Genomic DNA, 286,744 nt, shown 5'->3' with positions numbered 1-286,744 from the left:
GATTCATAGCTTCACTTGCTTTTTGAAGGCTTTGACTTGAGTCATAGTAACTCTAATCATGGCATTGGATGAGTTGCAAAGGCCACTAGTTATGACTCGTTTGCAACTAGACTTGGGGAGCAGAGACACCGTACTCAACTCAAGTTGGGGGTGTGGCTCTGGCCCACCTCTAGTATGTAAGTATGTATGTATGAATGATAAGGGATGCTTAGCATCCTGTACTTGCTGCTGCCCCTGCTGGCTTGATGCTGATGGAGCCACTCTAGTCATTGAGAGCAAGCAGAGAGAGGAAGTAGAAAGCAGCAGCCCCCTGCAGAAGAGAGTGGCCAAATGGGCGGGCAAGAGATGCAGAGTTCCTTTCCCTTTGGCTGCTCTTAGCACAGCCTCCTTCTAGGCCAATCCTGTTTCAAATGTACATCCTGACAGTTTAGCATACTCCACTCTTCCTGTTCAAAGGAGGCTGAGCCAAGTCCAGCCAACAAGGCAAAGGCAAAGGGATGGATTTGGGCTTCCTCTTATCAGCCACTGAAGGGGCAGGGTGGGCAGGCACATACACACTATGCATGCACAAGATGAACTGATTGGTTGGAAAGGTCAGAAGGGAACAGCAAGATGTTTAGGCTGGCAGCATCTGAACTCTGGCCGCACCTGTCCCCTGTATATGTGATCACAGCAGCGTTGCCTCTGCTTTTATGTTGCTTCACCTCATGGCACTGTGGTGATGATTAAAGGCCTGTGGTAAAGATTAAAGGTGATGAGTTTGACACAAATGTGCCAAACTCATTTCATACAGTGGGCCAAACAGCATTTATGGTGCCTACTGAGGGCTGGAAGTCACATCATTAAGCAGGAAGTGGTATCATTAAGCAGATGATGGCCATAAATAAGCCCTTTGTTTTCATGTAGGAATTCATGACTGCAAATGATTGAAGAAAAGATATGCAAATCTTGATTGCATTTTCAAGATATGGGAGAGCCCAATTGGCTCAAGGGCAAGATAAAGAGTTTCTGTGGGCCATATCTTTATGTTAATACCCCTTATGTAAAACATCCCTTATGTTTAACACCTCTGGTCTAGCACCAGGGACATTTGCATGGGTTCTTCCCAACTCATCATAAATCACCTTTATATATGCAAATAGATGCTCTCCCCCACTAACAATGCAGGCAGTCTCTTTAGAGATATAATGGGGCATCCATTTATGCTTTAAGTGGGTAACAGTAGCTTCCTGTTAAGCTTAGTAGGGTCTAGCTCTTCTCCAAGAGAGTTGCTTTTGTGATTCCATTTGTAATGTTCTTTTCTATAATAAATTTTTGTAGTTTGACTTCATTTCTGATGCAGTGCCCATTGGACCAGAAATACTGGATACCAATACCTTAGACTGTGTTTTGATTTTGTCTTTATTATTGTGCTTGTTCAGTGTAAAGGATATGGCTGTTGAGGAAGCTGTAAAGTTCCATGGAACTGCTGTCCAAGAGCAATAGAACAGAAGTGCAATACACTCTGGGTAGCACATACACACTTTAAAGTCAGCACAGGGTAGCCATTTTTCGAATCACAGACCATCAGGCAGCTTCTATGGCAAATCTTTCAAGGACTTGCTTACATTCTTCACAGTGATGCTGTGTATTTTGATTTCCATCCTGCATGCATTCTCAATATAAACTCAAGAAGCATACATAAATGTTTCCTTAAATCTCATAAAATGAAAAAAACATTACATAAAATATAGATTTTTCCTCATCTGTTTCCACCTAGTGCACTGAAAGTATATGACAAACCTTCGAATATCAATGATTTGCAACCTAGATGATGTCCAGTGGTGTTCATTTCAGTAATGTCAATGCTGAAGTGAAGTCTAATCGGTACTTATCCATTTCACATAGCTATTATTATGTAGCAAAGCTCAGGCATTATTATATCCCACCATTAAAGCTCCAATGAGTCTGGTTATGGGTAGTCATTGAGCCAGACTGGACAATGTGTCCTCCTGATCTAGTCTATACAAGCAATGGGGGAGTGAGTGCCATTTCCTGCCATTTCCAACCACCCAGCATGCCTGCCTTGTTTCTAGTATCTATGGACATCCACATAGAACCATAACATTAGAGTACAATCAGCTTGTGTAAAATCCAGTGCACATAAGCCCAATCTCCTACCTCCTGTACTGGAAGGGTGACCATGCAATATGAGTCTTTGCATGATGTTTTACGTATAAAGACCATAGTCACATGTTATGCTATCATGCAGATGTTCGGGATGTGAGTGCCAGGGCATTTCTGCTGTGGGCAGGGAGAGCAAGGATCTTTTCACTTTCAGCTATGCATTATAACCCAGACTGGGGACATATATTGTCTGATGCAGCCCATCAACAATATGTTTTATTGTAAGTTATGATTATCTTAGTTCTCCCAGATTTCTGATAGTTCAAAATCTAATTTTTGGATGTAGAAACTGTAGATGTAGAATCTTCAAGAATCTTCAAAAGTTAAGCAGAGCTTAACTTTTGTTAAGGTCCACTGTTCTAATCAGTAAGATCTGATTTCCATGTGATCTTCATCAGGGCTGCTGAAAGCTGGCATTGAACCTGGGGCAAGATGCCTGATTGGCATCTCCTTCCTAAATGTTTGTACTGTACTGTTTTGTACTGCATCATTTGTTTTGTCATGGCCTGGACTCCCTGGAAGCCCAAGCCCCAAGAATTTTGCCCCCTGCCCTCATCTCCTCAGGCCTAATCTTCATCAGGAACCAAATTACAAGTTACCTATATGTGTCAAAAGTGAAGAAGTGAACTATGTGAGTGAACTATATAGTACAAGTGAACTATATGAGTCAAAATATATTGAAACATGAAAAAAATGAGTCCATTGATTAATATAGTTGCTCCTTGTCTTACACAAGGGTTGCATTCCAGAGTCAAGACGTAAAGCTAATATTGTGTATACGCAAGATTACAGGTGTGCATCACTTAACAACGGGGATACACTCTCTTATCCCTGTTATGTGACTAGGTCATTAAGTGAACATTCAGTCCAGTATTTTGTCTTTGTTGTGTAAACAGACACTCCCTGCCAGACACTAGTTGACTGCACAGGCTACTGGAGATAGATTGCCTCTTCTTTGCATTAAAAGCCACTCTGTTGTGTAAACAGGCACTCTACTGCAGGCTATGGGAGACGGGATTGCCTTTTCAAGCGTATCTTTATTGTGCTTTTATCACCATCATATATGTGGTCCATTGTTAAGTGAACAGTTGTTAAATAGCGCATGCCCGTACATTGCGTACAAATCCATTACATCGAAAGAATAGGTACTGTCTCTTTCAAAATTAGGAGAAGCAGGCAAGAACTGAGGGACAGCAGTTTCATTCTCCAATCTCGGGCTTACTTTCAGGCATGTATTTAGTAAACGGTTTTTTCTCTGTTTTTCTCTCTGAGTGCTTATAATCAAATTCATGCATGTGAACTGAGTCTAAGACGAGGGGCAACTGTGTAGTGAGAGGAATGGACCTTGACTGGAATGTTAGTTGGCATCCTTCAGTCTCAGAAGACTATGGTATCGCGCTCTGAATAGTGGTTCCGGAACAGTGTCCTCTCCAGTGCATGAAGCCTGGGTAAGGTAGATATGGAGGATAGACTGTTACCCATGCAGCAAATCCCCCCTCTCCACGTCGCTGAAATGGTCCAATGGAAAGGCAGAGGCCAATACGGTTGGTTCCAGCGGCGTTGCAGGAGTTGCCAGAACGTGACTGTGTTCAGTCACGAACTGCCTCAGGGACTCTGGCTCCGGATTTTGCCTCGAGGTTGACTCCTGAAGCGTTTTCCATAACTGGATGTAGCCACAAGGCAGTGGAGGTTTGGGATCAGAGTTTTCCTTCTCTCAGATGAGCTGCCTTCCCAGGCAAAGGAGTCCCATCTACCCGGTGGCTGTTTAGTCGCCTCTTATGACAAGTACAGCCAAACTGAGGGCCTATTCTTAGCCCCAGTGCCCAGGGGAATGTTGTGCTTCTGAAAAGCAGGCAGACTCATTGATTCCATGCTTACTCCTGATTCCCTCTGAAAAGCCAGATACTTGGCTCAGCCACAATCTGTATATGTTTTTAACCTTCTCTTCTTATTTTGTGTAAGTGATTATGGAAGAATAACATCTAGTCAAAGAAAACACAGAGCAAAACTGGATTAAGCATTATGTTTCAGCCACAGGGCTTTTAGGGTGCAATTAAATCCTCAAGTGCACTATGGAGGTGGAACACAGCTGAGACAGTTTGTGACGGGCTTGACACTGCATACCAACAAAGCCAATAATTCCATTTGTACTCCTGGAGAACCGATTGTGAATTGGCCTTAATATAATCTGGTCAAATGAGAGGATGTTCTTCTTAATACATATATTTGTTGCCAAGTGTGCATTTGTTGGCTTGGCAGGGCTTAGGGTCTAACTGTGTTGGAAAAGTGGGCATAGGAATTTTGAAAATGTTCCCCTTATATATAGTCTGTACTCTGAGCCAAGCAGATGGTGGCAGAAGCTTATATCTCCCTTTCCCTAACACCTGCTAAAATATTTCCAACCATGCTCATGGCCATAATTTAAAACAACTTTTTATTACTTCTTCTGCCATGGGAACATAGCCAATGTATTTGCCCACTCTGCTGCTAATTTGTTCAGGTCAGTATTTAGTTCTGTGTTTGTAGGCTCTAAAGCTAAACAGCTCAATATCCTTGTTTTTCTGCCATTGAACAAGGCCGGTACTCAAATGGGAAAAGATCCAATTCTGCTGGCTCCTCAGCAGGAACAGAGTTCAGTCCTCTCCTTCCTCATCCTCATTTCTTCTGTGGAAAAGAGAAAATACCATCCTTCCTGATCCATAGCATGAGAGGAGCTTGGCCCTTTTGTGTCCTCATCAAGTGAAGACAGGATGAATAAAGGGAAAGAAGAATCATGCAAGATCTTGTGTTTTGGCATTCATTCATTCATTCATTCATTCATTCCAAGCCTCACACAGCTGGTAAGTTTTAAGTGGGAGTCATGCTAAAGCTCACAAACACATTATCCATTAAACAGACACACCAGAGACTCCTGTAGTACTCCAGTTTTAATTAGTATGTTATTCATTTCTGTATCATTTTTCAGTGCACTGAATTTGACAGGTTTAATGCATGGCTGACATTTGTCTATGAATTGTTGTGAGTTGTTCTCTATTGAATAGTACCACATTTTGTTCTATATGTTGCTGGTAGCTGGTTTTGACTTCCTTTGAGAAAGAAATATGGAACACAAGCAAGAAATGAACTAAAAATGATGTTCAGTGTAGTGAGGTCAGTCTCAGGGCTCTGGGGCAGTATGGCACTGAATCCCCACACTGAACTTTCCCTACTCCAGATAGCACATTGGAGACTATCACTGCCATCAGTACTCAGGGTAAGCCTGACCTGATCACCCCTGATCACCTGATCCATTCAGTTTGAAGTACATGTGCTCCCTCAGGCTGGTCCACAGCAAACCACACTATGCTTGGGGTTCCTGCTGTCTGAAATCTGTGTTAGGTGCCACATTCACCTATGGTGGAGCTAACTTCACAGATAATATCTTTTCCTGTTCGTGAATTCATGGAGAGAAGTCACATAATGGAGCTTTTCTCTGACTGTATTTCATTGCACTGCAGGTGGGAGATAGCATGTTTGAATGTTCTTCTTATTAAAAACACATAGAAAAACAGCAGGTCAGGAGGCTACAACCCTTCTCCATTACAATGGGAGGGTAACAAAGGGAGAATACTGTAAGAAAATATTTGATTTAAGAGTAAGTTCAGGTCCTTATGAATTTACCCATGCACTTCAAATTGAAATTTGGAAAGTTCTGCAGAAGGGGTAAAAAGGAATATAAGAAGAGCCCCACTGGATCAGACCAAGGCCCATCTAGTCCAACTTCCTGTATCCCCCAGTGGCCTGCCAGATGCTCATGGAGCACTTAAGACAACAAGAGACCTGTATCCTGTTGCCACTCCTTTGCATCTGGAATTCTGAAGTAGCCTATGTCTAAATCTAGGAGGTTGCATATACCCATCATGGCTTGCAACATGCAATGGACATTTCCTCCATAAATCTGTCCCCTTTTAAAGGCATCTAGGCCAGATGCCATCACCACATCCTGTGGCAAGGAGTTTCACAGATTAGTTACACACTTGGTAAATATTTTCTTAATAAAAATAAAATCTAAATGAATTTATTGGATGAAATACATTGAGATGGGTTTTTAAGATTCCAGTATTTTCAGGTCTGAGATGTAGTAAATGAGCTGCTTAAGAAATATTACCCTTTGAATACTTTGTACAGAACATGCAGTATTACTCCTGATACATCAATCAATAGTTGCATTCAGTCACAGTCAACAGTTGTCAAGTTGGATTAAACCTTTGAATTTATATCTGATGCTTTTCAGGAAAAATAGCAGAGGGATTTCAGGAAAGTTGGATCAGAAGGAAGTTGAAAGGGGAGCCAGGAGATACCTCATCTGACATGAATTTTAAGGACAACCATTACAAGCTCCTACTTAGATGGTATCTTATCCTGCTGAGATTAATTCCAATCTCATGGAATTTAACAATCTTTTTTGGCAATGCTGCAGCTACCACAAAACAATTACCATATTTTACTGGACATGTCCCAAAATTGTGAAATTCTGGGGATCAGATGAAGGATATGACCTGTTAAAGTCTACGTTTGGACTCATTGGTTGCCTTGCTCAGCTTGATAAAATCCATAGTCGGTGTAGAAGGTATGGAAATGATCATGTATTTGTTAGCAGCTGGAGTGGCAATTAGTTATAATTGGAAAAAAATGGGATCTGCCATCAGTAATAGAGTGGATGTTGAGTCTGGGACATGGTTTACATCAGTGGTGGTCAAACTCGCCACTGCTGCGCAAGAGAAAAGCGGTCCCTCTAAAATGGGTCAAAGGAGGGTGCCCAGCTGGGTGATGAGGGCAAGATGTGCAGGAGATGCAGGATGTACACAGGGCATTGCAAGAATGGAATTGACTTTTTATATGCCTTTAGGAGACATTCTCAGAGCAGGGGAAACCTTCTAAGGCAGTGTTTCTTAATATTTGTCCCCCACTGTACCACTTTGTCTGGTCTACCTACTTTGTCTGGTCTACCTAAGTACCACTGGAAGTAACTGGCGATGTTTTCATCATCAGTTATTTTGGGATTGGGAGGTCAGATGCAACACAACAAACAACGGTAAGAGTCTCAGGGCTTTTTTGATTGTGTAAAAAGTGCACACTGGAGCTCTGCCTGCCGAACCAAGCTGCTTATCACGTTGCATCGCTGCTCATGCTGCCAGGTGGAGGGGTCTGGTGATCCCATGAGGACCACCAGACACCACTTCAAGTACCACCAGTGGTACTTGTATCACTGGTTGAAAACCACTGTTCTAAGGGCTTAAAAGCATCACTTTCAGTTTCCTATGTGAAACCAGAAATGATTTTTTTGCCCCTCTGAGGCCTTTACAAGGCCTTCTGAGCATTGGGGAGGCAGCGTGCTACTTCCCCGGCTCTCACAACACTTCTCAGCAAAAGGCCTTGAGTGCCTCAGTGGTGTGAGGGGGGTACTGCGGGGGCGGATGGCGGCATTTCCCCCCAGCCTGGCACCCAGGGCTTTGTTGCCCTCAGGTATGCCACTGGAGTTAATGCTAGGAAATGCTTCCTCTCTGGTGCCAGGAAGATGCTGAATTTTAAGTAGATGCTTTAAACCAGGGAAGTTTTCATTAGTCTCTGCTTTTACTTCATTCTGAACTCTGCCTCAAGTTTTTTTTCTCCTTGTCCTTTGTAATCCCCAATAAATCCTTCTCTTTGATTTGAGTAAACCAACCTGCCTAGTGCTTTCAGGCTTTAAATAATTGGTTTCCCGTCTCTGATGCCTTCCTCAGCCTTGCACACTAGCCAGAGAAAGTTTGATTGTGTGGATGAGAGAGAATTGATGACACCCCCTGCATCCGTCTCCCTCCTCAGGTAATTCAGCATGAGGGCTGTCAGTGGGCAGAGAGATCCCCAGCTGTATTAAAGTGTGGGAATGTGACCCTTATTCTGTGTTGCTGGTGGCAGTGAATCTATTGTAATATGACTGTATGTGTAGTTCCAACAGGATCTTGGGGTGGGGTGGGGGGAGAAGCATCAGACTTCTCTGAAGGAAATGTGGTCCTTCTCAGTGCTACCCTGGAAATCACCACATCCTCCATCTGCACAAAAATAACTGAAATACCCCCATTCTGCTACCTAAGAAGGGAATGACAAAGTGGGCGGGGGGGGCATTTGGGGTCAGTGAGCAATGTTGTGCAGATTTCACAAAAAAGGATAGCCAGCAAAGTATTCAAGCATGAATAGTTGCAGGAAGTTTGAAAACTAGTTGAACTTTTAATATCAGTTACCCAGCTTGCTGTCAGAAAGGTTTAGAGCAGAAATGTTTGGACTACAGTAATTTATTATCTTTTGTAAAATCAAATGCATAAACTAACTTCGATAATAAATGAAGTGTGTGTAATCAGACTTGCAATCAGACTTTGCTCTGCTCTACTTGAAAATTCTAAACATTTAATTAATTCACTTTACACAGTGCCAATCGCTCGAAAAGACCAGTAATATGCATGCATAAATATGAAACTTAACTCCTCCTTTCCCTTGCTCTGTTGCAGTGGCATAGCTAGAGGGGTGCAAAGCTAAGTTTTGCAGGGAGCCCCACTGTGGCAGCAAACAGCCCCTCCTTCTCCCCTTTGGAGCCATTCCTGGTGGTGTGAGCAAAATGGAGGCATTCCTCCAGGGCTTCCCTGAGCCTCCCAATGCCTTATTAGGCATTAAAAATGTCACTTCCAGTTTCACGGAGAAACTGGAAGTCGTGTTATTTCAATAGCTGATCTCAGTCTGAAGAGGCTGGGGGACAGAAGTCCCCTTGCTCGGAAGAGGCTAGCTCCCCTCACCTTTGGAGGGGGCGGTGGCCCCTGGAAAGCGGAGATGGACATTTGCCTGTATTTGTGGTTTCAGCTATCCAGAGGGGGTTCCAGAACAGAACCCCTACAGATAAGGGTGAATGCCTGTAAAGAGTAGCCTGTTAAAAGTACAGATCTGTAACGTTTCTCCAAATGTAGTCACACATAATGTTAGCATCAAGTCTATATATATATTAAAAATAAAATGCATATTGAAATGAATGGGGACCTACCTGAAATTGGCTTGTGACCCACCTAGTTGGTCCTGACCCACAGTTTAAGAAACACTGTACTAATCTATTACCTGTTGAGAAAATAGTCCAGGCATGAGATGGGCAGCATAATCTGTGTGTTGTATGCATGACAGAACCTTTGCATATTTTCTTCTCAGAGTACAGAAAATCCAGCAAAGAAACATACAGGTAACTTTCCAATAACTGCAAATCCTTAAATTTAGCAGCCTCATGTCTGCAGTTTCTAGCTTTAGTGATGATTTTACAACACACTTGAAATTATGATGGCAACATTTTTCATATTTGTATTTTAATGTATTAATGTTGTGTATAGATCACATGCCCTCTTTAGGTTCCTTTTGAAAGGAGGTTAAGGCAGCAATCCTATACATGCTTATGTGGGAGTAGGTCCCATTGAACTCAATGGAGTGAACTTCTGAGTAGACATGTTTAGGATTGAGCTGTAAGTATTGTTAGTACCATTTTAAGAGAGAACATGAAACACAAAAATTCACCAGTGTTGACTTAGCAAACCAATGGCAGAGCAAAGGTATACAACCCACATCTGACTCCTATTTCTTTGCAGTCTGGCTGCATAAACCTGCTAAATTCCCCATGTATGTTGCTTTGAGTCACTCAGGACTTTTATACTTTCAATGGTAATTAGCACTAAAGCATTTTTCCTCTATGGTCTAGACACAGAAATATCCAGATTTTGTTTCCCTTGAAAGGCAGCCATCCTGGAGAATGTACTTGATCGCCCAGTGCCATGTGTTTCTAAGGCCAGATGAGGCTAAACATGATTTCAAGATTTTTTTTCCTTTAATGATTCTTTTCCTTTCTTTACTGACTAGCAGCTTGTTTGTTTTCTTTTGAGAGTGATGCCAACTATAATTGCTTTTTTAAAAAGCAATTTTCAAGGTGGGAAAATTAAAGAATGATGCCAGGAAGAAATAATAACCCCTGTTCTTCATAGCTCAGCCGGAAGGGGGATAAAAAGATTATTCAGGTCTTTCCAGATGGCCAGTTTATATTATAGCTGCAATTCATGGGCAATTCTTATTCATTTGTTGCACAGGATCCAGATAATTTTCCTCCAGGCAGCATTGTGGTTGCACTAAAATGGCACTGGCAAAATATAGAGGGATACAATATCTTTTGCCCATAGAGAGTTTTAAAATGGTCAAAAGGCATATGTATTTCCCCCCTTAAAAATACTGTCCCATGTTCAGCTAAGGAAAGAGGTCAGAAAATAATGTGACTGGTGTTAAATGAGTGACACTGGGAGCATAGCGCTAAGAGAGAAATGAATGTTTAAGGATCTGGAAAGGTTTTTTTCAGAAATATATCAGCAGACATGCTGCTGTAATGCATAGGGGAAAAAATCAACAGTGAAATTTATAAATTTCTTCCTGAAAACTATGTACTGTAGCACATTTTCCTCATATGTGATTATATAGATCATACCAAATGGTTTTTGTCCCATTTATAGCACTGTAACAATATAATTGGATTGCTCTCTCGCTCTCTCTCTCTCTCTCTGTTTGCACATAGAATGCTAGATATGAACTTTGGTTGTGTAACTTGTATGCCTGTACCTATATTCCTGTACAGTAGATAATGAGAACTTTCTGTTCCTAGGCCTTTTACATCAGAGTGAATTGATTCACCAACCCACCAACCTATCCATCCATCCAAACCACTAGTATAACACCCTACTGATTGACAAAGGTTGCTGGCTTAGCCTTTGTACTGTAGATAGGAATATTCTAGCACAGTCTCCCAGTAGCCATGCTATGGAACTGACAAAGCCACCTGTTCAATATACTCCAGAAATTTGCCATGTTTAGTCTGTTACAGCAAGAGCAAGAGAGGGTTCTGTGAAAGGCTAAAGATGCAATTCTATGCACACGTTTAGGATTAAGTCCTGTTGACTACACTAAGATTTATTTCTGAGAAAACATACATAGAACTGTGCAGCACCAGTGCAATTCTAAGTGTGTTTACTCAGAAATGTCACATGGAATTCAGTGGAACACCCTGTAGAAAGTGTGCTGAATGCTTACTTACCTGGGTTCAAGACCTGTTGAACTCAGCGGGACTGACTTCTGAACAGACATGCATAAGACTGATAGTGAGTTGAGCTTTTGAAAGCAAGACCCTACTTTATCAGATGCAACATATTCCAAGATGCAAAATAAGCAGACTATCGAAGGAATGTGATGATGGACTTTACATTGAAATCACATTATTATGCTATGCGAAAATATCTGATAAATGCTTTAACAATTACTGTACTGTAACTGGATCAGTTTTTTGAGTGGCCTAATCCTATCCTGCTCTGGAACAGGCAGGTCAACTGGCCTGCACTGTATGTGGCGCAAGGTAGGAGGCGGCTGCCATGTAACTTGAAGTAAGGTGATTTATTTCCCCTTATTCCATGTAGTGTGGCAGCCACCCCAATGGGGTACACAGATCTATGCCAGCTAAATTGCTGCTGCTCTGTCGGGCTGCTCAGAAGGGAGATCAGGATACAGTCTAGGTCGCTCAGGCTGGTCTCACCCCCCTCCTGTGGCCAGTCTGCCCACTGGTCCACCCTCCCCCACCTCCCCCTCTCTACCCTGTCCCCCTAAACCCCCATTCTACACTCCTACCACCTTCCCCACCCCACCCCCCATGCTGGCTGCTCTCAGCCTGCACTTACTTACCCCTGCTGGTCTGGGATCCAGCACAGGGAGGACAACACAGGGATGCGAGGTCCTAATGCAGTCTCACCTGCTTGCAGGGAGGTGCAAACGTGCCTTATGGCACATTTGCAATGCTCCTGGGCCAGCACAAGAAACTTGTGCCAGTTGAAAAGGACTTTTGGATTGCACTCTTAGACAGGGCCAGCGTGGCAATGAAGTTAACTGAAGCACTCATTTTGAGCAGTAAGGTGGGAGCAGTAAGGTGGGAGGGGTGTCCTGTCCCCCTTCCGTGGAACAGGCTGGAGATAGATGCAGGGGTGGGTGGGTGGATCAGATCCAAGAGATGGGCAGGATCAGTGGTGGCAGTGATGGGGCACACCGGATCTGAGCCCCTTCCTGGGTCTGATCTGCCTCATGAAGTTATGCCAATGTGCGCCAGTGATTGAGCTGGCACAGGTCCAAGTGGACCCATAGCAACTGCTGGTGCTTAGTCCAGGAAAAGAGGACAAATGTTCTTTTACTCCAAGGAGAGCTCCTGCAGCCAAAAATCCCCCTTGGGATGCAAAGCAAGCTGCACTGGTGCCGTTGCATCACTACATGGGGATATAGGTAGGACTGGGCTGCCGATATTTTTATTTTCAATCTTTGTTTAGAAATATGGCCTTAATGAATGTTTAGAAATATGGCCTTAATGAATTGAAATACTATAATGCCTCACTTTGTTGGCATTCTGGGATAAGTAGTGGAGTCAGAGGTTCAGAATGCGATGGTCAGAAGAGTACAATCCTGGGCACACTTACTGGGTGTGACTACCAAGAAAATATGGTTATTGGGTTATAAATGTTTCTCCATTGAATTTTCAGCGTTTGGCATACATAGGAAGCAGTGGCACAATATCAATGTATGTCCTGTAGGTGTCTTTGCTTGCTCATGGATCATTTCTTCAGTTTCCATCCTCCTATACTATATTATTTCATCCGTCTGTGAAATGTTCAGACCTGCCTGTCTGCATGGCATCATGCTGTATCCTGTTACTCAGCAAATGGTTCAGTCTGGATGGGCTACATTCATGGAGCTGAAGTACGTGTATTGGCTGGAGTAATGGCGAAACTTCCGCCTCTCATTCCCTTTCCATATTTCTGGGTCACAGAATGTTCTCCACATGATTATAGAAAAACTACTCACAAAAGAGCTTTCACGACTTAGAATGTAACTGTTCAGTGTTAGGCCTTCATCCAACTGCTAATAATCTGGGTACTTGCTAATATTAGTTGGATGGAAACCCTGTATTACTCCTGGCTTCTCCATCAAAGCCAACTTCATGAAGTTGACGTCCAGTAGTAGTGGTATTTACAGACCGGATGATCATTTCTAAGCCGCTATTTAAAGCAATGCAGTGCGTCAGAATGATTAATTCCTATAAAAATGCAGAGACTTTGCCATTGCAAATACGGTGTGAAGATTTCAGAAATCAGTTCTAATTGCATGCAGGACATTAGAACTCATTGGCCACTGTCTTGTTCTGGGTTTATTATGAGCTATGCAGCTATGAGTTACACTGGCTGGAAAGAGGGTTACAGACCTACAAGTTATTGCTGTCAAGAGAAGGCTACTTGATATGCCTTGTAACACTGTGAGTTTTTATGGCTGTCATTTAATGCAGTTTGACTCCACCGCATGTTTTATTGGACTTTTGATATACTTTTCTTTCATTTTTTTTAAAGCTGCATCTGCTACAAAATCTTACATGTGTTTACTTGGAACTAAGTCCTGTGGTGTCCATTTAGGCTTACTCCTTAGCAAGTTTTAGGATTGCAGCCTTAACCAATTCATCAGATTAATCCATGTCTCAGGATCAGGTCTCCTTGGACCGGCGCCAGCAGAATGGCTGGCGCAGATCCAAATACTGTATACCCATTGGAGGCAACACAGGTGCAGAGTAGAGTAAGTAAAAAAACTTTTACTTACCTCCCCACCCCCACATGGTCATCAACTGCCCACAGGCAACATTTAGTTAGGATTGAGCCCACACTGGGCCAGTTCCAGTGCTGGGCCCGTGTTCCACCACCCGGTGGTTTGCCTGAACTGCCAGGCAGCGGAGAGGTGGGGGGGCATTGGAGAAGGCGTTCCGAGGTGAGAGAAGATGGGGGGAGGCCAGGGAGAAGGCGTGGTAGGGGGAGGAAGCAGGGTGGAAGGGGGGCAGAACCGGAGGAGCTTAGTTCCACTGGAACTTTGGTGCTGCGGCATTCTCGCTCGCTGAGCAGCTCAGGATTAGGATGTTAGGTGTCTGGCATAGATGTCTGATAAGGCTCACATTACAAAACATGAGTACACATGGCACATACACACCCTAGTCCCACCTCTTGCATCACCTTGTTTCCCTGGTAGGCATTCCTAATCTCATTGGAGGAGGGGGGGGGGCTGTCTGAATGCTAAATCTACTTTAAGAGGGCTTTTAGCAGCACGTGTGCAGCAATTCAGATGATCCAAACCCTTCACACGATTAGAAATCCCTACTGACGAAATGAAGCACGGGGAGGGACAAAGATGTACACACACACACACACACACACACACACACACACACACTTAATATGTGGTTCTAATTTCAGTCAGGCAAAAAAAAAAGTACTGTCTCCACTGTCCCCAGAACAGGCAAAGGAGACCCCACACCCCAAGTCCTCCTCAATAACAGTCAACTGCCACTGATTCACTTGCTGATCGGGTGGGAGGGAGAAGCTGCTGTCAGTTGCCACCACTGGTAAATTGGAAGCCCCAAACCTTGATCTTTTTTTTAATATGTAGAATTGCTCCTTGCATTCCATATTTGTTTTGTCTTTTTGGAAATTTTAGGGGAAAAAATTGTCAAAGTACAAGAAAACCATTTCAAAAAGCTACGACTTTATAAATCAATGGGACTTATTTGCCTGGTAAACACATTAAGGATTGACAGGGAAAGTCACTCTCCCATGAGATTTTGATTAGAACATGTTTACAGTATCCAGACCATAGGAGATAGTGTATGCAATTAATTTCTTTGCTGAAGGCATTAATCCCATGTTTAAATAATTTTGTTGTGTGATAACCAGTTTCCTTTTTAAAAACTTTTTTGATTGGAGGAACTTAAACAACAGTGTTGCCAGATTTTCCATAATGTTTTGAGATCTTGTAAACATTTGGTATGCTGAGTCTGTCTAACTTATAACAATCTTGACAGCTTGTTTACGAATTTCTGTGCAATTGAAATAAGATACTGGGTTTTGTTATTCTCTTCAGAGCAGTGAGTTAAGTCATCAACACAATCACAAAGAGGGCTCTTAGGGAAAGTTTATGATCAATATCCATGGCTATTTTGCTGTCATCGTTCAGATACCTTAGAGATTTAGTTTATCATGTATTTTCTCTGAATTGGAACGTAAAAGTCCCTTTTTCTTCAATCTTTGGTATATTAAATTTGTATTGTAATGCCTGTTTTCCATCACTAGGTGTCACTATAATACAGCACTAAATGTAGTGTAAATTTTTTTAAAAAATTAGAAAATAAGAGGTATTAGACCTTGTAATCCTTGGGAAAACAGACTAAAATCTGATTAAATACCCTGGAGGACATGTGATCCACTGCTGTCATAGAACTGTGCCATTCTAGAATGCATGTGGAAGATCAGTTATTTGGAGCCCCCACCCACACACAATGAATTTTCCCCATCACCAAGAAAGTTAACATGTTTCAGAGTTAGCTAGCCTAGGAGCTTTCTCCCTAATATGCATGATTACTACTTGGAAGAAGATTTTAACATGAAAGGGGAAGTTAAAAATAATTGAATCCCAACACATATTTTAAGTTGGCAGTTCAGTAACATGTAAATAATTTTAATTACTTGCAGCCTAATCCTAACCAACACCAATGCAGCAGGGCCACAGCTGTGCTGCATCCTATGCTGGAAATGAATAGGCTGGAGGTCTCCTTGAGGCAAGGGTTCATTTGTCCCCTTGCCCTGGGAAAGCCCCAACCTGCACAATGGGTCCACTCAGACCTGCACCTGCTAAATAGCTGCAGCAAGTCCAAGCTGAGCCATGTTGGGATTTCAACCCTGAGGAGGAGGATAGGATATGGCATGTGTGGCTGGCACTGATTTTACCCCCTCCAACCCCAACCCACCCACCCTCGCCCCATCTCTGCCCTCCCCTGCCCTGTTACACCCAATGGCGCCCCTATCTTCTGTGCTGTTGCAATGTTCTTTACAACATATTTACAACACTGCACACCACTGCAGCAGTTGCTGCACTGGTGCAGGGTAAGTATAGGAATGTGCAGTTAGAATTTCAATACATGTTTATTGTACACATTAACTCAGTGGATACTTATTATGTGCAAAAACTTTTATAAATCTGTACAAATCATGTGTACATTTCTAGTGCCTGTTAACCCCTGAACAAAGTGGTTATGATTTGAAGTGTTTTGGAATGTTAAGGAATTTGACAAATGATTTCTTTTTTACCTTATAGTTTATTGCCTATGTTCTTGCTTTTTATCTGCTAGGAGTAAGAGTAGTAGGAATAACAAGTATAAACATAAGAGAATGGTATTTTTAACATCTAGAATGCTTCCCTCTCACTCTGAGAGTGCACAGACTGCTGTCATACACAGTGATGGGTTGCCGGCAATGGCGTTCCCAGAGGGGGCACAGCACTAATTTTGCAGGGTGCCTCAGTGCACTGTGTAAGCTGGCCCTCCTCTCCATGTTGCTCTTGCCACCTGGAATGGCTCTGATGGCAAGGGGGAGGGGCAACTTAAATGACACATTGAGGTACCCTGCAAAACTTAGTACTTGCGTCCCTCTGGGAATGCAACTGGTTGCTGGGGCCCTGGCACAGAGCCCTGCACTGAAACCCCATGACACAGTGGGTGCCACCACTGCTGCCAGCACTAAGGATCCAGGGATCAACCTGGCTAGGTGGGCCCTCTAATTGGCATGGGCCCTTGGACAGTGCTTGACCTCTGAAGCTACCCCAGCATTAGCAAACAGAGGACAGAACCCTTGTTCAGGCTTGACTCATCATGGCATAATCTCTAGACTGAAGTTCAGCACTGTAGTGCAAGGGTCACAGTCCTCTGCCAGTATTTGTATGCTTAAACTTATTCTCCTGAGTGAGATTATGCAGACATTAATGCTTACAGAACTGCCGGCAAGGATAAACGCATGCAGCTGTCTTATGCAATGCCAAATCATAGTCCTTGTTGCTCAATATTGTCTATGATAGCAGCTCTCCTGGGTTTCAGACAGGGCCTGTTTCCAGCCCTACCTAGAGACTGAACACAGGATTTTCTGCATGTATGCCATGTACTCTACCACTGACCTATAGCTGTTCCTTGTCTCTTATCCTAGTCAAAGAAAGGTAGGTAGGTAGATATGCCAGTTAAAAAAATTACATGAGACATGATTCTTGCTATCTTCAATGGTGCCAGGGTTTTCTCTTGTGCTGATTCAGTAGAACATTATTGTGTGCCAAATTCAATTTTAAGAATCTCAGACCAATCCTTTAATTCTATGCCAACGGACTTGAAAGTAACTTCAGTGCAACTTATTTCTAAGTGAACATGCACATAATTGAGTTGAATGCTGTCTCCATCCTCCCCCCAAAAGCCAGAATCATATGGATGGCCATACACCGTGCAATATTGATGAGAATTGCAAAAACATATTCCAGTGTGACATAGACTACTGAGGGCAGCCATTCAGTAATTATTTCTTGAGCTTCAGTTAGGATATCAAAGCAGAAATGTGCACAATTTTGATAGAGTAATGGAACAACCACAAGCCGGGTGTTATTAAATGATTACCAGGTTTCTCAGGCTTTGGATTTCACAATATAGCTAGATGGCAGCACCTTGGACAGCACTTTGGCTTCTGGTGCCCTTTGGACAAAGTGGCTTTAGTAAAAGTGAACATTCCCTTTAAAACAAAATGAAAATATCCTTTCTTGAACCAGCGTGCAACCAACCAAATAGAGATTCTGTCCTGATTTCCCAAAACACCATGGACCTACTGTCCAGAACTTATTTTATGCAAGGAGCACAGTACAAGATATTGGGTTGTTTATAACCAGTAGTTAGTAACAGTGATCTTTTGGATAGTGCAGGGGTCTCCAAACCGTGGTCCGGGGGCCAGATGCGGCCCGTGGCCAGCCTCTTGTCCCCTGAAAGCCCCTGGCCCACTTCGCTGAACATGACTGGAACAATGTTCTGGCTGCACCTAGAGGGTGTCCTAAGGGCCAGAGAGGTTGAATGAATGAGCCCATTCATTCATTTATTCCCACATCTAAGTTCCATTTCTAATTTATTTATATAAATTTTATATTTAAATTTTTTTCCGGCCCTCAAAACCGTGCCAGACATTTGATGTGGCCCTCTAGCCAAAAAATTTGTACAATTTCATGGAACTTTCTCACTGTTTGTTTTTCAGGTAATGTCACCTGGCAAAATGTCACCAATTTCTTTATTCTGATGTCATTTGGCCCAAACCTCCCTGCAGCTCCCATAGAAGTAATCAAAAAATGGCTATTGCTTATCAGGTAATATATGGAGCATCTTGTGTTATGTACTCCTGAAGTTCTATTCTTCTGTTTCAATTTCACATTCCCTGTATTTCTGCTAGCCTCTTTCGTGAGCCTATATTGACCCATGGAAGAGGCCCCAGCTCAATTTCCAGAAATTTCCCTTTCAAGGGCACCTCCTCCAAGTACTGTCTCCCACATCATTCCCAAGGGCCTGAAAATAACAACTTCTCAGGGCCTGTGATCAGGGGGAATAAGAAAGATCATTCTGCTCACACAAACCTTGCACAACGCACTGAAAATATGTAACATTTTAAACATCAGAATCTTGGCTGCTGATGAGTTGGACAGTATATTTTTAAAACTAAAAATCAGATGATTTTCAATTGATTATCTAACCAATTAATCAATTAAATGATGTGGTCCTACTCTTTTCATATTGTAGCTTTTTGCAACTTGACCTGGCATTTTAGACTGTTCATCATGCGGTTTCTCTGAGTCATTGTTCAACTCTAAAGGCTAGTTGTGACCCTTGGCAAGTTGAGAGCCTTCTCAGCAACAGCTGCTTTCTAAAATGCCCTGCCCACTTCTCTATAACACCCACACATTTCATGAATCAAAGGAAAGTGCTTCTTCTGTAACTGTTTAAGAATTGATTTAATTTTTTTTTTTTGCAACACACTTAACAAAGGCCCTTGTTCCATTTAATGTTAGAAAATTCCACTGCCTGTGTAATGTTTTATGATAGCATTCTTAAAATACTTTATTCCTTGGACTGTAATACTTTCACTTATTAGAAGGAATGATAGTGATAGCAATGTTAAGAACTTCCGGAAAGGACCACTGATATTTTTAAATTTCCATATTAGTCCAGTTTCAAGAAAAAATAATGCTACAGTTACATATTTTGGATTCTTTTGAGGGGAAAAAACTCCACTTGCTTCACATGCCAAGCTAAGAGGATAGGAAAACCAGTGCTTATTTGATCAAATCTCATGGCCTTCTGAGAAAAATTTCAACTCAAGCTCCTAATCAGGCTCAGTCACTGCTCCATTTATAACTATGAGACCCACTTAAATAAATGGACTTTTTGCTAATCAGTGACATATCACAGCCTGTACAGAATGAATGGGCCAAATGATCAAGAAGTAACATTGCCTAATTAAGTTGCCTGTCCATGTTAGGCCCAAACTACATGTTGCAACCACACACATATATTCACACAGTTTCAACATTTAGGAAAAACAGCAGCTTTGGGAGAGGGCAACTTGGAGTTGAGAAACAGCAAGGGGAGAGGGGATGCCTAATGTTTCGTCTTCTTACAAGTTTTCTGCTGTAAATCCCCCAATCATACCCCCTGGAAGTTCTGGAAACACATTTGCTAGCTGTTGCAAGTATGCATCTGACCTGGAACCCTGAAAGGAGTGGTTTTCAGCCACGGACCTCCACAGCCCCGCGCCCGGAGCAAAGCTCCGCAATGGTGCCCTCCGGCAGGCTATCGCCAGCTCCCGTGCAGAAATTCACCCCCCCCCCACTCACCAGAGGCTCACGAGCCTCACACAACCTCCACCCACATCGGGAATGCCTCTGTGAAGTTCCCCAACGCTATAAACTGTGCTTCCAGGAAACCGGAAGCACAGTTTTCTCCCCCATCAGGAGCCTCAGAGAGGCTTCCTCAGGGTCCTAGTGGCTGGTGCCTGGGGCTTTTGCCCCGTAGAAGTCTATGGCAGGTACTTAACTGCTTTTCAGGGGAAAGCAGTAGACTAGGGAAAGGCTAGACACCTCCTCTCTCTCCCCAGTACAGCTCCACTCCATATTATTCCTCCCTCAAACCGCTTTCTTTCTAAGAAGCAGCCACTGGATTCAAATTTGTGCATTTGTGTGAAGCATTTGCAAATGACACAAGGGTTTCAGGCAGCATTCTTCCAGGGCCAGGCAGTTCCACTAGAAAGGACACCCATCTGAACATCACACTAAAGAAAATTCAGTTTAAGCACTTTGCTAAACAGAATGCAAGACTGATGTATCCTGTAGCAAGCAAAGCAAAGAATACATTCATCTTGAGGAAGGTGTATAGCACACTGGTAGACCATCTCCTTTGCACACAGAAGGCCCCTGGTCCAATCTATAGCTCAGGCTGGGAAAAGCTGTCTGAAACCTAGGAGAACTGCAGGCTGTCAGTGCACAGAATGTAACCTACCTGGATGGACCACTAATTTGGCTCAATATGAGACAGCTGTCTCCCTGGCAGTGTGCGGGAGACCAGCGCTGGCCTGGGATTAAATCGGGCCCTAAGAGTTTCCTGTCTGGGACAAAATAAAAAAGGTTAGCTCATTATTTCAAACTTTAGTGAAATCTTGGTTAAAACTATAGTCTTCTATTGCTGTGGTATTTCTGCAGTGCTGGCTTCCCATGAATTATAGAATAAGCAGAATGCAAGTGCTGAGCACTTTCAGCGACATAGTCAAGGCGGAACGTAACTGAAAATGAAAAATTCGTCATACTATCTTGTTGTCTTCCAAGAATACTTTGAAATATATATAAAAAATAGTTGGAATCGAGGACTTGTGGCCCCTTCCCATATTGGCATAACATTAGATTAGAAACAGAGTGGTAAAAAGGGTTTGTGATGTCTGCATTCTGTTGTTCCGATTAAGGGATTTTTCCAACTGTACTCAACCCCTGTTGACAGACATCTATATTGTTCCTGCATAGCTGCAGAGATTATTTTTAAATGTGATTGGAAACTTATTGTAAACCCTCAGGAGTTTAGTGCTGCTTACATAAAAACCTTCTTACATCTCAGTCTCATGCAAGTTGAGCAGGATTGTTTTCAGGAGAATGTCAACATGTTTGTGTGTGCCAGTGCTGACAAACCTGTGATGAATTTTGCAAATGTCTGATGTTAGATGTATGTTTCTGCTTTTCAGATACGGTCTAGTGAAGACAACCACCTTTAGATGACTGCCAATGGTGAGAATCTTTCAGTTTTTGAACACCTATAAAATATGAATGTGATTCACTCTAACGTAGATTTCTGTTACATGTAACCAAATTATTTACAGGTGAAATTCTGCCCTATAAAGTAGTGGACGTATAAAGGACATGTTCCCACATCAGCTGTCCATAGATCAAACTTATATACGAAACTGCATTATACGTAGTCAGACTGCCAGATCTTGTAACTCAAGATTGACTGTATTAACTGGCAACTGCTTTCCAGGGTTGCAGATGGAATACCAGGGATTGAGCAGGTACCTTCTGCATGGAAAGCTGGTGTTCTACCACTGAGCTACAACCCCTTTCCACTCCATAATCCAGATCTTATTGTGTCCCAATCAGAGCAACAACAAATCAGCACAGGTTGTTGTAGACAGTCAAACAACTGAGCCATTAGCTAAGCCCAGACTTTTTGTTTGTTCGTTTGGTTCCCTTTGGGGAGAAGGGCGGGATAAAAATAAAGTTTTATTATTATTATTATTATTATTATTATTATTATTATTATTATTATTTGTTTTGCAGATTTTTTTTTTTTTTACAAAAAATGAGAAGTGCAGAAAGTGATGTTATGTGCTTTTATTCCAAGGGTGCATTCGTATAAATTATAATTATACATTATAATTGCTTTAAATGGGTACTGGGAAGGTGATATGGGTGGTAAGTATCAGCAGATGCAGCAATATGCCTGTAGGGGTGTCAGAGAATATGTAAAGGTGTTAGAGAATATTAGAGAATGAACATAAGAACATAAGAAGAGCCTCACTGGATCAAGCCATAGGCCCATCTAATCCAGCTTCCTGTGTCTCACAGTGGCCTGCCAGATGCCTCAGGGATAACAAGAGATCTGCATCCTGGTGCCCTCCTTTGCATCTGGCTTTCTGAGGTAGCCCACTTCTAAAATCATCAGGTTGCACACACCCATCATGGCTTGTAACCTGTGTTGAAATTTTCCTCTAGAAATTTATCCAATCCCCTTTTAAAGGCATCTAGGTCAGATACCATCACCACATCCTGTGGCAAGGAATTCCACAGACCAACTACTCACTGGGTAAATAAATATTTTCTTTTGTCCTAATTCTCCCAACACTCAATTTTAGCAGATGTGCCCTTGTTCTGGTGTGTCCCCTAGTTGCATGAGAAGGAAAACTCAGTGTGTAGTTGGTCTATGGAACTTCTTGCCACAGCATGTGGTGATGGCATCTTGCCTGGATGCCTTTAAGAGGGGATTGGACAAGTTTCTGGAGGAAAAATTCATTATGAGTTACAAGCCATGATGTGTATGTGCAACCAGTGGCGTCACTAGGATTCGCATCACCAGGTGCGGGAGGCCTGCGTGTCACCCCATGAATTGGGCGGGACAACAACCCAGGTGGTGGGCATGGTGATGTACCATTGCCCCGCCCCCACTGGTATTTTGGCTGTACCTTTTGTTAGAACACAGATATTTCAATGTGGTTTGTTTCATTGCATTCTGCATGAAATTACTTATTGATTGATCTATAACATGATGGTATTATTCCTCCAAATTCTGATTTTAGTGATTTTGAAAACTTGTAGAGTCTCACACGCACACACCCCGTGTCAACTTACTAACAACTTTTTGCAGCAGTTCTCAAACTTTTAAGCACTGGGACCCACTTTTTAGAATGACATTCTGTCCAGGACCCATTGGAAGTGATGTCATGGCCAGAAGTGACATCATCAACCAAATTAAAAGAAATAATTATAAATAATTAAATTAAAATAAAAGAAATAATTAAATAAGGGAGGGCCAGTCCTGTTCCACCAAGTGAATCTACTCTGAAGTAAGTCCTATTGTGGTCAATAGGCTTATGCTCAGGAAAGTGTGGGTAGGATTGCAGCCTGTGAGCTCAAGCCTATGCATGTCTACTCAGAAGTAAGTTCCATAGTGATCAATGGAGCTTACTCTGTAGTCTGCCTGCAATAACAACCCCTCAAAAAGAATCAGTGAGATTTTTAGCCCTCCCCTTTGCCCAGTTTAAAGTTCATCTATTTCAGGCATATCCATATAAAGACCCACCTGGCTTTACAAGTGCAAAATAGAAAACATTCCCCTTACCAGTTGAAGCCTCTTTTTTTTGTCCTTTTTAGTGGGGAGGGGGGGAGAGGCTGCCTTCTGGAACATTTGTTGTGCTCCAGTTCCATCGGATCGGGACCATTCTGGGGTCCTCACATTCCCCTTTGCCTGACCTGACCACCAGCCAAGGCACATCTGCTTACTTGTGAGTAAACACGACCGTGAGACTGCTTCACTTTCCATAGGGCTCAACAGACTCGCAGCTGGGAGGGGGGACCTCCTTCTCGGGTGTTTTTGCGGGCTGCCTTCATTGGATCAGGACCATTTTGATGTCCTTGGAGTCCTCTCAGCCTGCCCTTCCGATGGACTAGGGCAAATTTGCCTACTCACGAGTAAACATGTGAGTAAACATGCGATACGGCTCACTTTCACTTTCCATAGGGATCTATTCATTTTTTCGTTCTGGTTTTTTGGCCATAACTTTTGAAGGAAAGGAGCTATTTCAATTCTGTTTTTTTTTGCATTGCATTCCACTGGAAATTCCGCATCCAACAGCGAATGGCAAGATGGGGTAGCTCCTAAAGCCGCAATTTTAGTGTGTTACCCCCCAGGGCGCGTCAGTCCCCCGGCGCGTCTCCCGGTGCGGCCCACACCCCCCACACCCTCCTATTGACGCCACTGTGTGCAACCTCCTGATTTTAGAAATGGGCTATGTCAGAATGCCAGATGCAAGGGAGAGCACCAGGATGCAGGTCTCTTGTTATGTGGTGTGCTCCCTGGGGCATTTGGTGGGCCAATGTGAGATACAGGAAGCTGGAGTAGATGGGTCTATGGCCTGATCCAGCGGGGCTGTTCTTATGTTCTTATGTAAAAAAGTGTCTCTCTATCCACTCTATCCATCCCCTGCATAATTTTGTATGTCTCAATCATGTCCCCCCTCAGGCACCTTTTTTCTAGACTGGAGAGCTCCAAACGCCGCAGCCTTTCCTCGTAAGGGAGGTGCCCCAGTCCAGTAATCATTTTGGTCGCTCTCTTTTGCACCTTTACCATTTCCACTATAACCTTTTTGAGATGCTTGTTGAGATGTAAAAATGGTTTTATATTTTTTACAGATTTTGCAGATTTAGGTTTGTTTTTTTTTTACAAAAATGAGAAGTGCAGAAAGCAGTGTTATGTGTTTTTATTTTGTTATCACAAAAAAATAAAAATTGAATCTCTAGCTAGGCATCTCTAGGAAATCAAAGAACAAAACTGGCCGGGTTCACTAGCCATTCTGGGCTGCAGGGAGATTTCGCTGAGCCTTCCTAAGGAACATTTTTTTAACTAAATCCACACAATTGAATAATAACCTAGGTATGATGTCATGGGGCAATGCCAATATAGATTTCCCACTGCACACACAGATTGCTGTGTTTAAAAAAGGCAATGAGGAAGTCCTAGGACCCATGGAACCTCAGATGTACGTCTACACTCTTGAATCTCTGTCTCTAGTTTAAGTTGTTCCTTCCTGAACATACAGACGAAGAGGAGAAAAAAACCTAGAAGGAAAAACCTATCATGTCTGGCCCCACTCCAAATGCAGTGATGGATAACTAGTCAAGATAACTAGTCAATGCAAGGATGCACATCCTCAAGCACATAAAAATAAGTATCCAGCCAGCTCATAAGGGCTTGAATGAGCATCACAGTGCAATGGGAAATGTGGATCTGTTTTGGCAACATGCATAGCAGTCTTCACACACACACAGATCTCTCACTGTTTTATACTGCGGTACAATGGTCATGTCTTTGGGCAACATGATATTGTTGACTGATCCTGCTAGTGTTCCATGACGCTGGAAACAATCCACCTACGTAGACTGTTGGGGCAACAGGCCTGTCCCAAATGGATTTGTATAAGAACACATAAAAATGTTGTGCAACAAAGCAAGATTTGATGAAAACATCTGGAAGGAGCCAATATTGATTTATTCAACAACACTGTCATAGCTATTTCTGTAGTAGAAGCTGCACAGAAGAACATTGCCTGGTGCTCATTTATCTTTATGTAACATTTACCCAAACTCCTTATGTACACTTCATTCATCTGAAATTTCTGTGTACTGGAATTTGCTCTGATCCACCCCCAACCTTGGTGTCCCACACTGATGCAATACTCTGTAAATTCAATTGATGAGGTTTTGGCTATGCCATTTAAACAACTGCATGAATCTGGATCAAATATTTGTCACTGTTTGGGTTCAGTGAGGTTCAACTCAGGAAACCTGTGGCAGCAGCTGTGTGTTTGATTTGTAAAGAATCCATTATTGTGCTTATTTTAATATCTTGTTTTTAATTTTTTCGTTTGTAATGTCATTTTAAGGTTGTACGTATTTCTGATTTTTGTGCGCCACCTTGGGTCTCTTTGGGGAGAAAGGCAACATAGGCTGCAATCCTAACCACACTTTCCTGAGAGTAAGCCCCATCGAACAAAATAAGACTTACTTCTGAGTAGACCTGGTAAGGATTGTGCCCATAGATATACAGCAAATAAATAAATAAAAACCCTGAACCAAATTGTCTTCAACCAAATTGTACAGAACCTCTCTTGAGCACTAACAACTTTTTAAAAAACTTTTTTGCCTACAGAAATAAAATTACAAACTGCATTTCATGCACAAACTTCGTTTCATGCACAAAGTTATTAAAAATAGTGCATAAAATTACCTTCAGGCTATGTGTATATAATTTTGTGTTTAGACTAGATTGGTTTCTACCTTCCCTGAATTTGAGGAAGCCATGCAGAGGAAAGCCACCAGGTTCTCCATCTGGGCTGCCGGTCTTTGGCCTGCCGGTCCGCCTGCCTGCCTATCTATCCAACCCAATCTACTTTCTTGCTCTTAGGTCAGAGTTCCTGATACTGTGTGATGGGAAAATCAAAATGGTGACTATTGAATCTAAAGCGTGCCTCCCATTTTTCATTTTTTCAAACTGAAGTTAGAAATTGGGTTTTCCTAGTATTATTGAAATATTTAGTGCAACTCGGACAAACAGCTTTCCTACAACGCTAAGGAGAGAGATGCCGCAGTAGTTGTTGCCATCACCCCTGTCACCTTTGTTCTTGTACAGCGTGATGATGTTTGCATCCCTCATGTCTTGAGGTACTCCACCTTCTCTCCAGCAAAGACAGAGGATTTCATGCAGCTCAGTGACGATGATCTCTTTGCCGCACTTTAGGACTTCAGCAGGGATGCTGTCTTTTCCAGCAAGATCCAGGTCTACAAGAGCTTGCGTCCTGAGTACACTTCTGTACTGCAGCGAGTCATGATCATCCCAAGATCCAGCAAGATCCATGTAGCAAGATCATACCAAGATCCAGGTCTACAGAGCTTGCGTCCTGAGTACACTTCTGTACTGCAGCGAGTCATGGACTTTTTGCTCACAACAGGAGAGGAAACTGAACACTTTCCACATGCGCTGCCTCCGATGCATCCTTGGCATCACCTGGCAGGACAAAGTTCCAAACAACACAGTCCTGGAATGAGCTGGAATCCCTAGCATGTATGCACTGCTGAAACAGAGACGCCTGCGTTGGCTCGGTCATGTTGTGAGAATGGATGATGGCCAGATCCAAAAGGATCTCCTCTATGGTGAACTCGTGCAAGGAAAGCGCCATACAGGAAGACCACAGCTGAGATACAAGGACATCTGCAAGAGGGATCTGAAGGCCTTAGGAGTGGACCTCAACAGGTGGGAAACCCTGGCCTCTGAGCGGCCCGCTTGGAGGCAGGCTGTGCAGCATGGCCTTTCCCAGTTTGAAGAGACACTTTGCCAGCAGTCTGAGGCAAAGAAGGAAGGCCCATAGCCAGGGAGACAGACTAGGGACAGACTGCACTTGCTCCCGTTGTGGAAGGGATTGTCACTCACGAATTGGCCTTTTCAGCCACACTAGATGCTGTGCCAGAACCACCATTCAGAGCGCGATACCATAGTCTTTCGAGACTGAAGGTTGCCAACAGATTGAAATATTCAGTCATTCTATTGCAGGGGAGCAACATACTGGGTGGTTTATATTTGTTTGTATTTCCACCTCTGGGCTTCCCAAAGGCATCTGGCTGGCCATTGTGGGGAATGGGATGCTGGACTAGATGGAACTTTGATCTGATCCAGCTGGGCACTTCTTATGTTCTTAGTGTAATGATACTTGGCCTTCCATCCCCACTATTTTCACAGCAGTTATACTCTGGTTTCCTTTCCTTTCCCCTACCCCATATCCCCTAAGATATGTGCCAGCAACTTTGCTAGCTCCTTAATCTCCCTTGTCTGAATTCTCCCCATGCTGCATCCCTGGTCTCTTCCCACACTCCTGGATCTGTAATTTCATGTCATTTCCATGCATTCTTTCAATCTTCTTATATCACCACAATCACTGCTGGCTCCTCCCAAGACCCTTATATGCACAAACACTCTTCTGTTGTATTCTGATAAGAGACATAAGAATTTGAGTCTCTACCTGGACCCAGAGAAAATGATCAGTTAACCTGAAGTTGAAGCTCTGGTGGGGCCAGCCTTGATGGGGCTAGGGCTGTGGGTTAGCATTGGACACCTGCTTTTTGTGTGTAGAATGTGGAAAAATCCTCTCTGAAGCTTTAGAGAGCTGTTGCTGGTTTGAGTCTTACCTTGGAGCAACCTTCATTTGGTTGACACCTTTATTGAAGTGGATGAAGGAAGGCGAAAAATGAAAGTCCTTACATGAACTTTCCAAAACATCCTCAAGATATTTCTATTTGATTTAAGTAGGAGCAAAGTTTGGATCAATTTTTATTTTCACTGGAAGGTTGTGTCTCTCCTTGCAGTTAAAGCACAGCACCTGCAGTTTCCAAAACGAGCTACTTGTTAGGACATTGCAAGGATAAATGAGAGAGTGTCTTGCTGCTAGGGGTGCAACAGAAACCAGCAATCTTATAAACTACGACGAGTAGGGTGACTCAGTACAGGGAAGACACAGATGTTGTAAGCTATTACAGCCAGATGAGATTATTCCTTCCCACCCCAGAGTTGGAAACACAGCCATGAGAACTTCAGAGCATGGATATATGAGCACCCAAAATTGTCTGCGACTTACGTCAAGTAAGAAAATTTCACCGTAGAGTATCTCAGAGTGATGGAACGCTGAAATATTCATTGTGAAAAATGGTCCTGGTTGAAAGCTCTGTGAACTCCTTAGAACTGAACTGAAAGGCTAAGAGTTCATATAAACTCAGCGATGCTTTCCAAGACAACAGACTTCATGTCTTGGATGAATAATGGCACTTTTGCCTTCCCATTATGGGTTTGTGTGCTTGCGTGCTTAGTTAAACTGACTGGAATTTTCTCTGAAGTACATTTTAATCAATACTTGCTATAAAACCTACAAGGGAAACTGATTCTCTCCAAAATGTTTGGGGTCTGGAGTTTTATTCAAAGGCAGACTATTGGCTACCTGAAAGGTGAGGGAAGAAAGCAAGAAACCATGAAATTATTCTATAGAAGCCAACACAAACCTTGGCACTTAGACCAGTGCACAGCTATTGTATAAGAAATGAGGATGAAAAAAAATTAAAGAAAAACAAGAGCAGAATAGGGCAGATCTACTTCAAACAAACTGGAACTAGCAATCATGCCAAAGATCCAGGCTCAAGTCAGTCCTCCAGTTATTTTTGTGTGGCTCATGTTCGAATCCTGAGAATTTTTTTGAAGAGCAGAGTGCAGCCAAAATTGAGTGTTCTTTAATCACACCAATTTCAATGCAAGTGGCGGGTAGCCCAATCCTATTCAGCGCTGTTGCAGTGAGGTCTACACTGTGTCCATTGCCCAAAAGGACTACTTGATTAGCCCCATGTAGGGCTTTTAGGCCTAGGACAGGGGTTAGGATATGGGGGAGGCCTACTCCACCATTCCTGTCCCCCTCCTGGGCCTGAACCTGACAAGATTAACTTTTTTTCCTCATTAAAAAGCTGGCGTAGGTCTGAGGAGACCTATTTGATGCCAGGCAGCCTAGGGGTAAGTAAACAGAATTTTTACTTACCTCTCCAGGGCTGTCTGTCCACCCCCCCCCCCCCACAGCATATAGCAAATGCTCCATCAGTGGTGCTGCATGCTATGGGCTGGTGGGGGATAGGATTGGGCCACAAGTCTCATGATCATTTGGTAGGCAAAATAGTCACAATGAACTTGTGCTGTTGAATGCCTCCAAATATCCTGCTTTGTGTTGACAGAGGCTCAGATAATTGGATTGTGTCTTCATTTGATATGGTCAGTTCTGAGCATCCTTCTCCTTACCTCTCTATTTATCTTAAACCAGTATCCTCAATGTTCACTGACTCAATGTTAAAATTAGACACTGTTTTTCCAGGTTCTTCCTATCTGAGAAAGCTAGAAAACTGAAAATCCAAAACAACTGAAGTATGAGGCCATTCGTCATTTTCTGATCAAGGTGTTCCCCTTTCACCCTCTGTGGGCTAGATCTGCAAACAAAACCCACATATTTTTTTTCTTACTGTAATTGCACATTGTAGATTACTTTACAAAACTGCTACCATCTTATTGCCTGTTACTGTCACTTACATCATCCTCCCTCTACATGATGTGCTACAGCTTCACAGTACAGGGGACAGTGGCATCGCTGGGGGGTATGGACCGCACTGGGTTGGAAACCTTCAGTCTCGAAAGACTATGGTATAAGCCTACAGCACCCGGTATTCCCAAGCGGTCTCCCATCCAAGTACTAACCAGGCCTGACCCTGCTTAGCTTCCGAGATCAGACGAGATCGGGCATGTGCGGAGTGCATGACCAAAATCACTAAAATTGTGGTTTGTAGGAATAATACCATCATGTTATATACCATTCAATTTGTAATTTACAGTAGAATGCAATAAAAAAGCCCACTTTGAAATATCTGTGTTCTATCTAAAGGTATAGCCAAAAAACAGTGGGGGGGGGGGCTTATGGTACATCACCATGCCCACTACCTGGGTCATTGCCCTGCCCACTGCATGGGAGAAGGTCCATCAAGGGGATGACTTGTTGGCCTTCTGCACAGGATGATGCAAACCCTGGTGACGCCACTGGACGGTGGTACCCAATGAACCATTAGGGGACTGGTAGGGGCACTGTGGGGTGCTTAGTGGAGGGCTTTGCCCAAAGCGCCCAGCAACATGGCGCTGACACTGTACTTGACATACACACCATTTAGTAACAGGGCTTTAAACTAAGTATCCGAACATACACCATCTCCCATGCAATGATGTCAGGAAATGATCCTAGCCTCCAGAGTGGGAGAAGCAATTTAAACAAAACAATTAAACCTGCAAACAACGTGAACTGGATTTTTTTCTGTGCAACCTAACATAAATAGGTGCTTAGACATTTCATGCTAAAAAGCAAATGCACTGCTCTGTGCATCTGTGTGATTATTTGTTCTAAGCCGAAGGTGGTAAATGACTGATGCCCCCCTATGCATGTGACAGAAGTAACAAAGAAACAAAGGGAGGGGCCAGGACTTGCACACACTAGGAGCATGCATGTCAGTAATTCAGAGAAGTGCAGTCAGGGGAGGCACAGCCTCACCAGACCCAAAAAATAATAAAACAAACCCCAAGGACCCAACAAGTAAAAAGAAGAAAAGTTCCCTGCCTTTCCACTCTGCTCCTTTCTTCTTAAGCAGAGTCAGTGAGTTAAGCAGCACACACGCACATTACAATACACAGGGAAGCAGCCAGCAGCTAATTTGCTGCAATCATGGCTGGTTTCTTAGGGTAGGGGTCTCTAAACTTTTTGACTGAAGGGCCATAGCAAATATCTGACACAGTGTCAAGGGCCCAAAAAGAATTAAATATAAAATTTAAATAAATACATTAGAGATGTAACTTAGATTAATGAAGCAACTGTTACCCTGCACATCCCTGATCTTGTCTGATCTTGGAAGCTAAGCAGGGTCAGGCCTGGTTAGTACTTGGATGGGAGACCACTTGGGAATACCAGGTGCTGTAGGCTTATACCATAGTCTTTCGAAACTGAAGGTTGCCAACCATTTAGATGAATGAATCAATGAATTCATCTAAATTGAACATGGGTTCAAATGTCCAGGATTTCTCCAAGCACCAACATAGCCCATAGCACACACTTAAATGGACCCCCATTCCCCCACCCCACAAGCACAACTCCGGTTGTGGTTGGTCAACTGGGCCAGAGGCTCTCAGGGGATCCAAGGCTGGCCACGGATCAGACGGAGGTTCACCGCAGGCCTCATCTGGTCCCCGGGCCAGGGTTTGGAGATCCCTGTCTTAGGAGAAAAAAATGGTAGGGTGCCTATATCAGCTATCTCTGGGGAGGCAGCAGGAAGATTTGCCTCAGCAGGTTGGGTTGTAATCCTGGCTGGTTTTCAATTTAAAAAACAAAAAACAGGGTGACTTACTTCCAATTTAAAAACAAAACAAAACATGCATCAGCAAACTCTGGAGAATCAGCAGGATGTGTAGCTTCAGTTCTGTTTGACAAAAGCCATGAAAAAAGCAGGTTGCCTGTACAAAGGGACCAGCTTTCTCTAAAGCACCAGGGGAGGCAGTTTTCTAGTTGCCTCAGGAGGCATGTTGCTGAGTTCTTCCTAACTCTGAGTGGGGGAAGAAGAGGTGAGGCTTTTTAAAGATTTATTTCTGGGAGAGGGAACAGAGAGAGAGAGAGAGTTTGTGTGGTTTTTTTAAGGAAGGTACTGAGAAAGACTGAGCTTAAGGGGGGGCGGGAGGAAAGAGTGAATGTGTATTCATGTGGCTGTGTCTCCCCAGACTCAGGACCTCATCGCACATCACTGCAGTAATCATATGGGGCTGGTCAAAGAATGAAAGTATAATCTGAGCAGCTACAGATTCCTGTGCTGTGTCATGCCCTCCTCCTTCTTTCAGGACTTCCTCCTGTGGGAACCTGACCTACGGTAACTATGTACAGCTTGACTACCACTCAAAGTCCTATTTGCTAAACTGAACCTTGAATTATGCCAGACTTGGCTATGTACCTACCTTTGCTCTCCCTCCTGTAATTCTGTCTGCTCCAGAACCTGACCTTCATGCCACTGTTGGTCCCTGAATCCAACTGAGGCCTGACAGTCCTCTGAAGCAAGTCAAAATTGCCCACAAAAACATGTTTCCAAAAGGCATTCACTGATCCCCTCCCCCATTCAGCTGCCCACCAATTGTAGTAAAGAATATGTTAATTCAGTGCTTCAGTCTTTTTAGTGCCATGACCCATTTTGTTGGCCACAGTGACCTTGGAGCACCCCAGAATGCCTTGTGGCAGCCAAGTAACACTCCAGAATGCCCTGCGATGCCACAGCCTGTGCCAGCCCATGACTCACATTGTTGACTCGGTAGTGTCCCAGAATGCCTTGTGGCAGCTGGGTAGAACTCCAGAATGCCTTGCTCTGCATTCTACAGCCAGTGCGAGTGTATGAGCCACCAAAAATTGGATCATAACCCACTGGTGGGTTGTGACCCTCAGTTTGGGAACGATTGTGTTAATAGCCTCCTTGGAATTGGTTTTATCTTTACTTTTTTTCTTTTCTATATAGCTTTTCTTTATTCTTTTATTATAAGCACACTGCAGCTATTAATGCCTTACTTTCAATTTCTTTTTCAAAGTGGAATAGACACTCATGTCCAAATTAGGAGATTCCTGATTCAAAGATAGCATTTGTGGGAAACTTGTTTGGAAAAGCGATACATAGCATGTCCCTGTCAGAATATGAGTGATTCATACATTTTGCTGACAGGAACTCAGAGACACTTTCAAAATAGGGTTGTAAGTAAACATGCTATAAATTATTCAAGGCCATGTTAATATAATTGCAGCTCACTCTGATTGAAGGAGGATGCTGTCTGATGGATGCCTTTCATTTAAAGCCATAAGGTGCCTAAAGAAATTATTATGACCTTCTTAACATAGTAATTTTATTATCAAGAACTTCCTAAGAATACAGTGCTAAGAAGTGTTTAAGTACTCCTGGCATGTGAAGCTTTCTTTAGAAATTCCAGCATTTCGGATTTCCATGCTGATTGTTGCCTGGTTTCCCAGTTCTGGTCACTGTGGCAGGGTGACCACCTCCTTTGTAGCTGGGCTTGGGACCATCCTTGGCGAGGAAGGAAACACATTGAGGAAGATCTAAGGTCAACCAGCGATTGACCATTGACAAGGCTAGAAATATAGCCAACAATCGCCAAGAATGTAAGTGTGTCATGAATGACGCACTGATCGCAGCGCCACCTACAGCAGTATGTTGGTTCCCAAGCAGCAGTTAAGGACTGAAGAAGAAGAACAGTTGTCAGAGTGGAGTTGCCATCCACCTGATATTTCTGCCACCTGATATTTCTGAGGTGGGAGTTTGATATCAAAAAGTGATGTAAAAACATTGCCACATTTTGAAAAATGGGGAAAAAATTCTGTCACCAGGTTAGATCCCCGAAGTACATAGTTGGAGCCCAGATGTGGCTCCAAAGGGCCCTGAGATTATTGGGCCCTCCCCCACCGTAGCACACATACGTACTGACTCTTTTCCTTCCTTCCAGGCCTATTCCCCATGCACAGCTCTTATCAGCCACCCTCTGTCTTGTGCTGCTCCTCACAAAACCAGGCCATTAAAAATGCCGCAACAATTTCGAATACCTTTACTGCGGAACAGCAATATTATATTTATGGCCCAATCCTATGGGTTCATTGGGCCAGTGGAATGTGCATTCTGCTGGTATAATGAGTTTTGTGACTGTCGCAAATGTGACACCTCCAGAGCATGCAGCCTGGCTGCCAGCACAAGTGGCAAGCAACTGGATCCACATGAGGATGGACCAGGCCTTTCTGCTAGAACGGGTAAGGTTGTGCAGGGGTCAGGCAGGAGCTGGGGATGGAGTGGAATTGGGTGAAGGTGGGCAGAATGCAGAGGAGATGGGGTGGGATGGGCAAATTGGACCTGGGATGGGGTAGGTTCGGCTCTAGTGGCACCCACCAAATCCTAATCCCCTTCCCAGGCATGAACAGTCTGCCCAGGTCAATGTGGACTTGCACCAGCTATCAAGCTGGCACAGGTCCAAGTTGACCCATGGCAGCTACTGGGGCTTCCTGGGGAGGGAACAGATGTTACCTTACACTGCATAGGTCTCAACATGCCAACCGCCTCCGAGGGATATAGCAGACGCTGTGTTGGCGCCGCTGCAGCACCACACAGGGAATTAGGTTTGAATCTTTTCATAGATATTTTGGAGATTTCTGTTAAAAAATCTTCCAGGGTTTGGAGTATTTCTTGGGACCTAAGCAAGAAATGAACAGCATGGATTGAATAAACTCAATGAAAAAAATGTCAATATATCTTACTGATATATATTTCCTCTGTGAATAAAGACACTAGGAGCCAAAGTGCATGTCATGGTACAGTTTTTCCTGAATTGCACCACTTTAAATTGTAGGTGCAGGATCACATGCTTAAATGTGCACCCATGGAGAGGGAAGCCCAACACATAAAACAGGTGGCTTGAAAGTGAGAAAGTTAGTATAGATTAGGATGTTTGTCTGTACTCACTAGTTACCTATCAGCACAATCCTATGCATGTCTACTCAGATGTAAGTCCCATTGTATTCAGTGGGGTTTGTGTTCAATGGGGCTTGTTTCCAGGAAAGCATGTATACGATTGTAGCCTATGTGTGTTGAGTTGTTCCCCATCCAAAGTCAAAATGGTAGAGTTCAAGAAGAAGTACATCACAATCTTCTTGCACTAGTAAATGTTTGTTCTAGATAGTCACCCCAACCTGTGTCTGCTTATATGTTCCACACTTATCTCTGTCAAGTGGAATGGGACAAGAACTGTACTTTCATTCCAATGGCAGAACTGGGAGGCTTTTTCCTGATCCGCTCCCCATCTTTCTACATTATCTCTCATTTTCCAGTTTTCAAATGAGGTTTATGGAGGAGCTAAGTACCATCTGTTTGCCAGAGAAGATCCCCCATCTTTGCAGGAACACAATCTGAGACCACATTGTGGAAGTTTTAGTAAAAGGTCGCTGTGGTTCAGAAACAGGAGTCTCAGGCTTGAAAGGTTTCTTTTCCAAAGCTAAGCCTCTGGGGTCCCTGAATAATTGTCATGTAAGAAGCCAAACAGCAAAACAGAGCTGCTATGATGAACTTCCAGCAATCAACGTAGCTGAGAACTATTGAGGGTAAATGGTTGTGGCATAACGTGAAATGCTTTGCTTAAATAAAAATAGCTCCAGGGAAAACAAAATGGTTTGGGATTCCAGCTTGTTAACAGAATATAAGCATAGGCTTACGAAAAGACAAAAAATGGATTTAACATAATATTGTTTAAGTTCTTAGTCCTTTTCCATGCCGAGATTAGAATCTTCCCAGCTCCAGGTTTGTATTTGAAATGGTACATCATCCTTTATTCTTAATAATAATCTCATGCATATCCAGAACACATCTGGTACCAACAATCCTTTGGCATTTGGGAATTCAGCTTGTGCTCCCCCTAATCAACCTGCACAGGGTGTCACCTGTTGGATCAACGCAGATCCAAATTGGCAAGTGGCTGCCTTATGGAAAATAGTGACTGCTTTTCTAGGCACACTTTGATCCTGGTGCTGCAGTCCTCAAGCAAGGAAAAGGTGGATACTTGTCACAGAGCTCTATGAGACATTGGGCTCTTTCCTTCTTGCACCCTGCATTTCTGACTAGCATCACTCCATGCTTCAAATGTTAAAAAAGAGATCAACTAAGCCCTTTATGTAATAATGCAATAAATGTCATATGAACTTTGGCCCTGAGTGCCTTTGCCCCTTTTCTCCAGAGTTAAGCAGAATTGTACTAAAATTTCATTCCTGTGATTATCATAAGATTATCTGCTTATGTCTTGTAGAAGTGAGTCAATGGGCAGAAGATACCACTTTTTCTTCCTTTCAGTCCAAAGTAGTGAGAAGTTGCTGCTGGAGCAGAAGAAGGTTGTGGCCAGGCTTCCTCCAATCTCCCAGCCAGTCAAGGGATCCAGTAGCCTCAGAGATAAGTAGGAGGAGGGGGTTCTGTCACCCACTGGTCCTCCTTCCTGCCAGTAGACTTGTTCAGGCTCACTAGCTGGCCAGCCTCCTCCAGACTACCCTCATCTCCGGCTAGCCTAGAGTTATATGGAGTATCTCCACCCACTTGCTCCACCCCTTCCTCCCAGCCAGGCTACATAAGCCTGGCCTGACAGCCTTCTAAGCCCCCGATAATGGGAACACTTGCCTCCTCTGCTTCCCTGGAGCCTGCTAATGGTGGTTCTACTCCCCTTGCCCCAGATGTCAGTTGCCTGACTGGCCTTCTCCCTCAGTCACAGTGGGACCAACCTGATTGCGATCTAGGAGGAAGGGGCGGCGCTCCTGTACCTCTTGCCTCCTTGGGGTTGGCCCTGCTGACAATTTGGGGAGGCCCCATGTTGCTGCTACCGTTCCCGTTGAAAAGCCTGCTGACTAGGAACTTGACTGTGTCAAGTAACCCAGATGAGTGGGGTCCTGAGCCAGATCCCAGACAGCAGCCAGGACATATGGGATTGTAATTGGGGTGTGTCAGTGCAGTGCTTTTCAGCTTAGCAGGTGAGAGGTTGGAAGAAAAGAAGTCAAAGAGATGAAGCCCTGGTCTTAAAACAAATGAACATGGAAACTTTTGAGATAAATGAATATACTTCCCTTTCACATTAGGATTATAGTGGCAAATGTCCTCTGGCATCATAGACTAGTGACTAAACTGATTTCCCACTGGCAGCTATTTGAAGTTCTCAAGATACATGGGGGCCTCTTGTTGGCCTGGCAGAGAGAGTCTACAAAATGTGCCACCACCCTGGCTGCAGCATTGTTTACAAGCCTGAAGATCAGCTCACTGCAACACTATTTGAGAAGCATTAATGAACAAAGAAGAGAAAACGGCTGCTGTAGATCTCTGGCTGGAAGGAGTTTAACCTACAGGCCACTGAACAAAATGATCTTGGCTTGGTGTTTACAAATATGTTGACCCTGAAATACAGGAACATAAACTTGAAAGTGTTTTAGAGAAAGTCACAGTGGGATACTTTTTTCAATCCAACATAAATAACAAATGTTCAAAAAAAAGATGTAAGCATCTGTCAAATCTGGGCTGAACCACTGACACAATAAACCAAGGACATAATGGGCAAAATGCTGAATAATAATACACTGGGGGTGAAAAGAAACAGCATGTTTTAAAATGAAATGTATATTTGACAATCATTGGGTGCTATCCAAAAAGAATTCGTCAGAATGGGCAGCCCAATCCGCCATAACTCCCTGCGTGGCAATGCAGGAGCACCAGTGCAGCATCTACTGGGAGGGTTTTGGCTTGTTGAGGCCTCCTTGAGGTAAGGACTAGCAGCCACTGTGGGTCAACTTGAACCTATGCCAGAGATATCATTAGCACCAGTCCACATTGACCCATGAGGACTGAAGGCCCGGGAAGGGGATCAGGCTTTGGCAGTACCACTGCTGCTGAACCTGGCCCCATTCCTGGGCCTGGTCCACTCTCCACCCTGCTCCCACACCCATCTCCACCCGGTTTCACTCACCCCTGCCTCCCTCCTGATCCCTGCATGGCCTTACCTGCACTGGCAGGCATTCTCAATCCATCCATCTTCGCATGGACACAACAAATGTTGTCAATGCATAGGAGGTTAGCAGATTCCAAAGATTACTCCTGAAAATATATAAAAACATTTTTATCAGTTTGGAACTACTGATATATGACTCATCTATCTCTATTATAAATATATTTTCAATGTCCTTATTGTAAGTTGTGTTTTTGCAGACAGTATGGTGGCTATTTGCTTCCTCGTACTCATGTTGCAAGGATTGTTTCTCCCTGTAGTTTGCATAGAAATTAAATTAAAAATTGGGACTGTATTATTGTTTCCTTGTAATGGGCTATCTGGAATGAAAATTAAAGAGCCAAGACTACTGGCATCAAATTTTATCAAGGGGAATGCAGAGGAACAAAGACTGAAGTGGTCTGCAGTCTTCAGTCACAAACAAGTGTCTATAGGCAAGTCTGCCTGATCATGGGCAGTTATTTCAAGTGATGAGATGAAAAGGTCAGGTCTGTGCTATGCAGCATGACAAGGCAAAATATCTGGCCTTTGTTGTATCAGCCTGAACCTTTCAGGTCTGATGTATGGGAAACATTGTGGAAGACCTATAGACAGCAGGAGGCCTTAAGAGTGTAATTACCACCCTCAGTATCCAAATGGTGGAATTTCATGTGTGAATCAGCAGGAGAAGTCTTTTTTCAGGCACTTTTTTAAAATGACAGTACAAAAAGAAACAAAAATAAACTTTAAAAATAATCCTTCCACCATTTTGAATAAATAATATTCCTGTGAGGCTTTTTGGGAACCAGGCTAGACAGACCAATCAAATGGTTATGTTAGTCATGTTGCTTAGCCTTTTCCCAGACTCCACCATGCCCATAAACAGTTTATTATAGGTTCTTTCCCCTGCCCCAAAGGATAACAAAAGAAGTCCAGGAAATGTAGGGCTGTAATTCTTAACTGATGCGAACATAGCCTCTGTCTTTCTGAGAAAGCGAAGTTAGGTCTCATGTTTGCATTAAAAATAGACCTAAGCAACCAATTCAGTTGACGAGCCCAAGTGAGAACTCAACACTTCTCTCACAACCTAGCATAAATTACAATAAATGGAATATGCCGTGGAACACATTCAAGATGGTTTGCACCCAGTGGGTTCCCAGACCAGGAAACATTCACTGGGCTGTGTTCTCAACTGCTGCAAAACCATGTAAGGGCCAAGCACTAAGTAACCATATTAATCACAAGCTACAGCTATGGCATGACATTTCCGTTGGGCAAAAGAATAACTTCTCAGTAGTGAATTATCATTTTTCACGTAAGCAGTCTTCCACAGGCCCAGGCACCAGAAATATACTGAGTCTACCGACTGGAATAACCATGCAGGCACCCTCACTAAAGAGGCTGCCTCTGGTAGCAAACCTGATTGCAGAGAACTAATGGAACCAGTAGTTACTCAAAGTAAAACTTTAGGTTCAGGAATCCCCACCTTAACTTTGAGTACATTTTAGGAAGGAGATACAGAGATTCAGGATCTAGCTGAAATTGAAAAGGATCTTACAGGGAAATATAAAATAGAGGAAAAAGACAATATCTGGTAGGCAGTATATGCCTCGAGGAACCAAGCACATGTATTGGCATGTGCGTTCGCACTCGGCAATTCTGTGTTTGCCTTGGTGGAATGTGTAAAATGACCTTCTGCTTCAGACTGCAGAATATGTCCCTAATTAGTTTCAGAGATTAACATTAAAAAGTAGTTTGGTTATTCATTCACAGTGCAATCCTATACTTGGTTACTAGGAAGTAAGATCCTCTATGTTCAATGGGGCTTACTCCCAGGGAAGTGGATTGCCATCTTAGACACAAGCCAATTACAACTTTTTTGTATTTGGAGTTTGGTTCTAGTTCAGGTTAGCGTTAGGGTTCAGATTCAAGACAACCAATTGATTTTAGTTCCAGGCAGGGATGGGAACTCAAGTCATGTGACAGGTCTGAGTCACAAAAACATGTGTGTTTCACTGACTCATGTACACTCGAGTCAGGCATGTCACTGATTCAGACACTGAGTTTGAGCAACTGATTTGGAAATGTGTCCCACATGTGCAGACTTGACTCTGTGTCTGGGTGTGCTTGCTTACTTTGTTTTGGCATGTGAAACACCCTATGGGGCCATAATTCAGACAGGGCAAGCAGTAGCAGAAAATTTCCAGCCAGGAGGAAGGGAAGGGTTAATGTTTTGCATTGAGCAGGAGATGGGAGAGGCAGGCAGGAGCTGGCTCCCTTGTCCATCTCTGAAGGAACTGATGATGATTGGATGAAGGATGGATTGTCTTTTTTTTTTATACCAACATTAAAGGGAATAATAAAAGCTTCTTCAAATATGTTAGAAGCGGGAAACCCGCCAGAGAAGTGGTTGGCCCCCTCAATGGTGAGGGAGGGAAAGGGTGATAAAAGGAGACTTAGAGATAGCAGAGAAATTAAACGAGTTCTTTGCATCTGTCTTCATGGCAGAAGACCTTGGGCAGATACCGCTGCCTGAACAGCCCCTCCTGACCAAGGAATTAAGTCAAATAGAGGTTAAAAGAGAAGATATTTCAGACTCAATTGACAAATTAAAGATCAATAAGTCCCCCGGGGCCTGATGGCATCCACCCAAGAGTTATTAAGGGATTGAAGAATGAAGTTGCTGATCTCTTGACTAAAATATGCAACTGGTCCCTCAAAATGGCCACGGTGCCAGAAGATTGGAGGATAGCAAATGTCACACCGATTTTTTAAAAAGGAAAGAGGGGGGAACCGGGAAACTATAGGCTGGTCAGTCTGACATCTATACTGGGTAAGATGGTGGAATGCCTCATCAAAGATAGAATCTCAAAACACATAGACCTGGGGTCGGCAACCCGTGGCTCCAGAGTCGCATGCGGCTCTTTCAGCCATCTGCTGCAGCTCTGTGCAGGGCCAACCTGTCCCAGGGGGAAAGGGGGTTGCTCCCCGCAGGTGCCGGGGCTGAAGGGGTGAGCCAGACAAGGCCAATGGGAGTCTCCCACGACGCGGCCGCCGCTCACCAGCCCGAGCAAGCGCTCGCGCAGCTCTGACGCCTCCTGCGGCTACGCCGACGAATGTATGAGAGGGCACAAACGGCCGGCGCACCTGCACATGCAGCCGCGCTGACGAGGGTGGGAGAAGCAGCCCAGCTGCCCATCCCGCGCCTCCCCTCCCAGGCCAAGCTGGCCGGCGGGCAGGCAGGCAGGATCAACATAGACTGCTCCTGTGCCTGGAGGCTCCTCCTCTCTTGGGCTCAGCTCTCCTGGTGGGTCACAAAGTGCTGAGCTTCCAGCCTCAACACAGTTGAGGCCAGATCAGAGAGGGATGGCGCGGGCGGGACGAAGAGGAGGGCGCCAGAGCAGCTCCTGCCCAAAGAGCCCCTGCCGCCCCCGAGGGCGAGCCCCCCCGCCGCTGCACGTCCCCTCCTGCCCGAGCCGCAATGCCAGCTGCCTGCCTGTGTGGGGGAGGGCGTGTAAACAAACGGGGTTTTAACACCCTGACCACGTGCAGCCCTGACCCCCATGCAACCCTGACTCCCCTTCCCACAAGCAGCCCTGACCAACACATGGGATGAAGAGGAGGGTGCCAGAGTGCAACACACTATAGTTTTTTTATACATAGCATAAAGGTAAAAAAAAAAAAACTATATATGCAGTGTTATCTTCATTTTAGATGTCAAAAGGGTTTTGTGGCTCCTGAGGTTTTCTTTTTTCCAGAAAATGGGTCCAAATGGCTCTTTGAGTGTTTAAGGTTGCCTACCCCTGATGTAGACGAACAAGCCTTGCTGAGGGAGAATCAGCATGGCTTCTGTAAGGGTAAGTCTTGCCTCACAAACCTTTTAGAATTCTTTGAAAAGGTCAACAGGCATGTGGATGCCTCGACTCAAGTCTTACCAAGGTGCCAAGTTCCCACCCCTGGTTTCAGGTTCAGTCTGGTTTGCTGACAAACCTTTCTGCACATTTTTGGAGGTCCAGATTTGGTTAACTCCCTAATCAGGAGCCAATTCTGACTGAAGCTCTTCCTGGATATTTTTCCAGGATGTTGTTCAGCTGAAGAGACCCCAAATCTCTAGTATTACTTTTAGTTGACTACTCGAGATTGATTGCCGATTCTGGGAGACTTCATGCAACTGAAGCGATCAAAGGCCTTGCTTTCCCTGACCAGCTCATAAAATGCTTTGGATTGGAAATGGAATCTGGGACCTTTTGGATGCAGGGCATATACACTATCACTGGGCTAACATGATGCTGCCATACTGAGTCAGACGGTTCATCTACTAACTCAGTATTGGCTATTCTGATTGGCAGTGGCTCATCAAGGTCTCAGGCAATAGCCTTTCCACCCCTACTACCTAGATCCTTTAACAAAGTATGCCAGGACTTGAATCTGAGATTCTGCATGTAAGGCACATGTGTCCAGCTTTGTGATCTTTGGTGCAAGGGGAAACTGCCAGCAACAGCTGCCAAACAAGACCTCCAAGCTAATTGCCTGGTGACAACATCATCACTGGGTGCTGAAACCTCTGAAAACCCAATCCTGAAGAAGGTGCCAGCTCACTGCTGGTGCGGCCTGTTGCAGACATGCTGTGGGTCATGCCTGCGACTGTTAGCTGGCACAGCTTGAGTCAGAGGCTGTATTTACATGAACAGTGTACAGCTTGCTCACTGTGCCTGAATTCAGCAGAACCTGAGTTTGTGAATCTCTAGCACTGATGAGGACAGATGAGAAATATGTACACTGACCTTTTCCTACCTTAACTATCTTGATTACTTCAAGTATGTTAACTGATCACTCAGAATCTTTAAGCAATTTTGAGTTAATACACTGACAGTCCAGTTCTATTGTGGATTAGGCTGTCAGGGGTAGGGAGGGCTTTATGACAGCAGAACAGGCTTCCACTATTGTAAAATAACTGCTGATGGAGTGTGCAGTGCTCTGTTGGTGGCCATTTTGGGAGTGCTGCTGCAAGAGGTGGCAGTGTTCTCCGTCCATCACCAGACCCTGCTGCAGCTGCCAGGCAGGTAAGGCAGCAGTGCAGGGCTGGGGAATGAAACCAGGCGGACTGGGGATGGAAAGGGGGGAGAAACAGGTGTGGGAGCGATGGATCTGGTGGCAATGGCACATACTGAATCCTATCCCCTCCATCAGCTGCCTCCCCACCCACTTTCTCTCCTTGAACTTGTACCAGCTAAAGCAGTGGTTCTCACACATTTAGCACAGGGACCAGGGCCTAGGAGAGGGGGGTAAAGGGTGTAATTTGTACCCAGGCCCAGGGTCAGAAAGGGGGTCCAGGAGCCAAAGGTGGGGGCCCAGAAATTTCCTGGGATTTTACATTTTCCAATCTCACTCAGACTTACTGCCACACAGAATGCACATGGTACATGGCAGCAACTACTGCCGGAAGCCACATGCACCAGGCCCAGGAATGCATACATTCCTTAACAGTGTCACATCTGAGAGGAAGCTGGCCAGCTCCAGGAGCTCTTTGGCTTGTAGATCTGCTTACAATGGATGAGTGGATGGGAGCTCTGGGACACAGCTGTGAGGCTACAACTGCTGCAGAAGTGGTGCCCACCCCATTGCCTCCCCATTCTGTTTCACCCCTCCCTCTTTGGGAAGGGGCCCTAAAGAAACTTTGTACCCCCTGATTGAATTCCTCTTGGAGGCCCTGACAGGGACCCACTTTTTAGAATGTCAGAACCCAGCGGAAGTGATGTCATGACCGGAAGTGACATCATCAGGCAGGAAAATTTTTAACAATTCAAGCTGCAATCCTACCCACACTTACCCAGGAGTAAGTCCCATTTACTATCATTGTTAAAAGAATATACGCAGTAGCTTGGTAAAAGTACAGGTCTGTCACATTTCCCCAAATGCAGTCACATACCATGGGAGCATCAAGTCTAATATATTAAAAATAAAATATTGAAATGAATGGGAATCCACCTGAAATTGGTTCACGACCCACATAGTAGGTCTCAATCCACAGTTTGAGAAACACGGAGCTAAAGAGTTGGTGCAGGTCCAAGGAGACCCATTATGGAGTGGGAGGCTTACACAGGGGTAAATGGTATTTAAATCTCCTTTTCCCTCTGAACCCTCCGTATCCAACTCCACCACCACCACCCCGCTGGATACAGTGCACTCTTTTACAGGGTGGCTGCACCAGCGGGGGAAGGAGGAGGATAGGATTGGGCTCTCAGCAGTGGTGTAGCTAAGGGGGTGCAGGGGGTAGCAGTTGCATTGGGCATCAAGCTTTTGGGGGGCAACAAGCTGAGCTTGACACTAGTGACCAAAATTGTGAAAATCTTGGTATGTATGAATAATACCATCATGTTATACATTATTGGAAAGGTAATTTAATGCTGAATGCAGTGAAGCAAACTGCATTGGAATATCTGTATTCTATCAAAAGATATGGTCAATTAACCAGAAAATGAAAACACTGCCTTATGGAACAAAAAGTGGATTTTCTTAACTCAAAACTGACCTATGAGACTGATTGTTCTGAGAGCCAATGACATGTTATTTTGTTATTGACATGTTGCAATGTCATGTTTTCATGATACAGCATGAAACCAATAAGGTGTTAACATAAGTCCTCTCATATTTCCATGTATCATAATACAGTTACCTCTGCTACCTGGGTAAAAGGCACTTTTTCAAGCAGTGCTCCTGTTATATTGAGCAGGAGGAGAACAACCATCCCTCTGCACCCCAACACAGGAGCACACTTTTTATTTATTTACTTAATTAAATTTGATTTTTTCTGCGGGGGGGGGGGGCTACAAATCTTCTTTGACCCCAGGTAGCAGATAGATGCCTTAGCTATGCCACTGTCTGGGGGGAGGTAGCACAGCAAGTGGGTGACAAGCTGCTGGGGGGGATGGGTTCCTCCCAGTTTGCACTTTTTAAAAAACCTGGGCGTGACATCACTTCTGGGGCAACATTTTGAGCTTGGCACCAGGCTACATGATCATTAGCTATGCCACTGGCTCTCAGAAAGCTCAATTGCTATGTAGAGAGTCATCAGCCTGCTTTTGAACATCCTGTAATGTAAGAAGAATGATTATGTCTTCCATTGGCAATCCCCAAAAATCACAAGAATAGGGACCTGACATCATTATAACTACACTGTTCCAGTTTCAGAGGGGAAAAAAAAAAAAGACATGAATACCATAGCATACTAGTTTGTTTTTTTTAACTAAATCAATCAGGATGTCATTTTTTTTTCCCCTGAAGGACAAGCACCCACCCTTTCCCCATTCCCTGAAGAACAGACTCATCTCTGCTAGTGGCCTCTGGCTACTGCCTGCCTTGCTCCCTGCCCACCTACGATGAACAGCAGCTCCTCCCACCTGCACTTAAAAGCCAACTGCAGGCTACCGGCAGTTGATCGGAGCATTTTCTCAGTCTTCCAGCGTGGGTGAGCCAGTGATCTCCTCTTCCTGGATCTTGCACACTCAAGGTAGGGCTGCTTCTGACTCCTGTGCTTCAGTGGCATCTGGATGTTTTGTGGAATGCCAGCTCTGCTACTTCTCTGCAGCTTGGTTGGCCAGTGGGATCCTTTCCACTGACAAGTAGCAAGCTGTTATTTTAACAATGAAGGAAGATTGCTGAAATTACTGGGGAATATATAACATCTGTGCCTATGAAAGATTGTTTTTCCTTTCAGTAGTTTAAAAAAAAATGCCTGGAAATGATATTTAACTTTTTGAATTTTGTTTGTATCTTAATGAGAGAAGTCCAGTTAAAGTTATCAGCAAAAAAACTGCACTTTAAAGATCTCCTTTGTACTGGAAAGGGGCCTGTTGATTGTTGTGTGCAAACCATACCCTCTCTTTCCCAAAGGGCATCTTATACACATTTTACTGCCTTGCAAATAAGGCATAGCTGGATTGTTGTCTTGGTGAAAGACAAGTAGATGTTTGACAGCAGGTAGATCAATCAACATCAATCAGGTAGATGTTTGACAACAGGGATGAGTTGTCCCCCTGAGACCCTGAGAATGTGTTTCCAGAGCGAGATTCTGAAAACACAGAGTGATGTACACAATACCTTGGGTGAATAAATTGCATTCAATTTTTCTGTGCATGTAGGAACTTAACAGTTACAGATCTTCTCCTCTCTGCCTGCATCTTGGAAATCTTTTCTACAGTGAGAGTTATGTTTACATAGACTAGAGCGTCAGTAAGAAGAGATCTGGCAAATCAGAGGCACAAAAGGCTGGAGTTTTGGGAAGCAATTCTGAAATTCACCTTTCTACCTCCCTGAGCTATCCTGACAGAAATTCATCCAAAGCACTGGTGTCAGTTTATCACATCGTGAGGGAGCCAAGGCATTCAACCACGTAGTTAGTCACATTTTAAAAAGAAATTCCATCATATAAACTCTCATCCAAGAATGCATGCAGAGTTTTCTGAAATACAAATCATCAGGAATTAGCCATGTGTAAGAAGTAGCTGTTAGCCATACCAAGAAAAAAAATGGAGTTGCATGATTTGGTATGGAGGATATTTCTGCATTCTTTAAAGCGAATCTATGTCACATAATTCCCTTTCTGAGCAATGCTTTGCTATTGAATATTTTTTTCTTAATTTCTCTCTTTAAAAATGCAACAGAATAGGTTTTTTTTTGTAATCGGTCCTTGGTGGAATGCCACAAACTCAGTAAAATTTATCTGGGCTGTGTGTTTGATGCAATGAGTATTATATACTATATACTGTGTATAAAAAGTATGGTAAGCATCTGAATTTTTATCTCATAGTAGCAGGAAAAAGTCCATCCAAAAGTTACATAAGTGTCTGATGTCTTCTGAAATTGCCATTACAGTAGAGAACATTTAGCTAAGCTTTGTGGAGAGGGGGGGAAAAGTCTATTCCTTTTGAAAAACAAATGCTGCACGTTTTTGTTTTCTTACAAGAAAAATGTAATAGACTTTGCCCTCTCATCTGGTATTTTGCAGTCACTTCCCAATTAGATATTTATTATCAGGTCTTCAGCAAAGCAAGAAACAAAACAAAACCCTTGAAAGGTTATAATTGAAGGAATGTGTTGTCTCAATAATTCAGGTTAAAATAAGATCCTACTGTGAAATTCCATTTCTCATACAAGTTTTTCTTAACCAAATATTTCTGAAAATGTACTTCAAGCGCTATTCCCAGAAGGACACATTTCCCAAAATGCATTTAACACAGAATAGCTACATTTGTTGAAATTCAGAGGCTGCTGTGAAATGAGTTGGATTGTTGCTTTTGAAAATACTTGGGTACAATGGCTGATAGAGTTAGTTGAAAGGAATATTCCTAAAATAAACTTGACTCTTCTGCAGGTGATTTTTTTTCCCCACTTCAAAAATAGGTCAGAAGTTCAGTCAAGTGTCACTTCATGGCTTTGGACTAGATGGAGAAAACAAAGCACAGCTGAGCTTCAGAAACTGTGTGTTTTTTTCTTTTAAACTTCAGATGTGCTTTTAGGATTTATTAGAAAATACAATCTCATGCGGGTATTGAAACAGAGTGTTATCAATAGAATAAGAACGATGCAATAAAGACTGTTCAGTGTGATCAAACCAAGAGCACCTTACAAATGTACCAAATTGTAAAAATTCAGACACTCACTGAATTTAATTGCTAAGCCAGTTGAGTGCTTTATCACAGGTGAAGCGGGTTGATAATATGCATGGCTATAGTGATCTCTAGGAAACATTGCAGAACACCTCTTTACAGAAATAAAATTTCAACACTTTTTGTGTGTAGGAGAGCATTCTTTGTAGCTCTTTTAATTCTTTTGCTGACTATGGGCCCAATCCTATTCAATTTTCCAGTGCTGGTGCTGCTGTGCCAATGGGGTATGCACTGCTTCGTGTGATGGGAAGGCAGTCACAGATGCATCCTCAAGGTATGGGGACATTTGTTCCTTTGCCTCCGGACTGCATTGAGGCAGTACTGGTGCTAGAAAGTTGGATAGGATTGGGCCCTTAGTTCTGCTATTTGGACTTTTCCTCTTTTATCTTCCTCCGTATCAATATGCTATAGTGTTCTGGGTTTCACGAGCGTTCGTGATTGTTAGCAGTTTATTTTATTCATTTGGTTTCTCACTTGTACCATGCAACGCTCTCTTCTTTAGGGGATGGTGTCACAATCATTTTTAAAATTGTCACTTTCTTGTTCATTGTAAGCTTGCATCTGTAACTGTAAATTGCAGGATTTTTGCATAAGAGATAGTGAACTGCACTTTCTGAGGGAAGTACTCCTGCCAGAATGTGATGTGTCAAAGTAATATGGACACATTCATTCATTTCTCTTAAATGTTTCCCCAATCCTGTATTTAAGGCCTTCTCATAAGTTCTTTGAAAATCCTTTTTGCTTCATTGAGAAAAATCCTGCTGTCTTCATTGCAGCTTTCTTTCTAATAAAAAGTACCAATCACAGGTGCATGCACACACCCACCCCACATTATTACTTAAGTACAAATAATCTGTCACATAAGGATGCATCATTGACCGACTTTCTTTTTTACTTCCAGCAATTTGTGTTTATACAGAACTATTCCTCTAGGGCAGACTGGATACTTACCTGTTAAGTCTCCTCATTTTCCCTGTCATGAAACTTCCTTGAGCTATTTTGGCTTGTGGAACTTAATTAAATGATTGTGATACAGACACCTGTAGCATGGTTCATCCATGCACCCTGTGATGCTTATCCAGAAGAATTCTTTTTCTACAGCCTTAAAAATTGCCCTAAAAATGAGAGTCCAGTTACCACACTGGCACCTCCCTTCCCTCCTGACTGAAGGCTTGAAGTACTGTCCTTTATATGACTACTCAGAAGTAAGTACCACTAAGTTCAAGTCCCATGTGTATAGATGGAATTCAAGTTCCAGGTGTGTATAGATTGCAGCCTTAAGGCCCAATCCTAACCAACTTTCCAGCACTGGTGTAGCTGTGCCAACAGGGCAACCTCTACATCTGGGGGGGGGGCAGTCACAGAGGCCTCCTCAAGGTAAAAGAGCATTTGTTCCCTTATATCGGGGCTGCATTGCAGCTGCATCGGACCTAGAAAGTTGGATAGGATTGGGCCCTTAATCAATGAGGGCTTGAACTCCTCTCTTTTCCAAGGTAACTTGCATAGTTCAATTTCTCCTTTGTTGTGTTACTTCTCTGGTAGGCGTGTACATCTTTTTTCAGAATGAACAAATGATTAGTTCAAATTTGGCCCTTTTCGTTCATTTTTCATGGGTTACAAAACAAGCGGAAAGAGGTTTCTGAATGAAATGGCATTCATGGCCCCCTTTATTTTGAGAATGATGGGTTCCCTACTCTGCCTTGTCCTGTGGCCAAGCTCTTTTACACGTTGAAAGAAGAAATGGAAAGGTAGACGCATTGTGTCAGTATGGAAAAAAATCACCCCCATCAGAGCTGGCTGGCACATGGAACTGCATGACTCTTGCAACTTTAAACAGTTAAAAAAAATAAACAAACCATGTTTTCTACACTACAAGGTAAACTCCCTATTTGTCAAACAAATGGAGTTCCCAAGATATCCAGCCTCATTATTGTAATGATAGTGTTATTCATCATTATTGTAATTACTATAAATCATGGGCAGCCAGTCGTAATGGGGCAGCCCATGCCACAAAACAGTCTGCCAAAATGGCCGCTGCTGTACTCCGCAGGACTAGGGAGGCAGCTGAAGGTCTCCCTGAGATAAGGGAACTTTTGTGGGTACATTTGTTCCTTTACCTCATGTTGAGCCCCAGCAGCTGCTTTGGGTCTACTCAGATCTGGACCAGCTGAATTTCTGGCAAAGTACTGAGTTGACCCATGTAGGACTGTCAGGCATGGAAGGGAGGATAGGATGCTGCAGCAGTCTCTGCTGCCATTACCACCTCCTTCTGGGCCTGAACCGCCCTCCTCCCCACCCTTCTCCTGCCCAGTTTTGCCCACTCCCTGCCTTCCTCCCATCCTCCTCCAGCCCCAGAACACTACTCTGCAGCTTGGCAGGGAACTTACCATCAGTGGGGCTTGGGGTTCCTCTGACCAATGCAGAGACCCAGTGTCCTCCTTATGGTCACTTTTGTGATGGCTGTCTCCTAGGCAGCACTCTGGAGACTGGACTGGGGTAGCTCAGCATCTCAGTCTGCAATTCTATAATATTTTCCTGGGAATAAGTCCCATTGGACTTAATGGGACTTATATCTGAAATATATATCAAATTCAAATACATTTGAAATACTGTATGTACAATACAGTAGCCATACCTCAAGAAGGCTTCTGTAGAACTTGAAACAGGTGCAAAAGTGGGCAACCAATATGATCAGAGGGCTGGAGCACCTTCTTAAATGGAAAGGCTACAACATTTGGGGCTTTCTAGCTTGGAAAGAAAGCAATTAAGAGAGGACATGATTGAGACTGATGCATGAGGTAGAGAGAGTGGATGGAGAGGTCATTTCCCTTTCGCACAATACAGGAACCAGGACCATAGAAAGACAGTGATTGGCAGGAGGTTTAGGATGGAGCAAAGGAGGCATTTCTTCACATAGCACATACTGTAATTTGTCTGTGGAATTATTTGCCACAAGATATGGCACTTAAATGGCTTTAAGAGCGGACAAAGCTGTGGAGGACAGGTCTATCAATGGCTACTAGTTATGGCGGCTGTGCACTACCTCCAGATCGAGTTGTAGGATGCTTCTGAATATCTGTTGCAGGGAGCAACAGAGGGAAAGTCTGCCTTTCTCTCCTGCTTATGGGCTTCCCAGAGGCAGCTGGTGTGCTAGTGTGGGGAACAGGATGCTGGATAAGACAGGCTTTTGGCCTGATGCACCAGGGTTTCTCCTGATTTTTGTAACAAGTTATTTTTATCTAACAAACAGAAACAGGTTTTAATAAGAAAAACAAATGAAATAAAAAAATCGCAAAAAGTTTCTGCACTCTTGTTATCCAGCCCTGCATGCCACTCACACGGTGCTCTGTTAGATCAGCTGAACAGCTCACATGAGGCTTCTGTAACTTGGCTAGCAACCTGGCTGCTTTGCATGCTACCTGCATGACTTTCACCATAATTGTGTCCAATATTTGTAATATACTGTAATTGGACAATTGTTCGTTGCATGTTGTTTTTTTTTACATAGGTTACATGAGTTAGAGTGTTTGAATTTGGAAGACAACAACTCTAAGTGTAAAAATCCACACTCTTTACAATCCGCATTGCACACCTCAAATTTTATGTTTCTGTTAAAGTCAACATCCTTAGAACAATATGTTAGGAACAGAATTTTGCCCAGGTTATCAATACTTAAAATTCTGTGCAAATATGGGTGAGTTCACAGCTTCAGTTGGTTTGTGGAACTTGACCTGCCCTGTGCTGAGAAGAAATTCCCATATTTATATCTGTTTATAGGAGAATTGCAGAAATATTTAACAGGAAACCTATTCCATGAACAATGTACTTTGTTGAGATTCTTATCTGCGGCCATTTAATCCCTTGCCCTGGGTAAGCTCCAGTAGCTGCAATGAGTCAACTTGAACCTGTGCTAGCGATATCACTGGAGCAAGTCTGAGTTGCTCCATGTCGGTGGATCAGGCCCAGGAAGGGGATAGGATATGGGGTGCATTGGTGCTGCTGATCCCGCCCTCTCCCAGGCCTGTTCTACCCACCCTCATTGCTGCCCTCTCCCCACCCTCCACCCACCCCTGCGCCAGACTTAATTTGTCAGATGGGTATCCCTGTAGCTCTAGCCTTCCCGCCAGCATGCTTACTAGAGGCACTTTCACAAAGTGCAGTTCTAGGATAGGATTAGGCCAGAAAGCTAAATTCCTATATATTTACCTGGGATTAAATCTCATTAGGCTTAAAGAGACTTACTTCTGAGTAGTTAGCCATAGGCTTGCATGTTAAGTCTATCATGCAGAATAGCAGGGAAACCAAAGCAGGTACCATGTGGCTTGTGGATTTGGGATACCCTAAATGACTAAATGACCCTAAATGATACCCTAAATGACTAAAGTACTACCAAGACCTAGAAAAAAGTTCCCATGAGTTAGTAATGTCCTAAGTCATAGTTGCGCAAAGTATGCTTGTAGGAGCGCTGGGGCTCCCTGGGACCTCTCCATGAGCACAGAATGTGGCCACCATCTGCCCCCTGCATGGTTTGCTCTGTCCCTCCTGCTCTTCTCCTGTTCGTGGCTCTCTTTCCTCATTCCCTTTCTGATTAGGTTCTTTGGATCTGGTCTCGGAGCCTACCACAAAGTGTTACCCACTTGCTGCACTCCAGTGTTACATTAATATGCTGAACCAATAGTGTCTGAAGCTGTAAGATGGCCTGTTCTCACAGTGTACATGTTCAATGCCTGTATCTTGAATACAAATGTGTACTGGCTATTTTGCACATTCACTTTTCAGTTGGCTTTCTTCAAGCTCATATCAGCATTCACAAGTGACCCATTCCAGACAAAAAGGCGCCATGATGTCACTTAGGGAAACACCCTGTCAGTGCTCAGTTCTGGTGGATGGGTTCTGCCTGTAGTTTATATGAAAGGGCAAAGGTGGTATTGACTTGACAAGGCTGATACGGTGTTTACAAGTGGTAATTTTGACCATGCAGACTAATCTGTTTAAATGCACAGGGGGAAAACAGTTTTCCCACATTAAGACATTTTCTACTTTACAAACTGTTTTGTTTATACATGTCACATTGCATCAAGTGTGTAGGAAGCTGCAGAAGACAGGGAAATATAAGATTCTCCTTGCTATTTTTGTGAACTAATGAATTGTTCATACTGCAGTGTTTTGGCTTGAGTTATTGTCTCTGCACAGCATCCAGACAGACAGATCACGAACCAAATTGTGGATTTCCCATCTTGTTTGATACTTGAGCACTACAAAACTGAATTGTCCAGATCCACTAATGATACTGTTTTACAACTACTAGCATAGTTCCACTGTGCACCAACAAAATTCATGATCCAGCGTGATTCGCTATAATGAAAATGTTATATACATTCTTAAGCTTCTCTTTGCCTCCTCATTTAGCACGTACGCCCTGGTTCATTTGATCATGAGGGCTACAAGTTTGGTGTTTGTTTTAAGGGAGAGAATTGTCAAGACACTTGTTGAAACCCTTCACACTGTACTCTATAAAACAGATTTCATGATTCCTGAAGCAATTACAACCACGTACTAATTCAGTAATCTTGAATAATTAATGTTATGTAACATTTTAATTTTGCTAAGCATGGGAGTTACTACCGGTCTTTTGGATCATGCCTCTTGATCTGGAAGGGAGTGTACCTTTGTGGGCTCCCATGTCCTTGCAGGGCTATAATGTTTTAATAAGTAAAAGCCAATATTTTGATTTTTCACAATTTCCCAGATAAATTCTGGTAATTGATTGTGTAGTCTGCAACTATGCACACTGGATTTTATGCATGAAGACCATGTTCTAATGTAACAGCCCCACATGGATGCCTGGGGATGCTGGTTGTGGGGCTGTCATGGTGTATATACAGTAAGTGAGGAGGGCAGGTGTTTTCATCTGTGTGCATGAAATAGATGGGGTATGGTATTGTCCAGTCAAGTCCTATCATTTTTCTATGATACCAGAATGGAAAAATATGTGATCAAGTGTTTGTCTTTTAAAAAGCTGGCTTCTATCTACAGATTTTTCTGCTATAAATCTCCTCTCTCCTATATCTACTTACATAATAGTTAGTTATTTGATTTTTCTCTGTACACCGCTTTGTGAACTTTTTGTTGAAAAGCGGTATATAAATACTGTTAATAATAAAAAATAATAATAGTTAAAATGAAAAATGTCAAAATACTGATTTTACAGTGAAACAATTTTTTTTTTGTTCAGATCTAAATGTACCCTTTGGATCTGAGTAAACTAGATTTCTTTGAGAACTGAAGCAATAATACATCAGCTTGTAATTAGATTTTGTAGGTATATGTAAATCTTCACCTCTGCATTTCTACCATATTTTTCGCTCCATAAGACGCACCTGACCATAAGACACACCTATTTTTTAGAGGAGGAAAACAGGGAAAAAATATTCTGAACCAAATAGTGTAATAAAATATTTAATAAACTATAACAGAATAATGTTTGAACCATGTAAAGTGAACAGCAGTCAACAGTGGCATTAAGAACCATTATCACTGTCATTAACAAATGGAGAGACTTAAAGGTTTGAGTACTCTAGTTTTCTGGAAACCCCAAGAACTCATCATCGCTAGAGTCAGAATTTATGAAGCTCACAAAAGCAGGTGCACACAAATAGGGGATCACATTATCTTTCTGCTACAATGATGTTCTGCCAAATCCCAATCCACTGGGCCTTGTGCCCACTTAAGGCTGATCAGTCCCCCTTATGCAACTCACCAGTGCCGCAAGCAAAAGTGAGTCCAGTTCCAGTCAACAGATGCCAAGTAAATCAGAGTTGCCAAATCAGACTCCAGAGCCAATAAGCCAAATTACAGTCCAAGGTCAGTCAAATCCATCAGGGTATCCAAGTCCAGGCACAATCCACAGTCAGATTCCAAATTCAATAAACCCAGTCAGTCTCCTCTCCTACCTCCAACCTGCACCCCTTCAAAACCCTTTCTGCCTCAGGTACTCCTTATATCCCTGAGGGCCCTATTGCCTTCCAGTGGCTGCAGCTGTGCAGCACACTCTGCTGGATGCCCAGGACTTACCCTTAAAGGGGCCACTGCTGACACCACATCTACCTCCTCGCCAGTTCTTCCGTGATTCCAATACAAATGAACAAGTGGAAAGTCCAACCACAACTTGAATTCTCAAGACACAACAAACCTCTGGATTTATGGTGAGAACCTAGCCTTACCTGGGGCTTGTGCAATAAGCAAACACTGGCATTCTGACCAAGGAGACAGTTTTTTCTTTGTGATGGAGGGGGAGGGGTTTACATTCAGATGCTGGATGAGGTGAGTGAAAGCGCCCTCCCCTGCTGTGTGAGTGTGTGTGTGGGGGGGCAGAGCATCTGTGTGTGTAAGAGAAGGGGGCAGCCTGTGTGTGTGAGAGAGGGGGAAAGTGTTTGTGTTGCAGAGAAGTTGTGATGCTCCAGGCTTGGGGTGGGGAGAAAGAGAAGCTATGATGCTCCAGGCTTGGGGGGGGGAAGAGTCTGTGATGCTCTAGGCTTGGGGGGGGGAAGAGTCTGTGATGCTCCAGGCTTGGGGGGGAGAGAGAGGCTTTCCTGGGAGTAAGCCCCCCTGACTCTAATGGGACTTACTTCAGAGTAGGCATGCACAGGATTGGGCAGCGAGACTGCCACCCCACCCACGCTTTCCTGGGAGTGAGCCCCAGTGACTCTGAGACTTACTTCTGAGTAGCCTCTGACTGCCCGGGGAAGCAGAGCAGAGCGAGCGGGCAGGGGGCGGGGCCAGGGCTGGGGCAGAGTTTTTTTTTTGCAGTATTCGCTCCATAAGACGCACACACTTTCCCCCCCACTTTTTTGGGGGGGAAAGGTGCGTCTTATGGAGCAAAAAATATGGTAATTAATATTCTCCAATCTAGAGACTGTGTGTATACAATGCAGATATGGAGCTCTTGAAAGTGGGAATTTCTATATATGTTCAGTGCCGGGGGCAACTCTGTTAAAGAAAGTAACATAGGTCATCATAGGATATAACTGTAATGAATACATACAATTTATAAATCATAGTTTCAGTAGCAGCTATTATCCTTTCAATTTTAACCAGTGTAGTAGTTGCCCCACCCATCCCTCCTCCCAAAGCGGTAGGTCCACATCCTCAGGTCATGGGGAAAGACATCCCTTCCTCTTAGGCACAAGTAGCAGACTCACAGGTGCAGTCTTTCTTTTTACATAACTGAACACATAAATCCCACCCAGGAGATGGGACAAAAATGGTTGATTGCTTCACCATTGAATTCTCCATTTCCCAATGTGTGGACATCCCTTAGTTAGATAGTCAGGTGTGTTTCACATGGAGGCTCTACATCCCAGGAAGCTGCAGCAGTTGCAGTCCTGGGGCTTTTTACACCTGGGACTGCCTCTCACTTTGCTGCCCTGCCCCGATCCAGAAGTAACTGTGGTGACGTCATCGCATCACTGCAATTACTTCCAGAACCGTGCCAGAAATTGCAGCCACTCCTGCTGCAGTTCTGGGCCGCCTCACCTTCCTCTCCTCTGTAGGAGAAAAGGAAAACCACACCCAGAGCAGTGCTGCAAATTCTGAGTTCAGTGCTTCACCTCCTGAGTGGCTGCAGCTTCCTGCACTACACCACTCTGGGCGCATCTTTATTTAAAGGCGGAGAGGAAGGAGGGGTGGCACAGGGCAGCCTCCTCCTTCTTTTTTTCTTTCTCTTTAAAAAGAATTCTTTCTCTTTAAAAAAATTATTTAAAAACAGTGGTGGTAGGAGGGGGAGGCTGGAGGCATTTGCCCCCCTTAGGTATGTCACTGAGTCGCAGGTGTGTTGCTGGGGACCTCAAGCTCCAATTGGCCAGATGGACCACTCTGATACCTGGGCCTTTTGGTGGTAGAAGCCATGGTGGGGACAACTTTCATACAAAGAGGGTCTTTTTCATACAAAAGAGACTTCTGCCTGGAATCCCTCCACTTTTGCCATGGTTTCAGTCCTGATTCTCCCACCTCCTGCATATGTGGCTGTTATTTAACAAATAAAAAAAATGCACAGGGACAAGTGATGCAACTAATGTCAGGTCTACTTTGGTCCCCACGTGCAATTGACAGGCCCTTAAAGTACTTTCATTTTCATCCTGTGTTTTTGCAGTGTTTATCCCAGCATGGTTGTCATATGTTCTCATAATCTAGTAGAGGAAGACTTTAGCTAGTTCTTGCTTACGCGGAATCATACCATGCAAGAGTTAGAAGTGGCGTTGGAGGTCATCTAGTTCAGCTCCCTGCTCAGTGCAGGCAACTCATGAATGATCTTAACCAGTCCTTTGATGTTGGCTTGTTGCTACCTAGAGTAAACTGCTGAGGTTATTTCTTGCCACAGAGGCCAAAGAGTAAAGAATAATGGAAATAAAAAGTATCTGTGGGACTTGAAGAAACTAGCTGGTAAAATTATTTGCAGGCACTTAGTGGAGAGAGCAGCCTCAAAGTCTAAAGCTTGGATTGACTTAGGTTTCAGCTCTGCACTTGAAGACTTTGATGATGTGCTGAGTGATTCCTCTAATGGTGTCTTGAAATAGTTATTAGTTGAACATGTTCCAAAAATGTAGTTTTGGGGGCTGTTTTAAGCCAATGAGTACTGAGTCAAAACATTTTGTTTCAGCAAGTCAAAACAAAATGTCTGTGAAATGTCCAAACACAACAAAACATTTACACTTTTTAAAAAATGCCATAATGGAATGTTTCATCTCAAATGTTTCGGAAATTTTAGTTTCTTCCCCCTCCCCCAAAAAACTTTTAAAAGATCAATTTCTTCCACTTGAAAAGAAATCAAAAGTGTGCAATTATTTTCGGAGCTGAACAATTATTTCTGAATCAGCCCTGAGATGCCCATATCAGCCACTAGAACTTCATAGATAAGTAATGGTAATTGGTAGTTGCTAATTCTTTCAAAGGAGCAAGAGCACCCTATTGACAATTAAAACACAAGATTTCTCCTTTTGTTTTGCTGGTGACCACCAGGGCTGATGAGTCTACTATAAAGGCAGTGAAGGCCTTTGTAAAAAGTGAGATCTGTCACTCTGCTTTTTGGCACCTTTCCAGAGGGAGCTACACTCTAGTTGTACCAGGATGGCCTCTGTTTTCTGGTTCTTGTCTCTCGTTAGTTACAATCCCTATTTTTGCCTTGTTAAAATGTTGCTAATGTTTTTAGCAATTTGCCAATACAATATTCATTCAGCTGCCTCCCCAATGTCTCTAGAAGTCAATAATCTTGATGGGTGGAGTGGCTGCATCTTGGCTCTAATAAAGATCCGCGTACATCCATCCACATGAATATTACAATGCTGTATTGTTTACATTTTGCATGCTGGTGTGGTTCACCTGAAAGACTTGGCAACCATAAGACAATTGTGTTTTTCTGCTGCATCTTTAACCAGAAAAAGAAACACTTCTCAGCATCTAAAACAGTGCAGGGCAGGCTACTATAAAGTGAATTCAGCACGCAACTGATGGTGAGCCAGCATATAATGGGGGGAGGAGCTTGGGTGGTGCAAGAATAAAGAAGGATGTTCCAAGTACTCTATGCCCCTATTTTAATCTGTAAAACATTGGAGCATATGTATGTATCACATGAATTTGTTGGTCTGCTTCATGTTCTGTGCTCTGATTCAATAAATGTAGCTCTCATTGGTTGTAGAGAGCATCTATGAAGTTGTCCAGCAATTACATCGTTGCCATGCGCCTCTGCAGAACAGCCAGCTGCCAGCCGTGTAGCAGGCATGGCTAGGAGCTGGCACCAGCCAATAAAAGGATCAGTGGGACAGGGAGGGGTGGATTCCTCTCAACCTGCCCCTTCCGATGGACTTAGGCAAGTTAACCTGCTCATGAGTAAATGCGCAATACAGCTCAGTTTAATTTTCCATAGGGCTCCATGCGTTTTTGTTTTCTGGGTTTTTGGCTGTAACTTTTGGTAGAATGGGGATATTTCACTCTGGTTTCTTTCATTGTATTCTGCTGTAAATTCCACATCCAACGGTGTATAGCATGATGGTATTATTCCTAACCATCGTAATTTTGGTCACTTGTGATGTTACCCCCCCCCAAAGGCTGGTACCTAGTGTGGACCACCCACCCGGCCCTCACTAGCTACACCACTGGCGATCGCATTGATGCCGATTTCTCAACCATTCCCCTTAAAGGGGAATGGCTCTTTTCCAGTCCCCTTGGTGGGTCATGACCTACCAGTTTGGGAACCATTGGTTTAGACCAGCGGTTTTCAAACTCTCTAGGAGTTTGCACTGCTGTATGTCCTTGCGGGGGTGGGGCAGAGGCAGCAGGGGTGGGGGAAAGGCAGCAGCGTGATCCCCAGGATTACACTGCTCAGGAGGGCTGCATGGACTGGGAGACACTCGCCAGTCCCTGAAGCAGCCTGTTGGAGGTGTGGGGAGCCTTGCGCAAGCGTCTGCAGGGCTCCCCAGCTAGTTAGAAGTGAAAGTGAAGCAATCGCGCTCCACTTCCAGTTTTGCATAAGTGGAGCATGATGGCTCCACTTTTACTTCTGATGACCTGGGGAGCCCTGCAGACACTCGCGCAGGGCTCCCCACACCTCAGGACAGCTGCTGCAGGGACTGGTGAGCGCATCCTGGGGTCACGTTGCTGCCTTTCCCCTGTCGCAATGCCCCAGTCTGAATACCACTGGTTTGGACCATCCCTATTGACTTAATCCAGGAATTTCTTGCAGGTGGGATCTTCAAGGCAATGTATTAAGCAAGAACTTGGTGCAAGTTAGAGTAATTTTAATTCTTTTGCTTTGTAATTGAGAGCACAATCCTATCCAACTGTCCAGTACTGGTGCAGCTGCAGTGCAGCCCTGAGAAAAGGGAACAAATGTTCCCTTACTCGGAGGAGACCTGTGTGACTGTCTCCCTACTGCAGGATGTAACACATGCCCCATTGGCACTGCTGCAGCAGTGCTGGAAAGTTGGATAGGATTTGGCCCTAGGTCTCTTAAACGGGGTAGCAGCTGACTTAAATTTCTAGCATTGACATACCAATAACATGGAAATTCCTTCACATGGTTTAGGTCTGGTTTTGATGAAGGGGAAAGCGACAGAGATGTTGAATATATCCAGCCCTCTTATAATAGTTGTCCTCTTTTCCATGTCTGCCTGCTGGCTGGTGATCAGCAGCTTGCAATACTAAGGCTGTAGATTCTGTTCCCAACACATCAAGCACTCAGTAAGCCGATGACTGTTATGTCTGTGCATGCGTGTGGATCGCTCATTGCAAGGACTTCCCCACACGTGCAGAGTTCACTAGGAGGGCACTCCAATGACGCATCGTTCCTGAAGGTCATAAACATTCTGCTACACCCTGCCAGTCCAGTAACCAAAGCAACCTTTTGTTAATAAGCATGACCTTACTATTCATGATCACTGATTTTGCTCTCCACCTCCAGCAAGTCAGTAGAAAAAGATTCATGATAACTACTAATTAATTAATACAATTGTTTTATGTCCATTGTGTGTTCTTCTTCAGGATTTGGGGTTTATGCAAGGGTTAATGCTACATCATGCTTTCTCCCTTGATGTTGTATTCTGTTGTCTGGGTTAACAGCTGCAGCACATTTGGCTGACATTTCTGGCAAATTCTCATAATGATCTCTCTCTAGAGTTAGCGCTAATTTAGAGTCCATTATTCTGCAAAGACTGTTGGCAGGCATGGGCTGGTAGAAGAGTTCTCTTTGCCCTTTTTCATTTGATCTGCCATTTCATTGCCCACTCCCTATGATATAATGGATAACTTGCACTGTACATGAGTCAGTAATACCAAGTTATGTTGCAAAGTCATTATACCTTGTTTCCATAAATCAAGTTGCTTCAAGGCTTGGAGAGTAAAAGTGCCACTCTGCTGTGCAAAGGCAAGATCTTGTTTGGAAATTAGTTTTCCAGCTACGCAGAACATACTGTAGAAGTCATCCAGGATGAGTCTGGGGCTCCCTTTAACCAATCTGCTAGCATCAAGGTGCAGCTAACCTTAATTCCGAACCCACACTATACCTACCAGTTGTGACTGACCTAGGTAAGGTCAGTCCTTGAGCTGCAATTCTATACACACTTATCTGAGAGTAAGTCCCATTAAACTAAATTAGACTTATTTCTGAGTAGACAAGAATAGGATTATGCTGTCAATTTTCTCAGAGAGTCTTCAGCTGCAATCCTATCCATGCTTACCCGGGAGTAATCCCCATTGACTATAATGGGACTTACTTCTGAGTAGGCATGTGTGGATTTGGGCTGTTAGGCTGCAATTCTATACTCACCTAAGAGTAAGTCTCACTGAACTTGGTGAATAGACATCTATAGGATTGTGCTATTAGACCAGTGGTTCCCAAACACCTACAAGGGAGTTGGGAACCACTAAATTAGTGCAGAGGTGAGGCTAAGGCAGAAACACAATCCCCAGGATTGCGCTGCTGGGAACAGAAAGGGTTTTTTAAAAGCAGATTCTCAGTTTAGGAGGTCTGAAAAAGTTGCAAAACAATGAGCCAAGTTTGCATTGCTGATTGCTTTACTTTGTCATTATTTATTATATATTTGTTATAAATTTTTATATTCCTCCTTGCTCAAAGCAGTTCAAAATATAAAAACCTTACAGTAATACAATACAGTACAATATAAAATCAGACATGAGAAAAAAAGCAAGTCAACCCCAGATTGAAAAAAAATGTAGCTCCAGCAATATTAACACTGTGGCAGTAGACAACTTGGCAAAGCTTGACAACTTAGACAAAGCCTGGCAAAAGAGAAAGACCTTGAGTGGTTAGTGAAAATCCGCCAGAGGGGGAGTGAGGCTTTATCATCCTCATGAAGGAATTCCAGAGCTTGCATGCAACCACAGAGAAGGTCTCTTCTGTGTTCCAGCCGCCCAAGCCCTGTGGCATCACTAGGATTTGCATCACCCAGTGTGGGAAGCCAGCACATCACCCCCATGATGGACCTCCTCCCATGCAGTGGGCAGGGCAATGACCTGGGTGGTGGGTGTGGTGATGTACCATTGTCCTGGTTTCTTGGCTATATCTTTTGACAGAACACAGATGTTTCAACATGGCTTTTTTCATTGCATTCCACTGTAAATTATGCATCAGGTGGTATATAAACATGGTGGTATTATTCCTACAAACCACGTTTTTAGCTATTTTGGTCACTAGTGAGTGTCATCCCCCTCCGTGCACATCACCCAGTACTGCCCACACCCTCTGCATCCCCTAGCGACACCACTGCCCACATCTTAGATACTAGTGAAACATGGAGAAGAGCCACTCCAGCAGAATATAATGCACAGGCAGGTTCATATGGGATAATTTCTTGGGAGCAAATTTTAGGCTCCTTAACATGTAGTCACAATATGGTGGGAGCTGCTTACTCTTGGCTTCTGGCTGCGCGTGGATAACACAACTATGTGCATAGAACTGACTGCATGGCTCTCCCCAATGCTTCACTGAGGAATCTTGAGCCTTACAGCCTGATCCGAAGGTGGATTTGAGCTGGCAAGGCCTCCATGTGTGAGCTCTGAGTGTCACAAACATGCAGTAAGGCACTTAAGAACTGGCATGCTGGTACAATGACATGCACCAACCTGCGAGTGCTAGATCCAGTCCCTGTGCTGACTGGCATAAGTAAGTGTGAGCTGGGCAGTGTGAGGGGTGGGCAAAGGTGACAGGAGGGTGTTTTTGGGGGGGGGGGGAAGAGCAGAATGGGAGGAAGATCAGGTCCTGGAAGGGGTGGAATTGGCGGTAGTAGTGCATGCCAGAAGCTAACCCCCATTTCTGGGCCTTGGAGCCCTACACAGTTTTCCTAGATATGCACCATCTAATAGCTGGTGCACATCTGAGTAGCCCCATAGGGAAGGCTGGGGCTCAACACAAGGTAAGGGGAATAACATCACCTTAACCCGAGGTGACCTCCAACCCTGTGTTGGATACAGTGCAGATCATGTGGCCTGGCTGTACCAACGCATGGTTAGGATTGTGCTGTTAATCTGAGTTCTTGCCAAATTCAACACTGGTATACTTTTGAATTCCCCTTGACCATCTCTCTTTCCAGTAGCATCCATAATTGGAAAGCTGAGAAAAGCTAAATTGAAATAATATACATTCAAATGATTGCAAGCAGATTCAAGTCAGGAGAATTTGCTTGAGAATATTTTCTGCTAAGTTTATTTCAGTGCAACTCTCGAACAGTTAAGCCAGCACCTTCGAGTGGCATCCAATTCTTATAAAGCACATTCTTTAAAAGAGGAAAGAAATACTCACTGCTCATTTCCACTTGGCTTGTGGATAAAATGAACCATATTAGCATGTGCATTGTTTTCAATGCAGAAAATGCTAATTTGGACTTTAGGAATAAGTCTCTCCTATTCTAACTGTTCCAAAAATGCTCTAACTTGTCAACGCACTCTGGAAATAAAATGAAAGCAGTTTTTAAAAATGAACTTTCCAAAGCGGTTCAGGCCAAAGCCGATTCTTTGGTTTCTCCAAAGTAATAAATCATAGCTGTGGCTTCAAAGGGGCTACGGCCACAACCCCAAAAAGAAACACTTGGGATGGTCAAAGAACCCGGAACTCTCCATTAAATGTTACTGCTTTGTCCAGCCCTGCTGGGAGGCATTCGAAGAAGTTTTCTCAAAGCCTGAGGTGGGTTCCCTAGGGAGATACAGACCATGGTCTGAGGAGATATGAATTTTCCCCAAACCCTTCCCTGTGTGGGTCTTGATTGAGCTAGATGATACATTGCCAACCCATCACTGCTGTCAATCAGTTTAAAATAGGAGGAGACTCTCTTTTTACTGCTTGTGCTGTCAGTACTGTACTGAAGGAATGTGAGGCAGTCCAGTCCTTTTTATAGTCAAATCATTGGGAAATTAGTAGGGATAGGTTGGAGTCAGGAAACAACATGAATAGTGATTGTGATTTCAGAACTAGTGTATATCCAAAAGTGCTTTCAGGCTGAAAAGCTCTTCATACTGGATGCTGGACAAGGTCAACTCCACAAGCATCAATGAAAGTATGCAGAAGTTTGTTGACATTTTGTGTGGAGCCACTGATCTTCCTGGAGTCAGTAGCCACTTGCCAAGATCATCGCTGTAGCACAGTGATTTTCAACATTTTACATCTCACGGCACACTGACAAGGCACTAAAATGGTCAAAGCACATCATCAGATTTTTGACAATTGACAAGGCACACCATGCTGTCAGTGGGGGCTCACATCTCCCATTCGCCCTATTAATAAATTACCTTCCCCCCAATTTCTGTGGCACACCTGTGGACCTCTCATGGCACACCAGTGTGCCACGGCACAGTGGTTGAAAATGGCTGCTGTAGCAGGTCCATCAGCATGATCTCTGTCCCCTCCTCTCCAGGCAGGACAGCAAGGAACTACAAGTGCAGGGCATTATGGCCTATTTCTGTAGAGATATCCTCTCAGGAAATAACAAGCCTCAGTAAGGCCTCAAAGCCAGTGGATAACATCCATATATATATATATATGGGCAGATTGTGTGATTATATATATATATATATATATATATATATATATATATATATATATATATATATATATATATATATATGCTAGCAACACCCTGTTGTGTTGTCAGTGTGGAACAAAATGATGGGGGGGAAGGGAAACTGACTTAGCAACAGCATGTATGAAAAAGATCTAGGTCATTTTACTCAACCACAAGCTGAACCCAAGCCACAGTGCGATACAGCTGGAAAAAGAGCAAATGCAATGCTGGGGCTGCATTCACATAGCCTAGACTCCAGATCATGAGAAGTAATGGTTGTGCTCTATTCTGTGCTACTCAAACATCACTTGGAATACTGCATCCAGTTTTGGGCATCATGTTTTAGGGAAGACACCGGGTAGCTGGAGTGGGCTCAGAGGAGTGCAATGATGGGCGCAATCCTAAAGTTGACTTGGGTCGGCCCAAGTCCCTTGGGCCGGCCTGGGAGGGTCGCAAACATGCCATAAAGCACGTTTGCGCCTCCACGGGAGGAAGCCACATTGGCACATCTAGATACGCCAACGCGCAGAGGCTGACATAAGCCTCCGCAGCAGCTTCCCCATAGCCGCTTGAGTCGGCACACCTGCACTGACACAAGTGGCAAAGGTAGGCAGGGTGGGCAGGGAAGAGGAGGAAGAGAGGTGTTCCTGGGTGGGGGGAGGGTGGGGAGAGGGAGAGTGATGGGCGGCCCTGGGGGCAGGCACGTGGGGAGCCGGAGGCGGGGCTGGGACCCGGCAGTTATGCCAGATCCCAATACCCGTCTCGGGGAGAATGGAGCGGCTTCAAGCCACTTTAAGCTGCTCTGCTCTCCTCAGACTTGCGCCACCTCTAGAGGTGGCGCTGGTTTGAGGAGACCCATTGGGGCCAGCAGCCCTTACCCAGGGGTCAGGGGAAGAGTTTCCCCTTTTCTCTGGCTGAGCCGCTGCTGCCAACAAACATGCGTTAGATGCAGCGCAACCATCCTGGCTTACCTGCTCCAGCGCAGGTTTGGATTGCTCTCTAAGATGATGAGGGGTCTGGTAACCATGTTCCATGAGGGCATGTGAAAAGAGTTTAATATGTTCAACCTGAATAAGAGGAGATGAAGAAGAGGCATGATAACGGTCTTCAAACAGTTACCTGAAGGGCTGTCACATAGAAGAAAGGGAGAAGTTACTCTCTGATGCTTCTGAGGCAGGACTAGAACAAGAGGGTTGAAACTACAGGGAAGAATATTTAGGCTAGACATAAGCAAGACTTTCCTTACTGCAAGAGCTGTCCAGCATTGGAACGGTCTGCTTCATAGAGATGTGAGTTCTCCTTCACTGGAGGTTTTCATTGCTCCATTTGCCCTTGAAACATGAATGTGGTATGAATGTAGACTGGTATGAAACATGAATGTAGACTGGTATGAAACATGAATGTAGACTGGTAAGAGTTTTTGAGGGGACAATAGATGTTTCTCAATTGACATAATAGATTGCACTATGTCTTCATCTATATATTGTGCAGGCTACCATCGCAGAGAAATCTTGTTAGTCCCATTGTTGAGAAGGTGCTTCAGAGGATTGTGGCAATGAATACACAAGATCCAGACGTGGTGGTTCTGTCAGTTTCCATTTCTGATGCCTGTAGAGGAGTGCTGGGGAGGATTTGCCCTCGGTGCACGAAGCTGAGGTCTCTGGAGAATCCCTGCTTCAGCAACTTGGCTAAAGGCATTGGAAAACTGTACCAGCTCCAGAAACACAAACCAGATCAGTTAATTCCTAGCCTAGTGCCTTAACCACAAGTCTATACTTGTTTCTTAGAAATGGAAAGACTAGGCATCGGCAAAAACTGCCAAATAAGTGGAGATATCTGAGCCTGCCAAGAAAAAACCCAGATGGCAGTAGGTAAACCAGACACACTGGCAAACAGTACTATGTTGTTCTCAGTTCTACCTGCTCCATCCTGTGGCCAGTCCTAAAAATATATGTAGACACACAAATATGTATGCCCACAACTTCCAGTATAAGGAACTGACTGCAGGGATGAACTGGAACATTGGGGAGCTTTTGTAAAAAATTTTATTTGCTGTTAAATAGTGGGGATTTTGTTTGATGAAGGCTTTGAACAGGAACAGCAATGCTCAGATTGGCTCCTGTTCTGGTACCCATTCAGAATGAGGGTGCAAATTCTTGTTCCAAGCTTGTCTAGAGGACTTACATCCACTTTAAGCTAATTAGTTCCCCTGGCTCAACCCAACATGCTCTAGCAGTGTACAAAACTACTATTGACCCCCTGGCTCAAACCTGACTGGCTCTAGTAGCATACAAAACTACTATTGACCCCTCCCATCACTAATGGGAAGGTAAGCAGTATGTAGCTTGCCTGCGGGGCTGCAGTCCCACCTTCTCGTTCTCAAAGCAGCAACTCTTCTCGTTATAGTAGCAACCCCTCAGCTCCACCACCCAGCATTCTCTAGTCATCCCCATTCCAGCAATCCTCAGTAGTCCATTTGCCTATCGGTTGGTCGGTCTGTTAGTCAGTATCCACCAGCCAGTTAGTCAGTTCATCAGTTTTCTCTTCTTCCTCCACCACTTCTCCTTCTGCTACCCACAAACTCTCCCTTCCTTCAGGTGCTGCTTTTAAGAACATAAGACGAGCCCCAGGACATAGGCCCATCTAGTCCAGCTTCCTATATCTCACAGTGGCCCATTGGTTGCCTCAAGGTGCACAAGAGAACAAGAGACCTGCATCCTGGTGCCCTCCCTTGCATCTGGCATTCTGAGGTAACCTACTTCTAAAATCAGGAGGTTGCACGTACCATCATGGCTTGTAACCTATGATAGACTTTTTCTCTAGAAATTTGTCCAATCTCCTTTAAAAGGCATCTAGGCTAGATGCCATCACCACATCCTGTGGCAAGGAGTTCCACAGACCAACTACCAGCTGGGTAAAGAAATATTTTCTTTTGTCTGTCCTAACTCTCCCAATAATTTTAGTGGATGTCCCCTGATTCTTGTGTTGTATGAGAGGGGAAAAAAGCATCTCTTTATCCTCTCTTTCCATCCCCTGCATAATTTTGTATATCTCAATCATGTCTCCCAGACAGGTCAGAATCCCTTGTGAAGTTTTGGTTTTTTGCCCCAATGTGCATGACTTTACACTTACTTACATTGAAACGCCTTCACCATTTTGCTGCCCATTCTCCCAGTTTAGAGAGATCCTTCTGGAGCTCCTCACAATCTCTTCTGGTCTTCACCATTCGGAGAAGTTTGATGTCGTCCGCAAATTTGGCTACCTTGCTGCTTAACTCTGTCTCCAGGTCATTTATGAATGAATTGAAAAGCATTGGTGCCCAGGTGCCCAGGACAAACCGGACAGACGGGACACAGCATTACTGGTCTTTTTGCCCAAATGAGACCAGGATTGAGTTCAGTTGTGGTGCTCACTAGGTCACTATCTCTCCACCTAACCTACTCATAGGCAATGGCATTGCTTTGCGGGTGTAGGGGGTACAGGCCACACTGGGTGACGCGCTGGGGGGGTGATGCGCCCTGGGGGGGATGATGCGCTAAAATCGCGGCTTCAGGAGCTACCCCATCGTGCCATACACCGTTGGATGCAGAATGTCCAGCGGAATGCAATGCAAATAAACAGAATTGAAATAGCCCCTTTCCTTCAAATGTTATGGTCAAAAAACCGGAAAGAACAAATGAATGGATCCCTATGGAAAGTGAAAGTATCGCACCCTTACTCATGAGTAGGCATACTTGCCATAGTCTGTCGGAAAGGGCAGGCTGAGAGGAATCCAACGACACCAGAATGGTCCTGATCCATTGAAGGCAGCCCCCCAAAAACACGTGAGAAGGAGGTCCCATCCCTCCCAGCTGCGAGTCTGTTGAGCTCGAAACAAAGCCACGTGTCCACATTTAATAATAATAATTATTAAATAATAATAATAATTATTATTATTATTATTATTATTATTATTATTATTATTATTATTATTATTATTTAATAATAATAAATAATAGGCGCAGGTTTGAGGAGACCCATTGGGGCCAGCAGCCCTTACCCAGGGGTCAGGGGAAGAGTTTCCCCTTTTCTCTGGCTGAGCCGCTGCTGCCAACAAACATGCGTTAGATGCAGTGCAACCATCCTGGCTTACCTACTCCAGCGCAGGTTTGGATTGCTCTCTAAGATGATGAGGGGTCTGGTAAGGGTTCTGGTTATAAATAATAATTATTAATTAATTAATAACTAGGTATTTATATACCACCTTTATGGTCATCGGATTACTCCTCAGACTTTATTCAAGGCAGTTTACATAGGCAGGCGTTTCTAAATCCCTCAAGGGGATTTTTACAATCATAGAGGTTCTCTCTTTCAAGAACCAACAACATTTCAGAATGGATCTTCCTGGTTTGGTCTCACTTCTGGCCTCCAGTTTTCCCACGCAGGCTGACAAGCAGCTCCATCTCTCACATGGAGGGCAGCCAAGACACTTCTTGCTCACACCAAGAGCAGATGGAATCACTCAGCTGAGCTTGTCAGCTGCTTCAAGGTCTCGCCATTCTCAGCCATTCAGGAAGCTGCCGGTGTCCTCGAACTGGCAACCTTCTGATGTTATCTTCAGGCTAACGGAGGCTCTACCCTCTAGACCACACCTCCTGTTTACTCACAAGTAGGCGAACTTGCCTTAGTCCCCTCCCAGCTGCGACTTTAAACTGGGCACTGGGGAGTGCTGGAAATCTCACTGATTCTTTTTAGGGAATATTGCAGGCAGACGAAAGAGTAACCTGCATTGACCACTATGGGACTTACCTCTGAGTAGACATGCATAGACATGCATAGGCTTGAGCTCACAGGCTGCAATCCTACTCACACTTTCCTGAGAGTAAGCCCCATTGACCACAATAGGACTTACTTCAGAGTAGATTCACTTGGTGGAACAGGACTTGCTCCCCCTTATTTAATTATTTCTTTTATTTCAATTTAATTATTTATAATTATTTATTTTAATTTGCTTGATGATGTCACTTCTGGCCATGACATCAATTCCAATGGGTCCTGGACAGATTGTCATTCTAAACAGTCGGTCCCAGTGCTAAAAGTTTGAGAACTGCTGCAATAAGGTGTTAGTAAGTTGACATGGGTGTGTGTGTGACTCTACAACTTTTCAAAATCACTAAAAACAGAATTTGGAGGAATAATACCATCATGTTATATATCAATCAATGCGTAATTTCATGCAGAATGCAATGAAAAAAACCACATTGAAATATCTGTGTTCTAACAAAAGATACAGCCAAAAAACCAGTGGGTGCGGGGTGGTGGTACATCACCACGCCCACCACCCGGGGCGTTGCCTTGCCCACTGCATGGGGTGACGCACAGGCCTCCCGCACCAGGTGACAGGAATCCTAGTGACACCACTGCTCATAGGATTGATTTGAGGACAATGGGCCACACTGAGCTTGGAGGAAGGGTGGGATAAAACATTCAATAAATAAATAGCACAGTATCTTTATACCTTAGACCTTCAGATATCCTCAAGTTGGGAGGCATTCTTGTGTAATTGTTAGAAAATAGTGATGAAATTGATTGTGCACACTTTTCAGGAAGCAAACTCCCATTGCACTACTTCTGAGAAGTTACTTCTGAGTAAACATACTGGGTTGTAATTTAAAAGTATATTTTCTGATGCTGCCTAACTGCTCGTGTATCATATTCCTAGGCTAAGCCGATATGAGGCATTTTATATCTGGTTTGTTATAGCACAACCACATGTTCTAAGGCACATCTGTTTTAACATGGCTGCATGGGTGCAGCATGTATGATTCTTCAAATTCCACAATAAATTATGGAAGTAGTAAATTTAAAGTGTTTATTAGAATATTTGTTACAGACATGAGGCAAGTTTGTTTAATTTATATACTTCTAAATGCAACACATTTCACAATACTGTTGTGAATTTTTTTTAAAAATGTCTGTATGGGTTGGAATTACAGTATTGGGGCCAAACAAATGGAAAAAACAATGACCTGCTTGGCAGTGGATTCAGGACAGAGAAAAGATGAAAAAGAGAAAAGAAGCACGTCTTCAGACATAATTAACTTGTGGATCTTGGTGCCAACAGATGGGGTGAGAGGTATTGTTGGGGTTTAGTTCAGATGGGGTTTCGTTGGCTTGAAAAGGGGATTGATGCAGCAGGCTAGCTTATTTTTACAAACAGCTTCTTTTAATATTATTTTGTTAGCACCATTTCCTGTGTAGATGGAATTTATTTATTTGAAAGATTTATATGCCACCTTTCCTCTTAAAAACTAAGGGACCAATCCAAACCTGGACTTGGGCCAGTGCAAGTCTCTTGGCTGGCCTGGGGGTATTGCACCACTCAAAGGGAAGATAGGCCACCACTAAGGGCCCACGGGAAAAGGTGAGTTGTGTCCTGGGTTCCTTGGATTTGCACTTCCTCATCAGATGGCGCAGCTTCGAGTAGACTCATTGGGGTCACTGCAGCGCAACATGGGGTAAGGGGACTTGTTCCCCCTTGCCTCGGGCTGCACCAGTTTTGACCCCAAACATGTGCTGGATGCAGCGCAGGCCTGCTGGCCTGCATGCTTCCAGCGCAAGTTAGGATTGCGCTCTAAGACGCCCAAGGTGGCTCACAATTAATAAAAACTCAATCCAATAAATAAAATTCTATAAAACCAAGAATGCAAAAACTGTAAAATACATATGGCAGGGGTTCCCAAAATGTGTGTCATGGCTTAGGGCAGTGTTTCTCAAACTGTGGGTCAGGACCCGCCAGGTGAGTTGCGAGCCAATTTCAGGGAGTCCCCATTCATTTCAGTATTTTATTTTTAATATATTAGACTTGATGCTACCATGGTATGTGATTACATTTGGGGAAATGTTGCACATATGTACTTTTAACAGGCTACTATGTGTATGCTTTTAACAATGATAGTACATGGAACTTACTCCTGGGTGAGTGTGGGTAGGATTGCAGCCTAGGATTGCCAAAACCTTTCCTGCTTGATGATGTCACTTCCAGTCATGACATCACTTCTGGTGGGTCCTGACAGATTCTCATGCTAAAAAGTGGGTCCCGGAGCTAAATGTGTGAGAACCACTGGCTTAGGGCATCAAGGCGCACTCCCAGGGGCGCTACACGATGTCCCTGGTGGCCCCTCCTATCTGTTCTCCCTGGTGCCGCCATTTTGGATCTGGCAAGAATTCAAGAAATTCAAGATGGCAGTACCCGGTTGAGCTGGTAAGAAGCTGCTGAGGCACTGTGACTCTGTTAAGTTTGAGAACTGCTGCTTATGGTGTCAATCAAGGCCAGCATTGGGGATGAGCATCCTCGGGCAATTGCAGAGGGCACAGTGTTCTCAGAAGGCCTTCTGCTGCTCCCTGGCCTCCTGCCACAGCTACCATTACTTACTCTTTTTTCTTCTTGGTGGCTGCAGGACCAGGGCCTTCTATTACTTGATACTGCACTCCCTCATGGGGGGCACCAACAAGCATCTTGCTGAGGGCCCTGCAAAAACTGGCACCAAATGCTGGTGCCAATATTACTGCAGTTTCACTTGTGGGAGTTTCATGCAATGAATAGAATTCAAATGAATGACTGTGTGAGGTTCTGGGTTTACCTCCTTTTCTTGGGTTGGCAGTGTGAGGAAGAGCTGCATAGATCTTCAATAAGACCACCAAGCATTGAGACTTGTGGCACTAGCTCAGCAATTTTCCGCCAGTGCACCACAGCAAACTGGTGTGCCATAAATTTCTCATCTGATCTCAGAAGCTAAGCAGGGTCAGGCCTGGTAAGGACTTGAATGGGAGACCGCCTGGGAATACTGGGTATTCCTGTAGGCTTATACCATAGTCTTTCGAGACTGAAAGTTGCCAACCATGCCATGGGAATTTGGGGGAGGGTCATTCGTATGGCCATTGGGGGATGTGAGCCTCGCACTGGCAGCATGGCATGCCTTGTCAATTGTAAAAAAAAAAACCAAATCAGTACAATATGGTGTGCCTTGACAATTTTAGCACCTTGTCAGTGTGCTGTAAGATGGAATAGGTTGAAAATTGCTGCACCAGTCACTTTTTAAGAACTTTAGGTCCTTCTCAATACATGTGCCTTTTCCAGACTCTAAAGACTACTTCAAATTCACTTACAGATAAAGAATTGACATTCAGATCTCTGGGTCTGGACTCCTCTTAAAATGCTTTTCTGTCTGCAACAGCCAAAGCAGTACTTTCTGTTCTAGCCTCTTTACAGAAGCTGTCCTGGGAGTCTAGCCAGTAGACTATGCCTACAGCAAGGAGACTCCACCTCTCATTTCTGTTCCCAGTATCCAAACCACATCAGTTTGCTGGTGACCTAACTGCTCAGTAGTACAAAAGGCTGTCAATTTTATTAGTACATGAATCTTTTAGAATGTGATGCAATCACAGTTGAGCAAATGTGTTTACAAATCAGTGATGTTACTAAAGTAGTTCTGGCTAATCTGGCGTGGAAGGCTGAGCCTTTGCCATCTAAGCCTTTGAGTTCAGCTGTGCCTTGTCTCATCACAGCTTTGGACAGCTCAGTTTATTCTGCGGTCTTGTCATGAAAAATAAAATTAAATAAGAAACACTGTTGCTTCTTCCAGGGCAGTTTTGCATGATAGCAAAGGATGTTTCCTCTCTCTTGTAAAATATATATACAAAATGTATAATGCATTAACATCAAGGCAGCTGAGGAGCATGAGAATGCAGAAGTCATTCCTACTTACTAGCATTTCAAAACTCCTTAAAGATACATTTTTAATGTCACCCAAAATGTTTTTAAATTAGACCAGACATTTTAAAATATGCCACATTGGGATCATTTTCCAGAAATGTGTGCTGAGGAAGCCCTAAATACTGGGTAGGCATAAGTGATTGGAGACAACAGACACTGGCCTACATCCATTGGAGGGCCAATCTAGCCAGGTGGAACCTGAACCCTCTGTACAAGTGGGTTACCAGTGGGAGCCCTCAATGCATCATGGAGGGAGATTAAGGGAGCTAATTGCAGAATTTTCCCAAGGTACCCCAGCAACCTGATAACAGTCTTGTCTATATGATTGTCATGGAACCCTTGTGTATTGTAGAGGATTCTGGGGCAGATTCTAAGAGATACACTTAATTTGCATGCTTCGCTATCCAGGTCTGTTGAGCTGCACTCTTGCTTTATGTAAGTGTGGAGAGTGCCCTGAGAACACACCCAGCAGCGATCTTGTGGTTGCACATTGAAGAGGAAGGCTGATAGTGGTAGGCAAAGTATCCTTCACAAAAGGTTGTACTCACCTTCTCACTGAAGAACCGATAATAATTTTAAGTTCCCCAGAAAATGGTTTGAAAGTCACTAGACCACTTTGAAAGCCAAAATAAGAGACCATCAAACATTTCAAAAGGTAAAAAAAGCCGATTTTGGCTTTGAACAACTCTCAGGCCCCATCTGTTAGGTTACAGGGCTTTGCTATGGTTTTAAGGTGGGAGAAATGTACTGCCTCTTTTTACAAAAAGCAGAAGCTGTTCTTTTATGAATAAACAGAACTGGCTTGCTATTGGGAACAGAGGAAATTCCATGAAAGAACAAATGGCGCATCTTGTCTGGTATTCTTGAGTCTGGTAGACAATTAAGAGGCTTCTTTCTTGACACTACCTATCTAGGGCAGGGTGATCAAATACAATGGAGGACTGAGTGCCTATACCTTTAACTATTGTATAAAGGAGAGAATTTTGGCAGGTGCTGCTTTTTAAATCCTTCCATGTTGAACTGCACCTGTCAAAATTGCCTCCTTTATACAATGGTTAAAGGTATAGGTAGCCTGTCCTCCACTGTATGTGGTCACCCTATTGAAGGTTTCCAAGCTGATTATTTCAGATCAGTGCCCAAGATTGGATAATTCTCTCTGCAGAAGCACGTGTGGCCTCTGGGACACCAAGTGCCTCGGGAACAAAGTGCCAGGTAAGGCACCGAGAGTTTAACATCTGTGCGAGGGGAAGGCAAGTGGACCTCTGAGTTTTGGAGAAGGAGAAGGAAGACTCCCTGAGTTGTGAAGAGGAGAGGAGGAAGAGAAGGAGAAGGTAAGTGTACTCTTTCTTACTCCTTGTCTTCTAACCTTAAATCAACCTTAGATCAACATTGAAATTTAGCTTTACCTAAATTAGCACCTAATCTAACCTGAGGAAGGGATTCTAAGGTCCAGCAAGTTGGGGCACAGGAGCTAGGTGAGGGCAATAAAAATAAATACGTAAATGCGTACAGAGGTCTACTCTGAGCAGGAGCAGAGTCCTACTTGTGAGTAAGAGCCCAAGGTACAGGCACTTGGAAAAATAAATAAAACAGAGGGGGATAAAGTGGAAAGCAAATTTTTCTACTTGGTTTAAATTAACCCTATACTTAACCCAAGTTAAACTTAATCTAAATTAGAACATAATCTAAAGGTTCAGTAAATTAGGACACAGGATCTAGGTGAGAGCAATAAATAAAATAAAGGTGCACATGTAATAAAAGCAGGATTTTAGCAGGGCTAAACAGGATTTAAACCTTAGTGTGTAAGTTCTGCCAAGTCAAAAAACTCTTAAACCAGTGAGGTTTAAACTCAAATAAAAAACCAGCATGAGGTTAAAAAACAGTCCAGCCTCAGAGAACTGAAGTAGGAGGGTAAGAACATAGGAAGGGCCTATTCCCACCCAGCCAGGGCAATTTAGCATAGTCATTGTCCTTTAGGTCATAGTAATTGACCTTTAGGAGTTGATAAGAGCCCCATTCGGCAAATCCAAGCATCCCATTCAGGGAAATCTCACCTGGGAAGACCAGTCCCTTTTCAATCAGCAAGGAGGGAGGGAGGAGGAGCTAGCTAGGAGTATAAAGCTAGTGCCTGTCACCCCATGAGCCTCTCTGCAGAAGCGCACATGGTCTCTGGGAATCCAAGTGCCTCGGGAATAAAGTGCCAGGTAAGGCACCACGAGTTTAGCATCTGTGCGAGCAGCAGCAGGGCGAGGAAGCCAGGGCCCCAGATACCGCCCTTTCTCTTCCCTTGAGAAGAGGGCTGCTAACCAGTGTGGGGTTTTCAAGTACCCCTAAACAAAAACAAACAAAATAAAAAAGCTATGCAGTCAGACAGACAGCAGTAGGGTGGGGACTATCCAGTGTTTTGCAACAAGTGCCACATGTATGACTATATGTCTCTGGGGCATAAGTCATGTGTGTGTCCTTGGTGCAAGGAGCTCCAGGGACTCAGGGAACGTGTCCGCTCCCTTGAAGCCTTGGTGGCCGACCTGGAGAAGCAGAGGCAGGCAGAGAAGAACCATAGGGAGACTTCTGGGGACGATCAGGCTTTGTCCCAACCTCAGGCGTGCAGCTCCTCAGCTGCTTGGGTGGGAAGTCTCGGGGCTGGAGGACATCATCCTGGAGAGGAAGGAAACAATCCCCTAGGGGGGACCCCTTCTCCAGGGGACGGGCCCGTATCTGAATGTACTCGGGATACTCCTCGGTGGGAGGAGGGTCGGGGGCTTCTTGTAGTGGGAAATTCGATTATTAGAAACATAGAGAGGGGGATTTGCAATGGATGTGAGGACCGCATGGCAACTTGCCTGCCTGGTGCGAAGGTTGCGGACATCACTTCTCATCTAGACAGGCTGATAGACAGAGCTAGGGAGGAGGTAGCGGTTGTGGTGCATGTTGGCACCAACAACATGGGCAAGTGTAGCCGGGAGGTCCTGGAGGCCAAATTTAGGCTATTAGGTAGGAAGCTTAAAGCCAGGACCTCAAAGGTAGCGTTCTCTGAAGTGCTACCTGTTCCACACGCAGGGCCAGCTAGGCAGGCGGAGATCAGGGTTCTCAATGCGTGGATGAGACAGTTGTGTAGGGAGGAGGAGTTTAGATTTGTTAGGCACTGGGGAACATTTTGGGACAAGTGGGGCCTGTACAAGAGGGATGGGCTTCACTTGAACCAGAATGGAACCAGACTGCTGGCGCATAACATTAAAAAGCTGTCAGAGCTGCTTTTAAACTGATCCCTGGGGGAAAGCCAACAGGAGCCGAGGGGCAACCGGTTCGGGACTCCTCATCCCTACAGGACGAGGATGGGGAGGTTAGAGAACAACAAGGTAAAGGCAGAATAGGAGAAGAAATTGGGAATGGTAGCATGATGGGATGTGATAGACTGTTTGGCACAATGAGAGGATGCGGGCACAAAGGAGCTAATAAGCAGCCCATCCTGGGGCATTCCATGTTCAAATGCTTTTATGCAAATGCCCGAAGTCTCCGAGCAAAGATGGGAGAACTGGAGTGTCTGGTAACAAGGGAAAACATTGACATAGCGGGCATAACGGAAACCTGGTGGAATGCGGAGAATCAGTGGGATACCGCAGTCCCGGGCTATATACAGGAGGGACAGGGAAGGGCATGTTGGAGGTGGGGTGGCCATTTATGTTAAGGAAGGGATAGAATTCAGCCAAGTGAGATTGAAGGTGGGTTCGATTCCATAGAATCTGTATGGGTTAAATTACCAGGCCTGTGGAGCGATGTAATACTGGGGGTGTACTATTATCCTCCAGACCAGAAACCAGAAGGGGACCTTGAAATGAGGAAACAGATCAGGGAGGTGACAAGGAGGGACAGGGTTGTAATCATGGGGGACTTCAATTATTCTCATATTGACTGAGTCAATTTGTGTTCTGGTCATGAAAAGGAGACTGGATTCCTTGACATGCTAAATGACTGTGCCTTAGAGCAGCTAGTCATGGAGCCCACCAGAGGACAGGTGACTCTGGATTTAATATTGTGCGGTACTCAGGACCTGGTTAGAGATGTCAACGTTACTGAGCTGTTGGGGAACAGTGATCATGCTGTGATCCATTTTGACATGCACATTGGGGGAAGAATACAGGCGGAAGAATCCAAAAAGCCCTTGACTTCTGACGAGCAGACTTCCCTCAAATGAGGAGGCTGGTTAGAAAGAGGTTGAAAGGTAAAAAGAGTCCAGTCTCTACAGAGAGCATGGAGGTTGCTCAAATCAACAGTAATAGAGGCCCAGCGGAAGTGTATACCACAAAGGAAGAAGGGCTCGACTAAGTCCAGGAGGGTGCCCGCATGGCTAACCAGCCAAGTTAGAGAGGCCATAAAGGGCAAGGAAGCTTCCTTCCGTAAATGGAAATCTTGTCCTAATGAGGAGAACAAAAAGGAACATAAACTGTGGCAAAAGAAATGTAAGAAGGTGATACGGGAGGCCAAGAGAGACTATGAGGAACACATGGCCAGAAGCATTAGGGGGAATAATAAAAGCTTCTTCAAACATGTTAGAAGCAGGAAACCCACCAGAGAAGCGGTTGGCCCTCTGGATGGTGAGGGAGGGATAGGGGAGATAAAACGAGATGGCAGAGAAATTGCATGAGTTGTTTGCATCTGTCTTCACGGCAGAAGACCTTGGGCAGATACTGCTGCCCGAATAGCCCCTCCTGAGCAAGGAATTAAGTCAAATAGAGGTTAAAAGAGAAGATATTTCAGACTCAATTGACAAATTAAAGATCAATAAGTCACCGGGCCCTGATGGCATCCACCCAAGAGTTATTAAGGAAGTGAAGAATGAAGTTGCTGATCTCTTGACTAAAATATGCAACTTGTCCCTCAAAATGGCCACGGTGCCAGAAGATTGGAGGATAGCAAATGTCACACCAATTTTTAAAAAGGGAAAGAGGGGGGACCCGGGAAACTATAGGCCGGTCAGTCTGACATCTATAACGGGTAAGATGGTGGAATGCCTCATCAAAGATAGAATCTCAAAACACATAGGCGAACAAGCATTGCTGAGGGAGAATCAGCATGGCTTCTGTAAGGGTAAGTCTTGCCTCACAAACCGTTTAGAATTCTTTGAAAAGGTCAACAGGCATATGGATGCGGGAGAACCCATGGACATTATATATCTGGACTTTCATAAGGCGTTCGACACGGTCCCTCACCAAAGGCTACTGAAAAAACTCTACAGTCAGGGAATTAGAGGGCAGGACCTCTCCTGGATTGAGACCTGGTTGAAGACCAGGAAACAGAGTGGGTGTCAATGGGCAATTTTTACAATGGAGAGAGGTGAAAAGCGTTGTGCCCCAAGGATCTGTCCTGGTACTGGTGTTCTTCATCCTCTTCATAAATGACCTGGAGACAGGGTTGAGCAGTGAGGTGGCTAAGTTTGCAGATGACACCAAACTTTTCCCAGTGGTGAAGACCAGAAGTGATTGTGAGGAGTTCCAGAAAGATCTCTCCAAAGTGGCAGAATGGGCAGCAAAATGGCAGATGCGTTTCAATGTAAGTAAGTGTAAAGTCATGCACATTGGGGCAAAAAATCAAAACTTCACATATAGGCTAATGGGTTTTGAGCGGTCTGTGACACATCAGGAGAGAGATCTTGGGGTAGTGGTGGACAAGTCAATGTAAGTGTCAACCCAATGTGTGGCGGCAGTGAAGAAGGCCAATTCTATGTTTGGGATCATTAGAAAAGATATTGAGAACAAAACAGCTAATATTGTAATGCCATTGTATAAATCTATGGTAAGACCACACCTGGAGTATTGTGTCCAGTTCTGGTCACCGCATCTCAAAAAGGATATAGTGGAAATGGAAAAGGTGCAAAAGGGGGCAACTAAGATGATTGCTGGGCTGGGGCACCTTCCTTATGAGGAAAGGCTACGATGTTTGGGCCTCTTCAGCCTAGAAAAGAGACGCCTGAGGGGGGACATGATTGAGACATGCAAAATTATGCATGGGAAGGATAAAGTGGATAGAGAGATGCTCTTTACACTCTCACATAACACCAGAACCAGGGGACAGCCACTAAAATTGAGTGTTGGGAGGGTTAGGACAGACAAAAGAAAATATTTCTTTACTCAGCATGTGGTTGGTCTGTGGAACTCCTTGCCACAGGATGTGGTGACGGCATCTGGCCTGGATGCCTTTAAAAGGGGATTGGACAAGTTTCTGGAGGAAAAATCCATTACGGGTTACAAGCCATGATGTGTATGTGCAACCTCCTGATTTTAGAAATGGGCTATGTCAGAATGCCAGATGCACGGGAGCGCACCAGGATGCATGTTTCTTGTTATCTGGTGTGCTCCCTGGGGCATTTGGTGGGCCGCTGTGAGATACAGGAAGCTGGACTAGATGGGCCTATGGCCTGATACAGTGGGACTGTTCTTATGTTCTTATGTTCTCCTCAGTCTTTTCCATAGATGTGGCAGGCAAACCAAACTGCATCTTCCTCTCCATTGGGTGCACCTGTCCTGAGGTTTTGAAATGTAATGTTTCTGTAGGTTTAAACACAGTATAAATATGGTACCTGTGGGTTTGAAAAGTGTGATAGTTTCTTCATACAATCTTTGAATTGACTGCATGATTTTTACACGCATGCCCTACTTGAACATGATGGATGTCCATCAAGACGAGCGTACTCCATGGGTGGGGTAGAAAGGCACAATCTCTCTATCACTCTATTTAGTGGGGGAAAAATGGGAAGAAAGTTCTGTATGGTTTGCAGTCCAGTCCTATGCAACTTCCTGCATGGCAGTGCAGCTCAGCCAACCTGCTGATTGCTGAATCCCATGGGGGGATTGTCGACCTCTGGAGGCCACCTCAGGATAAGGCAACATTTGTTCTCTTGCCCCAGGGTAAGCCTGAGTTGGCCCTCTAAGTCTACTTGGACTTATGCCAGATGAGGTGCAAGTTCTCATGAACCCAGGTTAGGGGATTGAGACTGGGGAGGGGATTAGGATATCAGCATGTACCACTGCTGCCCAATCCTATCCAACTTTCCAGTGCTGATGCAGCTGCTGCCAATACTGCCCCCTTCCTGGCCCAAATATGCCCTTCTCCCCACCCCATCTCCTCCCTATTCCTCCCCCTCCCCACCTTGTTCTGTCCCCTCATCTCCTCTCTCCAACTACCTGCACCTACTTATTGGTGCTGGCAGGCGTCCCTGGTATGCTAGCTCACGGAAACAGCCACTCACAACTTGTGGCAGTGGCCATGCTGCACTGAATGGCTTGTTGCCTTTTGCAATAGCTATAAAGGGCCTTATGCTGCCAGAACTCTAGTTCCGGCTGTGCAGAGTCCAGTTAGGATTAGGCTATAATATGAATCTTAGCCTTTCTCACAAGAGCTCTTGACCGTGTTTACCTCCCATCTCTATCCAGTCTTTTCCCCCAGTTATCCTTGCTCTCTCAGACACCTTCCTGCTTCTTGCCTCATCCTTTCCTTGTCATGATCCTGGAGCACTGCAGTGTCCAGCCTTGCTTGACAAGATCCCTGCTGTGCTTCTTTTTTTTGTCCTTGAATCTTCTGTTTGCTCTGTACCTGTGTAGGATATCTGCATGACACATTGCTGCTGAAGGCAAGAAGAGCCCTGTCAGGGGGGAAAAAAAAATTCCAAAATATTTACTTATTGAGGGTATTTATAAGTCATTCAAACCTGCTGAATTTTTATTCTAAATCTTCCACTGCAGTTTCCTTGAATGTTGAAGGCCTCATTTAACAGATGGTTTCAGTAGCTCCCGGCTCTTGGAACTCTCAAGAACTATTAGAGGTGCTGGGGTGAGAGGAGCAATGATGTAAAAAGTCCTGTTGTCGGCCTTCTTGCTGTTGTTACTTTGCTGAGCCTTTGCTATGAGGAGACCTCTGTGACTCACCTCCCCCCACTGCAGGATGCAGCACATGCCCCATTGACACAGCCACATCAGCATTGGAAAGTTGGATAGGATTGGGCTGAAAATGTTGATAATGAAAGAGCACAGAGCTTTCTCCACATCTGGGCAGATGTTAGCAATGGGATGTTCCTTAAATGTTGTATGACAAACTATTTTTCAATTTCTTTTAATTGTGCCATAAGAAGTCAAACATACTGCTCCATCTTTTGTCCTTTGATTCTGCTGTAAATTTACGATGTGGAAGCAAATGCTAAAGCCCCATCAGCACAGTTTTCAGAATGTGAAGCTGGATCATCTTTAAGGGAAAGAAGAAGACAGAGACTATTTCCAAATATATTTGCTTCGTGCCTTGACAAGTAACATACCCTTCATCCCCACTTTGTCTTCCACCCACCCAAAAGGCCAATGATTTTAACTCCTGTTTTTATTCAAATGTTTCACAGTAAATTTATTCTTTCATAACATGAAGCAGTTAAGCTCTGAACTCCTAGTTTTTGGGAAAGCAGGAATGGAAAAATGTTTTCATAGGAGAAGAGCATGCCCTCTGGATCTGTTGACTGCTTTTTGTTTGTGGGAGAAAACCCATTTAAGCATTAGCTACAGTTTAAGTATGATAAACCACACACGTTCACTTTGAATTTTGCCAAACAAATATTTATACTTTTATTCTTTTCCAATACTCATTTGTGTTCTGGGATAGTTTTTCAGGTTCTTTGTTGTAGAAAGGATGGAAACACAACTCAACAGCAGGGCTATTTTGATTGTTTGATTGATTGATTGATTTGCCAGTAGTTGTTTTGTACCTTGCTTTTCTCCCAAAGAGCATGCAAAGTGGCTTATAGACCCATAACATTAAAACACTGTAATTCATAAGATTAAACATTAAAACATCCATATTAAAACATCACAAATAAAATCAAAACCAACAGCAGTCACCTCTTAATAAAAGAAGGGCAAGATCTGTAAAATCCAATCAGCAATGAAAACATCCCCATAAAATCCACAGTACATCCATTTAGTATTAAAATAACCATAACCTCAGAAAGCTAGTCTGAAGAGAAATGATTTTAGGCTTCGATGAAAAGCTTTTATGTAATTAATCTGTGGAACTCCTTACCACAGGATGTGGTTATGGCATCTGGCCTACATGCCTTTAAAAGAGCATTCATCACAGGTTACAAACAATGATGGGCAATGGTATAGCTAGCAGGGGACGGCAGGCAGGGTGCCCCAGTTTCCACCTTCGGGGGGGTGACACCACTAGTGATCAAAATGGCAAAAATTGTGGTTTTTAGAAATAATACCATCATGTTATATATAAGAACATAAGAACAGCCCCACTGGATCAGGCCATAGGCCCATCTAGTCCAGCTTCCTGTATCTCACAGCGGCCCACCAAATGCCTCAGGGAGCACACCAGATAACAAGAGACCTCATCCTGGTGCCCTCCCCTACATCTGGCATTCTGACTTAACCCATTTCTAAAATCAGGAGGTTGCGCATACACATCATGGCTTGTACCCCATAATGGATTTTTCCTCCAGAAACTTGTCCAATCCCCTTTTAAAGGCGTCGAGGCTAGACGCCAGCACCACATCCTGTGGCAAGGAGTTCCACAGACCAACCACACGCTGAGTAAAGAAATATTTTCTTTTGTCTGTCCTAACCCGCCCAACACTCAATTTTAGTGGATGTCCCCTGGTTCTGGTATTATGTGAGAGTGTAAAGAGCATCTCCCTATCCACTCTGTCCATTCCCTGCATAATTTTGTATGTCTCAATCATGTCCCCCCTCAAGCGTCTCTTTTCTAGGCTGAAGAGGCCCAAACGCCATAGCCTTTCCTCATAAGGAAGGTGCCCCAGCCCAGTAATCATCTTAGTCGCTCTCTTTTGCACCTTTTCCATTTCCACTATGTCTTTTTTGAGATGCGGCGACCAGAACTGGACACAATACTCCAGGTGTGGCTTTACCATAGATTTGTACAACGGCATTATAATACTAGCCGTTTTGTTCTCAATACCCTTCCTAATGATCCCAAGCATAGAATTGGCCTTCCTCACTGCCGCCGCACATTGGGTCGACACTTTCATCGACCTGTCCACCACCACCCCAAGATATAATTTGATCTGTAATTTAATGCAGAATGTAATGAAACAAATCGCATTGAAATATCTGTGTTCTATCAAAAGTTATAGCCAAATAACCAGAAAAAGAAAACACAACTTATGTAACAAAGGGCGTAATCCTAACCAACTTTTCAGCACTGGCATAGCTATGCCAATGAGATGTATGCTGTATCCTGCAGTTGGGTGGCACTCATGGAGGCCTCCTCAAAGAAAGGGAATGTTTGTTCCCTTACCCTCAGAGCTGCATTGACCTTATGTCAGTGCTGGAAAGTGGGGTTAGGACAGTGCCCAAAGTTGATTTCCTCAACTCAAAACTGACCAATGAGGCTGAGTGTTCTGAGAGCTTATGAGATGTTGTTATAATGCAGCATGGAACCAAGAAGGCGTTGTTATGAGTCAGTCCATGTATCAGAGCTAATAAAACTGCTTTTCAGTAGTGAAGTTAATGGGGATGACGCAATGAGTTACCAAACTAGTTGACACCAATCTTTATGATGCCACTGGTGGGAAGATTAGTTGTTGTTGGTCACTGGCTTTTAAAGTGGATTCTAAACATTCATGGTGGACTATATTCTATCAGTGGTTATTAACCATGATGGCTATATTGAACCTCAAGATGCAGGGGCAGTATGTCACTGAGTACTACATGCAGGGGACCAATAGCAGGGGAGGGCACTGATGTTCATCCATTGCTTGTGGGAAATATTAACTGCATTTATTTTCTGGCCATTATTATTCATTACATGTCATGGCTATTCATATCTCTCAGCCTCACCTACCTCACAGTGTTGTTGTGAAGACAAAAGGATAGCAACCATGCACACCACCCTGAGCTAATAAGAAGAGTGGTATAAAAATGAGGAAAATGTTAGTTAATTAATTAATTAATCATATGGGGTGTAAAAAAATTTATGGGCCCCTGGTGTCAAATGACCTAGCTACACCACTGATGATGAGTATGTGCTATCTCTGACATGTCAAATGTAAGGGAATGGCAACAGAATATAGGTATCTTATTGTCTTTTGTTCTCCCTGACGCATTTGGTTGGCCCACTGGGAGACACAGGAAGCTGGACTAGATGAGCCTTTGGCCTGATCCAGCACGTCTCTTCTTATGTTCTAAACTTGTGGTTGTTTCGTATCTTAACTCATGGTGGTTTCATATGAGTTAACGGTCCTGGATTTCACAAAAGAATATTGGGAATTGTAGTTTGATGAGTCTGCAAGATTGTTAGAGATCCTTGGGCCCCTCAGAGAACTGCAGTTCTCTGGGGAGAAGGAACAGTTATTGAACTAATTTAAGAGCCAGAACAAACATTCATTGATTGCATGGGAATTTACTAACTTAGGATTCATTCTGTGGTTGTTTTTCACTTGAAAATGCACTCAAATAGTCAGAGACTGAGGGCCCAATCCTATCCAACTTTCTAGGGCCGATGCAGCCACAATGCAGTCCCAAGGTAAGGAAACAAACATCCCCTTATCTTGAGGAGGCCTCCATGACAGCTCCCCCCCCCCCACAGGATGCAGTGCACACCCTGTTGGCATGGCTGCATTGGCAATGACAAGTTGGATAGGATTGGGCCCTGAAGTTCCCCTCTGGGAAATCTCAGTCAGGTTCCACTTTTTGTGTTGTTAATTTTTTTTTGCCTCTATGAGGCCATTCTAAAGCCCGCAGAGGCTGTGGATGGATGCGTGCATCCTCTGCGGGCTTCAGAAAGCCCTCCAGAGGCAATCAGAGCTCAGCTCCTGTTGCCTTAAGAAGCTTTAAAGGGAATGAAACCATGGATTTTGGCATCTGCATTTTTTGGTATCTGTGGATCTGAGAACAGAGAACAGATCCTTTATGGATATCGAGGCCCAACCTGCACTCTACTAGTCTTCAACCAGAATTCTCGGGAAGTGGAACATAGGACAGAACAAACTACAGAACAATTTTTTTAAAATCAAATGAGGCTGTTCTGCTTATCTCTAAATATTTCTCAATTAAAAATGGGATCTTTGCAGAGCTAAACTGTTATGTGTACTGTAAAAAAATATACCATATGCCTTGACTTTCTCAAGCTAGGTTGAATCAAGGGCTCTAAGAGTAATTAAAGACATATTTTTACAACTGTGCAGAGACAGAAAGGCATGGAACCCACCAAAGTATATTCAGGGACACATTCTTAAAAAAAAAAATTTTTTTGATTTTACTACTACTACTACTACTACTACTACTACTACTACTACTACTACTATTATATAATCAGGAACACTGAATATTATTGTTATGGATCAGCGTAGAGCAAGGAATTGAATGACATATAATAAAGACTGGTGTAAATTATATGAAGGGTCCCAATAGAATGCACTAAGCCTTTAATCAAGTGGGACCGGAAATATTTAGAACCTTCTAACACATACTGGAGAGCACGTGTGCCTCTGCACAGGTGGTATCAATCTAAAAAACAGGACTTTCAGTTTCAGCACCAACCAAAAAATAAACACACATGCATGTATTTAGGTGTCTGTACTGTACATGGCCAAAGCTTATTTCTCTGTTAGTCAAGGGGACATTCAAAACAGCTGGATGAGCAGACAGTCAGATAGAAAGTATAGCTATTTTGAAAGGGTTAAATTAAAACAGAGCAAGGATTCTTCTGGCAGGGGGCTGCACTGATGTTCTCCTGCTTGTTCTCTGAACTGTTGCAGCTTTCTTGGTTCTGTATTTCTCTTCTGTTGCATGGAAGTCGACTTTTGGCGTAAACACAGAATATACTAGACATCACCTCATAGTAAGTTTTTCCATAAAAAGTAGCAGCAGCCACCACCAGGGCAGACTCAAGATCTCCTGGTGTCCGAGACAGGATTCCAGAGGTTGAACTCATCAGTGCACAAGCTGTTCTCTCCACCTTTCCTTCTCAAAAGGAAGAGAGAAATGGAATGGAGGAGGAAATATGGAGGATCGTGGCGTTCCTTTTTGAATCCATAAGCAGGAGGTGAAGTGGTGGAGGCCCTGCCATTGTCACCCTTGCCAAAGTGCTGCCTGACATGACTGATTCAGCTGGCCTCACGGATGGACTGGCCTTGGCCTCTGTCAGTGTGGCAGTGTGTGCTGCTGAAGTATTCAACTGCACATGGCAGGTGGAAGACCAGGCCTGTTAAGCTTGATGCAGGAGTTGTACCTGATGCAGGAGTTGTACCTAAAAATGTGTGTCATAGCAACTTGCGCAACATCAAGTTGAACTCATTATGAACTCAAAACTCATGAGTTCACCTTATGAACTTGTTATGTACAGCCTACTAGGCGCAAGGGCAATATGACAGTGCCTATAGTGGGTGAATCAGGCCTGCCCCCACTAGAACATGCCCAAGCTCTTTCCTTTCAGTCATTGCTTGATAACCGTTACTAGGTATCGCATCATGCAGTACCATTTCCAGTGGAAATGGAAAAGGTGCAAAAGAGAGCGACTAAGATGATTACGGGGCTGGGGCACCTTCCTTATGAGGAAAGGCTATGGCGTTTGGGCCTCTTCAGCCTAGAAAAGAGACGCCTGAGGGGGGACATGATTGAGACATACAAAATTATGCAGGGGATGGACGGAGTGGATAGGGAGATGCTCTTTACACTCTCACATAATACCAGAACCAGGGGACATTCACTAAAATTGAGTGTTGGGCGGGTTAGGACAGACAAAAGAAAATATTTCTTTACTCAGCATGTGGTCAGTCTGTGGAACTCCTTGCCACAGGATGTGGTGCTGGCGTCTAGCCTAGACGCCTTTAAAAGGGGATTGGACAAGTTTCTGGAGGAAAAATCCATTACGAGTTACAAGCCATGATGTGTATGCGCAACCTCCTGATTTTAGAAATGGGTTATGTCAGAATGCCAGATGCAAGGGAGAGCACCAGGATGAGGTCTCTTGTTATCTGGTGTGCTCCCTGGGGCATTTGGTGGGCCGCTGTGAGATACAGGAAGCTGGACTAGATGGGCCTATGGCCTGATCCAGCGGGGCTGTTCTTATGTTCTTATGAAATGGAAGTGTGCTGTACTATGTGGGGAAGTGGTTTATGCCCTGAATCCCTGATAGTCATACAAAGGCAAACCCATACCACCCATCTTTTTCCCCTCAGTGAGTTTGAGTCCCTGCCAGGTTCATAGAAATTCAACCAGGAAAATAAATTCTGAAGAATGGATGTTTCCTTTAACCAAGTAACATAATGTAACCGCATCAGCAGCACATGCCCTATGAATTGCCTGGCTGCTTCTCTGACATTATAGAACATTTGTAATTAACACCAGGTGACTTGGCAGAGTTTCATGAGCAACAAGAAGGGTACAGAAAGAGAGAGAGAGAGAGAGAGAGAGAGACTGGCTCCTGGAAAACCACCTGTGAATCATCAGAACCTTTCTTGAATAAACTTGGTTATGTTTGTGATAGTGTTTCACAGTAATTTTATATCTTCCTTTTCATTCTCATCTGTGATGCTGGGAAGACTCAGAAAGTGGATGTATTTGAAGGAAGGGGCCTGAAACACCAGCAGCACACACCAGCTGAGCCTTGGAAATCTAACTACAGTATTCAGAATCAGGAGCTGGATGTTCAACCACCTGGAATTGTCTTAAGAACCTTTAAAATGCAATAAGTGTAGTGTTGTTCTTTTTTACTGTTTATTTTCTGAGCCTGATGAATAAACTGTCCTTTTGGTTTCCCTTGAAACCATATGGACTACAGTCCTCAAAAGGGGGGGGGGGAGGAATTGATATTCTTATGATTCAAATGAATCTTCTGTGACTTAGGTCAAATCTAGTTCTCAGTATAATCAGTTAAACATAATTATGAGGCATGGAGTTTGTGGAGTGTCTTGTTCATGGATCTTAAGGTCAAGGCCAGAGGTTAAAAAACAACAACTCCACAATTGAATTATTGCAGTGACACAGTTGAAATGTTTCAGGAAAAATACTCTTGCATGTTTCTGTATTATTTGCAGTAGTTTTGAAAATAACAGACTGCCAAAGACCTTGGTGTGATTTTAATGGAAACAACACTCCTAGCCTAAGCTCTTTGGCATCTAGGAAAATTATGGTCTCATGACAAATAATATTTGCAAGGGAGATGGTGAAAAAGACAGTAAAATGTAATAGTATAAATAAAAAATGAGCAATGTATTGTGGCTTGATTAAACCCCCTCCCCCATCAAGCTTTTCCAATTTACAGAGAGTATGTGTGGTAAGGTTAATTTATCCTGAACTATGTAGCATATAATACTATGTAAACTGCTTAGTGAACTACACCTGTTGAAAAGTGGCATATAAATCTTCTCCTCCTTAATAATAATTAATTAATTAATTAATAATCCAACTCACTGCTGCAGTATCTCTATATGAGATGTTCAGTTTCAGGAGATAGATCATTGTCACCTTGATCATTGTCATCTAGTTTCCAGACATTAAACTTCAAAATAAAAACATCCACAAAGATAAACTATGCCCCTGTGCAAAACAAATATATGGTTCAAGATGGTTCCTAACCTCATTTTCCAAACTTTACTTCTTTTCTGCATTACTTTCAGTTCCTGCTTTAAAATGCACCAGTCACTCAGAAGATCACTAGGTCACAGGGCATGGTCTCAGGGTGCATGATGTAGACAACTTTCTAACAGCCCAATCTTAAAGGTGGTGTCGTTGGTACCACCAAAGCAGCTACCACTGCATCCTGCAGCCCCATGGCAGCAGCCAAAGGTCTCCATGTGAGAAGGGAACTTTCGCCCTCTTCCCCTAGGGCAAGCTCCAAGCCCTGCAATGGGGCTTCTCGAGTCTGTGCTGGCTATTTTGCCGGCCCAGATTTGAGAGACTCTGTGTTGGGCCTTCCAGCCCACCATGGAATTCAGAATCCGACAGAGTTCATATTTTTCCAAATTATGGATTCATAGCATTAATACAATATGCAGGCTTACCCTTGGAAATTCAATTTTTTAGCCATTCAGAGATATCAACATCTTTGTTAGCAATTTCACTTCTTAGAGATTTATAATCCAGCATGTGGGCACATAAAAAACCTTTATTTGACTTTCCCTTTTTCATCTTCAAAGAGGAAGCACTGCATGACCAGATGTCTTTTATGTTGGACATCCAGATTCAAAACTCTTGGCCCTTCCTCTGTCTTGCTCAAAAGGATAATAATTACCCTTTAAGAAAGCATTCTTCCCTTAGGAAAGACTATAAAACAGACAATGGCAGTACAATGTAGCTAGTAGAATTTATGTTGGCTTGTCACTCATCTTGCTGTATCTGTTCTAAAGTCAATCCCATTTCTTAATCTGCCTTGCATCTGATTCCATCACTCACAGCCCAATCCTATCCACTATTCACGACCACAGGAACTTGTGTTCTGCCATTGTAAATGTAATAGTGCCACTGTAAATGGTGTGCTGCTACCACACATGAAGAAGTCACCGGGCAGATAGCCAGCAGCTCTGCACACCTGCCATCAATGGATCCAGCCTGCACCAGTAAGGGTAGGCTATGGGTGATTCAGGGAGATTTGAAGTGGGCAGAGGGCAGTTTGGGGCTTGGGGGTGACTCTCAGCAGCAGTGACTTGTACCAGGATGCTATCCCTCTTTTGCTGCCCAACATGCCCCCTTCCTCTCCTCAGATTTACATCAGCAAAATAGCTGGCAAGGGTCTGAAGATACCAATTTCTAACAATGTTGCCTACTGAGAAGTAGCAAATTTTTTACTTACCTCAAATTGGCTTTCTGGTTGCCAGCCCCCCGCTATAGTATGCAACACACTCTGTTTGTGCTGCTCCATGCTATGGAGTGGTAAGGACTGGGCTGTTACTTCATTGAACTCTAATTCTGATTTGTCCCAGTGGAAGTCACAATGTAGGGTGTACAACCATAGAAATCCAGAACCTCTCATTCCAGTATGTTGATGTTGAAATTTTGGCTCAAATTAAACATTGGTCTAAATTTCTTTTGCTCCATTTGTCTCTCAGGTATAGTACAAATTGTCAAATCATTGAAGTAACTAAGGTTAGAACTACACATGACGTGCAAATGAGTATTACAAACCCTCGACAACCCCAACTTGCAAGAAAAGAAATATCAAGAAGGGACATTTTGGAATGTGCTTTTGGAAATCTTCATAGAGGGGAAGTGAAGAAGTGGCAGGTGGGGAAAGGGTTCAGTGTGTGTTATGTGTGTGCATATAAGGGACTTGCTCCGGCCTAAGTGTGCCATTGTGGGCCCTGGGGACGGTGAGTTTGCACCGGTCAAACTCAGCTGGCACAGAGGTCTGGAGAGTGCAGGGAGGAGGCAGGGAGGAAGCGGGAAGAAGGCATTTCAGGATGGAGGGAGGGCAGGTGGTCCTGGGAGTAGGTGGGGAGCGGGAGGCGGGGCTGGGACTGGCAGTTACACCGGATCCCAACCTCGTTCCCTGAGCAGCACGGAGCAGCTCCAAGCCATTATGTTCTCCTCAGACTTGCATCTTCTCCTGAGGTGGCGCAGGTCTGAGGAAGAGTTTCCCTTGCCTCCGGTAAGCTGATTCTGGCCCCAATCTTGCACTGGATACAGCACAGGCCTCCTGTCCTGCCTATTTCCAGCACAAGTTAGGATTGCGCTGTAAATGTCTAGTTTGGCCTTTAGATATGGAGAAATATGTAAAAGAGTGGTGGGTGTAGTACAAAAACAGCTAACTTAGGGTGCAATCCTAACCCACTTTCTAGCACCGACATAAGGGCAATGCAGCTCTTAAGTTAAGGGAGTTAACTTAGAGTTAAGGGAAAGTAACTAAGAGTTACCAGAAAAAACATTACTTTGAGGAGGCTTCTGTGAGTGCCACTCAACTACAGGATGAAGCACACATCCCATTGGCACTGCTCTGCCAGTGCTGGAAGGTTGGTTAGGTAGGTTGGTCCTAATCTTAAAAAATAACCCTAACCTTAATAAATTAGTCATATCCAGTCAGTGCCGCTCAATGTTGACAATACCAAGTTATATGGACAAAAAGTTTGACTCAGTATAAACCAGCTTCCTATGTCATGGTTTGTGTTTAAGGGCTCTTCTATGGGTGAGATCTCTTCATGTTTCAGGGTGGAACATTCACTCAGCAGGATGTTCTACCTTTTTCCATTCGAGGTGCTTACCTTCTATGGGGCAGGAACTACAGCCATAGCAGCCAACTGTTGGATCATCCTTTTTCAGGGGTGCCTTTAGCAGGTGGATCTTGAACATGTAGAAAATGTAGCATTGTTCTCCATGTGATGAAAACCTTCACCTGCTAATTCCTGTAAATCTAACTATTCTTAAAAGACACCCTGGTTGGGGCAGTGCAGAGGCTGGCAACACTAGCTACAGCAATGTCTCCTTTTGCCACCCAGCAGTTAACCTCTAATTTCCCCATTGCTTCCAGGCAGGCAGCAAATTTCCTCATCCCCTTCCCTTCCATCCTTCCCACACACCCCCATGCTCATTGGCATTTGACCATAGAGAAAGCCTACTCTATCCACACAGCCAAGTCATTGTGTAAAGGTCAAAGGAGCCATCCCTAACTCCTTGTCTTCTCATGGAATCTGCCTTCAAACATATTCGTGACAAATTCCTACCATTGATATCTCAGAGATCTGTTTAGAAGGAACTGCAAGTAGGGTCAGCTTGTTCATGACCTGTGAGATTTAAGGATGGAAAAGGCACATTAGATCATCTTGCCTCCCTGCCAAGAGCGGCATTGTTTCTTGCAGTACTTAGTTTTATGAGTCCCAAGAGAGGAGAGAGAGTCTCACACTTCCTTTGGAAGACTATTGCACAGCCAAATGCAGCCAGGGACTTTTCTTGGTATTTGGTCTAAAATTTCATTCTAGTCACCCTCTAGTGGTGAGACTCACTTCTCAACATCTGTGTTTCCATTTTACGCCTGACTGTATATGTCAGAGGCCACAAAACCACCTCAGGCAACTTTCTGTGGGATGCAGTTCTATGTACAAGTACCTGGGAGGAGTAATCACCATCGAACCCACTAGGACTTACTTCTGAATGAGTACTGTATGTGTAGGATTTCTCTTGGTTATGCTGTTGGTCATAATGGTTGGTTATGCTGTAAAATGGCCCAAGGAATCCTTATATCTAACCAACTTTTCTTGTGTACTTAATATAGACAGACTCAAATACCTGCCTTCATGCAATATTTTCATTTGTGGTACAGATGCAACCTCAAGAAGATATGAAGAGAGAGGTGTAACAACAAGATTACTGGATTTTATTATTTATTTTTCACATTTTTAAATATGGAGGAGCTCTTCCTCCAAGGAGCTCAGGGTAGTGTACATAGATCCTTCCCTCCTTTTGTCCTCACAGCAACTCTGTGAGGTAGGTGAGGCTGAGAGAGAGAGCAAGTAACTGACCAAAAGTCACCCTCAACCAGGAAGCTTCATGGCGGAGCAGGGATTTAAACCTGGATCTTCCAGGTCTTAAGTTCACCCTTGGATGTCAAACTCCTTAGAGCTTGAGACCCGAGGTAAGTGTGTGGGGGAGAGGGGCTGTGATATGTTCTCCAGGATTGCACTGCTGCCAGGGATGGAAGGGATTTTTTTTACTTACCTTCATGCTGGAGTCCTGGGGGGTCCGAGGAGCTGTCGACAGGACTCGCCGCGCCTCCTGACATCTAAAAATAACAAAAAATGGACACTTGCAATTTTCATCATGAAACCGGAAGTGCCCTTTTTGTTGTTATTTTTAGATGTTAGGAGGTGCCTGCATTTTTTTTTTTCTGTTAGCAGGATCAGGGAGCCCTGCGGAGGGCTCCCCAGACACCCCAAGACTTTGGTGCTTGCTGGAGGTAAGTAAAAAAAGAAAGAAAACAGTCCCTGGCAGCAGCAAGATCCTGTGAATCGCATTGCTGCCTTTCTCTTTCTCCTTTCCCCTGTCCCTTAAGGCAGGGCTTATCAGGCTGGGGTGTTGCGACTCCCCAATTTGAGAACCTCTGCATTACTACACCATCCTGGCTCTATAAATGAGCCTATCTGTAACAGTAGAAGCATTTACCCAGTCTGGGGACTTTCAAAGGGTCTTGTCACCTACACACAAATATCTAAAGACAGCATTCTTGAACAAGTTCCCATATACAGGTCTCTGCATTATTTTCCTCCCCCTCATAAGACTTTTCCCACAGTTTCTGCAAGATGTTTGTTCTCAAAAGCAACCAAAGTTCAATTAACTTTGTTTTTTAAAAATTTGTATCATTTTTTCCCCCGAACACAGTAAGCATCATCACAAAGACAGGAAACTTTAGATGTTGATAAAAAGTTCTGGAAAGCTTGTAGTAACATTTTGAGAACTATTTGCAGTATAATTGTATTCCTCACAACTTTGCAGTGGTGTTGGTGTCGCTAGAGGGTGCAGCGGGTACGGGCCACACCAAGTCACACGCATTCTGGATGTGACACCACTACTCGTCAACATTTTTAAAATCTCGGTATTTTCAACTAATTCAATTGTGTTATATATACATCAATCAATTTGTAATTTCATGCAGGATGCAATGAAACAAACCACACTGAAATATCTCTATTCTATCAAAAGTTATAGCCAAAAAACCAGCAGGACGGGGTGATGGTACATCACCATGTCCACTGCCCAGGGCATTGCCCCATCAACTGCATGGGAGGAGGTCCATAATAGGGTTGATGTGCTGGCCTCCCATACTGGGTGATGCAAACTCTAGTGACACCACTGCAGCTTCACCTAATCCAAAAGTCCATTTTGATTATGGGCATGATAATGACATTTGTGGAGAAAGCGATCTGTAGATGGGAGACAGACAAACCTCTGCCCACTATGCTAGATGGCTACTCTTAGAGCACATTGGTTCTGCAAAGGGAACTTTTACTCCTACCGCCTAATTTTATGCATCCTTACTCAGAAGTGTCTTCCATGGGACTTGGGGCCCATTCTTATGCTTATGGCTGTCTATGTGTTTATGTTTTTCATGCTATGATATTCAGTGAACCCTGCTTTATTTGCATAAATGAATCAATACAATGAACACTGGACACTGGAAGAACCATGGACTCTCCATATTAAAATAAGGTTTACTATATGAGAAGTTCTGCTCTTTACAATAAGTATGCACTGCTGTGACCAGGGAGAGAAAAGGAAGAGGGAATGGCGGATAGTTAGTGTATGACCGAATGGCAAAGTAGGAGGAGTTCCTTGCACCCTTCTTCCTTGCCTGGCAGTGGCACCACAGCAGAGCCAGTGACAGCACCTCCCTTTCTGGGATGGCTGCAGCAGGGCTATTGTGAACACTGGAAAGAACTGAGAGGGAACAGGCTGAGTGAGACGCAGCGTTGTGGGTGGCTTTACTTTCTGTGTTGCGAGTGTGGTTTGAGAATGTTCAAGCCTTGAGATGGAGAGATTCAAAATATCATGGGGGGGGGTGATAAGAGTCAACCTGAGAGGGGAAGGGATAACTTCAAAGCAGCTGGGCCAGCACAGGAGGAGGAAGGCCAAAGGAACGCTCCGATCAGTTGAACGACTTCCGAAGTTCTGGAAATAATGACCAAAAATCTATGTATTATTGGGTTCTCATTACAATATTTTCATGATATGATACGAGTCCCTGGAATGAATTAGTACTGTAAACTGGTAATCCACTGTATATCAATGGTATGTTTTTAACAAATAGTTAGTAATAACATTTATTTTTCTTTTAAAAAAAAAAGAGAGACAAAAACGAAGTAATACTGGCTAATTAGTCAGCAGAGTTTTTTTAATGTCATCATAATTCTTTTTAATACAAGAATTGAAGAAAAATGTGTGCATTTTTCACACATGTGCATGCATCAAACAAGGAAAGCATACTGGTTCTGGGGAATAGTGTTTAACCAACTGGAATAGCTCAGTAGTTGAAGGGCAACCAGGTGGAAGTGCTTTTCATCAAGGCAGCTTCTCTTGGCAAGATTGTCTAATGACTGTGGAACCAGAGAGAGGTTCAATAGTTTTGTCTAGTGCAATCTTCCCACTGTCAAGGTGGATTGCATTCCCTGGAATATGTTACCATGAAGTTTCTAGCTTTACTACAGCATCAGATACATGTGTTGCATGCTTTCTGGCCAAGTCATGTATCTTTCCACTGGCTGGGATGAGCGTGAGCCACTCTGCAATCTGATTCTGCTAGAGATCTCTCCAGAATCAACATAATTGGCAGCCCAATCCTATCCAGTTTTCTAGTGCTGGTGCTGCTGTGCCTATGGGGTATGCACTGCTTCCTATGGTGGGGCAGCAGTCACAGAGGCCCCCTTAAAGTATGGGAACATTTGTTCCCTTACCCCGGGGCTGCATTGCCGTTGTGCTGGTGCTGGAAAGTTGGATAGGATTGGGCTGTAAATTATTTAGCTCACTATCATTAATGACATTGACTTAAAACAGACCTATGAGTTATGCTTCTGTGAAAAGCTGTTGGAAAATATAGACAGGGCAACCTTGTACATTTATAGAACTATGTAAAGAAGAACATGCAAAATAATTTGTTGCTCATCTCATGACATAATTACGCTGTGAACTTCTCAAAGTTGCAGTCCTAAACATCTTTACAGTCTGGTGGGACTTATTAATGGTAGGCTGGACAAGACATAAAGAAATGCCCTATTAAAAATGTTGTCTCCATTGGCCTCATTGGGGATCATGACCTGAATGGTGTAATAAGTAGGGCTGTGGCATCTTGTAGTCATTGGATTGTATTCCATTTGTATGGAGGAACTTCAAGTCTGCAGACTCTCCTTTCCATGACTGGAAGGAGAATGGTGCACATGCAAGAGGTACTTCCATGAGTAGAAGGGTCTCTGCATAAGTGGCACTCTCCTTCCCTTTGCAGAAAGAGATTGTAGCCATGGAGTGATTCTACCCAAACAGTTGGGGAACAGCCCAATGAACTCTATGATGTTTACAGCCTAATTCTATGATCCAGCTTCACAGCTGGAGCGAATGTTCCAGCCGCACAGTCCAACCTATGGCATTGTGAAATGCAACTCCAAATAGTGCACAACTGGGCTGCTGCAAGAAATGGCAAGCAATGCCTGCTGCATGACCATGGCCTACCTGGAGTCCCTGGCTCCAGTGAGCAAGCAGCAGGGGTAGGCTATGGGCAGGGAGAGGGAAGGAGTGGGAGGACTGGGGGCATGACAGGACAGGGGTGGGGAGGAAGTGGGAGGGGCTGGATCAGCAATGGTGCATGCCAGATTTTATACCCTCTGCTTTAAACCTCTCCACCCTTCTTCTCTCCTTGAGCACTCTCCAGTATAAGTGGTTTATGACCAAGGAGGGGCCCTTACTTGTCAGGTGCTGTAAATGCCAGTCAGATGCCAGGCCCAGGCAAGAGGATGACGTGCCGTCGCTGGGGGTGAGACTGCCTAGTGGCAATGCGGCCTCTGGAGGGTGGGGGGAGAGGGCTGAACAGAACTGAGGGGAGGAACCGGGATGGAAGGGGGTGAGATCAGCAGAGTTCTGCCGGAAGGCCCAATATGGAGTCTCCCAAGTCTGTGCTGGCAAATTAGCGGGCGCAGACTTGAGAAACGTCATTGTGGGGCTTGGAGCTTTCCCCAGGGGAAGGGAATGAAAGTCTCCCCCAGGAGATCCTTGGCTGCTTTCCAGTGCCCGCTGGATATAGCAGTAGCCACTTTGGTGCCGCTGCTCAGGAAGGTGCTGGGAAGTTCAGAATTGAGCCCTTAATCTACACTGATTTGCATAAAAATAAAACAATATTTGTGAAAGAAGATTAGATTACGCAAGCGAACGTGTGAGTTTTTCTAAATGAGTTTTAGAGTGTGTGAGTTTTTCTAAAAATAATTAACTTTTAAAAAAATCTGCATCTGCATCTTCTTCTTGGAGGGCCATATCTTTTGTGATTATGAGTTTGTACCAAAGAGCTTCAGTACTTGAGCTCTAAAGGAATCTGTGCAACACATTTAACAAATTTGTCCCCCAAGAGCTGGGGGCCTAGGACCCGGGGAACCTGGCAGTCAGTGGCAAAGCAACAGCAAAAAGCTGTTGGCAAGTGAATTCCATAATCTACTGTTAGTTCAAAAACTCAATTTATTAAACACAATAAACACATAGTCCAGTGTTATGCCAATTTAATTATACAATTGTGGAGATTTAATGCTCCCACTGAATTTTTATGGCCTTAGGATTATGAATAAAATCCAGACAAATTCTGTTTCTGATTTGGACTTGATGATAAAAATGAAGTAATAAGAATTTAAATGAGTCACAACTTGGAGAAAGAGAAAATGAATTACTAAAATCCTACAGAAGTTTGTTAGTGTGTTTGGGGGGGAAAAAACACAAGAGCTCTTAAAAAACAGCCATCTGATTCCATACTGTATAGACCAATCACTGAATGGTAATTCAGTATTTCCAAGAAATTGCAACAGAAATAATGTGACTCAAAAAGAAGCATACTAGACATTAATCCCATTGACAGAGCTTCCCTTCAAGGGCAAATAATATTGCACAGAGTCTGTTCCAGACTAGGATTATTGCAGCAGCTGAGTTTTGTTTAAAGAACCCTTGCTCACTCTGTGGTCACAGTATGAACCAGTTCTCCTGAAGCTACTATTTAGGAAAAAATTTTAAAGCATGCAAGGGCCAATCACATGTAGTTCAGCCCTCCAGCTGTTGTTCCATCTAACTCAGTATCATCCAAATTGACAGGCAGCAAAAGCCCTCTAAGGTTTCAGCTGGGTCTTTCTCACCCCAACCTGGAGATCCCAAGGATTGAATCCCAGGGATTTTACATGCCAAACATGTGCTCTCCCACTGAGCTACAGTTCCATCCTGGGACCTGCTAAAAACATTTCTTGTTAACCACAGTCCAGCTGCTTCAAATCAATGAAGGGATTCCTCAGAATTCTTTAGGTAGTCTTCCTTTTGACCTCTGATTATGAGATTGTATAGGAATACTACCCCACATGGCTTAGTGTAGCCAACAGGTCTTCAATCATGCTCTTGAACATTGGTTCCCAGCTTGTGGTCTGCAGTCCACAGGTGTTCTGCAAGAACATAAAAATTGGTCCACAAGGTTTCACACACACAAAATTAAAGATTGCTCTTCGTTAATTTTAATAAGTGCTCCCATGATCTTTCCCACCTGTGCCTCACTAGCCTTTTTTCCTGCTCTGTTGGGGAGAGGATACCAGCCTTGAGCATTTTGGAAGAAGGGGTGGAGCCTGCAGGAAAGGCTTACAGGAGAGGGAAGGAGTGGAAGAATCCATTGACCAACAGGAAAAGAGTCCTGACACAGTGAGGTGGTCCTGGCACAGCCCATGAGCGGATGAGAACTTGCTGGCTGAAGAGCAAGGGGGGCATGTCCGTGAGTGGGCAAGCGAATAATCCGCCGCCCCCCCCCCCGATGCAAGAGCAGGGAGCACACTGATTCAGATTTTTGCCTCAGTGGTCCATGGTGTCATTAAAGGTTGGGAGCCATTGCTCTTGAAGATGGCATAAGTTCTAAGAAGCAGGCAGTTGTACTTGTATGGGTGTGGATTTACATGGTTGTCTGTGATTCGTTGCCAGTGCCAGTCATTAATGCATACCAAATGATCCAGTTTTGTGAGTCTTTTTCCTCTAGCTTATTTTACACCTTCCAATCCAGGGAGTGGGAGGTGCTCTTGTCTTCTGCTTTGGTCAGTCTTTTGCTTTAGCTTGTGCAGTCAAATATATAAACTGGCCCATTTCTCTTTTATCTGACCCCAGCAGGGGCCATGGACGTCCATCTGTAGCCTCTGCCAGGCTCAGGCTGAGCCTTAGAGGCAAAATATTTGACTTCCTGTTTTTCTGAAAAAAACAAACAAACCAGAAGTGATGTTTTAAATGCCATATAAGGCATTGGGAGACCTGGGGAAGCCCCTAAAACTGTGAAGTAAAACTGCAGATATGCAGGCCCCCTAAAAGTAAGAGAACTTTTGTTTTCCTACTTTGGGGCTGCGTTGTGGCTGCTTCAGCATTGGAAATTGGATCAGATTGGGCCCTTAGAGTCATACAAGCAGTGGGCAGGAAAAGAAATGAGCACATATATCCCAACCCCCTTTCTCTATTCTAAATCCCATAATAAAGCAACCCACTGGTGTCACTGGGGGGGGAGGGGATGCGGGCTGCACCAGGTGACACGCTGGGGGGGACGCACCCTGGGGGGAGGACGCGCTAACATTGCGGGGTTAGGAGCTACCCCGTCATGCCATAAACCATTGGATGTGGAATGGCCAGCAGAGTGCAGTACAAAAAACAGGATTGCAATAGCTCCTTTTGTTCAAAAGTTATGGCCAAAAAACTGGAAGGAAAAAATGCTTGGAGCCCTATGGAAAGTGAAAGTGAGCCGTATCACTCGCACGTTCACTCGAAAGTGAGCACGTTCACTTGCGAGTAGGCATGCTTGCCATAGTCGGTTGGAAAGGGCAGGATGAGAGGAATCAAACAACACTGGAATGGTCTCAATTCAATGAATGCAGCCCAAAAAAACACCCTAGAAGCTCCCCCCTCCCAGCTGCGAGTCTGAGCCCGAAACGAAGCCATGTGGCCGTGTTTACTCACGAGTAGGCAGACTTGCCTTAGTCAAGGCAGGCTGAGAGGCTCCAAGGACGTCAGAATGGTCCTCATCCAATGAGTGCAGCCCCCAAAAACACCGGAGAAGGAGGTTCCTCCCTCCCAGCAGCCTCCCTCCCAGTCTATGGAGCCCTATGGAAAGCAAAGCAGGCTCACAGTCGTGTTTACAGTCACGTTTACTGCCTAGTCGAGTAGGCAGATGTGCCTTGGCTGGTGGTCAGGCCAGGCAAAGGGAATGTGAGGACACCAGAAGGGTCTTGATCCATTGGAGCGCAACATACGGCAGTCGTCCCCCCCCCCTAATTAGGACAAAAAAGCAGCTTGAGCTGGTAAGGGGAAGTTTTCTATTTGGCACTTGCAAAGCCAGGAGGGTCTTTATCTTTATATGCCTGAAACAGAAGAACTTTAAACTGGACACTGGGGAAAGCTGAAGAGCTCACTGATTCTTTTTTGGGAGGTTGTTATTGCAGGCAGACTACAGAGTAAGCTCCATTGACCACTATGGGACTTACTTCAGAGTAGACATGCATAGGATTGGGCTCACAGGCTGCAATCCTACCCACACTTTCCTGAGAGTAAGCCCCATTGACCACTATGGGACTTCAGAGTAGACATGCATAGGATTGGGCTCACAGGCTGCAATTCGACCCACACTTTCCTGAGAGTAAGCCGCATTGACCACAATAGGACTTACTTCAGAGTAGAATCACTTGGTGGAACAGGACTGGCTCCCCCTTATTTAATTATTTTATTTTAATTTAATTATTTATAATTATTTCTTTTAATTTGGTTGATGATGTCACTTCTGGCCATGACATCAGTTCCAATGGGTCCTGGACAGATTGTCATTCTAAACAGTGGGTCCCAGTGCTAAAAGTTTGAGAACTGCTGCAATAAGTTGTTAGTAAGTTGACATGGGGTGTGTGTGTGAGAGAGACTCTACAAGTTTTCAAAATCACTAAAATCAGAATTTGGAGGAATAATCCCATCATGTTATATATCAATCAATGCGTAATTTCATGCAGAATGCAATGAAACAAACCACATCGAAATATCTGTGTTCTAACAAAAGGTACAGCCAAAAACCAGTGGGGGCGGGGCAATGGTACATTACCACACCCACCAGGGCAGTGCCCCGCCCACTACATGGGTGACACGCAGGCCTCCCGTGCTGGGTGACGCGAATCCTAGTGATGCCACTGAAGCAACCATCAGGTTTTTCTAACATACTGAGGTGCAGTCCTTACCTCAGCATCTCTTCTGCTTTTGAAATCAACCTCTTCCCAATGTTTCATTCTGTATGATTGGGACAGTCAGGGCTGGGTTTGAGACAATTGGATCAATTGCGCCCGATTGGAGCCCATGCCCAAAGGCTCCCCACACTAGGGTAATCTTTTTTTTTTTTTTGTATTGGCAACCTTCAGTCTCGAGAGACTATGGTATCGCACTCTGAAAGGTGGTTCTGGCACAGCGTCTAGTGTGGCTGAAAAGGCCAATCCAGGAGTGACAATCCCTTCCACACCGGGAGCAAGTGCAGTCTGTCCCTGGTCTGTCTCCCTGGCTATGGGCCTTCCTTCTTTGCCTCTTTGCCTCAGACTGCTGGCAAAGTGTCTCTTCAAACTGGGAAAGGCCATGCTGCACAGCCTGCCTCCAAGCGGACCGCTCAGAGGCCAGGGTTTCCCACTTGTTGAGGTCCATCCCTAAGGCCTTCAGATTCCTCTTGCAGATATCCTTGTATCGCAGCTGTGGTCTACCTGTAGGGCGCTTTCCTTGCACGAGTTCTCCATAGAGGAGATCCTTTGGGATCCGGCCATCATCCATTCTCACGACATGACCGAGCCAACGCAGGCGTCTCTGTTTCAGCAGTGCATACATGCTAGGGATTCCAGCACGTTCCAGGACTGTTTTGTTAGGAACTTTGTCCTGCCAGGTGATGCCGAGAATGCGTCGGAGGCAGCCCATGTGGAAAGCGTAATCTAGTCTTGCCAAATATACACAACAACATAGCAATGGACAGCTTACACTACATTGCAGGTTTTATAAAGAACAGCAACAATTTTTATGTTCTTCTGAATTCTTAAAATGTCAGTAGTGTTTGTTTATACTGTTTATTATATACTGAAATTTTTTTACAATACTTGAATTACATTTTCAATTTCAAAACCTTTATTGGCATATGTACAAAGAAATCCAAATAGTGGTCTAAGAAAATTATCCACATCATACATTGATGAAGCTCAGCTTCCAGAGACAATTCTTTTATAAACATGGTAAAGAAATTTAGCCATATTAATTGATACTGCCTCATTCCTCCCAGTTAGTAATTGTCTAACAATGTCCATTTTAGATCCATTAAGCGACACTAGAAGAGGGCGTAAACAATGGCTCCTTAGATAGCAGATACAACTTAGTAGAATATGGGGACTCCAAGGAATCTGTGCCACAATGACATGCTTTAGATTGCTTAGCATTAAACCTAGCTTTCATCTCATTTGAGGTAAGGGCATTAAATTTAGCTAGGGAGAACACTCTTCATTCATGCAGATTCCTTAAGAAAGTTAAATAATTACAGGTTGAGAATAATTATTCGCATGGGTTCACTCACATGGATGGCAAAAAACGCACTATAGCAAATCAATTTAAAAAATAAAGTTTCTTTGCTCTGGTGATTTAAAAACAGCCTTGCTGACCTTTGTGATATAAGATAAGAGTCATTAACAAGACAATCCATCAGTCAGTCCTCCTCCAAGAGCTTACAAAGAGCTGAGAGCTTACACTCAGCCCCTCCCTTCACCAATGCAAAGGGATCACCTTTCTTTGTGCTCGGGGAAGGGAGGGGTCCACTGGAGGGAGAAGGACTGATGCATTGTCAGACAGCAGCCCTCTCTCTCATTAAGGAGGCTATTGAGAAAGGATTGTTCAGTTTTTTAAACTGATTTCCCTTCTTCAGGGATCAGCACATTCCTTCTCATTTGCAGGAGCCATTCGTGTTGAGTCAAATCTGTGTATAAAAAATCTGTGTATAAATAGGCTGGACCTGAACTGCTAAAATCAGCCACCCAGAGTAATCCAAAATGAAGCGGGGAACAGGTTTTTTGGGCAACAGCTAGGAGCTCTTGTTTTTCAATGTCCCATATCTGGGTATGAAGGGTCTTAAATGCTATTGTCCATGGCATCATGCCCATCAAATCCAAGGAAAGCCCCAAAGATTGGACTTTCTTACTAAGTAAGATCAGTCCTGGATACTTGAATTACATAATATGTTGATTAATTATAGAACAGTGTAAAATTTATTTCACTTTTTAAGCCCACATTTTGATCACTTTCCTTTCTACCATACAGATATAAAGTCTATGATAAATTTTATTCATATCTCTAAGTTTCTACAGACATTGCTGTGAATCTGGGACGCTGTCAAAAATGTTTCCGGTTGGGCCCCACAGCTCCTAAGGCTGGCCTGGTGACAGTTCTGTGCCTATTTATTTATTTATTCATTCATTCATTCATTCATTCATTATATGGCATATGATACATGGACTTATATAACAATTTAGATCAAATATCTATGTTTGTCCAGCCATTCAAGCACAGAGTTACCTTCATTGAAAAAGTCAGACATTGGGCCAGTATACGCCCTCAGCTTGCAGCCAGACACAATGTGGTATAAGGTTTGGTGGGAAAACCCACAATCACATTGTGGGGTAGATACTAGCCCCCATTTAAACACTGAGTCCTGGCAAACACCATGTAGGGTACGGATCCTGTTCAAAGTTTTCCAGTGCTGGCGAGGTAAGTTGAAACCTGGCACCTTAAGTGTAGATTGTCTATATATCTACCAGTTTCTGGGTGTTGGACTACCCATTTAACTTTCCATTGGGCATTGATGTTGAAATTATTGTGCAGATGTTGTGCGAGTGCCAAAGAAGGCTTCCTGGATTTAAGCCTACCAATTGATAGATGAGGACATTCGGCATGCACTGGTAAAAGTGGGTTGTTGGTGATTTTTCTATATTCTTTCACTAAAGCCTCTTGTCTCTGTAGAGCTGGTGGTGCTATGTGGGGAGCCAACAGATACATGGGTCTTATACAGCTTCTTATGATCATCATGGTTTCATTTAATCTGGCATCAATCTTGCTAGTGTGACAGCTGTTAAGCCACACTGGAGTACAGTATTCTGCTATGGAGTAGATCAATCCTAATGCTGATGTTCTGAGAGTAGTGGCTAAAGCTTCCCATCTTGTTTCTATTAATTTCTGGAGTATGTTGTTCCTGGTATTGATTTTTGTGGCCATGTTCTCGAGGTGTGATTTATAAGAGAGAGTCTGGTCCAAAGTTACTCCAAGAACTGTTACCCTGCACATGCCCGATCTCATCTGATCTCGGAAGCTAAGCAAGGTCAGGCCTGGTTGGTACTTGGATGGGAGACTGCCTGGGAATACCAGGTGCTGTCGGCTTATACCATAGTCTTTCAAGACTGAAGGTTGCCAACCATTTGGATGGGGATTGTAAGGGAGTCAGTTTTATTCTGTGCTTAAATGCATGGCGAGTCAGTTTTATTCTGTGCTTAAATGCATGGCACTGCCACTGTCCTGTCTAGTTTAGCTTTTAGCATAAGACTGCCCTAAGAATCTCATTTTTTTCAGTGCTCAAGGGCAACAGCAATCGACTTTGAAGGAGATGGAAGCCATGCACGTGATTGATGGCAGAAATTCTCTTCTTCAGGAGTGTGCCAAATAAATAAATAAAATCACCCCACTTCAACATTTTTCTTTTTGCTGAAAAGAGTTACTGTAGTGCGCAGCTGGAGCCCCTCAACAACAAGCTGTTGAAGAAGCTGTTTCATTAACCTGCATTTAGCATAGCGAAACCATGATAAAAGTTCATTTTTAAAAGATGAATGGAAAACAGTTGGAGAGGTGACAAAACCTGGAAATGACTGAAGTCAGTCCAATGGATTTCCTCACCTATGTGTTGTTCCAGTCAGTGTACACACACTTCCAGCAGTAAGATCAGTAATTTCTCACTGTCACATCAGAAAATGCCAATAAATCTTAAAAGGAATAGATGTCGTGAGGTATGTTGCCTTTGTTCACTCTCTCATCAAGGTTGCAAATACACTGATGGACAAGGCAGTTAATTATTTACTTATAATTAAGTAAACTGATCTTTGATGGATCCATCAGCATTCCCCAAGAATGCTCAAGGTGATCTATTTAACCAACATTGACAATGTAGCAAAGTTAAAAGATATAAAATTACTTTTAATATAACACACTGCAACAGTTAAAACCAGTTGGAACAGGAACAAAATATATCATTCTTTAAAACCAGAATGGATTTAAGAGGATACAGATTCCTTGGCTTCTTTTCCATTGTGAGTTTTAACTTCCTTTACTGAAATGGTCAGCAGAAAAGGAGTATTCAAGATTTAATTTAAGAATCCGGCCTTAAAACCTTTTCTCAGTATTATGATACAGTATTATGAAAGATTTTGGGAACTGTATTTGTGCTTTAGCATAAAATAGTCACGTAAATGCATAACCTCCCAACTTCTTTTTCTGTCATTGTAATTTCTGTTTAACGTAATATCTATATATATAACCCCTGCTAATTGGGTAAGAGGCACTTTTTCAAGTGGGTGCTCCTCTTTTTTAGCAAGGGGAGAGTAACTGGCCCACCTCACCCCAGCAGTGTCTTTTCCAGTGGCTGTCTGCTGGTGTTCTTTTTGCATCTTTTTAGATTGTGAGCCCTTTTGGGACAGGGAGCCATTAGTTATTTGATTTTTCTCTGTAAACCGCTTTGTGAACTTTTAGTTGAAAAGCGGTATATAAATACTGTTAATAATAATAATAATAATAATAATAATAATAATAATAATAATAATAATAATAATAATAATAATAATAATATATTATACATCTATCTATTTTACGGCTCAGGCCCCATAAAATATCTCCCACTTGGATTTAAAGTGGCCCGGGTTTGGTCACTTTCATGTAACCGGCATCAGTGCTCAATCTGAGTCAAGGCTTTGATTCTCGTCCATACTATGCATCAATCCTAAACACAGGCTGTATGGAGAAGAGTGCCACTGTAGCCAGTTGAGGGATCCTTATATCCCAGGCAGGAAAGGAATCAGCAGCTCATTAACCCCATTTTAACTTGGCAGGAATGCCCTTTTCAACCTGACATGCTGAGATGCTCTTGTACTCTACTCCAGACCCCTATAGCTGGTTGTCCCTGTGTGTGAAGACATAGTATCCAAGGGTAGTATATGTCTATGTGGGTGCAATTTCCTTCTGATTTTCTATTTTTTTCCACTTGGCAAGGGAACCTGAAAAGCTTTACAGCTCTTTGCATCTGACCTTACTGTTGCCACTGCCTTGAATAGTGTTAAGAGTATTTATTATTGGTATGTTGGCAAACTTCAGTCTCGAAAGACTATGGTATCGCGCTCTAAATGGTGGTTCTGGCACAGCGTCTAGTGTGGCTAAAAAGGCCGATTCGTGAGTGACAATCCCTTCCACACTGGGAGCAAGTATAGCATGTCCCTGGTCTGTCTCCCTGGCTGTGGGCCTTCCTTCTTTGCTTCTTTGCTTCAGTCTGTTGGCAAAGTGTCTCTTCAAACTGGGAAAGGCTGTGCTGCACAGCCTGCCTCCAAGCAGAATGCTCAGAGGCCAAGGTTTCCCATCTGTTGAGGTTCATTCCTAAGGCTTTCAGATCCCTCTTGCAGATACCCTTGTAGCGCAGCTGTGGTCTACTCGTAGGGCGCTTTACCTGCACAAGTTCTCCATAGAGGAGATCCTTTGGGATCCGACCATCGCCCATTCTCACGACATCACCAAGCCAACACAGGTGTCTCTGTTTCAGCAGTGTATACACACTGGGGATTCCAGCTTGTTCTAGGACTGTGTTGTTTGGAACTTTGTCCTGCCAGGTGATACCAAGAATGCGTCGGAGACAGTGCATGTGGAAAGCGTTCAGCTTCTTCTCCTGTTGTGTGCGAAGAGTCCATGACTCGCTGCTGTACAGAAGTGTACTCAAGACACAAGCTCTGTAGACCTCAATCTTGGTATGTTCTGTCAGTTTCTTGTTGGACCAAACTCTCTTTGCGAGTCTGGAAAATGTGGTAGCTGCTTTGCCGATGCGTCTGTTTAGCTCGGTATCGAGAGAAAGAGTGTCGGAGATTGTTGAGCCAAGGTACACAAAGTCATGGACAACCTCCAGCTCATGCGCAGAGATTGTAATGCAGGGAGGTGAATTCACATCCTGAATCATGACCTATATTTTCTTCAGGATGATTGTCAGACCAAAGTCTCGGCTAAAACAGTTCATGAGCTGCTGGAGATCTTTGGCAGAGTGGGCCAAATAATAATGATTTATTATTATTAACAGTATAACCCTTGCTAATTAAGAGGCACTTTTTCAAGTGGGTGCTCCTCTTTTATTTAGCAGGGGGAGAGTAACTGCTCCTCCTCACCCCAGCAGTGTCTTTTCTAGTGGCTGTCTGCTGGTGTTTTGCATCTTTTAGATTGTGAACCCTTTTGGGACAGGGAGCCATTAGTTATTTGATTTTTCTCTGTAAACCACTTTGTGAACTTTTGTTGAAAAGCAGTATATAAATACAGTTAATAATAATAATAATAATAATAATAATAATAATAATAATAATATAAAGGCTGCAATCCTATCACACATACCTGGGAGTAAGCTCTACTGATTATAATGGGACTTACTTTTGGGGAGACATGCATAGGATTGGACTTTAAGTCCGTTAAATCAGTATTCGTTCACTTTTTTCAGGAACCTTTAATTTGCTCTCAGTGTGGAAGGAATTGTCACTCCCGAATCGGCCTTTTCAGCCACTAGACACTGTTCCAGAACCACCATTCAGAGTGCAATACCATAGTCTTCTGAGACTGAAGGATGCCAACAACAATCAGAACTAAGCTAGATACACAACTGGATATATATCCTGCTTTTTGTAAGTGTTTAGGACCAAAAGGGAGAGGTTGGGTGGTGACCACAATGCAGTGGGAAGGTTTTCTTAAACCCTTTCCTCTCCCCCACCCAGCATTTTTTCCTGGTTAAAACTGCCCCTCTGAAGTAGCTGTTTGCCTCACATAGCAATACATGCAACTTCCCTTCAAATATGTTGAGGCATTTGTAGGACTGGTCATTATAGCCCAAATAAAATCAAATAAATAAAAACTAAACAGTCAATCTGTAGTGTCTCACTGTCTGAAATAAACCCAGAATATATTCACTTATCAGTGGAAGCAGGATCATTTGTACACACACCTGATATTAAGTTTGCTGTTGAATGTTACAGTTAAAATAGTATTGGAAGCATGAGTCCCAGTAACAGATCCTTGAAATACCAGTACAAGAGCTGCTGTTATTAAAACTAAGCCATGGTGTGGTGGGGGAGGAGTCATTTTAGGACATCCTGTTTGCTCTGTTCCATCTGGAATTCTTTCCTACCCTGTAGGAAATGAACAAGAAATGTTAGCAGTAGGGGTGTGTCCTCTCCTAAAGCAGCACATTCTTTGAAAGTTGCTGCTACCATCCAAGAATCTGGAAGCAGTCAAGTAATCAGCTCCACATTCCGCCAGAACCTGGAACAAGAATTGCAACGGGTGAGCATTGCCTTCAGAATGCCGAGTATGGCATTGCTTCTTGTCACACATACACATTCCCCTCAGACTTGTGTGAAATTCCCTGTTGACTTATATGTCACTTTCATAATTCCCCGAAGACCACATACTATTGCAGAGTTTCAGGGCATGACCTGATCACATCGATGTATTAACTAGTGTTGAATGATGCTTAGAGGATCGTCTGATGATATACCTGTTTCTCAGATTCCAGTTCAGACCAAAAATGTGAGTGGAAGCTTTGTGGCAGTGTTGTCTGTTGAACCTTGACTGTTGACTTCAGGTTTCACAGGTGTTGGTAACTTTACAAATGTATTTATGAGATAACATTCAGCTACCTGGCAAGCTCCTAACACAGGCCTTCTGCAGGATATCTCCTAGCCTATGTGTTAACAAGTGCTCTTGCCCTACATGTTGGGACATACCTGTTTGTGCAAAGTGCTCCCTTTGTGTGGAAAGTCACCTTTCTCCACAGTTCCCATCAGCAAGGCTCCCATGTGTGCATTCCCAGTGTGCAACACATGAGGCCAGAGAGGTGTCTCTCCATGCTGGGCTCCTGGTCATCTGATTTCTGGCCTCCCTGCAGAAGCTTTAATACTTTGGATGGTTTGCTGTGGTTGGCTGTGCTCTCCTGTGGTTGGCTGTGGTAGTCTGTATCCTATGCTCTGCCACTGGAAAATGAGCAGGATGGAGGGAGTAGTGGTGGTTGGGTTTTTCTGCTGTGTTTTTCCTTCCCCACTGTCTCCTATGGCTTTTTTAAAAAAGAAAAACTTCCTAAGCCAGTGCAATGTTTTGCCAATGTTTAAGGTATGTCCATCATCTGAGGGAGTTTAGGATATGTCAGGTGTTGATTCCTCCATAACCCTCCCACATTCCACTCAGTCTCCATCCCATTTTAGAGGCTTACACTAGATGTAGTTGTGCCAGAGCTATGTTGGTGCAAACTTGCACCAGTGTCTGTGGCCAATCTGTCAGTGGAACCAGAGCTACAGCGGTGGAGCATCATCATGCCAGCATCCAAAGGCATGTACTATATCCTATGCCACTCAGATTAGCATTTCACAAGTTGGTTGACACTTTTGCAGCTCTACAGTACCCTTAAGCTGTTTCAACTAGAAGTGTACCCAGAATTCTGAATACGACTATACCTTGGATGTGTATAGGTACATTGCAATACTGACAGTTTGATCTTCAACCCTCTTTCCTAATGATTGCCAGCACGGAATTTGCCTTTTTCGCAGCTGCTTCAGCATGGTTCAAACATTGAACAATCCACCATAACCCCAAGATATCTTTCCAAATTCAACATTTCAGAATTCAGATTCAGATTTCAGAATTCAGAATTCAGACAGTTCAGATTCTGTCTTCAGTGCTCGTACCTTTACAGGTACACTAAAACTCATTGCCCATTCACCCTGTTTAAAGAGGTTCCTTTTGATGCTCCTGTCTGTCTTCCTGAGCTTTTATCATTCTGATAAATGATAAAAGGAGTATTATCTACAAACTTGGCCACTAATCACTTCTAATTCTAGATGTCATCACCAAATTTTAGATGTCATCACCAAATTAAGAACCTTCCTTCATTGTGAGTGTTTATTCCTGCTCTCTGCTTCCTGTTCTTAAGCCATCTACTGATCCATTAAAGCACCCAGCCTTTTAGCCTACCTACTAAGTTTACCCAGGACTCTTTCATGAGGGACCTTACTAAAAGCATTTTGAAAACTGAAGTATACAGTGTTACTGAGAGCATGTGACTCCCTTATTAAAGCAGCTTTATTGGCTTCTACTCTGTTTCCAGGCTCAGTTTAAAATCTTGGTCATTACCTTTGAAGTCCTAAATGGTTTGGGCCTGGGATATCTAAAGGGCTGTCTCCTCCCATATGAACCTGCTTTTTCACTAAGATCTTCTGGAGACTCTCCTTTGTGTCCTGCCAACATCTGAGTTGCATTAGCAGCCCTCCACCATCTCAACTGATACCTACTATAGCATGGGAAGAATAAGAAACAAAGAGAGCTACTTAGCCTCTAAATTTTTGGCTATATGAGCATGGCTTGTGCTTGTTCCATGTGCACGAAGTGAATACATGTTCCATTATCCTTTAATCTTTTTGCTAATCTGTCAATTTCTCATTTATTTATTTCTTACATTCTTACTTTCCCACCAAATGAAGTGCCCAAAACAATATACTTGCACAATATTGTGTCCTTTTGCTCTGGCTAGCTTGTAGTGAGCCAGACTATCCAAGGAACACCAGTGAATCATTCCAGAGACAATGCTACAGGGTTGAGCTTTCTCTGGATAATAGAACACTAGAGCAGTGGTTTCCAAATTTTTTTAGCGTTGGAACCCACCTAAAAAAAGTTTCACTTTACCAGCCGCTCGAGCCTCTGTGGCTATAATGGTGATTGGACAGCAGTGCTCCCCCACAAGTAGTAGGTTGTTAAGCTACTTCAAACCCAATGCACATGGCCTAATCTGCCCTGTCAGTTTTGCGAGCTGCCAAAAATTGTGTCATGACTGGTGGGCCACCAACCCACAGTTTGGGAACTAATGCACTACTGACTTACCATGCCTTTGTGATATTTGCTTTATTTAGAAATAGGCAGAGTATCATAAAGGTAAAAACACTCCTAAAAGCAGACAATACAGCTTGTATCAGATTCCCAGAGAACCCGCTGCACAGCTCCCCTTTCCCTTGCCCTAGACCCTACTCCATTTCCAGCCAATGCTGGCTAGAAATTCTCAACTCAACTCTCTCTTCCCCAAATTAAAACTGTAATCTGACTGTTTCTCACACATTTGCAGAGCACTCATTTTAACTTCCTCCCTCCACAGGTGGTGCTCATTCAGGAAACCAGCAACAAGCATTCAAAAATAGACATCCAATAATAGTTTTTTGTCAGGTCCTTGATCACTTGTTCATAGTGATTGACACCCAATCCTGAGCTGCCCGGGGTGCCCAGGCTCAGTGGCGCAGAGAAGGGCTGCCGCCAGATCCTGCACACCCCGGGCTACTGCGAGAGGCGCCTCGAGAGAAGGGGACTTTTGTCCCCTTCTCCCAGGTAAGCAGCCCTGCAATTGGGCTACTCCCTTTACCGCCAACCAAAAGGTAGGCAGTAAAGTAAAGGCACTCATGTAGGGCACGGAGCTCTCCATGAGTGCCTTGGATACTGCGGAGTGGAGCTCTGTGGACCTGCCTCCCTCCCTCTCCCTGGCACGCCTCCCTCTCTCCTCCCAGCACATCTCCCTTCATCCTCTCTCTGCCCCCCGCTGGCCTCTCCCCTCCCCAGAACGCCTCCTCTCCGCCCCCGGCCCTGTTTACTGTACCGCAGCTCTGCAGTCCGGGAGACCGCCAAGCTGCATAAGCTGGGCACGGGCCAGCGCTGGGCTAGCACGGGCAGCAGCCCAGTGGTGAGGCTCGCAAACGTGCCTTATGGCATGTTTGCAACAGTGCTTGGCAGTGCAGAGCCGTGCCGCCGAGCACAGGACTGGGCTCCAAGATGGCCAAACTCACATCCATACAAATTTATGGAATTCAAAGATATCTTATACAAAGATAAGAATTCCATTGCCAGACCAGATCAAAGTGTCTGTCTGTCTGTCTGTCTGTCTGCCCTTCTTTTCTATCCTTCCTTCCAACTTCTCTTTAAAAAAAACACCCTTAGACATAAAGATGATGATGCTACTGTTGGGTCATGACCTACCAGTTGAAGTTACCCAATGACTCTGAAAGCAAGACTCTTAGATTTACATTAAATGAAACTTGGGGTCATCCTGAGGTCAGTAGTAGGGGCTAGGAAACCACCAGATCACCCAACCTCTAGATTGTTTTGCAGCGATAACACCTGTTGTTTCTCATATGCTGGTAGATTTTGTTTAGTTTAGAATGAAGTTCCTGAAACTATATTTTTGCTCCTCAGTTATACTTGTGTTTCATAAGAATGTGATTAAATCCTGAAGAGCAGCCACAGAACCCTTGTACAAATAAACTGCACATTTTCTCATATGGGAAAACTTCAGTTGAATTCTAGCCTTTCCTTCCACTTGGCATCACAAATCTCATATCAATTCAGCAGTGCTTCTTGTTTCTTCGTTCTTTAAATGAGTAATCCATAACTGACTGACTGCTTGCCATCCTTCTGGGTCTTTCATTGCCAATAAGTTGCACCTCCCTTCCAATGGATCTCCATGGAATAGTTCAAACAGAGATTTTTTCTCTGTGTGTTGTTAAGAAAATATCTTTGTGAAAGAATCAACAACATATTTTCTCTACTGGTCTGTGCGATCACTTCATTCAGAGACAAGCTCAAAATAGGTCCAAGGTTAAGGGCAAATAGCTTTTTCATTGGCACTGCTCTGAAGAACCAGTGATATCAATTGCACTATCTTCCAGTGTGTTGAAAGATGGAATATGCCTAATTCAGGGTGCTGATCCTTACTCCTTAAGGCTCTAAACAGCTTGGGACCAGGCAGAATGGGGGCCAACTAAAGCCTCTGGTGGGATTTTCCTAATCTAGGACCCCTAGCCCTGAGCACACATTTTCAAAATGGGTAGGCCTCAAACTCAGAACAAAATGGCAGTGGCAGCACAGCTTTGGCCCATCTGACATCAGGTCACCACCCACTACTGGGTCCTGATCCACTTGTTGAACACTTCTGCATTAGTTAATGACACAAAGAAAGGTGGAGCAAGCAAAAGACGAGAGGCTTGGAAGGAGGGAAAGAAGCAAAAGTGAGGAAGAAGGAGTGTTTCTCCATCAAGAGGGAGACTTGACCATTAGTTCATAAGTAAATGACCATCGGGGAACTGTTAGTGGATGTACTTTTCCGGACAGACATAAGGTGCACATGGATGAAATCTGTTACATGTGCTGAGTGCAGCATGCCAATGGACTGAGTACAAGGGCCAATGCCCCAAATCAGTGGAATGACATATGAAAGAGGTAGGCAAGGGTAAGGGTGTAATAGCAACATACTTTTAATGTGGGGATAATAGTACAGTATTACTATTAGGCGCCTCTTTTCTAGGCTGAAGAAGCCCAAACGCCATAGCCTTTCCTCATAAGGAAGGTGCCCCAGCCCAGTAATCATCTTAGGGCGCAATCCAAACCTGCAGTGGAACAGGCAAGCCAGAAGGCTTGCGCTGCATCCAGCGCAGGTTCGTTTGCTGCAGCGGCTCAGCAAGAGGCAAGGGGAAGCTCTTCCCCTTACCCCTGGGTAAGAGCTGCTCGCCCCAATGGATCTCTTCAGAACTGTGCTACCTCTGGAGGTGGCACAAGTCCAAGGAGAGCAGAGCAGCTTGAAGCCGCTCCGTTCTCCCCGGGGTAGGGAGTTGGGATCCGGCATAATTGCCAGGTCCCAGCCCCACACCTGGCTCCCAGTGCGCCCGCCCCCGGGGCCGCCCATCGCCCGCCCTCCCCCCACCCAGAAACGCCTCCCTCCCGCCTCCTCCCGGCCCCCCACGCCTACCTTTGCCAGTTGTGTCGGCGTGGGTGCGCTGGCACAAGCAGCGGGGAGGAAGCCACCGCAGAAGCTTCTGCTGGCCTCCATGCATTGGCGCTTCTAGACGTGCCGACACAGCTTCCTCCCACAGAGGTGCAAACATGCTTTATGTAACGTTTGCAACCCTCCCGGGGCTTTATGCCAGCCTATGTGCCAGTTGGATTGCGCCCTCAGTCGCTCTTTTTTGCACCTTTTCCATTTCCACTATGTCCTTTTTGAGATGTGGTGACCAGAACTGGACACAATACTCCAGGTGTGGACTTACCATCAATTGGTACAACAGCATTATAATATTATTATTTTTATTATTATTAACAGTATTTATATACCGCTTTTCAACAAAAAGTTCACAAAGCAGTTTACAGAAAAAAATCAAATAACTAACGGCTAATATTAGCTGTTTTGTTCTCAATACCTTTTCTAATGATCCCAAGCATAGAATCGGCCTTCTTCACTGCCGCCGCACATAGGGTCGACACTTTCATCAACCTGTCCACCACCACCCCAAGATATCTCTCCTGATCTGTCACAGACAGCTCAGAACCCATTAGCATATATGTGAAGTTTTGATTTTTTGCCACAATGTGCATGGCTTTACACTTACTTCCATTGAATGTAAGGGCTTTCATCAAGGCCACATCAAGGGTTTGGGCTTTAAGGTGATCTGTGTGTGAAAAAGGGAGCATATCCAATGAGGTTTCCTATTCCCAATATTTCTTCTGACAGAAAAAAAAAATAGGTATGCTTGTTTTACATTGAATGAACAAAGGGATCATGATATGGCCATGAACAAAACCAACTTTGAGTGAGACATTTACATGGGCTCTGATTGCATGCTGTGAGAGCATTTTTGAAACATTAACTGGAAATTATACATTTCCCTCCAGTTCAGAAAGTGCAATTCAATGTCAAGGCTGCCTAAATATATACATATTTATTGTTAAATGACATCAATTTCCACCAAAAGTTGCATATTTAGAATTTCAAATTTTAGTACATCGAGGAACTAAGTGAGACAGGATTACTGTGCCCTCCAAATGTGCTAGTTCTGGGTTGGTCTGTGAGGTGGAACAGACTGTTGGGACCATCCTCCTGCCTCAAGAGGGAGGGGCAGCAAAGTTGTCAAATAGGAGGGATTTGCCAAAACAGGGCAATCTGTGGTGAAAGGAGGGGAAGGGCCCATTCTGAGAGTGACACACATTATGGATGGTCTCCTGAACATGCTACAGGGTTTTCTGAACATATGTAAGTCAGTAGCCGTGTCCGAGTTAAGTAACGCTAGGTGGGGCCAGTGGCTGTTTTTATTCGTTTGTTCTTTACAGCCTATTATATATTATATATTTATATTATATATTATATATTTATAGGCTGGCCTTCAGTATACAATTCTCAGGATAGGCTCACATATTAAAATAGCAAAAACAATACAATGAATGTTTACAAATCATAGAAGTGCAGAATATGTCTGCAAAATCCACCAGAACTGTAAAAACAGCAATTAAAATAAATTAACAAACTGCAAAATGAGTGGCTAGTCTAAGTGGTTTAGTGAGTGGCTACTATTGGTTTAGTGACTATCATTAGTGGACTGTGGTAAGCTGGTGACATATACTGGCTAATAGTGTGAGCTATAGAACTTGACTTCCCTAGTTTAAATCTTGCCTTTGTTGTGAACTCTCTGTGTGGCCCTAGATAAGTCACTCAACCTCAGCAGCAATATGGGGATAATATTTACCACACTGAGCTGTTGTAAGGCAAACATCAAGATAATACAGGTGAAGCACTTTGCCAATTCAGGAAGTAGGATACAAATTGGATTATTCTTAAGCATACTGAAAAATAAAAAAAAATTTCCAGAATAAAATTGAAATGAAAAATTTCCAGAATAAAAAATTCACCTGAAGCTGAAAAGACATCACATATGGTGGTGCCAGGAAGACTTTTTAGGGGAAGGCGTTCATCATGGCCTCTAGTAAAGAACATGGGCTTTGGACAGGTTAATGTTTACAAGGGGGTCCTTCAGATCTAAGATCCCAAGATTTTAAAGGCTTCAGAGGAGCCCAGGAAAGGCAACCAGAGTAGTTTTAGCATTGCCAAGATATATTCCCTCTAGCTTGTTAGCCCCCTTTCAACTGAAGTTTCCAAGAGGTCTTCTGTGCATCACACACACAGCCATACCTTGACTTTCTTCTGCTTGACTGTCATCGCATTGCTCTTTCAGCTATTTTCAATTATAACCACATTTCAAGGAGGAGGGTGGGCGGAGGGCTGTCCCAGGGGTGGACAGGACATTATGCCAGATTCCAACTCCGTTCCCTGAGTAGTGCAGAGCAGCTTGAAGCCACTCCATTCTCCTCTGACTTGTGTCACCTCCTGAGGTGGCACAAGTCCAAGGAGACCCATTGGGGCTATGGTGGCTTACCCGGGGTAAGGGGACAGAGTTTCCCCTTGCCTCCAGCTGAGCTACTTCTGGCCACAGTCTTGCACTGGATACAGCACAGGCGTGTTGGCCTGCCTGTTCCAGCAAAAGAGGATTGTGCTGTAATTCATTTTTTTACTTTTGTCCATGCTCTGGTCTCTAACCAAACAAAAGTGTCAGGTACTGCTGTACAATGTGCAGTAATAGCTCCATGATGGAAGACAGGCAGGCAGTTACATAGATATCTAGACTGTGCTGGGGCTGAGGAGGATGGCTTGAGGGCTAAGTTAAGCTGCTTTCCAAGCAAAAGGCTTAGGATGGCTGATTTAACAGAGTAATGCAGAACAGCTATATTTTACTAACAGCCTTTTTCTTTGTTAGGGTGTTTTCAAAGTTTTCCACAAGGCATCAGTGGGTGGATCATCAAATGGAAGCCAAGCATTAAAATGGCATTGATTTTATTTTATGAAAAGCGATTCCAAGTGTAGCGAGGTAAAGTGAGCCAGCTAAGTAAGTCTGTGTTGACATGTAAAAAATGCAACTTCAGTTTGAAGGTCAGACAGGAATGAATGGCCTCAAAGATGTTTTGTGACTGAAATGAATGTCAGATTCCTCAAGCTGAAGAACAGGGAGCCTAAACAAGTTTTCTGCGTCACCCATTTAGTGGAGCTGCTGTAGTCACCCTACTTTTGGCTCCGGATTTCTGCTGTGTTCCAGTAGACAGCGAGCACCTGGGAACACTCTGCAGAGAGGACTTGATTCCTTGACAGCTTTGGATAAGGGCCTACATAAGCGAGGAGGGAAGAAAGGGGGGCATTGTCTTTCTCTCAGCTACAGCGCTGCTTTTCAGATCACCTCCAGAAGTGAAAAGTTATTACAGTTATGGAATCTTTTTTTTTTTTCTGGACAGTCAATGTAAGAAAAACTTGTTTTAAATAACATGTTTGGGGATTTTAGTACTCACAGCTCCAGGATAAACTCATTGCACTTGTTCAGAGACTTACATCAATTACAGGCCAATCTTATGCTCTCTCCCATCGCTGATGCCTGTGTACAAAACTCGCTTGTGCTGCATCCTGCTGAAGGGGCAGTCCCTGAAGTCTCCTCTGGGTAGGGCAACATTCATTCCCTTACCTGAGGTTAAGCCCATGTGGTGCAGAGCGGTCTACTTGGACCTGCACCAGCAATTTCACTGGCGCAGAGAACTGGGCCACAGGACTGGGTCTGGGAAGGGAATTAGGATTTGCACTGCACATTTTTGGAGTGATACAGTCCTGTAACAGCATTCCAATATTCTGCGGTGCTGTGTGGCTCATTAGCACAGGGAAGAGCTTTTTGAAGGTGTTCTCACTCAGTAACTAATGTGCACACGGGCCTTTCTTTCCTAGCAGTCTGAACAGAAGTGAACTCTGGAGTATCCTCACATGACTTCAATAGCCGTGATTCTCCCTGTGTTGACTCAGTGGAGAGTGTAATATTATACACAGCATCAGTGTTCAGAAGCAAGGGGCGTCCTCCAAAGTACCCTTCGCTAGAGTAACTAGAGGTCATGTGAATGCAGCCAAACTCAAACCAATAAAAAGCTGTACATACTGCTAGCCTGCTACATAAAAAAGAGTTTAATGAGGCAAAGCACACTTGATTACACAGCACAGAGGACTGCTGAAGTGCTTCCCTTTTCCTTTCTCTTTCCCAAAAGTAGACTATTTTTAAAAACTCTCAGGGTTGCTAATACGCACATCTGCAAAGCGACTGTCAGTTCCAGGTTCCCAATCTGGTCCTGAAACAAACTGGCCAACACTTTCCTAACAGGGGGCTTAACCCTGCCAAACCAACTGTGGTGACTTCATATTCATGCAATTTCATAAAAAGATAAATGGCACATTTATTTACTTTTGGCACTTTGCTTAAACTGGTCGGAGGGGGGATTATTTCAAGATACTGCTTGTAAATGGAAGATGGCAAGAGAAATTGGGACACAAGTCCAGGATTTAAAGAAGCCATAAATTCTACACATTTGGGATTATTGTCCTTTTGATGCTTTCTCCTGCTCTGCTGGGAAGATGAGGACGGAGAAAGGAGCGGGTGGATTCTGTGGGTCACCTCAGGTTATTAGCTGAGCGGTTCGGTTTTTAAAAACACCAAAAAATGAATCCTAATAATAAATCAAACATAAATTCTACACTTTCCATGCCAAATGACTTATGAGGCATTTTCTTTGTTGGAAATCTAAAAATGTCTTCCTGGAAGACTCTATTTAGATGTTCAAACAGAATTCCAAGCACCAGGTCTGATTTTAGAGGAGCAGCTGTCATGTAGTTGTACAACGTCTGCTTTGCATCTAGAACAGGGGTAGGCAACCAATGGATATACATGAGCTACTTAACAAAATGACTAAGGGTACAATCCAGAAAAGAAGATGGGCCGGCACAAGTCTCTTGCCCGGTGGTGTTGCAAACGTGCCATAGGCAGGTTTGTGCCACCAAGTGAGGAGAGAAGCTGGCTTAAGCCCCACAGAGTCAGGGCAAAAGGTAAGCCTGTGCCAGCTGAGTCAGGCCAGTGCAGGTGCCTGGGGGGTGGGGGGGGTCAGGCCTGCCTGCTCCAGGGAAGGTTAGGATTGGGCTGTAACTGCCAAAGATCTACTGCAGTGGTACTCAACTGCTCCCTTGACCCCCATGGCTGTTGGCCATGACTCCCCATCATGTTCCTGAGGGCTAGAAGTGACATCATTAAACAGGAAGTGGCCAGAAATATTAACTATATTAAATATAGTATTATAATATTATATTTATTATAATATAATATTAAATATTACATATATATTAACTATATTAATATTAATTATATTAATCATATCATTAATTAAATGCAGACCTTAAAAATATATAATTAATACACAGCAATATACATGCTTTATAAATGCTCAGCTGCTGATCACTGTTGGAGACAGGATGCTGGAGTAGGTAGATTTTGTCTGGTCCAGGAGGACTCATTTTTTTAAACTTTGTAAGCATACCAATAGAATTGTTTTATCAAATGAACTTTGTGAACAACCAGTCTGACCAGCATTACACACACACACACCCCTGTGGACCCCAATCCAACTAGTCATTTCTCCCATTCTCCTTGGATAGGATTGAACCCTTTATTAATTTAATGAAATTACATTTTTTCCAGCAGCTGGTGGGGAAAACAAAAATAGACCATGAAAATATATCAGAGGTGATAAGGGTTGGGTTAGGAAGCTGATTTGTTTCCTATACTAGGAGATGCACAGCTCAAGCCCATGCATGTCTACTCAGAAGTAAGTTCCATTAGAGTCCATGGGCTTACTCCCAGGAAAGTGTGCATAGGATTGGGCTGGCAATCACTTCATCAATGGCTGATAAATATTCCCTTCAAATAGCAAGATTCATCACTTTAAAAATACCGCCTTTCCTCTTCAGTCAAACAAGATTAATAAATCACTTTAAAAACAGTACCCTTTTTCTGCTCCTGGCCAAGTAAAGTGTGTGCTTGTCTCTCTCCTCCCCCCTTTGCCAACTGCATGGAAACAACTTTAAGGGGAGGGGGAGGAAAGCGGGAAGGTTTGGAGATCAAAAGGGGGACTGGAAGAGGAAGGGGTTGAAAAGAGAAATTTCACTTTGTTGAGAAGCGATCCCAGACTGGGAACTAGGAACCAACCAGACAAGGATCAGCAAGGGTTAAGGACTGCAAGCCGAGCATGCTAGGAAGAGGGCGGGGCGGCAGCAGCCACTCTCGCAGCTGAGCAACTCCTGTTTCTTCTGCTTTAAAAAAAGTGCAGAGGACGGGCAGAAAACGGGCTCATATTCTGCCCAGGGGTGTGACTGATCACTTCAAGAGGACATCCCGTGCCTCCCCTTTGAGTTCCTGGCTTCACCCTAAAGAGCCATGCCTCCCAGTTTGAATAACACTGATCTACTGTGATGTAAAGTAATAAAAATGGGATTCTTCATTATTTGCATACTTTTTAAAAAGCATATTAAAGATAAATTATGATTGAACAGTGGGATTTGCTGCTAAAAAGTGCCAAGTCTAGAGTGTATTATATCAGATGCTGTGCCACACAAGCAATGCCAAAAAGGGGTTTAGCACTCACTGGAGGTGAGTGAGTGAGAAATGGAGTACACACTAAAAACCCAATCCTATGCATGTCTATTCAGAAGTAAGTCCCATGGTAGACAATGGGGCCTACTCTCAGAAAAGCGTGGATAGGATTGCAGCCTAAGTAGCAGTACGCACTAAACCTCAGCTCAGCTTTCTTGAAGTTGAGTTTTTGGAGCTAGGATGCTCCAAAGACTGGAAAAGGACAGAGAAGCTTACTTTATTTTTGCAAACATGCAGTTTGGATACTGGAGGAATATGCAAGTTGGGGTGGCTCCATCTAGTATGGATGGATGTATAACTCAGTCCACCAAAAGATTGCAAATAGCAAGGAACAACATTACCTGTGGAAGCCACTGCCTATAGAGAGGTGATATCTCAGGAGGAGTTGGAAATGAATGCAAAGCTCTGCTATGAAATGTCAATACAAACATAACAGCCGTAACAACCTCTGCCATTCCTGCTACCTAGTCCAGCCACAAGCAACTTGGGGGGTGTGACAGAGCTGAAGCACACAATCTGTTTGCCTTTTATGCACCCAGGAGACACTCGGGTATTTCAGCAATAGGAGCCAAGGGTATACCCAATTAAGGACTGATGCCTGAAATGCACTGCACTCTGCATACACTCAGAGGCAATTCCATGTGCTTCATACATGCCTGCCATTCAAAACATGTTTCTAATAAGCCCTGGTTTACATGATATGCTAAAACAGAACCCAGAATAGTGATGAAGTAGCCCACACAGCAGTGGTAAAAACAAAACATTTTTCAACCTTTTGTCTGCCTCAAGCTACTCAAAACAGGCATGTGAACTACCAGTAGCTCTCAATGTACTAGTTGCCTGTCCCCAATCTAGAAGTTCTCCAAATTCCTGGCATCTCTAAGTATAACTAGGAGATACCTCTGCTTGAAATCCTGGAGACAATTTAGATGACACTGCACTGGCTATTTTCCTTTTATGCTGTGCCTATGTACAGCATTTTCATTTGAATTATTGTACATCCATTCACAGATCAACAATCTACGTACACTGTACACAGACGGTACCTACACTGAATGGAGTGTGTGAATAACTATAACTAGGTACAAACTGACTTGTACCTGGGTACATAGATGTACTTAGGTACTGCTAAATGTGTGAACAGCCCTCCTGCCAATGAGTGTAGAGTATGGGAGAGCAGAATGGCTCTTGGAGGCCTCGGTGCTGCAGAGCAGCCCTGGTGGTCCCGCTCCCTTTTACCCTTCACCAATGACTGCTGGCCATATCATGTGTGGGGGTGGAAGCCAGGGAATGGAAGCCTCAGCCCATATGCTTGGACTGAATCCGCATTCTAAACATGAGATGGTATCTTAGAAATTGAACTGATTAAAAACTTTAAACACTTCTCATATGCAATTATTCAGTCACCATTTTTTCTCCTTAGCTTGTGTTATAGCCTCATCCAATAGCAAGCAAACAAAATCCTATTATGTGCAGGGTTAAAATATGAGATTAGGACCATTGAAATTTCAAAGACCTAGAAAATCCAGAGCTGACCAATTCCTGCCCTCATTAGCCAGCATAGTAGCTTTAGCACTGTATTGCAACAGCAGGTAGGAGAAGAAACTGAGGGCACTGCAGCAGCTTTGAGAAGGCCCCTGCCTTATAACCATGAGAAATGTGGGAATGTAAATATAAGGTAAGAATAATTAACTAAGCGTAGAATCTCTGCAGTAGGATAGAAATGGCATGTGTTGAAACCATACTTATTTGTGAACTGCAGTATTCAACTTATGCATGTTTATAGAAAGACTTGTGGAGACTATAATAAGAGTGATGGGGAGCAGGCACCCAAGTGTTGTTGAGTTTTATCAGGAGAAACAATTCCTGGGACACACTTTATGAAACAGAAGCTCAGAGTGACCAACACACCTCTGTTATATAAGTTGCAGAGTGAGGGTTCAGGTTTCATATTAGATTCACCTGTGTGCATAATGTTATGAAGTTCACAGCAGCTGTGACCTACCTGCTTGGCACTTTGTAGCTAAGATCACTTGTAGCTAAGATCTCTTGTATCTGTACTGACCATGAGTCCTGATTATTTGTAGTAGTGGGTGATATGTCCCAAGTACCACCTGGTCCTCTTGTACAGGATGGTTTTCAGTCTTTGAACTCTGAGGATGTGGACAATATCCTCAGAAATGTTTGTCCACCTGTGTGCTGGATCCTTGCCCATCTGATGAAAGCTGCTGGGGATGATGACAGACTGGTGGGTGGAGGAGGTTATAAATGTATCTTTCTGTATGGGAAAGATGCTCTCTACTTTGAAAGAAGCAGTGGTGAGGCTGCTCCTAAACAAGCCCTGGCTCGTCTCCACTACCCTGGATAGTTACTGCCTGGTGTCTAATTTCCCCTTTTTGGTGAGGTGATTGAGCATATAGTGGAGATTTCAGAGGGTCTTGGATAAAACTGATAATCTTAACTCATTTCTGTCTGTTTCCAGCCTGGAACTAGGACTGAAACTAACTTGGGCCCAAATCCTAACCAACTTTCCAGCACTGGCATAGAGGTGCCAATGGGACCTGTGCTGCATCGTGTAGCACTCACAGAGACCTCCTCAAAGTAAGAGAATGTTTGTTCCCTAACCTCAGAGCAGCATTGCCCTTATGTCGGTGCTGGAAAGTGGGTTAGGATTGCGATGACTTACACCTGGACCTAGATGGGGAAGTGTGGCTCTGATGTGTCAGTAGTGTTTGACCATGATATCTTTCTGGACTACTCTAGTGGTTGAAACTGGGAGGCATGATGTTATGCTTGTTCTAATTGGAGTGAAGACTGCAGAAGGCATTGCTAGTGACCGACTGCCTGGTCCCATGGCCTTCCACAGCATTCCATCTTGTTCCGTATGCTGTCTGAAATCTACATGAAACTGTTGGGGGAGGCTGACAGGGGAGTTAGGTTGAATTGTCAGCAGTGTGCAATCCAGCTCACTATGTCAGCTGATTCTAAAGTGTCAACAGAAGTTCTGATCTGGTATTTCAAGGAGGTGATGGGTTAGCTGTGGGCTAACAAGTTGAAACTTTATACAGACAAAACAGATGTCGATGGTCAGTAGGTAAGCTGTTGCAGGAATGGGGGTTTGGTCTATTCTAGAGGGGTAGCACTTCCTCTGAAAGAGTAGGTGTACAGCTTGGAGATGTTCTCGTATCCAGCCCTGTTCCTAGAGGGGCAGGTGGTAACTTCAGCCAGGAGTGCCTTTGCCAGTGTAACAGCTATGGCCATTCTTTAAGAAAGCAGATCTGGTCACAGTCACTCATGCTTTTAAATGGGGCTGTTGTTGAAAAGTATTTCAAAACTGCATCTGGTTCAGAATGGTACAACCAGATTACTGATGGAAACTGCATGGGGTTGCATATTATTCCCATCCTGTGGGAACTATCCTGCCATACCATACATTTCCAGGTCTAACTCAAGCTGCTAGCTTTAAAGTAGTCTATAGTTTAGTTCTTTACTACATAAAGGCTGCATTTTGCCATATGAATCTCTCTGCCTGTTAAGATCTACAGGGGAGTCTCTGGTCCATGTGTCATCATTGAACACGACTTGAATGGCATCAACATAGGACAAAGCCTTCTCCATGATAGCCTTCAAGGTGTGAAGTATGAGAGGTCCCTACTCTTAAAAAAAGCTTTCAAAATGCACCTGTTCTGCCATGTTTTTGGGTTAGGAAACTGAGCTGCTCCTATGTTTGCTGCTGCTGGAATGTTGCGTTTTGGTCAGTCACAGATTACTTTTTAAATTTTTGAATATATTTTACTGTAATTTTTAAAATGCTTTAATACTTTTGTCAGCCATCTTGGAACTCTCCAGTGAAAATCAATCAATCACATGTAGCAGAGGCCTATGTTCTTCTATTATTGTCACCATTGTTCAGCAGCCTGATCACATTCCTCTTTATTTAACTTCAGCGGCCCAGGCAGAGGCTAAGGTGGCATCCTCTGCAAGACAAATGTAAGATGTGGGCAACTGCTGCTGATCATCAACACAAAGTGCATCGAGAAGCACCCAATTATACCACCTGTGCATGGTCATATGTGGGGGGTGCAACTGGATCAGAAGTGGTAGGTGGTAAGCCACACTAACTTCTCATTGCACTTTGGGCCAGTGAATAACTACTGTTTTCTAGACTGGCCCAAACCCACCATAACTTTATATACTTGAGTTATTGAATGAATCCTCAGTGAATCCTGGGAACTGTAGTTTGAAGTTAAGAATTGTCCATTAAAGGTCTCTAGTTGTTCTGTCACTGAATGGTTTCCTGGAAAAAGAGAATGACTGTAAAACCAATTTATGTTTGTAGTGTGGATAAACTCTTAAATGGTGCCAAACCAAGCAGTTCTGTTCCACTTGCTTTCAACTCACCTAATCCCTTTATAATGTCTCTTCATAGGCCTTACATGACCTTTATATACCCAGCACACAGTTAGGCATTTGAGTAGGTTGTTCAATTCTTTCCTTACTCACTCATGATGAAATTCCTGGGAGTACTGACGAATGACCTCAGTGGAAAACAGAGGTAGGTCAGCCCTGCATGCTTTTGTAAGTCCCCACACACTAGAATTTCAGCAAGTCTATCACATTTATTCCTCTTTTCCTTATCTCCAAATTTCCATCAACATTATATGATTATCGCTTGCTTGACCATTGTCTCACAACATACAAGGGAATGTCTCTCTCACTTCAAGTGGATTAAGCAGAGTTTCCTAGGTGCATTCACAGTGCATTCTCATTAAATTGCACTGTAAATTTAGGGTTTTATACATTTCCATTCCTTGTAGGAAAGGGTATTACAGGTTTCAAATGAGGAGCTATTATAATTAGAGAATGACTAACACCAAAAATAAGAAATGGTGATCGCTAAACTGCAATCTTAACTGTGTCATCCTTTTTTGGATATTGATAACAGATGTAATAAAACATCCATGTCTGTTTCAAACAGAAATTGAAAAGAGACAAAGCTTCTTAGAATTGTTTGGTGAAGTTTCTAGTTCAAAGCTTACCTCAGATCCAAATGTTCTGGGTGCCTTAGACAAGCTACTATCTCTCAGCCACAGCAACAGCCCCATCCCAATATCTGATACTTATAGGACCAGCACAAGATCTCCTGATACATACCAAATACCACCCCCTGACCTAATGATGTACCAGACTCTGTTCCTCCAGTTTTCCAATGTTCCAGCCCAGCATTCCCCTCCCCTCCACAGATCTGATGCCTGATATGACCACTTCAGTTGGCCTCATAAATGAGCCAACCCTGAATTTGGAGATAATAATACCAGCCTATCCCCCAGAGGGTTGATTGAGTGATAACCACATCTGTAATTTTGTCACCATACCACCCACTTCCATCTTTCTGGTCAGGTGATCCTAGCAAATTGTGTATCATGTTGGAACCATGATGCCATCACAGTGCTGGTTAGTCAGCTTTATGACAACAACATCACAAAGCCAATTCAGATTAAGGGCAATGCTTCCAGACCTCACTCTGAATGGACAAACACCATGGCACCATGTAGCCAGTCGGATTTGATGTTAATTCTATTATCACAAAGCAAAATCAAAGTGAGGGCAAGACGTATTGCTCTCACTCTGAATAAACATCTTGACAACACCATGTAGCCAAATATGCTTCGTGATGGCATTATATTGGTAGCACCATTAACTGTAGTTCCTGCTTAACTTTAGATGTGCTGAAGCCAACTTCATATTCTAGTTTCAAATTCAGGGTTCAGCTGGAACTGTGGTTAGTTTAAACTGTGGTTAAAATGATTACCAATGCAGTACAACCACAATTAAGCCAATTGTTGAGATTTTTTCATAATCACAGTTATGCAGATAGAGGTGTTAACATTTGCACTGGTTGTGACATATGCTTTTCTTGTTAGATGCTGAACCAAGCTAAAAAAATTCTTCTAGCAACTTTGCAAGTCTAGTTGCTAACAGCAACAGCAGTTGTGCAGTTTTCTTTGAAAAGTTGATATGTTGCAGAAGAGAAAACCCCTGCTCTAGTGTTTCAAACATTCTTTCAGTCGTTTATCCAGAGTTCTGCACAACCTTTTGAGAGTTCAGCGCCCTGGCAGACTGCAGCTGGTGGGGAATCGCTTAATTCCCCACGAAAGAAGTGTTGTTTTCAATAAGTGGCTACTGTAATAGGTTTGCTGATATGTTAAGAGCATTACAGGATCTAGAGTTGGCTTTGGAAGGCAAAAGCTGTAAAATTCAGACAAAAATTCAACAGTAATCTATTGAAGAAGTAAAAGACACCATAAGCATAGCTCATTTTTGTACATATATTACATGCCCCTTCGGACTGTTTAATTATTCTCCACCTTTATGTTTACTAGGGGATAGGAGGCTATAAAATGCACTTCATACTTTATTATTAAACTATGATGTTAAAGATTTTTTTTAAATGAACAATGGACATGAAATATCTAGGGCAGGGGATGGCCAACTTCTATATTCCCAAGATCCACTGTATGAAAACAATTATTTGGCCAAAATTTATTCTCCTGTATGCTAACTTTTACCTGCTCCAATATGCAGATACATTGTTACCTTGATGGACAGACAGAATAATAAACTTGTATTATATAAAATGAAAGTTTATAGCCCTTTGGACATGTCTTCCACAAAAGAAACTGTATGGTATATTCAGACTAATAGACTGCATGCCATAGGTTTTGTTCACAGAGATGATAGGATACCAAGCGATTAACAGGCCAATCCTATCCTCCCTCATAGTATAGCATGCAGGCATGCCAAAACAGGCAGCACTGCATGCAGTTGTGGAGAGGTCCATTTTCTCTTGAACCCTTGGAAATATTTTCCCTTACCTCCCCTAACCTTCCCAGTGCAAATCTCTTGTGCCAGGTTACATTCCCTCCTTCCACTGATATGTCCTCCCTCCCTGTCCATAGAACACCCACCTGACATTGTTCTTACCTTGATGGAGTCCAGATGATCCGTCAATGAGTGGCTGCTCACCAAAGGCCATTGAGAAAACTTCACAGTCAGGGAATAAGAGGGCAGGCCCTTTTATGGATTAAGAATTGGTTGAGGACCAGGAAACAGAGAGTGGATGTCAATGAGCAATTTTCACAATGGAGAGAAGTGAAAAGTGGTGTGCCCTAAGGATCTGTTCTGGGATCTGTTGCTTTTCAACTTATTCATAAATGACCTGGAGTCAGGGATAAGCAGCAAGGTGGCCAAATTTGCGGATGATACTAAACTTTTCAGGCTGGTGAAAACCAGAAGGGAAGCTCCAGAAGGAACTCTCCAAACCGGGGGAATGGGCAGCAAAATGACAAATGTGTTTCAATGTAAGTAAGTGTAAAATAATGCACATTGGGGCAAAAAATCAAAACTTCACATATAGGCTAATGGGTTCTAAGCTCTCTGTGACAGATCAGGAGAGAGATTTGGGGGTGCTTGTGGATAATTTCATGAAAGTGATGACTCAGTGTGCAGCGGTGGTGAAGATGACCAATTCTATAATAGGGATCATTTAAAAAGGGCTTGAGAATAAAAAAGTCAATACTATAATGCCATTGTACAAATCAAGGGTAAGGCCACATCTGGAGTATTGTGTCCCGTTCTGATTGCCACATATCGAAAAGGTCATAGTGGAACTAGAAATGATGCAGAAAAGAGTGACTAAAATTATTACTGATCTGGGGCGCTTCTCTTATGAGGAAAGGCTACAGAGTTTGGGGCTCCTAGGTCTCAAAAAAAGGCACCTGAGGGGGAACATGACTGAGACATACAAAATTATGCAGGGGATGAATAGAGTGGATAGAGGGATATTCTTTTCCTTCTCGTACAACACCAGAAACACATGGTTTCCAGGTCCCATGTGGCAGCACACCTTGTGCAGCATCGCTGCTGCAATTATAATGGCAGAATGGAATGTCCACTGTCATAATGAGTCCCTGGGATTGGGCTATATATCAGATTCTAGAGATGTGTGGGCATTTAAGAGCATGTAGTTGGATATCTATTTTTATTCTTATATCCATCGCTATATTTGGGAGAGATGGGAAGGTGGTGTTGGTTGAAACCACTGTATGGCAACTCCCTGCTCACTTCCAGGGCCTCTAAGAGGAATTTTATCTGGGGGTACAAAGTTTCTTTTGGGCCCCTTTACAAAGGGGGAGAGGTGAAACAGAGCAGCAGAGGGTGATGACGAGTGAGCAAAATGGAGGCAGGGAGGGGCAAAAAAGGGCAGGGGAGGGTGCAGACAGCTGGAAAAGTCTTTGGAGCCCAGGTCTACCTACCCATGTGGCATCAGCAGCTAAATACAGAAATATGGAAAACCAAACACACTCCTCTCTCTAAAATCTTTTAAATATAGAAAATCATGTAGAAAATTAGCATCATTATATTTAGGCTCACACTAGAATGGACTGTGCATACCAAAACTTGCTTCTGCAGCAGCTATAGTCTTGCAGCTGTGTCCCTGAGCTCTTATAAGTTCCTTCATGGTAAGCAGATCCACAAGCCAAAGATCCACAAGCCAAAGTGTTAAGGAGTGTCATGTATGCATGCCTCAGCCCAGCATATTATTTATTAACAGTATTTATATACCGCTTTTCAACAAAAGTTCACAAAGCGGTTTACAGAGAAGAATCAAGTAACTAATGGCTCAAATATGTGGCTTGCCAGTAGCTGCCGTAGCTGCAATTGCATGCTCACGGTAGTGTCCTCAGCATCCCGTGCAGTGGCGTAGCTAGCTGGGGGCGGTCCACCCCCGGTACCACCCTTGGGGAGGTAGCACCACAAATGCCCCAACATTGCTAACATCGTGGAGGTTCGGAGTAACCCCATCATGCTATACACCTTTGGATGCAGAAATTCTAGCAGAATGCAATGCAAAACACCAGATTGAAATATCTCCTTTCCATCAAAAGTTATGGCCAAAGAACCAGAAACCAAAAATGCATGGAACCCTATGGAAAAAGAAACTGAGTCATATTGTGCATTTACTCGTGAGTAGGCAAACATGCCATAGTTCTTCGGAAAGGGCAGGCTGAGAGGAATCCAATGATACCAGAATGGTTCCTATCCAATGAAAGCAGCCCCAAAAAAACACCCAAAAAGGAAGTCCCTCCCTCCAAGCTGACAAATGTATTGAGCCCTATGGAAAGTGAAAGTAAGCCACACTGTCGCATTTACTCGTGAGTAAGCAAGCGTGCCTTGGCTCCTGGTCAAGTCCAGCAAAGGGGAATGCAAGGCTATCTGCATGGTCCCAATCTGATGAAGGTGGAGCTCAACAAATGCTCCAGAAAGCAGCACCCCCCAAAGAATAAAACAAAAGCTTCTGCTGGTAAGGTCCATTTTATTTGTTTTTAGACTTGTAAAGCCAGGTGGGTCCTGATAGTGCTATGCGTGAAATATAAGAATTTACACTGAACTGGGCACTGGGGAGGGCTGAAAATCTCACCGATATTTTTGTGGAGGGGTGTTCTTGCAGGCAGGCTACGGAGAAAATTCACTTGGTGGAACAGGGCTGGCTTCCCCTTATTTAATTTTTTTGTTTTTCTTTAATTTAATTATGTATAATTATTCATTTTATTGTACTTGATTATATCACTTCCAGAGGGTTCTGGACAGATTGTCATTCTAAAAAGTGTGTCCCAGTGTTAAAAGTTTGAGAACCACTGCCTTAACTCAAAACAGGTCAATTAGACATTCTTGGGGGGAGGGGGGTGACACCCTAGTGACCAAAATTCTGGAAATCATTACTTTTAGGAATAATACCATCATGTTATATACCATTTGATGCAGAATTTCCTCCATTGCTTGTGGGGAAATATTCACTGCATTTATTTTCTGGTCATTATCATTGTTCATTTCAAATCCTGAGTTACTTAGAGGAAGGGTGGTATAAAAATGTGAATTAATTGATAATTAATTGATAATTAAATAATAAATTATGTCATATGGGATGACAAAAATTTATGGGCACCAGGTGTCAAATGATCTAGCTACGCCACTTATCCCGTGCATGCAACAAGTCTGAGTTGACAGGAAAATGTAAGATCCCAGGAAATTTCTGGGCCCCCTTCTTTGGCTCCTGGGCCCCCTTTATGATCCTGGGCCTAGGTGCAATTTACCCCCTTCACCCCCATCTCCTAGGCCCTGCTCACTTCTTACCACTTTAAATCATGGGCATTTAAGCAGGTCAATGATAAAGATTGGATTGCCTGGTAACTTAACTGCACTCTCATAAGAATAAGAACAGCCCCACTGGATCAGGCCATAGGCCCATCTAGTCCAGCTTCCTGTATCTCACAGCGGCCCACCAAATGCCCCAGGGAGCACATCAGATAACAAGAGACCTGCATCCTGGTGCCCTCCCTTGCATCTGGCATTCTGACATAGCCCATTTCTAAAATCAGGAGGTTGCACATACATATCATGGCTTGTAACCCATAATGGATTTTTCCTCCAGAAACTTGTCCAATCCCCTTTTAAAGGCATCCAGGCCAGATGCCGTCACCACATCCTGCAGCAAGGAGTTCCACAGACTGACCACATGCTGAGTAAAGAAATATTTTCTTTTGTCTGTCCTAACCCTCCCAACACTCAATTTTAGTGGATGACCCCTGGTTCTGGTGTTTTGTGAGAGTGTAAAGAGCATCTCTCTATCCACTTTATCCTTCCTGTATGTCTCAATCATGTCCCCCCTCAAGCGTCTCTTTTCTAGGCTGAAGAGGCCCAAACGCCATAGCCTTTACTCATAAGGAAGGTGCCCCAGCCCAGCAATCATCTTAGTCACTCTCTTTTGCACCTTTTCCATTTCCACTATGTCCTTTTTGAGATGTGGCAACCAGAACTGGACACAATACTCCAGGTGTGGCCTTACCATCGATTTATACAACGGCATTATAATATTAGCCATTTTGTTCTCAATACCTTTTCTAATGATCCCAAACATAGAATTGGCCTTCTTTACTGCCGCTGCACACTGGGTCAACACTTTCATCGACCTGTCCACCACCACCCCAAGATCTCTCTACTGATCTGTCACAGACAGCTCAGAACCCATTAGCAATGTATGCAGTCTGATGGATGCAATATCCCCTCAAATGCCAAAATGTAATGTGCAAGCAACTGCTTCTCCACTTTTTGTAAGCCCTCAGCAAGCAACTGCTTCTCCACTTTTTACTTTCCATATGTAAACAAACCACAGTGATTCTTGGCTGTTCTGCCATTTGTCTATCCAATGTGCTGTAATGGGAAGGGCAGTATGAGGATGGGATCCATTCCCAGGCTCCCATAGCTCAGTGATTTGAAATAAAGACCACTTCATTTTCCCATTCCCTACCTGCAGGCAAGCAGAATGATACATTCTTGGCATACGTTGCATCCATCTATCCTTGAAGACTACAGCTCCTAATAGTCAGGCATCTGTTTTATGAACAAGTTTCACCTCTCTCCATGGCATTAAATTCAGTGCAAGGTTGATGCACATTCACAGATCAAGCACACTCCTTAAATCTCTGCCCCAGGAGAATCCAACATTAATCTGTCAGAAAGGAAAACCTGTAAGCAAATGTGGCTCCTGTTATCCCACTTCCCTTCTGGATACAGTCAATAAGATCTATCGTAGGGTTTTGTCTCTGTGCACTATTACACTGTTAACAAGAGAACATAACTGGAACTTCTGAACCAGGTTCAAGGAAAGATTAAAGAGTGGTTAGAAAATAGAGATGTTCTCTATACAATTATAAATCTATAAAATTATAAAATTTTATTATATAAAGGATACTTTTATAACCCTTGGAAGATTTCTCTACTGGATTCCAGCACAGAAGAAAACCACATTATAAATATCCAAAGTATTTAATGGACTATACAGTTTGTATGCTATGAATTTTGTTCACGAAGAGGTCAGGATACTATGTGCTTAGCTTGGTTTTGAGGTATGCATGAGCATTCATGAGCATGTGGTTAGTTCCCTGTTTTTACTCCAATGTCCCACTTCATACTTGGGAGAAGTGGAAGGGTAGTGTTGCCTTGGGCAGCGGTTCAGCAATTTTCTACTCAGTGTTGGATAACATCGAACTAAAACCAGTGGCCTGTGCTTACTTATGGATTTTCAGGGATGCCCAGTCCATGAGGCCCTCTGAGACAGGAGGAGGGCAGAATGGGGAGGAGATGGGGCAGGAATGGGCAGATCAGACCCTGGAGACAGGTGGGATCAGCAACCATGGCACATGCCAAATCCCTTTCCTAGGCCTGTTCTGCCTACAACAGCAACTGTTACCCTGCACATGTCTGATCTCATCTGATCTCAGAAGCTAAGCAGGGTCAGGCCTGGTTAGTACTTGGATGGGAGACCACCTGGGAATACCTGGTGCTGTAGGCTTATACCATAGTCTTTCGAGACTGAAGGTTGCCAACCATTTTTTCTGCCTGCATGGATCAACACGAAGTAATGCCAGTGATATCCCTGCCAGGGGTCCAAGTTGACCCATTGCAGCTACTGCTGCTTACCCCAAGGTGAGGGGACATTTGTCCCCTTACCTTGAGAGACCTCCAGTGGGCAAAAATCCCCCATGGGATGCAATGTAGCCCATGCTGGTGCCACTGCATGGGGGGTTTAGTTTGGATTGGGCTGCCTGACTGTGAATCTAATTGTGGAAAGTGTAATAAAACAATGCAATTCAAGGTATGGTATTAGGGAGAGATACTGATGGTGCTTTAATATACAAATCAAGCTCTAGCACCTTCCTAGAACCAATGAAATGGATAGAAGCCTTTGTTAACATATCCAATCATAAAGGAAACTTGACTAAATCTGAGCGTTAGCCTATGATGCTAAATTGAAGTAAGGCAGCACTTTACATGGTCTTACTTCAAAGTGAAAATACCCAGGAGCCTATATGGCTACTGACTCACGGATACTCTTTCTTCATAAGGCATTTTTTCCACAGTTGCTAAATAAAATTAGAAATGATTCCACAGAATGGAACAAGCAGTATATGAATTGGCTGGGGAAGAGGAATGTAATCATAATGAACTGGCTCCTTTAGGTTTTAAAAAAACAAAACAGTCTGACAATGCCCAATGATTTCTTTAACACTCTGCAGAATCATATCTTGAGATCGTCCGAGGTGCATGAAAACTGCCCTAAAACCAGAACCCTAGCCTCCCATGAGAAACCTTTAAAAACCACTGCTCTCAGTGCCATAGAAGTATGGAATAAAAAGTCTAGGCAGTACTCTTGGTTGGCAGTAAAACAGATCATGACCAGGATGGGAAGCACCCCACATTTTCCCTGGTTAACCAGAAGTGAAGTCGCTCTTCTCAAGCAACTTGTTGCTCAAGTAAGCAACAAATGGAGGGCAAAACTACACATTGCACTGAATCAGCAGTTTGCGCCCCTGGACTTTTATTTTTTAATTGCTTTTACAAATTACTTTGAATCTAATAATAATGGTAAAATAATTACACACTATTGCAATACAGTCTTCAATGGATAAAGGTTTGCAATGGTATATACATTATAACTTTTTGGACAAACATCTTACAAAACCACCAAGTGGCAACATCCATAAACATTTATATCTGTGCAACAATTATCATGCCAAGAGTAAATAAAGGGTTACTCTGCGATATGGACTGCAGCGTTCATCTGTTTCTCTTCATTTAATCTCACTATGTTATTTAGGGCCCAGTACTATTCCTCATTAGCCCATAGCTCACCATACTGCTGACAGTGTGCACTGAATACTATGAGTGTGTGAGGACCCAATCCTATCCAATTTTCCAGCCCTGGTGCAGCCGTGCTAATGAGGCGTGCACTGCATCCTGCAGTGGGGGAGCAGTCATGGACTCCTCCTCAGAGTAAGGGAATGTTTATTCTCTTACATCAGAGCCGCATTGCACCTGCATTGGTGCTGGAAAATTGGATAGGATTGGGCCCTGAGTGCGTGCAACCAGACAGCCCAAGTGAGGTAAATACAAATCTTTTTTACTTACCTCCCTGTAGGTCACCTCGCATCCAAACCACCACCACCTGCTGGATGCAGCACACACTCCATTGGCACTGCTGCATCAGTGGGGGAGGCTTTAGTTAGGATTGGGCCCTTAGTTTTGTTAAGTGGGCTACCTGTTATCTATTCTTTACAAGTAGGTAAGTTTGTCTTCCTCCATTTTTTTTCTTACACTCACCAACCTTGCTGCTAATAATAAATTTGACACCAGTTTGACTGGAGTCAAATTTATTTATTAATCATTAATAATATTAATAATTAATAATTAATTTGACACCAGTAGTTTATGATACCTGGCATATTCTCTCTATAGTCTAAATAACCCTGTGTTGAGATTAAACCAGAATCTGAATTTAGTGATCTTTATGATTTTTGGAGGTGTGTGAGCATCGTTGTCCAAAACCTTTGGACTTCTGGACATTGTGGTGATGGTTACTGTTGTCACCTTCAGCCTCAAGGAGGTCTGAATTGGAACTGTGGTTGTGAAGGATTGTTAAAGGCAGTGGCAGGCATCCTACTATAGGTATGGCTAAAGGGGAGTCCTAGTAGATTTTCACTTGGTAGAACTTCATCACAATGGTTTTGTTCACTACAGATATCACTTTATAATAAAATGGTAGCTTATCACTATTGATGTAAACGTCATCCTGAATGATTTGTAATCAGATGAAGTTAGCCCTCTTACACCAAGCATGCCTTCCATCCATCTGTCTGTCAGTTCATGAGCTGTAAAACTGGAATCACAAGTCTCAGCTGTGTTCCTACAACTCATAAAAGATCATCTGTCAGCCCAGCATCTTGAATTAGCCCAAAGGGAATTTTCTGGGAAGCACCTCCCACCCACCCAGTCGGCTTCAACTCAGACAGACATTGGCATGGCTTGTTCAGAACATAAATGTCTCCCTCTAGACAAGAAGGATGCATTTGAGCAATCTTGGCTGCTGTTCTTATATTCAAACGTTTATTTTAGCAACTTGTCTTCAAGCTACCCGACTTCCAGCTCTTACAGAATTGAATAGGAACATGAAAAACAAAGGAAGTCATTGGGTCTGATTTTTTTTAAAAAAAACAAAGGTTACCCTGGCTCAAAACTGTACTGTAACTTTTTTGTAATAGATTTCTAAAGTCATGGTTAATCAAAGTGTACAACAGTTGTTGTTGCAAATGTTTGTAAAATAATGCCACAGGAGGCTGAAGTGTGGAAGACAACACTCTTCAACTCTTTGATCATACAACTACTGATCTCAAAGTGGCTGTGACAGGGATGGTGTCATGGGTAGCCCCTGGGGCCCACCCAGCTGGACTGACCCCTGAACTTTCAGTACTGGTGACAGCAGCGGTCCAGTGCACCACTGACGAGAAAACAGGAAGTATCATTGAGGGCGGGGCAGTGCAACCCAGAATGCTACCTGATGCTGTCTTGGGTCCGCTGCCTCCATCCTACAAAAACCACCGAAAGCCTTGTCATGTTCCTCATGTGTTGCTGTAAAGCCTGGACTTTTGATCTCTGAAAGTGCTGTCCCTGTAAATGAAATGAAATGCCTTCCTCCTTGTGACATTTGCTTCCCTACTCCAGTATAAGCCCATGCCAGGCCATGCCAGGTCTACTCCAATCTGTTCCAGCGCTTTAGCTAGCACAAGTCTATGTGGACCCAGGAAGGTGGACTGAGGCCGGAAAGAGGAGTTTAAACTTAGTGGATGCCCAGTCACTTAACCTACTCATTTTTCAGTTCTCATCCACCCTGTTACCCACCTCTGTCACTGCCACATTCCACCCACCCCCTGCCTCCCTCCTATTTCCTATGTATACTCACTTGGGTCAGTGGGCAACTGGAATCCACTGGCATGTGGAGCCATCTGCTCACAGCCTGTGGTGGTGACCAGGCCACATGCTCTGGAGTGTCACCTTTTGCGACAGCCAGAAGGCACCTATCATGCTGGGCTTGTTCTGGTGGCACTAGGTGTCTTTAGGATTGGGACATAAGCCACCTTCCCCTATGACTAATGATTTTTAAATAAATATACACTCACGGAACACTTGTGGTTCCTACTCTAATGGCATCTCTGTAATCTGAGTGCTGGTTTAATGTTTTTGGCCAAACACTTTTGGCAACGTTTGTCATCCTAGGGTTCTTTGTGTATGGGAAAGAAATTTTTATACTTTTCATGTGGGGGTGGGGGCACAAAAGTGATGAGAAATTTTGAGATCAGAGAAGCAGCTTACCAGCAGCTCTGGGAGACAGCTATACTCTTAAAAAAAGAAATTAAAAACAGTGTAGTCTGATGGAGGCTGCCAGATTAATAATAATTTGAGAAATGTAACCTCCCTAGTCAAAAAGCTTTCTGGTATCTGGAAAGAGCATCCTACTTGACATTCATGCTACTGGCTCCATAATAAAATGACTTTAAAAGCAGTTCTTGACAATACAGGCAACATCAGTTGCATGTTGAAATAATCTGAACCCCACATGTGAAACAATTCTGTGAAGTGAGTGATCTGATTTTTTTTTTTTTAAACAACGGATTTTGGCATGCGGCAAATATTTGCTTGCATACACAGCAAAATACAACATCTGCAGTCATCCTCGATTATGATCTGTACAGTACTCGGGTATCAGTTCCTACATAGCCACATGAAGTGAATAAACTGTGTTACTTGGCATTTCTAAACTATTCACCAAGAGGGTGGCCATTATTTCAGAATCCATTTTGGAGCTGCTTTATACCCTTGTACGCTGAAATCTTGAGGCATTGATGTTCTTAGATTAGAGTTCAAAACAGTGCAGTGGCGAACCTCCCATTCACTCGATGGGGCAAATGCCCCGGGCATCAAATCTCACGTAGCTTTAGGACCCCATGGAAGCCTCTCTGAGGCTCCTGATGGGGTCAGAAACTATGCTTCTGGTTTGCCAGAAGCACAGTTTAAAGCGTCAGGAACCTTCAGGAGGTTTCCCCGACATGTCCTGGAGTCATGTGAGGCTCCAGGTAAGTGGAGAGGGTAGATGGCATCCTGTGGGGTGGCGCCACCATGGACCTTTGCCCCAGGGTGTGGGGCTGGGGAGGTCAGCCACTGAAATATTGCTATGTATAGTCAATTCACCTATGTCACCATTATCAGCTCTTTTGCAGAATTGTCCATCAAGCACTGCACATTCATGTTAGCTTTTTATGGCCTGCACAGCTTCTGCAATTGCCTGTTCTTTGTGACCCCATGCAAACATACACTCCGTTCCTACACTGTCTGTGCAAGTTCCAGTTAGACAAAGAACGTATTGTATTCTTTGGTTCTCTAGATAAATATTTGGGATGTCCCTAAATGCTTCACTTGTAGACATTTGCTAACATTCTCTCCCTTGCCAGACCATTTTATTAATTGTGTGGATGACAAATGGAATGGGCATAGTTTGTTACATGGCTGCAATGAATACCACTTTGTCTGCAGCACATGTAATTGTAGAGGATCCAACTACATTCTTTCAGTCTGTTCATCTTCAGACAGGTCAGTTTAGGCAACATTCCAGCTGAAGCTCATGAAATGTATCACTAGAAAGTGCTGAAATTTTGGAAGATTGCAGTCATAGAAAAGGAGAATAATTGCTCCCTTGGATCCTATGTCCTCCTGATGATTAATTTTGGAAGAATCCGCAATTCTGTACAGCAGTGTTTCTCAAACTGTGCTAGCTCAAGACTAGGTGGGTCTTAAGCCAATTGCAGGTGGGTTCCCGTTCATTGCAATATTTTATTTTTTAATATATTAGACTTGCTGCTACCATTGTATGAGACTGCATTTGGGAAATGTTACAGACCTGTACTTTTAACAAGCTACTATGTATATTCTTTTAACAATGATAGTAAATGGGACTTACTCCTGGGTAAGTGTGGGTAGGATTGCAGCCTAGGATTGTTAAAAATTTTCCTGCTTGATGATGTCACTTCTGGTCATGACATCACTTCTGGTGGGTCCTGACAGATTCTCATTCTAAAAAGTTTGTTCCTGTGCGAAATATGTGAGAACTACTTCTGTACAGTGTTGTGGTTACAACAGAAAGTATTCTCCATTATCTACCTCAAATTGCTGTGTTCTGTCTCACAAGGATAAATAAAGCAGAGTTTGGACACAAGTTCTGTTTGTTCCCCTCCTGTTAGTCTTCAGTGGCAGCCATTGCTTATATATGATAGGCCAGCGGTTCCCAAACCTACCGCAGTCATGGCATCCTTCTTCTATAGTCCCCTGTCGTAGTGGTGCCATTGTGCATGATCACATGAGATTTCGTGCAATCTCGACCAGGTGAGCTGGGAAAAAGGGCCACTGAGGACATTGTGGGCTGCCCCTGAGCAGAGGCATACCTGGGGGGCAAGGGGGGAGATGCCCCAGATGCCACACCTGCAGGGGCAGCACTGCCAACATCCCCAGATAGGCTAGTACACAGATGTATGCCAGCCTCCCCATGCTGATGTGGGCTCCAGGGCAGAGTGTGCCAGCCAAGCTGGGGGGGGGAGGTGTGGGAATGGCAGGGAAGAGGCAGGAGGGAGGTGTTCCAGGGTGGTGAAAGGGAAGGTGGGTGGCAGGCAGGATGATGGGTGGGTGAACGGGGAGCAGGAGGTGGGGCCAGGATCTGGCAGGTATGCTAGATCTTAGCCCTGTTCCCAGGCAGCTTGGGCCAGTCCTGGGCTGCTCAGATTTGTGCCACTGATTTAGGTGGACCATTCTGGTGTCCTCACATTCCCCTTTACCTGGCCTGACCACCAGCCAAGGCACATCTGCCTACTCGTGAGTAAACACGACTGTGAGGCTGCTTCACTTTCCATAGGGCTCAATAAACTCGCAGCTGGGAGGGGGGACCTCCTTCTCAGGTGTTTTTGGGGGCTGCATTCATTGGATCAGGACCATTCTGACATCCTTGGAGTCCTCTCAGCCTGCCCTTTCCGACGAACTAAGGCAAGTTCGCCTACTTGCGAGTAAACACATGATACGGCTCACTTTTACTTTCCATAGGGATCCATTCATTTTTTCTTTCTGGTTTTTTGGCCATAACTTTTGAAGGAAAGGAGCTATTTCAATTCTGTTTTTTGCATTCCACTGGACATTCAGCATCCAATGGTGTATGGCTTGATAGGGTAGCTCCTAAAGCCGCAATTTCAGCACATCATCCCCCCAGAGTGCGTCACCCCCCGTGCATCACCTGGTGCGGCCTGCACCCCCCGCACCCCCGTAGCAACACCACTGCTCCTAGATAATATATAGCATTGCAGCCTAGGAATGGATGGGATAAATTCCACTGTACTCCTGACTTTAAAATGGGCCTGAAGTACTGCCTTAGAGCCCAACCCTATGCATGTAAGAAGTAAGTCCCATTATAGTCAGTAGGTCTTACTCTCAAGTAAATGTGGATAGGATTGCAGACTTATGCCCAATCCTATCCAATTTTCCAGTGCCACTGCAGTTGTGCCAATGGAGTGTGCACTGCATCCTGTGGTGGGGAGGCAGTCACAGAGGCCTCCTCAAGGTGTGGGAACATTTGTTCCCTTACCTTGGGACTACATTGTGGCTGCACCGGTGCTGGAAAGTTGGATAGGATTGGGCCCTTAGTTATCTGAGTACATAAGAACAGGGACGTAATGTACTGCCCTGGTGTCCAGGGCAGTAAAGTCACGTTGTCACATGACATCATGACGTGACTTCCTGGTTCTCCCCAAATAAGGGGGTCCTCACTGTGGCAGCTTCGCACATCCCATTCCTTCTCCTATGCAGTGCTTCTTCTGTAACTAGGGTGGAGCCTAGGGCAGTCATGTGCCCCCACTTGGCATAGCAGTTGGGGCAGGTGCCCCTCAGGCTTCACCTTCATTATGACTCAGCATTTAAAAAATTCCAATTTATCTAAAAAAATGAGAAAAATGGTAAAGTGGAATGAGGTGAACTAAAGAACGAAGGGAAAGGGCACCTTTCTGTCTCTGACTTAAGCTAAGACTTTTGCAGCAAAACCCCTCATACTGGACAGATTTTAATTATTTGTATTCTTTGTATGCCGTTGACCACCCAGCCAGTTCTAAAATGTTAATCCTTAATCCTTCGCATTGCTTTAGTAGATGTTTTGTGGTCAGCTAGTATGTTTTAGTTCCTCTGAATAAATTCTTTTTTAATCCTGTTCTATCCCTTGTTGGCAACCTTCAGTCTCGAAAGACTATGGTATTGCACTCTGAATGGTGGTTCTGGAACAGCATCTAGTGTGGCTGAAAAGGCCGATTCGGGAGCGACAATCCCTTCCATACTGGGAGCAAGTGCAGTCTGTCCCTGGTCTGTCTTCCTGGCTATGGGCCTTCCTTTTTTGCCTCTTTGCCTCAGACTGTTGGTCAAGTGTCTCTTCAAACTGGGAAAGGCCATGCTGCACAGCCTGCCTCCAAGCGGGCAGCTCAGAGGCCAGGGTTTCCCACTTGTTGAGGTCCACTCCTAAGGCCTTCAGTTCCCTCTTGCAGATGTCCTTGTATCGCAGCTGTGGTCTACCTGTATGGTGCTTTCCTTGCACGAGTTCTCGATAGAGGAGATCCTTTGGGATCCAGCCATCGTCCATTCTCACGACATGATCGAGCCAACGCAGGCGTCTCTGTTTCAGCAGTGCAGTCTTGTTCTATATACTGATCTGAAACAGGGCAAAGTGTAATTAGAGCCATATGTTCTCCTCCTGGCTGGTCTTCATGTGGCACCAGAAACAGCATCCTCCCAAGGACTTTGCTGCATGGCTACTGTAATGTGTTATATAGCTCAAAATGTGGCCCTTCCAGACCATGTGGAGCATTTCCACACCAGCAACAGCTGGCATTAGGCTCGTGCATTTCTGGTGTTGAGCCTTTCCATGGGATCCACATAAGAAGGCACACAGCACATTACATTAGTGGCACAGGGGGCTACTGATACAAAAATCCAGACAGCCATTAACAGCTAATGAATTACAGCCCCCTCCTATGCATTCTTACCCCAGAAGTATGTCCCACTATGGGCTTACTACCCATAGTGCTTACTGGGCTTAGTACCCTGGGCTTACTACCAGGTAAGTGTGTATAGGATTTCAACTTTCATAATTAGGCTGCTTACTGCATCTTCATTGCTGCAGGAGCAACTTCCAATTCTAGAAGAGCATCTTCTAATTCTAGAATTTCTCTGGGCAATATGACGTTGTTATTTAAGAAGAGTATCTATAACCATATGCAAAGTATCTTTTCCTCTCCACAGGGAAATTTCAATCAGAAGTTGCTAACGAATGATTTCCCAATCAGAGACTCTGACCTAGTTCAGGTGCAGTGGTGGAGCCAAGATTTGACCATCTTTAATGGGGTTCATGCTTGCATGTTCCCTCCTCTTCCTTTCCTGCTACAATTCCTTGCCTTAGTTCGTGCAAAATATGTGGATTGCCAAGACATTTAAACTAATTAAGCTTTGTTTTGTGCAAGCTGTTATTTGCCTCCAAGCCAGAATGTGAAACTATGGCTTGAACACTTAAACCGAGATCTTACTGTGAGTCCTATTCCAAGACACTAACTACTACACCACACTGCTCTAGTGTACTATACAATAGATGTAGTATACTGAAACCATGCTCCTGATCTGTTCCAAAACACTGGAATATCACTATATCTTGTGTGAATGCTCAGTTATATAGCATACTTTGATCTGCCAAGGTTTGCCAAAGGCTCCCCCACCCCACCACTTAGCAGATAATATCAAGACCTGACCAGAATGCTGTTTTCTCATGTTCCATTTTAACACTTGCCACTTTTACTTTCTTTTTACAACTATGCCTGGGCTAGGAAACGAGTGAAAGGCTGTATAGACATATGCACAAACAAGAGAAACATAGAACCAGCTTGGATACTACTTTTCCTGCCCAAGTCACCCCTTGCATTTAAAGGTGTGTTTGCACATTCTGGCCCCTCCCTTCAATTCCCAGTAACGATTCCTAATCAAGGTTTATTAGCAGTGCCTGTAGAGGGTGGTTTGGATTACCTTTTCCCATGACACAATTAGGGATACTCACCAGGTAAGTCAGGAGGGGTCCAAGATGTACAAGTGTTGTGCATGTGCCCATCTTTAAACACATGGGGCTGGTCAAATGGGGAAAGTATTATCCAGTCCAGCTCAGAGAGACACTGTGCAGAGAAACATGTTAACTAGAATGAGGAAAGAGGGTGATCAAAGAGAGGGGGCATAATCCTAACCTGTGCTGATACAGCCAGGCCACAGTGGTCTGCAGTATATCCACTGCAGGTTAGGAGCAGGCTGGAGGTCACCTTGGAGGCAAGGGGATATTTTTTCCCTTATGCTATGCTGAGCCCCGGACTGCCCTTATGGGGCTACTTGGATCTGTGCTAGCTATTTAGCTGGCTCAACCCCATACAAGGCTGCCAGACCCAGGAGTGGGGATTAGGATACTGCAAACACTGCTGCCACCAGTCCTGCCCCCCCCTCCCAGGCCCAATTCTCCACTCCCAGGCCCAATAATGCCTCCTCTCCATCCCTGGAATGCTCTCCTGCCACCTTCTCCTACCTCCTGCACTTCCCAGTGCAAACAGCACAGGGGCTGTATGCACCCTTGGACTCAGACCGGTGAAACTCAAGGTTAGTTAGGAAGCTCAGTGGGTGGCCTTTGAGCCAGTTACCATCTCTCATTCTAACCTACCTCACATAGTTGTTGTAAAGTTAAAATGGGGAGAGAAATAAACTTATAAACCTTACTGAACTTGAAGGGGGGCCAGGATAGAAATTAGCAAATACTTTAAGGTTGAAAATTCTGTTCAGATGCTTGATTGTTTTGCAAAGATGTGGCCATTCTGACAAGTTGCAATTATGTATGCCATAGTCCAAACTATAACCTTTTAACTTGCTTTTTCTAGGGGCTGGCAATTAAAATATATATTTGCTCACCAAACTCTGATGAAGAATCTAAGCTTCTGAAAGCCCAAGTGCACTGATCCACAATTCCACATTCTCATCAAAGTCTTAATGTAAGTTGCCTGTTACAGCTCCAAGTTATTTGAATACAAATACTAAATCTGAACATGACTGATTATAAACTCAGGCACTCTTAAAATAATCAGGGCTCCAGAACTCAACTGGTTGCTATATGCTTAGTGCTTAAATTTCAAGTTTAAAAACAATAATCTGCTGTGTAGAATAATTTGTTGAAATTGTCAGTACTTTTATGCAGAGAGCTAAAGAAAACACCACATTAAAGATATCCTAGTTATGGAAAAGTTGAAGGGGTGGTAACTTAATGGAACATTTAGAGATATTTGTACAATTGCCTTTGTGTATTTCAAAAGTTTCTCCTGGAATTTTCTTTCAAAGCCTCCATTGCAGAATTTATGTGGAATGGATTCCTTGGCAATAAATGGAATTTGTCATCCTCCCTTTCATTCTTCTCTGAGAAGTATTAGTGATCTCTGGGATATCATGTGTCATTATGGTTGCTATCATGTTTGTAGTATATTAGAGAGCCACCGTGCTCCAATGTAATGTAGTCACTAAATTGCTTGACTGGGACCAGGATTCAAAACCCCACTTTTATTGGATGATCATGGGCCAATCGCTATCAGCTGGATCCTATGCAGCTTTGGGCTGTTGTGTGGAAGCACTTGCAACAGGGGAACAGAGTTCTGCTGTTGCTAAATGGCTGCCAGCAGCACATGGAGCACTGCCACAAGAGGAGGCAAGGCTCCCCATCAGTCATTGGACCCTACCACAGCCACCAGAGCAGGTAAGGGGAAAAAGTGGGTACGAAGGGGGTGGATCCAGCTGCAGTGGCCCATTCTGGATCCTATCTCTTTCATCAGCCCCCTTTTTCTGCTTGGACTCATGCCTGCTAAAAAAAAATGGCACAGGTCTGAGGAGACTCATTGTGTAGTGGGAAGGAGTAAGGGGAGTTAAATCTCCTTTCTGCTCCAAAGCTTCCTGATCCACCAATGGATACAATGTGCTCTTGTATGGTGCAACTGCACCAGAAGGGGGCAGGATGGATAGGATTGGGCTCTAAAGTACCTTACAAGTTTGTTGTGCAGATAGAGGGGTTGGGGGAATTGTGAGCTCCTTGAAGGAAGGGTGGGATAGAGAAGTGATAATAAATATCCAGAGCAGAACAGAAAAACAGTATCATGTTCTGTGTTTATTATTTCTGAGCACAACTATTCTGGAAATGCTTTAGACAAGTAGACATGAGCTCATAGTATCCACAGTCACCCTCTGTCTTTGACTATTGTCTATTCTCAAGTGTGACTTTTGGAAGAGATCTTCTTTTGCTTAAAAAGAGGCTGCCTGTATTCTGGCTTTATTAGTGGTGTGTGTGAGTGTGTGTGTGTGTGTGTGTGTGTGTGTGTGTGTGTGTGTGTGTGTGTGTGTGAGAGAGAGAGAGAGAGAGAGAGAGAGTGTAAACTATCCTTCGGTTAGAGAATTACAAATTCTTGTGATTCTTCAGTTGTTATAAACAAAATATGTATCATCCTAAGTGAGGAAAAGACATGAAATGCTTTGCTGGAAGCTTGCAAAGAAAAGGTCTGGATCTATACAAGTGGTTTTAAATGTGCTAAGCCCTTTAAGAGGTCACTATATTTAATACTATTATAATCCTTATTTCACACTAGGGACTAGTACATTGAGAAGTTCTAGTTTGACAAGTTCACAGCAAGTTAACAGACTAAACAGAACTTGAGAACTGACTCCAGTGCTATTCCTTTCATCAAATTGATGCTTTCTCTTTCCAGAATAACAAGCATCTTGTGGCACCTTCAAAGCTGTCAAACTTATTGCAGCATAAGTGTTTGTAGATGGCAGTCCATATCATCATCATCGAGTCGGGATGTACCCACAAGGTCATCTAATCCAACCCCCTACCAAAATCCTCCTACAGCATCTCCAGTGGGTGTCAAGCTTCTGCCTGAAGATCTTCAGTGTGGGAGAATCCACCACCTGCCTTGGTAATTGATTCCACTGCTGAACTGCCCTTACTGTTAATCATCATCATCACCATAAGATGAATCTGGCTGAAATGGACTGCTGACCACAAAAGCTTCTGCTACAAGAGATGTTTTAGTCTTGAAGGTGCCACAAGTCTCTTTGCTGCGTTTGCCACTACAGACTAGCACAGCTACTCCTCTGCAACAGATGTCAAAGAATAAACTGTAGGAACTCTAAAGAATCTGGAAAGTAATGAAGGTTGAAAAATGTTTGCACATATACCAGAATGAGTATTTATCTACAGTGATCAGCCTGCTTTACAAAATTAATATCACATTGTCGATAAAAACGTACCCAAGAGTCAGAAATACTGGCGTTCCATGCAAACATATGTGGCAGGTTCAACCTCCCAAACTTATAGAGCTCTGTCAAGCTTTCAAGCTTGGTGTCATGTGCCAAAGACATTTGTATCCAATAGAAATTCTGGTCTTTAACCAAAAGCAACACTGTAATTGTCTCCACCAAAAACAGGAGGTCCTCCTTTGGATCTCCTGTCCTAAATCCCACGCACTTCCCCCACAAATGGAACTGCTGTTTTATAAAATAGCAAGGGGGGGGGTAGTGCATTAAATGAATGCGGGTGAAAAGAAGATGTGTGTTAGGAAAAGAATTCTTTCAAAAACTTGTCATAGATCAGAACTACATCCATTGGGCGTCTTCAAAAGCTAACTTAAAAAAAAACAATCATGTGAAAATAATAGTCAGACTTAAGGATTTAGATTTTTCTGCTAAAGTAACAAAATATTTGAAGAATGCATTTGCATGGATCTCAGTTGCTTCAGTCTTTCTTGGATTCCTTTGCTTTAATCCAATGTAGCATTGGCCCGACTTAACCATCACCAAGTGCCTGTATAAGATACTTAAGAAAAATAATGTATTTTTTGTTAAAACTCTCTGAAATTAGAGAAAGAGAAATACATCCATCCAAAAATATGGCACAAATAAAAGAACTCTATGTAATGAATACTCTTATTTGAACCAAAAAGCAGAAGAGAAATATAATGGGGCAACCTCAAAGGTGCTCGCCACCAGGTTGGTATTGATTACACAGCTGCACTTGAGAACCTTGATTTGAGATTACAGGCACAATGCAGGATAAATTTCTCATGGTTTAAGTGATCTCTTGTCTGCAAATTATACCATTTGGGTGGGGATGGGTCAACAACCAATCACTTTGCAACAGTGGAACCCAAAGTTAAACTGGTGTGATCACTATTGTTGCAGAGCAAGCTTATGCTGGCAGGGAAACAGTAACACAAACTGTGGGAGAGGATGACTCCTGAGTTAGCATATGGTCACTAGTCCTTCCTTCACTGCCCCCAGAATTGAAGGAGTGACCTGTGTAGCTGGGATCCTGTGCTCCTTTAGCAATTGGTCCTGTCTTGTCCGCTGGTACAAAGTTACACACCCCAAATAGGTGTTGTAACAAAAAGCACATTTATCATAGTCAATAGAGAGTCCCAGACACCAAATCCCCTTCTTTCCATTCACATGGGGGGGGGGGTAGAGTTCTGACAAACATAGTCACCAATCATGGACAGCACCAGGAGTATAAGATGAAGCCACAGGAAAGGAACTCGGCATAAATATGGCATTAGTTGGGTAACTGGACAAAGTGACCTTTTTAACTGATAGTTCTCTTTTGTTTAGAAGGGACAGAGAGTAACTGTCTCTCTACGGTATATCCAGCACAGCATTTTTTTTTTTACAGTGGCTCTTTGTTGATAACTCTTCTGTGTCTTTTTTTATAAATTATAAGTCCCTCTGGATAGGGAACTGGTTCCCCTTTCCTCCCATTTATTTTGTTATCTATTTTGCAGACTGCCAGATCAGGCCAAAAGCCCATCTAGTCCAGCTTCTTGTATCCCACAGTGGCCCACCAGATGCCTCAGGGAATATACAAGATAACAAGAGCCCTGCATCCTGGTCTCTCCCCCTTGCATCTTGTATTCTGAGGTAGCCTACATCTAAAATCAGGAGGTTGCACATACTCATCATGGCTCATAACCTGTGATAGACTTTTCCTCCAGAAATTTGTCCAATCCCCTTTTAAAGGTATCTAGGCCAGATGCCATCACCATGTCCTGTGGCAAGGAGTTCCACAGGGTACTTCCTGTTAGTGTCCTCACTATTGCCTCCTTTAACTGCTACAAGTCTAATGTTCTTGCTGTCTGTTTCCTTTTTCATAAAGCTTCCTTTTGCAAAGAGTTTGCAAGGAGAGGTGAGTCAACAACATAATGGGGGAGAGAATTAAAGAACTGACAAACATAAATTCAACAGGTACAGCTTTACCTAGTGTGGAATGCTGCATCTGTTAACTCCTCTTACAGCTGTCAAACAGAGGAACACTACAAGAACATGAATGTTTGCAACCCTGTTCCTCTGTGATGCTGTCAGAACTTGCTCCACAAGTGATACTGTCTAATAAACACTACCTGTTTTGGTTGTGTCTCTAGTCTCATGATGGTTAGTGGATGCCCCCAGTGTGGCTTGTATCTTAACTCAAATATCTTCAGAATGGGACACACAATGGGAGGGAGGCAGTGGGTTCTCCAGCACAATACACCATCAGAGTCGTAAATCCTCTCTTACCCATAGCCTTGTCACTGGAGCACAGAAAGAGTGGCCAACACACTGAAGGAGTTCAATCTCAAGCAAATCTTCCTCTCCATTTTCCCCTGAATGAGATTTCCTTCAGATAGGAAGGTTTCATGGAGGGGAATGAGGGAGGTTGAGATCTTGACACTGTCCAATTTGCAATAAGAAATCAGAACCCTTTTGAGATTTGCAATGCAGTCCTAAGCTGCGCTGGAACAGGCAGGCTTGTGCTGCATCCAAGGCAGGATTGGGGCTGAAAGTGGCTCAGCCGTGAGCCAGGGGAATCTCTTTCTCTTACCCTGGGTAAAGCCACAGCAGCCCCAATAGGGCTACTTGGATCTGAGCCACCTCAGGGTTAGAATCCGGCATAACTGCTGGATCCTGGCCCTGCCCACCCACTCTGGGAACGCCCACCACCTGCCCTCCCCTGCCCTGAAACACCTTCCTCCTGCCTCCTCCCTGCCCTTCCCAGACCCCTGCATCGACTGACGCAACGCACCCTGTTGCTGGGGCCCACATTGGTGTGGGGAGGCCGGTGCAAGTCCATGCACTGGCCTAACCCCACTTATGTTGGCGCAAAAGTGCTTTATGGCACTTTCACATTGACATTTGTTCCCTTAAACATCTAAATCCAACTTAAAAATAGTGGTGAACTTTGAATTTGTTTCACCTCCCATTCTGTAATCTAGTGTATAGATTACAAAGTATATATTATAAGAAAACCATTATGTTTGGCCCTGTTTTGGTGGAGGTGTTGTAAACAGTGTGATAGGGGTGGGGTTCTTTAGCACTTTGCCCCTGCCATGCTTCCCAGTCCCAATTGTGCCCCCACCCCAGGCATGGGGGTGTGTGAAACTTCATTTGAAAGCCAACATATTGTTTAGGGCAGTGTTTCTCAAACTGTGGGTCGCAAGCCAATTTCAGGTGGGTCCCCATTCATTTCAATATTTTATTTTTAATATATTAGACTTGATGCCACCATGGTATGTGACTGCATTTGGGGAAATGTTCCAGACCTGTTCCTTTAACAAGCCACTATGTATATTCTTTTAACAGTGATAGTAAATGGGACTTACTCCTGGGTAAGTGTGGGTAGAATTGCAGCCTAGGATAGTTAAAACTTTTCCTGCTTGATGATGTCACTTCCGGTCATGACATCACTTCCGGTGGGTCTTGATAGATTCTCATTCTAAAAAGTGGGTCCTGGTGCTAAATCTTGAGAACTACTGGTTTAGGGTGTCTGCAATCAGGATCAGAACCATTGTTTACATAGTGGGGATGTACTACCTCATGCTACCCTACCTACTATGGTTTCACCCCATTTTGCTCCCCCATTGATGTGCGACTTAACACACACAGAGAGAGAGAGAGAGAGAGAGAGAGAGAGAGTGTCTTGGCCTTTTAGGTTTGAGTGTGTGGCTGAGCCTGGGCTCAAGGGAAATGTAATGCTTGAACCCAGCCTGGCTGTCTGCTGGAAGAGAAAGGAATCACTTTCCGCTGTAAGTGTGGCAGTGATAGTAAGCCCAGCTGTGTCCCTGGCTTGTAAACAGCCACAGCATTCATTCTTCCTGGTCCTCTGATATTTTGGGAAGGAGTCTTGGCCTTAGAAGTGACCGTGTCAAACCCATAAGCCATTGGAACACATTTCAGAATTTACTTTAGACAAATCCCCCCCCCCATTCCTCACTTTGTTTGGGGAACTGTCACTAAATAAGTGATGACGGAGAAAGGAAAGGTGGAGAGACTGGCTTAGGGTCTGAGTCATGAAGCCTCAGTTTGTATTCTGTGTAATGAGCAAAAGTCACAGTTTGCCGTGAAAGGTCACCTGGAATTCATGCATTCTCGGCCTCCTCGCTTTGTCCAAAGGAACGTATCAAATCTACAGCTTCTGCTGCTGCCCCTAGCTGCTGCCCCAAGGTGGTTCCTGTCCAGAATCAAATGAAAGCAGTGACAGGAAAAAATGAGAAAAGCTGGAAATGCTGGTGGGACTTTATTGCTACAGCCAGTCAAATTATTACCAAATTATTGCTAGGAAATACAATGGCTATTCAAGCTCCATTTGCCCTCATCAACACAATATTTGGAACACTGGAGATTAGTTTTCACTTATTTGGCACTTTTCATGGATAGGGCATAAAATCCTTCTACCAGACTTTAAAGCAGTAAGACTTACAGCTCAATCCTATTTAAATCACACCCCCACCAAAGCACCTATACCACCAGAGTGCATGCTGCACCCTGCCAGGAGGAGCAGGGTGTAGGAAAAGGTACGTTTGTTCCCTTGTGTCAGGGAATGGATCTGAGGGTATGGGTCTACTTTTGCAACCCTTGCCTCAGGGAGTGGGTCCAAGCCAACGGGTCTACTTGAACCTGTGCCAGCAATAGGTGGCACAAGTTCAAGTGGACTTGGGTTGGTGGATTGAGGCTGGGAAGAAGGATAGGATATTGGTGGAGCTGCTGCCACCAATAAACATCCCCTTCCTGTTCTTACACATCCCATCCCCATCCCAGTCCCTGCCTTGTTCTCACACACCCCCATGCCAACTTATCAGCATTGGGGCTCCCACAAAGTCTGCTGTTTCCTGGCTGCTGCCACTCATCATTTGGCTACAGGTGAGTGACTATGGCTAGAGGTGGAAGCAAATGGTATTATGTGCCTTTATTTCATTATCACCGAAAAATCTCTATGTATGGCACATCTTGTTTTGCAGCAGGCAAGACACAGCAGACCCAGAGGATTGAGCCATCAGTCCTTGTATACTGGCATCAAGTATTCAACACACTTCAGATGTATTATTATTAATAGTGGTAGTAATAATAGTACTTATTGTATATTTCACAACCCCACCTACAAAAAAGACAAAGTGGTTTACATAGAGAAATGAATGAGAAAACAGTTCCCTGTCCCGAAAGGTCCCCCATTCTGAAAAGAAGCATGAGGGAGACATCAGCAAACAGCCACTGACAGGGAGCAGGATTGGTTTCTCCCTGAGGCTGGCTAAGATACGTGCCAGTCTGGCAAGAGATGTCCCCCTCCATCGGCCCACTCACCTCCATCTTCCTCCTTTGCCTTGGATGGAAAAAGGAAGAGGGGGGCAGAAGGGAAGTGCAGGAGGATGGTAAGATTCAACTTTTCCCATGTCACACAATTTAGACAAAATGTTAGATCAGAAAAATGGCTCAAGATAAATCCAAGCAAGCCATCAGGGTTCGATAAGTTGCAGTCTTGGATGTATTTAGAGCATTAACATAGCAGATGGCTCGCTACGCCAAAAAGATCCGTTTGCCATGGCTCCACTTAATAGCTCTTATGTTAACAAAAGGGTCCCATGAATTGACACCATGCATTATGACACCCAAAGAAGAAGATGATTTCTCTTGCAGGAAATAATGTGGATTCCAGCTGCCAAAGGTGATGATTTTGCACATGGGCTTCTTTGGGATCTGTGTATTGATTCTGAGAAGCTGTGATTGGTCATAGCTTCTCCAGCATGTTGGGCTGCATGCAGAGCTTATTCCAGGTTATTTTGCACCCTAGGCAAGAATAACTACTTGCACACACACACACACACACACACACACCCAAATTTTTTCAGAAGACTTTATAATTAATTATATTCCATACCGCTATTTGTGGTATTTATCTTAAAACAGAAAATATAAATTGTCAGTTGCATTCTCTGTGTGGACTGAACAACTAATCTGTATCAGTGGTGTTCCCAGAGGGAGGGCAAAATGCTTAGATTTGCAACACACCCCGTAAGCTGCCCCTTGTCATCATCAGAGCCATTCTGAGCAGCAAGAGCAAAAAGGAAGAGACGCCTCTGCATTGCTCTTGCCACTTGAAATGGCTCTGATGAGGGGGAGAGGCAGCTTGCAGGTCACTTTGAGGCACCTTGAAAAACTTAGTGCTTTGCTCCCCCCTGCCACTGATCTGTATGCCACTGATCTGTACACCTGAAAGGTAAGTATTGCACCCCTCTGAGGTCTGGGCCCTAGGCGACTGCTTAGTTGGCCTAATGATAGCGCCAACCCTGGCTGCAGAGCACAAAACAGAAAAACCACATTCTGTAAACACTATGTGTGACATTCTGTGCATGCAGCTGACATTATGCCTTCACTGTAGGAATTTTATAATTTATGAGGTAGCCTGGGGAAGCCTAAACAGTTCTTGCCTGATTTGCTCTACACCAGTAGTGCACCTGTCATACTGGGAAGGGGTTTGTCCTCTCAGCAATTTAAAAAAAAAAAAATTGGGTGAAAATGTGTGGATTGTGCTGCCACCTAGTGGTCAGTGTTGGATGCCTTTCCCCACTAAGAACATTACAAACTAGGTCTGGATGTTTAAAAAACATAGTGTTCAGACTATGCTTGCATTTGCCTCTTAAACCTTCACCTTCTAAATAAAAATCAGCACTTTAGATTTAAACAAACTCTTGAATTTCTCTGGCTGCATTTACTGTTACCTTGTTTTCACCTACTTTTATGCAACTGCAGGGTGTGAAATTTTTCCCCCTGAACTCATTTTAAAACTGTACTTACAAACATCTAAATGTGTCTATTCATAATTTTTTGCATGTTGTCAATCAGGTTGCAGACCAGAAAACTGCAAGTATTATATGCTCCTGCAAAATGGTACATTATATTAAGCCATTTCTGCCCAATGTCGCATATGCAGGAACCAAATGTGTACACTTGTGGAACAGGCAAAAATGGGTTAAATATTAGGACCCAATGTAGGTAATTGACAGTAACCTTATATTGTGATCTCACTTAGTGTGACATCACATTGTCCATGGAAAAGGCCTGAAAAGTAGATTATATGCTATTTTAATTGGCTAGGAGGCTTGATTGTATGTTCTGCACAGGTTGAGCAAGACTTTCTAATCTGGAGACATCTAATCCTCAAACCTGCACTTGATGACTTATTTAAACAATGTTCAATCTAGCTGCCTTTCATTGGTAGCATACCTAATGATGTTAGCAAAGCCAGTATACTTGAGGATGGCAGCAGAGGCTTACTAGAGATTGGAAGCCAAGAGGAAGAGCTGGCAGCAAGCAGCTATACCTAGGCATAATACACGCATGTAGCTGATGTGACTTGCAAGAGAGTGTGCTACCCAGCTCCATCCAGTGGTGTTCCTAGTTGGGGGGAATGCTAAGTTTTTCTGGTGCCTGAATGGCCATGTGAAGTGCTCCCTCCTTCTCACCTTCAGAGCCATTCATGGTTGTAAAGGCAGAGATGCCTCTTCTGCTTTGCTTTTGCAGTCACGAATGGCTCTAAAGGGGAGGGGGCATTTTAAACAGACATTCAGAGGCCTGAAAAACTCCCCCTCCCAGGAATGCCACTGGCTCTATCCAGTGCTCGAGCAAATATCACAAAGACACCACAAGCCTCCAGTGCTTTCTTACCTAAGGAAAGCTAAACCAGGGTTGTGCTGCAGTTCCTGGAACTTCTCACAACTCAGAGCCATGAGATGGAGATTTTTTTGGAAAGCGACTAGACCGGTGGTTTCCAAGCTGTAGCTCTGTGGCCCACTAGTGGATCACAGTCCAATTGTTGGTGGGTCACAAAACTGACAAGGCAGTTTAGGCTGTGTGCATCCAGCATTAAACAACCTGTTACTTGGGTGAAGCACTGCTGCCCAAACACCATTATAGCCTAAGAGACTTCAGCAACTATTAAAGTAAAACTTTACTAAGGTGGATTCCAATGCTAAAATAGTTAGGAACCACTGGACTAGACATTTGTGTGACTAAGCTGTGATGATTCACAGAAAGCGACACTCCAGGAGCAAATGCAGTCCCATGTATGCAATAGCATATCCAGCGGGGGGTCATAATGGTAAGTATTGACGGTGCTGCAATGCACTGTGTAATCAGCCCTTCCCCCCAAGAGAGACATCTCTTGCTCGTTGCTTTCGTCGCCCGGTATGGCTCCGACAGAGATGGGGAGGAGCCCATTTACTTACTGCTGTGACCCCTCCTCCTGGCTACTGCATTTATGGTCTATGAAAACCTTCGTGGGTGGGATCTGATCTGCAGAGGCAAGCTCCACTAGTGGCAGTAAGCTTCTGAAGCTGTTCTTGAAAACTTTATTTCCAACCTAATGTAATGTTAGAAATTCCTGGAGGCCCCATTAAAATATTCAAGATTGCCTTCTATCGTTACCTGGAGATCAATGTTGATTTTGGAAGACTCCAGGACAAGTCCATTACAGGTTTCCCACAAGCTGGTTCCTTGATTTTTTTTGCCTAACCTGTATGGTCAGGTTTGAAGCATTCTGGTCTCCTGACCCCATAAACCATGGTTGTTTGAAGTGCTTTTGTCCCAAACAAATATGTTTTACAGGCTCTTTCATTCTCTCAGTCATTTATATTGCTAGAGAACTTGCAAAAACATTCCTTTTCAACAAGATGGACTGGTTTTTGCTTGGAGTGTGGTTTCATTTGAAAGTTCTTGGAATTCAGCAGACCTTGTTTGTCTGGAAGGGTCTTAACAACAGTGGAAAAAAAATAAGGCTGCAATCCTATGCACACTTACCTGGGAGTAAGCTCCATTGATGCTAATGGGACTTATCTCTGAGTAGACATGCACAGGATTGGGCTGCAAGAGAAAGACAAGAAAAAGTATCACTGGGGATGCAGCAGGGCACGGTTTCACTGAAGGTAGATGTCAAACTCAACTCATATATTTTTCCCAGTCTATTTGGATTTGAGTAAAGTATTTTATACTTTACCACATGAGAAATCAGTATTCAAATTCTGGAAGTGACGGGTTTCAAAAATAACAACCGAGACGTTACTTACGAAACATGCTGCAAATCAAACCCTTTCCAGCTGACTGGTAGGAGACACACATGTTGTTATTAGGCATGCTTTTAAACAGATTTAACATGCACACATGGGGGGAAATGAATTTGTGTCATGGCCAATAGTACAGCCCAGTGGTTTGGCAGGGAGTGAAGAGGGAGACAAGAGTGAAAGGGGCAACAAACAAAATGTTCTTATGGTGATAAATTAACCGTAATGAGAAAAGAGAATCAAAATAAAGCAATGCAATGCTTCTTAGCCATTTGGTAACAGATAGCTTCTAGATATAGGTGGTTACCATAAGACGGAAAGCAGGAGAAGAGAGGAAGAGAAAAGAGGAAAGGGATTCATAATGTCATGGTGGGAGAGTAGAAGGGGGAGAAAGGACATAAGGAAATTATGCAGGTTTCCTGTTGGCTTGGCATTTTTTCAGAGGTTCCTGCTAGACTTGACAGGAGTAAGGGCTAGTGCAGTGTTTCCCAAACCATGGGTCAGGACCCACCAGTGGGTCACAACCAAATTGTTGGTGGGTTGTGAAACTGACAAGCTGATAACTGAAAAGAAAAATGTATCAAGCCCTATGGAAAGTGAAACTCAGTAAACAGTGAAACCGTTTACTTGTGAGTAGGCGACCATGCCTCACTCCAGTAGAGGGCAAGCTGAGAAGAGCTCAACACCACCAGAATGGTCCCAATTCAATGAATTTAGGCTCTTAAAACAATCAAGAAGGAAGTCCCACCCCTCCAAGGTGACAAGGAAAATGTATTGAGACCTAGGGAGAGCGAAACTGAGTTACATGTGCAGGAATTTGGAATGGAGGTGGGGAAGGGGTGTTTCTGGGCAGGGGAGGGTGGAGTGGGGGAAGGATCAGGCCCAGGAGGGGATGGGATCTGTGACAGCAGCATACGCCTTACCCTAACCCCCCTCTCGGCCAACCCAGCTAAATAGCTGGGGCAGATCTGAGTAGCCACATAAGGCAGGAAGTGGTGTTACATGGGGTAAAAAGAAATACACCACCTTACCCTGAAGTGACCTCCAGACTCCTCTTAAGCTGTGTTGGATACAGCACAGGCCATTGAGGCCTGGCTGTACCAGTGCAGGTTAGAATTGCACTGAGCGTTACTTTATAATATGGCCTAAAATCTGACTTATTCTATTCATGTTATTTGGCAAGCTAATAACACAATGATTAAACCACTTAAAATATATCAAAACCATCTGTGCCTGATTGTATTTCAACTCTATTTTCAATTACAAAATAATAATAGTGCTTGAGGAGAAAACTTAGTTAGCTTTGCATGTACCAGAGGAATGCAGCAGAACCATTATTTCCCCATCAGGATGGCAGGAGAAATTCCAAGCAAAAGGAATCTTGGAGATTTATAGGCTCGACAGTAGTGTTGACATTTGGCCGACAGAGCCAAGGAGAAGGCCAAGGAGAAGCTGTCTGTTTTTCAGGTCTGAAGCAGGCTGGCAGCTGGTGGCAATTGTGTATCATAATGAATTATGAGAACAGAGCTTTTTCTCAGCATTCTCACTTCCAGATTAATTCAAAAATCCTTTGATGCACATTCAGTTGTGTTCCAAAATATATCAAAATTGTGCAAGAAACAGGACCTACATGTGCATTTTATTGACTTCCCTGGGAAAGCACGTTTCAGCTGTAGATCTACTTTAATGTCACTGTTTCTCTTTTCCATGGATTCTTTCTCCTCTAAAACTAGAAATTGTTACAGAAAACAAAACGTTTTGTATTGCTGAAATAAATAGTTAAAGAAGGGCAACTGTGGATGCTACCCAATAGGATGATGATGATGATGATGATGATGATGATGATGATTTCCTATAAATCAGTCCAATAGGATTGATTTCAGCAGGAATACGACTTGACTCAAAATGTACCACCCACATAGAGAGCTAGCACAAAATCTATATTATAAGCTTTCTAAGGCTGAAATGCTAAGTATTCATTCCTGGGAGTAAGGGCCCAGTCCTAATAGCCCATAGCACCAGCATTGAGCTCCAGAGCCAGGTGTCATAAATGCACTGTAAAGCACATTTACGGCACAGTGGGAGGAGGAAGTGCCAGACTAGCGCCAGTCAGCACCAGACCCAGTGCTGGGAGGAGGGCGCTGCACAGCTGCCAGAGGAAGGTAAGACCTCTAGGCGGCAGCAAAACAGTTGGCACAGACTTCAGAAATCCCATTGCAGGACCTGGAGCTTTCCTTGGGGGAAGGAGACAAAAATCCCCTATCCTCGAAGAGATCTCCAGCAGCTTCCCTACACCTGCAGGATTCAGCAGTAGCCATTTTGGTGCCACTGTTTCTCTGGGTACCCAGCAGCATAGGATTGGGCTGTATGACCCATTGAATTCCATGGGACTTACTTCCGAGGAGACTGTCATAGAATTGGATAGTGAGTTTCATGTGTCCTAAAATAATCAATATGCTGTTATTCTTGCGCAAACATTTTCATTGTGGTCAATGCACACTGTACACTGTGTGTACATTGTGTACATTGTGTACAAGTCACACTGTATAATGTGCTTTGGAGTCTTAATGTTCCATAGACATGTTCATGTATTTTTAATGCTCAGTGGTACCTGTTGGGATGGCGTGTGGAAAGGTCATTCATTCATTTATATACTGCCTTTCTCAAGACACAAGGCATTTTACATAAGCAAGATGTACATAAATTCTTTTTTTTAATGAGATTTTTTACAAGTATTATTCCATGATACAATCTCACACAACCTCCATTTCTGCAGGTTGGTAGTGCAGCTGTTGTGCTGGCCGCCGGCGTTTGCACTTTCTAACCTCTCACAGGCAACTGCAACCAAGCCTCAGCTGAGTTTCTCAAAGCCATTATTATCTGGTGGGTCTTTTTGCCAGCTGACTTCTCCACACTGCACCCCTCCACACAGATAATGTTGTCAGCCTTTTGGTCTCCCATCCAAGCAAGCACACCTGCTTAGCTTTTCAGGCTAGGCTCAAAAAACGTCCAGGCCACACCAGCTACCCTGTAAACTCTTGCTTTCTGAATCTTGTTATCCAAGATCTTTTTAACTGGAGATGCCTAGAATTTGACCTTGCAAAAATATTGCAATAATGCAGTGACTTGCTGTGGAAAGGGTCACAACCTGTGAGAATGAAAATATCACAGAAATACATAATGCTAATTGATATAAGTATGACTACAATGAAAATACTGGAGTCCCATGCACTGAATTTGCTGCTGCCACCAAACCAATCCCTGCCCTGGACCCAATCTGCCCTTCCCCCACCCCTGTTGCTTCCTCATTCTGCCCTCCCGCACCCCATCCTGATTCACCCCCATCCTGCTTGTCTCAGTGGGTCTGGGGCAATCCTCTGAGAACCACAGGAAGATTCCAGCCTTCCTACTGTTGCTCCTGCAGTGCACAACTCTGCATGCTGCTAGAGTGGGTTTTATGACTGCCATAAGGCAGCCATTACAGTGGAACATGGTTTCCGCCGGTGGCTGGCCTGCATAGGTTTGCACTGCTAGAGACAGTAATTCTGACCTATTTTTATCAGATTGTTCTGACGATGTATGTAGGGTTTTTTTTAAGTCTCTACTGTGCTATGTAAATGATAATTATTACACTTTATTCTGTATACAAGATATAGGAATCCTGGGCAGCCTTCCATCCAGGCACTCGTGTGACCCAGCCCAGCATAGCTTCAGCAAGCTCACTATAGCACATGTTTTCAAACCATGCCGTGATCATCACAGTAGCGATAAGTAGCAATAGTTGTCATAGTAGGAGTAGATGACAACCATAACTGTCATTTTTCTTGTCAAGGATGGAGCAAGTCATTGTGGATTTCCAGCTCTCACACCATTCTCCCCTTCAGTTACTCTGACATTAAGAATGTCTTTGGTGATAAGATGAATAATGAAAACACCCGATAGCAAAGCAAAAAAGAGACATCCTTCAGGCCAAATGTTTTAAAACTTTTCTTCTTTGTTTTCCATTTGGGTGGATCAGAGCACTTCGTTTTATATATGTATATAATATGAATAGACAAACATTCTTCCAGCCTTGGAGGGAACGTACACGCAGGACGAGATCCCTGCTTTGCAATGGAAAAATCAACAACTTCCAATAAAAATGGTCGGGATGGCAGGAAACTTTGTCAAGAAAAATATTGTAAAGACATTTTTCATGGTTTGCATATCTCTCTAGGACTGGAATTTGGCATTTCCAGGGAGCTATAAAATGAATACAAAGCAAAGAAAGTAAGAGAGCCAGTTGCCTCTCCCCCACCCCAATCAGGCAGAATAGCCAAAGTACAGTGAGCTGAAATACTGGACATGGCAGTGGCTCAGGCCTAAGGCACAAGCTTCAAGTCTGCTCCTTTTGCTTATTTTTATGCCTTGCTCTTATCCCATGCATTTTTCCCGCCATAGTTTTGATTTTCAGCTTGTAATAAGTTTTACAATATATTTTTATGGTTTACCTGCCTGGTCTTAGGGCCCAATTCTAAACTTTGTGCGCTGGCTGAGTGCCGGTGCACACTGTCGCAAACGTGCTGTAAGGCATGTTTGCAGGCCCTAGCGCCAGGCAAATGCCAGAGCTCTGCTGCTTGGCAGTCACGCAGACTACTGAGCAGTGGAGAGGTAGGTGGGGGCATGGGGGCAGGTGGAGAGGAGGCGTTTCAGGGCGGGGGGAGGTGCAGGGAGGGCGGGGAGGGAGTGGGGTGGGAGACCTTTGGGTCAGTGTAGAATCGAGTAGCCCCATCATGGGGCTACTTGCTTTACAAAAGCCCCTTCTCCCGAGGGGGAGCTGGCAGCTGCCTGGAGTGAGCTGGATGTGGCAAGCAGCCATTTTTGCCGCCATTGCAGCCCCACGTGCTGGGCAGCTCAGGATTGGGCTGCCCGTTTGCTTGGAAGGAAGCAAGTTGCCCATCAACCAGATCACTCGTGTTCTGCTACTCCTTGGTTTTAAGGAAGCCCCTCAGGTTTTAGAGTTTGTTTTTAGTCTGAGGCTTTCCCAAGGCGACCTCCTTCTAGCTTTCTAGCTTTGGGTGGTGGAAAAGCCATCCAGCCCAATCCCAGAGTGAAGCAAGAAGGTGGGTGCTATTGCTAACTGCTAGGTGCTGCATGTGTTTTGCCCTCCATCTTACTTTACAACTCCCTTTTGCGGAAGAAAGGGCCACAGGAAGAATAGACATTGTCCCAGGGGGATTATGCTTACAGGAGGCTTGCGCAAAGGGAAAATGAAGCATAGGATTTGGAGACCTTCTCACAGAAGCTAGCAGATATTGCAGGCATTCTTTTAACTGATCACTTGTATAATCCCTTGCCCTGTCTGCTGAAAATTCTCCCATTTCAACAGTACATGATCCTCTCAAATGTCAAGATATTTCAGTGTGATTGTTCACATACTTGAAAACTTTGGCACAACAGCTAGTCTTGATCCTGCTATTAGTTTTAGGCTTAGATGGGTAGTCTTTGTCAGCACTTTCTCAAATATTAAACTTAACATTTTGATTCAAACCAGATTAGCTAAAAAGAAGAAAGAAAAAGAAAGAAGAAAAACAGTTTTAAACACAAAGCCGCATAAAAGAAACCTTGTTTTCAAATTCCTTAATGGCATACTACTTTTAGAAGCGGGGCACAGGTTCACATGGTTTAGTGCTGTTTTTCTGTTTCAAGGCTGAATTAGTTCCAATTTCTGTCCATCAGTAAGTAGTTCATTCCTCAGAGGACCTTAGTAGGAGCTTTCAAGGACTTTTTCAACTCTCTTGAATTTAGCAGTCATATCAATAAGCAGAAATAACATTTTAAAGCAAATGGGTTCAAAGTTAATGCTGAACTTCAGGAGTTTTGAAGGTAGCTCCTTGGTGAGTTCCCTGCTGAACGTGCGTTTAGGAGAATGCCTTGGCTTTTTGTGCCACCAAATTGATATTTCTGCTGTGCAGATGATAATTCATGTAATGGGAAGAGATGAACAATTACACAGGCCAACACACATTTTACTTCCTCAAACGTTACACAAATTTCTAGGTATATTTGGGGTGCTGATTCCAAAAATGGCATCCGTTTTGCCCTATCTTGTCTAGTTTTGGAGATACGGCATAGTTTCATTAGTGAATGGTTCAAGAAGCTTCCTCATGAGGAAGCCTACACCGTGGCTTATGAAATTGAAATGGCTTATATATGAAATGAATATATAATCATTTACTTTTTTAAACAATTGCACCACAGATTTGGAAATGTGCAAAATGATGCTCATTTTGGCAGCAGAATCCTGCCTTTTCAAATGTGCATTAATGGAGATTTATTTATCAAAGACCTGCACGAAAAACAAACATGATTTGCTAGGTACTTCTGAGCAATGAGGATTTTGTTGGGAAGGCTTTCTTGAGTGTGATCTTTAGTGCATTCCTGATTGCCTTTGCCTGATAAGTCAGGTCTGAAAAATGTCAGTTGAATATAGAAGCCAAAGACTGGAAGCTTTATGTAATTATGAACTGAGGCATTAAGTGTTACTCAAATATTTTAATACTCTACATGTGGGCCCAGAGTCTCAAGACGCTCATTCTTAACTTTCCACTCCTTAGTAAAATATTTGTAAAATGTATGCAAATACCTAACCATTTCGTGATCTATGCTTAGCTGACGCCAATAGTCTTAGGGTATTTGCTCAAAGGAATATTATTCGTTCAAGGTAAACGTATCCAGCCTGAACCTGTGAAACTTGCAGAATTACATTCCTTACTGCAGTCTCAAGTAGTCGGTAGTATAGTAGGATCATATTTTCCCATTGTCAAGATATTGTGGTTTGAATGTTGGGAAAATGTGATATTCTTGCAAGAGTTCTTCCACCTTGCCGAGGAAAGTCTAGATCCTACACAGGGAATAACTACTGCACATTTATTGCACTCTAGAATGATCCACAGTTTCAGACCACTGGGATTTCAGAATCTTATAACAAACACCCCACCTAGTGTACATTTACTAATATTGCTGGTTGGTACCCTTTCTTGTCTTAAGTCCGCATTTCATCGTCTTCTCATTGTTTCCGTATTGCACGTTCTTGCACGTTCAGGCTGGTCTAAAGCTTCATAAGAATGCCATTGTGTGCATAGCAGAGGATCATTCTGTTCCAACATGTTCCTGTTTAATTTAAGAGAAACTCATTTTCCTGCAACGAGATCTGGAAACGCAGTCGTCCATCTCAGATGTGGAGCAATCTCCTCCAGCTTTTTCCAGATCAGATTCCAAGAAGAAAGATGTGCTGTAAATACACCCCTGCCATACAGTTCGATGCACTGGCATTCCTGAAGGGGTGGAACACTAAATTTCTTCAGGCGCTTGGCTGCCGTTATAAAGCAAAAAGCTCTGAAGGCGAGAAGGAGGAATCGCTTTACACCAGCAGCCAGGTGCTGTAAGAAACTTAGGCTGCAATCATAACCACACTTTCCTATAGTAAGCCCCATTGAACAAAATAGCACTTACTTCTGAGTAGACCTGGTTAGGATTGTGCCCTTAGTGTTTTGCTGCCCCTCCCCCCCAAGGAAATGCATGTTTAATTGGAAGTAAGTTTAATTATAGACAATGCTGCTTACTACTAGGTGAGCATGCATAGGCATGTTTGCATTTGAAGTAAAAAAAAATGGCAAAAGAATGCCTCATTCCTTTTCACGGTTCAACACATGAAGCTGGAGGTCAGAGGGAAGAAAACAGCATCTCCTCTGCTGCCCCCAAGGCACTGCTTCATGTTGCTTTGTGGTAAAGCTGATCTTGGATAGGATAGCCCAGACAGAGAGTGTGTGAGCTCTGGCGTCCTTGCAAAACTCTGAAATGAACGTTGATGAAAATACTAAGCAGTTTACCCACAGCCCCTTCTCTGTTTTGCACAACTTAAGTTTTCGCTTTGGGAGTTGGACTTCAACCTGGAAGATCCAGGTTCAAATCCCTGGTCAGCCATGAAGCTTTCTGGGTGACCTTGGGCCAATCACTTTCTCTCAGCCTCACCTACCTCACAGGGTTGTTGAGGGAAGGATGCATATCATCCTGAGCTCCTTGGAGAAAGATTGGTATAAAAATATGAAAATAAATAAGTGGCTGTTTGTTTTGCAGGCTATGGCTGTGTTACTGGCACCTATGTGGCTACTGGCAGTTGTTGTCACCATTTCCTTTGAGTTACTGAGATCTACCCAGGCTGGTGCTTATTACGGGATTAAGCAGATGCCTCCCCAAGCGCCGCAGTATCAAGCCCTTGGACAACAAGCACCTCACATGCCGTTGGTCAAAGAAGGCATTCCAATACCACACATGGGCAAGGAGGGCCCACACCTGCCATACGGGAAAGAATACGTGCCTCAGTACATAAAAGAAATCCCGCAGCTACCTATGCTTGGCAAACAGAGGATTTCAAAGAAAGAGAAAGGTAACCCTGGCAAGAGGTTATGAGGCTGTTTATACTCCCTCAGACCACTAATCCCTCTGCCATGATATTGTTGTCAACAAGGACTGGTAGCAACAGCTCTCCAAGATTTCTAAAGCCCTACCTGGAGTTAGGCCTCTCTGTGCTTCAGAAGGCCTGCCAGAGCCTTCTGAAAGGCATTTCTGTTTTAGCAAGAAACTAGCAGGCCTTCTGAGGTGCAGGAGGGAGGCCTGTCTGCACCTCAGAAGGCCTCCCTCCCTACTCAACTGGAAGACTTCCAGTCACGTATGGGAGGTACAGTGAGACCCTCCTGGACCACATTGGGTCAGGTCCACAGGTCCTGAACCTGCAGATAAGGAAGAATGACTTTTGTGCATTTTTCTCCTTGCAAGGAACAAATAGCAACACCCCAAACTCCTCACATTCCGATTTTTATGTCTGCCATGTTTTATTATTATCCTTTTATATACTGCTTTTCAACAACAACAAAAAAGTTCACAAAGCAGTTTGCAGACAAAATTAAATACAGTAATTAAATGGTCCCCTGTCCCTAATGGGCTCACAGTCTAAAAAGACGCCGAAGAACACTAGAAAGACACTGTGCTGGGGTGAAGAGGGACAGTCACTTTTCCCATGCTAAGTATAAGACCAGCACTACTGTAAAAAGTTCCTCATTGCCCAGCAGAGGAAGTTACAGAGACAATTCTCTGCTTCCCAGTTAATGCTTTGAAAGTAGCTTTGAATCTGTGCACTTTATGGGGCAAAGTCTTACCAACTATCAACCAGCTGTCTCATTAGTTTCCAAGCTGTGGGTCATGACCCACCAATGGATTGTGAGATGATTTTTGGTGGGTTGCTATCAATGCCAGCTGTGCTAAACATAAAGTTGCAATGCCAAAAAGAAAGTTACGGATCTGGGGTGCTACCCAGTCACCGTGACCCACAAAGTGGGTCCCAGTGCTAAAAAGATTCTGAAACACTGAACTCTCAACAGAAGCCAACTACTTATATATTTCTTGACTTTACTATATTTTTGAAATAGGGAAAAATACTAAGAGCACAATCCTAACTTTCAGTTAGGCCAGCACAGGTCTCCTACGCAAGCCCAGGAGTGTCGCAAACATACCATAAAGCGCTTTGCCTGCCTGTCTCAGTGCAGGTTAAGATTGGGCTGTAAGGGTGAAATCTTGTTCATGCTTATTTGGATTAAGTCCCATTGAACTCAGCAGGGCTTGCTTCTGAGTAGGCATGCACATGATTGTACTATAATTTGCATTTGAAAGCTGGTGTTTTTCATCTGAGGAAAATATGCCCATGCCACTGAAAATAGAGGAAATGGCAAGTTAGGATACGCATTATGATGTTAAACTAATGGCAGTGCTTTTCAGTAATATGGTTAACAAACAACCTATCACTCTTCCAGCCAATGCAGGCAATATCTTGATATGTCCATTCTTTTTGAAGGATAGGTGTGATTTGCATGATCATTGCTATTAATAATGAATCTCTCTCTCTCTCTCTCTCTCTCTCTCTCTCTCTCTCTCTCTCTCTCTCTCTCTCTAGCGGAAATTCCAATGGCCAGTTTGAGAGGTGAGCGTGGTCCTGCTGGAGAGCCTGGCCCAAGAGGCCCACCTGGACCTCCAGGGTTACCAGGACATGGAGTGCCAGGTGCCAAAGGAAAACCAGGTCCGCCAGGATATCCAGGGATTGGCAAACCAGGCATGCCCGGAATGCCAGGAAAGCCAGGTGGAATAGGAGCCCCTGGACAAAGAGGCGAGATGGGACCAAAGGGAGAGATTGGACCTATGGGCATTCCAGGACCCCAAGGACCACCAGGACCTCATGGACTACCTGGAATAGGAAAACCAGGTGACCGAGGATTGCCAGGGCAGCCAGGACTAAAGGGGGAGCCAGGAATGAAAGGACCACCTGGAATACAAGGCCCACCAGGTCCAAAAGGAGATAAAGGCATTGGGATCCCAGGATTGCCAGGGCTAAAAGGTCAGCCTGGTTTGCCTGGTCCTCCAGGTCCTGTTGGACTTCCAGGGGTAGGCAAACCAGGAATGATTGGTTTTCCAGGCCCACAGGGACCTGCAGGCAAACCAGGGCTTCCAGGGGAGCCTGGACATCAAGGTTTGGGTGGAGCCCCTGGAATTCAAGGTCCTCCTGGCCTTCCAGGTGTAGGAAAGCCAGGCCAAGACGGAATCCCAGGCCAGCCAGGGTTTCCTGGTGGAAAAGGTGAGCAAGGCTTGCCAGGCTTACCAGGACCTCCTGGACTACCTGGGATTGGTAAGCCAGGTTTCCCCGGGCTCAAAGGTGACCGTGGCATGGGTGGTCTTCCAGGACCAATTGGGCCTAAGGGTGAAAAAGGGCACATGGGCCCACCTGGCATGGGTGGGCCACCAGGAGAGCCAGGCCAACCAGGACTACCAGGACTAATGGGGCCCGCAGGTGGTATGGGGTTCCCAGGTGCTAAAGGAGAAGCTGGAGCCATCGGGCCTCAAGGGCCAATTGGTCCCAAAGGTGAACTTGGCTTACAAGGTTTCCCAGGAAAGCCTGGGTTTCCTGGGGAAGTGGGGACACCAGGTTTAAGAGGCTTACCTGGTCCAACTGGACCAAAAGGAGAATCTGGTCATAAAGGTTTGCCAGGTCTACCTGGTGCCCCAGGGGCAATGGGACCCAAGGGAGAACCTGGAATCCCAGGGGCTCAAGGCCATCAAGGCCCTTCTGGAATCCCAGGCATTGCAGGACCCAGTGGCCGACTTGGACCTCCTGGGCTTCCTGGGCCTAAAGGTGAACGGGGTCTGCAAGGTCCACCAGGGTTTCCAGGAGTGGGGAAACCTGGTATTGCAGGGATGCAAGGGCCACCTGGAAAGCCTGGTTCAATTGGAGCCCCTGGCCAGCCAGGCCTCCAGGGACCACCAGGGCCTCCAGGCCCACCTGGGCCCCCTGCAGCCATGCCACCCACACCACCAGCTATTGGACAATATTTGCCTGAGGTGGGTCCAGGCCTTGATGGAGTGAAGACTCCTTATGCCTTCAAGGGGAAGAAAGGCAAAAATGTTGGTGCTGCCTATGAGATGCCAGCTTTCACAGCTGAGCTCACCACTCCTTTTCCACGGGTTGGAGTACCTGTGATGTTTGACAAGCTCCTCTACAACGGCAGGCAGAACTATAATCCGCAGACTGGCATCTTCACCTGTGAAATCCCTGGGATCTACTACTTCGCCTACCACATCCACTGTAAAGGAGGAAATGTCTGGGTGGCTCTGTTCAAGAACACTGAGCCATTGATGTATACATACGATGAATACAAGAAAGGCTACCTGGACCAAGCTTCTGGGAGTGCTGTTGTTCCACTGAAGGCTGGCGACAGGGTTTATATCCAGATGCCATCTGAACAGGCAGCAGGACTCTATGCCGGGCAGTATGTCCACTCATCTTTTTCAGGATACTTATTGTATCCCATGTAAACCAAACAGACAGAATGAAAACTCCTTTTCTGTGCTTCAAATCTAATACCATTGAAAGATGCATTTACTGACCATTTTGGACCAACCTGTACAATCATTACAATAAAATCACAACTTTAAAGATGACTGACAACTTGTCCAAAAACAAAAAGAAAAGAAAGTTGGGATAAAGCCAGTGGGAATCTGCTTGCTGTACACTGAACCTTTTCAGCATTTGTCTGCTTTGTTGCTTGAAGAATCATGCCATTTTTAGGGTCCACACCAGCGCTCACCACTTGCTGTCAGCTATCAAATTATGGGGGGAAAGGATGGGGCCCTTAATTCAATCTGCAGTTTCCAGCCCCTGATTCCCCCCAATTGTAGCATAAATCAGGTCACTGTTGTTCTAAATAATAATAATAATATACCGCCTTTCTTGGTCTTTATTCAAGACTTTATTCAAGGCGGTTTACACAGGCAGGCTTTATTAAATCCCTTATTAAATAGGGATTTTTACAATTTGAAAGAAGGTTCTTTCTTTCAAGAACCACGACATTCAGGTGTTTCATTCCGATCTGGCTTCACATTCTGGCGTCCATCCTCCCACGCTCAGAGCAGATGGAATAGCTCGGCTTCAGCTTGTTAGCTGCTTCAAGGTCACACGGTGCCGGTGGCCTCGAACTGGCGACCTTGTGGATGTTATCTTCAGGCAGACGGAGGCTCTACCCTCTAGACCAGACCTCCTGTCCAAAAACTGTATTCTAAAAACAATAGCTAGGAGAGCCAGTCCCAAAAGTAGGAAAACCAGGACTCCCTGACTCACCCCCTATAATTCAGCATTGCAGGTGTGTTTCCATTGCTTGCCTGAAGCATTCAGCTAAAGTGGGAGATGATAAAGAAAAAGAAAGAGAGAAGCTGGTGTTATTGTGCTGTACTTTTAGAAGGACTTTAAAAAAAAAGCTGACTTAAAGTTGGGTCAACAATCTTGCAAGCCAAGACTGTCCTTGTCCAAAGTCTTATTTTTCTTGTATGCGTCCGTCAGAGTTTCTTCCGTGTTGATGCTCAGGACATATCCAGAGTGAGTGAACATGCATAATGTGAAGATCCAAGGCCGGCCCAGCCATGAGGCTGACTGAGGTGCTTTCTCTGGGTGGCAGGCTGGGAGGGGTAGCAAACTGGCACCCACCTGCATCCCACATATGGCCTGTCTCCCAGCCACTGTTCCATTACACTCATTCTCTTGCAGAGTAAGTGAGAGGACGGTGGAGGTCCTTACCTTCTCCTCCAGAACTGCTTCTTTTAAACATCTCAGAAGCATAAAGTTTCCACTCCCTCATCCTCCCTGCTGCCAGTTTAGATGAAGCAGCACTGGAAGAAGACAAGGACAGTGGGTGCTGGCTGGCTGGTGGGTGCTTGTGCTGACACTCATGCAGACACTGGTATGTGTGGTCTCACATCTATACACAGAAGTGGGAAAGTGCAGAATTTGATGGGAGTTGGCAGAATAATTTGGTGTCACCCCAGACTGCCTTGGGCCTCCCCCCTGGGGAGATCAATGTGTATTCACTTGAATGTCTTTGTAGAATCAGCACACATACAGATGGCACTTTCTCTACCATTAGGAACTCTTTCTAAAGTTTCCAGTCGTGTGGGGAGATCCCTATGGGCATACAGTTGTACATACATTGAATCCATGCAGGCATTTAAATGAACACACATAGATGAGGGGCAGACCCCACCACTGTGAGCCTGCTTTCCCCCATGCATGTTCATTCATCCTGCAAGCGCCATGAGAACAGGGCTAAGTAGCAATGGACTTTTGTGGATACAGTTACCACAGATATCAATAAAACTGAAGGCCAAGCTATACCTGATTCTAAACATTTGTCCTTCTGTTTTCTTTTTCTTTACATTAAAATAGCAGCTGCAGGGGCTGATCAAGAGTGGGATCATGGAACATAGGAAGAAGGTATTTAAATCTTGAGTCCTGTTAGAAATCACTCCCTCCTGCCCCATTGCAGCTGCTGTTCCTGGATGGAATTTTTCACTGGTAGATTAATGGCAGATGGGCAGCCCAATTTTAAGCTTGCCCAGGGATGCAGGTGCACCGAAATGGCAACCACTGCATCCAGTGGGGGCCAGGGAAGCACTGGCAGGTCTCCTCAGGGTAAAGGAACACCCTGTGCAAAAACCCAGGCAGCCCCAATGGTTCTCCTTGGATCTGCACCTGCTATTATGGCACTTTTTAGAATGATCAGGCCAGTGGCGCTGGTGGAGCACCAGAGTTGGGCCCAATTGGATCTGGCCTTCAGGCTGCAATCCTAAACACTCTGACCTGGGAATAAATCCCATTGAACTCAATTGAATATACTTTTGAGTAGACATGCATAGGCATAGGAATAGATGTGCCTGGGGCACAATTCCACCAGGCTCATGATGGGATGTCATGATTAAGGATTAAATCCTCCCTCCCTGCACATCACGTTCCAAATCCCCTCAGATCTTCCCCTTTAATTTTAAAAAACAAAATGGAAGCAACAGTGACTCTTAAATTCACAGCAATCTAAGAAAAATACCCCTGTGCTTTTTCAGCAAACACTCAGTAAACTTCCCAGCTGCTAGAACATTCTATAAAAGAACTCATATAGAGTTAAGGAGCAGAGAAAAAGCGGTGACTTTTTAAGTAAAACTTTATGCTGAAGTGATGAAATCCATTGTAGGAAGCCAATTAACTTGATTACAGTGCAGGTTTGTGGCTATCAAACAGCCATTTAAAAAAAAACAACCAGTCTTGGCTGGTCATGTTCTAATTGCTTATTTTCTAGTTTTCTTCACCAGTCAACTATAAATATGATTTAACCCATTTTTGCCCAGCCCACAGCTGTACACATTTGGTCACTGTTGTGTATATGCAACATTGGACAGAAATGGCTTTTAATCGCCTTGGACCAGATCTTTCTACAACTCTGCTTTCCGATTTGACCATTTTCTGTAAGAATCCCTGCTCTGTAGTAATTCTGGTGCAGATTTCTACTTGTCTATATGAGTTATCCCAGTATATGGGTCATCAAGGGTACAGCAGGTTATTAATTTGCTTTCTTGAGCCACCATTTTGTATCTGGCTCCACACACATACCTATGCATGGTGGACCTTAGCTTGGCATTTGCCCATTCCTGTTTTATGTAGGAGGGGTAAGGGCTGCATTTGGGGAAGAAGCACATCTTCCCATTTGCAGACAAGGTTCCTCACCCAGCTAGGGTGTGTGTGTGTGTGTCCAGAGGCCTGCTTTTGTGCCTATCATTATAAGCCTTAGTTGGACTGGAGTTATTGGAATCACTGGGCTTAACGCGTGTTTTTTGCTTTGGTCTTAGATTGTGGCCTCTCACTTCAACAATGGTGCTATTCTCACAATTGAAAGATGTTACAGAGATTATTTTAAAATAACTGTGCCTTACAGTGCTGCACATTACACTTGTACGTTTGTTTTAATCATGTTACAAATCCAACACTAGTCATTTCTGCAACTTAACTGAAGCTTCCATATGTAATTGAATGAAGCCTCTTTTCACTGCAGGGTGAATATGGACCAAAACAGGCATTTCCATTATTTAAATACAGAGCTCAAAATGCAGTTTTAACATCAGCACAGAACTGCAACATCTGGGACATGGTGCTAGAAATTGGAAATTTTCTAAAATGCTGGGAGCAACAAGCAGTTTATCAACTTTGGGTCAGTTGCTAGGATATATATATAAGAGAGATGAAGAAAATAGCAAATAATTTTGTATTTAATTTTTTTTGTACTGATTTAAAAAGATCTTATTAAATACCTTTTAAAAATGTTTCAGCATATTTATTTCTTGTCATTATATGAAAAGCAACACTTGGTTTCTATCCAAAAGAGGCTTAACTAAGGTATTAGAATTAATTATCTAATTAATATTAATATTAATATTAATAATATTCAGTTAATTAGAATACTATCTCCTGCTTACCAAGGATTAAGCTGCAATGATGTCACAGAATGTTCATGAACATTGCTAAATGTTGATTACAGTGCAGACTAAGTCACAGAATGCTGACAGTCAGTGCATCTTCTGTGAGAGAGGTGACAAGTTGGTTGAGCAAGGGGGAAGATGTGGGCCTAAGTGCTGAAGAAAGGGCACCATGCAAGATCACTGTAGGGTTGTATCTGTGTTGGTCACAAAAATATTAGAGCAGGGCTCTCCAGACTCTGGCCTATGTCGCCCACACGCAAGGCGCTTACCAGTCCACAGGGAATCCTCCGCGCGCCCCCATTCCATGCCACGTCCAGCCGCTTCTAGGTTCCAATGCCCCGACAGGCTTTGCGCCTAGATTTCTGGGCAGAAGCAGCTGGGCGTGGCAAGGAATGGGGTGCACACTGGCACTTCATGGAGATTGAAGAATGGTAAGTGCTGAATGGTAAGTGCTGTCCACACCAGGGAAGTCTTTGCCAGCACACAGCAGTCTCCACACTTACCTGGGTGAAAGCCCCATGGACTGTAATGGGGCAGCCCAGGTAAGTGTTGGGGGCAGGAATTGGTGGCAATGAACTGACAGGTGAGCCTTTATCCATTCCTGTCACTACACTGCTTTTGTCACAACCATGATAAGTGGTGGTGTGTAGGGCAAATAAAGATGGTGAGTGGTGGTGCACACACATTAGGGCTCAAAACAGTGATCAGGAAGACTCAAAACAGCTGTCTCAGGACACACTGTCACGGGTTGAGATTATGCCCATGATAGAGCTATTGTTCTAGCATCTCCACCTCACAGATAATGAAGTTAGAATTATTTGTCTTTGGCTTGATGTGCTTGATCACAAATAGGGGGGAATAGAGTGGAATGAGTGAACAGGCAACTGAAAATTGGCCGCATGATATTAGGCCACCCCACCTTCTCTCATTGTCACCCACGCTTTTCTTGATCCACCAAAGAATTAAGACTGTAAGGCTGCAATTCTAGCCACACTTTCCTGGGACTAAGCTCCATTGACTATAATGAGACTTACATCTGAGTAGACAGGCATAGGATTGGGCTCTAAGGTCCTTATGTGTGTGTAATTTTCAAAGCTAGTCATATTATCTGCTACATCTGTACATCTAAACTATTAAAAGCACAACTGAATTCACACAACTGGAAACACAACTGTTCCATTTTAACATGTTTATTATAACAAAAATAAGTCTCTTTAAATTCACAACATTCCATTTTAAACAAATAATAATGACCGTCAAAATTTCACAGACATCAAAACAAAGTTGAAAAGTCACAAAATTTCATTTAGGAAGATACAAATTTAAAAAAAACAAACCACACAACATACATCAAGTATAAAGCAACTACACTCTAAAGTTAAGAAAATCAAGACAAGATTTTAAAAAGAATCATTTAAAGGCACATGATCCTGTGAAATTGCAACACTTTGTATTGGCAATATTTTGGAGTGAAAACTTTTCAGGAGAAATGTTTTGGCCTGAAATTCACACATTCACCTTTAGCACATCAGAGATAAGATCGTGAAAAAGTGATCAAGACTATATATTTGAAGCATCATTTTTTCCATCCTCATATTCCAGTTTTCTCCTACATTATGAAGCCAATTTTTTTAAAATGCACAAAGTTACTTTCAGAAATGATAGGACTCATCCTATTATTTCAAGAACCTAGCTTAGAAACTGGCTAAATTCAAGGATACGATGCAGGTACCAGAATTATCAACAAGGGCAGCCTGTCCATGTAGCCAACTGAAGCAGTCACCTCAGGAAGCAGATTGGCAAGGGGTGCCCACTTCTGTCCACCAACTTGCCTCCATTGATCCCTCCTCCTCCTCCCACTCCCTGAAATGAAAAAGGAAGTCAGAGACACAGAAGAAGAAGAAGAAAAAGAAGAAGAAGAGAGTGGTGGGCTAGCATGTCAGAGGAACATAAGCTGGCACACCACCAGGAAAGGGCGACAGCATTTGGCATGCCGCCTCAGGCACCAGGAGATTTTGGGCGGGCCCTAATTAGCCTTTGATGCATTACCACTAAATTATACTACAGTCTGTGCTAGAATTAACCACATAAACTATGAAAGCATTTGTTGATGTGGTGCTCTGTATGGGTAATGACAATAGGAAGCACCTGGAGGAATTAGTGGAATTCACATAGTTGGTAAAGCATCAAAATAAAAGCAGAGTGCAAGTGGTCCAAAATAGATCCTTATAAACTCAGAGTCTGACAGGTATTCTTGAAGGACAATAGTCACTTATCAATAAAAATGAATGTCGTATTTTACCATTTATACATGTAAATTCAGGTGTACAAATACAGTGCAAAGTGTGTTATAAGGCACACATGTTCTGACATTATCTTGGCTTATTTTTTTATATGTTGTAATGCCTACGCCAGGTGCAAGTCATGAAAGCATTCAGATAAACTTAGATCATTTTCCTTCATAGACCTCTCTTTGACCTTTCTTCCTACAGACTTTCAGGTGTCTACACAAGCCACATAATGATCCAAAACGATTTTACGTTTAACAGAGGGGGAAAAATCAATACTGTAAGGCATATTGCCACACTGCTACGTGACTCAATTGTCGGTTCCAATCCACTATGTCAGGGGTGCTCAATAGGTGGATCACGATCTACTGGTAGATCGCAAGGCAAAATGAGTAATCGCGGAGTGCCGACCCCCCCCTTCAGGTGCCTCTGGGGCTTGTACTCAATGGGGCTTACTCCCAGGTAAGTGTGGCTAGGATTGCAGCCTCACAGCCTAATCCTAGGCATGTCTACTCAGGAGTAAGTCCTGTTATACTCAGTGGGGCTCAAGGTACACCAACATACATTGTACACATAAATGTTATATGTTATGATGGCGCGAACATTGTAAAAAAACTCTGGTAGATCTCCGGGCCTTGCTGGGTTTCAAAGTAGCTCTCGAGCCAAAAAAGTGTGAGTACCCCTGCACTATGTCATAGCGTAAAGCTACCTATACTATGTAAACACAAAAGTAGGGGGGAAGCCCCTTAAATATGATGCAGAAATTGCTAAGAGATGACAACAGAAAAATTTAAAAGACGGTGACAGGTTAAAAAAAAAAAAACAATTAAAAGCCTGACAAAATGTAGTATAATTTTTTGAACAAGTATTACTACAACTACAAGCAGTTAATTCAGAAACTTAGGAGCTTCAATGATTGCAAGATCATTGCAATATTTGGCTTGCTTGATACATTTGAGCACTTGCATTTGTTAACAAGTGCCTAGTGAATCCAGCACAAGAAGCCACAGAACTGAAAGCAGCATTCTTAGTTTGGCAAAAGTGCAGTTTTCCAATTATGCATAACTTTGGCACTTAACCAAACAGATTCTTGGGAGGGTGGCGGGGGACGAAGTTACAAAGGAAAGTTAAGCAGGAATTTGTCACCCACCGCCTTGGGGAACATGATACTATAACACTCCTAAATTTCCAAGGGGCTCTATTCACAGATTTGCCTCTGGGAAAGCAACAGAACTGATCAGTTCTAGGGGTGCCACCTGTTTTTACTGGCTGTGCACCAATGCCTTCAACAGCAGCCCAACATGCAATGTGCCAACAGATTAAGCTTCTGCCATTGTTTTATCTCCATGTCAGGAAAAGCTTCACTTGCTAATCCACTTCACCTGGATATGTATTCTAGATTTTTGAAGAACAAAGAATATAAACTAGAGAAAAATTGGAGACATGAGTTACAACCCTCAGAAAGACTGCCAACTTTTTTTTTTGGCAGGTCTGCTGGTCCTTTAATAGCTGCAAAACAGGCAAAATCAAAGGTGGAATTTTCACCTTCAGCTACTAAGTCTCAGCTTCACCTTCTGATTCCTGCCTATTTTGACAAAAGGGTTAGGCACCATGCCAGAAAAAAGAGCTTATAACCATTGCCTCCATATCACCTCCTTGGTAGCTCTTCAAATAGCATGGGTATTCAAACTCAGGGTATTATTTCATTGCCATTTGTGAATCACCATTCAGTAATACAACACAACAGGATGCTGCTACACACAATTGCTTCTAATAATAAATACGTGAGTAGTGAAAAAGGGGGGGGAATGAGTGGGTTCTTAAGCAAACGCCAATTAAGTTTTTGATCATTCACTCAAGAACATCTGTAAAAAAAAGAATGAACTTCAAGAGGCCACTGCTTTCAGTTCATATTCATCAACCCAACTATGAAATAATGTTCATTCCACACATCCTTCACCACTGCTTTCTGCATTGCAAAGTCATTGCAAAGGTAAATTACTGATGCTGACCATATTTTAGAAGTCTAATTTCCTCATTGATAACAGATTGGTCTCATAAAAACCTTTCATAATAAGCAATATGCTTTGTGATTATTAATCTGCAAGTTTGCCATTGCTAGTCCCCAACTCACTTTCCCTTCTTTTAACAGCTCATATCAGATGAGTTCAACTAGTACAGCTTCCTCTGTGCTGTGTTGCCTGCCTTAAGCACACAACAAAGTAGGTGGGCCTCATATTGGAGCAACAGAGGAAGGCAGGTAAGAAAAGGGAGCTGAACCAGTGCAGAAGGGGGGGGGGAAGAGTCTGTTAAAGAGATGAGAGGCCTCTCTGGGGCAAGTCTATAAAACAGATTTTGTTCATTCATTTAGATTTTAGTGGCATTTCCAAACAGAACTTAGGAAAAGGAGTGTACTAACAAATCACTTTCACTATGTAACATTTAACAAATATCTCCACTGCTTGCTTTGTTTCTTTTACAGACAGACATGGACCTCTACCTCATGCCCCAAAACTGACAGACAGACAGACGCTTTATGTTTACACATATCATGACTATGTTGGGTCCTCATAAATGCTTTGAATTCCAAACAGTTGACTGCTTGGAATAATCATCTTCAGCACTGGAAAGAACCAAAAGAAGGTGTGCCAGCAGCCTCCAGGTTGTGCTCCGAGCATTCACTAGAAAAATTAGAGTTAACTCATGTAGAAACACAGTTGTACTGTTTTGAGACATGTTTCTGAGCAATTGGAGAGTACTCCCAGACAGGAAGCACAACAGTAAAATCGCTTTGGTTTTACCTATAGTTCCAGTCTTTAAAAAGAGACTTCACCTTCTCTAACATTAACTTCTAGCAATACCTAGTAAAATTAACTTCTAGCAAAATTCTAATTGTTAGCATCAGACCACTCACATTACTCAAACTGTGGAAACACTGTCCCTATCATATCTGTGTCCCTTAACCAGTGCTTCTGTTGCTTTGTTGTACCAGCCAGTTCACTATAAACCGGATAACAAGACAACTGACTTTCTGAATTACTAAGTGAAAGCTCACCTCATGCATGTACCTCACTGTACTTTAATACTTCCTTAACTCCTCTTTTTTTTCGTTACTCATGCTCAGACCTTGACAGAGGAGAAGAGGGAGGGCTTTGAATCCCACCCCTACCAGTTCCTCTGCCCCCCCAAGCTACAAAATCTAGCCCACTAATAATGAACCAAATGAGAAATAGACACAAGAAGAAACCAGTTACTGAAATCTCTAGTTTCTTGTTCAGTAAATGAAGAATTTTTATACCTTTCTGCTACTATTAGCGGAAACTTGTGCTTCTCCCATAATAAAATAAATTCACATGTGTCTGTTGACCATGGTAATTGTGTGCGGGCCAAATATTAACCGTCAAGGGAGAGACATTACTCTGGTTTTGCTGCACTTGAGAAAGTAATCAGAGCATGGCCTCCATGTGCTTCATCATAAATAACCTAATAAACAGCTATAAACACACTAAAAAAAAATAAAACGTTTAGAGAAAAGAATTAATCCCCCTCAAAACCAATCTTGTTGAAAATAGTGATTGTTCATCCATTTTTATTCTTCTGTCAAATTGACCACAAGGTTGCGATCCATAAGTTCCTTCAAAAACTTCTGTTCAGCAGCAATGTCATGATATTCATTCTATAAATTAAAAAAGACAAATTTAACAAACAAAGAAAGGAGAAAAAAGGATGTTTATTTTCTAATCCTGTGGCCGAACCCAGAGAAAGACAGGCATCTCTCAAGCTACTGAAATCAATGGGGCTTTAAGTGGGAGTTTAGCAGCCCAATGCTATCCTTCCCCTCCCCCTGCTGATGCAGTTGCACCAAAATTGGGCACACTGTATCGGGGGGGGGGGAGGGGGCAGATCAGGAGGCTTCAGAGGCAAAAGAGGTTTTAAATCTCCTTACACTTAGGTAAGCCTCCCACACTGCAATGGGTCTTCTCAGACCTGCACGAGTAATTTTGCAATTTATCAGTTCTGCAAACTGGTACATGGAGAGCCATTGTACACATTGCAGAAGCAAACCCAAGTTTGCTATGGAATGTACATGCAACAGGAAGATGTAGCCAACCGTGGTGTCCTGAGTAATATTGCACCCATACTGTTCTGAATTTGAGAACCACTGGACTAGGACTATAAAGGGAGGACAGAGGGGAGGTTTAACTCTAGTCCTCGCTATGGTATCATCTTGCAGAGGCTACCAATCCAGTTGCTATTGACTAAAGAAAGACTAAACCTAACAGGGCAAATAGTGCTTTAAAAGTCACGTGTTGTTTGGCCCTTAGAAAATCTTGTATGTAGATCTTAAAATAAAATGTGTGACCTTGCCTGACGGTGACATTAAAGTAACTTATTCAAGATCAAACTGTGCAACTGTGGTGGGAAGCAGTATCAAGTTCCCAAATCCAGCTCATACCTCTGTCCACTTTGGCCCAACTCCTCTTCTACCTTCCAAAATAATGAAAGAGAAGGAAATATTTCTTATTTTCAAAGTTAGCACATTACCTGAATCATCAGGGACATGGTATCATTGCCATAGTAGTGCAAAGAACTGTTTCGGTCACTGAAGTTGTACCTGAAGCCTGCCAGGTGAACCTGGCTGCATATATGAAATGCAAAAGCCATGGCAATTAACCCTGTTGTGGGATGTTTTGGTTTCTAAAAAAAAACACACACACACAAAATAAAATAGTCCTACAAAAGAACATTTAACATTTAACATTTGCAAACATACCCATACAGGTGGAATCAAGTTTTTCATAAGAAAAAGACATCAAGTTGTACTTCTGGTAACAAATGATAGCCGGGGGGGAGGGGGACACATGGTTATACAGGAAAGAGAACTAAAGTTTTGTCTCAATGACATTTAAACTATGTTATCAGCTGGGAAGGAAAAGACAATACACTTGCTCCTTTATGAAATTCATATCTGAAAAGAATGTCTGCACAGTTCATTATAGCGGAGATTCCCAGAAAGTGGGTTGGATGCGCTGTTGGTAGGTAACTGGGATTGTTTCTGGAAACAATTAATCCCCCAAAATGCAGAAATCTGTCTTCCAAGAAAAAGGAGGTCTCACACCAAGATAAAATTCCATTTGCACCCTGTAAGATCATTCATGAACTTCTTTTATACAACTTTTAATTGGCATGATAACTACAAAATATGATGCATCTTGCCAGTGTTCTTGTTGAGACACTGGAATGGGGTCTGTTCTACCAGCGCACATAAAAATATTTAAAACATTCCATTCTAAACATTCCATTTCACTAAAAACATGAGCTGAAGTTTCTGGTTCAGTGTGACTTTGAAGATTACAACACTCACAAATGAAAGCAAGTTTTTCAATGGTTTGGTGCCCAAACCGCAGCCCAGAGGCCATTTGCGGCCCTCAGGGAAGCCCTCCAGAGACTTGTGGAGCCTGCACTGGCCCAACACAACTGCTGTCAGCATGAGGGCAACTGTTCAACCTCTGGCATGAACTGTGGGACGAGTGCTCCCCCCACTGCTTGCTCCTTCATGTTTGTGATGCAGTAGCAGCAGCAAAGGAAAGGCCAGCCTTGCTTTGTGCAAGACCTTTTATAGGCCTTGAGCTATTGCAAGACCTTCATTCATTCATATAAGTTCCATCTCTAATATACTCATTTATGTAAATTTATTCAAAACTGAAATGTGAATTAATTCTTTTTTTCCAGCCCCCGACACAGTGTCAGAGAGATGATGTGGCCCTCCTGCCAAAAGGTTTGGACATCCCTGTACTAAATCAAGCAAATCTCACACCCAAAATGTCTGTATGTACAACAAAAGCAAATACAGACATTTTGGGAGTGTGATTTGTTTGACTTAGGGCGCAGTCCTAATCAACTTTCCAGCACTGGCATAGCTGTGCCAGTGGGGCATGTGCTGCATTCTGCAATTGGGGGGTAGTCATGGAGGCCTCCTCAAGGTAGGGCAATGTTTGTTCCCTTACCTCGAAGTTGCATTGTCCTTATGTCAGTGCTGGAAAGTTGGTTATGATTGCGGCCTCAGATGCTTGCTTCCATTTGTGAATGTTGTGCTGTTTGCCAACAAAGGCCTCAAATTGAGGCTTGCACCCCATTCCCTATCATCTTTGCCTGTCAACCTCCCTCTTCCTCAATGTGAGAATTTTTTTCCTTGAGGAAGGGGGAGAGTGGCAGGCAGCGGAGGACTCCAATTAACATGAGAAGAGCGGAATGGGCCTTAATCATGGTGTCTTTTCCCACCCAGGATCATGAGGTGCAATTACAAGCCTGCATTATGACTTCTCTCTTACTTTCTTGAGGGGAAAAATATCTACAGAACTACAAAACACTTGTATTTGTATTTTGTATTTTCATGTGAAAAATAAAGCATGCCAAGTCAGAAACAACAAGAAGGTGAAATGCAAATCTGTGATGCTCTATTCAACAGCAAATTTTGACAGAGGTCTCCAGGGTTGACAGCTACATTATAATGAACCAAACATTATATAGTATTTTAAAACTTTCAAAAACAGGGAGTGGGCTAGTAGAACCCTTCTCTTCACCCTTCTCAAGCAAGCTCTCTTACAGATTTCCCTGTCTAAAATTTATAAATGGGATCCAGGTAAAAGAGAGCATATTTAAATCTGTCAAATGATAGAGGCATAAGTAACACAGATTTGTTGAATTCTTTCATGTAAAGTTAAGAAGTCACATTCCTTGGATTCTTTTAATTTACGGATGGTCTGAGGGTATATGTTTTTGCTCACGTCACACTGTTCCTTCTTGGCACACTGCTAAACCCTCTGTACAGTCTTGCCTTGATATCAGGAGGCAAGATTTTCAAAAGTGAGTAATGATTCAGGGTTCTCCCCTCCCATGCATTCCTGTTATGCTTATATAACTGTATGCTTAGTACTTTTCCCTTCTCTCTTCACTGCAATAGGCAGAATCAAGAAACATAAGCTTACTGATCACACGAGATAATGTCTCATAAGAGAATCTAGTTGCTCTGGGACAATAGACACAAAGAGGTTGCCTTTCTCTTTTTCTTTTTTGTGCCAGCAAGCAGAACAGCAACCAGCCTTTCAGGAGCGTTAACTTAACACTTAAATAGAAAATAAATTTCGAATGGACAGGTAGCACCCATTCCCTTCCTACCTCCTCTTCTGTACAGAAAATCCCTCAGCCCTTCTCACTTAGGTATGCAGAATTTCCAGACAACAGCAACTTGTCCCACCCACGTTTGTGGAATTTGCTCCCTGGGCCATATCCTTACAGGGGTTCAAGTGGATGGGGAAGGCATTACCACACACACACACACACACACACACACACACACACACACACGAAACCTTGGTGAACCAAAGTTAAAAAAAATAGTTTTACCTTTAGTTCACAGCCACATCTATTAAAATTTGCCTTCCTACACACTGTTTGATCAATCAAAACTTGGCTTTAACTTAGTTCAATGACTAACAGTGGGGTGGAGGAAGTGGGGACTGACCCTATGAAGAAACTTTAAGAAAAATTAAAGAAGGGGCAAGAGTAAGGAGGAAACCTCCAAGGGCAAAGCCAGTGCAGGGTTGCCAACTTCTCCAAAGGTTCCTGCTGCTGTGCCTTTTAACCCAGCCAGGGGCTAAGAGGCACCCAACAGGTGCTCAGCGCTGGTCTCTCCTTAGGGGACTTGCCCCCCCGTTGCAACTTAGAAGCAGAGGAGCAGAGAGCCTTGCCAGCAGTTGGCAACCGAGGCAGCCAGCCACCAGCCACCCACCTGGCACCTGCAGATGACGTCGGCCTCGGTGGCCAGCAGATCCACCACCTTGCCTTTGCCTTCGTCCCCCCACTGCGTGCCCAGCACCACCATCACCCGGTTGCCCCCCGGCTTGCTCCGCAGCCGCTTCAGTCCGCCCCCTGCTCCAGCAGCGACCAGGTGAGGGGCGCAGTCGTTGGAGGCGGCAGTGGTGGCGGCAACAGCAGCCCGGGTGCCCGACATCGCGCAGCCTCTCCCTGACCGTGCACTCCGTTCCCAGCCAGCTCCTGCAGGTGCGCCCTTGCCCTGCACGCCTTTTAAGGACTCCTGGACCAATCAGGGCTGCCGGAGCGGTGACGTCAGGGCATGCAGGAAATGTTGTGGGGGGGAGAGACCAGGCCACGTGGGATGCAGAACTGACCACTGCCTGGGCACCAGGAACATGGGTGGGCACAGTGGGTGGGTGGCCACTGCATGGATGGCCCAGTGCTAGTGGAAGGAAGCAATGCTCTACCTAAGCAGGGAGGGGCTGGGTGGGAGCAGGTGAGGCAGAGCCTCCCCACCTGAGTCCTTCCAAAAGCAGTGCCACCACCCATGTGCTCACAACCCAAGCACTATGCCACTGCACGCGTTCCAGGAGGTGGAGCATCACTTTCTTCCACCAGCGCTGGGCACCCACGCAGTGGCCACCCACCCACTGTGCCCACCCACCGTTCCTTATGCCCATGCAGTGGCCACCCACTGCATCACCACTACACAATTCTCCAGCCTGAGTGGCTTGTGCGCCCCCCCCCCAGACTTCGACATCCTTGCCTGCCCTGACGTCACCACTCCAGCCACACCGATTGGACTGGGAGTTCTTAAAAGGTGTGAAAGGAGAGAGCACACATGGCAGCTGGAGTTGGCTGGGGAAGGGAGTGCATGACCAAGAAGAGACTCTGGTTGCATGATGTCAGGCATCCAGGCTGCAGCTGCTATGTGCATGGGTTGTGAGTGCTTGCGCACCTCACATGGCGGCGGCACTTTTCGAAGGATTCCAGTGAGGAGGCTCTGCCTCACCTGCCTCCTTACCCACCACACGTCGCTGATGCAAAGAGGATTCTTCAGCAGCACTGTGCCTGTGTCAATGGCGTAGCTAGAGGGGGTGCAAAGCTCATCAAGGTGACTTGATGCCACAACCGCAAAAGAGGACCAGGCACCCCAAAATGTAGGACACCCAAGAAAAATATAGAACATTACAAAATAAAAAATAAAAACACCCATGTATTGATTTCATGTGGTTAACTTAAACACTAGATTACTTATTAAATTTAAAAACTATATGACATATAATTTATTAATTACAAGAAAGTTGTGCGCTGCCTGCTCACAGGGAAAAGGAGGTCATTTAAGTTCTTTCCCAGGACACAAGGCTGAAAAAGAAGATGTCTAGTCACCCTGAAAGCACTAGGTTTTGCAGGATGCCTTGCCATGGTATGCAAGCGGCCCTTCCTGAGGCATCCTCAGGGGATCCTCTGGGGACATGTGTATATATATATAAGCCAATACACATGCACTCACAACATGCATGCCTAGAGACTTTTGAGCACGGTGCCTGCATCCAGAAAATTGGTACCACTGAAGAGGAGGAGGAAAAGGGACCTTGAGCCAAATGAATGCAAACAATAAGTTAATTGAGGAAATTATTTCTGCAGTTTGCATCCCTAATGAAAATCTTATCAGCAGTTCCAATAGATGTGTACCATTACTAAAAATCACCCAAAACCTGGTAGAATTTTTATTTGGGATTCAAGTTAAAATCAGTAAATAAGTTTATCTAAGGTTTTGGGTGATTTTTAGTGGTGGAAATTTTAATAGTTGGGGCTGTGAACTAAGGACATGGCTTGTGGGTTTGATTTATTTCAGAACTCTGTTCTGGTGTGTTACTGCAATTGGGAACTAAAAAGAAAATACGTAATAAAGGTATTAACTAACTAACAATGGATAGTGGTACGTTATGAAAATGTAAGTAGTTATTTCAACAATTTTTATCCCATTTTTCTTTAAAAATATTCATATTATGCAAACACACATAAATTAAAGCAATGTAAATGATCAAATTAAACTTAGATTTAAACAGGATTTTTTTAAAAGGTAAAACTGATTCAGACAATTACGTTTCTTTCATTATGTCAAAAATTCCTTGTATAAAGATTTGGATAATATGAATATTTAAGTTTAATTAATCAGTTCATTCATTAAAGGACAGATGATTAACCAACAAGTTTTAAACTTGGTTGACAGTCCAAGATTTTATTGCTGCCTCAGTTTGCTTTGGATTTTTATTTATTGTTACCACCCTCTGTGTTTTCTTTGAAGAAAAAAGCAGTGAAACATTTAAGAGCATTGCACATATAAATTTAATCAATCACATCAGGCAGCAATTTCAAAGGTTTTTAATCAGTGACTAGCCCCACAGTGATAGTATGAAAACTATTCTAGACAAGCCCAGGTGTTTTTCTTAACCTGTAGCTGCTGAACTTAGAAGGGTCTTAAGTTTTCTAAAAATTGCACATTCAGTAAAGGTGGGCAAAAGCTTGAAGAATCTGATTGCAGTATAACTTCAAAGGTTGAGGCTTGATAATAATACGTGCTCTACAAATAATGTGCATGGATCGGAGAAGCTTTTTCTACAGCTCTTTCTCTCTCTTTAGGAGAGAATTAAAAATATTTAAATGTAACAATATTACAAACTTGTAAATTGTTGCTCACCTGACTGCCTGAAGAGAGCAGTCAGGTGACCAGACAAGGAAATTTTTTGGTATTGGAGAGAATTAATGGTAAATTTTTGCATATAGTGAAAGGAAGCACAAAGCCATAATTTTACCATGGCACTGTTCTTTAAATGACCATTTTACTATAATGGAAAACAGCCACAATTTTCAATTCAGTGAAGCCTGCAAGAAACCTTCCAATGCTACAGTTAAGGATAACTTTTGTGTACCAATGCATGGGGACTGTAAAAACAACCAGAGTAAAAGAGCACTTACTTCTAATTTGGAGAACTTGGTGGGCAAATGAAGCCAATCATGTGCTGTTATTTTGGTAAGAGCAGGATCCAGGATTCTGATTTGGTCAGATTTGTATATCATCTGCATTGCGGGTTTCTTCCAAAACACATTTGTTTTCTGTGGAACACACAGCTTGTCATTTAAGACCTGCATCTCTGTAACCTCTTGAGAACTCATTGACAAGTGATGCAACACAAGAGTCAAACAGTCCCTACTAGCACACATGGTGGCAGTCCTGGCAACTGTGCCACCTCAGGGCAAGCCTGAAAGTACCACCCCCTGCCTCATATGGGTTTCAGAGGGCCTTAAAAAATCACTTCTGGAAGTGACATTGTAAGGTCCTTAGAAGGTCTTCTAAAGGTCAGGGAGGCTTCCTTGACATGCTAAATGACTGTGCCTTAGAGCAGCTAGTCATGGAGCCCACCAGAGGACAGGTGACTCTGGATTTAATATTGTGCGGTACTCAGGACCTGGTTAGAGATGTCAACGTTATGGAGCCGTTGGGGAACAGTGATCATGCTGCGATCCGTTTCGACATGCACATTGGGGGAAGAATACCAGGCAAATCTCTCACAAAAACCCTTGACTTCCGACAAGCGAACTTCCCTCAAATGAGGAGGCTGGTTTGAAGGAGGTTGAAAGGGAAGGTAAAAAGAGTCCAAACTCTCCAGAGTGCATGGAGGCTGCTTAAAACAACAGTAATAGAGGCCCAGCGGAAGTGTATACCGCAAAGGAAGAAGGGCTCGACTAAGTTCAGGAGGGTTCCCATATGGCTAACCAGCCGAGTTAGAGAGGCCATAAAGGACAAGGAAGCTTCCTTCCATAAATGGAAGTCTTGCCCTAATGAGGAGAATAAAAAGGAACATAAACTGTGGCAAAAGAAATGTAAGAAGGTGATATGGGAGGCCAAGAGAGACTATGAGGAACACATGGCCAGCAACATTAAGGGGAATAATAAAAGCTTCTTCAAATACCTTAGAAACATGAAACCCGCCAGAGAAGCGGTTGGCCCTCTGGATGGTGAGGGAGGGAAAGGGGAGATAAAAGGAGACTTAGAGATGGCAGAGAAATTAAATGAGTTCTTTGCATCTGTCTTCACGGCAGAAGCCCTCGGAAGATACCGCTGCCTGAACAGCCCCTCCTGACCAAGAAATTATGTCAGATAGAGGTTAAAAGAGAATATGTTTCAGACCTCATTGATAAATTAAAGATCAATAAGTCACCGGGCGCTGATGGCAACCACCCAAGAGTTATTAAGGAATTGAAGAATGAAGTTGCTGATCTCTTGACTAAAATATGCAGCTTGTCCCTCAAAACGGCCACAGTGCCAGAAGATTGGAGGATAGCAAATGTCACACTGATTTTTAAAAAGGGAAGGAGGGGGGACCCTGGAAACTATAGGCCGGTCAGCCTAACATCTATACCAGGTAAGATAGTGGAATGCCTCATCAAAGATAGAATCTCAAAACACATAGACGAACAGGTCTTGCTGAGGGAGAGTCAGCATGGCTTCTGTAAGGGTAAGTCTTGCCTCACGAACCTTATAGAATTCTTTGAAAAGGTCAACAGGCATGTGGATGCAGAACCCGTGAACATTATATCTGGACTTTCAGAAGGCGTTTGACACAGTCCCTCAGCAAAGGCTACTGAAAAAACTCCACAGTCAGGGAATTAGAGGGCAGGTCCTCTCCTGGATTGAGAACTGGTTGAAGACCAGGAAACAGAGAGTGGGTGTCAATGGGCAATTTTCACAATGGAGAGAGGTGAAATGTGGTGTGCCCCAAGGATCTGTCCTGGGACCAGTGCTCTTCAACCTCTTCATAAATGACCTGGAGACAGGGTTGAGCAGTGAGGTGGCAAAGTTTGCAGACAACATCAAACTTTTCTGAGTGGTGAAGACCAGACATGATTGTGAGGAGCTCCAGAAATATCTCTCCAAACTAGCAGAATGGGCAGCAAACAGGCTGGCACCCTGATCAAAATGCAGTTGATGGATCAAAATGCACTTGCTGCATTTTGATCCCTTTTATGTGGGCCTTAGCTCCCCCTGCTATGAATTTTCCTTCTCCGTTTCCTTCTGATGTAACAACTCCTGGTGTGGCCTTCCTCTTCCCTTGGTTAAGATTATGTGAGGCTGACACAGGCAGATGGAGCAGTTCTTCCCCTCCCCACACCTTCAGAATGAGGGCAAAAGAGAAGGGGCTGTTGCTGCCTCCCTGGCTTGCTCCCAGGATCCTCCATGCTAATGCAAGGGGTTGCAGGAGCAAGCAACTGGGTAGTGCAGTGGGGAGAAGTACTTGAACAAAATGCATTAATACTTATTCCCCACCTCTATTCCTTACCAGCCAATTGCTTGATCTCAGCAGCCCCTTGTGTTGAGCAATCCACAGAGGAACCCAGGAGCAAGAGTTGTGGCAGCCTAGAATTGATAGTTATGAAAACAGCCTTTAGCAGTGACTCAGTTATCCTGTCTATATACACAAGTTGCAAATAGGGTTCAAAAGATAGAAGTACTGTGCAACTTTCTATTTTTGTAACCAACAGTGCTGTGATGTGAAAGGCAGCTGCAGGGCTGGATCTGTCACCCCATGGGACCCTATAGATGTGAGCCATGGGCACATGCTGCCCATGGCCCCATATGTGTAGCACTGCCTCTGCTGTCACCAGCCTCCCTTCTTTCAGTTTGCTTTGTCCAACTGCCTTCATCTCCTATCTGGGCTTCATTATTATCACCTCATTTTGGCTCACCATAGTTATTTAACTATGGTGAACCTATACTTCTTAGGCTGAGTGCATTCTTATACATACTTTCCTGGGATTAAGCTCCATTGCACATAAAAAGGCTTACTACTTATTGTACTGCTTAGCCCTGCCTCCAGATCGTTTTTTTCAACCTGTTCATAAATGACCTGGAGGCAGGGCTAAGCAGCGAGGTGGCCAAGTTTGCAGATAACACCAAACTTTTCCAAGTGGTGAAGACCAGAAGAGATTGTGAAGAGCTCCAGAAGGATCCCTCCAAACTGGGAGGCTGGGCAGCAAAATGGCAGATGCTTTTCAATGTAAGTAAGTGTAAAGTCATGCACATTGGGGCAAAAAATCAAAACTTCACATATAGGCTGATGGGTTCTGAGCTGTCTGGGACAGATCAGGAGAGAGATCTTGGGGTGGTGGTGGACAGGTCGATGAAAGTGTCGACCCAATGTGCGGCAGCAGTAAAGAAGGCCAATCCTATGCTTGGGATCATTAGAAAAGGTATTGAGAACAAAACAGTTAATATTATAATGCCGTTGTACAAATCTATGGTAAGGCCACACCTGGAGTATTGCGTCCAGTTCTGGTCGTCACATATTAAGAAGGACATAGTGGAAATGGAAAAGGTGCAAAAGAGAGCGGCTAAGATGATTACTGGGCTGGGGAACCTTCCTTATGAGCAAAGGCTACGGCATTTGGGCCTCTACAGCCTAGAAAATAGGTGCCTGAGGGGGGACATGATTGAGACATACAAAATTAAGCACAGGAAGGATAAAGTGGATAGAGTAATGCTCTTTACACTCTCACATAACACCAGAACCAGGGGACATCCACTAAAATGGAGTGTTGGGAGAGTTAGGGCAGACAAAAGAAAATATTTCTTTACTCAGCATGTGGTTGGTTTGTGGAACTCCTTGCCACAGGATGTGGTGATGGCACCTGGCCTAGATGCCTTTAAGAGGGGATTGGACAAGTTTCTGGAGGAAAAATTCTTTACGGGTTACAAGCCATGATGTGTATGTGCAACCTCCTGATTTTAGAAATGGGCTATGTCAGATGCAAGCGAGGGCACCAGGATGCAGGTTTTTTGTTATCTGGTGTGCTCCTTGGAGCATTTGGTGGGCTGCTGTGAGATACAGGAAGCTGGACTAGATGGGCCTATGGCCTGATCCAGTGGGACTGTTCTTATGTTAGGCTACACATGGCCTCTCCGTACCTCAGAATGCCTTCTAAGGCCTCCAGAAGGTCTTAAAACATCACTTCTGGTTTTCATTGGAAAACCAGAAATTATGTTTTAAGGTCCTCGGAACACATCCGGACAGGGAGGCAGCAGGTGTGGATGCCATCTAGGAGCACTGGCGCCCACCGACCCACCCCCCCAGGTTGCACACATGCCATTGGAACAGCTATTACAAATATTAGAAAGTTCAAGTCATCTCATCTCCATCTCACCTCTTGGAAAAGTTGCTCCAATTAAAAATGCCTCTCATTCTCTCAAAGCAACAAAATAGCGATACAGGACACTAATACACGATTTTTCAAAGGCAAGTGTTTGTGTTATGAAATCTTGAGTGTGAAAGTACAATGGCAATAATGCTTTTTCATGACTGCATTAGAAAGCAGCTGCATGACAAAGGTGGTTAGAAAGGTAATGTACTGTCTTAGAAAGTTGTAGGAGCATTTTCAGAAAATATGGTGCCCAATTTTATGTTCACGAACACAAGGGAAAACTCTTTTGAAGATCTATGAGCATCACCAAAGCAATTAAAGGTATCTTTTTTCTATTCTATTCTGATACAGCTCAACCAATCTAGCACATTTTATGTACCTTCTCTGTCTATTTATCTGGACTGGGAAGCATTTAATACAATTCTCAAGAGACTACAGTCTTGGGAGACACAGATGATGACAACCTTTCAGGTCCTAAGGGAAAACATGCAATATTTTGTTTATTTTCTTGCTTCAAGAAAAGAAGTAACCAAAGTTTCAGTGATTATAAATGATCACCCAAGTTGCTCAGTTTCCCAAGGTCTCTATTGAATTAAGACACAGAATGGATTTGCTTTGGTCAGTCTTACAGCTTTCAGGCTGTCCCCTCACCCAGGCTGCATGGGTTGAAAAAAAGGACTTCCCATTTTCAAAGCAGCACTTTGTGCAATTCACAGTCCATGCTCATGTTTTGATTTGCAAGAATTTTGAGTCATATCAATTTTAAGTCAGCAAAAGAGACTGTGTGGGAGATAAATGCACAAGGAATTCAAGATAACATTTCAGTGCAAATGCTCTCCATGATACAACAAGGGATACAACAAAGAGAGAGCATCCTAAGTGTATGTTACAGTATGCACAAACTCAGCAAATGGCACCAGACTTACAGGCAGAGTGCCAGTAAAGAAAATGAATATTCAGTAGAGATCTAGGCAAAGGCTTTGCTCCAAAGGTGTGCTTTGGTGTATATTAACCAAAGGTTAATAGATAAGCTCTGCTCTCGCAGCAAGGACAGGTATGGTTATGGATCAAACTACCATTGATCCACGGCACCAGGAAAAGGGGTATGCCACATGTTGTTTCATCCCCCTGTCTGATTTCCCAGGAAACTAGTTTTAGGCCCTGCTGTAATATCATGGGCTGGTTGGCCATTGTGGGAAACAAAATACTGGAATAGATGGGCCTTTGGCCTAATTCAGCAGAACTTTTCTTACATTCCCATGAAGAATGTACAGTTTTGAGGACTGGGATGGGGGAGAAAACAGGCATCTAGAGTTTCACCCATAAATTACATAAGAGTAACAAACACAACACACAGGAAGGCTTAGTCATTGCTGCCGTCCCTAAGTGGAACAGGATGAAAAGCAATAAAAGGTGGTGCTATTCTTATCCCCCATTAAGCAGCTGTTTGCTCCTATAAACTCTTATTGCAGGAAAGGTGGAAGGCAGCTTATCCAAACAGAACCTATAGACAAGCATCATAAAAACTGCAGTTAAAGATTTAGTTTTCTGTGCCAAAAAAAACTGCATTGTCTGTATACACAAAGCAAATTTGCACACATCTGATTACTTTGCATTATTCATTCTATATTTACTTTTCATGAGGAGAGGCGAAGACCAATACAAGACAGCTTGCACAGCGGAATGCCATGCTAAGCCATGTCTTCCCTTGTCTTTTTTCATCAGGACTATTCCCCACAACCGTTGTGTCCTCATCTCTTAACACTGCAGACTGCTAATGTATACCTGCAGTCCAGTCTTACTGACCAGCCAGTTCCTGTGTTCAAGAGCTACAGTAGCAGACAAGATCATGGGAAGTTAAAGTAAGAAGACAGAAGCAAAAAAAAAAACCTGAAGTCAGCATACTATTGAACGCTGGCCACTTAACAAATCCCAAAGCCATTTTAAGTCATGAGGCTTGAAGACAACAAGAACTGCAGTTGTTTTAGGGTCATAGTGAACTGGATCTGAAAAAACAGACTCTGGATAGAAGAGTCGGAATGTTGTCCTCCTTCCAACATCTTCTTCGTAGCCTACAACAGGACCATTATTCATTCTGTTGGGGGAAGAGACAAAAAAATTGCTGGTTGCATGACAATTCATCCCATTTTGCTGCAGACTAGTTGACCTGGTTCAGTGCTAATGTTGCTGTTCAGGCCTAAATAGTTAGTTAATGACATAGCACTAATGTGTGCTAGGCCAGAAATTGTTCTAGTCTTGTTGATCTCTAGGCAATGTTCAGCTGAATAAACATATGTAATGTACTACAAATGTAGCTTCCTGGTTCCTTTCTCACCTGTATTCACAAGAATAAAGATATTTACAGCCCAAATGATATAATAGGATATTATATTATTAAAGATACTGTGTTTTGAGGGGGTGTCAAGCCAGGTAGGCTGGTGATGGAACCAGAGATGTCAACTGTGCTTTGGGCAGCACTGGAAAGGATGAGTAGAGGGGGCCAGAAGCTGAGGGAGAGAAGTAAACTGCTTCCCCACTGACAGCTTAGGTATATTCCATGGTGGGGCAAAAGAGATGAAGAAGATTGCCTTCATACACCACAGAGAAGCATGAGAAATAGGAAGTGCAAGTAAATTACACTTCCTGTTTATGGACATATCCAAAATGGCTCTTTGTAACAGCTGCACTTTGTCCTGTAATTCTTCCTAACGCTTTGAAGCTAATCCATGTTCTTCTCAACCTGCTCCTCTGATAATTACATCCTGACCTTTCATTATTCCGTGTCAGTCTTTCTTATCTCCTAATGTTATCTTGTGGCCAGCAGTTAACTAATCTTTGCCAGTAAAATACCATGCTTGGGGTCTAGACTCTCCAAGCTAGAGTCTGATGTGCTTTTCCTTGCCCTCACACCTGCCTTCCCACATCAATGTTTCCTTTGCTGTTCCTACATGCCTCAAATGCTCTAAATCCTTCTTTTTGTTCCTGGGATTGATCCCTTTTCCACAGTCACCAGCACTATCAATACCATAAGATGACAAAATAGCAGGGGGAGCACTTCAGATGGTTGACATCTGCCATCTCTTTATTTTTTCCCTTGTTTAAAGGATACTTATTTTAGGAACCACACAAATATTCAAGAAACCATTTCAAAATCATGTGATTTTTCAAAGAGAGGCTATTCAACTTAGGTTAAAATGGATACCCAACCCTGACCTTTTGTTCATTCATTCAAGGAATTGCTCACAGCAGTAATCAATTTGTACAGAAATAAAGGATGGCAAGTTCCAGTCAGGGGGCCAAAGCATTAAATATTTGCATTCAATTCTGGTTCAGCTTCATCAGAATTTTTCAATTTTCTGGTTCGGTTTTGATTTGGATACTTTGGAACTGTTTTTGATACATTTCTTATAGAACAACAGTAGATCTTTAGGTTGCAATGTAAATTTATAAAACGAATACAGTGTTCACTACCTTGAAATTTTTTTAAAAACTTTTGTTCTTGAATGTTGAAAGTATTTTATAAAAAAATATACAAAATGGATTTTTAAAAGATGCAAAATTCAATAAAACATTAATCACAGAATTGAAACCTGAGTGATTACTAACCCACTTATTTTGAACTGGATACCATTTTTTGTGTTAATGAGTCCAGCTCTGGTTCATGTTCAAAGCAACCAAGTGATTTTAAGTTTGGGTTAAAGGCTACTGAAAAGATCTGCTTTTGGGCTTGCGTTTCAAGTTTGCTTTGATTCCCTGCCAGGATTACATACCATTTTGCTGAATAAGTCATATTAAAATGGAAGTACATTGTAAATTCTTGCGAAACATAATAGTTAAGCCACAATTCTCCAGTTCAGATCTCAGCTTGGTCATGAACTCATTGGACAACCTTAAGCAAGCCACCTTCTCTTAGCCCTAGCCCCAAGCCACACTCATCATTAGTCATATTGGGTAGCCTCTATATATAGTAACACATGAAACTGCCTTCTACTGACATTGGTCCATCAAGCTCAGCTCTGTCAACACAGACTGGCAACAGCTCTCTAGGAATTTTTTTCTCTACTCTATCTGAAGATGCCAGGGATTGAAACTAGAATCTTCTGCATGCAAAGTATATGCTCTTCCATTGAGCTACAGACCCTCCCCTATTGCATACCTAATAATAATTCTATTTACTAAATAAATAATTTACTAAATAATTCTATTTTACTAACATTTATTATAATGAGATTCATTTTTTTTTTTACCTGATTACCACATCATAGGAATCAATTGCCTCCCCTAGGCTCCTGTTTCGAAGAATACCTCCATTGCCGACCACTACACACTTTTTACAGAATGAACTGCTGAACAAAGAGATCAAGGTGTATTAAAGTTCTGAGAGGGAATGTATTTGCTTGTGGGCGGGGGAGCCTTAAATGCAATCTACTTCCATCATGGTTAGTGTGAGCATACAAAAATGACATACTGACAAAGGAGGAGAGAAATGGGACATTTTCTGCTCTTAAAGTATGAATAATAAATAATAAGGTAATTAGATAAGGAGTTTTTTCCCCCCAAGGGTGAAATTTATGGTCAAACTACACATGACATGTATTCTTTCTGCTGAGCTTCTGTTGCTGCTTTTGTAACTTGCTCCCCCTTTTACCAGTGAAATCCCACCAAAGAAATAATTTTTTCTGAACATCAGGAATATTTGAAACTTGTACTTTAACACAATGTAATCTTGTTTAGATATTAAGATATTAAACCATTTTCAAAAGCGAAATTCAAAATGTTTCACATAGAAGCATGATATTAAAACACATTCCATGTTTAAGGTAGCAACTCAAATAACTCAAGAACCACCCAAATTGTTTGTGAAAAGAACAAGCAATCAAGATGGTCAATTCTTTCACATAAAACTTCATACCAATTTAGCTGAATTTTAACCTGTAGTTAGACTTTAGCTAAGCTTTATGATGAGCAATTTTAGGTCACTTGTTCTGCCTTTTAACAGTGCCCTTTAATCTCAGTTAAATTATATTAGCACAAAGTCTTTGCATTTGAGCATTCATTGCATTTTGTTAAAAGGCTGTTAAAAACAAAAACAACCTCACCGATCTTCTTCACCAAATATCCCACAGTTCTGCAGTCTTGAAAGTGCCAGCTGAAAATACTTTTCTGTAATGCAAAATACACACACACAAAGAAACTCTTTAATAGAATCAGCAGTTTATTGCACACAAAAATCAACATAACTGCCATGACTACAATCTTTTTGAAACCAAAGTGCTTATAATTCAGAGTTCAGGATAGATTTCTTTTCCTCTCCTTTCCACAGCTAACCACAGAAAGTCCCCCTGAGCTCACCTACCCGGGATGAATAATGTGGAGAAGGCCAAACTAAGTGTCCTGCTGGCAGTAATCATTCAAAGATCAGGAAGAATAGAAGGTCGTGGAACTTCTCTTTATTCCATATTAGCGAATAGAAATGGAATAGTTTCCAGTCTGGAAGCAGGACTGGGAACCAAGTTACGAAGTTCCTCCTCCAAAGACAGCTGAGTCCATTTTCCAACACATGTATGTACATGCTCACAATTCATCACAGCCAATTCTGCACATTTTCCCCAGCAAGTTCCATCTGCACCTCAAACATTTATAGGACTGCCCTCTCCCAAAACAGGCATGAATTTGCAACATTCAGACAACTGACTCTGAAGTACTTATGTCTTCCTGATAAGTACATGCACAGTATCCCCATTATAAGTAGATGAGGCTGTAATTCTGCCCAATTCTGCCCAAGAGCCAGGATGGTGTAGTGGCTCGGAAGTTGGAATTAGACCTGAAAGATCCAGGTTCAAATCCCCATTCAGCCATGATGCTTCCTGGGTGATCCTGGTCTAGTCACTATCTCTCAGCCTCACCTACCTCACAAGGTTGTTCTGAGGACCCATATACGTCACACTGAACTCCTTGGAGGAAGGGTAATATAAATATGTGAAAAATAAAATAAATAAAAAACACCATATACGTAGAGGTAAAGAAGATAGTGGAATCAGATTCTTGTCTTCTAACTTGCTCCCAAAATATCTGTCTAGTTTTGTACCATGTTTCAAACCCATTGCACCCCTTAATAAATATGTTTCGTAACCCAGAAAAACCTTGTTATTTACTGCTGTATGTATCAACAATTACTTACCTGCTCTCATTGTTCCATAAGGCAGTTCAATTCTGTTATTTCCATTGAGCCTAGACACTGCCAGAAAATTATTAGAACATAGGAAGGGATTCAATTTGTGCACCCTTAGGGAGGAAGAGGGAAAAGTGACAATTTTTACCAAACATGCATAGAAACATGTTTTAACTGGGAAAACTCAACATAAGCACAATCCTATTCATGTCTACTCAGAAACCGACAAGGTAGATTAGGCTATGTGCATCAAGGGTTAAACAACCAGCTTTTGGGGGGGGGCATTGCTGACCAATCACCATTACAGCCACACACTTTGGCATTCATAGGTCGAGCAGCATCCTAATTGCATGCAAGGCCACCAGAAGTCCCAATTAAATGAACTTGGAGCTCAAAAAACACTCCACAAGGCAATCCCCCTCACACCACAGTAAAAAGGCTAAAAACAGGAGCTTGAGTTGGTGGTAAAGTAAAATGCTATTTTATAGGCTCGCAAAGCTAAGTTGGTCCCAACAGAGTATCATTTTCAAAAGTGGGTCCTGGTGCTAAGTTGTTTGAGAACCACTGGTCTAACCAGTGTAGGCTTTCCATCTGAATTACAGACACAAGAAATTCAAACTTACAACTGGTTCATGAACTGTGCTGGTGGAAATGCATTTTCCCACAGACAAGACTGACATTTGCTATACATTGATTTATGCTATTAGTCATGGCTTTGCGGTTGCAATGCTGTACTGGTAAACAGGAGTTCTTGCTTTGATTGTGGATAATCACTGCACTCAGGATTGTCTTTGCCTGTTTCTGGTTTGTGTAAGATCTGATGCAATACAGCTGAACTAGTGCTGAGTTGCAGTACTGATGTACCATACTGGGTGTTTTGCTGCAATGATTCCTTGAGCCTAGTCCTATCCCTATTTCTCATGTCTCTGTAATCTGTATCTTGACAACCTCTAGCCTAGGCCACTATAATGTGCTCTGTGTGGGGCTGTTGGAAACAACAACCAATCCAAAATCTGATGACGAACTTTAACTGGATAGCCTCAGGAACATGCATTGGCTACCAGTTTGTTTTTCTCGTTCAACTGAAGTTGCTTGTTTTAAACTTTAAAACTCAGCTTTAAAAACCATGGGAACTGTTCTCCTCCCATATCTTTGTCATGTTTTTATTCTACTTTTTAATTATTCAGTTTATAGAATGGTTCACAACATAAACCAAGCATAGTCTATAAGAAAGGTATCTTAGTTCCTATCAGTAAACAAGGGTTTTAATGCTCTGAAACCAGATGAAAAAACTGTATTATGCAGTGCTCACATGCCTGATCTTGTCTGATCTCAGAAGCTAAGCAGGGTCAGGCCTGGTTAGTACTTGGATGGGAGACTGCCTGGGAATACCAGGTGCTGTAGGCTTATACCATAGTCTTTCATAGAGACTGAAAGAGTCTTTCATAGAGACATAGTCTTTCATAGTCTTCATAGAGACTGAAGGTTGCCAACCATCACCATCATAAATGCGAACTCTGAAGGGCAAATGGGTGCTTGCAAGATCTAAGCCCTTCTGACTAGTAGAGCTTAGTAGAGAATCTGGAAAGCAGATTAAAGAAAAATTTATTTTAGGAAGTTTTAAACTGAAGTAGATGGGATTTTAAATCTGAAGAATCTGTGGTCTTGATCAGGACTCTCCATACCCCTGCTCACGGGTTAAATCTGTCCCTGTGGGGAACGGGGCTTATTGTTCTGCCGGGAAGTCACTGTTCTGCTGTTGATTTCTCTGAAAACACACTCTAGTCAGCTGCTTCCAGATTCCATCACTCCAGCAGCCATTGCTTCTGGATTTCTGGGCAGATGTGGCTGACCAGGGCACAGTTTTGAGGAGACAGGCAGCACAGAACAACAGCCAGCTCCCCAGCTGAATGGTAAACACTGTTCATGTTGGGGTAGCCTTTCTCTTGATTCTTGCCTTGGGATGCTCTACTGGCAACAGCTTTTCTTATTACGGAGATTTGATGCTGGTATCATTAAATTCTATATTATGAACCAATCAAGAGAGCATGGTTACTGAACGCTATAGGCCAGTGGTTCCCAAATTTTTGGCACCAGGACCCACTTTTTAGAGTGACAACCTGTTGGGACCCACCAGAAGTGGTGTCATTAACCTAGAAATGGTGTCATTGCCAGAAGTGACATCATCAAGCAGGAAAATTTTCAATACTCCCCCATATGACAAAATAAAATCTAAGTAAGTAATTAAAAGTTTACTATAAGTTTAAAAATGTATTTAAAATAAAGAACCCTCCTAACTTTCCCAAGCAGTTGCTGATCTGTTTAAAAAAAATTCCAGAAACATCGCAAAGGCAGCAATCCTATCCACAATAACCCAGGAGTAAGCCCCAATGACTAACACTGTTAAAAGTACAGTCGTGCGCCACTTAACGATGGGGATCAGAGCCATGATCCCTGTTGTCAATGCGGACCTTCCGCAGGGAAGGGGATGCTTTGCTCCCCTCCCCTCCAGAAGGTTGTCTGAGCCTCCCATAGGCAGTGCACATTCATGAAATGCCTCTGTAAGGCTCAGACTGAAGGAAATTGTACCTCTCACGTGACTTCCGGATTCAAGGAGGAAATTGGAAATCGTGCTAGAGAAGTGATTTTCCTCAGTCTGAGCCTTGCAGAGGCAGCACTCGGATGTGCACTGCCTTTGGGAGGCTCAGACAACCCTCTGGAGGCAAGGGGAGCAGAGCTCCCCTCATATTCGGAGAGTGGGGGTTTGCACCCCCAACGACCACATGACCACATGCGATCGTCAGATATGCAATTCTGGCGTAAGCCGGTAGGTTAAGTAGTGCACCCCTGTATAGATATTGTAGCCTGTTAAAGCACAGATCTATTACATTTCACCAAATGCAGTCACATACCATGGTCGCACCAAGTCACATATATTAAAAATAAAATACACATTGAAATTAATGGAGAAATTGGCTCACAACCCATTTAGTGGGTACCAACCCAAAGTTGAAGAAATACTGGCATAGGTAGTAAATCCTGCTATCTGGGGAAGAGGCACCTATTAAAGATGTGACTTTCTAACAGCAGGATAACAACTGTCCCTATTCACCAAGCATAATATCCCTTCCAGTGGACATTTGATAGTGTCTCTCTTGTGATCCTCTTCGTGAGCCCTTTGGATGCAGGAAGCCATCATCTTATTCCTTCTGCCATGTAAACTGCTCTAAGAATTTTTTCAGTGAAAGCCATATACAGTATATACATTCTAAATCATAAGACTTAATTTATGTTGACCTTCCTTAGAGCCAGGCATCAGAACTAATTTCTAATAAGATGCATAAAAGAAATATCTGTCAGTGTTGAGAACTAAATTTAGCCTTGTACATTAGCATTTCTTTCCATTTCTTATTTACTTACTTTAATATAGCTGAAATATTGGATTTTAAAGTGCAAGGCATTAGTTGATCTTTTTTTTCTGTATCTGTAGGAGGCAACCTAGAACAAAAGAAAAACACATTAAAACAGCTAGATGAAGAGAGCTATAGATAACATTCAACCAAGTATTATTTCTTCTTTGTTACACTTTACTTCTTTTGGTACTTAACAATGTATAATTAAAAAATCAATAAAACATTAATAAAAAAATTAATTTTTTTGCTGCGGAAATAGCCTGCTTTCATTCTGTTTATTGAGTTGTATTCTAAGGGGTACATGAAGAAGTGAACTTGCTAACCCCATCTTTTGGCCCCCAAACTGGACTCTTACCCAGAGGAAGGTATTATGGAGTTTGGAAGATTCTGGAATAATAGAGAGTAAGAGCCCAATCCATCCAACTTTCCAGTCCCAATGCAGCCACAATGCAGGACTGTGGTAAGGGAACACACATTCCCTTACCTTGAGGAGGTGTCCATGGTGTCCATGACTCTCCTCTTGCTGCACGATGCAGCATATGCCCTATTGGCATGGTTGCATCAGCACTTGAAAGTTGGATCGGATTGGCCCCTTAGTCAAGGATTATTCCTTGACTATCCCCCCCCCTTGCAAAAATGCAAATGCCTTCAATTCATGGAAGACAGTGCTAGGGATAAAACCCATGGGGTTTTTCTCCCTGCTTGCAAAAATGGAAGTGCCTTCCATTCATGGAAGATAGTGCTAGGATAAAACCCATGGGGTTTAAAAAAAAAAAATTTGTAGCATTTTACTTATTAATTCTAACAGTTCAATGTGTGGCAAAATGATTCACAGAAGAACATTTTTAGCGGTGAACAGAGCAGACTTTGCAAAATTACCTCTTGCCCAATTAAAAAAGGGGAATAAGCCACTACTGGGATAGAGACAGCAGTGGGTCATAACCTCATTTATTTATACTTAATTTCTTACTCTTCAGAAGATTCCCCAAGAAACTTGGGATTGCACTGTCAATCAATTTGGGTTTTCCCTTCTTGAAAACCTCTGCTAATTTCTTGCTCTGGCATGCAATTTGCTTTCCAGCTCTAGAATAAGACATACAATGGTGGAGATATTGCAGAAAGGCAAGCTACTCCGGGAGAGCTCTACATTGACAAATTAAGCAGGTGAATAGTCTGAGAAGAAACTGAATTTACCAAGAATCATTTGTTCTCCACAGGTTGGAATGCAGGATCACATACATCACACCAGCAGCCAAGATAATTGCTAGTAAGATCCGTCTCATGACTAACAGGCCTGAAACAAAATGGAAGATTTATTGTTATTCTACAAGCTGATTCACATGACCCATCTAGCCAGACCATTCACCTGTCACTCATCAGGTTTGGCAAGCCTCTCTGTATCTTTATGAACTAGTTACCTCATTTCCATTTGGCTTACCCATTCAAAGAGGTTAGTTGACATTAATGCCCATTAATGTGTCAGCAGGGTTTGCCCAAAAGGCTTGAAAGTGACCACTGTTTCTATGCAAATCATAGCCAGGCTTCCATGCAACAACCCTGGATAAATTCTTGTTTTAGAATAACTGGCTATCAATGTTAAAAATATATGAAATACTTATTATAGCAGCACTGTCTGTTATGCTTTACCAAGGATGAGAAACCAGGATCCTGCCCTAAGAATCTCACAATCTAAAAGGGACACAAGGGAGACAACAGCAGAAAGGAAGTGAAGCAGCAACATAGATAAACTGAGCAAGAAGGCTTAGTTACAACTGATTATGGGGCCAAAGCTGTGTGACCTTTGACGTGCACCTTTGAGAGCCAAGTGTAACACTCTTTTTCTAGACTGGTCCTGCTTTCAATGGCTTCTTTCTTTCCTTCATAACTAAGACACACACGCCCCTGACTATTTCAGTGGCCCCTTTAGGGCATTGTATACTATTCTCTTAGAATGGCTTTCTTTACTGTGTAGCTTGGTGGTACATAACATTTCACATGAATCTTCTTCCGCTAAATGGAAAAAATCTGTAATCCCAAGAACAAGCATGGATTCCGGAGTTCATCTAGCGGGGAATTCTATTAACTGAAGAGCCAAGGCTAATTTAAATGCCACATATTAGGAATTGATACTCAACATCCATGACAATAGGTGACTCTAGTGGCATGTTTTAACTATGGGCTAGGTAAGGCCTCAACATGCCAAAACTCCCCAGTGGACACGCTGGCAACACTGTACATTGGCACTGCTTTATCACCGCATGGAGGAGTTAGGTAGGATTGAATTGCCCAACATTTTTCCTGCATTATCAAGATAAACAAAGACAGGGACCTTCAAACCCTGGCCCACAGGCTGGATCTGACACGCCAAGAATATTCAACCAGGCACAGCTGTGGTAAAGGCTTTCTGTACCACAGCCTTCTTTTTTCATGCCCACTCTGTACACAGCCTTATGCCAGGCAGCCATTTCCCCTGGAAAATCAGGGTGTAGAGCCTTGTGTGGCAACAGTCGGTGGAAGTGGCTGCCCGGCACAAGGCTGCATGTACAGCAGGTGCAAAAAAAGGAAGCTGTGGAGCAGAATGGAAAGCCTTCACCACCACCATGCTTGAACGGATATTCCTAGCATGCCGTGGGCTGTGGTTTGGAGACCGCTGATCTAAGAGATCTAGAAATGGAAATAGTATACTTCGGTAGCAGCTTTTTCTCCTGCCAGCTGTTCAGGTTAACAGTATTTACACAAGAGGAGGGATTTTGAATTTGATGGCAATTTGTCACTGTTCTAACTTGTAAGAATTTACATGTGGCAGAGATGTAGAAGGACTTTAATCATATTTTAGATTAATTAGGTTGTGCTATAGAAAACTGGTCTTTTCTTCTCCTGTCTTGCTACTTTTTAAAACTGATGAGGGTAAACATCCGAAGCGGAATGAACATCCTTTGACATCTGAAGCGGAGTGAAGCAGGGCTGTGTTCTTGCACCAACCTTGTTTGGGATTTTCTTCGTTGTCCTGCTGAAGCAGGCCTTTGGAACTGCAACAGAAGGCATCTATCACTGGACCAGATCAGATGGAAAGCTCTTCAACCTCTCCAGACTGAGAGCAAAGTCCAAAGTCCAGATGAAATGTCTGCATGACTATCATGACTGCATCATGACTATCATGCATGACTATGACTGCATGATAGCTGCCGATGATGCAGCTCTCACTACCCACTCTGCCAAAGATCTCCAGCAGCTCATGGATCATTTTAGCAAGGCCTGCCAAGATTTTGACAATCAGCCTGAAGAAAACACAGGTCATGGTTCAGGATGTGGACTCACCTCCCTGCATTACAATCTCTGAGCATGAACTGGAGGTTGTCCATGACTTTGTGTACCTTGGCTCAACGATCTCCGACACTCTCTCTCTCGATACGGAACTAAACAAACGCATCGGTAAAGCAGCTACCACGTTTTCCAGACTCACAAAGAAAGTCTGGTCCAACAAGAAGCTGACGGAACATACCAAGATCCAGGTCTACAGAGCTTGCATCCTGAGTACACTTCTGTACTGCAGCGAGTCATGGACTCTCCGCTCACAACAGGAGAGGAAACTGAACGCTTTCCACATGCGCTGCCTCCGACGCATCCTCGGCATCACCTGGCAGGACAAAGTTCCAAACAACACAGTCCTGGAATGAGCTGGAATCCCTAGCATGTATGCACTGCTGAAACAGAGACGCCTGCGCTGGCTTGGTCATGTCATGAGAATGGATGATGGCCGGATCCCAAAGGATCTCCTCTATGGAGAACTCGTGCAGGGAAAGTGCCCTACAGGTAGACCACAGCTGCGATACATCTGCAAGAGGGATCTGAAAGCAGCTACCACGTTTTCCAGACTCACAAAGAGAGTCTGGTCCAACAAGAAGCTGACGGAACATACCAAGATCCAGGTCTACAGAGCTTGCGTCCTGAGTACACTTCTGTACTGCAGCGAGTCATGGACTCTCCGCTCACAACAGGAGAGGAAACTGAACGCTTTCCACATGCGCTGCCTCCGGCGCATTCTCGGCATCACCTGGCAGGACAAAGTTCCAATCAACACAGTCCTGGAACGTGCTGGAATCCCTAGCATGTATGCACTGCTGAAACAGAGATGCCTGCGTTGGCTCGGTCATGTCGTGAGAATGGATGATGGCCGGATCCCAAAGGATCTCCTCTATGGAGAACTCGTGCAAGGAAAGCACCATACAGGTAGACCACAGCTGCGCTACCTCTGCAAGAGGGATCTGAAGGCCTTAGGGATGAACCTCAACAAGTGGGAAACCCTGGCCTCTGAGCGGCCCGCTTGGAGGCAGGCTGTGCAGCATGGCCTTTCCCAGTTTGAAGAGACACTTGGCCAACAGACTAAGGCAAAGAGGCAAAGAAGGAAAGCCTATAGCCAGGGAGACAGACCAAGGACAGACTGCACTTGCTCCCAGTGGGGAAGGGATTGTCACTCCCAAATTGGCCTTTTCAGCCACACTAGATGCTGTTCCAGAACCACCATTCAGAGTGCGATACCATAGTCTTTCGAGACTGAAGGTTGCCAACTACTGTGGGTAAAGCTGCTGACCTGCTGAATGCATACAAAACTCTGAGTTGGTCCAGAAGCAATATAAGCCATAATTTGGCACAACATGAATGAGTAGTCAAGAGCATCAAAAATTAGGGCATCCACTGTCAGGAGCTCCCTCTGCAAAAAGGAAGTTTTCTGCTCACTCCCCTTCTCATTGTTCTGTACAAGCAAGGGTCCAAGCAGAAGCCCCTCTTTATGAGCAGAAGACTGGAACACCTACCTTATGAGTGCAGCAGTTGGGGCTTTATTGCATAGAAAAAAGGCAATGGCGGCACGACTGACACTTCGAAAATAATGCATGATGTGGAGAGAGTAGACAGAGAGTAGCTTTTCTCCCTCTATCACAATACTGAAACCAGAGGTCATCCAATGAAACTGAATGGTGGAAGATTTTGAATGGGCAAAAGGAGGTTCTTCTTCACATAGCATGAAGGAACTAGCAGAAACTAGTAGCCTTCTTCACATCACATGTAGGACTGAGGAACTAGTAGCCACATGATGTGGTGATTAAAATTTTAATTTTAAAGATGGCCACCAGTTTTAAATAGGGATTGGACAAATCTGTGGTGAACAAATCCATCAATGGCTACTAGTCACGATGGCTATGTGCTACTACCAGATCCAGCAGCAGGATGCCTCTGACTAGCTGATAAAGGGGAGTAATGGGAGTAATGGCTGGAGAGAAAAAAGACCCTCTCTCTCTCCTGCTTGTGGGCTTCCCAGAATCAGGTGGTGGGGGACTGCTGGACACAGAATGCTGGACTTAATCGGCTTTTGACTTGAGCCAGCAGGGCTTATTATTTTCTTATGAATGGAATTGTCATTCCATTCCCAGAGATCATGGGGCACCCCAATGCTAGTGGGGATATCACTACCTATATAGACTCACTCTTATTCACTCCTTCCTTTTCACATGTAGCAATTCCCTGTTTCCTATCCTTGTTTGAGGCAAAGTATGCTGTTTCATCTGAACCAGACATTCATGTTTTGTTCTTGCCATGCAAACTTGGATCAGAAACCAGCAAGTGCAAATTGTCTGCCAGTTTGAATGAAATGGGATGATGGCTGGGGAGGGAGCACAAGAACTCAAGGCTCCTAACTATTCATATAATTCAGGGGTGTCCAAACATTTTGGCAGGAGGGTCACATCATCTCTCTGACACTGTGTCAGGGGCTGGGGGAAAAAAAGAATTAATTTACATTTCAAATTTGAATAAATTTACATAAATGAATATATTAGAGATGGAACTTATATGAATGAATGAAAGTCTTACAATAGCTCAAGGCCTATAAAAGGCCTTGCACAAAGCAAGGCCAGCCTTTCCTTCACTGCCACTGCTGCATCACAGACATGAAACAGTAAGTAATGGAGGGAGCCCTCATCCCACAGCTCATGCGAGAGGTTGAACAGTCGCCCTCACATTAAGAGCGGTTGCGTCGGGCCAGCACAGGCTTCAGCAAATCTCCAGAGGGCCAGAAGCTCATTGGAGACGGAGGGCTCCCCAAGGGCCTGATTAGGAGCCCCCGAGGGCCACAAGTGGCCCCTGGGCTGGGGTTTGGGCACCCCTGATATAATTCAATGCTTATGAACACGATTGCTGATTATCAATTTTTTGGGGGGAGTAGGTTAGAATGTGAAGTTAAATTCCATCAAAACGGATTTCCTTTTAGTACTTACTGGAATTTAGGATAACCCATAATCTAAATAAAATAATCTTCTGTGGATTTTGGAATTGCTTTTTCTTATTCTCTTTGCATATGGATAATTGAATGGATCAAATGTTATCATTTTTATATATTGCTTTATTCACTCCATTTTTTAAGGATATCATCCCATATCTCACACCAGAAGAGAAAAAGGGCTTCACTTCACCCTGTCCTCCTCTTTCCTTTCTCAACCATCCCTTTAGCAGGAAGTAAAGCTGCCTCTTGTGTGTCAGCCCCAAGATGGCTAAGAGCGCATGCATGCAGGTCACCCCCAAGTCCTATTGCATCACCATTCTGGCAATCATCCTATCATCTGCTTCTTCCAATGGTTCCTTTACTGCTTTTTCTTGCAGAGCACTGCTGCTGATCATGGCTGATTTCCAGTGAGGCAGGCTTGGTACTCGACATCCTTCCAGCCAGGATAGCGCCCCCTACTGGAGCAGATCTGCAACCCCTGGTCAGAGTGAACAGGAACACCTCCAGACACCAGTATTTCAGGTGTAATATTCTTGCCAAGTATAGGGTATCAAAGGTAATACATCTGTATTGAACATGGAATAGATGTACAAACAATCTATAGAAAACAAGGTGGATCACTGCCATTCCAAACCTGCGCATTTTTTGAGATAGAAAGTGATGCCATCATGTTCTTAGGCTTTCTGTTGGCTATACTTTCTTATAACTGTAAGCACATGTTGGAGGCACTTTTAACAGTGGCTGCTGGACTTACTGCTGAAGCTTTTGACAAAGCTCCTAGTTACTGGAGGAAGACTCCACGCACAAACACAAAATGAAAGTGGACTAAGGACCCTTGAGGAACAGGGCTATGGGGAGGGAAAGCAAAGGAAAAAAAAGAACGAGGGAGGAAAAGGGGAGAGGTAGCCCCACCTCAATTTCTGCAGCACCAAGAGTCTGGTGCTGCACCACCTCAACAGGCAAGTGGACAGCCACCAGTAGCAGCACACAGTTGGTGATGGCTTTTACTACAATCAGGTAAGCATAGGTGTGGCCAGAGAGGCAGCAGCCACTAGTAGGGCAGTGTGTGGTAGGAAATCGAATTGCAAAAATTCGCATTTTTCTGTGACTTGTTCTTGTGAGTCGCGCACATGGAAGACTCTGAAAAACACTCGAGTCAGGGCCCCTGATTCGGCACTTGTCCTCACACATGCTGACTTGAGGTTGCCTTGTCTGGGTGCACTTTCTTACTTTTTTTGCAGTGTGAAAGACCTCGTGGGCCATCATTCAGACCGGGTGAGCAGCAGGGAGGTTCCAGCCACGAGGCAGGGAAGTGTTAATGCATCCAAGCAGGAAGGGGGAGGCAGAAGTGAGCTGTTTTGCCCATGATGGGAAGGAAGGAACCCATGATCACTGGACACAGGATGGAAGGGTAGGAGGAGGAACTCAAGGGGGTTCTTGCCTTAAGATTGGCTGGAGGGGGAAAAGAGAAGTGGGGAAGCAGAGGGAAGTGGTTCACAGCAATCACACTTTCCAACATCATGGCTTCTATGGGCTCCATTGTTACTTGGGAGGGGGAACCCCCACTGGATGACCAGCTGCGATGGGACTACTTCTGAGTAGAGCTGCCAAAGATTGGGCTGTCCTGGTAGGCCTCACAGCTGCTGGGTGTGACGCTCCTCCCTCTTGCCGCTTCAGTCCCTGCTCTCTCACAGTTCTTCCCATCCCTCCCACCCTGTTTAAGATGGGCGGGGACAGCAGGGGAGTGTTCAAAGAGAACTCTGACACACACACACACACCCCTCAGCAGCAGACCCATTTTTTCCCATGGAGAACTTTTTAAAGGAGTCGGGGCGACTTGAGTCCTATCTAGTCGCAAAGGGGGACTCAGTGACTTGGAAAGTGCCCCCATTATGACTTGTTTTTGAGTCGAAGGGGTGGAGACTGGAGAGTCAAGCCCCGCTGGATTTCCCCATCCCTGTGTAGAGGAAACAGCAGATGGCTGATTGCAGCAGCTTTCGTCCCTGCCAGGTAAATGCATGGTAGCCAAGGAAGAAGTAGTCACCCCTGCCAGGTGCTGCTGTAGACCCCAGGGCTCACAAGAAGGCCAACCCCTGAGGCAAGAATGGAACCAAAATGGCTTGGAGAGAAAGAACTATGGGCAGAGGAAAGGGAAGAAAAATGCCAAAAGGAAATGAAAAGCAATGCGAAGGTTAAAATAAGTGGGGAAAGTTGAGTGGATTAGCAACAAAAACCAGGAGAGGTGGGGAGAATGAACACACCCACAGACCAGAGAGGGAAGTGCATAAGATGATGGTCAAGGAACAAAAAAGCAAACACTCCTGACCGAGGAGTTAAGTCAGACAGAGGTTAAAAGAGAAGATGTTTCAGACCTCATTGATAAATTAAAGATCAATAAGTCACCGGGCCCTGATGGCATCCACCCAAGAGTTATTAACGAATTGAAGAATGAAGTTGCAGATCTCTTGACTAAGGTATGCAACTTGTCCCTCAAAACGGCAACGGTGCCAGAAGATTGGAGGATAGCAAATGTCACGCCTATTTTTAAAAAGGGAAAGAGGGGGGACCCTGGAAACTATAGGCCGGTCAGCCTAACATCCATACCGGGTAAGATGGTGGAATGCCTCATCAAAGATAGGATCTCAAAACACATAGACAAACAGGCCTTGCTGAGGGAGTGTCAGCATGGCTTCTGTAAGGGTAAGTCTTGCCTCACGAACCTTATAGAATTCTTTGAAAAAGTCAACAGGCATGTGGATATGGGAGAACCCGTGGACATTATATATCTGGACTTTCAGAAGGCGTTTGACACGGTCCCTCACCAAAGACTACTGAAAAAACTCCACAATCAGGGAATTAGAGGACAGGTCCTCTCATGGATTGAGAACTGGTTGGAGGCCAGGAAGCAGAGAGTGGGTGTCAATGGGCAATTTTCACAATGGAGAGAGGTGAAAAGCGGTGTGCCCCAAGGATCTGTCCTGGGACTGGTGCTTTTCAACCTCTTCATAAATGACCTGGAGACAGGGTTGAGCAGTGAAGTGGCTAAGTTTGCAGACGACACCAAACTTTTCTGAATGGTGAAGACCAGAAGTGATTGTGAGGAGCTCCAGAAGGATCTCTCCAGACTGGCAAAATGGGCAGCAAAATGGCAGATGCGCTTCAATGTCGGTAAGTGTAAAGTCATGCACATTGGGGCAAAAAATCAAAACTTTAGATATAGGCTGATGGGTTCTGAGCTGTCTGTGACAGATCAGGAGAGAGATCTTGGGGTGGTGGTGGACAGGTTGATGAAAGTGTCGACCCAATGTGCGGCGGCAGTGAAGAAGGCCAATTCTATGCTTGGGATCATTAGGAAGGGTATTGAGAACAAAATGGCTAGTATTATAATGCCATTGTACAAATCAATGGTAAGGCCACACCTGGAGTATTGTGTCTAGTTCTGGTCGCCGCATCTCAAAAAAGACATAGTGGAAATGGAAAAGGTGCAAAAGAGAGCGACTAAGATGATTACGGGGCTGGGGCACCTTCCTTATGAGGAAAGGCTACGGCGTTTGGGCCTCTTCAGCCTAGAAAAGAGACGCCTGAGGGGGGACATGATTGAGACATACAAAATTATGCAGGGGATGGACAGAGTGGATAGGGAGATGCTCTTTACACTCTCACATAATACCAGAACCAGGGGACATCCATTAAAATTGAGTGTTGGGCGGGTTAGGACAGACAAAAGAAAATATTTCTTTACTCAGCGTGTGGTCGGTCTGTGGAACTTGATAGAGAGATTTGTGGGACTTGGTCTCTGGGTCACATTGCTAAGCAGACATAGACTTCTTTATAAGCATATAGAAAAATTTATTTACATGCTATTTACAGATTAAGAATAGATTAGGATGGATACAGGTTCTAAGTTACCTTATGGTGGATTTTTGATTTTTTCCCCGAACCACACTCAAAACTCCTGTACTTGTACTCTATGAAAAACAAGTGACTCATGTGATATTCATGTCACTTCCCTCTCCTTATTTGGCATACTGGTGCATGGTTCTAGCCCTCACTGGGAAGTCCGTTATCCATGTATGGAGAAGTTCTGGCTTGCACTTTGATTTCACAACCCTAGAATGTTCCTTTTGGGAAAGCTATGACACACATGTTTTTCTCTCTCTGCAGGTCATCTTGACATTTTCTACTTTGTTTTTAATAGAAAAACACTAGTCATGTTTTTCTTAATGTTCCTCCTCTGAGAGAAGTTAGGTTAACCCCTAAAATCTATATCAATCTTTCGTTGTTTTTTTTACCAAAATAAACATCTCGGTGTTTATCTTGGTCACACTTTTATATTACTGATTTAGGGACATACGTGTTTGTTTGAACTCCTTTGCTAGGCCTTTGTTATGTTGGTGCATTTTGCTTCTTCATGTTATGCAGCTGTATGTATATATTTAACTAAAACAATGAGTTTTAACTACACTTTCTTAAGTGCACTTTAACTTTTTGGTATTGAAGCCTTACTAACTCTAGTGTCTTGCATTGCCTTGGAAAGGTACATTCTTGATACTTGGGAGACTAACTATGAAAGAGAACCTGTTATGATGACAGAAACTATAGCAAGAAAGAGAGTTGCTATATCAATGGTGTAGCTTAAAGAATACAACGCAACTTTAGGAAGTCTCTTGTAACATGCAAAGCTGCTATTGATAGCAGTAACTGAGATATATGTTTAAACACATGTTTCCTTGCATAAAGTGCAATATCTTTAGTGAATCAATATGTGATTTTAACACTTGATTTAGTAGTACTTCTACATTTGTTACACAATGCAGATTTTGCTTATGCAACAAGCATTCGTGTCACCTGATGCTGCGCATCCATGGCTGCTTACTTCAAAGGCCTTGTTATTTAAGTTAACTTAAGTCTCTTTAGACATAAGTTGTCTTTAGATCAGTGCTTTAGTTAGAAGCTAGCTCATTTTATGGCCGACACAATGCTCAAATGCACACTATACAACTCTTTAAAAGAGTAATATTCTGTAAAAGAAGTACTTTAGACTTTGCAAATCTATTCTTTTAACTTTAATAATACTAAGGACAGACCACTTTATTTGTGAATAGTATACCTAACTAAAGCTATATGAAAATGCTGTCTCATGTAGAGATACTTTGTGTTTACTAACTTTAGAAAAAACCTTATAGGACTTTATGAAAAGAAACTCATACTTTTGTATAGCTTAACTTTTTAAAACTTAGGTTATACTAGTTATGTCTTACTACGGCTAGACTTTAATTACTTTACTCACACTCAACTAATAAGGAATGTCTTGCAAAACACTTCTCTCTGGGAAATAGGGAAACACGTCTTAAGAGTTGTTTTTTTTACCTACATTTACTCACACTTGCAGTGTTTTTGGATTTCATTACTTCTAACTAGGTGTAATAGGTGTGTAATAGGTTAACTATGTTTATGTCTTCTTAGCTTATTTTCTTCTTATTGCTTTTTTGATTAATTAAAATCAAACAATAACAATTTGGTTACACTTCAGGCATTCCTCATACAACTTAACTTTTACACATTCATCTATTAATAAGAAAACAACAACATTGCAAAACATAATACAAATCAACATAATAAATAATTATGAAATATGAAATGTGAAAAATGTTGGAACAGTGGAAAAACATTTTGCAGAACATCACATCACAACAAAATACAAACACAGTTATAATCATTAAAGAAAAAGTCTATTAAGAAATCATTTGGAAAAGTTCATGTTTTAAAATAGTTTGTTGGAAAAGTTTAAAGTATTGCTTTATAGGACATTAACTGTTTAAGTAATCTTTCTTTTTAAACAAAGTCACAAAGTCACAAAGTCTATTTCATTTTTTTTCTTTGTGTGCAGGTAGTAGTTCATTTCAAATGGATAGCTCTCACGCTCTATGATTATTTTTTTAAACATAAGCACTTGGTTTACTTGGAAAAGAATAAGCTCTATACAAATTAACAAGTTTGTATACAAAACAACAAATCTGACAAATTATTAAAAGACAGAAAACATTTCACTTGTTTCCATATGGCCTTGTAGGCTTTAGTTTAAACTTTGAAACGAAAAGGAACTTTTTTTTTTTTCTTTTCTTTGAACGATCTTGGTCAACTTCCCAGAAACTTTTGGCTTATTTCTTAGAACTTCAGCACAGAACTTAGATCATAAAACTTTGTTTTACATACAAGCCTCTGTTATTGCGAGCATACAAAATGAACTTATAAGAAATAAAACAGACAGATTAAAACAAACTCACCTAAACTTATTCTTTTTGTACTTTGTGAATGTATACTGCTGCTTGTTTGAACTTGGAACGTTGAGGTTCTTTTTTTCCCCATTATTTTAAGGATTATTTACTCAAATCACTTTGCTCCTGCATTTGCAAATTTTCTTTAATTTTCTTTTACATATACTTGATAAGCATGTTATTATACATGATAGATAATAAAAGAAAATACTAACGAAAACACACATATGCTAAATGGCAAAACACAGCAATATTAATTACTTCATGTAATACTTAATCAACCTTATACTGCCAGCAGAAGCGTCCTTCTGATGGCAGCATCACAAACAACATAACAGCACAGTGGCACACTAATAGAATAGGCCACCCCGGTACCAGAAGAGAACTGGAAGGGGTTACAATTTGAACTTTAAGATGACAATAAAGTAGCATAGCAAGGAATTTTTTTTTCAAGAGATTATCATTTTTCTAATTATTATTTCAATTCTTTTACTAAGAATGAATAAGTTAATCATGCTCATTCATTTCTAATTTATATCACAATTTGGATGTGCTTCTAAAAAAAAAATTTCCTGTAGTTAGCTTACACAGACACTGTTAACACATATTTACTGTTGTGCACTTTTAACACAAAGGTAACTTTTGATAGAAATTGCAAAAGGGATTTAAAAACCTTAGGAATAGACCTTAACACATGGGAAACCCTGGCCTCCAAGTAGCCGGCTTGGAGACAGGCTACACAGCATGGCCTCTCTCAGTTTGAAGAGACACTTTGCCAACAGACTGAGGCAAAAAGACAAAGAAGGAAGACTTATAACTAGGGAGACAGACTAAGGACAGACTACACTTGCTCCCAGTGTGAAAGAGACAGCCACTCCCGAATTGGCTTTTTGGTCACACTAGACACTGTTTTAGAACCACCCTTCAGAATGCGATATCATAGTCTTTCAAGACTGAAGGTTGCTATAGTAGTAACTAAACATACAAACTATTTGAGCCTTGCATTTTCGCAACATTAGCTTTACACATTCAAATGTACACAAATTAATTCACCCTTTCTTAAAATCAGCACTTGAGCAACTGGCAAAGACTAGATGTGGGGCTGATTTGACAAGGATACACACAACAGAGACACAGCCTAGAAATCAAGGGATAAAAATTTCAAGGGATAAGAAAGGAAACAGGACTGTCTTTGGGGACTGGGTACAGAACTCAGGTTCGGAATGCAGCTAGAAAAGAAGCTGCCATGGGATCAGACACACGCTCTGAAAGGATTGATTCAGGGTTCTTGGAGCACAAAGGCGTTCTAGAGGTCTCTTCGCTGCTACCTCCTCCTTACGCTAAGAAAGGGCTTTGGAGCTATAAGGGTCTCTGGACTGCTGGGCATGTGCGGTGCTGGTCTCAATCCAGAATCTACTGGTGGGACTCTTTACCTTCCTTTTGGTGGGGGTCATCTTTGGAGCTATCTTGCTTTCTGCAGGGATCCTGTTGGGATTTTGATTCTTATGTCATTCTAAGTTTCTGCACACTTAGGCATACTACTGCACAGCCCACTTGCACAATATTGCATCAATCGCACTGCTGGTGGCTGGCTTCACCTTGCTGGTGAAGGCTTCACCTTACCTCTCCTAGTCTTCATACTGGCTGCCTACTGCTACCTGACTCGCTATCTCTAGCTGGGCTACTACTACATCTTTACAGCAAAGCTATCTACAAGAACGTGCCAGCAATCTGCTACCACAGCTCTGGCTGCTGCTGCGCCCAGGACAGTGACGCTGTAGAAAAATCTGGGTTTGAGGACCGGGGTATAAAGGGACAGTTCTGGGACTCAGGCACAGAAATAATAGGGCAGAGGTTGGGACTGAGAAACATCAGCTGAGCTAGCCAAGCCAACCAACTTTAGGGGACTAGCGTGTTTTTTTTTTCTTTTTATTAAAATGTGGATACTTTATTGCAGAGAGGTATGCAATTGCACATCAGGCTCTCTCAGAATACAGACTCACTGGCATGTACTAAAGCTTTAAATTCTATCAGTAACTAGGTTAGGTACAAAGATGCATCCAGGAAGAAAGAAAACTAGTGCCATCACTCACTTAGCAACATAGCTCACCCACACTGACACTTCTCACCCAAGATCACGGTTGTAGGAAAGCTAGAAGAGATGCAGCCACTTGCAAGGCAGGCAGGGGCTACAACAGTCTGTGTTCTAAGGTAAAGACAAAGCAGATCTTACTGCAGCACTGCAAACAACTATGAGATTCATTTAGGTTCAGTCAGCAGAGGAGAGTGTTATGAATATGTACGGTTTAGACTTAGTAGCATTGCAAAGCCTGAACCAAAATAATTTAGCAACCCAGAGGGGCTTGCATTCCTAGCTGCAAGGAACCTACAACCCACAGAAGGTGACAAGGTGGCACTTCTGTAGACTGCCAGGAACCTACCAGAGTGGAATGCAACTGTAGACCTCCAATGGGAAGGGGAAACTGAGGGGATAGCTTTGCAAATTGCTTTTAGCCTAACTGAGGGAAGACTTTGTTCTCAAGGGTTTCAGACACTCTATCAACTGCTGCCCTTGCAACTTCCTGCAACCTAGGTACTCAACAAGTAAAATCTCTTTTTACCATGTTGGTTCATTGTTTATTGGGAACAAAAGTTCAGAATCTTGCCTTGCCGTTCAGCAAGCTACTAAAATCCTCTTTGTGGACTAGTAACTTGAGGTGCAGCTTTTAAAACAATCATTTCAAGCATTATTTTACTTTCAAGTAAAATCTTTTTAATTTTTTTTTTTAGACATATGACTACGCAGAAAGGAAAAATTCTTACTTGAACTGAGCAGATCACAGTTAAATCACAGTTAAATCTGTTGCAGATCACAGCTGCAGCAGGGAGCTTACGCAACCAGTCTGGGAAATTGCCGAACAACTGGTGAACACCCAGACAGACAATTTTAGCTTAACTTTTACTAAAAGCACAAGCAGGAATTTTTTTTTTTTAACATTTAAACTGAAAAAACTCAGGACTTTCTAAAGTCCAAAAAACATGTATAACTAGGGAAACTTAGATTTCCCTCGCCTGGCCAGGCTGAAAACTGGAGTGACTCCACTCACTGTTAAAAAAAAATCACTGCCGTTAACTTAGCTGACTTTACCTAAAAGTCAACTAGAAGCACTAATTGCAACCAGAAGAATTAGAGAAGTTTATATACCTTATTTAGACAATAGGAGATAAGGCACATGTGATAGACAACATGAAACAAAGAAACATGAAATAAACAGGCAGCATAAAGTCAAAATCATAATGAGTTTATTACTTAAGTTCACAATCACTTTGGAAGTGACACTTACTAACGTTTGCATAACAATTAGCAATTCCTGTGAGGGAAGAACTTTGACAAAGAGCACTTCATAATACCACAGCATGTATTATATTTACTTATCACTCTCATTCTCACACCTCACACATGTCCATGGACTTTAAACACTCCAACACATTACTCACTTTATACACATCTGCACCTATAAATAGCATATTTCACATTACACATGCTTATAATTTACAGCTTATAATTTAATGCTTATAATTTAATGTACATGCAAAAGAATTAAACATGTCATACTTACTTCAGACTTCTCTCCATTCCGAGGTTTCCAACACTGAAAGCACACTTACAATACAATCTTACCTTTCTTCTCTTCAGATGCCACGACAGCCTTACTACTTCAGGTACTAACTTCTGTTAGATCTCATTGCTGGATCAACAATGGGCACATTGTCCTTTTAATTTTTTCTTAACTTTCTTCGTATTCGCTCCTCCTAAATTCTTACTTTGCTCCATATTCTTTTTAACCAGCACACAAGCACACAGCTCTGTTATAAATATTAACTCACTTTAGCTTAAAACAATACAGCCTTAGACAGGAAGCAGATTCACTGACTATTTTTAGGAGAACTGCCAAGTTGCTACGCTGCTAAAGCAAATTTTTAACTACAGAAACTGCTTGAGTCACTCTAATATTTACAAATTTAAACTCTTTCTCTGTCTCTAAAAGGACAGTGAGCACTAATTAAAGATTGCTTACTAACTTTCCCACAGGTATGTCTACCACACACAAGGGTCCAGACAATTTTTTTTACCTGTTTCACCGCAGTTCTGGCCACCCAGAACTGGAACCTGTCTTACCCAGACAGTAAAATCACCGAGGATACACACAATTTTCCCCGAGGGCCCTTATTTACCCAACAAGGTTTACTTAAGGTACCAGACAAGGACACCTGCTCCTATTGTACCCTGTTCTTCCTTGTGGTAGGTACCTTGTACATTACTGTACTTCTGTACCCTGTACTTATCTTGAGACCACACCCTCATGCAGCAACTCCACTGCAGCTCCACTGCAACAACCTCACTGCAGCTTCACTGCAGCAACCTCTGGTCGACCAAACAGACAGACACTTAGACAACACTTAAACACATACTTACCTGCTTGCACCACTCACACCATTAGACATCATGTGCAATCAGGGGAGAAATCATCATGTACAGGGAGAACCTGTATCCCATGTCTTTTCCAATTTAAGTTGCTTGGTTTTTTTTCCCCAACTGCTTAGCAGAGAACAACCAGAGTCCCATCTGGGTCAGCCAACTGATAGAGAGATTTCTGGGACTTGGTCTCTGGGTCAAATTGCTAAGCAGACATAGACTTCTTTATAAGCATATAGAAAAATTTATTTACATGCTATTTACAGATTAAGAATAGATTAGGATGGATACAGGTTCTAAGTTACCCCATGGTGGATCTTTGATTTCTTCCCCGAACCACACCCAAAACTCCTGTACTTGTACTCTATGAAAAACAAGTGACCCATGTAATATTCATGTCACTTCCCTCTCCTTATTTGGCATACTAGTGCATGGTTCTAGCCCTCACTGGGAAGTCCGTTATCCATGTATGGAGAAGTTCTGGCTTGCACTTTGATTTCACAACCCTAGAATGTTCCTTTTGGGAAAGCTATGACACACATGTTTTTCTCTCTCTGCAGGTCATCTTGACATTTTCTACTTTGTTTTTAACAGAAAAACACTAGTCATGTTTTTCTTAATGTTCCTCCTCTGAGAGAAGTTAGGTTAACCCCTAAAATCTATATCAAACTCCTTGCCACAGGATGTGGTGATGGCGTCTAGCCTGGATGCCATTAAAAGGCGATTGGACAAGTTGCTGGAGGAAAAATCCATTATGGGGTACAAGCCATGATGTGTATGCGCAACCTCCTGATTTTAGAAATGGGTTATGTCAGAATGCCAGATGCAAGGGAGGGCACCAGGATGAGGTGTCTTGTTATCTGGTGTGCTCCCTGGGGCATTTGGTGGGCCGCTGTGAGATACAGGAAGCTGGACTAGATGGGCCTATGGCCTGATCCAGTGGGGCTGTTCTTATGTACTGAACGGAAAAAGAGGTTTCCACTTGGTTGATACCACGCAAAGAATCACAAATAACTCCTCACACTATGTAATCGCAAAGTGTGGATTCCTGAGGTGACAAAGAAAATGGAGATGCCTCTCACATGTTGCCTAACACCTTCATGCTCACACATACTTGATGCTCAGTATATGCCAAGACATTATGATTCCAGCTAACCTTGTGTTCCTTCACTTGGGCTGATGTCAAGGAAACATCAGGTTCCACACGTCTAGCTTGCATATGAGAAGTCTTGCCTTGGAAAATTCTATGACCAGCCAATACCATGCTGAGTCAGCCAATTCAGACTTGTAAACAAAGCCACATCCTGGAGGCTTCCTGATTTTGAAGTAAACAAGATCTTCCATGGTCACAAAATAAGTACCTTCAACTTGGCTTCCCTCACCAAGCTCATAATAAATGCAACTACAAGTCATATGCTAATTGAGGAACAGGTTTCCTGAGCAATGAACAAACATCATCTCAGCAGATACAGGTAACCTTGGCCTTCGGTACCCCTGATCATTGGCCCCCAAACCCCACTATCTTCTGGATCTCATGCACAGTCAAACTGATGACACACCTTGTGCTTCTATTCTTTTCTCCTTCAATTTGATGCATTTAGAGTTTAGGACTCCTTGGTCTATCTGTTACTGTTTAATGCAGCCATTTTCAACTTCTGTGCTGTGGCACACTGGTGTGCCGCGAATGGTATGCAGGTGTGCCATGGGAGTTTGGGGGAGGGTCATTTATTAGTAGGGCCACTAGGGAATGTGAGCCCCCACCAACGGCATGGTGCACCTTGTCAATTGTAAAAAAAAATGATGGTGCGCCTTGACAATTTTAGTACCTTGTCAGTGTGCCTTGAGATGAAAAAGATTGAAAATCACTGGTTTAAGGGATGGCTAAGGGATGAGCCCCAGGTAATCTCCAAATCACTGTTTCCTTAACTGTCTCCATCCAGGACTTCCAAGAACAAAGAGAATCCTGATTCCACTTGATTCCCTTCTCAGAGACTTGGGGCACTGGTTAGCAGTAATTTGGGAGTGGGAGAGACAGGCACCCCCACAGCAAGACAGTTAAATCCTTGCCTGCTTAGGGGCTCGCTGCTTGCCTGCAGCTTTGGTTCCAAACTACATATCTAAACCACAGCTATGCACACAGTGTATGAACACTGGATGCTTTCTAGCTTCTTTTCTCCCCCTTTCCAGGTTTTCTCCTTCTCCAGCACAACCACAGGGTGCGTTAATCCATTTTCCCTAGGTAATCTCCCTGATTTCCCTAAGGTGCCAACATCTTGTGCAGCCACCTCCACTCCTCCATTTTGCATTTTTATACAAAGCACCTGGTAAGAATTTCCTCTTTGTCTTTTAATTTACCAAGCAACTGCTAACATTTATGGCTTAGTTGCAAGTGTATTGCACTGCATATCATTTTGGTTCCCTCTCCCTTTTACTGTATATTTATCCCCACAATAAAGTCATTCAGTATCTTATTGCACCCATAGCCCTGCTTCCTTCCTTATTTCATGCCAATTCACTGAGTTGTGCCATGAGGCACTGCACTAGATCCCTGCAACAACATTTCATCATTTTCCCCCACATGCTTCCTCACAAGATTGTACTTAACAAGCAGTTGGTCAGGATGAGAAACTAGTACCTAGTACCAGAGGATTAAGTCCCTAGCTGGTCCCTGAACTTGGTCAGAGTGGAACCAGTGATGAAAAATTTTCCGGCACCTGCCAAGGCTTATACTCCAACAGAGCACTTGCTACCACCCTTTGGTGCCCCCAGCCCTACTGCTGCTTTTCCGTGCTGTAGCTGCTCATGTGCCCATCCTCACCTTGCACAGGAGTCCACCAAAAAATGGAGCCAGCACTGAACCTGCCCTTGTCATTCTCTGATCTTCTCCTCAGATACTAGTCACAGCCATTATCAAAATCATGTTTCCCTCCCTGTTTCCTAGCCATCCAGTGAGGAAAGTGTTGCATGAGTGTTGCAAGGTGCAAAAACCAAGATGTTACAAGGGATCCTAGATGTTACAAGAGATCTCAGATGTTGCACTGTAATCCCAGGTACCAAAGCAAACTCAGTAGACAAAAGTGATCAGATCCAGGCTTTTATTGTAAATCCATCAGCAAAAGATTGTAAATCCATCCACGTCCCCAAAGGAGACTGTGAGCATAGCAAGTGTGAAGAAGAGAAGCCTGTAACGCCTCCTTTAGCTGACTTTTATTACAATCTGGGGTTCTCTCCCTGAAACACCTTTGGAGACAATTTATTGGTGGGTTCAAAACATCCGTTGTTTTATAATAGGCCATCTCATACATCTGTCATATACAATATACCCCCAGCAGTTAGCCAATGGCACTGCACACAAACCTGACCTCATCCATAACCATCGGATGATGTTCTGTGGCCTTCGTAAGGCAACCTGTGAAATGCGACATACTTGCTATTGACGTCACGGTGTGCGTGTTCATCTAAAAACTGCTGTGAAATGATTTTCTCTGGGAATCTGACCTTTGCAATGTGTTAATCCGGAAGTGCTTTGATATCATGTCTCTTTAAACTCTAGAATGCAGTTAGTCCACTAAAACTCAGTTAAAACATTACTATTTGTTAGTCACACTTATGTGTACCCCAAAACTGATCTCAAAATGAAAAACAAGGAATATGAGAAAGCTAAGCTTACTAGTGTTCTTCTATGAGAGCTGGTGTGAATATGTGCTTTCTAGCATGTGTGTGCACAACTTAGTGCTCTAAAAGTCTTCAAACTGAACGTTAAAGCAATGTTAAAACTTCAAGCCAAATTTCAAACTGCTAGATTTTTTTTTCTGTGCTCTGAAGACAAAGACTTCATTCAAATGTATCAATATTGTTCTAAGAGAACAGATTGTGGCAGGCTGCCCAATCCCAGCCAAATGCTTGTGAGACTCAAGTTGAACTTGCTTGGACATTCAGAGAGAGAGAGAGATCAAAAACCATGCTGTTTTTACATTACAGGTAAGCATTCTATACCATAACTAACAGTCCTTGATACCTTCCAACATGAGAAGGTAATGTGAAGATCTGCAACTTCAGATTCAGTTGCAGAATTAGGGACCCCCTGTAGATGCCACTTGTTTTTCAGTGTAACATGTCTGACTTTGTAGCACAGAGTCAAGGCATTTTTCACATAATGAGTCAGATGGGTCCCCCTGATCTTCCAGGTCAACCTCTGCTACCTTTTTATAAAAAGAGTCTTTATTTGCCCAGCTAGGGATCAAACTACTCAAAAATCTGACTGATGTTTATTTTTACTGTGGCTTGCTACTGTCAGGTGTACTAAGCCACTAAGAAAGCAAACAGTACATCAGGTATACTAAGCCACTAAGAAAACAAACATATTAATGCTCCTAAAAGAAATTGGTTCACAAAACAGAGAGCAAGTACAATGCTTAGGCCAGTGCAAGAAAGATTAGCCCAAGGCACTTTTAAAATCAGAAGCAGTGGCTCTGCATCACTTGGGCCCAAATCCTAACCAACTTTCCAGCACTGGCATAGCTGTGCCATTGGGACATGTGCTACATCCAGTAGTTGGATGGCACTCACTGAGGCCTCTTCAAAGTAAGAGAATGTTTGTTCCCTTACCTTGGAGCTGCATTGCTCTTATGTTGCTGCTGGAAAGTGGGTTAGGATTGCGCCCTTGGAGAACTAAAGCAAGAAAATCTCTTCCCCTCTGTCCCTCCCAAAAGCAGGATGAAGAGAGGAAAACATTTCACAGCACAATCCTAAGCATATCTACTGAGAAGTAAGAACATAAGAAGAACCCCTTGGATCAGGCCAAAAACCCATCTAGTCCAGCTTCCTGTATCTCACAGTGGCCCACCAAATGCCCCAGGGAGCACACAAGACAACAGGCACAACCTGTGTCCCGGTGCCCTCCCCTGTATCTGGCAATCAGAAGCAGCTTGCCTCTAAAACCAAGAGCTTGCATATACCTACTATGACTTGTAATCTGTAATGAACTTCTCCTCCAGAAATTTGTCCAATCCCCTCTTAAAGGCATCCAGGCAAGATGTCCTAACCCGCCCAACACTCAATTTGAGTGGATGTCCCCTGGTTCTGGTGTTATGTGAGAGGGAAAAGAGCATCTCTCTAACCCCTCTGTCCATCCCCTGCATGATTTTGTATGTCTCAATCATGTCCCCCCTCAGGCACCTATTGTCTAGGCTGTAGAGGCCCAAATGTTGTAGCCTTTCCTCATAAGGGAGGTGCCCCAGCCCAGTAATCATCTTAGTCGCTCTCTTTTGCACCTTTTCCATTTCCACTATGTCCTTCTTGAGATGTGGCAACCAGAACTGGACACAATACTCCAGGTGTGGCCTTACCATAGATTTGTACAATAATTTGGCATTATAATATTTCTGAAGCTCTTCACAATCTCTTCTGGTCTTCACCACTTGGAAAAGTTTGGTGTTATGTGCAAACTTGGCCACCTCACTGCTTAGCCCTGCCACCAGGTCATTTATGAACAGGTTGAAAAAAACAATCTGGAGGCAGGGCTAAGTGGTACAATAAGTAGTAAGCCTTTTTATGTGCAATGGAGCTTAATCCCAGGAAAGTATGTATAAGAATGCACTCAGCCTATGAAGTATAGGTTTACCATAGTTAAACAACTCATGTATTGGCAACCTTCAGTCTCGAAAGACTATGGTATTGCGCTCTGAAAGGTGGTTCTGGCACAGCGTCTAGTGTGGCTGAAAAGGCCAATCTGGGAGTGACAATCCCTTCCACACCGGGAGCAAGTGCAGTCTGTCCCTGGTCTGTCTCCCTGGCTATGGGCCTTCCTTCTTTGCCTCTTAGCCTCAGACTGTTGGCAAAGTGTCTCTTCAAACTGGGAAAGGCCATGCTGCACAGCCTGCCTCCAAGCGGGCCGCTCAGAGGCCAGGGTTTCCCACTTGTTGAGGTCCATCCCTAAGGCCTTCAGATCCCTCTTGCAGATGTCCTTGTATCGCAGCTGTGGTCTACCTGTAGGGCGCTTTCCTTGCACAAGTTCTCCATAGAGGAGATCCTTTGGGATCCGGCCATCATCCATTCTCACGACATGACCGAGCCAACGCAGGCGTCCCTGTTTCAGCAGTGCATACATGCTAGGGATTCCAGCACGTTCCAGGACTGTGTTGTTTGGAACTTTGTCCTGCCAGGTGATGCCGAGAATGCGCCGGAGGCAGCGCATGTGGAAAGCATTCAGTTTCCTCTCCTGTTGTGAGCGGAGAGTCCATGACTCGCTGCAGTACAGAAGTGTACTCAGGACGCAAGCTCTGTAGACCTGGATCTTGGTATGTTCTGTCAGCTTCTTGTTGGACCAGACTCTCTTTGTGAGATTGGAAAACGTGGTAGCTGCTTTACCGATGCGTTTGTTTAGCTCAGTATCGAGAGAAAGAGTGTCGGAGATCGTTGAGCCAAGGTACACAAAGTCATGGACAACCTCCAGTTCATGCGCAGGGATTGTAATGCAGGGAGGTGAGTCCACATCCTCGTTCATCTTCCCAATGCCGAACTGACCTAAGCAAGTGGGCCACGAACTGTTATCAGCACCAACTCTAGCATTGAAATCGCAGAGGATGACGGGGATCTTCTTGATAGTGGTGGCCAGGTCATCATAGAATTTGTCTTTGGCTTCTGCTGGAGACGACAAAGTCGGTCTCCAGCAGACAACTATGGTGAACCAAAATGAGGTGATAATAATGAAGCCCAGATAGGAGATGAAGGCAGTTGGACAAAGCAAACTGAAAGAAGGGAGGTTGGTGGCAGCAGAGGCAGTGCCACACATATGGGGCCATGGGCAGCATGTGCCCATGGCCCACATCTATAGGGTCCCATGGGGTGACAGATCCAGCCCTTGCAGCTGCCTTTCACATCACAGCACTGTTGGTTACAAAAATAGAAAGTTGCACAGTACTTCTATCTTTTGAACCCTATTTGCAACTTGTGTATATAGATAGGATAACTGAGTCACTGCTAAAGGCTGTTTTCATAACTATCAATTCTAGGCTGCCACAACTCTTGCTCCTGGGTTACCCTGTGGATTGCTCAACACAAGGGGCTGCTGAGATCAAGCAATTGGCTGGTAAGGAATAGAGGTGGGGAATAAGTATTAATGCATTTTGTTCAAGCACTTCTCCCCACTGCACTACCCAATTGCTTGCTCCTGCAACCCCTTGCATTAGCATGGAGGATCCTGGGAGCAAGCCAGGGAGGCAGCAACAGCCCCTTCTCTTTTGCCCTCATTCTGAAGGTGTGGAGAGGGGAAGAACTGCTCCATCTGCGTCAGCCTCACATAATCTTAACCAAGGGAAGAGGAAGGCCAGGAAGAGGAAGGCCAGGGAAGAGGAAGGCCAGGAGTTGTTACATCAGAAGGAAACGGAGAAGGAAAATTCATAGTAGGGGGAGCTAGGTGCACATAAAAGGGATCAAAATGCAGCAAGTGCATTTTGATCCATCAACTGCATTTTGATCAGGGTGCCAGCCCTGATTGGTGGACCAATCAACTTATATTTGCCAATCAGAGCTGGCAGGGATTCCAGGTTAAGAACAATGGAGAAGGATGGGGTATGCCCTGCAGAGCTTTAGCTCAGTCTGAATTGCAACTAGAAAATCTTGCACACCAAGGAAGGAAAGTAAAGAAACATGCAGGGCATAGGTGGATGTTCCTCTTTTTCTTTAACTAAAGCATACAACTTCAGACAAATAGGGCAAATATTTTGAAATGGTAACAGTTCTTTTAGAAATGTTTTCGCTCAGTGGTTCTCAAACTTTTTAGCATTGGGTCCCACTTTTCAAAAGGAAACTGTTGAGACTCATCCAACTTTACAGGACTTAAGTTTCACTTTATCAGCCATTCAAGCTTGTTTTTATCCTTTCTACTAGTGGGGACGGCCACCTTCTGGAGTGTTGGTTGAGTTCCATGTTCATCAGACTGGGAACATTCTGGTGGTCTTGCTTTCCCCTTTGCCTGGCCTGTAATTAAGAGCTGAAGCATATTCCCCTACCCATTAGTAATGTGCATATGTGGCTCTGTTTCGCTTTCCATAGGGTTCAGTACTTTTTCCATATCAGATTCTCAGAGTGTGGAACTTCCTTCTTGAAAGTTTGTTGAGCTCTATATTCATTAGGAACATTCTGGTGGCATTGGGGTCCCTTGGCCTGCTCTTTGAAATGGACCAAGGCACATTTGCCTACTCATGAGTAAACACACACGTGGCTTTCCACAGAGCTCAATTCATTTTCCTTGCTAACTATCACCTTGTCAGTTTTGTGATCCACTGAAAATCCGGTAGCAACCCGCTGGTGGGTCCCAACTCACAGTTTAGGAACCACTGTTTTAGCTTATTATTAGAAACACAAAGGCTGCATTACAGCTGGCAGAGAAGCCTTTGTTACCAAATGAACTACAATCCAATCCTAGGTATGTTTACTCAGAAGCAAGTCCAGCTGCTTGCAATGGAGCTTACTCTCGCAAATATGCATAGGATTGTAATCTTACATGGATGGATTGAGAAGTCACAGTTGTAAGTCAGGAAGAGCTGGAAGTTAGGAAGTGGTGAAATACAGCAGATGTTTCCCTTCCCTTTTAAACAGAGACTTTTACTCAGGTTTGTTTTTTTTTTATTAGCAATGCCAAGAGTCTTAAATGAAGGGTTGCATAAGCTAAAAATCTAGTTTCATCATAAATTCTGAATAAAAAAGAAAACCCTGTAGGCAGGAAGTTTCAGTGATCTCACCTGAAAACTGTACCTTGAAAATGATAGCCCTTGAAAACTCATGCCACAAAAATGCTGTTAGTCTTTAAAGTATCACTTCAAAACTGATCAGACTTTTCTTCACATATGTCTGGGCCAAGAAATTAAATAAAACACTTTACTGACCAGTTAGCCAGTTAATTAAATGAAATAATGTCTTTGTCGACGGAGAAAAATAGTGCTTATAAAAATGCAACTGCTATTGGTACTTACCAGTTCTACCATTCAAAATAAGGAAGGGAGTAGGGTTAGCCCAAGACCACCAAATGCCTGAGGCAGCCTGTCAAATACTTACCTGTTGACATATTACCCTGTCCTCTCATTGCTGAAAGAGGAAGTGTGAAGGATGCTAAATGCTGCAGCCCACCTCTCTCCTTCACACTTCCTCTTCTGTTACACCCTCCTCTTCCTTTTCCAGTACAGGGAGAGTAAGGAGCAGTAGCAGCAGTGGAGGTTAGTCGGCGGAGTTGGTCACTCCCCCCCCAACCTTCTGCCTGAGGTGCCCACATGAATTGGTTTACTCTGAAAAGGGATAGATGTAATACTGTACAGCTTTTAAGCACAATTTTATGCATATGAAGTTAGTCTCACTGAATTCAATGGTACTTACTCCCAGGTAAGTATGTGTAGGACTGTAGTCACTTGATACAATGAGCATTACTTCTGCGTTAGTGTGCACAGAGAGTTGCCCTGCTAGTGATTCACTTGACAAGGTATAAAAGGATACTCTGAGCTCTTAGTTTGCCTGTGGTGACATTTACATAGGAAGTAGTCCTAGAGAATTCAAATTGTGTATACTGTAGCTGATTACAGATATCTTTGGCAGAAACAGCACTAGTTAGTATGACCTCTTCTTCTGTTTCCTGTCCCAAAATACTGCAGCATTCGGTGCTCTTGGTCCTGAAACCAACCCTGAACAGAATAGTCAGCCAGGCTAGATATGTATGAAGAGAGCATTTCAATTAGGGCGCAATCCTAACCCCTTATATCAGTGCTTTAAAGCACTGGCATAGCGATGTCGATGGGAGATGGGACATGTGCTGCATCCTGCAGTTGGGTGGTACTCACAGAGGCCTCCTCAAAGTAAGGGAATGTTTGTTCCCTTACCTCAGAGCTGCATTGCCCTTATGTCAGTGCTAGAAAGCGCTGACATATCGGGTTAGGACTCTGCCCTTATTTTTTCTTTGTTTCTACTGTCACCTGCTCATAACATATATGCAATAACCTCCTAGTGTTCACTGCAGTAAAGGGGGGGGGAGGACAATCCATAGTTAACACATCTTGAAATGAACTTGCTTTCCTAACACAAACACAGTTATTTAGTTACTGGACTACATTCAGCTCTACTGGACAAAATTCCCTAGGCCAAATAAATGTACAATCTTGCATGCCCACAGATATGCATGCCAACAATCTACTCCCTCTAAAATCCATGGCAAACTGCCTACCAAATTTTATTTAAGTGGACCATTCAAAAAGTGCAAACTGCAACATGAAGTACATGAAACAAATAATCACAGCTATGAAATCAGCTGTTACATTACAAGATCTGAAAACGTAATGTTTTTTCAATGAAGTCAATGCACATAGATTGTCTGTGAAGAAGCAACCATTTAACAGGGAGAAATCAAGGGATGGATATGCATGGGTACATTCCTTGAACGTTTCTGTCCTGTTTCCTAGGATACAGAACAACTGTCTCTTCTTGCTGGGCTGGCACTTTACACATTCTCAGTATCCTCTCCAGCAAACACAGGCAAGATGGTAGCACTGTGTCTCAGTGAACTCAGTGTTTACAAATAAGGGAAAAAGGCAGAGAAATGGTGTATTTAATAAAATGCGCAGGTCTCACCCACTCAGTCCTCCCATGTGGCCAAGCCATGTGCTTGTGCCCTGTAGCTTTCTAAAAACAGAGTTAAAGGGGTCCTTTTCAACTAGTAGAACAATTACAACTAGCGGTGGTACTTCATAGTGTTGCAGGTGGTACTTGGTCCCACCCAGTGACAACATACCCAGGGCGGCTCTACAGGTGACCTCTGATCAGAAAGGTACAGGTACAGTGCTATATTCAGGCAGTGAATTACTGAAATAGCCGTACATGCAAATAAAACTACAGATGTCCAGCTGAAGAGAAACAATTTCCTTGCCCCACCCACCCACAATCCATTTAGCTATGGAAGCATTTCAACCATCAGTACACCAGTCTTTTTTAAGCATGTTTCTGAAAATTGCCTTAAGGCCAGGAAAAGCCTTGAAATATGGAGTAACCAAGGGAAGAGGAAGGAAATCCAGAGGAAGTTGTATAAGAGGAATACAAAAAATTCAGCAAGACATTCAAGTTCTTGCACAGTTTTACCAAGACATGCTGCTTTGTGATAGTGTTTCCTCCCTGAAAAAAAGAAAACAAATGCCAAACTATGCAAAGGTTTTTTTGTTTGCTTGTTCGGAAACCACAGGTAAAAGGGATCATAAAAGTGAATTACACCAATTTATAGCACTTATATCTCAGCATAAAACACTTTGTACAGATGGAATAACTGGTTCTGGGAATCCTGTTGATATCACTCTAGTTCAGCCCCTCTCTTAACAGGTGGTCTGGCAAATATCACAAGCAGGACTTATTGCCCACTCTGCAAAATCAGGAAACATGAAGGACCTATTTCATTGACTTCTGTAAGATGCAATGAGGACTGCAGAACAATTCACTGGCCCAAAAAGTACTACATAAATTAACATAGGGGGAAGGGAAGGCAAAATCAACAGAGAAAGAATATGCCATCATTTCAGTTACTGCTTAGTGCAATAGGGAAGGGTGTATTGATAAAAGTGCGAATAAGAAAGGATTTGAAGGAAGCAATCAAGGTGGCATCTGACAGGTGTTTCAAGCATAGAGGGTAGCAAGTGAGAAAGAGTGGTCATTTGAGGGGGGCAGGAGACCTTCCATCAGCAGAGGCTTGAGGGTGTTGGGACTGGCGGTACTACGATTATGGACAGGAGTGTAACCACATAGGAGATCTGTGAGGTAGGGATGGGCAAGGCCATGGAGGGCTTTGAAGGTAAAGACAAGGACTTGTACTAGATCCAGGAAGAAGGAAGTCAGTGAAGCGCTTGGGGGGGGGGGGAAGCATGCATTCATATTAACCTATTTCTGCCCAGCCCACAGGTGTACAAATTTGTTGCGTATACGCAACTTTGGGCAAGAATGGCTTAAATTTTAAATAATATATCCATAAAACACAAATCTAAAATCAACCAAACAAAAACAAAAAACCGCAAGAAACGGTACGGAAATGAAATTCATACAAAAGAATAAAGGTCACTTAATTTTTAAACAGATTATAGAATATACCAAGGAGAAAATCATTTAGAAGAGCCAAACTCTATAGCTCTGCATAGATATTACTGTACCTTTCACATGATCAAAAGTCCACAGAAGCGGGGAGGGCTTAGACAGGGCATGGGACCACACTCTACCCCTGCACTGATACAGCTTCAGCCAGAAATGCATTCTGAATAAGGGGAAATATGTTTCTCTAAGTACAGCATCTCTTGCTGCTGACAAAAGCTGTACACATGGGAGTTGGCGCTTCAGGATCAAATCACTGCAGGGGCCGGCTTGGTGATGCACCTCCACTTCTCCCTTACCCTGAACACTTGATTGTGTGAATGATAACTTCTACATGGGGCTTACATCTTTAGACAATGCTTCAGTTCAAGAACTGTATTTTCCCGCACAGCCTGTCTGCTGATAGGTAACCAAACTTTTAAGTACAAAATATCAAGCACTAAGGGCTTCACCGTTATGGATCCCATATGCTCGGGCAAATCTGAAGGTGAATTACACACAAAAACTGTATGAGAGATATGACTTTTAGATGTGGAACCTCACACTCATTCTCTCCCTTTAACACACAATACTTTTAAAAATATTTACATACTTTTAAAATATTTATCTTCCTTAAAAGTTTTTTTAAGATTTATTTTTTTTAAATCACACCTTGATTGAAATTTGGTGCATCTGTTTGGGGTTAAAATTCTTTAGGCTGAATTCAGCTATAGGCCCTCAATTGTCCATATCGGACTTAACAGCTAAAGATGACCAAAGCAGATCTTCGCGTAAAATGTATGTTAAAATACTATTTGGGGTTATTTGTTGCCAAATTTGAACAAACAATGGAATAGGCATTAAAACAGGATTTTAAATAAAGTTCAAAGATGGGTCAAGTTCCAGGAAGCAAGAAGTTCTTACATCCTCTAGCAGGGTAGAGTGTGCATTCATTTAGTGCAGTGGTTCTTAAAATTTATAGCACTGGGACCCACTTTTAAAATGACACTATCATTTTAACAACTCTACCTTTACAAACTTGCTTTACAAGAATTAAAAAAAAGAAAAAGAATGATCTACTTGTCACTGAAGGACTTGGAACACACACACTCACACACATGAAAAAAGATGCTCAAACATTTATTTCCCTATCTCCAGGTGTTCCCTGGGCCTCAGGATACCTATAAGATAAATACATCACTTCCAGTTTTATGATAAAACTGGAAGTAACTCTTTTTTTCAATCTAACAGCTGTTCTGAGGCCCATGGAGGTCATGGGTGAATACGCACGGTCTCTGCGGGGCTCAGAAGACCTCCCCTCAGCTCCAGAGGGGCGCAGAGGGCCCCCTCCCCTGCAGATCCAATCTGCAGATACAGGAGCCACAGAAATCACAGATCCACAGAAATCACAGATACAGGAAACATGGATACAGGGGCCCTGCTGAATGCTAGATAAAATATTTTCTCCAATAAACAAATGGCAAGGATTAAGCTAGATTTTAGATAGGTAATTAACAGTGCAACTCTAGCCATGTCTACTGAGAAGTAAGTCCCACTGAGTTCAATAGCCTTACACCCAAGTAAATGAGTACAGCTCTGCAACCTAAGTTGCCTTTTCAGAAATGTAATCTCTTCTAAAAGAATTAATCACTAAGTATTTGTTCTTGCTTATAAGCTGCACTAACAGCAGTGGCAAGAGCTGTAGGCCAGCTGCAGGCTCTTGAGTGCTGAACGGATCAGAAAGAAAGCGATTGAAATAACCTCTCTTCCCATTTTTTTTAAGAACCAAGATTACTTCTGGAAACAAAGACACTTCCTCAACACACTGCCTAAATAACACTTTGTCTGTACCCAGTGGTGGGTGGTGACCTGATTTTTGATGGATTGACAAAGGGTGATGACAAGTTCAGATAACTAATTGCCTCTAGTCCTGAGGCTATTCAAAAAAATCAGATACTGCAAATTTCTCTGCAAAGAGCTCGGCTCCTGCAGTGTGCAAGCATCTGTAAATATAGGGAGATAAATGTTCGAGGGTTTTTTCCTAGTTATTATTACTTATAAATAATTTTTCCCTAAATTTCCTTTTTTAAAAGTCTGGTAAGCAAAAGTGGGTCCCGACTGAGTGTCATTTTAAAAAGTGGGTCCTGGTGCTAAGACGTTTGGGAACCACTGTCCTAGTTAATGGTCTGTTGGCCTGCAACTTAGATAATTACAAATGGTTGGGTATGAAGAGAAGCCAAAGCTTGCAACATTTTTTCCCCTTTTTCTCCTAAATTTTTTGAGTGTTTTTTTTTCTTTTTGCTTAAAACCAGCCTGAAGAGATATTGTTATGAACTTCCAAGTTTATTCATTACTCTGCAATAGTTTAGGTAGGCCTAAGACAGACTTTATGCTACTATTTTCCCAAAGGGCTAACAGAGCTACCTGCTGTTTTTGTCTGTTCCCAATTAGACCTCCTTTTAACCTTCTCCTGCAATTATCCTTATGTATTTGTATGTAGATAACCCACCCTAGCACTATACCCTTTCCTTCCCACTCACTACCCCCCTCTTTCTCAGGGTACCATAGCCTGTTTCTCTCTACTATGGAAGTAGTACATTCATAGGAGCTTGTAGGAAAGAGCAAGTGACCCCTGCTAAACAATGCCAGAATGATTGTTGTATGCATGAAAAAGGATGTGTGGAAGGAAAGAATGTGAACAGCAAAATGCAGTCCCAGCTGCTACACCCATTAAGTTTGCACCCAGCTGCAACACCACTAAGTTTCATGTAACAAGGATGTATTTATAAAAACTGCTTCACATGTTACAAAATCCCCACATTTCCCCCTTAGGACAGTGGTTCTCAAACTCTCCTTGCGGAGGCAGGGGAATCAGCAACGCGATCCCCAGGATTGTGTCACTAAGGGGGCTGCAGGAACTGGCATTTACTTACCAGTCCCTGCAGCAGCCTCCCAAGGGTGCGGAGAGCCCTGCGCAACCATCTGCAGGGCTCCCCAAAGCTTAGAAAGTGAAAGCAGAGGGATTGTGCCCCACGTCCGCAAAACCGGTAGTGGAGCATGATTGCTCCGCTTTCACTTTTTAAGCTTCAGGGAGCCCTGTGAGTTGCGCAGGGCTTCCCACACCCTTGGGAGGCTGCTGCAGGGACTGGTAAGTAAATGCCAGTCCCTGTGCTCCCCCTTAGCTAAGAGATCCTGGGGATCTCAAGGGACATCTGCTCCAGGGAGCAGAGGCCAGGGCCATCAGGCTGGAGAGTCGCAATGTCCTAGTTCATCATCATCATCAATCTTTATTAGGCATAGACATAAATACAAGTAAGCAAACAAAGAACAGAAATGGCCTGCCCCTGATAAGGGGATTTCCACAGCTCATATATTAACAGCTCTATGAGGAACAGCAGATTTAACTTTGCATCTCTGCAACATAAAGATAATCAGCAAATTAAGTAATAATTGACTAAGTCATAGTTTGAGAAGCCCTACTTTAGGAACTAAAGTGCAACCCATATGTAGAACATCATGTAGCTGAAGAACTGTAATTCCTCACACCTCAGGGAAATTTGGACATGTGTTTTTTAAACAGCAGCACCCCCATCCCCATGTGGCCTGGCAAGCTCCTTTTGAGACTGAGGAAAGCTTGGAGGAGTTTGTGATGCAGCAGGGAGGTGTACCTGTCAAAAGGAAGAGGCCAAAGATTCTACTGGGTATGCCTAAGTAGTTCTTTGGATCCAAGCCATGGGCTTTTTCAATATTTGCAGAAAAACTAGCAAATTGTTTCAACTTGTGCTGGAAAGCTGAGGCCACAAAGTGAGCAATTACTGCCTTACAAAACAAAAGACCAGTAGACATGGTGTGGTTTTCACTTTTGACAAAACTGCAAAAATTGTTGATTTAATCCAAATTCTGCTATTTCCTCACCCAAAAAGAAATGTTCTGTATTGTTATGAAAGAGCAAAGGGATGGTGCCAGCGGCATCTCTCAGTGGTGTATTTATTCCTACACCGCCCATTACCTTTTCACTTGCAGGCTGTTTTAAAGAAGCACATCTTTAAAAAAAAATACCTCACCAATTTGCAATATGGTTGTATGAACCTTGTTCCCTAGTCCAATAACATTTTTCCAAGTCCGCCCCCCCTCCAAAGGTACAATAGCTCTTCTCTCCAGGATTCATATCGTGGAACAAGGGGAACTGCGACGGTGGCAGAAAACGCGCGATGAATCCGATCGGACACGGAATAGAGCTCATCATAGAGCCTACTCCGTGGCGGTGGTAGCAGCGAAGAGATCGTTCTTCTCTGCTACCATTGCGTCTGCTGATAGCCATCCAACATAGCTGTTCCGTGTGGTGCGGGGCCTCCTTCATCAGGCCCCTCCGGTAGTCCAGGAGGAATACACGGTCAGCCGCTGTGACGTGTTTGCCCAACACTTTGCAGATAAAATCGATCGTATTCGTCGCAACTTGGATGCCACATTGACAATGTCTGATGATGTCCCCTTGGCAACGGCTTGACCAGTGTTGTGGGATTCTTTTCGGCTTGTGCAGCCTGAGGATGTGGACAGACTCCTTTGGAGTGTGAGGCTGTCTGCCTGCCTGTTTGACCCTTGCCCAGCTTGGCTGATTAGAGCGGCCCGGGGGGGACTGGCTGAGTGGACAGGGAGGGTGGTCCAGTCTTCTTTGATGGAGGGGACATTGCCACTCGCCTTGAAGCGGGCGGTGGTTTGCCCCCTCCTGAAAAAGCCCTCCCTGGATTCCACTGTGTTGAATAACTACTGGCCAGTCTCCAACATCCCATTTCTGGGCAAGGTAATTGAGCGGGTGGTGGCGGCCCAACTCCAGAGGGTCTTGGATGAAGCGGATTATCTGGATCCTTTTCAATCTGGTTTCAGGCCGGGCTTTGGGACAGAAACTGCCTTGGTCGCCTTGGTGGATGACCTACGCCGGGGACTGGACAGGGGGAGTGCGTCCCTGTTGGTCCTGCTGGACCTCTCGGCGGCTTTCGATACCATCAACCATGGTATCCTGGGCCGATTGGCCGAGTTGGGGGTTGGAGGCACTGTTTTGCAGTGGTTCCGCTCCTACTTGGAGGGTCGGTCCCAGATGGTGATGCTGGGGGATGCCTGTTCGACACCCTGGCCTTTGAGGTGCGGGGTGCCGCAGGGTTCAATTCTGTCCCCCATGCTATTTAATATCTACATGAAACCGCTGGGAGAGGTCATCCGGGGTTTTGGAGTGAGGTGCCATCAATATGCTGAAGACACCCAGCTCTATCTCTCCTTTTCTCCAGACTCCAGGATGGCGGTTGAGGGCCTGGAACGCTGTCTGGAAGCAGTGAGGATCTGGATGGGGGCTAACAAGCTGAAATTAAATCCGGATAAGACAGAGGCTCTCCTGGTTTGGAAATCCTCGATGCAGGTGCTGGATTATCGGCTTTTCTGAATGGGGTTGCACTCCCTCTGAAGGAGCAGGTTCGCAGCTTGGGGGTCCTCCTGGACTCGCAGCTGCTCCTGGATTCCCAGGTGGCGGCTGTGGCTAGGGGGGCCTTCGCTCAGTTTCGGCTGGTGCGCCAGCTGCGGCCATACTTGGATCATGCAGACCCGGCCACAGTGATCCATGCCACGGTGACATCGAGGTTAGATTACTGTAACATGCTCTATGTGGGGCTGCCCCTGAAGACGGTTCGGAAACTACAATTAGTACAGAATGCGGCGGCCCGTGTGGTCACCGGAGCCAGGCGGTTTGACTCTGTCAGTCCGCTTCTCCGGGGGCTACATTGGCTGCCCATTCGTTTCCGGGCCCAATTCAAGGTGCTGGTTTTGACCTTTAAAGCCCTATACTGCTCTGGGCCAGGATATCTTAGAGACCGCCTATATATATTGGCAACCTTCAGTCTCGAAATACTATGGTATCGCGCTCTGAAAGTTGGTTCTGGCACAGCGTCTAGTGTGGCTGAAAAGGCCAATCCGGGAGTGACAATCCCTTCCACACCAGGAGCAAGTACAGTTTGTCCCTGGTCTGTCTCCCTGGCTATGGGCCTTCCTTCTTTGCCTCTTTGCCTCAGACTGTTGGCCAAGTGTCTCTTCAAACTGGGAAAGGCCATGCTGCACAGCCTGCCTCAAGCGGGCCGCTCAGAGGCCAGGGTTTCCCACTTGTTGAGGTCCATTCCTAAGGCCTTCAGATCCCTCTTGCAGATGTCCTTGTATCGCAGCTGTGGTCTACCTGTAGGGCGCTTTCCTTGCACAAGTTCTCCATAGAGGAGATCCTTTGGGATCCGGCCATCATCCATTCTCACGACATGACCGAGCCAACGCAGGCGTCTCTGTTTCAGCAGTGCATACATGCTAGGGATTCCAGCACGTTCCAGGACTGTGTTGTTAGGAACTTTGTCCTGCCAGGTGATGCCGAGAATGCATCGGAGGCAGCGCATGTGGAAAGCATTCAGTTTCCTCTCCTGTTGTGAGCGGAGAGTCCATGACTCGCTGCAGTACAGCAGTGTACTCAGGACGCAAGCTCTGTAGACCTGGATCTTGGTATGTTCTGTCAGCTTCTTGTTGGACCAGACTCTCTTTGTGAGTCTGGAAAACGTTGTAGCTGCTTTACCGACGCGTTTGTTTAGCTCGGTATCAAGAGAAAGAGTGTCGGAGATCGTTGAGCCAAGGTACACAAAGTCATGGACAACCTCCAGTTCATGCGCAGAGATTGTAATGCAGGGAGGTGAGTCCACATCCTGAACCATGACCTGTGTTTTCTTTAAGCTGATCGTCAGTCCAAAATCTTGACAGGCCTTGCTAAAACGATCCATGAGCTGCCGGAGATCTTTGGCAGAGTGGGCAGTGAGAGCTGCATCGTCGGCAAAGAGGAAGTCACACAGACATTTCAGCTGGACTTTGCTCTCAGTCTGGAGAGGTTGAAGAGCTTTCCGTCTGATCTGGTCCGGAGATAGATGCCTTCTGTTGCAGTTCCAAAGGCCTGCTTCAGCAGGACAGCGAAGAAAATCCCAAACAAGGTTGGTGCAAGAACACAGCCCTGCTTCACGTCACTTCGGATGTCAAAGGGGTCTGATGTGGAGCCATCAAAGACAACAGTGCCCTTCATGTCCTTGTGGAAGGATCTGATGATCCTGAGGAGCCTGGGTGGACATCCGATCTTGGGGAGAATCTTGAAGAGGCCGTCCCTGCTGACCAGGTCAAAAGCCTTCGTGAGATCTATGAAGGCTATAAAGAGTGGCTGTCGTTGTTCCCTGCATTTCTCCTGCAGTTGTCTAAGGGAGAATACCATATCAGTGGTGGACCTGTTGGCTCGGAATCCGCACTGTGATTCTGGATAAACGCTCTCTGCAAGTACCTGGAGCCTCTTTAGTGCAACTCGGGCAAACAACTTTCCTACAACCCTAAGGAGAGAGATGCCACGGTAGTTGTTGCAGTCACCCCTGTCACCTTTGCTCTTGTACAGCGTGATGATGTTTGCATCCCTCATGTCTTGAGGTACTCCACCTTCTCTCCAGCAGAGACAGAGGATTTCATGCAGCTCAGTGACGATGATCTCTTTGCAGCACATTAGGACTTCAGCAGGGATGCTGTCTTTTCCAGGTGCCTTGCCAAAGGCAAGGGAGTCCAGGGCCACATGAAGTTCTTCTAGGGTTGGTTCACTGTCAAGCTCCTCCAACACAGGCAGACACTCAATGTTGTTCAGCGCTTCTTCAGTGACTACATTTTCTCTAGAATATAGCTCAGAGTAGTGCTGCACCCAGCGTTCCATCTGCTGCGCCCGATCCTGGATGACCTCACCTGCTGCAGACTTCAGAGGGGCAATTTTCTTCTGTGTTGGACCTAGGGCCTGCTTGATACCATCATACATCCCCTTGATGTTGCCGGTGTCAGCTGCTATCTGTATCTCAGAACAGAGCTGGAGCCAGTAGTCGTTAGCACATCACCTGGCAGCCTGCTGGACTTTGCTGCGAGCAGTTCGGAGGACCTGCAGGTTGCGCTCACTGGGACAGGCCTTGTATGCTGCTTGAGCTCTCCTCTTTTCCTCAATGACTGGTGTCAACTCCTCAGAGTGGGCTTCAGACCAGTCTGCCATCTTGTTGGTCCTCTTGCCGAATATGGACAAGGCGGTGTTGTAAACGGTATTCTTGAAATGTTCCCATCTGTTGGATGCGTTTGCATCGGCCAGGCCTGGAAGAGATTCCTCAGGTGCTTGTGCAAATTCCTCCACTTTTCTCTGATCCCGGATCTTGCTGGTATCAATGCGAGGTCTTCCTTCCTTTTCCGTGTGATACACTTTGCTTGCAGTTTCACTCTGCTGCACACCAGGGAGTGGTCAGTGTCGCAGGCAGCACCGTGATAACTGCGTGTGATCTTGATGCTGGGAAGGCTGGAGCGTCTGGAGAGAATCAGGTTGAGCTGGTGCCAGTGCTTTGATCTTGGGTGTCTCCAAGAGACTCTTATGTTGGGGCTTCGTGTTGAAGAATGTGTTGCTGACACAGAGACCGTGATGACAGCAAAACTCTAGCAGGCATTGGCCGTTTTCGTTCATCTTCCCAGTGCCGAACTGACCTAAGCAAGTGGGCCATGAACTGTTATCAGCACCAACTCTAGCATTGAAATCGCAGAGGATGAACAATAGCTCTTTTACAGGGATCTTCTTGATAGTGGTGGCCAGATCATCGTAGAATTTGTCTTTGGCTTCTGCTGGAGACGACAGAGTCGGTGCATAAGCACTGATGAGTGTGACAGGTCCTGATGATGACTGGAGCTGCAGGGACAAAATTTTTTCACTTCCCACAGTAGGTGGGATGATGGATTCCAGCAGGGTATTTCTGACTGCAAAGCCAACACCATGTTCCCTGGTTTCGTTTGGTGGTTTTCCCTGCCAGAAAAATGAGAAATTTCTCTCCTTGACAGATCCGGAATCTGGCAGCCTAGTCTCTTGAAGGGCGACGATGTCCATCTGCAGTCTGCTCAGCTCCATGTCGATGACAGCTGTTTTGCGTGCGTCGTCTATTTCTTGCAGGTCATCAGAGAAGCCAGGTGTCATTGTCCTTATGTTCCAGGTGCCCAATTTTAGGGCAGGAGTTTTCTGTTTTCTGTTGCATGGTGCAGAGTTGTCAATCCGCTTGTTGGTTTTCACCCTAAACCCCATGCACCCCATGAGGTTAACGGACCGTAGCGAGGCAACACCTTACTGGCTGGGGACTGCCCAGCTTAAGGCGGGCGGTAGCTGCCCAATGAGATGCAATGATCTCTCCCATCATCGGAAGTAGCCCCTGGCGTCACGCTCTACGCCAATCGAGCGAAGACTTATAACCGGTAAACTGCTGCTTCCCGTGTTGTGCCGACGCCGTATGGCGAAGTTGGAGTGTCCTCTCCAGTGCGCGAAGCCTGAGTAAAGAAGGTATGGAGGATATGCTGTTACCCATGCAGCAAATCCCCCCTCTCCATGTCGCTGGAATGGTCCAATGGAAAGGCAGAAGCCAATACGGTTGGTTCCAGCGGCGTCGCAGGAGTTGCCAGAACGTGACTGTGTTCAGCCATGAACTGCCTCAGGGACTCCAGCTCCTGATTTTGCCTCGAGGTTGACTCCTGAAGCCTTTTCCTTAACTGGATGTAGCCACAAGGCAGTGGAGGTTTGGGATCAGAGTTTTCCTTCTCTCAGATGAGCTGCCTTCCCAGGCTGACCAGTCCCACCTACCCGGTGGCTGTTTAGTCTCCTCTTACGGCATGTACAGCCAAACTGAGGGCCTGTTCTTATCCCCAGCCCCTGGGGGATGACGCAGGAGTGGAGGGGCAGAAAGGAAGATTGTGGAAGCAGGGATGGGGCTAATGGAGGATTGCAGAGAGAGAGGATGCAGGGGTGGGCCTAATGGACGAGTGCAGAGAGAGGGAGCAGAGATGGGGCTAATGGACTATTTCAGAGAGAGAGGAAGCAGGGGTGGGGCTAATGGAGGATTGCAGAGAGAGAGGAAGCAGGGGTGGGCCTAATGGACGATTACAGAGAGAGACCGCCTACTCCCGTACAATCCGGCTCGCCCTCTCAGGTCATCAGAGGCTGCCTTTTTACAAGTGCCGCCACCTAAGGAGGTCCGGGGGGCGGCTGCAGGAAATAGGGCCTTTTCGGTAGTGGCACCAACATTATGGAACTCCCTTCCTCTTGATTTGAGAATGGCTCCCTCTCTTGAGAGTTTTCGGCGAGGCCTGAAAACACTGTTGTTTATACAAGTCTTCTGATTTCTGGCCTTCTTAACATTTTTATACATCTTTTAGCGTTTTACAGGCTTGATTCCTCTGTGATTTGCTCTTTTATTCTGTCTTTTATCTGACTACTGTTTTTATGGCCTCTGTAATGTGTTTTTAAATGTTTTTATCTGCTATGTGTTTAATGTTTTTTAAAATCTGTTTTTTTTTACATGTTGTTAGCTGCCCTGGGTCCCTTTAGGGAGAAGGGCGGGATATAAATAAAGTTTATTATTATTATTATTATTATTATTATTATTATTATTATTATTATTATTATTATTATTAACTGGTAGGTGGTGGATAAGGGACTTTCCTCTCTTTCCTGAGGATGAAGGTAATCTGTTCCAGGAGGGAGGGAACTTCCCTTGCAAGTATTTGCAAACTTCCCTTGCAAGTATTTTGTCTTCTGTTTTGGCTTTGGACATATAACAGGGCAGTCTGCAGTTGGCAAGGCAGCAGAGGAAACAGCAGCTTTATTCTGGGGATTCATTGCAAGTGCAATGTATGTTTAATCAATATTGATCCATCCTGTTCTGGTACAGAGTCAGCAGCAGCCAATAATACACACTTTGTACCTTTCAGGTATTCTTCTAAATAGATATAGTACCAGTTTGCTCACAGTGTGTACAAACAAGTTCGGTTCCAGAGATCTGTACATATGATGAAACATTATTAATTTATTTTTGCAATGTAAACAAGTTTCTATAGTGGTTGAAAAACAGTATAGAAATATTTCTATAAATAATTGTCTATAAGATAATACTTCACTCCCTAGTGAATGTACACTCTGTAATAACCTGTAATTTTTTGTTGTGTAATGTACAAAATGTAGCTTAGATGGAGGGCCTGAACTGCATTTTACAAGTTAAAATTTGCATTTGTACTATTTGGAGTGAAGTACAGTTCTATTAAGTAGTGTACTGGCTGCCCTTTACCTACCACTTCTGTGACTCCAAAACACAGTGCCTCTCTACTTCTCAAAAACGCCTGTCCCATAATGTTTCGTGGGAGAGTGTGAAAGTGCCTGAGTGAAAGTCTGATGGGGCTGTCATTAAATTGGGACATCTGTAATGGATCCAAGTCAGCAATACAGATAGATACAGTTGCAATACAGCACTTGTACAATGTTGTACAATAACATTGAAGCATATTCTCCATGTATACCAATTCTGTTGGTGTGATCTGCTACCACCTTTAGGGTACAATCCTAACCCACTTTCCAGCACCGACATAAGGACAATGCAGCTCCAAGGTAAGGGAACAAATATTCCCTAACTTTGAGGAGGCCTCAGTGCCATCTGCAGGATGAAGCACATGTCCCATTGGCACAGCTTTACCAGTGCTGGAAAGTTGGTTAGGCTCTGGGACTTGGACAATTTCCTTGGATATAATTCTGAAGATTTAAAAGAAGAAAGTCCTAAAGAGCACATTTGGTATGGTCCCATGAAAAAGAATCAAAATTTATGTCGGTTTTCGTTGTTGATCCAAAATTTCTGAAAACTGACACAAATTGAGCAATGGAAACCCTTTTATGCTTGGTTGAAAATGAAGTTTTAGAAATATATGATAGGGCATTTAGATGATTGTACTACATATATATTATATTTGATATGATATGATAGACAAATGATGAATGAAAAATGATACTAAGAGGTAAATTTAGAAGAGGAAATTGATTAGGAGATTTGTAATGATTTATTAGTTTTAGTGATATATGATAATGATATATGATTTCCTGCACCCTTTTTTTGTGTAGTGAACTGTGTTATGTTTTTTGTGTTATGTATTATGTATGTTTATATCTGTTTTTGGAAAATAATTTTTTTTAATAATAATTTAAAAAGAATCAAAATTTGTGGCAGCTATGTAAATATAAAAAAACTGGTTTCCTTTCAGGGTAATCCTATGCATTGGAAGTAAATTCCATTGCATTCAGTGAGGCTTGCTCTCTAGTAATTGTTTCAAGATTGTAGCCTCATTGACAAGGAAATGCATTCTATGAAACAAATATGTTACAAAAATGTTTGTGTGCCACCCATGGGGTGCTAGAGATGCAATCCATTCCACTGAGAAAAATTCCTGTCTGGAAATCTGGAGAGCTGCTGCCACTCAGTGACAACAGGAAAGAAGTCAGATAGACCAATGGCCTGGTTTGGTTTAAGGCAGCTTCCTTTATTTTGACAGCCAGAGTGGTTAAAGTTCTAAATTTGGACAAAAATGACAAGGGTTCAAATTCCTGCACAGCCTTGAAGCTTAGTGGCTGATTCTGGGTCAGTCACTACCTCTTAACCTATCTTCCATCACCAGATTGGTGAAAAGCTAAAAAAAAAGTGGGAGGAGCCATGTACACCAATCTGAGCTCCTTGGAGGAAAGATGATATGCAAGAGGAAAAATACATAAATATGAGATACAGTCCTGTTCAGATGTCACAGTATTGAATCCTGTTTTTGCACAATGTCTCCTAACCTCCTAACCCTTTGTGGAGGATGGAAGGGATGAAGGAAGAGTTCTATTTCTAACAAGACAGAATCTGTCATGATGCCCAAACTGCAATCTTGGCTTATTCTAACAAGAATTTGCAAATAAATCAGGATCTCCACCAGACAGACATGGCACAAAATTAAGATTCAGGTCTGACCTACCTGATATTTGAACCAGATGACTATCTCCTATGCTACGATAACACACAGCTCACCTGTTCTCAGCTCAGTTACATAATGCTAGAAGAGATTGCATGATATACAAAGGGATATACAAAGGGAGAGAAAATCCCTGTAATTAATAGCCTTGTTTGCTTTTGTGTGTCCACAAAAGAGAACAAAATGGCAATACTGTACATAATAATATGAGAACCTGTTGAAACACGAAAAGGACTATGTGAAGCAATCACAGGCCTCTCCGCATGTATATAAAAAAATCAAATATTGCTCAGTCATGTTATATATTTAGTAAATAAGTAATTAAGAAAACTAGAGTTAGTAAGTGGAAACCTGTTAAACAAGTTTTTTTTTCTTTTTAAATATCCTGTCTCTACCTGCTCCCCTTTCCCATACAAGTCACTCACCTTACACATAAACACTTTGCACAATCTAAAGTGCTTTGACAGTGTACCTCAGCCTTTAGGACTGGTAGGTCAGAGATAGGAGAGTAGTTTATCAGATCCACATTAGTGCTTGTAAACTGTTCTTTTATTATGAACTGCACAAACTTCACTAGCTTACCAAGAGGGTCAGCAGGGCCTAGTAATCCCGGGTGGCACACCTATGTGGGTGGTGCCACGATCATTCACTGCCCCTCTCACAGCCACTTGGAGCTGTTGTGTGCCGTTCTGAGCAGCCCAGTTGCCCACTTCTTTCACTTTGAAAATAAAGTGAAGAAACGCAGGTAGCTATTCAGAGTGGTGCGCAACCACTCCAAATGTGCTGAAAGTAATTGCGATGACATCATCACGTCACCGTAATAACGTCCAGCTTTGGGAGGGGATGTCAGAAGAGCCACAAATGCAACTGATAAGCCCTGTTGAATTTCTGCACTTAAATATTTCTATTTCTGTGAAACAATTCCCACCCACCCCCCAAAAATGTAATATGCTATCCTTTTAGCCCTCACCCACCTGCATTGCATTACACATATAAGGGACACTGGAATCCAACAGTATATACTGGCTAAGTTTAGCTACATTTCATCTCAGTCCCCACAGGATATAGTTCCTAATAGTAAGTTAACGATATATCTTATACTGTATTATACAAAGAACCTATTGTAAGATGGGCATATTATGCTAGTGTTGTCTAAATAAGGCCTCAATCCTAACCAACTTTCCAGCACTGACCTAGCTGCAACGCAGCCCCCAAGGTAAAGTAACAAACATGCCCTTACCTTGAGGAGACCCCCTTGACTGCCTCCCCACTGCAGGATGCAGTGCACGCTGAATTGGCACAGGTATGTCAGTGTTGGTTAAGATTGTGCCCTAAGTCCGTATCCCAAATAGAAAAGTTTATAAGTAGATACAAATGTTTTTGAAACATGCTAAACAGCAGAGTTTGGATAACAAATGCAACAGGAGATATTATCCTGCATGTGGAATATGCAAAGTTTTGTTTCATATTACATTACTGTTGCACAAGTTTAGAAGTCCTTAAGCAGAAGCAGAAAGCTTATAAGCAGAACAGAATACATGTTGATACTGTAGCAAGTATTGCCATGTAAAAAACAAGATGTTCAGTACTCTGAAGATAATGCAAAATGCAACTGGTGATGGGCGAGGTTCCCAAAATCATTACTTAAGAGGAAATAATATTTTAGGTTTTTGCTAATAAATGCAATAATTTCCACTTTTATGAAAGACAACTCCACCATAGGAAATGGCTGACACACACAGTTGAAAAAAGCCTACAGAAATCACCTTTAACCAAAGCAAGGTCTGAACATCCTCACTATATTGAAATTGCTTTGGAATCTGACAAGAAATTAAATAGGAATGCACATGTGTCATAACACACATAAACTGCTAAAATGTAATGGGAAAATGCCTATTAAAAAGCTCCCATCCCTGGATTGATAGCAAAAAGAATAAGGCAGGGTTTTTCTTACAGTCAGCCCAAGTCTCTCAAATGGGCTTCTAGGTACCAATATCTTCTATCTTTGCTGGCGCACTGCAGCCCAGAGGGAAAAAGTGGGGAAACCCCAAGGGCCAGATGTAGAATGCCCTTGCTAAGGCCCTGAACTGGCCAACCAAACCTGAACCCTAAGGGCACACGAGATATGTAGTGTTGCCACACCCCTGGAAGAGTGAAGGGGGCAAAGAACCTCTCTCTAGAGTAGTGTTTCTCAGTCTACTCCTTGGAGCCCAGGGATTCCCCAAGACTCTGTGCCAGCAAGGATTCCCTGAGACTCTGTCTAGGAATGTAAAGGACTCCAGAAACTAAAATGTTTATGAACTGTTGCTCTAGACTAGACAAATCCTGGTAAATCCCTCTCCTCCGTGAGTTAACATCAGGGAGGAAGAAATAAGTCTCAGGACATCGCATCCTTTCAATGACCATCAATCTTCTGCCCTTTTGTGTTGCATATCCCAGTAAGTAAATTCCCTGTTGGCATAATTTCAGCCTCACTGGGTCATTAGTTTCAGTTCCTCCCTCCAAAACCTCCTTTCCTTCACCCTATGATGTCAACCTTTCTGCATGTGATTGCCCAGCCAGAAGGCAGAAATGTCACACAAGGGATTTAGCAGGAAGAATAGAGAGGACAAAAGGTAATGCAAGAGACAGAGAAAGAGCAATAACCACTCTTGTTTTCTGCCAAGCGGATTTAAATACCTTGGGCCCTTGGTGGTTTCAAAAGGAAATTTCCAAAGCAAAACAGTCTCCATGGGGCAGTTTTGACGATAGAAGAGCAGGACAGATGCCATTCTATGCTGTAACTTCTCATGATGCTCCAATATTGTTTGGACCCTGGAGATCACCGAGGAGGATCCAATACAATCACTTCTTATGCCAGCGCTACCAAGACAGTAACATAATTAATGAAGGTATTTTATTGTCGCTCCAGAAGGAGGCTTCAGAATCAACTTCAGAGCATAGCATTGAGCCGGAAATGAAATGAAAAGCCAGCTTGTGGGTCTGTCATCCATTTAACCTCTTTGAGCTGAAGCACACCACCAGGTCACATTGTGTCATTCTTGCTGAACTGCACCACTTCAGGCTGCAGGTGGAGAGCACATTTCTACACAGATACAACCAAGGCACATTTCCAGAATCCAGCATTCCGGCCTGGCCTCCATCATGGTGGAGACCATAACTGCATAGTAAAAAAAACTAGAGCAAAAACTTGAAAACTCTTTCTTGGCCCATTTCTTTTAAACTAAAAGTACTTATGGTTTTCCTGGATGGTATTAAACAGCCTCAGTAAGGTAACATCATGCAGGGCTAATAGCTTAGCCCAGCAGAGAGTACATTTCTAACAGCCAAATTCTACCTCTGCCCCCACATGGCAGTGCAGCAGCACCAACATGGCATCCACTGCACCCTATGGGGGATTTGTGGCCTCTGGAGGCCTCCTCAGGGCAATTTCTTCTCTTGCCTCAGGGAAGGCCCCTAACAAGGTGGTGGGTCTACATGGACCTGTACCAACTATACAGCTCATGCAAATCCAAGTGGATCCATAAAAGCAGAATGAATCCAGGAAGGGGGTTAAGATTCAGCAGATGCTGCTGCTGCCAAAAACCCCCCCCCCACTTCCTAAGCCTGATCTACCCTCCTCCTTACCCTGTTGCCTCCCCATTCTGCCCATCCTTTGTCCTGTTCCACCTTCTCCCTGCCTGCCTTCTGTCCTCTGTGCAATCCTACCTTTGTCATCAGGCATTCACAGAGCTGCTGCCATGCATGGGACTACTCCAGCCTCACTGCCAGTGTTCCGGATGCATGTGGCTCTGAATGCTTTCAGAAGGCCATTTGTGACAGCCAGAAAGCACACCTCACTGCTGGAACACAAGGCCCAGCAGCAGGGAGGGTGGATAAGATTCGGCTACTAGGCTGCAATCCTATACACCAGTGGTTCTCAAACTTTTTGGCAGCTTCACTCCAAAGTAAGTCTTTGCAGGGGAGGGTCAAGGGCAGCAATGCAATCCCTAGGATCATGTTGCTAAGGATTATGTGCTTTTACTTACTGTGTGTTAGGGCAAGCATCAAGAGATGCGGGAAGCCCCACACAGCCCTCCACAGGGCTGCCCGAGGCTTGGAATCTATAGAAATAGCAAGTACAAGCCACATCCTGGTTGAATTTGCAAACAGGAAGTGGCTTGCGCTTGCTATTTCTATAGATTCCAAGCCTAGGGCAGCCCTGTGGAGGGCTGTGCAGGGCTCCCCGCACCTCTTGATGCTTGTAAGTAAGTAAAAGCACAGTAGGTAAAAGCACCTCCCTCGCCCCCCTCTTAGCGACACAATCCTTGGGATCATGTCGCTTCCTCCCCCTTCTCCCCCCTTAAAGGGACAGGAGAAGTGTTACATGATCTGGTAGTTTGCGACCCACCCATGTGAGAACCACTGCTATACACTCTTATATGAGAGTAGGTCTCATTGAGATGAATAGGAATTACAGCACAATCCTATGCACGTCATAAAAAAATAGTGGTGATATAGCTACTGTTATTCTGCAGATATAAACAGAGCCAGGTCCATGGCCAAATATAACATTAGTGAAAAACGTATTGGTGTCTCTGTATTCTGAACATGTTTTTAATATTTATAATAAATAATGCAATAATAATCCCACCTTGAGCACCAGGTTTTGTTATCTAGGGAATGGTGGTATATAAGTAAATATTTGAACATCATTACGATTTTATCATTTACCATTTTACAGCCCTAAGCCTCTGCATATAAGGTAATTTTGGAGAACCATTTCCTACTACAAATGACGTGCTGGAACATCATACTACGGCTGGAATGAGCATAGAGGTCCAATCGCCTAAATCCCAAATAGGCCACAAAGTGTCACAATGCATCAAGCACTGAGTCTGCATAATCTCCATTTACATTGATTGGGCATTCACAATAGTAGCATTTTGAGCAACTGCTCTCCATCATATTCAATTTCAGCAGAGTTTGAGTGACATTTTTATAAAGAATCACAATCCAAATATGGCACCTTTAAAATACTGACTTAACTGGGCATAACTACAAAGAGAAAAATTCCATGTTAACTTTTAAATTAACTAAAAATACTAGCAAAATCTTATAACTAATGTTCAACGGTAACAATGCAATGGTGAGTTAAGTATTGTTAAGATCACTGAATTCAATGGGCTTCAGATCACTGGGTTTGATTTAGGCTGTACTCCCATACTACTTAATTGGGAGTAAGGTCTTTTAAACTCATTGGGACTCACTTTTGAGTAAACATTCATAGGATTGCACTGTACGACTATATTTATTTTATACCCTTCTCTGACAACAGTTTCATTACTGTTCATCCACATGTTCAGACAAAAGATACTATTATAATCTAAAAGGCTTTATCCCACATATTATGAGATGGGGGAGTGTTTTCTACTGTATCTTTCAGTCTTTTGTGTTCACATGCACAAGATTTTCTGAGCAAGTTATTTTGAAAAATTAAAGCTAAAATTCTTGTGTAACCATGTGCGTCTGAGAGCTGAATGGTAAGAAAAACATCAAAAAGTCACAAGACATATAACATTATCATGAGTTAAGTCACACTGTATATTTTCTTTTCAAACATAGGCTTGCAGCACTGGAGAACTTAAAGCTCGCAGCACTGAGACCCAATTCTATCCAAATTTCCAGCTCTGGTGTAGCCACAATGCAGCCTCGTGGTAAAGGAACACATGTTCTCATATTTTAAGAAGGCCCCAGTGACTGCCCCCTGCACCACAGGATGCAGTGCACACCCCACTAGCACCATTGCACGACCACTGGAAAACTGGATGGGATTGGGCCCTGAGACATCACACTGAACCAATTGAGCAGTTAAAATTGAGCAGTTTTAAGACAACAAGAATATACAAAATGATACAGTTGCCACTCAAGATTTGATACTATACCACTGAGGACCAAAGAGAAGACAAGGGGGAAGGGGGGATTAATTCATTCAACTTATGAATGAATCCTGCTTCAATATATAAAGAACTCGCGTTCCTACTTTTGGTATCATAGTTAATAATAATAACTTTATTTTTACCCCGCCTTTCTCCCCGAAGGGACTCAAGGTGGCTTACAACAGATTAAAAACATAATTTAAAACAAATAAAAACATATTAACACATATCATAAAAAAACAGCAGTCAGAATAAAAATAGGTAAAAAGAGTATAGAGCAGCAGCAAGTCATAAAAGAATCAGGCCTGTACAAAATATTAAAAGATGTTAAAAAGATGTTAAAAAGGCCGAGAACTCAGAAGGCTTGTTTAAACAGAAGGGTCTTCAGGCCTTGCCGAAAGGTCTCAAGAGAGGGAGCCATTCTTAAGTCAAGGGAGTTCCATAGCGTTGGTGCCACTACTGAGAAGGCCCTATTTCTTGCCGCCGCCCCACGTACCTCCCTAGGTGGCGGCACTTGCAAAAAGGCCTTCTCTGATGACCTAAGAGGACGAGCTGGATTGTACGGGAGTAGGCGATCTCTAAGATACCCTGGCCCAGAGCAGTATAGGGCTTTAAAGGTCAAAACCAGCACCTTGAATTGGGCCCGGAAACGAATGGGCAGCCAATGCAGCCGCTGGAGAAGCGGACTGACAGAGTCGAACCGCCTACCTCCAGTAACCACACGGGCCGCCGCATTCTGCACTAGTTGCAGTTTCTGAACCGTCTTCAAGGGCAGCCCCACATAGAGCGCGTTACAGTAATCTAACCTTGATGTCACCGAGGCACGGATCACCGTGGCCAGGTCTGCACAATCCAAGTACGGCCGCAGCTGGCGCACCAGCCGAAGCTGAGCGAAGGCCCCCCTAGCCACAGCCGCCACCTGGGAATCCAGGAGCAGCTGCGAGTCCAGGTGGACCCACAAGCTGCAGACCTGCTCCTTCAGAGGGAGTGCAACCCCATTCAGCACAAGCCGATAGTCCAGCACCTGCATCGAGGATTTCCGAACCAGGAGAGCCTCTGTCTTATCCGGATTTAATTTCAGCTTGTTAGCCCCCATCCAGATCCTCACTTCCTCCAGTCAGCGCTCCAGGCCCTCAACTGCCACCCTGGAGTCTGGAGAAAAGGAGAGATAGAGCTGGGTGTCATCGGCATATTGATGGCACCCCACTCCAAACCCCCGGATGACCTCTCCCAGCGGTTTCATGTAGATGTTAAATAGCATGGGGGACAGAATTGAGCCTGTGACACCCCGCACCTCAAGGGCCAAGGTGTCGAACAGGCATCCCCCAGCACCACCATCTGGGACCGACCCTCCAAGTAGGAGCGGAACCACCGCAAAACAGTGCCTCCAGCTCCCAACTCGGCCAATCGGCCCAGAAGGATACCATGGTCGATGGTATCGAAAGCCGCTGAGAGGTCCAGCAGGAGCAACAACAGCAGAACGCACTCCCCCTGTCCAGTCCCCGGCGTAGGTCATCCACCAAGGCAACCAAGGCGGTTTCCGTCCCAAAGCCCGGCCTGAAGCCAGATTGAAAAGGATCCAGATAATCTGCTTCATCCAAGACCCTCTGGCGTTGGGCCGCCACCACCCGCTCAATTACCTTGCCCAGAAACGGGATGTTGGAGACTGGCCGGTAGTTATTCAACACAGTGGAATCCAGGGAGGGCTTCTTCAGGAGGGGGCGAACCACTGCCCGTTTCAAAGCGAGTGGTAACGTCCCCTCCATCAAGGAAGAGTTGACCACCCTCCCTGTCCACTCAGCCAGTCCACCCCAGGCAGCTCTTATCAGCCAAGCTGGGCAAGGGTCAAGGAGGCAGGCAGACGGCCTCACACTCCAAAGGAGTCTGTCCACATCCTCAGGCTGTACAAGCTGAAAAGAATCCCACAACACAGGACAAGCAGTTGCCAAGGGGACATCATCAGACATTGTCAATGTGGCATCCAAGTTGTGACGAATACCATCAATTTTATCTGCAAAATGTTGCGCAAACACGTCACAGCGGCTGACCGTGTATTCCTCCTGGTCTACTGGTTTATTTATTTATTCAAATTTTTATACCACCATTCCTCCAAAGAGCTCAGGGCAATATACACAACTGTTCCCCTCCTTTTGCCCCCACAACAATCCTGTGAGGTAGGTAAGGCTGAGAAAAAGTGACTAGCCCAAGGTCACACAGGAAACGTAATGGCTGAGGGAGGATTTAAACCTGGATCTTCCAGGTCTAAGTCCACCTCCCAAACCACTACACCACCCTGGCTCTTTTCTTTTAGTTCTACAATGCAAAATATAAAACTGATACCATGTTAGAAGATTACAAATGCACATAAACCTTGTTTAAACCATTCTTAATCAAGTAAACACTTTAACCCAAATATCTAAAATAAAAAGAGAAGAATAAACCATGCCTGATCCTCATGGTCACAGTTCCATGCCTGATCTTCTTGTAAGAGAGTTCTCTTGCACATGCATGCATGTTTGCTCCCTCTTACCTGGGACTGAATTCCACAGGTTGGCTGCCACAAGAGATGGCCTAACTTGCTGTCAATCATATTTCCCATGGTGATAGCACCCATAACAGGGCCTTCCTCTTTACAATAACCATTATCACACATACACCTAACTACAGGAGGCACTTCCTCAACAAAGGGGAACAAAACGTAAGATGAATAATGTGTCACTTCAGGCTGAAACATGTATGTTTGCTCTGGGATTAACAAATTTATCCTCCTGGGCATTTCCCTGACCTACTGCACAGCAGAATTCTGGCAAGGAACTATACCTTTTAATTCAAATTGGTTGGTAGATACTCTAGTGTTCAATACAAAACAAGCTAGCGGATACCGTATATTAGATTTTCAGCACTAAAGGGTACAGCATACACTTTTTAGACATCTGAGAACACCACAATAAAAATGTTAGTATAACTTACAAAGTTGCTACATTATTGGGGGCAATAGCTGATGTGATAATATTTGCTAACTTTAAACTTAATATCTTATTTGTTGCCAACATGTCAAAACTCTCTACCACAATACTTCTATTAAATCTACAGATGTCAGTGTTCATGTGTTGCAAGGTTGAAAATGCAACTCAAGAATAACTTGGCACTCAGGAGTGAAGGTTCACAGGCTTTTTATTTCATTGCAAGCAATGGGCATCTCATGTGACTAATGTCTCAAAGCATAAGAGCAACTGTCAATGTTAACTGGACCCTTTATACCATTCTGGGTTCTTCGTCTGAAAATCTAGACTTCCTGTTGGCTGAAAACCCGCATCATAGATGGGGCAAACTCCTAATAGGCTATAGATAACCTTAGAGACACCTGATAGGTGTGTTTCAGGTTACAGGTTTCTATAAAAGGTAAAATTAGGCATTTAAACATATTGAATTACAAAGTTTTCAGAAACCAGTAGGGAGTGCTACAATACCATTTACCCAGTGTTGAACCTTATTCACATCCATTAATCCAATTAAAATTAATTTGACAGGTCTTACTAACCTCATTAAAAGAGATGACACAATGTGCTTTTGCCTGGTACCATTATCTTATCTGCATACCTTTTCCTTGTGTTAATATCAGCATAAGAACATAAGAACAGCCCCACTGGATCACCTGTGGAGCCTCTCTGCAAAACTTTGTCTTTTCTTAAAACTTTTCTAAAAATCAAGCAACCTTCTGGTTCCTTAAGAACTTCTTCTAATGACTACTATGTCCCCATATGTGAATTACAATTTAGGGCAAAGACTGTTTTGTCCTAGCTTTTGCCTATATGTGCCTTTTGCTCTGAAAGTATGAATTTAGAATATAAGCTATAAGTAAATACAGGCAGAGTGAATGTCCTTGTTAAGACATGTGTACTTCTGCCAAGATGAGGTTCCATCTCATCTTTCCCTGATTTCTGAACTGCTTTGTTCTGTGCTAGTGAAGTAAAACCTGTAGTTTTACCTCCAGTTAAGTCTGGAGCGGCCTCTGAACAATGCATTCAAGATATTGCTTCCAAGCTGTCCCCTTTTGACAAACACAATGTGAAGCCTTTGTAGCTTTGAAGAATGGAAGTGGCTTAAGTGGTTTAATTACTATTCAAACCCTTTCTTCACAATTGTCACTAAACTACTGTACCTACGTCAAGAGTCCTACACATCCCTATGGTACCTCCTCTCCCACACACACACACACACACACACACAGTGAATGGTATAAATGGTTCCTTAAGGATACAGTATTTATTTTTAATATCCAATGTCATAGTAAGCAGTCTGAGGACTATTAACTCAAGTACAAGAAGGAAAGCAACTTATTCCATTTTCTTTGAAAACATTTTCTGCATAATTTTTCAAACACAGTGTTCTTTACATATGAATTTTTGTCAGTGTTCATTGCAACAAGTTTTATAAATATGTAAACTTTGTCATGATGCTAAAATAACTTAAAAAACCAATTTTGAAATTGTGCACTAATGACTGCCACCATGAGAACCAGTATAGAGTATGGTTAGTATCAGACAAGGGCCAGGGAGATTCAGGTTCAAATCTCTACTTTTCCAGGAGGAAAGGAAGAGGCCCTGTATGCTCTTGCCATATGTGAATGCTTCTAGTTAAACCAAGTTTCTATAGACACAGTTGGAATGATCAAAGCATGCAACTATGACCGAAGGTTGTGCAAAAGCTACATTAGTGCAGATCACGTGCTGAATAAGTGTGAATATTACAACCAATGCTTTCAGACAGACTCCTGATCAACACAGCTTTCATTTTTTACTAAAGCAGCACATTTATAGCCCTCCAGCTTGCCGCGGAAAAGCTGCAAATGGTTGAACAAACAAAAGGGAACACATCACAGGAGAAAAGCCCTCATTAGAAAATTATGAAAAGCATAGAAATTATATTTAAGCAAATGTTATCAGTTTGCCTAGTTTATACTGAAATGCTATGCACACTTGCTTGACAGGAAGTCTCATTTAAGTCAATGTAAATTGCTTCTGATTAAACAGTATTGCAAATCTAACTGTGGGTTTCAGGATTACAGAATTTAGAATCTGGATTTTAAAGCACAATATTCTAGATCTAGAACATTCATTCATTCATTCATTCATTCATTTATACATACTGCTTTTCTAAAACCCAAAGCGGTGTACAACAAAACAAACATCAACATCAAAACATTAGAATAAAATGTTAAAATAAAAACCATTAAAACCATAAAAACACTTTTTAAAACAACAATAAAAGAGCAGATAAAATAATGTATAGAAGCATAAAAGTTAAGGGGTCCCTAGGGAGTACCTCCCTTCCCAAAGGCAAGGTGAAACAGATGGGTCTTCAAACCCACCAGAAACCATATAACAAAGCAGCTGCTCTCAGATCTTTTGGTAGCTGGTTTGACAGGCGTGGTGCCACAACCAAGAACAACCTACACCTTGCCACCATTCCCCTGGCTTCAGATGGCAGCATTATCCTGAGTAGAGCCCTCTCTGACTGCAGAGGATGTACAGGAATATATGCGGGAGGACAATCCTTGAGGTATCCCAGTCCTATGCCATACAGGGCTTTAAAGGTCAACACCAACACATTTTATTAATTCATGTTAAGTGACTATGCTTTATTTATACATTTAGCTTACACTGAAATAAGTGGGAAATATATCTGCGTACGTGTACAAAACATGGAGTGATAAGCAAGTCCACATCTGATATTACTGTTGTTTACATTAAGTTAATCTCAGAATCCTGACCTCATGGAAATTCAGAGTGCCTACTAGGACTGAAGCTATTCTGGAGATTCTCCCTTTCCCCCACATAATGCAATATTGAAAATTCCTGCAAGCCCTGGAGACTGCAGGCTAATCTTGGAGGGTTTGCAACCCTACCCTCAAAAAAGACTGGATCTGTGCAAAGTCAAATGTGCAGTGTGTGCATGAAGAGAGAAATGGTTGTTTTAAGATGGGTTTCCCCATCCACTTCATTCAACATCTGACAAATGCTATGTGTTCTCTCTTTTTTTATGTCTGATAGGTTGGGATATCTTGACAGGGCCTTCTCAGTCATGGCCCTCAGGCTCTTGAAATCCCTTCAGCTGGAGGCCTATTTGGTCCCCTCACTGGTGATTTTTCACAGTATAGTGAAGGACTTTTGGTTTGGACAAGCATTTAGTTTTCTCCCCATTGTGGATACTTTTTTTTTTTAATGCTCTCATTGCCAGTTGTCACGGGGTGGGGCAAGTCCCTTTCGCTTTAAGATGGATTAAGTTGGGTGTTTGTTACCCAGGTGTAGTGCATTAGTAACTTAAAGAATAAAACAGGGGCATGGGTGCCTGAAAACACACAGCAGAAGGCAGGGAGGTTAACAGCTTTTATCCTGGAAGAAATGCTGAGAGACCTGTAAGATGGTAATTTTAGCCTCTTTTTAGATATGATCTTTTCTTGTTTTAAAGCTACTGTAATTCATGTAAATATGTTATTGGAGCAATTGAAGCTCCCTTAAAGCTATAATAAAAAAACTTTTACATTAAAATTGAGTGCAATAATTAACCAAGGACATGTATGTTAATAGGACCTGGGGCTTGGAGTAAGCTAAATAAATAAACATTGCTCTTGGGGGTTTGTGGACGATAGTGTAGGTGGAGGAGGGTTAAATCCTGGTTGACTTGGGAATCTCCCCTGGTCCTTCCCTACCCCAAGGGTGATGTTTGTGACACCAGTCTCTTTTATTGGCTTTTATCTGCATATATTTATTGCATTGTTGTTTATAATGTGCTGCAGGCTGGCTTGGGAGCCTTTCTGGAGACTAAATGGTGGCTTTAAATCTTTGCATGTAGCAATAAAATAAAAATGAGAGGTGAGAGCCAAGGGCCAAAACCAAATAGATGCAAAGTGAAAGAAAACTTTACAATAGCTGAATGTGTTTTTTTGTTGTTCTGAAATCCTGTTTTCAGACTATTTGTACAGTATACCATAAAACAGTGTTTCTCAAACTGTGGGTTGGGACCCACTAGGTGGGTCACAAGCCAATTTCAAGTGGGTCCCTATTCATTTCAAAGTGTATTTTATTTTTAATACATTCAACTTGATGCTATCATGGGATGTGGCTGCATTTGGGAAAATGTTTCAGATCTGTACCTTTAACAGATACAGATCTGTACCTATGTAAATACAACAATGATAGTCAATGGGGTTTACTCCCAGGTAAATGTGGATTGGATAAATGTGAATTGGATCCCCTTTTGGATGCTTGGGGAACTTTTATCAGCTGATCAACAATGTCCTGGGAGGGTTAGTAGGGTTCTTCTTTGTTTTAATTTTTTTTAAATTTATACTTATTGTACACTTCTAATTTACTTAGGGTGCAATCCTAACCAACTTTCCAGCACTGATTTAGCTGTGCCACTGGGGCATGTGCTGCATCCTGCAGTTGGATGGCAGTAGTGGAGGCTTCCTCAAGGTAAGGCAATATTTGTTCTCTTACCTTGGAGTTGCATTGCCCTTACCTCAATGCTGGAAAGTTGGTTAGGACTACTCCTTTACTTACTTAGATTTGATTTTGTCGTATGGGGATGTTAAAATTTTTTCCTCCTTGACGATGTCACTTCTAGCCATGACATCACTGCCTGGTTAACGACATAACTTCCGGTGGGTCCCAACATTCTAAAAAGTGGGTCTCTGTGATAAAAGGTTTGAGAACTGCCACAGAAAATCAAAAGCTGAGCTCCACCTCTTCAGTTCAGCTCAGTTACATGTCTGGCTCACTGCAGGTTGGGCTCAAACTAAGGAAATGTTTTCACAGTTTAGGAAAAAGCACATGCCTTGTGGTGAGCTACTGAGTGTGCAAAGGGTGGGGAGGTTGACTACCCTACACCAAAGTTATCAGATTTGATACACCAAGGGGGGGGGGGTCACAGTTCTCATAGCTCTTCTGTCAGACTGACTCTTTGTTTTGCATTTCACCTCCTCAGGAGGCTGCAGTGCTGGAACTGCTGCTGCTGCCCTCACAATCAGCCTTCTTGGCCATTTCCTAAGTGAAAAACAGGAAGGAAGTCACGCCTCTCCCAGATCCAACGGCAACTTCAGGCCTTAAAGCTCCCCTCTCTTCTTAACTTTGTCTCCCCTTCTGAGACAGAAATAGAACGGGAGGAGAAGGCTGAGAGCCCAACCATGCCTGCCTGCTCAGAAGTAAGCTCCATTATAGTCACTGGGGCTTACTCTCTTGTAAGTGTGGATGGGATCGCAGCCTTAGAAAATTAGGGGGGGGGCTGAAGTTTTCCCTCCCCAGCTTTAGCCATGAAACGGAGGCGAAAACCGTGCCCGCTGCAGACTCTCTCGTAATATAGGAGGATAGCCGGGCAGCCCCGCACTGGGGCAGGAGCTGGAAGCGCAGGCACAAAAGCGCGCCTGCAGGGCGCTTCTCTCGCACTACGTGGGCAGCAAAGGTGGCCCCACGAATCCTCCCGGAGCTGGGGATGTGCCACCGCGAGAGCCGGTGGGGCACCACGCTGCAGCCCGACCCCAGGCGCCCCACTCCTTCTGCGCCCCCCTTCCTGGCGCCGGCTGCGCCCCGAATTCAGGCTACAATCCTCGCCACACTTTCCTGGGAGTAAGCCCGCTTGAATCTAATGGCACTTACTTCCGAGTAGGCAGGCAGAGGCTTGGGCTCTAAGTCCTAGCCGCACTTTCCTGGGAGTAAGCCCCACTGACTACAATGGAATTTACTTCTGAGCAGACGTGCATAGGATGACGCTCTGAGGCTGCAATCCTGTCCACACTTTCCTGGGGGTAAGCCCCATTGACTCTAATGGGACTTACTTCTGAGTAGACATGCCTAGGATTGGGCTCTCGCAGCGCCGCCCATCTCGAGAGGCCAGCTCCTGCCCTGCTTGACTGGCTGCCACGCGCTGCCGGGACGGGGAATAACGGCGGGGCTGAAGAGCACAGGGGAGCCCCCCTTGCAGCCCCTCCCCTCCCCTCCGCCCTCTTACCGTGCCCGGTGGGCTGCGGGCCTTCGGCGCGCCTCCAGCCTGGCTGCTGCCCCTTGCGCTCCGGCACTGGGGCTTTGCCTCCGTGCGCCCTCACCAGCTGGAGCCCTCGCGCTCGCGGCGCCTGGTGGGCGAGCCTCACGCCGCCGCCGGGCAGGTCTGCTGAAGGAAGGGGCGGAGGGGGCCCTTCTGGGTCTGCGCTGCGAGCGGGAAGGCAGGAACTCGGGAGGGCTCCCCCTGTGCCGCTGCCGCCTGCAGAGCCTTCCCACGGCTCAGAGGGAATCCCTCCAACTGGTGACGGGCAGCACCCCCTCCGGGCCGAAGAAGGAGGCTAAGGAAAGAAGCCTGCGCCGGGGGGGGGGGGCAAGGCTCCCTTGGCTTCCTGTCTCTCAGCCTGGTGGTTTGGAGTAGAAGCGAACCCCGCCTGCCTCCAGCCGGGCGCAGCCAGACCAGCCTTCCCTTCCCCCCACTGGCCCACCACCAGCTTGCCCCAGTCCTCCAACCCCTCCCCGCCTGACCCCTTAGAAACCCTGCGCTTGAACAGGGTCACCAGACATCCTCTTTTTCCAGGACACATCCTCTTTTCTGAGCCTCTTGTCCTGGAAAAGACCTTTTCCCTGTGTGCCTTCCCGCAATCCTAACCCACTTTCCAGCACTGATCTCGCTGCAATGCAGCCCCAAGGTATACCCTTACCTTGAGGAGGCCCCCTTGACTGCCCCCACTGCAGGATGCTGTGCACACCACATTGGCACGGTTATGACAGTGCCGGAAAGTTGGTGAGGATTGTGCCCTGCGTGTTACAAGTGATACATAATAGAGTTTTAAATTTAAAGAAGTAAAATAGTGTTTAAATTAACCACATGAAATAAATTTGAGTGTTTTTAGCTTTCATTTTGTCGTGTCCTACATTTTTCTTGGATGTCCTACATTTTGCAGTGCCTTGTCCTCTTCTGTGGTGACATCTGGTCACCCTGCTCTTGAAACATAAGAACTGTCCCACTGGATCAGGCCATAGGCCCATATAGTCCTGCTTCCTGTATCTCGCAGTGGCCCACCAAATACAGTACATCGTATAGTGTACAATACAGCCTGCACCTGTGGAAGTGGGCTGCAATTCACAACACCTGGTAATGAAATACACTGCAAGTTGATTTTGTTGTTGTATAGTTTTACTACTGCATCACTGTATTGGTATTCATTGGGAGTTTGGCAAAGTTCCCCTTTCCTCTATTTCACTTTCACAGGGAAGTAGAACAGAACCACAGGTTGGGAAGGGAGCAGATTCTATTCTGTTGAGGTTCACCATAAATATTTCTTCTTTAAAAAGGAATCCAAACCCTGACAGAACAGGGATTAAGGGCCCAATCCTATCCAAATTTCCATGCCAATGGGGCATGCACTGCATCCTGTGGTGGGGGCACAGTCACAGAGGCCTCCAAAAGGTGTGGGAACATTTGTTCCCTTACCTCAAGGCTGCATTACGGCTGCACTAGTGCTGGAAAGCTGAATAGGATTGGGCCCTAAAGGGTGTAAATGTGATTATGGTTAACACTTCTACAAAACCATTTAATACAGCTGCAGTATGGGGAGGTTGTGACCAACCTAAGACCTGCAACAGAACAAGAACTATTTTGGAAATGCAGTTGGCTGCTGGTTCGGATGTGCTGGACATCAACAAGTCTTGGCTCTCAGAATCCCACCTACCACATTCTTGTGATTTCCAGCATATATAGGGGTCATCAAATCACACACTTTTCAAATGCTTTGAAAAGTGCTTTGTGTCAAAAAGCAGTGTGTGTGAATATATATACACACTGTGAAACGAATAAAAATATATAACATTTTTATTCATTAAGAACAATCACAGTGATAGCTGGAAGCGAAATAAGAGCATGCAAATAAAAATCACAGTATGACTGGTACTGCCCGCGAAGGTCAGGCCCCAACCAGAGGCATAGGATCATTGCAGGTATCCACGGATAATTGACACAGTTCAATATTGAATTAGGAATTGTGGTCAATTAATGTTATATCGGGCATGTTGGCCTCAACGGGTCAATCCGTTTGGATTCTTTTTGTGTGTGTGTGTGCAAAGTTTATTTATTTATTTATTACAGATACAGGTAAGGAAAACTGGTTAAACTTAGGGTTGGGACTACATAGGTTACACATGAGGATATTGGCCATAGATTACATGTCTTAATTCAAAAAAGAAATCAACAATGACTAGAAAAAAAAATCATTGATACAAAAATTATCCTATTTGTCATTATACTAATTAATGATTTAACTAAACAATCACTATTGTTTAACTAAAATTATCAAATCATAAAAAAGCTTCAAATTTTGCACATAGAATATTCTTGCTGCTATACTGATATGTACAATAAAATGTTTCTTATATTGGTCTTCAATTTCTGATACCACATTTAAAAGGAATATTTCAGGTTTGAATGGTACTATACAATTCAATATCTCTTGTAACAATATATATCATTTTCCAATATTTTTTTACTTTCCATATAACCACCACATATAATAAAGAATTCCTTCATTCTATTTGCAACTCTAACAATTATTTGATGATCCAGGGTACATTTGGATTTTGCCTGCTCTATGCTCTGAAATCCTCTGCCTCTGCTGGAGAGAAGGTGGAGTACCACAGGACATGAGGGATGCAAACATCGTCAAGCTGTACAAGAACAAAGGCGACAGGGGTGACTGCAATAACTAACACGGCATCTCTCTCCTTAGCATTGTAGGAAAGTTGTTTGCCCGAGTTGCACTGAAGAGGCTCCAAGTACTTGCAGAGAGCATCTATCCAGAATCATAGTGCGGATTCCTAGCCAACAGCTCCACCACCGATATGGTATTCTCCCTTAGACAGCTGCAGGAGAAATGCAGAGAACAACGACAGCCACTCTTTATAGCCTTCATAGATCTCACAAAGGCTTTCGACCTGGTCAGCCTCTTCAAGATTCTCCCCAAGACTGGATGTCCACCCAGGCTCCTCAGCATCATCAGGTCTTTCCACAAGGACATGAAGGGCATTGTAGTCTTTGATGGCTCAACATCAGACCCCTTTGACCGCCGAAGCGGACTGAAGCAGGGCTGTGTTCTCACACCTTGTTTGGGATTTTCTTCGCTGTCCTGCTGAAGCATGCCTTTGGAACTACATCCATCTCCGGACCAGATCAGACGGAAAGCTCTTCAACCTCTCCAGACTGAGAGCAAAGTCCAAAGTCCAGATGAAATGTCTGCGTGACTTCCTCTTTGCCAACGATGCACCTGTCACTGCCCACTCTGCCAAAGATCTTCAGCAGCTCATGGATCGTTTCAGCAAGGCCTGCCAAGACTTTGGGCTGACAATCAGCCTGAAGAAAACACAGGTCATGGTTCAGGATGTGGACTCACCTCCCTGCATTACAATCTATGTGCATGAACTGGAGGTTGTCCATGACTTTGTGTACCTTGGCTCAACTATCTCCAACACTCTTTCTCTTGATACTGAGCTAAACAGACGCATCAGCAAAGCAGCTACCACGTTTTCCAGACTCACAAAGAGAGTCTGGTCCAACAAGAAGCTGATGGAACATACCAAGATCCAGGTCTACAGAGCTTGCGTCTTGAGCACACTTCTGTACTGCAGCGAGTCATGGTCTCTTCGCTCACAACATGAGAAGAAGCTGAATGCTTTCCACATTCAGGTATTTACAGCAATACCTTGCACTTTCATTTGGTTAGAGACCACAACATGGAGGAAAGTAAAAAATGGATGAATGCCAAAGCATCACCTTATTTCACATGCAAATTTATTTTGGCTGATGAAAAACTTAACTAATTATATAACACGTGCAATGTCTAAATTAACAGAAATAAAAGAAACAAACACAAGAATGTCAATGAATGTTATGAAAGGTTGGATGAAATCAGATGAAAGAGACAAGAATGTGAACAAAATCTGAAAAGTGTCTAAAACTGAAAACAGCAGAAAGAGCAAAATGATGAAAATCAAGTGGATGAAAGTCAAGGTATTGCTATATTAACAAAACAAAGGGATCTCCAGCTCTATCTGTCCTCATCAAGTCCTGGCTAAAGTTCATGGTAATGAACCAATAGATCTTCTAGCTACTGTGTCCTCAGCAAGGTGCAAAGACAAAGGCAGAATCCATCAAGAACCCATGAAAAGTCATTAAGGGCCATCATATAACAAAGAAATGTCCCTTGATGATCTCGCAAAAGATCCTATGGGTGAAAAATAGGATCCTATGGGTGAAAAATATAAAAAAAAACTTGGTCATGAGATCTTCTTGTCTTTGGTCTTTCATTTTTCCGCATTGTCCTGTCTTGCTGCTGGTCCATCACATGTGTGTGTTTGTGTTGCATAAAACCACTCCCATTCTAAAGGCAATCCAAGGTTCACAGTGCCAAGCTGAGCCTTTCACCCTGAGTACGTGCAAACCACCTGTGCCACAGTAGCCCAGTCAGCCAACCTTGTGGACCTCCTTGCAATGCACCCCTTCTTTCCCGGAAAGCAGCTTTGGCTCTCTTGCCCTGTTCCCTTCCCTATTATTGTTAAATTATCCCCACAGTAAAGCTTGTTGTACCTTTCACCCTTTCACCCTTCTTCCTTCCTGCCAAACCATGGAACTGTGTTACTGGCTACTACTACTCCCTGCATGTGAATTAGGTTTCTCCTAGGTGCACTTGCTAAGTGTGTTTAAATGTACATGCATTAACAGGAAGAAGCTTTCAGTAGGAAGTGGTCAAGATAAGCAACAGCAGCATACTGTCTGAGAGATACCTCAATGTTGCAGAAGATGTTGGAGTGTGCAATTCACAGCTAATAAAAGAGTGCCCTGACAATGTCACAAGGGATGCTAGGACATGTTGCATGTTTTAGGTATGTGGACCAATAAAGTCTCATGGGCAGGCCCACCTGGGGAATCTTTTCACTTCTGATTGTGTTAAAAGTAATGGGCAGCCCAGTAGTTGTTAGACTACTACAACTTGTTTAGGCTAACGTTAGTTACATGTGTTAATGCACCAAACTAGTTTTCAAATGAAGAACAAGAAATATAAGGAAACTAAGCTGACTAGTATCCTTCTATGAAAGCTGGTGTGAATATTTGCTTTCTAGCATTTGTGTGCACAGCCTAGTGCTCCGAAAGTCTTCAAACTGGACATTTCTGAACTTAAAGCTATGCTGCTGAGCCTGTGTGTTAAAAGGAGAGACAGACTGATTTTTAAAAGTACACATTTCTTCTCTTCTTCTGGTTAAACAAAGACTTATTCATTGTGCATTCAAATGTATCAACATTGTTCTGCAGAGAGCATCTTTGGCAAGCTGCCCAGCTCTCAGCTCTGTGCAATACAGAAAGTTACTAAAGGTTTCTAAGATTACGCTAGCTGCAACTAGCTAGCTCTAGCTAACCTAGATATGAGCGCTTCTTTATTACATCCTGTTGTTTACAGGCACTGGGCTCAGACTTCGCATATTTTAAGGCTGTGATGGCAGAGTGTGCTCTTGCGCAGACGCAGGCGTGGCTGCTGTCTGTTGCCACATACTAAAGCTAAGCCCATTGCCTGTGCATAATTACAACAGGATCACAAAAATATGCCTACATAAGCTTTCTTCTGCTTTCAACCTCTGCAATTGGGGAAGCAGGAACAAAAAAAATAACTCTCACATAGTCTGGGTTTTTTAAACTAATGGGAAGTTAACAGAAAATGACTGAATTGACAGTCATTTGTAAGGCAAAGGAGACTTTGATCCCAGGTAAAGGCCACAATAGTCACAGAAGCAGGCCATAGGAACCAAAAAGCTGCTTGGTTCAGTAATAGGGTTTAATAAAAAAATACAAGAAGCCTTTTCTATGTAGAGGGGCCTCACAGCTTCACAATGTTTATACTAGCACACACAGGTGGAAAGCAGATAGATTAAGCAGTACCAGGCAGCTCTAGCATGAGTCTTCTCCTGAAGCTGATGTTTATGCAAAATGTGCCAAGTGCCTTATAGTCATGCCAAAAAGTATTCTATCAGTTAGAGTTATGGTACTTTCTATTTAGCTTTGGATAATTGGTATTATACTGCTCTCTGCTGGTTTTTGGAAATTTTGTACTTTTCATGGTTTTAAGGGCAAATCCCATCAGGTGTTGACCCACTTCTAATGCAAATTGCAACCAATCGGATGTATAGGATTTTAGACAAAGAGACTGAAAATGCATAAAAAGACAAACCACCATAGGTGGGCGCACCGATTGCTTTGAGACCAGAATCCCTATAGGTGCCCATCGCATGCAATTGAATAAAGAGCCTGCAAACTTTCACTCCTGGTACTGAGTCTTCTTGAGTTGCTTTCTCCAACCGTGCAACATTTTTGGTGCCGTGACTCGGATCCTTGGACCTGTGTCGTGGGTTGCCACAGCGCTCCAGGCTCTGTGCCCTACTGAGGCGCCACAAGCCCAGTCTTAGGCTTGGGGTGTGGCGCAGGAGCTGGTTTGCAGCAGCGGCCAATGAAGCAGAAGTTCCTGAAGGAGTGATTGCGTTCCAGGCAAGGGAAGTGCCATGTATGGCCACAGGAGGAGAGGTGGAAACCAGGTGGAAGGGAAGAAGACGTCTTGGTAAAGTATAAATAGGTTTCTTTATGAGGGAAGGGGGGAGCCTGACCAGCTTCCCCAGAGGAGGCTATTGGGCGCCAGGCTACAGCGCATATCCATAGTCCCTCTAGGGTAAAGGTAGAGGCAGAGGAGAAGGGCCTGGGACGCCAGGATAGTGCGCATACTCAGGGCACCAGGATAGTGCGCAAAACCCTGTTCCTCTAGCCAGGTGGAGGGGGCAAGCTTGGAGCGCCTGGATAGTGCGCATACCTCTGTCACCTCCACCAAAGGATAAGGATGTTCATCCAGTGTGAATGGGTGACTGGTTTACGTTGTCTGCATACAAGTTTACGTTGTGTGAGTGAGGCCCCTTTTGGCATATTTCCTGCATCCCTGCGAGGGGCCAGGTTGCCATTAGAGGACGATTGTGATCCTACTGCCTTGACCGAGGGACCCCTTACCTGAGGTCACCTCCTACCCTATTGTTCTGTGTCTGTCTTGTTTGTCTACTGGGGGGGGGCAAAAAACATCTTGCAGTCCCCTGGACTGCATGGTGTGAAATTTTAAGCAGGGATTTGGATCAGATTTCAGGTACAGACTAAGCCCTAGCATATTAAAAAGACTTTCCCAGATAGACTGGCCTCTTTTGGAGAGAAAATAGCCTTCAGAGGGATCATTTGACATACCGATAATTCAGAGAGTCTATGTAAAGATCACAGGAGACCCTGGACACCCCGATCAGTTTCCCTACATCTCAAGCTGGCTAGATGTATGTCAAAAAAGACTGCCTTGGCCGCAGAAATGTGACTCACAACCCTTATAGTAAAAGAACCAGAGGAGTGTGTTTCTGTTGCACCCATACTGGAGTATGGAATTCAAAGTTTCACAGATATGCCCAAATAAAGTCCCAGATAAATGGGTTAACAAATTATTTCTTCTGCTCCCAGGAATATTGGTTTAGTAGTTCCGGAGCCAGAAATAATACTCCAATAGAACCTGAATGGACAATAGATAATACAAGCCTAGCAGATGTTTATCCCAATTTCCCCATTTTAAATGCTACATGGAAGGGGACAGGCTCTATTTGTAGTGGATAGTTACTGCGGGACCCTAATTTGTGGTTCTTTTTTGATAAATGGGCCACTAATTATCATCCAGGGAAACCCAAAGGAGTCTGTGTAGGATTAGGATACCTGACTTTCCCAGTAAGGGTAGTAAATGATGTAAGGGTGAAGATACAGACGAGATGGACCCCTAGGACCCGGATGTTTGGATGAATTTATCACAAGCCCACAACTATCACTTACTGAAGGAAAGTGTGTAGGACTAGGGTCAATAACAGGATTACTAACCTTAGGATCTTACCCTGGAATTGTAGCTCAAGAGAATGGATGGATTGTAATAGGGCTTACCTGTAGATTGGAAAAAACTATAAATGCAACTGGACATATAATTAGAGAGCTGCAAAGTGAAATAGAAGAGTTAAATAATTGTTGATCCAATGGCTCTGGAATACCTGTTAGCTTGAGAAGGAGGATATTGTAAAGTGATAGGAAGTGAATGCCAGCTGACCTTTCATGATCTGAATGTAACTATTGAAAAGCAATTGGAAGATTTGACTGAACTCACAAAGAACAACAAGGATTATGGAATCTGGGATTGGTTAACATCATGGCTTCCAAATATGGGATGGTTGAAACAAGCTTTTGTTATAATATTATGCTTTATAATTGTAAGTTTAATTTTCTGCTGTTGAATGCAATGCTTGCCTTTTTGTACTCAAGCTTATGCTCACGCTTCAACTCACACCCAAGCCGTAGCCCCACAGCAAGTATATGAAATTATTAGATGAGATAGAGGAATTGATCAGACTGGGTCTCATATGTCTTTGCCTCAGTCTGAAAGGGGGGAATAAGGCATGGTGGCCTTTGATCCCAAACTGTAACCCCAGGTAAAGGCCACAACAGTCACAGAAGCAGGTCATAGGAACCAAAAAGCTGCTTGGTTCAGTAAAAGGGTTTAATAAAAAATACAAGAAGCCTTTTCTATGTAGAGGGGCCTCACAGCTTCACAAGATTTATGCTACCACACAGGTGTGGAATGCAGATAGATAAGCAGTACTGGGCAGCTGTAGCAAGAGTCTTCTCCTGAAGCTGATGTTTATGCAAAATGTGCCAAGTGCCTTATAGTCATGCCAAAAAGTATTCTATCAGTTAGAGTTATGGTACTTTCTATTTAGCTTTGGATAATTGGTATTATACTGCTCTCTGCTGGTTTTTGGAAATTTTGTACTTTTCATGGTTTTAAGGGCAAATCCCACCTTTAATGTCAATTGTAACCTATCAGGTGTTGACCCACCTCTATGGAAATTGCAACCAATCGGATGTATAGGATTTTAGACAAAGAGACTGAAAATGCATAAAAGGGCAAACCAGCATAGGTGGGTACACCTATTGCTTTGCGACAAGAGTCCCTATAGGTGCCCATCGCATGTGATTGAATAAAGAGCCTGCAAACTTTCACTCCTGGTACCGAGTCTTCTTGAGTTGCTTTCTCCGACCTTGCAACAATTTGTAGGCACTGAACTGATCACACATACTGGAAATGCTCTGCACACACATTAGATATCACTGCAATAAATGAAATTATCTTTAAAAGATTATTTCCCCAATGACAAAAGAGCAAACTACTATATTGCTATAGAATTGGAATACCGAATGTATTCTAAATATGCAATTCCATGACTAAATTCAAAAATGTACCATTTTAAATGGAAAGGGGGTGGTGTCACATTTTCAATGCATTTTAATTCTGCCAATTAGGGGGAGAGGCCGCTCTTTTTTCTTTGCCCTAGGTGCTTGTTGTGGCACTGCATTTGCATCCTGGAATTGCTAATCTTCCTGACAACACTACAGTAATCAGGGTCTTGCCTATCCAGATATTCTCAAGTAGGAGACTCAAACCTGTCATACAAGCAAAGGAAGCACTTGTGCAGCCAATAGTCATACATCCTGAGAAGATAGAGCAGAACTGGATAGAAGGAATGGGAAAACAAAAGTCTTCCTGTAGGTTAATATGGCAGTATAGTAGTGCAGAAGCACTGGGTTTCTGAGCTTTCGGTAAAACATGACAACCATTTGGGCGGGAATACCCCCCTCCCCTCTCTCCCTCTCCTTTCCCCCCTTCCTCCTTCTCTTCTCTCATCTGAGGAAAACTTTGGAAGTTTCTTTGTTATGGGAAATTGAATGCAAGGGGCCCAGCACAGGGGAGAACCAGGATGGGTTATAGTTTAGAGATAAGAGGTTAGTAGTCAGCAGTAAAGAATTTTGTTGTTGCCTGAGAAACCTTGTCTATCAGTAGCTGAGAGCATCTCAAGCCTGGTTGTAGATTGTTTTATGAGAAAGTAATAAAAAGCTTGGGCAGCCTCAGAAAAGCAGGTCTAGCCCTTAGCACTTAAGCTGACAGCTGGTCTCTGAGTCTTGATTGCTTCAACTTGTGATTGCTACACTTCTTATGACAAAAGCTCCTTGGAAGATGTTCCAAAATGATAATGGAAAGCCTTAGTGGTAAATGAAAACCCTGTGCAATGGCAGAGATCACACAGTAGACCAGGTTGTAAATAGTATAATCAGGGAACAGGGAAATTTTCCAATGTAATCACAAACACCAGAGTCCCACTTCCCTACAATGTGGCTGCCAAGGGATGGAGCCAGGGATGTGGCTCCATCCCTGCCAGAATATGAAATGAAAACTGGTGACAGCAGCCATAGGTGAACAAGTGCACAATGATGCTGGCTGCCAAGGTGAGCTGAACAAGTTGTTTACATGGGCTCACACACATGGGTAGAAACACCATGCATTCCTAATTTCAAGCCTAAATAATAGAAAGACTGGTGACCTGAGAGCACAATGAACTGAGTGTGCACTGTTCCCTTAAGTACCACCCAGATTCCAGACTCTCACTTTCCTTAGACTACTAGTCACTAGGAGAAATCCAGTTGCAGGCTTGTGTTTAGAGCAGAGCCCTGCAAGTTGTATGGTGTTGTTGTTTTTTTTAAGTCTCCTATGTTTCTAACAATGTGGTGCCTCTATCAGCTGTCAACTTTAAACATGTGCCTTGGTGATGAATTAGGTAGAGTAAGCAAGGTTTGCTGTGTTAATATAGGTCACAGAATTCAATTTCTTTCTCTCTCACATTCTGGTTTGGAAAGCTTGTCTCCTCCAAAGCAGCTGTTGGAACAAGTCCATTGTAGGTGGGTGAGTTGCCTCTTACAATAGCTTGTATGATCTGATGACATTTTTTTAAAGCTTCATATTATCGTGTGCTATTTAAAAGTCCTACAATGATATGAGGAGCCCTATTTCTATTAAAATATAAATGATTGCAGAAGTGTGATCGATACATAACTTTAGATGACATTCGCATTTACTTTGCATTTGCAATGGCCTAGAGCAGTGGTTACCCATGTACTCCCCAAGAAGGACACAAGACAGAGGCTTGGGATGATTGTAATTTATTGAATTAATAACAATATCCTGCAGCAGGGAAAAATTAAGCTAGTAAAAACCCAAAGTTTTTACTAGCTGGCCACTAAGAGCTTGGGGGAAAACAGCACTAGCCATTTACTATCCCCGAGACCCCATGGACGCGACATCCTGACTCCAGGAATCACCCAGTCAGAGACAGTGTTAGCCTATCCTTGCCAGTTCCAAGGCGTTGAGACAGCTGGCCAGCACTGACCGCGAGCTGGCCCTTGCTTAACCAGCCAGGGGGCTCGCCAGCCAGCCTCAACAACCCAACAAGTGTCGTCAGAGTGGTCCTGGCTCGACCCCTGACCTTGCTTACCTCAACATGTATGCCACCCCCATTCCTGGCTACCCAGCCAGCACACCACCTGCCCCACTCAGGGAAAAGTTTAAATACTTACATCCAGTGCATTTTTTGTAAATAAAAAGGTGCAGGAACTCACAACTTGTCAATCTTTTATTTATTTATTTATTTTTAAACCATTTATTATTGGAGAAATAAAATATTTTTATGTGCTTCCCCCCAAAGATGAACTTACTTCTGAGTAGACATGCATAGGATTGGGTTGTCAATCTCCACATCCCCTTCCCCCTAGTTATTTTTTCTACACATGGGGAAAAATACTGTACAGGTGCACTTGTAGTGTGTAGTATGTAGTGTGGCACTACTTCGCGGAGAGGAAGCAGTGAATGGATTCTGAAAAATGGCTCACATGAGTTCCATGTAGTAAAATTACTCTAAGCAACTGTGGGAGTAAGAACAAAAAAGGAATTCTTACACGAGAGGGGTCCTTAGGTGCACATAGAAACAGCTACGTTTGCAAACAATGGATTAAATATGGTTTAATTCAGGTATCAGAATACTCTGTGTCTTTGGGAAGGCGCTTGGCATGCAATTGTATGTTCTCTGCTGCCCTGAGCAGCTGCTGTGCATTGCTGGAGAGGAGCTGCAAACACTGGCTGGTGGAGAGCATGCTTGTGGGGGAAGGATGAGGAGGATCTCTGGCAAGGCTGGACAGCATGTTGTACACACGTAGAATCCCTTTTCACCTGCCCTTAGCATGTGAAAACGGGTGCAGATATATATCTCTGCCAGGATTAAGAGCCCAATCCTAGGTATGTCTACTCTGAAGTAAGTCTCGTTCTAGTCAATGGAGCTTACTCCCAGGAAAGTGCCTAGGATTGCAGCCTAAGAGCCCAATCCTATGCATGTCTACTCAGAAGTCCACTTTAGTGAATGGGGCTTACTGTGGAAAGGATGGCAGCCTCAAGGGCCCAATCCTGTGCCTGTCTACTCAGAAGTCAGTCCCATTAGAGGCAGTGGAGCTTCCTCCCAGGAAAGTGTGTTCAGGACTGCAGCCTCAGAGCCCCTCCTGTGCCTGTCTACTCAGAAGTCAGTCCCACTAGAGGAAGTGGGGCTTCCTCCCAGGAAAGTGTGGACAGGACTGCAGCCTCAGAGCCCTTCCTCTGCCTGTCTACTCAGGCTGCAAGGCTATGACACTTTCCTGGGAGTAAGCCCCATTGAACACAATGGAACTTACTTCTGAGTAGACATGCTTGGGCTCTCAGGCTGCAAGGCTATGCACCCTTTCCCAGGAGCAAGCCCCATTGAGCACAATGAGACATACTTCTGAGTAGACACACCTAGACTCATGCTGCAGATTGGCACGGGGCTGCATCAGCCAGCTTCCTTCCCCTCCTCCTCAAGCCAGTACCTGGGTGTTCCGTGGGTGCCGCAGCCCCTCTCCCTGGCTGGCTGGATGTCTGTCCTCCTCCTCGGCGTCGGGGTGTGTCCCCCACGCCCTCCACCAGCTTGGAAGCTGCGCTGGAAAGCAGAGCGCGGGTGGAGGGGAGGCAGGCTGGGCTCAGGTGAGAGCTTGGAGATGGGGGCAGGAGGGGGCCAGGCGCCCGCCCACCCTGCACCCCCTCAGCACTCACCCAGCAAATGCTTCTATTTTGCTCCCCCCTCCTCCAAAGGGGAGGGGCCCCTGAAAAAAGGTGCCGGAACTCCATCCCCCCGCGTTCCATTAGAAAAAAAGCCCTGCTTACATCTATAACACCATGCCCAAATGCCAGTCAGAGTAGGCAAAAAAACCAATAACCTTGGCCAATCAGGTTACCAGCCAAAAATTCCTACCTGGCCTCCAGATGGAGCGACCAGCTACTCTCAGACTGAACATAGGGTGGGCGGGCAGGTGGGACTTGCTAAAAAGACGTGGGCTGAAGCCAGGGAGACCTTGCTGGCCCCAGCAACAGCCATGCTGCACTCCTAATCAATCCGACAGCCAATGGGCTGCCTCAATTTTCCCACCTCTGTCCCAAGCCCATCCAGGGAGGTGGGACAAGCAGTGCTGGGGTTCTAGGTACCCCAGCACAATTCTCAAACTTTTAGCACTCCACTTTTTAGAATGATAATCTGTCAGGACCCACCAGAAGTGATGTCATGACCGGAAGTGACATCATCAAACAAGAAATTTTTTAATAATCCAAGGGTGCAATCCTACCCACACTTACCCAAGAGTAAGTTCCATTTACTATCATTGTTAAAAGCATATACATAGTAGCCTGTTAAAAATACAGATCTGTAACATTTTCCCCAATGCAGTCACATGCCATGGTAGTGTCAAGTTTAGTATATTAAAAATAAAATATTGAAATGAATGGGGAACCACCTGAAATTGGCTTACGGCCTACCTAGTGGGTCCCAACTCACAGTCTGAGAAACACTCGTAGAGGAAACAAGGCACAGATTTTTGTGTCATTCTTTTTTAAGTCCTATTTTAAATCTGATTTTACTGTAAACTTTTTTATGCTTTCAGGTTTTGGACGTCTCCTATTCTCTGTGTGGGAGAAAAAAGCTTGAATTAGTAACACCCTTGAGGAGGGATAATACTTGCTCCCACCCCTGATATGGAGGTTACATCTGCCTCAGAGTCCCAGTTTTCTCCCCACTTTAGCAATGTCCAAAGCTGCAGACCCTTTACTGTGGGTGGAAAAGTTTCCTAGTTGCCATTCATTTGCCATGCAAAACAATTAGCAAAGTCACTATACAAAAAATTTGCATCAGATGCCATCTATGACTTTTTCCATAACAACATTGGATCAGAATAAATATAAGTTGCCATGAGTTCCATTCATTTCACATTTGTATAAGATACAACTAAAAGATGGATGCAAAAATGTCACCAGTGAATGACACTATCCTATAACTTTAGCTTAGAGACTTTAGTGAAAGCTAGAGATCTCCAGATGTTCTGAGTGGATGGATCCTTACTTTGGTGAGGCCAAAGGCAGAGGCCAAAGGTGAGGCCAAAAGTACATTTAGAAGGTAACAGAGGAGGCTGGGGATGTCATTTAGGGCAGACTAGCAACAAGAAGTTAAACCACATCCTTTCCTCCTGCCATTTCTCTGCTTTAAATTCCCTCTGGCCCACACACAAAAAGCTTATTTAAAAAATAAACAAATTGCACCAGGGCTTTGTTATACATATTTGTATGTAACTCCCTTCCCCCATTCTGTTGGTTTCAAAGGAACCAGCAACAGCGGGTCACTGGAGATATGTCACAGAAACAAGTGCTGAGACGTTCTGATACCTTGGCTCAACAATCACAGCTGAGCTCAAACAATCATGAGACCACTGCGCAAGTAAACACAGCCTGGATCAAGTGGCGCACGATGACTGGTGTCCTTTGTGACAAGAAGACTGGTGACCATCCCAAGTTGAAGATCTACCAGACAGTCATCTGGAACGTCGCACTCTACAAAGCGAATGCTGGCCAGTGACAAGAGAAGCAAAACGTTGCCTTGGTGTAATAGACACAGATGCTGTGTTGGATCAGTGGTATCATTTGTTTTGACCACGTCTGCAACGACAACATCCGGCAGCAGCATAGCATAGCTCCAATCGCCAACAAGTTGAGAAAAGCCTGGCTTCAATGGTATGGCCATGTTCTGTGTGCTAATCAATAAAAAAGAAAAAGAGGCAATGGCTTGATAAAGTTGCAAAAAGAAGTTATTTACTTACAGTTCCACTGAGTGTATATTTACAGCATCTGATTAGGATCAAGGGTTCACCAAACACTTAGAGATAGCAAGGCCCTGAAGCTGCCTCGCCCTGCATGCCTTGTGCTCAAGATGGCCTGGGCATCAGAGCCCTGGTGTGCGCCACCTTAACAGGTCGGTGGTCAGAGGACAAGAGGAAGTGCTCAGAGGAGAAGGGAAGGATAAAGGGTTAGGGCCACACCCCACAAGTATCACAGAGAGAACAGGTAGAAAGGTCAGAGTCACTGGGTCATATCTTGACCCCTTCTGGACAGCATCCTGCCCCCTCTGGACAGCAGACGGAGTTGCACCAACTCCAACACTGCCAAGTTCACAATTCAGAACATTGCCAAGTTCCCAATACAGTTCAGGGTTTTAAAAATCAAAGCAGATTGTGAATAGTGGTGCACGTTGGGAATTTTTTGCCCCAGTGTTTACTACTTTTCATTAATTCACACTGAACTGCTTTTGCCATTAGGTTGTCCATTCACCCAGTTTGGAAGGATCCTTTTGCAGCTATTCACAATCTCCTTTGGTTTTAAAGTTTTGCGTCGCCTGAAAACTTAGGTACCTTGTTGCTTATTCTTAGCTCACCCACGTCTCTCCTTGAATGCTACCTTCTATGTGACTGGCTCCAGTATGTTACAAACACTTGAAGCAAGCAGTTGTTTGTGATTCACCATTGAATCCTTTAGCAACTCTGAGGCTGCTTGGGTGTTAAGTCTTCACTTGCTGTAAGTGAATTTGTATGCATTTCACTGGTGATCCTGGCCCCTGTGCCACCAGGGGCCAGAACCACAGGGTGCCTCTCCCTGCCAACTGCTGTGCCCTTCACCCCAGTCTGGGGGCTTTCAGAGAGTTGGGGAGGCTTGTCTACTTCTAAAGAAACATGCTTAGGAATAACATGCTGTGGTGTATGTATGTGTTGGCATCCTTCGGTCTCGGAAGACTATGGTGTCACGCTCTGAATGGTGGTTCTGGAACAGAGTGTCCTCTCCAGTGCGCGAAGCCTGGGTAAAGTAGGTATGGAGGATAGGCTGTTACCCATGCAGCAAATCCCCCCTCTCCACGTCGCTGAAATGGTCCAATGGAAAGGCAGAGGCCAATACGGTTGGTTCCAGCGGCATCGCAGGAGTTGCCAGAACGTGACTGTGTTCAGCCATGAACTGCCTCAGGGACTCCGGCTCCGGATTTTGCCTCAAGGTTGACTCCTGAAGCCTTTTCCATAACTGGATGTAGCCACAAGGCAGTGGAGGTTTGGGATCAGAGTTTTCCTTCTCTCAGATGAGCTGCCTTCCCAGGCTATCGAGTCCCATCTACCCGGTGGCTGTTTAGTCGCCTTTGTTTGGTGTATGTATACTGTGGTGTAAACTACAATAAAAGTATTAGTCTTTGTGGTGCCTCAAGACTCTTTGTAGTTTCTGTATCAAAACGCGTGTGCGCATGTTACAAGTGCCCAAGTTCAGGCAAGTTTTAGCAGTGTTGTTAGCTGGAGCTTTCTGATATTCACATCACACTTGTTGCATAATATAACATGGGGATGGGCAGGGGATGACAATGACACACCCACACCCTTGTAAGCTTGGTTTACAATATTGCCAGTTGTGAGGCTCTATGTGTGATGCAATCCTAAACAGGAGTACTCTGAGGTTAAGACCCACTTACTTCAAGTGGACATGCATGCATTTTATCCTATGCAAGTCAACTCAGAAGTAAGTCCATTATAGTCAATGGAGCTTATTCCGGGGAAATAAGTGTAGGCTTTGAGTGCAGACTCAAAGCCCAATCATATGCATATTACTCAAAATATGCATTGAGTAATGCATATTACTCAAAAGTAAGACCCATTATAGCCAATGGAGCTTATTTCCAGGAAAGTGTGTAGAGGATTGCAGCCTCAGTGAACAATCCAATACACGTGTACTCAGAAATGAGACCCATTATAGTCAAAGGAGCTGTCTCCCAGGAAAGTGTGGATAGGAGTGCAGCCTCAGAGGACAATCCTATGCATATCTACTCAAAGGTAAGTCCCACTATAGTCAATGGAGCTTACTCCCAGAAAAGCGTGGCTAGGATTGCAGCCCTAACCATTTCTGCCCAGTGTTGTGTATATGCAACAGAGATCAAACGTGTACACCTGTGGGCAGAAATGGGTTAAATATGTTGCTATGACATCACACACCTCGCCTCCTTGTCCTACGTGCCATAAGCTCACACTCGATAGCGGTATTGAGCAACCACCCCTCTGTACAGCAATCCCTTGTGCACCCTTATCTCCAACGCGACGGCTCCGCCCATATTCGCGTTTGCCGGGAGTTGTAGTTCTTTGCGGCTGCTCAGCCATGGGCGTGGCCGGCGCCTGGACTACACTTCCCGAGAGGCTTTGCTCCAGAGTGCTCCTCCACCCTCCCGAAGGGGGTGTGCGCTTCTCCGCCGGTGCCCGCAGCTCTGGTGGCTGGTGGCAGGGGTCGCGTCATGTCCCGGCTGCTGCGAGGGGCGTGCGCCGTAGGCGCCCGCGGGGCGTCGCTGGGCAGCAGGAGCTTCTCCTCGGGCTGGTGGCAGTCGCCGCCTGGGAGCCCCCACCGGGCGGAGGGGCGGCCGTGGCGACTGGTGTGGGTGGCGGGCGGCGCGGCCGCGGTGGCAGCGGGGCTGGGGCTGGCGCGACGGGCGGAGGCGCAGCAGCAGCAGCCGCGGTGGCGCCCCGATGGAGAAGCCGCGGAGGAGCAGGGCGATGAGGAGCTGGCGCGGCGCTGCGCGCGCTTCATGGCCCCGCCGGTGAGCGGGCTGCGCGAGCTGGGGGAGCGGCGCGGGGAGATGCGGAGCCGCATGGAGCTGCTCATCATGGAGACGCAGAGCCAGGTGTGCCGCGCCCTCGCCCAGGTCGACCCCGGCGCCGCCTTCACCGTCGACCGCTGGGAGAGGAAGGAAGGTGACCCACGTCCCGGGGCGAGGGAGAGGGAGAGCCCCATCCTGTGCCCGTCTACTCAGGAGTAAACCCATTAAAGCCAATGGGGCTTACTCCCAGGAAAGTGTGGATAGGGTTGCAGCCCTAGAGCCCCAGCCTATGCTTGTCTACTCCGAAGTAGACCCATTAAAGTCAATGGGGCTTCCTCCTAGAAAAGTGTGGATAGGATTGCAGCCCTGGAGCCCAGTCCTATGCATGTCTACTCAGAAGGAAATCCCATTATAGTCAATGGAACTTATTCCCAGGAAAGTATGTATAGGATTGTAGTCCTAGAGCCCAATCCTATGTGTGTCTACTCAGAAATGAGACCCATTATAGTCAGTGGGGCTTACTCCCAGGAAAGTGTGGATAGGATTGCAGCCCTAATTGGATATAACTCCCCCCTTTCATTGGTCATACTCCCAGGGCAGGACCTGGTGACTTCTGCTACCCAGTCTTGTGTGTTCATCCAAGTGAGCCCCAGTGAGAGGCTTATTTCCCTGGAAAGGCTGCACAGAGGTGGGAAGGATAAGAAAAGAGGCTTCCACTTTGAGGTCCTATCTACTCATGGCAACTGTTGAAGGACCACACCTCTTTCTGAGGACTGTCACTTAGTTTTCTCCCAGTGTGCTCTTGGCTGTGGGAGGAGGATTGATGAAGTATATCATTACTCCAGAAATTAAGAAGGGGAGCTGGCCCCTTGAATTTTTTTGCTTAGAATATCAAGTGGCTGTAACAGCAGCCCTGCTTCTGTTTAGTGACAACATGTAAATGGCCTTTACAGATTTCATCTCATCGATGACTAATAATAATAATAATAATAACTTTATTTTTTACCCCGCCTTTCTCCCCGAAGGGACTCAAGGCGGCTTACAACATATTAAAAACATAATTTAAAAACAAATTAACACATCATAAAAAACAGCAGTCAGAGTAAAAATAGGTAAAAAGAGCATAGAGCAGCAGCAAGTCTTAAAAGAATCAGGCCTGTAAAAAATATTAAAAGATGTTTAAAAGATGTTAAAAGGCCGAGAACTCAGAAGGCTTGTTTAAACAGAAGGGTCTTCAGGCCTCGCCGAAAGGTCTCAAGAGAGGGAGCCATTCTTAAGTCAAGGGGAAGGGAGTTCCATAGCGTTGGTGCCACTACTGAGAAGGCCCTATTTCTTGCAGCCGCCCCACGTACCTCCCTAGGCGGCGGCACTTGTAAAAAGGCCTTCTCTGATGACCTAAGAGGACATGCCGGATTATACGGGAGTAGGCGATCTAGCCATAGACTATATATCTATGAAGTGGTAAAGGTCCCACAAACTGGTTGTATTATTGAAATGATGGCACTATGAATTTGTTCTTTTATAAGTTATCAAATTAAGGATTTTTCTTAAAACCCCTTTTCTGCCTTCTATGATCAATGCTACCAAATCGCCTGGACTTTTTTCTGGCAGCACCAAATCCTAGATAGCTGTCTTTATGATCAGGTTGCATTGGAATAACTTTTGCTAATGTTGGTTATAGTAGAAGAAAATTCTGGTTCTTGTCTTTTACAGGTGGCGGAGGCATCAGCTGTGTACTTCAGGATGGTGACGTCTTTGAGAAGGCAGGCGTCAACGTGTCTGTAGTTTTTGGGAGCCTGTCTGAAGAAGCAGCACAACAAATGAGAAGTAGGGGGAAAACTCTAAAAGCCAAAAATGGTAAGGCTTGAAATAAGCTGAAAAAGATGAGATGACCCCTGCTAGCTGCATGTCAGACCAAAGGTCCAGCTTCCTGTTCTGCGAAGTGGCCAGCCAGATACTTCCAGGACTTCTGTCAGCAGTATATGGGCATGCTTGACAAAATAACTACTAAATGCATGTTTCAAATGCAAACACCTACACAGGTTTCCATTCTGCACTAAATGCAAGTTACCCTGCATGCTGGGGGAGTATATACTTTATTTACCAAGTCAGTTCCAGTTCTCAGTGTTTACAGCTTTAATAAGTCATTATTGATTGATTTATTTTTGATTTGTAATCTGCCTTTCTTCCTGAAGGGCACCCAGGGCACTTAAAATACATGCACTTATACCTTTTTCTAACAAAGGCACCCCATGGTGGCACTGATCATATGGAAGGCCAGTTGTTTGTAACCTGTAGGTGCAGAGAGTTGTATTCAAATAAATTTAGTTGTGACTAAGTGGTGGCAGTCAAGATTTATTTTCTTTCCATATATTTTCTTTCGATATAGCTGATAGTATGAGTTGAACAGAGTGATGCTGCTGAAAATGTTCGGAAGTCCATAGTGTAGTGGTGACACTTGGCTCCTGTTGTGGCTGCAGGCTGCAAATGACCAATTGTCTTCATCCTTAGAACTATCACAAGTGTGTTAATAAGCTCTTGAGCACTAAGTATTTGTATGAACCCATTAATGCAGCATAGAGAGCCTGAGACTGTTAATGCTGTCCTGGAGACTGAAGGCCCAATCCTATCCAACTTTCCAATGCCGGTACAGCTGCAATGGAGTCCCAAGGAAAGGGAACAAACATTCTCTCAGCTGGCGGAGGTCTCCATGAAAGTCCCCCGCTACAGGATGCAGCGCATGCCCTGTTTGCATGGCTGCCCCAGCGCTAGAAAATTGGGTAGGATTTGTCCCTGGGTTTTCTTTTTGCCATCTCTGAAACTTATTCTGCCATATGCTATCTAAAAATCCTTGCTTGTTGGTCTCTTGTTAAAGCTGATGTTTGTTACTGTTAGTAAGAAAAAGAGAGAGAAGCCAAAACTCTTGTATGTTTTAGTCCTAGTCCATGTATCCAATATCCTTAGATGTGCAGATCAGAACTTGTATTAGGTCACTTTCTTCAGATCTCAATGTAACTTGTTTTTATTATTATATATGATAGTACAATGTTAAAGATACAGTTAAAACACAGAAGTTTGTTTTGGTATAAGTTTTTAAGTTCAAGTCTTGTGAGATGCAGGTTGCAGAACTGGAACCACAGTAAGAAATCTTTCAACAATTGTTTTTAAAAGCTACATCGTGTTTTTATTGATTACTAAGACTTCTCTTCTGTGGGTTTTGTCATCTAGGAAAATTGCCTTTTTGTGCAATGGGTGTTAGCTCTGTTATTCATCCAAAGAACCCTTATGTTCCCACTGTGCACTTCAACTACAGATACTTTGAAATTGAAGAGGCTGATGGTAAGATGGAAAATGTATACATAAAAAATATGTATGTAAGAATGATGAAGAGAAAATTTTGAAAGGGGATACTGCATGCTTGAGCAGTAATTTAAGAATTGCCTTAGAGTTCTCTGAACTGTGCCAGAGACCTTTATGTAGTGTTGGATGAGATGTTTATATTCCTCCTCTGCTCTGCTCTGCAATTTCCCCCAGGATGCCATCCCATTGGCTGCAATAGTTATCAGTCATGCCAGGACAGAGTACTGTAATGAACTGGTGCTAAAGGAAGCAGCATTATGAGAGGTATTAGTGTACAGCAGCATTTCTCAACCCATGGTATGGGTACCACCAGTGGTACTTGAGGTGGTGTCTGGTGGTCCTTGCAGGATCCTTGGACCCCTGTTGTTCAGCAGTGAGCCAAGAAATGCAACACAAAAAACAGCAGTGGGAGGCTCAGCTTGACAGGCAGAGCTCCAAAGCATGCTTTTCTGTGCTTGAATAAGCCCTCCTATCCACCTTAATTAGTGTTTGTCGCATTGCATTTGGCCTCTCAACGCAGAAGTAACTGGCAATGCTGTCAATTACCAGTTACTTCTGGTGGTACTTAGAATAGGTGGTCCATATGAAGTGGTACAACAGAGGACAAACGTTGAGAACCACTGGTGTACAGAGTAGGGGGAAATGGTAACTGTAGAGCTAAATGTCTTCGAAAAGGAGGAGGTACAGACTTTGGTGTACCTTTGTCAACTAACGACAATTTGCAATAGCAGTAATTTGTACTTTCTAACCTTGCTAAGTTGATTAAGGGTGCAATCCTAACCCCTAATGTCAGTGCTTTCCAGCACCAGTATAAGGGCAATGCAGTTCTGAGGTAAGGGAACAAACATTCCCTTACTTTGAGGAGGCCTCCATGAGTGACACCCAACTGCAGGATGCGGCACATGTCCCATTGGCACCGCTATGCCAGTACTGGAAAGCACTGACATAAGGGGTTAGGATTGCACCCTAAGGAAAGCACACAATACTAGAAGTATTTGAGAAAATAATACTCTGCTATGCCAAATATGTTTTCGTGATCTTCTCCAGCACAAGACAAACTGTCATAATTGGTAAAGGTCCTGAAGAAATGGCATTGTGAACTTAAACTCCATATTTTCAACATAGCTGCAGTTCAGTCTTCAGACTAAGGGCTCAGTCCTAACCCCTAACCCCAGTGCTTTCCAGCACTGACATAAGGACAATGCAGCTCTGAAGTAAGGGAACAAACATTCCCTTACTTTGAGGAGGCCTCCATGAGTAACACCCAACTGCAGGATGCAGCACATGTCCCATTGGCACTGCTATGCCCGTGCTGGAAAGCACTGACATAAGGGATTAGGATTGTGCCCTAAGCCCTGTAAATTAGAGAAAACCATTATCTCAATTTAATTCTGAACAGATTGCCTTAATGAGGACATTTAATTTGAGTTCTGCAGTTTGATTTGGGAGTACTTTTTGAAGTTTCTTTGTTGAAGAATGGTGACTTTCAAGTCAGCAAGAGAATACTCAGGTTTTGTAGGGAATATGAGTTGACTGGATGTGTGAATTTATCTTTATAGGTAGTAAACAGTGGTGGTTTGGAGGTGGAACAGACCTTACCCCTACTTATTTGAACAAAGAAGATGCTATTCATTTTCACAAAACTCTAAAGGATGCTTGTGATAAGCATAATCCAGAGCTGTATCCTAAATTCAAGAAATGGTATGTAGGAAGCCCTAACTTTGGAAGAAAAGGAGAGTGTCAAAATATAGTGGGATTTTTATCCTTTTGTTTTCTCAACTTATTTCATAACCTGTTCTGCCTGTAATCAACATTCTGAATCAGCTATGTCCTCTGGGGCTAATTTAGTTGTGAAAGTTCTCAGTGACTGTTGGCACTCTATCTGTACAGATAGGTAGAACAAATGAGTGCATCTGGAAGAATGGAGGTGGAGCCATGACTGGTAGCTAGCATAGGTAGCAATGTCTGGAGAGTACTTCTAGTTACTCCTGCCAGTGCCTTGTCTTGTCCAACAGTGTTGGCCAGGTTAGCTTCTCAGCTCTTGTTGCCTCTGCTTGTTCACACTGAAGCTGGCTCTGTTCATTTCCCATTTGCAATTGCTGCTTTCCTTAAGCAAATGTATGAGCTCACTACTTCCACCCATTAGCTGTGAGAAGCTTCTCATGGAGTGAATTTCCTGTGCCTTTTGAGTTAGGCTTTTTTGTAAATTACCTAAACTCTCAGTGATTTAAGTTCCTGGATAGCTGGGAGGTGGTGACCACTGTTCTCTTTAAGCAGCACTGTCACATAGCTCAAAACCGAGTGAAGCCAAGCTTAATGCAGCTCGGAACTCGGTGTTCCTGGGAGTCCAGCTGTGATATTCTTGCTGTACATTCAGAAATGCTGCCAAGTCACCATGCAGCAATCAACGGGGTCTGCACAGCAGAATGGACCCATTAAGGGGAATATTGGCAGTGACCACAGTTTTGAAGATATTGTTCCTAAGATATTTTATCTGAGACAATGACATTTTATCATTGACAAAGACAAACCAGCAAAGCCTAACATTAACTACAATATAATAAGAAAAAATACATTCATTGTGCCAGTTGGTGCATGTCTGCTCAGAAGTAAACCCACAGAGTTTACTAGAACTTGCATTAGGGTAAGCGTATAGGTTTACAGCCAAAGCCTGCTAAAGCTTGCAATTGTACGCACAGTTATATGGGAGTAAGTTCCATTAAATTCAGTGGGATTGACTTCTGAACAGATATGCCTGTAATTCTTACTTCAAAAAAGAAAGGGTCTTCTTTTGCTCTTGTAGCAGTTTAAAGAACGCATTTTGTTGAAAAACTAGCGCTTTCGCAGTTAAGTGTATGAATTTTAACTTTTAAAACTCATTCCTTAAAAATACGATACATGTCCACCTTGAGTAGAGTGTTAGTGGTTGGCTTGTTGGTATGCAGCTAGTGAAAAGTAAAATCTGGTATGCAGAATTTTCCTGTTAAGTAAGAGCATAAGAACAGCCCCGCTGGATCAGGCCATAGGCCCATCTAGTCCAGCTTCCTGTATCTCACAGCGGCCCACCAAATGCCCCAGGGAGCACACCAGATAACAAGAGACCTCATCCTGGTGCATCTGGCATTCTGACATAGCCCATTTCTAAAATCAGGAGGTAGTACATACACATGGGGTCAAAGAGTTAGTCTTCCCTCCTACCATGGAAGGTTGAGGCTGCATGTCTGTAGGTTTTGAAGGCTGGTTTTAAAGTGCATGGCAATGGATTACAAAATCTTACCGTTTTCATAATATAGTGCTTTTTGTACCTAATGCTTCGAACAAAGGGAAAGTTCTGTGCCATTTACTAGTATTTGCTGCTTTATTTGCATTTCATTGGCATAATCTTCTTACCACTAGGCTTTGGAGAAGTTTAGCATTCTGTATTTGTTTTTTACTTTGTGACATGGATTGTTGCTGGTTGCAGGTGTGATGACTATTTCTACATCAAGCACCGTGGAGAACGACGAGGGATTGGAGGCATATTTTTCGATGACCTGGACTCTCCTTCAAAAGAAGAAGTCTTTCAGTTTGTTCAGAGTTGTGCCAAAGCCATTGTACCTTGCTACATTCCTATTGTAAAGAAGCATTGTCATGACATGTTCACACCAAAGGAAAAATTGTGGCAGCAGATTCGTAGAGGACGGTGAGTGATGGGGGCCTCATATGTTGGACAGTCAAGGTGGTGGTCTAGCATTGGTTAACATGCTCATCAAAACCAGTGACACAAAGCCTTTTTGTTACTTCATTATTCAAACCTAATAGAGTACCCTTGAAGAGGCCAAGAACCTTTTTGGTTAACATCAGATTGTTCCCAAGTTAAGTGGTGCCCTATTTCATTCTGGCTAAAAAAAAATTTTCTCTGCTATTTGTACAAAATTTGTATATACAAATTTGGAATTTGTATAAAATACCTCGTAATTCAGAAAATTAGCAATTTCTGATTAATTTTAGAAGGCTGGCTGTTCAGTAATTTTCAATACATTCTTTTGCTGAAAAAAAGGAACAATCAATTTTCCAGTTTAGTGTCTTTCTCCAATGCCCTGGCCAATTGTGGATGTGAGCCTTTGGTTCAGTAGTAGGTTTGGAATAGAATTTATTTTCACAAGGTTAGGGTATTGTTTGAGTAAAACTGCATTGGAGTATTTCATATGTTCTATGTAGGGTCTAGGACTAGGCTGACTATGACTCTGCTTATCTTTGCCCTCAGATTAGAAGCTACAAACTGTCATGGTCCTTCCTCCTCTTATCATTTTATTGCAACTGTTCTGTCTTCTGCTGTTCTAGGAGGATTTTGGCACAAAATAAGCATTGGGCATTCCTATTATTGAGACTGTTGCCTTATTGTGCAGTGGTCAATTTTGTAGTTAAATAACAGAGCTGGGAAAAATATTGCAAGGAAGGTGCTGATTTGGGACGAGGTATCACAGGTCAAATTTGCATGAGTGAAAGCTTACACTTTTGATCCCACCTTCTTCTCCTTAGCTGTGTTGCTTTCTTCTCCCTCCTAAATTTATGACTGGCCCATTCTAGTTGAGGAACTCTCCACAGACAAGTAGGTTGGTAGTTTGGGTTGTGTTGTGTTGATTTCTTATCCTCTGCAATACCAAAGAGACAAATTGCCCATTTCATTTATCTTTCTATTTTATGACACTTTCCAAGATACTCCTATTCATTTCTCCATCATTTAAAACCTTGGAGTCCTCCTTTAACTCCTTTCCTTTTAATTAGCTTGCTTATTTAAGTACATGCTTATTTGGAAGCTTCACTTCCTTATTTTGCACCATTTGTGATCTTTCTGTTCTTCCTTTTTGTTTTCAAGAGAATGCTGAGCAGTCTTTGCCAGACAGTGCTGGAGTCAGTCCAATACAGTTATACTTTGTTCCTGAAAATCCATTCTTCTAAACATTTTCTTATTAGTAACTGTTAATCTGTATGCAGGATAATCCATATGTCAGGATTCTGTGTAAGCATGGAAATCTGGTTTTGGGTACAGGATTCAGCTTTTTAAAAAATAAACCAATAACAAGTAGCTGCCTGTAAAGATAGGCTTGAAAATATGTACACGGTGCCTTGTGGAATCTTGCAAGGTAGGAGCTAAGCAAGATTTCTGTGGTCAGAGATTGGGCTGCAATGCTTGCATAGCTCATTTTGGTTTTTAGGGCAGTGTATAAAGACCCTTAATTTTTTTTGCAATAAACTTGCTTCTGTTCTAACTCTCTTTATCCTGTGTTCTCCAACAGGTATGTGGAATTCAACCTTGTTTATGACAGAGGTACAAAATTTGGTCTTGCAACACCGGGATCTAGGATTGAAAGTATTCTTATGTCTCTGCCTCTCACTGCCAGGTAAGAGTGTAAAATTGCAGACCTTATTTCTAGGTAGGCCACAACGGTTTGTGTTACTTTAGGGGTCTTTTTTTTGCAATTAAGGTGTCAGTTGTTTGTGGCTGAAACCAAGGACCTGGTCATAAGAACATAAGAACAGCCCCACTGGATCTGACCATAGGCCCATCTAGTCCAGCTTCCTGTATCTCACAGCGGCGCACCAAATGCCCCAGGGAGCACACCAGATAACAAGAGACCTCATCCTGGTGCCCTCCCTTGCATCTGGCATTCTAACATAACCCATTTCTAAAATCAGGAGGTTGCGCATACACTTCATGGCTTGTACCCCGTAATGGTTTTTTTCTCCAGAAACTTGTCCAATCCCCTTTTAAAGGCGTCCAGGCCAGATGCCCTGCTAACTGGGTAAGAGGCACACTTTCAAGTGGGTGCTCCTCTTTGTAGCAGGGGGAGAGTAACTAGCCCGCCTCACCCCAGCAGTGTCTTTTCTAGTGACTGTCTGCTGGTGTTCTTTTGCATCTTTTTAGATTGTGAGCCCTTTTGGGACAGGGAGCCACTAGTTGTTTGATTTTTCTCTGTAAACCGCTTTGTGAATTTTAGTTGAAAAGCGGTATATAAATACTGTTAATAATAATAATAATAATGCCGTCACCACATTTCCACTATGTCCTTTTTGAGATGCAGCGACCAGAACTGGACACAATACTCCAGGTGTGGCCTTACCATCGATTTGTACAACGGCATTATAATATTAGCCGTTTTGTTCTCAATATCTTTCCTAATGATCCCAAGCATAGAATTGGCCTTCTTCACTGCCGCCGCACATTGGGTTGACACTTTCATCGACCTGTCCACCACCACCCCAAGATCTCTCTCCTGATCTGTCACAGACAGCTCAGAACCCATCAGCCTATATCTAAAGTTTTGATTTTTTACCCCAATGTGCATGACCTTACACTTTTCTGACATTGAAGCGAATCTGCCACTTTGTTGCCCATTCTGCCAGTCTGGAGAGATCTGGTCTCTCCAGTCTGGTCCATCTCAAAATGCATGCAACAGGTCTTACTTCTGTGCTACTGCAGCAACTGGGCAGGGGGTGGTGCATATGCTGGAAGCTTGGCCAGTCTTGGTAAATTGAGGATGGAGGGGGAAAGTTCCAGAGTGTTCCAGGGAGAAGGGGTGGTGAGCAGGTTGGAGGAGGTGGAACTCAGTGACAGAAGTGCATGCCAGATCCTATCCCTCACTTTTCAGCCTGCTCCACTCCTTTCTCTCCTCAGACTTACACTAGCTACATAGTTGGTGTGGGTTCAAGGAGACACATAGGTGACCAGGAGACCTCACCAGAGGTAACTAAAAATATGTTTTACTTACCTCTGGATGGCACCCCCATCCACCACTGGATGCAGTGCAAGCTCCATCAGTATGGCTGCATTGCTGTTGTGTGAGGAGAGGTTGTATGACAAGCTGGAGTATTCAAGGAACTGTGTGTAGGGATGACTGGAAAATATCCCTTTCCCTGTTGCAATAGCACAAGATGGCTTAGCTCTGGGACTAGATAAGGTTCTGGACTAGGTGAACAGCTAATTATTAGTCTAGTGAAACTATAGTGCATTAGTGTGTCATAGTGCACATTCCCAGACCATCACTTCATTCCTCCTTCAAGGACCTAGGGCTGTGCCTCCTTAACAGTGCAGAAAGCCATGGAGGAGCATCTGGTTAAGACTGAAGGATGTGCTTTTTCATCAATCCTATTAAATTTGTCTAGCTTCAAAGAGTTTTTGTAAGTTTTATTCTGTGCTAGGTTGGTGGTGGGCTGGGTGGGGGAGAAGGACACACGTTTCAGTGATTAAGCCTTAGTAGCATAAACTATCTGGTATGGGCTGTAACTCCTAAAAGTAGTATATGTGAGTAGAAGAACAAAGCAGAGAGAAATTCAATGAAATAGACACTTATGCATTGAGTTTTAGAATGTAAAAATAAAATATTATACATTTAGTATTGATGTGTACTAATCAAGCATGTAATTAGACTGTCTAGCTTCATGCTTTCTGCTTGATGCGTGGAAGTAATTGTGTAGTATGCTTTGTAAATATAAAATATTGGAGTGGAGATTCACAACTGTTTTTCCCTTCTTGGTGACTGTAGGTGGGAATATATGCACTCCCCTTCCGAGAATTCCAGGGAGGCAGAAATCCTGGAAGTCCTGCGTCATCCGAAAGACTGGGTGCCCTGACGAACAGCATTGGCTGTATACTGTCAGCCAGGACGAAAGGATAGGAGCCCCTGCCTGCTTGCTCCTCAAACTGTCATTGTGCGGCAGTTAGATTTTGTCTACTTACTCTTATCATGTGCCTTAGAAAATAGTGTCTAACTTTTATGATGTGTAATTGTGTTCTATCAAAGCCACAGGCTTTTCCATTTGCAGTTTCTTAAGAGATCCTACTGGCCTATTTGTACTGGTCTGATGCCAGTCCTGGAGTCAAAAGAGAGAAGAAAATGCCACAGCTACTAGCTGAGGCACATTCAAAACATATCAGTGCAGAGTGATATAAAATGCTGTGAGGTGTAAAATTTAGATCCAAAGCCTTTTTTCAGGTGCAACAAGGAGTTATTCTAGAGACCTATCCAGTTTACCCTGCTAATAGTGACAATACCTACAGGATTTTTTTAGCTCATTTCAGCAGTTAAATTGCCAGTTACTGTTACTCATGTCTTTTTAAAATCCAGTTTCTGATCTAGCGAGTCACCGTTTTACATTGTGTTGCTTTTACTTGATTATGTGGAATGTTGACGAATCTTCTGCAACAGGTACATCTTAAACATGTAAATAGTGGGAGAAAGTGAATTCCTTTCACTGGGTAAACAAGTTCCACGAATCAAGATAGCACAGCTCAACCTTAGAAAGTAATCATTCACAAATTAGTCTATCAGTTATTTTGTTCTGAAGCAGTTACTCTGTTCAGTCAACTTTTCCTTGCTTGCTTAACTTTTAGTATCCCACACAAAATTAGGTTTTTCATGTGTGGAATCAACTTTTGCTATTATATTTTTGATAAAAGGGCATGACAAACTAAAACTTGTAATTTTTAAATTGTTATGAAGCTGCAATATACTTGAAATGAGCGTTCAGGCAAAATGTTGTTGAACATCTGCATCTTTGAGACAAACAGCATTTTTTATCTGTTTGCAAAATGTCTGTAGGGGGGAAAATTAAAAGTTCATGTTCTCATAAAATGTGTTCACTACTACCACCACTGTGATAAATGCATGCATTAATTTTATGTGTACATGCACAAGAAGATAGAAACTTTCCTTAGTAAAGGTGTATTTTATGCAAACCACCTGATCCTCAAGAAAATTTCCAAGCCTTCTTCTTATGGCTCTTAAATCTCATACAGGGTTTTTCAAAGAAGTAGAGCTTGTGGTTTTCAGAGTTTGAAGCTGGAAGTGGGGAGAGTATGTTAGAGCCAGGGATAAAATTCTGAAGAACCAGAAACTTGTGTAAAAGTATATGAATAGGACAGTGACAACTTAGACCAGTTTCACAAATTACTCACCAAAAAGTTAGTGTTCAATTTTAAGAATTCTTTTTTTTTTTCAATTTTATGGTTGCCGTTAGTATTATCAAGTGACTCATAACACACAAAAAGGCAGAGTGATACAAACTGAAAATGCCTATAGAAATGTGAGGCAGGAAAGGCAAAGTGAGCCTGGCTTGGTTTGCGGAATACACTGGTAGGGATGTGAGAGATTTTCAGTTTCTGAAGATGGGCAGAGAAAGGGAAGGGGAACTGAAAAACACACAAAAGCATGAGGGAATCTCTAGCAAAAGGGTGCCTCTGACACTGCAAATTCATAAACCAGGGATGATTTGATCTTATCTCAGGGTTCTTGATTTTATTTTACTTACAGATTATATCTTTTCTTCCTGAAAGGCTTGTCCAAAGCCTTGCTGTCTGCATGTGAGAATGCTGTTATGTTCTAGCACCCTTTCGATTGTACTGACTATCATACATTTCTATTGACAATTCAGGTTCTTCCATCAGAATGTTTAAATAAGTTTTTCTGAGATGTTTAAAAAAAAATTAAACCAGCTTTCCACTTTGTTCTTCCTGTTAGATACAATGAAGCAGAGATGTAAAATTTATAGAAATTTTGAAACCACAGAAGGCTTATGCTGGTATACATGCTTACCTGGAAGCAGGTACCATTGAATTCAGACTTACTTCTGAGTAAGCATAGAATGGAAAGTTGGCAGGAGTTGAAATGAGCTTCTTAAGTCTTTCATGTTACTTTGGTGTATGCACACACATGTAGTCAAACATTGGTCAGTTTCTTTTGCATGCTGGAGAAAATGAAACAAGAGGAGCTATGTTGTACAAAGGACTTGTAAGTATGTTGCAGGAGCAGTATACTTGGAAGACTTCCAGGTTGACAAAAAGACTGAAGATTGTTCTGCATTTTGCAACACTTGAAAGCCCCTTTTCCAACAACTTGTCTCTCTGCAGCAGTAATACTATTGTCACATATTTCCTTTTTGAATCTTGCAAGAGTATGAACTGATTGTAACAACAGTATTTGAAAATGCTGTTTTTAAGGTATTTCACTCATTTGCAGACGTGTGGCATACATTTTTCTTTTTTCAGGTCTTCCCAAGATGCATGGTTTCATTCTTGGCCTTCTGGGGGAAAGGATTGGCCCTCTCTAGAACTGTTCTCAGTTTTTTCCTAGGCCTTCAAAAGCTACCCAAGAGTCTACATAACTGAAGATGTATTCTGTATTATTGCAAAAAAACTGTTGATTTGTTTGTCAGCAGGATTGCAATTCTTCTCTACTGCACAACTGTGAATAAAATGGCCAGGGCAACAAATAAATTGGCGTACAGTATTTTTTTTACCCATTCCTTCAGGCTGTAGGGAGTAAGCATTTCTGATATTTATTACTTGTTGTTGTTGGCAACCTTCAGTCTCAAAAGACTATGGTATCGCGCTCTGAAAGGTGGTTCTGGAACAGTGTCTAGTGTGGCTGAAAAGGCCAATTCGGGAGTGACAATCCCTTCCACACTGGGAGCAAGTGCAGTCTGTCCCACTGGCTATGGGCCTTCCTTCTTTGCCTCTTTGCCTCAGACTGTTGGCCAAGTGTCTCTTCAAACTGGGAAAGGCCATGCTGCACAGCCTGCCTCCAAGCGGGCCGCTCAGAGGCCAGGGTTTCCCACCTGTTGAGGTCCACTCCTAAGGCCTTCAGATCCCTCTTGCAGATGTCCTTGTATCACAGCTGTGGTCTACCTGTAGGGCACTTTCCTTGCATAAGTTCTCCATAGAGGAGATCCTTTGGGATCTGGCCATCATCAATTCTCACGACATGACCGAGCCAACGCAGGCGTCTCTGTTTCAGCAGTGCATACATGCTAGGGATTCCAGCTTGTTCCAGGACTGTGTTGTTTGGAACTTTGTCCTGCCAGGTGATG

General features: G+C 43.7%; 3 protein-coding genes and 3 pseudogenes across 5 annotated transcripts; 4 read left to right on the top strand and 2 right to left on the bottom strand.

Annotated features, from left to right (window-relative positions):
• Positions 1–30,195: 30,195 nt before the first annotated feature.
• LOC136646891 (5S ribosomal RNA) lies at positions 30,196–30,313 on the bottom strand (annotated as a pseudogene).
• A 44,008-nt stretch (positions 30,314–74,321) lies between these two features.
• COL8A1 (collagen type VIII alpha 1 chain) lies at positions 74,322–167,317 on the top strand. The gene is made up of 4 exons (XM_066621971.1): positions 74,322–74,435; positions 143,389–143,499; positions 163,024–163,333; positions 164,894–167,317. Exons 3-4 carry the CDS (start codon positions 163,027–163,029, stop codon positions 166,801–166,803), a joined length of 2,217 nt encoding a protein of 738 aa, XP_066478068.1. The 5' UTR covers positions 74,322–74,435; positions 143,389–143,499; positions 163,024–163,026; the 3' UTR covers positions 166,804–167,317.
• LOC136646528 (5S ribosomal RNA) lies at positions 104,091–104,207 on the top strand (annotated as a pseudogene).
• LOC136646450 (5S ribosomal RNA) lies at positions 132,753–132,872 on the top strand (annotated as a pseudogene).
• Positions 167,318–172,038: 4,721 nt separating the features above from the next.
• ST3GAL6 (ST3 beta-galactoside alpha-2,3-sialyltransferase 6) lies at positions 172,039–254,869 on the bottom strand. Of its 3 annotated transcripts, none has more exons than XM_066621799.1 (10): positions 254,595–254,869; positions 198,870–198,969; positions 197,683–197,760; positions 194,272–194,375; positions 193,190–193,253; positions 192,338–192,436; positions 189,996–190,185; positions 183,870–184,007; positions 177,615–177,767; positions 172,039–176,745 (listed from the first exon to the last, which is right to left on the bottom strand). In XM_066621799.1, the coding sequence occupies exons 2-10, from the start codon at positions 198,956–198,958 to the stop codon at positions 176,659–176,661; spliced, it is 1,002 nt and encodes a 333-aa protein (XP_066477896.1). In that variant the 5' UTR covers positions 198,959–198,969; positions 254,595–254,869; the 3' UTR covers positions 172,039–176,658. The 3 variants fall into 3 exon arrangements, with proteins under 3 accessions (XP_066477896.1, XP_066477898.1, XP_066477897.1); XM_066621801.1 differs by having other exon boundaries at positions 192,338–192,433; XM_066621800.1 differs by lacking the exon at positions 254,595–254,869 and adding an exon at positions 242,347–242,422.
• Positions 254,870–272,191: 17,322 nt separating this feature from the next.
• Positions 272,192–286,138, top strand: CPOX (coproporphyrinogen oxidase). The gene is made up of 7 exons (XM_066622022.1): positions 272,192–272,690; positions 274,250–274,393; positions 275,765–275,875; positions 277,456–277,597; positions 279,360–279,578; positions 281,176–281,280; positions 283,423–286,138. Exons 1-7 carry the CDS (start codon positions 272,237–272,239, stop codon positions 283,508–283,510), a joined length of 1,263 nt encoding a protein of 420 aa, XP_066478119.1. The 5' UTR covers positions 272,192–272,236; the 3' UTR covers positions 283,511–286,138.
• The last annotated feature ends 606 nt before the right edge of the window (positions 286,139–286,744 follow it).

This window comes from Tiliqua scincoides, chromosome 3 (genome assembly GCF_035046505.1).
Source record: "Tiliqua scincoides isolate rTilSci1 chromosome 3, rTilSci1.hap2, whole genome shotgun sequence".
NCBI lineage: Eukaryota > Metazoa > Chordata > Lepidosauria > Squamata > Scincidae > Tiliqua > Tiliqua scincoides.
This window is presented reverse-complemented; position numbering and strand designations above follow the sequence as displayed.

Coding starts and splice junctions, on each gene's coding strand:
- COL8A1 (XM_066621971.1), top strand. CDS start 163,027: ATGGCTGTGTTACTGGCACCTATGTGGCTACTGGCAGTTGTTGTCACC. Junction 163,334..164,893: donor GATTTCAAAGAAAGAGAAAG/GTAACCCTGGCA, acceptor CTCTCTCTCTAG/CGGAAATTCCAATGGCCAGT.
- ST3GAL6 (XM_066621799.1), bottom strand. CDS start 198,958: ATGAGACGGATCTTACTAGCAATTATCTTGGCTGCTGGTGTGATGTAT. Junction 192,437..193,189: donor ATATTTGGTGAAGAAGATCG/GTGAGGTTGTTT, acceptor CTCTTTGTTCAG/CAGTTCATTCTGTAAAAAGT. Junction 176,746..177,614: donor CCATGTCCCTGATGATTCAG/GTAATGTGCTAA, acceptor TTTAATTTATAG/AATGAATATCATGACATTGC.
- CPOX (XM_066622022.1), top strand. CDS start 272,237: ATGTCCCGGCTGCTGCGAGGGGCGTGCGCCGTAGGCGCCCGCGGGGCG. Junction 279,579..281,175: donor CAGCAGATTCGTAGAGGACG/GTGAGTGATGGG, acceptor GTTCTCCAACAG/GTATGTGGAATTCAACCTTG. Junction 281,281..283,422: donor TCTCTGCCTCTCACTGCCAG/GTAAGAGTGTAA, acceptor TGGTGACTGTAG/GTGGGAATATATGCACTCCC.